Source organism: Rhinopithecus roxellana, chromosome 18, assembly GCF_007565055.1.
Source record: "Rhinopithecus roxellana isolate Shanxi Qingling chromosome 18, ASM756505v1, whole genome shotgun sequence".
Classification (NCBI taxonomy): Eukaryota; Metazoa; Chordata; class Mammalia; order Primates; family Cercopithecidae; genus Rhinopithecus; species Rhinopithecus roxellana.
In genome coordinates this window covers 10,086,641-10,325,977 of record NC_044566.1, presented here as the reverse complement: position 1 = coordinate 10,325,977, position 239,337 = coordinate 10,086,641, and the positions used below count along the sequence as shown (strand labels likewise).

The 239,337-nt window shown below is 40.1% G+C and overlaps 6 protein-coding genes, 2 long non-coding RNA genes and 1 other non-coding gene across 18 annotated transcripts; 4 read left to right on the top strand and 5 right to left on the bottom strand.

The window, feature by feature from the left end:
• Positions 1-1,102: 1,102 nt before the first annotated feature.
• LOC104654015 lies at positions 1,103-7,777 on the bottom strand. Its single transcript, XR_746762.2, has 3 exons — positions 7,650-7,777; positions 4,446-4,558; positions 1,103-2,879 (listed from the first exon to the last, which is right to left on the bottom strand). It is a non-coding gene; the product is annotated as an uncharacterized LOC104654015 (long non-coding RNA).
• A 17,716-nt stretch (positions 7,778-25,493) lies between these two features.
• Positions 25,494-25,597, top strand: LOC115894653. Its single transcript, XR_004054797.1, has one exon. It is a non-coding gene; the product is annotated as a small nucleolar RNA U13 (small nucleolar RNA).
• Positions 25,598-36,745: 11,148 nt separating this feature from the next.
• On the bottom strand, positions 36,746-66,299 carry CCDC168 (coiled-coil domain containing 168). The gene is given in 6 exon segments (XM_010353087.2): positions 36,746-44,017; positions 44,019-49,897; positions 50,216-57,717; positions 65,779-65,821; positions 65,912-65,945; positions 66,069-66,299. Coding segments are annotated over 6 exon segments (20,880 nt in total). The 3' UTR covers positions 36,746-36,826.
• Positions 66,300-74,026: 7,727 nt separating this feature from the next.
• On the bottom strand, positions 74,027-81,823 carry TEX30 (testis expressed 30). Of its 3 annotated transcripts, XM_010353084.2 has the most exons (6): positions 81,687-81,823; positions 77,903-77,977; positions 77,202-77,432; positions 76,150-76,201; positions 75,181-75,386; positions 74,027-74,490 (listed from the first exon to the last, which is right to left on the bottom strand). In XM_010353084.2, the coding sequence occupies exons 2-6, from the start codon at positions 77,915-77,917 to the stop codon at positions 74,311-74,313; spliced, it is 684 nt and encodes a 227-aa protein (XP_010351386.1). In that variant the 5' UTR covers positions 77,918-77,977; positions 81,687-81,823; the 3' UTR covers positions 74,027-74,310. The 3 variants fall into 3 exon arrangements, with proteins under 3 accessions (XP_010351386.1, XP_010351388.1, XP_010351387.1); XM_010353086.2 differs by lacking the exon at positions 75,181-75,386; XM_010353085.1 differs by lacking the exon at positions 77,903-77,977 and having other exon boundaries at positions 81,687-81,819.
• Positions 81,824-92,348: 10,525 nt separating this feature from the next.
• Positions 92,349-107,145, bottom strand: POGLUT2 (protein O-glucosyltransferase 2). Of its 4 annotated transcripts, none has more exons than XM_010353080.2 (10): positions 106,551-107,145; positions 104,852-105,057; positions 101,658-101,863; positions 101,377-101,454; positions 99,292-99,464; positions 98,935-99,172; positions 97,064-97,273; positions 95,886-95,975; positions 94,296-94,403; positions 92,349-92,579 (listed from the first exon to the last, which is right to left on the bottom strand). In XM_010353080.2, exons 1-10 carry the CDS (start codon positions 106,730-106,732, stop codon positions 92,562-92,564), a joined length of 1,509 nt encoding a protein of 502 aa, XP_010351382.2. In that variant the 5' UTR covers positions 106,733-107,145; the 3' UTR covers positions 92,349-92,561. The 4 variants fall into 4 exon arrangements, with proteins under 4 accessions (XP_010351382.2, XP_030777852.1, XP_010351383.2 ...); XM_030921992.1 differs by having other exon boundaries at positions 104,888-105,057; XM_010353081.2 differs by lacking the exon at positions 95,886-95,975.
• A 35-nt stretch (positions 107,146-107,180) lies between these two features.
• BIVM (basic, immunoglobulin-like variable motif containing) lies at positions 107,181-151,966 on the top strand. Of its 4 annotated transcripts, none has more exons than XM_030921991.1 (11): positions 107,181-107,593; positions 113,078-113,161; positions 114,957-115,549; positions 127,433-127,559; positions 132,086-132,181; positions 132,789-132,893; positions 133,111-133,205; positions 142,229-142,361; positions 145,190-145,276; positions 149,332-149,428; positions 150,257-151,966. In XM_030921991.1, the coding sequence occupies exons 3-11, from the start codon at positions 115,072-115,074 to the stop codon at positions 150,548-150,550; spliced, it is 1,512 nt and encodes a 503-aa protein (XP_030777851.1). In that variant the 5' UTR covers positions 107,181-107,593; positions 113,078-113,161; positions 114,957-115,071; the 3' UTR covers positions 150,551-151,966. The 4 variants fall into 4 exon arrangements, with proteins under 4 accessions (XP_030777851.1, XP_030777849.1, XP_010351379.1 ...); XM_030921989.1 differs by having other exon boundaries at positions 142,211-142,361; XM_010353077.2 differs by lacking the exons at positions 107,181-107,593; positions 113,078-113,161 and adding exons at positions 107,747-108,787; positions 112,829-113,010.
• A 1,780-nt stretch (positions 151,967-153,746) lies between these two features.
• Positions 153,747-156,388, bottom strand: LOC115894540. Its single transcript, XR_004054652.1, has 2 exons — positions 156,136-156,388; positions 153,747-153,895 (listed from the first exon to the last, which is right to left on the bottom strand). It is a non-coding gene; the product is annotated as an uncharacterized LOC115894540 (long non-coding RNA).
• Positions 156,389-156,444: 56 nt separating this feature from the next.
• On the top strand, positions 156,445-187,114 carry ERCC5 (ERCC excision repair 5, endonuclease). Its single transcript, XM_010353079.2, has 15 exons — positions 156,445-156,776; positions 163,515-163,690; positions 165,196-165,311; positions 165,770-165,856; positions 167,528-167,588; positions 169,769-169,912; positions 172,990-173,197; positions 173,512-174,585; positions 177,125-177,369; positions 177,722-177,841; positions 177,991-178,204; positions 179,492-179,636; positions 183,600-183,800; positions 184,661-184,745; positions 186,434-187,114. Exons 1-15 carry the CDS (start codon positions 156,689-156,691, stop codon positions 187,022-187,024), a joined length of 3,555 nt encoding a protein of 1,184 aa, XP_010351381.2. The 5' UTR covers positions 156,445-156,688; the 3' UTR covers positions 187,025-187,114.
• Positions 187,115-191,561: 4,447 nt separating this feature from the next.
• Positions 191,562-208,115, top strand: LOC104654009. 2 transcript variants are annotated; one of them, XM_010353076.2, is made up of 5 exons: positions 191,562-191,697; positions 192,581-192,660; positions 202,813-202,979; positions 204,640-204,757; positions 207,305-208,115. In XM_010353076.2, the coding sequence occupies exons 2-5, from the start codon at positions 192,594-192,596 to the stop codon at positions 207,706-207,708; spliced, it is 756 nt and encodes a 251-aa protein (XP_010351378.1). In that variant the 5' UTR covers positions 191,562-191,697; positions 192,581-192,593; the 3' UTR covers positions 207,709-208,115. The 2 variants fall into 2 exon arrangements, with proteins under 2 accessions (XP_010351378.1, XP_010351377.1); XM_010353075.2 differs by lacking the exon at positions 191,562-191,697 and adding an exon at positions 191,898-191,986.
• The last annotated feature ends 31,222 nt before the right edge of the window (positions 208,116-239,337 follow it).

Here is a 239,337-nt window from a genome sequence, read left to right as displayed (position 1 = left end):
CGGTAGATCAAAGGCTCTTAAACGCTGGACTTAACTGTAGGCAGACTATGCCCAAATCCCTCAGAAGCTTTAACATGCATGAACTCTAGGCTCTGGCAATTCTTGTTTGCAGGTTTGAGAAGGAGCCAAGAAGTTTGAATTCCCTGTCTGAGAATTGTTCCTGACATATGGTAGCACCTGGCACATAGTAGGTGTTGTGGTTGCTGAATTTGTTATTGAGTGAACCTCTGAGTGCCCAAGCAGCCAAGGGGATGCTCCAAAGGTTCAGGGAGCGATTGGCGGGAGGCAGGGCAGGGAGGGGACAGGGCAGGGACACACAAGTTGTTTTCAAATAGTTGAAGTGCAGCCCATGAAAAGGATTAGAACTCCCGCATGGCTTCAGAGGGCACGCTGATGAAGTCAGTTACCGGGAAGCAGATTTGGGCTCAACAGGAAAGAACTTTCTAACAAGTATAGCAGTGGAACAATTGATCCCAAGAAGCCTACATAATGGAAAGTGGGCCAGAGTTGGAGTCAGAAGATACAAGATTGGATCAAAGTCTGCATAAGGAGGCTGTCCATGTGCTTTCACTCGCCTCTCTCCGTCAGGATGGGCACTGCCCTTTTTCCTACGGAATCTGGCTCTCTTGGGCTGTGGTTCTCAAGGAGGAATCCTCCCCTCCTGCCAAGGGGACATTCAGCAATTTTGGGGAGACATTTTTAGTTATCACAATAAGGGGTGGGATGCTCCTGGCATCTAGTGCATAGAGGATGCTACAAGACCTCCTACAATGCACAGGGCAGCCTTGCACAGCAAAGAACTACGCAGCTCAGAATGTCTACAGTGCAAAGGTCAAGCCACCCTGGGCCAGGAAAAGGATCAGCATTGCCATGAAGGGTAAACCCCAATTGCCATCCTAGGTGTCTACCGACTGAGTGATGTCAGGTGAGTTGTTCTCGCCTCTCCTGTGTCTCAGTGTTCTCATCCATACGGTGGAGGTGGATTCGCATTGATAGAGGATTAACACAGGCCCAACCCTGAGCTGCATCTTCCAACCATCCCAGAAGCCCCCATCTTCCTTAGTTTGGTTTCTCGAAGAAGCAGACACAAAGGAAGGGATTTGAGTGAAAGCATTTTATTTGGAGAGTATGAATAACACAACAAGGAAAATGGACACAACCCAGGGAAAGGGTGACATCCTGCCACATGTGTGCCACAAGACCAGCAACAGGAGCAGGTGCCCAGAGTTTAGCCCCTTGGGGAGACACTGGGAAAACAGGCAAAACACACACTTCAGAATTATTCCACTCCAGCTTCAGAGAGCTCTGGTGGTATTTTTCCACCAGGACCTCAGCTACACGTGCAGAGCAGCAGCCGGGGCACTCCAACATGTCTGAGAGACGTGAGCGAGGCCAGGACAGCATCTGCTACAGCTTCATAAGATGCCATCATTCCTTTCCAGAATCATTAAGAGAAAGTGAAATTTTATACAGCTGAAAGAATCTGGCACAGTGCCAGGTGCTTAGACGGTCCTCAATAAATAAATGTCTTATATTATCTTGTATGTTGTTCAAGCAGAGGGTTGAGTCCACAGAGTTCTTTGGAAGGGTTCTGGGTCACTCACCTAATCATATGGAAAGTTGAGCATCTGAAACCGTCCCAATAAACTTCATTAAAGTAATCAGGGAAGAAGGGAAGGAGAGAAATGAGACTGAAACAAGCTTGCAGCACACCCAGCACTGATCGTGAGGGCGGCCTGTTCTCTGATGCGCTTCCTTGTTGTTGTTTGTCTCTTGTCCTAGAATCACATAGACCCTGTTACAAGATTATAGATCCCCTTATCTGCTCTAGAGATAACAACTGGAACCTTATGAAATGTTGTTTTCCTTTGAGATATTCTTTCACGTCCTGCATGCCACTAAAACCACCAGCATCAGCAGGTCTGAAGGACCCCCACAAGAAACTGACTCACCAAAGCACACAGGCTCCACATCCTGATGATTTCATCCTCCTCGCCCTGACCAATCAATCAATGACCCCAATTTTCCAGCCCCTCACCCTCCAAGATCCCCTTTAAAACCCCAACTCAGAACTCTCGAGGAGATGGATTTAAGGGTCTCCTCCCATCTCTTTGCTAGGAGCCATGCAATCATTACACTCTTTCTCTGCTGCCTCCTGGCTGTCTCAGTGCATTGGCCTGTTACTACACAGTGGCATATGAACCTGTTGGTCCCATATCACATCGGGCCTTGAGATCTAAAGGGTACAGGGCTGCTCTGGTTCCAGAGATCTCAGCAGCAGGAGTTCACGGACCTTCTCTTTAAACACTGCCATTGAAGGCCACAACTGCAGTCACCATCCATCACTGTGTATCTATGGTCAAGATTCAATGTCTAGGGAAAAAGATTCCGAGTGCTCTAACTTAGTCCTAAGTTCTTAACCCCTATAGTCAGTGCTGGGTTGCGTGGGAAGCCTTGCACCAAATCACAAAGAGCAGGCTGGCAACTCAAAAAAGGGATGCAGGGTCATAACTCATACAAGGCAAGGTTTATAATAACCCTCCTACCCTTCTTCTCATCCAGTGCATACATACTTCCTTATTTCCATAAATACAACTTCACAATGGAGACCCACCCTTTCTACAGTAGAAAATAACCTGAAGTCTCCTCCAGCTATTGCAACTAAAAGCAATGGAGTTGCACTTCCCCAAGTCCAGACCTCTAGATGATGTCCATTTCTCCCCTGGCTCCATTGCTTCCTCCATAACAGGCACGTGATCCCAGGGGACCACTGACAATAACGTGATTGGCTGTTTCACCACAGCTTGCCATGGGCTGCTATTCTTGTTCCCATCCCAGAATGTCAATAGGAGGCTCATTGATTTCCACACTGATCTTTCCTAAAAGGTCCACAAAGGAAGAGATACTGATCAGACAAATGCAAGACATATTCACCATGCCTACTTATAAGGGAGACTCAATGGGAATTCCCTCCCAGAGAAGTGAGGGTTTAATTGTAGACACAGACGTTCTTCAAGAACCCTGGGAACCACTGACATTCGATGTGTGTGATTTTCAGTGTGTAAAGGAGAAAAGGTCATAGTGAAATCAGGCAATTTCATAACTTCCGGTCCCTCAATTAGCTGATAACACAGTGACCCAAAACTCAGAACCTTATGTGTCGAACGGTCCAGGGTTGCTGCAATGCCCCCTGACCCAGCCCTGCATTGGCTAGACTTCTGGGCGAGTCCCCTGAAAGCAGCCACTGAGACTGGCAGCTCCTTCTATATGGGATGCAACGATTGAGGCCACTTAGAACACCTGTGCCTTGGGATCTTCAGATGGGATTCTTCCTGCCTTGGATTTGGCTCTGGTAACAATTAAATCCCGTATCCACTCAGGTACAGTGTCAAATCTCCACCTGCAGAGAAAGGAATTTTGTAAACTAAAATTTGTCAGACTTATGAACATGGAAAATTTTACTTCTGTTTCGTCTTAGATGACCAACATTACCAGTGAAGAAGGGAATAAAGCCCAGGAGTGAAATAATTCAATAGGTTTGGAAACCACAGTGAAGTTGTAGTCTTTCCATTTTAAAAATAGCACATGACTGTCCCTAAGCATTCAAGCCCCACGCTTCACTGCAGGGGACGGCCTGGCTGTCCATAAATCACCTGCCTTGTAAAGTGGCTCTGATCAGAAGGCCACTCTGATCTGTGTTGCCTTGATAAACTTATATGCACTTTGGAGAATAGACACACTGAGTTGTTCACTTCTATTTTTTATTTTCTTTTCCCAATCCAGTCCTTAAAACAGATTTCCCCTCAAAGAAATTTTATTGTAATTTTAGAAAAATCTCCAACCGCAACCACGTGTAAATCACAACTGGTAACTGCCAAGTTTCATGTTATCAAAATAGCCAAGAATGCTTTGCAGCTGAGCTATAAGCATGTGATATTAATTACATGGAGGAACGCCGTGCTTGGGAAACAAGTTTGGATGAGAAAGTCTGACACTGAAAATGTGCTTGAAATAAGGGATACTCTGGTAATGACATTGATTCTATTTTCCACTTTAATAAATGATACCTTTCGGCAGCTGACTTTCATCCTCAGATAAATGAAGTGAAATAAATGTATCAGTGTGGAAACACCATCTCTTCACAGTGATTCAGCTTGGAAGCTGAGGAGGGGCAAGGATGCCTCGGTTCCTGTTTTACTGCGAGGCCTGGGAAGCAGCGGGAGAGACTGCCCCATGACTCTGACACCCTACGACTCCCAGCCAGGAGCAGATGCTTCCAACGCTGTCTGTTCTTTCCATAGTCTCGTCTGCTGCTTGGACATGACGCTTTTGAGAGGGGACTTAGTTGTCACTAATCATGCTCCGATTTTAGCAACAGCAGTTGACCACTGTTCAGAAAGATCATTTTTTCCCAACAGATTTCTATTAGGAAAGAATGTGTTTACCTGGTGGAACTATTCTGGGATGTGCCACAACGAGGAATTCCTTTCATTCCTTCCCCTGTTCTAGGGGAAGGAATGGACTCAGTTGGACAGACATGTTCTCCCATGAGACCATGCTGTCAAGGTTTGGGGAGAAATAGGCTGAATTATTTAAATATCTATCCAGGTGAGAAGCAACAGAGAGCCTGTTGCTTGGAAGCTGAGCCCTCCCCCTTTCCAAATGAGTGGCCTAGATGCGCCTCTTCAGCTCTGTGGTTCTGTTTCCTTTGTCTCTGAGAGACATAGCACCTTTCTCATACCAACTCCAGCAGGTTCTGGAAGGAAAAGCCTCTGGGAACTTCTCCAATCTGCTTCGCCCCCATTCTCTAGTAAAAAGCAAAGTCTCTGGATGGAGAAATAATGAAGCCATTCAAGGAAGCTGCCTCCATAGCTGCACCTTCTCATGGACAACCACTGCCCCTTGCGTGCAGATCTTATATGACCAAGACAAACGTTTAGGGCACAAACCACTGAGATGCTGGGGGTTTGTTATCACACATACTTCTAATCTAGCCTCATAGTGTGGAGGTGTGTGTGTGTGGGTGTGTGTGTGTATGTGTGGCTGTGTGCATACTCTTGTCAAATGATTATTCTGTAAGCATGAGGAAAAGTACAGGGTACATCCTGTGATATTAGTGGGAGGTGAGAAAGAGGGAATTTGTGTGTAATTTCTCCCTTTAACAGACTAAACAAGAAAAACTATATGATCATCTTGAAAGATATATAAACAAGGTTTGGTACAAGTCAACATCATTCATGGTCTTTTAAAACCAACGTAAATATTAGGGGACTTTGGCAGGGCCCAGTGGCTCATGCCTATAATCCCAGCACTTTGGGAGTCTGAGGCGGGCAGATCACTTGAGGTCAGGAGTTTGAGACCAGCCTAAACAACATGGTGAAATCTCATCTCTACTAACAATACAAAAATTAGTCTGGTGTGGTGGTGGCTGCCTATAGTCCCAGCTCCTCTGGAGGCTGAGACCGGAGAATTGCTTGAACCTGGGAGGTGGAGGTTGTAGTGAGCTGAGATCGTGCCCTTGCACTCCAGTCTAGGTGACAGAGCAAGACTCTTTCTCAAAAAAAATGTGTATATATGTGTGTGTGTGTGTGTGTATATATATAGAGAGAGAGAGACTTCATAAACATGACAGTACGTGTCCACTGAAAGCCCACATTAAATATATGCATTATTTATGAATGAAGGAATTATATTATATTATATATTATATATATTATATATTATATTATATTATTCATTATTATTTATGATAATAAATAATGGAGGAAAATTACAAAAACAAAGACAGGAAAAAGACAACGATATCCACTGTCACTGTTCCTGTTTAGCATTGTGCAGAAGTCTGGACAGTATGATAAAAGCAAGGAAATGAAATAAGAGCTGTAATAATAGGAAAGGAATCAGTGAAAGTTTCATGTTTGTAGATGACATGATTTTCTATCTAGAATATGCAATAAATTCTATGACAAACTATCTGGAACGAATGAAGGGAATGAAGGAGTTTATCAACTGTGTATAAGATCGTGTACAAAAACAGCATTCTTTATTTATTTTTTTTTGAGACGGAGTCTTGCTTTTGTTGCCTAGGCTAGAGCACAATGGTGCAACCTCCGCTCACTGCAGCAACCTCTGCTTCCTGGGTTCAAGTGATTCTCCTGCCTCAGCCTCCCAAGCAGCTGGGATTACAGGCGTGTGCCACCATGCCCGGTTAATTTTTGTATTTTTAGTAGAGAGGGGTTTTCACCATGTTGGCCAGCCTGGTCTCAGACTCCTGACCTCAGGTGATCTGCCCGCCTCGGCCTCCCAAAGTGCTGGGATTACAGCCGTGAGTCACCGCAACCAACCCCCAAAACAGCATTCTTATATACCAACAACAGAAATTTAGAAAGGGTACTTTTTAAATATGGCATTTGCTATATAACAGAAATTCTAAAGTACCATGGAGTAAAATATATTGAAAGATGTTACATGAAATTGTCTTTTTCTCAAGATCTTTCCCTGTCATTGATGGAGAGACAGCTTCAAATAAATCCTCTCGTTACAGTGGGATAGAGGTAACACGAGCTATCATAAACTACCTGGTTATGACAGTTACCAAACGACACCTTTCTTTCTATAGCTGATGACTAGATCTTCAGCAAAATAAATCAGAAGCTTTTAGAGCTTCACACGCTGCCCTTCTCCTTTCCCCTCCCCGCCCTCTTCTGCTCCTTCCTCTCCTTTCCTAGAGCTTAGTCAACAAGCAACTGAACTTCTAGCCCTGAGGGTTCTAGGTGCCCGGTAGCCAGGCCTGTGGGCCAGAAAGCATCAAATCGCTTGGTACTGCCACAGTTAATTCACTGGGGTTCTTTTTCTCTCTCTGTCTCCAGCTCTGTTTGCTTTTTGTTGTCTTTAATTACTCAGTTAAAGTTAACTGCAAGTTTCATTTAGTTTTGTCAAAATAAATGGAAAGAAAACCCTGAAGCAGGAGATGAATGTAAACTGGGAAAATCTTGCAAAATCATAAAGATAGTTTTTGGCACTTCTGTTAAAGAAAACATTATTCAGGGATGCTGGTTACAGCACAGTAAAGCAGATGTTATTCAGGACCATCGGGGTTGGTGGAGCAACTACGGCAGAGAGATTTGGTGATGGCGGAAATGGGGCTTGTGAAAATCAGTAACTTAAAATCTAAGCTTTTGGAACTTTAAATTATTTTGACCCTTAAAGGAATGTGATTATGGGACCTGAGTCAGGCGAGCAGGCAAACATAACCCAGGCAATTGAAACCTGTGTTTCTCTGATTAGAGATTAGTCTTCTTCCTTCCCTGCATTGTCCCTACGTTGTTCTATTAAGTGTAAATGACTTAAGGGCCCCGAGGAAGACCTCTTCCCTATTCACTGTGGATCTTCATTATAGATAAACTTTCTCCCTCCCTTTCTCACACAAAGGCTTTATGGCTATCACATAATATTGTCTAAAGATGCGATATTAAATATACTGTTTTAAATTGGGAAGAAAATGCAAACAAACAGAAAACAAACTGTCACTGTTTAAATTGTTGTAACTCATAAACCAGCCTTGTATAGAAAACGTTATAATCGAACTAAACTTCTCTATTTTCTGCCTATATAAGCAAAAGCTTAATTTTTAATGTTAGAGCACCCACCTCATTTCTCTGGAGTCTGTGTTTCCTGGAAAGATACTCTATATTCTCAGCTTTTCAAAGCCTGAATAACCTCTTTCAAGCTGGGTTCTAATTCTTCTGATTATTTCAAGTTGACAGAGTCAAGTTCTACCACAGCAGCGCCAAGTAAGAACTTACAGTCAAGGAGCAGGGAGGGGTCAGTGGATAGAAAATTACTATGAGGTAACATCCGGGTAAGGAGGATTCTGGCTAAATTGACCTAACAGGATTCTTGCTGAAGACAGATCGGGGTATGAGACGTCACCTAGGGGATGGTGGAGGATGAGGAACCTTACCTTGAAGATGAGGAAGATGGAAGATGATCAGATATCAAAGGTTTTGGCTAAACTGACTTAGCAGGGTTCTTGCTAACACTAGATTTCACAAGGAAGTACACAGATAGACCAAGAAGTGGCATGAGGAACCTGGGTCATGTGAGAATTTTTGTGCCTTCCAGAGACAGAGGGCACTGAAATAGATACACTTCTCCCTGAGACGGAGAAAGTTAACCTTCTAAAACCGCTGGAATGAAAGATGACATTTACAGGTTATCTCTTAGATTTCAAATGCTATTGTCAACTGTAATATAAAAAAAAAATGGTCTCTCTCTCTCTTCTCTCTTTCTAACAGGTTGGGGTCTTGCTTGCTCTGTTGCCCAGCTTGGTTTGCAGTGGTGCAATCATGGCTCATTTCGGCCTTGATCTCCTGTGCTGAAATGATCCTTCCACCTCAACCTCCCAAGTCTTTGGGATTATAGATGTGAACTACTGCACCTGACTAAAAATTGGTCTCTTTGTTACATTTTTCTTTCTTTCTTTTGTTTTTTAAAGAAAGATGGTCTCTTTTTAATTGGTATAGTGAATACAACCCACTGGCCAAAGAAGAAAGAAATAAAAGCATGAGAATATGTATGTGCATGTGGTGTGTGTGTGTGTGTGTGTGTGTGTGTACTGTCAAGAGACTAGTAATGTCACCTGATAGGTGTACCGCTGTTTTACAGTTTCAAAACCCCATCTATAAACACCATCTCATTTGATGCTCATGGCAATTGTGTAGGATCCGCAGAAATGGCATAATCCAACTGGGGCACAGAAAGAGGAGGAGAGGTCCCTATTAGTCATCAAGGGCAGTGAGAAAGAAAACAATGAGTCAAATAAAAACAAACCAGACATGAAAGAAAACATTGATATCCTGGACTTCATTAAAGCTTAAACTTCTACTCTGCAAAAGACACCACCAAGAGAATAAGAGACATCACAGACTGGGAGAATATATTTGCAAAAGACATATCTGATAAAGGATTTTTATCCAAAATATGCAAAAAAAAACTCTTAAAACCCAACAATAAGCAAATGAATAACTCAGTCAAAAATGGACAAAAGATCTGAACAGAAACCTCTCCAAACAAGATACACAGATGGCAAATAAGCAGATGAAAAGATGCTCAACATCGCATGTCATCAGGAAAATGCAAATTAAAACAAGATCCCACTATATACCTATTAGAATGGCCAAAAGTCAGAACACTGACAATACCAAATGCTGGTGAGCATACAAAGCAATAGGAAGTCTCTTTCATTGCTGGTGAGAATGCAAAAATGGTACAGCAACTTTGGAAGACAGTTTGGTGATTTTCTTTCTTTCTTTTTTTTTTTTTTTTTTTGAGATGGAGTTTCACTCTTGTTGTCCAGGCTGGAGTGGAATGGCGCGATCTTGACTCACTGCAACCTCCACCTCCCAGGTTCAAGCGATTCTCCTGTCTTAGCCTCCTGAGTAGCTGAGATTACAGGTGCCCACCACTACACCTGGCTAATTTTTGGTATTTTTAGTAGAGACGGGGTTTCGCCATGTTGGCCAGGAGGGTCTCGATCTCCTGCCCTCGTGATCCGCCCCCCTCAGTCTCCCAAAGTGCTGGGATTACAGGCCACCACACCCGGCCCAGCTTGGGTGGTTTCTTACCAAACTAAATAAACATACTCTTATTGTACAATCCAGCAAACAAGGTTTTTGGTATTTACCTAAATGAGCTGAAAACTTATGGAATCCTAAGTTTATGTCCACAAAAACCCTGTGCATGAATGTTTAGAGTAACTTTATTTTTAAATTTTATTTTTTTGTTTTACTTTAAGTTCCAGGTTACATGTGTAGAATGTGCATGTTTGTTACATAGGTATACGTGTACCATGGTGGTTTGCTGTGCCTATCAACCAGTCATCTAGGTTTTAAACCCCACATGCATTAGATATTTGTCCTAATGCTATCCCTCCCTAGCTCCCCAGCCCCCAACAGGCCCTGACATGTGATGTTGCCCTTCCCGTGTCCATATGTTCTCATTGTTCAACTCCCACTTATGAGTGGGAACAGGTGGCATTTGGTTTTCTGTTCCTGTGTTAGTTTGCTGAGAATTATGGTTTCCAGCTTCATCCGTGTTCCCTGAAAATAACATGATCTCATTCCTTTTATGGCTGCATAGTATTCCATGGTGCATATGTGCCACATTTTCTTTATCCAGTCTGTCACTGATGGGCATTTGGGTTGGTTCCAAAGCAACTTTATTTGTAACTGCCAAAAATTCAAAGAAACCCTGATGTCCTTCAATAGGTGAATGGATAAGAAAACTGTAGAACATCCAGGCAATGGATTATTATTCGGCACTAAAAAGAAATGATCAAGTCATGGAAAGACATGGAGGAATCTTAAATACATATTACTAAGTGAAAAAAACTAGTCTGGAAAGGCTGCATGCTGTATGATTCCAACCATATGGCATTGTGGGAAACGCAAAACAGTGGAGACAGTAAAAGGATCAGTGGTTTTCAGGAGGTGGGGTTGCGGGGGATGACTAGGTAGAACCCAGAGGACCTTGAGGGTGGTGAAACCACTGTATATGAGAGGATAATGGTGAGTACATGTCATATATTTGTCTAAATGTACATTAAGAGTGAACCCTAATGTAAACTATAGACTTTGGGTGGTAAAGTGTCAATGTAGGTTGATCAGTTGTGACAAATGTATACTCTGGTGTGAGATACTGATAGTGGGGGAGGCTGGGGAGAGGTGAGTGGCATGTGGGAATTCTATGTGTTTTCTGCTCAATTTTGCTGTGAGCCTAAAAATACTCTAAAAACGTCCTTTAAATAACTGCACACATAATAAAAGTAAATAGCAACGATATTCTTCAAGATTTAACGTTTTAGTTAAGAGACTTTCTTTGCAATAATAGGTTAGCTTCTGTTTTAGTTCTCCCAGAACAAAATTCCACAAGTTAATATTTTACTAATCCTTTCTCACAACGTTAATAGAAAACCCTGAGTGGAAATCAGAATTCAATCGTCAAGTCTGTGCAAGTTGAAACCCTGAATTGCAGGGTAGCTTAAGTGCTTTACACACATTAAAGATCAGCTGATTTAGTTACTAGTCTTGGACCTCTTCCCAGCACAGCAATAACGATGGCATTATCAGTGGCTCCAATATGGGATCGTCTTGTCATTCCAGACGTATGAATCACTCTAGGTATTGGAATAACAACACAGGGATTTCTCCCAAAAGAAAGAATTACAGCATGCCTTAATACAGAGACAATAAAGTCAGAAATACTCAGTTACACATGCATAGAAAACCTCAAGTTTATGTTGTTGTATCTCTTTAAGAAACCCAGGATGAACAGGAGAGCAAGGAAATGTCACACTCCTCTCACTTTAGAGAAGATGAATGTGATAAAATGCTCATCTCATGAAAGCTGTCTATGTCACCTGTCCCAGAATGTGTTGATTCTAGCCTGAAATGCATGCCACGTTATCCCAACCACTTAAAACCATCAACATTAGCAGATAGCCAAGAAACTGACTGAGGCCCAAATATAGCCTCTCTTTTTTTAGCTTTTCTGGCACAATAGGAGCTGTAAGTTCATAGATCATTTATAAAAACTTTGACTCCATCAAACTTATTAATGATTTTATTTAAAATGTAGCTCATCTCGGCGGGGCGCGGTGGCTCAAGCCTGTAATCCCAGCACTTTGGGAGGCCGAGACGGGCAGATCACGAGGTCAGGAGATCGAGACCATCCTGGCCAATACGGTGAAACCCCGTCTCTACTAAAAAATACAGAAAACTAGCCGGGTGAGGTGGCGGGCGTCTGTAGTCCCAGCTACTTGGGAGGCTGAGGCAGGAGAATGGCTTAAACCCGGGGGGCGGAGCTGGCAGTGAGCTGAGATCTGGCCACTGCACTCCAGCCTGGGCCACAGAGCGAGACTCCGTCTCAATAAATAAATAAATAAATAAAATAAAATAAAATGTAGCTCATCTTTACAGGCGTTCTTTATTTAGAGTGTAACCTTTTCCATTCTCTTGGTTTAATTATTTTATAAGTGACAAACTGGGCTAGACATTTTCCTTCCCAAACATTTAATTCATTCTCTGAAAAATGTTTCCTGCCTCTCTTTACCCAGATAATTCTTACTGTTTCCTGCATCACAACGAGGCATCACCTGCATCAAGTCCACTTTAATTATCTGAGAATCTGCCTCTGCCTCCTACCCACTGGACTGTAAGGAACATGAGGGTTGAGACCTTGTACCCGGTCTGGTTACTGGCATGGAAAAAATGCTCATTAAAAGTTTAAAGAATAAATGAATGTACGAATGAAAACTGGGAACAACTTCTTTTTATTTCTTCAACAGAATTTAGGTCACACAATTTTTAAAAATTATGCAAGTCAGTTTCTTTTCAAGTAGAGAGATGCTTAAGACTCTTATACTCTCTACTTTAGAGAGATTGAACTACTATATACCGATCACTTTTTCTCACCAAGATTTTTCTTTACTAAATTTAAAACGTATAGAAAGTTATAAAATGAATATAAGAAATACCAAAATTCCCACCACATAGAATGTTAACTTAATATTTTCTCCTATTAGCTTCCAGTTATTTTTTAAAGATATAGATGCAAATAGAGGTCCCTTGCAACAGATGGCACTGTGTCAATCATGCACTCACCACCTTTCAGCTCCAAATTCACCCTTTTTGCCCACTCTATGCAAATGGATGTGGGCCCTTTCAATACCCTGCCAGCTGGAACAATGCTAAACTTTGTCGGTAGACTAGACAGAAGGAGAGGGTTTTGCCCCTTGGTTCAGGTCTGCTCCTGCAGACTGGTGGCTTCCCCAGTGTGCAGCTCCTTTAGAGCACACGGTTTCCCCAGGACCCAGCTCCTGCAGAGCTCATAACCTCTCTAGTTCTCAGTCTTTGCAAGGCATGGCAGCCAGCAGCACCCAGCAGCAGCAACTCACCTCCCTACCAGCACCCTTGAGTAGTTTTGTAGCTCAGCCCTTCCCTACAGACAGCTTTCCCAGAACCCTCTGCGGCAGATTTCTGACAATGTGACTAGCGCAGCACCACAGCGACTTCTCCGCAATCCAGTGAGCCATGGCCACGCCCTCTCAATAGGCTCTGGATCTCAGCCCTTTTGAGGGGAGAGGCAACTTCTATCTCAGCCTTAAGCATGGAGGCTGCTGCTTATATTTGTTATTTCCACATTTTTTAGGGTTCTTGTTTTACTAGTCAATGCCTCATTATTCCAATCCCTTGTTATACCTAATTCTTTTACATTCAACTTTCCCTGTTTAAATTACTGGCTGGTTTCTTTCTCCTGATTGCACCCAAACAGAAATACATACAAAGGGTCCTTCTAACAGGAATATAAAATTTACATTTTTCTTGTAAGGTATAAAATTAATCAGTGTAGCTGCTGTAGTTCCTTCTCCATCTAGAGGTATGATGGGAACTGACATGCCTGTACTCCCTGTCCTGAAAGTGCCAGAGGGGATGATTCTGATTGGGAAGAGCCACACATAGAGACATGCTAGCGCCCTAGGAGATTCATGCACTCCTGGTTCCTTTGAGCTTCAGGTCACGGTGACCAATGATTATGCCAAATGGAGTCCCTGGCAATGGGAGACACCCTCCACCCAAACACACACCCAGAAGTGTTCAACTTGTCACTTCCCTGTTGTGACCACCAGGCATACTCCTTCTGAAAATCAACTATCAGCTGGGTCTTGTCCTCTAGTTGAACTGCACACCTGACCTATAAAGCCCTTGTGACTCTCTGGTCTGTTGTGACTGTCTGGACTCAGACTCAATCGCTAACATGGTGAGAAGGGTCCAACAAGCCTAGGCTGGAACATGGAATTCAGACAGCCTGGCCCCAGCAGCATCTTGGCTGTACACACAACAGTGGACACAAGCCCTCTGAGGGGAATGCTATCTCCCATTCACCACCTGAGGCAAAGCTGTGGCTTCCTGGGGCCCTCCCTTTACAGAGGTTCTCCTAAATGCAGGGGCCTGGGTCACTGATGGTTTTTCCAAGCTGAACCCCAGTGGTGTCCCCTGAGCTGCTGGGACTACACAGATCCAAAAACAGATGTGAGCTCTCTGCTCAGAAGCAGAATGCATGGCTGTTCTTGTAGGTCCGGCCAAGACTGCCTTTGATGCAACTTGCCCTATTTTTAGTCATTCTTGGGCTGTTGTCAATGGCTAAGTGTTTGGTCAGTCACTTGGAAAACTACAGATTCCAGATTAACAGCATCCCATTTGCAGGTCACACAAACTGTGGAAACAAATCGTGACTGCTGAGAGAAACATCTGGGTCACTCACATAGATGGAAATGGTCAGGGCCCCTTCTCTGACGAGACCGATTAGAGCCAAGCTGCTGGTGGAGTCTGCATTACGCAGATGGCCACGTTGCTCCTTGGACCCGTTGTTGTGCTGGATGTGGGAACGCACCCGCCACTGTGGATGGACACGATGTGCAGGACTCCATGTTTATGATCCGGGGTTCCCACTAAGCTCCTGCCACAGGTTGACCTATTTGTCTCACAACGGGGCGGTTTCATGGCAGGGTGTTCTGTCCCTGCCTCCCCACGCAGCCTGACCTTTGGGCCCTTCATGGGACTATGGTGGTGCCCTGAAACTCTTGACACCTTTTCAGGTCATGGTGTTATTGTTCAAGTTCCATTAACCAACTCTGGTCACATCATTGTGGCCCTGAAAGTTAATCTTTGCCATATTTTCAACTCTGTGAACCAGCAGCAAATAGCTACTCGATGGCCTTTTCTCTCCCTAACACCCACCGACATCTGATATTGTTGATCATTGGAACAGCCTCCTGAAAACTTGGTTTAAAAGATTTCCGACCCTATCTCCTTCATCTCTTCCTGGTCCACACTCCTTAGTCAGGTAGTTTGGTCATGTACACGGCTCATTACTGACTGGGATAACACTATACAGCATACTAATAAAATATACAAAGTTGGCTTAAACAATTGGAAAAACATAATATGTTCTTGATAAGAGGACTTAATTCCTTAAGATGTAATTTCCCCCTTACTATATAAATTTGATGCAATTCCATTAAAAATGCTGGTTTTGCCCTCTGGAGCTAGATTATAGTGTTTGAGTTAAATAAAAAATTAATAGGCTGGGCAAGGTGGCTCATGCTTATAATCCCAGCACTTCGAGAGGCCAAGGCAGGTGGATCACTTGAGGTCAGGAGTTCAAGATCAGCCAAGCCAAGATGGCGAAACCCTGTCTCTACTGAAAATACAAAAATTTGCTGGGCGTGGTGGTGCATGCCTGTAACCCCAGCTACTTGAGAGGCTGAGGCAGGAGAATCGCTTGAGCCTGGGAGGTGGAGCCTGCAGTGAGCCAGGATCGTGCCACTGCACTCCATCCCAGATGACAGAGCAAGACTCTGTCTCAAAAAATAAATGAATAAATAAGCAAAATTAATAAACAAGACTATCAAAGAAAATTTTGGAAAAAAGCACAATGTGGGAGGCTAATCCCATCAGATATTTAAAACATTATAAAACTTCTATATTCAAAGCTTCATAGTATTGATATGTGATAGAAAAACAGGCCAAAGTTTGCATTTGAATAAGAAATCTGGAAACAGACATATATGGTTATGGAAGTTTAATAAATAGTGAAGGTATTATCTCAAGTCATGGGGAAGTTTTGAATTATTTAATAAATAATATTGAGTTATGTGGGAAAAAATACACAGGAATAAATTCCAAATGGATGAAATATAAATGTAAATAATGAAACTATAAGTATTAGAAGGGATGTGTTAATTTCTTTATGACTTGAGATTTAAGAAAACTTTTTAAACCATGATTGAAAAATCTAAAACCAATGTCTAAAAGATGTACAAATTTAGGCTGAGCCCGGTGGCTTACACCTGTAATCCCAACACTTTTGGAGGCCAAGGCAGGAGAATCCACTGAGCCCAGAAGTTAGAGACCAGCCTGGGCAACATGGTGAGACCTTATCTCTACTAAAAATTATAAAATTAGCTAGGATGGTGGCATGTACCACAGTCCCAGCTACTCGGGAGGCCGACACAAGAGGATTGCTTGAGCCCAGGAGTTTGAGGTTGCAGTGAGCTATGATTACCCCACTGCACTCCAGTCTAGGCAATGGAGCAAGACTCTGTCTCAAAAAAAGGTATAAATTTGACCACATAAAATTTAAATAATACTGTATGACAAAAAATTCAGATGCGAGGCTGTGTGTAGTGGCTCACGCCTATAATTGCAGCACTTTGGGAGGCCAAGGAGGGTGGATCACTTGAGGTCAGGAGTTCGAGACCAGCCTGGCCAACACAGTGAAACCCCATCTCTACTCAAAATATGAAAATTAGCCAGATGTGGTGGCACACACCTGTAATCCCAGCTACCCAGGAGGCTGAGACAGAAGAATGGCTTGAACTCAGGAGGTGGAGATTGCAGTGAGCCGAGATCATGCCACTGCTGGGTGACAGAGCGAGATTCCATCTAAAAAAAAAATTCAGATGCAAGATCACAAGATAAATGAACAAACTAGGTAAAGATATTTGCAATTTAAGTCTCTGACAAAGGGTTAGATCTCTGTTCAAGGTGAGATTTGGGTGGGGACACAGAGCCAAACCATATCGGTCTCTGAAAATTTGTTTAAAAGATGTACAAATTAGCTTACAGTAAATAATGTACAAAAATATAAAGTTCAAAGAAAAATAAAAATGACCTTAAACATATGAAAAAATGCTCAATTGCACGCAGGTAAAATAAATGTAAATCAAATTACATTGAGATTTCATTTTAAACTGTTTTTTGTGTTTTTTGTTTTTCCAAGATGGAGTTTCACCCTTTCGCCCAGGCTGGAATGTAGTGGTGTGATGTCAGCTCGCTGCAACCTCTGCCTTCCAGTTTCAAGCAATTCTCCTGCCTCAACCTCTCGAGTAGCTGGGATTACAGGTGCCTGCCACCACGCCCGGCTACTTTTTGTATTTTTAGGAAAGACGGAGTTTCACTATGTTGGCCAGGCTTGTCTTGAACTCCTGACCTTGTGATCTGCCTGCCTTGGCCTCCCAGAGTGCTGGGATTGCAGGTATGAGCAACTGTCCCCAGCTTTAATCTGTCATAGTAACAAAAATCCAAAGGTTTGACAATAAGTTTTACTGACAAGACACTGGAGAAACAGACACTCTAAAACTGGTAGCAATGTAAAACGGAGAATAATTTGTCAATGTCTAGAAAAAAATTATATGCATTTATACTTTGACCCAGCAATTCAATTTCTCAAAGGCACACTAGCAAAAACATAAAATGATTTATGCATCTAATTAGGGGACTGGTTACATAAACTATGACACATTTTCGTAATGTAATGCCATGTAGCAGTAAGAGGCATGAGGAGGGCCACCACATGCTGCTGTGGAGTGAGTGGTGGATATATTGCTAAATGAAGAAAGCACACTGAAAATAGTATATATAGTATGCAACCAGCTGGGCACAGTGGCCACGCCTGTAATCCCAGCACGTTGGGGGGCTGAGGCAGGTGGATCATTTGGGCTCAGGAATTGGAGACCAGCCTGGACGACATGGCAAAACTCCGTCTCTACCAAAAATACAAAAATTAGCCAGGCGTAGTGGTACACACCTGTGGTCCCAGCTACTTGGGAAGCTGAGGTGGGAGGATTGCTGGAGCCTGGGAAGTAGAGGCTGCAGTGAGCTGTGATCGTGCCACTGCACTCCAGCCTGGGTGATGCAGCGAGACCCTGTCTCAAAATAAAAAGGAAATAAAAAATATATAGTATGCAACCCAATGTGCAAGCAAGCAAGGAGAATGCAAGTACTGCTTATATTTGTTAAAAGAAAGACTAGAAAGATAAAATTAAAGCTAACAAAAATAGCTGCTTTTATGGAGAGGGAGGAAGTAGAATGAAGGGATAGGAATGTAAGCAGGACTCTCTTGAGAGTCACTTGCTATATAGCTTTGATTTCAGAGACAATTCAAAAATAAAATAAAAGTTTAAAAACTAAGTGGGGCTCGGTGGCTCACACCTGTAATCCCAGCACTTTGGGAGGCCAAGGCAGGTGGATCATGAGGTTAGGAGATTGAGACCATTCTGGTTAGCACGGTGAAAACCCGTCTCTACTAAAAATACAAAAAATTAGCTAGGCGTGGTGGCGGGCGCCCATAGTCCCAGCTACTTGGGAGGCTGAGGCAGGAGAATAGCGGGAACCTGGGAGGTGGAGCTTGCAGTGAGCCGAGATCGTGCCTCTGCACTCCAGCCTGGGTGACAGAGTGAGACTCCATCTCAAAAAAAAAAAAAAAAAAAAAAAAAAAAAAAAAAAAAAGCTTAAAAACTAAAAACTAAATTCAAACAACAATAAATGAGTCAATGTGTATGGCATACAGACAAAAGAGTTGTTTCAAGTGATTTTAGAACATAGTATTTTGACTATGCGTGCTTATAGAGATATATTCTAAGGGCAAATAGAAGTGTGAGTAAATGTTAGAGTTGACTGGGTAGTCTAATTTTAAGTAGGTATACTGTATTACTAGTATTTTGAAATTTTTACATAGTGTAGGATAATAAGAATAGATAATTAGGCTGATGTTATTAATAACCAAAATTTTCAGTATGAAAAAAGACAAATAAGCATAAAGTCATAGCCAAAAGTGCACAATTTGGGCATTAATAAGAAAAATATATTCATTCAATTAAATGAATAAATTGAACATATGAGAGAAAGAGAGCTCCAGCTCATCAGACACTATTGCAAATACCAGGACACCAATTCCTTACTCTGAAAATTTACAATGAAAAGAGATGAATTAAAGCACTCATCTTGTCTTTCAGGATAATTAAATAGCTCTAATTGGAGAGAGAAAATTATTATTTACTAAGGAATTCCAGCTAACAAATTAATAAAGAATGACAGAATCAGAAAACCATCACTTTGCCACCCTAGTGAAACAACTGAGTCACACAGCAATCACCAGAGGATAACATTACTTCATGATTGGTTGGTGGGGAAGGAGAACGGAGGGGTCTGGCTGTCACTACTTGAATTCTTTGATCAATCTCAGCATCACTAAAAATGGAAACCGATCATTTGGTGCCTCCTGATGTAATGTGATATGAAGCACACAGCACCAACTGTAATGTATTCTTGCCAAAAAAAAAAAAAAAAGTTAAGCCTGAATCTAACTAAGCCTCTAGGGAAACACAAGGGCTAAAGAAGGAAGTTAAAACCTACAAGCAAGCAAAAAAGAAATCAAAATACGGGACATTCTGTAGGACAGCTTGTCTGGCTTCCTAAACAAGCCAGCGTCAGAAAGCGAGGGAGAAAGGGAGGAATCAATTTGATTAAAAAATACTTAGAAATTACAATATGCAAATGAAATGAATAGACTTTGATTTGATCCTAATTCGAATAAACAATCTGCACAAGTTTTTTTTTGTTTTGTTTTGTTTTAAGACGGAGTTTCCCTCTCATTGCGCAGGCTGAAGTACATTGGTGCAATCTTGGCTCACCGCAACCTCTGTCTCCCAGGTTCAAGCGAATCTCCTGCCTCAGTCTCCCAAGTAGCTGGGATTACAGGCATGTGCCACCATGCCTGGATTACAGGCGTGAGCCACTGCACCCGACCCTGTACAAGTATTTTTGAGACAACTGGAAGAATCTAATCATGGTCTAATTATAAAATGTCTCTGAAGAATTATCGTTAATTTTATTAGGTGCGATAACATTGGGAGTAAGGAAGATAATGCTGTTATACTTTAGGGGCTAAAGTATGCAGGAGAGAAAGGACATGTTGTTTAGGATTTTCTTTAAAATATTTAACAAAGAAAAAGAAAATAGACGTGGGTAGGTAAGTATGGAAAACTCTTGAGAACTGTTGAATCTGGGGAGCAGTGTGCAAGAGTTCATGTGCTATTCTCTGCAATCTTGTGCATGTTTAACATTTGTATAATAAAATAACTTAAAGCCTTTTACATAACAGATTAAATAATAAACCAAAAGAGAAATTATAAACCATTGATCTATCAGCTGAAAAGCTGAAAATCTTCCGGAATGAAAATAAGAAACTTACTAAAGCAAAAGATTTAGAGTGGTGTTGAATGCCTTGTTTGTCATCACTGGAAGCTAGGAAACAGCTGGAATGCATATATTAACTAGTGCTAGAAAATGACTACAAGCTAAGGTTTCCATACCCAGTCAAAGTATCCTTCATCCAGGTAGCAACAGAAACATATGAGTGGGTATACACAGTTTTGGAGAGTATAGCTCTCATATGCTGTGTGATGAAAGAGAAATTATAAACCATTGATTTATAATTTCTATTTTGGTTTATTATATAATCTATTATGTTATTTTCTTGTTCTCCTCACAAAAATATATTGAGTTGGACATGTATAATCTGTACATTTTCATGTATGTGTGTTATTCCTCAATAAAAGTTTTACTTCCATCAAAGCAAATGATTCCTTTAAAATATTCAGTAGATTAACTGAAGAGAGGTTATTTATTGTTGACACACAAATTTGTGACCTAGGAAATCAAATGAAAGCTAACTTCAAAACAGACACAAATTGTGAGGGGAAAGATGAGGAACTTGGAAGACAGATCTAAGAAACTTCACATGCAAATAATAGAAGTTCCAGGAGGAGAAAAAGAAACCAACAGAGGGGCAAACACTGGACAGGTAATAGATGAAGAGACCCATAAGTAGGAGAGAGACACAAATTTATAAAAGGAGAAGGTGCATGCCTCTTCAGAAAAGATTATGAAGGCCCAAATCTAGGCACTTCCTAGTAAAATAGCTGAACTCTAAGCATAAAGATGAAACTGAAAAGCTTCCGGACTGAAAATAAGAAACTTACTAAAGCAAAGGATTTGGAGTGGTGTGGAATGCCTCATCTGTCATCACTGGAAGCCAGGAAACAGTTGGATTGTATATATTAACTAGTGCTAGGAAAAGACTACAAGCTAAGGTTTCCATACCCAGCCAAAGTATCCTCCATCCAGGTAGCAACAGAAGCATATGCATGGATATACATGGTTTCAGAGAGTATAGCTTTCATATTCTATGTGATGAATATGCTGGAGAAATCTATTTACAGTAAACCACAAATGAATTAGAAGATTGACTTAAAGATGAGGAAACACTAAGTGAAGAAATACTTTATAGCTCTGACTCTTGTGATCTATAATTAAATCTAAGTGGTTGATTATGGATTGTTTAGGTTTTTAGAACTCTGTATAAATGCTAAATAAAGATTGTTGTAACAGAAAAGGCATGTTGCAGAGGAAAAACTGTCAATAGCCTGAAAGTAAAATATTCAATTATTTATGTTATGGACAGAATGTTTGTGCACTTCCTCCTCCAAATTTGTGTGTTGAAATCTCTCGTTAGGATGGCATAATGAGGTGGGACACTTAGGAAGTGATTAGGTCATGAGGGTGAAGTCCTCATGAATGGGATTAATACCCTTAGAGGGGAGACCCAAGAGAGTTCTCCTGCCCTGCTTCCACCATGTGAGGATACAACGAGAGGACCACAGTTTGTAACTCAGAAGAGGGCCTTCACCAGACCCCCAACCATACTGGCACCCTGATCTTGGACTTCCAGCCCCCAGAACTGTGAGAAATAATGCCTATTGTTTACAAACCACCCAGTCTGTGGTATTTTGTTAAAGCAGCCTGAACGCACTAAAACACTTATCCATCCTTGATAGTTAGGGAAAGGTTGGGACTCATAGGAAGCAGAACTTTCTCAAGATCATATGTGACAAGAGGAAAGTAGGTGAGGTAAAGGTAAGAAAGGATGGAAGTCATGTCAGGAAGTTAGTGCAGCCTTCACACTCCAACAACAGGGTCCCCTGCTCTGCACACATGTCTTCAAGAGCCTGGCTTTTCTTCCATCCGAAGGCCACCTTCCAAGCAAGGAGTGCATGGTGTCTGTGAGAGGGGAGAGCGGAGGCAGGAAGTAAGGGGACACCCACCTTCTTCTGGATCCTGCTCTGTGCTCCTGGGATTCCAGAATACCCTGTCCAAAAAGTCCTGAGCCAACTCTAAGCCACATCTAGGAAGAGGCACAACTCCTGAATGTGCCTCTTCTCAGATCTGTTCTCCAAGGAACCCAGTGGTAGGCAAGAGACAGCTCTGTGTTTCTGTGTGTGTGTGTGTGTGTGTGTGTGTGTGTGTGTGTGTGTAGGTTGATGGCACGTGTGTGTGGTGGTGTGTCCACACCTGGGACCCCCCTTCTTGCTGTGGAAACAGAGCCACGTTGGAGATAAAGTTGGGAGGGCTGCGGGCCAGAGTCCTAGACCAAGAGTGGCTCTGCATTCACTGTCACTTTCCAGAACAAGCCTCCAGGAGCTCTGAGGATTCTAAATTCAAGCCTGGGCTTTCAGTGCATGCTGAAGATGATTTTGACAGGGTAGAATAATAGAGCATATATGACAGCTTATTAGTTTGATTTATAAATCTTACATATTTAGACAAATGCTACATGGTTCTCCCTTTATATTCTTGTCCCAGCCCTGCTAAATGTTGGGGCAGCATTTTATATGGCAAGGATGAGTCATGAATTCAGAGGATAGAGAGATCACAGTGGGCTGGGTGAGCTATGAAGGAAGGCTTCGTGAGAAAGCACTGCAAACTGGCATTTTAGGGTAGAAAGAGACTGTTGAGATTAAGCTAACTAAAAAGTCGGGCATCTGTTATTTGAGTTTGGATATAGCATGGCTGAAATCATGGATCTAGTCCAATCTTCTTACTTTGCAAAAGAAAGCTCAGGAAGCTCTGGCTGATGGTAACAGAGCTGGGCCTGACCCCACGTCTCTTGGCTGCCATGTCAGGGTCCTGCCACTTCCCCATGTGCTTCTGCTGACCTGAGAGGAGCAACAGCTCTGGAAAAGCAGGAGTGTGTTCAAGGATAGGCAAAGAGCCTGGAGCTCCTGGAACTTTTCAGACGGGAAGCGAGTGATTGGCTCTTCTCTACATATGGAAGAGCAGCCTGAAGTAACTGCCTTTGAAATCTCACCCCTGATCGTTTTTTATTTTTTGTTCTACTTTAAGTTCTAGGGCACATGTGCACAACGTGCAGGTTAAAGGTGATGTGAATTGTACATTCTGTTCTCTAAGTGAGGCTTTGGAATTAGACCAAGGGTGGAACTGAGACGCTGCCCCTTAATTGGTAAATTTGGGCAAGTTATTTGACCTTTGAGCCTCAGTCTCCGTATCTATAAAATGGGAGTAATAATAGCAGGGCTGCTGTAAGAATTAGATGACATCATGTATATAAAGAGTTCTTTGGTGGCAGCTCACATCTGTAATCCCGGAGATTTGGGAGGCCAAGGCAGGGGGATCCCTTGACCCAGGAGTTCGATACCAGCCTGGGCAACATAGCAAGACTCTGTCCCTACAAAAAATTTAAAAATTGGCCAGGTGTGGTGACATGCACCTGCAGTCCCAGCTACTCAGTAGGCTGGGGTGAAAGAATCGTTTGAGCCCTGGAGTTTGAGGTTGCAGTGAGCTATGACTGCTACCACCGTACTCCAACCTGAGCAACAAAGTAAGACCCTGTCTGGAAAAAGCAAAAAAAAAAAGAGTGCCTTGTGCTCAACACATGTGGGCTGATGAGCCTCCCAGCTGTGTGGGCGGGCAGATTTCCCTAATGAATGGTCACACGCGGTATGTTTACTTAGCTTTGCTATGTACATCAAGAGGGTATTATGTAGTGTTTAGAATGGATGTTGCAACTTATCTTCTCCCTTTGGAAAATGATATGCCAGCAACAGCTGAGTTTTGAAGAATTGATGACACGTTAACTTAGAACGGACACAGAGTAATGCTGAGGCCTGGTAAATTTCCTGTGCAGCAGCTCATAATCAGTGCAGATTCTTGGATCAAGGGGAAGTTTCCCTTTCCAGAGTTCCAGTCTATTTTTGTCAGCAAGGAGAGGTGATATGGCTTATTTTGTAATAATTCTTGCAATCCTATGATGATATGCATGATCTAAATAGACTAATGAGCCAGGCGCAGTGGCTCACGCCTGTAATCCCAGCACTTTGGGAGGCTGAGGCAGGTGGACTGCTTGAGCCCAGGAGTTCAAGAACAGCCTGGGCAATATGGCAAGACATTGTCTCTACAAAAATTAAAATTAGCTGGGCATGGTGGTGTGCACCTGTAGTCCCAGCTACTTGGGAGCCTGAAGTGGGAGGATCACTTCAGCCTGGAAGGTGGAGGCTGCAGTGAGCTGAGATTGCACCACTGTACTCCAGCCTCGTGACAGGGTGAGACCTGTCATAGTATTATGCTTTTATACATATTTAAGGGGAACCCATTTAAGTTGCTAGAAAAGTAATGGATATGTTCATATGGTGCACAAAAGGAACCAGGAATACATATTTGACAGTGTTTTAGTAAAACTAGTAATAATCTTAAATATGAAATGCATATGAGTCTCAAAATGAAATTAGAAAAAATGGCTTTGGTGGTGAGTATGTTCTCCCTGCAGTGAACTGTGAATTCTAGGAAGAAACTGAATGTTAAATTGTGTAGCTCTATCACTAGGTTGCTGCAAAGTAACAGAATTGCTCTCCTCCTATGTTTCACCCTCTTTGGATTTTAAGATGGGACTGGGACTGGCCCACCAATAAGGTAAGGATGAACACACACACACACACACACACACACACACACAATATTTACATACAACTAGCCCATAAACCAATACTTCTGACCCTCTGTCCGCTCTAATCAAGTCAGATTGGGAGAGCTAGTTGGATGATGAGACCAAAGCACCTCTCACTTCGAAAACGATGTGATTCTTTGGCAAGTCAGTGACTTGCCTGTCTTCGTGTCAGAACATTAATTCTAGGATTTTACTAGGATTCTTCCAAGTATAAGATAAAGAATAAGGTCTTCAGTCCCAGGCTCCCCCAACCCCACATGTACACAGGGGCCTTGGTTTTCTGATCGTCCCTGAGACTGCTATGGTTTCAAGATGCCACTGATAAATTGGTTACAAGAACCAAATTCTGGCTTGTCTGACTCCAAAACTGCGTTAATTTCATTGCACTAGTATTACAGGTTTTCCAGATCTTTCCTTTGAGTATTTTATCTACGATATAACATATTTTAAATGTTCTTTTAAAGTACTATGGTATCTGGTACAAGAGGATAAGTACTCTTTATCATGTTGGATAAAAAGGATAGATAATTATTGGGGAAATAATTAAAGAGAGAATTTTGTACCTATCAAATTTACTCAGAGGTTATCTACCCCTGTTTATGTTTTTTGTTTTTGTTTTTACAAAAGATAGGGAGATAGTAATAGCTTCCACCCCTTGAAGACTCTAAAGTGGCCTAATAGAATATTTTAAACAACCTTTCATTTCAAAGTTGACTTTTCGGTATTGACATAAGGCTCAGTGTTTTCAAAATATTTTAAAATTTGAGATTCCTATTTAAAGGTATACTGAGACCCTTTTGTGGTTCATACATGTGATGATTGGGTTTTCACACTCACATGTGAGATGTGCCTCCCTCCAAATTTGTTATGATGTCAGCACATTACCCACCTGACATGAAGAACAAACAAAAAGGAGGAAAAAAAAGGAAAAAAATTCAACATTATGCAATCAAGTCATGTCCTGTCAATGGGCAAGCAAAACTTGTTTCCACGTGCTGGTCAGTTCTGCTAACCTCTCTGCTCAGCTGGCCAGTCGCCTCTCAGAGATTTGCCATCGTGTTTGTTCACCCTGTTCCAAAATATCCAAGTGTTTATGTACCAGATGTCTGGGCACAGTGATGACTGTATCATCCACATTTAGACTGAGACACTGGTCTATAATACATTCTTTTCAGCACCATTAATTTGGGATGCAGTTAACATTTCAGTTCTATTTGTAAGGATCCATTATTTGTGTTGGTTGTTGATGGAACAGCACATTCTTTGAGCTCCATCTATTTCAGCCACTATTTAGTGTTTTTCAAAGTGCTGTGAGGAGCTCTCTAGCTTCAGTGCAGAAAGAAGAGAGGGTAGAGAGCCAAGCCACAGGGGATCATGCCACTTTCCCTTTACCAAGAACGGTTCTTCTTCGACTTGTGTGCCTGGAGAATATCTTGAGAGGTTCATTTCAAAGATTTTTCTTCTTTTCCCTGTAACTTCCTCTTTTCCTTCCACCACTCAAGGAAGTATCCAGTTTAATTTTACTCCTTCCACAGAAGTGTGTTTTAGGGCTAAAAGGCAAATTCAGCTGTAAAACTTTCTGAATTTTGTTTCAAAATATTACGTCCATGGGAGAGCATAAGAGCCTTGTGGTGGAGGCTGATAGCAGAGAAGGATTTTCTGATAGAGGCAGAATGTCTGGAAGATGCAGAAGGGAGCATGAGGATCTCCCCTCTGATTAAAAAGAATGCTTTTTTCTTTGTAATCATACTAATTTGAATAAGTCTGAAGACTAGTGGGGCAAGAAGCATTTGTTTTAAGTAATTTGCACTTAAGAAATTCACTGCATTGCCATCAGAACCTGGCTTGCTTATTAGACAGCATTGCCTGATGTCGAAGACAACATTACAAATTAGGTGTGCCTTAAGAGCTGTCTTTTGGCATATTTCACATTACTGATATGGGTTAGCTGTGTCCCCACCCAAATCTCACCTTGAATTGTAGCTCCCACAATTCCCATGTGTTGTGGGAGGGACCCAGTGGGAGGTAATTGAATCATGGAGGTGGGGCTTTCTCATGCTGTTCTAGTGATAGGGAATAAGTCTCATGAGATCTGATGGTTTTATAAGGGGGAGTTTCCCTACACAAGTTCTTTCTTCCCTGCCACTATGTAAGACGTGACTTTTGCCTTCCACCATGATTGTGAGGCCTCCCGGTCATGTAAAACTGGGAGATTATTAAACCTCTTTTTATAAATTACCCAGTCTCAGGTATGTCTTTGTCAGCAGCATGAGAACAGACTAATACATTTACTCATGGTGTCATACTCATAGATTCATGGTTTTTATTTTGTTTTTCTATACTCATACTCTTGAAACTGATAGTAATTGTTGCTTTACATGCTCAAATTGCCATTGCATGGCTATCCCCATGGGTAGGCTTCTTTCCTTTGCTGACCTTTCTGTCCAGCTAAACAAATATCTCTGGAACAAATAGCCCACAGATATCTCTAGAAGAATCACTGCTCCAAGCAATCATGAGTTCTAGGCCTATTTTCCTCTACCTGGCCCAAGATTTGGTAATTACTATCTCCAAAAAATCCTACTGGTTGTTATTATTAAATGATTGTGCAAGGGCCACGACGTGGACACTAGAAGTGCATATCATTCAAGGGAACTCCTGGGTGTTACCAGATTGTCACCCAGGGAAGCCAATCTAAGATATTTTAGTGAAAGAATGGAAGCCTTTTAGAATGTGCGTCATGGTGGTCTTCTCATTTTAACACCTTTATTATTCAATTAATTCCACACCTGTTCGGGGAAAGAATTTTGGGAAGAGAAGAGCTACAGCAAAGGCCCTAGGTGGAGGATATATGGTGTGATCAAGGAACAGCAAGGGGGCCAGTGTGGCTAGAAAGGAGTCAGGGAAAAATAAGAACTCAGAAGGTTATCAGAAAGCCAGATCACGTAGGACCGTGGAGGCTGCTGTGAAAACTTCGATGTTTTTCTTTGAGTGAAATAAGGAGTAGCAGAAAGATCTGACTTAAGTTTTAAATAGCGCCATGGCTTCTTTGCTGAACAGTGACAGAAGTAGAAGCGAGACCTCAAAGAGGAATTGCACTCATCCATGCATGACATGATGGTAGCTTGGATATGGGTCTTCTCCTCAATTAGCTGTGCAATGTGAGAGAAGGAGAAGGGTTCCATAGGAGCCAAAAGGTTTTTTGTTTTGTTTTGTTTTGTTTTTGCTATGACCTGAATGTTTGTGCCATCCCCACCTAATTCATAATTCACATTGAAATCTAATCCTTAATGTGATGGTATTAGTGGTGAGGCTTTTGGGGGTGATGTGGTCATGAGTGTGGGCCCCCGAATGAGATCAGTGCCCTATAAAGAGCTGAAGAGCTCAGAGTTCTTCCTTTTCACATTCAAGGAGACAGCAAAAAGGTGCCATCTGTGAATCAGCAAGTGTCTTTTCACCAGGCACGGAACTGTGAGAAATAAACTTCTCCAGAACTGTGGGAAATTCATTTCTGTTGTTTATAAGCCGTCCAGCTTATGGTCTTTTGTTACAGACTATGTTGTTCCTCTTTATCCTTTATTTTGAAATAATTTTAGACTCACAAGAAGTTGCAAAAACAGTATGTACATTTCACCTAGCTTCCCGCCCCCCACCCCATAAAAATGAAATGATAACATCTCTCTTTTTTTTTTTTTTTTTTTAGATACACCATCTTGCTCTGTCACCCAGACTGGAATGCAATGGCACAATCAAAGCTCACTGCAACCTTGAACTGCTGGGCTCAGCAATCCTCCTGCCTCAACCTTCCAAGTACCTAGAACTATAGGCATGCACCACCATACCCAGCTAAGTTTTTATTTTTATTTTAATTTTTTTTTGTAAAGATGGGTTCTCACCGAGTGCCCAGGCTGGTTTCAAACTCCTGGCCTCGAGTGATCTTCCTGCCTCAGCCTCCCAAAGTGCTGGGACTACATGTGTGAGCTACCACACCAGGCCCCATGATAACATCTTACATAATTATAGTAAGTATTAAAACCAGGAGATTGGCCAGGCGCAGTGGTTCACACCTGTAAGGTGTCAACCTCTGCCTATGGGGTAACCTGGACTACAGGTGTGCACCACCAAGCCCGGGTAATTTTTGTGTTTTTAGTAGAGAAAACTAGAATTTAGTTTTGTCGGCCAGGCTGGTCTCAAAATCCTGAGCTCAGGCAATCCGCCCACCTAGGCCTCCCAAAGTGCTGGGATTACAGGCACAAGCCACCATGCCCGGCCTGATTTCTGTGGATGCTTTTTACCAGGATAAGGAAGTTCCTCTCTTCCGAGTTTACTAAGTGCTTTTATCATAAATAGGTGTTGAATTTTGTCAAATGCTTTCTCTGCACCACTGCATATCATGTCGTTTTTCTTTAGCCTGTTATATGATGGATTGGACTGATTTTTGATGAGTCAGCTTTAAATTCTAGGAATAAAACACATTCGTTTGTGTATATTCATTTTTAAATATATTGCTGAGTTCAGTATACTAGTATTTTGTTGAAGATGATATGCATCTATACTAATGAGAGATTTTGGTCTGTACTTTTTTTGGTATTATTATTTTTTTTTTTTTGAGATGGATTCTTGCTCTGTCGCCCAGGCTGGAGTGCAGTGGTGCAATCTTGGTTCACTGCAACTTCTGCCTCCTGGGTTCAAGTGATTCTCCTGCCTCAGCCTCCCGAGTAGCTGGAACTACACGTGCACACCACCAAGTCTGGCTAATTTTTTTTTTTTTTCTTTTTTGAGATGGTGTTTCACTCTTGTTGCCCGGGCTGGAGTGTAATAGCACGATCTGGGCTCACCGGCAACCTCTTCCTCCCGGGTTCAAGTGATTCTCCTGCCTCAGCCTCCCGAGTAGCTGGGATTACAGGCGTGTGCCACCATGTCTCGGCTAATTGTGTTTTTAGTAGAGATGCGGTTTCTCCATGTTGGTCAAGCTGGTCTCAAGCTCCTGACCTCAGGTGATCCACCTGCCTCGGCCTCCCAAAGTGCTGGGATTACAAGGGTGAGCCACTGTGCCTGGCCATTTTTGATATGATTTTTGTCTGGTTGTGCTTTTGGGGTAATGCTGACTTCATAAAATGAATTGAGAAATGTTTCTCTTCGTCTGTTGTTTGGAAAAGGTTATGTAAAATTAATATTATTTCTTCTTTAAATGTTTGGTAGAATTCTCCAGCGAAATCATCTGGGACTGGAGATTTTTTCAGAAGATTTTAAACTATGAATTTATCCCCTGTTTGCTCAAGGGCAGTGATGGCGATGAGGGCTCTGCCCGTAGTTCCAGTGCTGGGCACAGTAACCAGTGGAGAGAAAAAAAGATGGGATTTATTTGTGATGTTTGTCTGGAGTAAGACAGGTGTTGTCAAAAGGGTTCTGTCCTGCTCAATGCCCCCTTTCCTTGTCGTTTGGCTAAAAAGAGCAGTCTTTTCTTGGGGTGTTTCTTTTGTCTGCTACTTGTATGGTGTTTCCAGATTCTGAGATGCTCCAGTCCAGAATATACAAGTGAAAAAATTAAATAGGAAACTAACCTCCATATCCTTTTTTGAAGCCTAAAGTATCTAGCTAATTTTCCATATTTTCTCCACTTTTCAGTCTTCTGATATTTATTTTATGTGTTTTGTCCAGGGTTTTTAGCTGTAGCTGAAGGAAGAGATATGGTAGAATGTGTTTACTCCTTCTTGTGCGGAACACGTACACTCTTGGATTTTTGACCTGAACAATTGGAAGGATGGATTTACCATCAACCGAGATGGGAAAGACTATGGGAAGAACAGGTCTGCTCATGAAGATCAGCATTCTGGTTTGGTTACGTTAAGTTTGAAATACCTACTATTCAAACGAGTGGGGATATTGAATAGGGCAATCACACGTCTAGATTTTAGGAGAGAATGTTGAGGTTGGGGATGTACATTTGGGTGTAATCCAGTAGACAGAATGCCTTTAAAACCATGGTACTGAAAAAGATCACCAAAGATGGAGGAAGAAAAAGAAAAAAAAAAAAAAAAACCAAAAAAACAACAACAAAAAAAACCCAGCATGTGCAACTGAGATGTAGGAGCCGATGACGGAGGTCTGTGGTATCCTGGAAGCCAACTGAATAAAAATGTTTCAAGAAAAAGGCGGCAATCACCTGTGTCAAATATTGCTAATCAAAAATAGTATTTTGGAATTAGATCTAGCATTGAATTTCGCAAAGTAGAGTCTACTGGAGACTTTGATAAGAAAAGTTTAAGTGAAGTGGAGGGAGAAAGAAAGGTTGGAGTGGATTTATGGGACAACAGGAATAGAGAAATTGGATTGCGAGTACAGATAATTCTTTTGAGGACTTTTTTTGCAAAGAGGAGAAAATAAATGGGGAAGGCATTGGCAGGGGAAGAAGGGTTAATGGAAGATTTTAATTTTATTTATTTATTGTTTAGATGAAGGAAATAACAGCATGTATGCTCTTGGAAATGATCTGGTAGAGGGTGAAAAAATGCTAATGTAGCAGAGAGAGAGGAGAAATGTTGAAGTGATTCCATGAGTGTATGAGTGCTCTGGTTTGAATGTCTGCGTTGCTCCAAAATTCATGTTGAAATTTAATCCCCAATCCAAGAGTATTAAGTGCTGGGGCCTTTAGGAAGCAACTAGGTGAATGGGATTGGTACCCTTAAAAAATAAAACGGCTTGAGGGAGCGTTTTTGGCCCTTTTGACTGTTCCACCGTGTGAGCACACAGCAAGAAGCTGCGAGTGAGGAACAGGCCCTCACCAGACACTGAATCCACTGGTGCCTAGACCTTGGACTTCCCAGCCTCCAGATCTGTAAGAAATAAATTCTTGTTCTTTAGTAATTATCCAGTGTTTGTTATAGTAGCCCTAGTGAACTAAGACAATGAGAAAGAATGAGATTTGGCACGTAAATTGAGGCATTGGCTTAAGATGGCTTTGTTCATCTGTGGGCAATAGGTGAAGAGGCAAGTATGTAGGTGGAGATGTGAAGAGAGTCTGTGAAGTCTCTTCTCAGTGAAGTATGAAGCAAGATCATCTGCTTTTGAGTGTGGGTAGAAGGTATTCAAAGTTTGAGAAGAGAAGCAAACGTATAAAATAGCTTAGAGGGCCTAGTTCTGTTGCTCGTGCCTGTAATCCCAGCACTTTCGGAGGCCGAGGCGGACAGGATCATTTGAGGTCAGGAGTTCGAGACCAGACTGGCTAACATGGTGAAACCCTGTATCTACTAAAAATACAAAAAAAAAAAAAAAAAAAAAAAATTAGCTGGGCATGGTGGCAGGCACCTGTAGTCCCAACTACTCGGGAGGCTGAAGCAGGAAAATCACTTGAGCCTGGTAGACAGAGGTTGCTGTGTGCTGAGGTCATGCCATTGTACTCCAGCCTGGGCAACAGAGCAAGACTCTGTCTCAAAATAAATAAATTAATTAAATAAATAAAATAGCTAAGAGAGTTGGGGAGAGAATGGACTATGGGAAGGTACTAAGGCCCACCAGAGTTTTGTCACAAATGTAAAGTGATTCCAGTTGGAGTGGCTGTGTGTACGTGGGGTAACCTGGTGGCAGAATGCCATAAATCCAGCTTGAGTCTCTCACAGCTTTCAATTGTCCCCTTCTCTCACTCATATCACCTCTTATCATCCCATTGTTTTTGAACAAGCTACAGAAAACAAAGCATTGCAACAAATTTGAGGCAGCAGTTCCAAACATGCGCTCTGCAGTGACATGGAGCATTTTTGAGCTGTGAACATAGCGGCATCTATTGGACACTGTAAGAATTATTAGCTCAAGAGAGTTCACAGTTTTATAATTGCATGATACTTACATTCCTTTCCATTACATACTTTCTTTGTCAAGCTGAGTTTTCAGCCATTGCTGAAATAAAAGCAAGTATTGCACAAGAATCAGTGTGGTGTTCCATCCAATTTCAAAGTTTGAGGAGTTGTGTCATTCCCAACAGGCACACACATCTCACTCAGTAATTATGGTTAAGAATGAAATAGGCCAGGCGCGGTGGCTTAGGCCTGTAATCCCAGCACTTTGGGAGGCCGAGGCAGGCAGATCACGAGGTCAAGAGATCGAGACCTTCCTGGCCAACATGGTGAAATCCTGTCTCTACTAAAAATACAAAAATTAGCTGGGCGTGGTGGCATGTGCCTGTAATCCCAGCTACTTGGGAGGCTGAGGCAGGAGAATCACTTGAATCTGGAAGGTGGAGGTTGCAGTGAGCCGCGATCAAGCCACTAAACTCCAGCCTGGCGACAGAGTGAAACTCAGTCTCAAAAAAGAAAACAAAAGAAAAGAAAAAAGGAAATAAAAATATTTTTATTTCAACTTATATGTAGTATTCTTTAAGCAACAACTAAGTTGTTAAGATATGAATAAGGTCAGGCACAGTGGCTCATGCCTGTAAGCCCAGCAGTTTGGGAGGCTGAGGTGGATGGATTGTCTGAGGTCAGGAGTTTGAGACCAGTGGAGCCAACATGGTGAAACCCAGGCTCTACCAAAAATACAAAAAAATTAGCTGGGCGTGGTCGCAGGTGCCTGCAATCCCAGCTACTTGGGAAGCTGAGGCAGGGGAATTGCTTGAACCAGGGAGTGGAGGTTGCAGTGAGTCAAGATCGCGCCAGCCTGGGTGACAGAGCGAGACTCCATCTCAAAAAAAAAAAAAAAGATATGAGTAATAATTAAGTTGTTTAGACCTAAGCTACTTTTAATGCTATCATTAGCAATTTATTTTGACCTAGAGGTGCAGTGGAAAAATTAGAGATGTTAAGGGCATCAGTAACTGAGAAAATGTGGGAACCTCTGACTTAAAAATGAATTCCTGTTGCTTTCTCTTTTTCTTCCACGTACTGGGTCAAGGCCCTGAAAAGTGCAGTTGTATGCAGTAAAACTAAGAAATTCTCTTGCCAAAGTCTAAATCTTGCAGGGAAATCGCTTATGACAAACACTCTCTCCACCCCACCCCACCAAGTTCCCTCATTGCCTTAAAACTTGAGCCTAAATATCTCTCCCTGGTTTTAATGGCATATGGCTACACCACGACGATTTGTTATAATATGGGAATTTAAAGCCAAGAGCAGACATGTGCCTTTTGGCTCCCCTAGAGTCTTACATCTCTAAAAGAAGCCAGAACATGTGGGTCACCAGAAGACTTGGCTTGGACGTTTATCATTTTGTCAACATCTACTCCAAATAGGTAATTCTTGATAGATGACTTAGGCCAAATAATTGTGGCCTCAGGACTGCTTTCTTTTTGCCAGCAGAGATACCAGTAATATACGCATGTGTATTGGGGAAATGAGATGCCACCAGGTGGTGTTTGTTTATATGTCTATGTGTCTATATGTGTTATGGACCTTTCAAGAGACTGTCTCTCTTCCCTGACCTGACACTGTGAGTTTTGCAAGTCAAGATTGTGCTTTGCAGCAAAAGAAACTCTCAACAGAGTAAACAAACAATCTACAGAAAGAGAAAATATTTGCAAATCATGCATCCAACAGAAAATTTATATCCGGAATTTATAAGGAACCTAAATAAATCCAGAAGAAAAAGCAACTCCATTAAAAAGTGGGCAAAGGACATGAACAGACACTTCTCAAAAGGAAACATACAAGCAGCCAACAAACATACGAACACATACTCAACGTCAGTAATCGTCAGAGAAATGCACAATGAGATACTACTATCTCACACCAGTCAGAATGGCTATTATCAAAAAGTCAAAAAAGAATAGATGTTGGCGAGGTTGTAGAGAAAAATGAACATTTATACACTGTTAGTGGGAATGCAAATTAGTTCAGCCACTACGAAAAGCAGTTTGAAGATCTCTCAGAGAACCAAAAACAGAACAACCATTTGACCCAGCAATCCCATTACTGGGTATATACCCAAAGGAAAATAAATCATTCTTCCAAAAAGACATGTACTCGTATGTTCATCACAGCACTATTCACAGTAGCAGAAATGGAATCAACATAGGTGTCCATTAACAGTGGATTGGATAAAGAAAAATGTGGTACATAGACACCATGAAGTACTGTGCAGTCACAAAAAAGAACAAAGTTATGTCCTTTGTAGTAACATAGAAGCAGATGGAAGCAGTTATCCTAAATTAACCAATGGAGAAACAGGTAACCAAATATCACATGTTCTCCTTGATAAGTGGGAGCTAAATCTTGGGTTCATTTGGACCTGAAGATGGGAACAATAGACACTGGGGACCCCAAAAGAAAGAAGTGAGGGAGGAAGGGAGGGAGTCCTATTGGGTACTATGTTCACTATCTGGGTGATGGGATCAATAGAAGCCCAAACTTCAGTACCACACATATACTCTTGTAAAAAACCTGCATGTATACCCCTGAATCTAAAATAAAAATGGAAATTAAAAAATAGATTGTGCTGGCCATGCATGGTGGCTCACACCCGTAATCCCAGCGTTTTGGGAGGCTGAGGTGGGTGGATCATGAAGTCAAGAGATTGAGACCATCCTGGCCAACGTGGTGAAATGCCGTCTCTACTAAAAATACAAAAATTAGCTGGGTGTGGTGGTGCATGCCTGTAGTCCCAGCTACTCAGGAGGCTGAGGCAGGAGAATTGCTTGAACCTGGGAGGCAGAGGTTTCAGTGAGCTGAGATCATGCCACTGCACTCCAGCCTGGCGACAGATCGGGACTCCATCTCAAAAAAAAAAAAAAAAAAGATTATGCTTTGTTAATCCAGGTGTGGTATCACATACCTATAATCCCATTCACTTGGCTTAAGCCCAGGAGTTCAAGACCAGCCTGGGCAACAGAGTGAGACCTAGTCTCAAAAAAGACAGTTTAAAAAATAGTAAATGTTTGAGTGACAGATACCCTAATTACTCTGATTTGATCATTATACTTTGTATGCTTGTATCAAAATATCACATAAACCCCATAAATATGTACAGCCATTTTGTATTCATAAAAATTAAAATTAAAACAAATTAAAGATCATGCTTTGTCAATTTTTGTTATGTTCAGTATCCAGGACAAGGCATGGTATATGGTAGACTTTGAATTTGTTGCTTACAATATGGAAAATAATAAATTGATGCTATCTGCATAAGCAGATATACTATAAAAACTGAAAAAGCTTGAGCTTCAGGGTCCCAAAGATTTATAAAAGTAAGATAGGCTTACTGCAATTAGTTAAAAATATTATTTCCACTTTGACTTACCCTCCATCACATCTGACTTCAAGTCAGTGAGATAGGATAGGTTACAAATATTTTGGGGATTAGATTTAGGGGAAGTTGAGTTAGGATGCGTTTAGACTAGATGTAGTGGGCTATATATTTGTGTAATTGACATTCGCTTTGATACATATTTCTATCAAAGTGTAGGAATAGGTTCCAGGAATCCTTCTGCCCACTTTAAAGGACATATCCTAGGTGGTGAAACAAGGGTGCAAAGTCAGGGGCTACATCCCAACATGAAAGCCTCCTACAGTGCCCAGGACCAAAGGATTGTGCAAAGAGGAGAAACAGGGGTTGAAATGTACAATATGAGAAACTAGTAGGCAGAAAAAGGCTTCTTTTCATCAGGTGTGTACAATTATAAGCAGGTAAATCTTTCTCTACAACATCTAGTCAAAAAGCATGTTCCCTTCTGACAAGAATATACTCAAAAGAGCAGAGCATGCACTATCTATTTACTAGTCTTTCCTTTTTGATGGGAATTGCATGACATGGGGTTCGCCAGAGTTTTTGTGTTTGTGCAGTATAAACCCATACCGATACCACAAACAGCAAGGACATCTCTATGTGAAGTCACACATTTTATGCGTCCCAACCTATTGGTTTGCACCTTACCATATCTGATGTATCCGTTTCTGATGAAGTCTGGTGGTTCCTGATGAAATGGTACGCAAAATTGCCAGTCAGCAAAAGTGCCTGGACTTTCTAAATTGTTAATGGTAAATAACAAATTTCAATCTATCACTAGAAGATTGGATTACTTTCTATCTTTATATAAAAACACTTCACGAGGAAGCCATTGGATATTATATGATTTTATTAACAGAATATCACAATAGCGACCAGCTGTCCATTTCAGAGGAGTTTAACTATGGTAATGTCAGCTGCGAAAAACTGTAGTAAGGGACCCCGAGAGCGACCCCAGCAACTTTTTTGAGGAACTCCATATATTCCAAGAACTTGAAATCTTTGCCACTAGGGGAACTCTGAAGTTTCTTTTCTTTAAGGTTGCAGGGGGAATAGTCCAGCGAATGGTTTTGGGTATAACATCCAGTGAGTCTGCTGGTACACAGGCAAAAAAAAAGGGCTGATTTTGTTTTCTTTCAGAATAGAAGTTGATATCATTGTGATGAGGTTTTGATGTTGATTTATGTTTGCTTTGGAAACAATCCAGTCTTTCTGAGTCATAATCATACACTCTCTTCTTTCTGTCACGTTTCTCTTTACTGTGTGTATAACTGTAATTGTGGTCCCAATGACTGTTGTTCTTCCTAAATAAATCAGATCTGGCCTTCTTTCTTTCTTTGCTTTCTGGGTGCATGTGAGACGTGCCTTGTTTTTTTGCAAGATGTAATTTAATATTTGATTCAGTTAAGGAAGCTAAAGAGTAACTTGTTCTGCTCTTGGTAGTCCATGGAAGTTTCTCTTCACTGAATGATACACTAGATGACCTAGACTGAATTTCCACAGTATTTAATGAACTATGACACAACCAGTCAGGAGATTTCATTTTGAAAGATGATCCATATTTCCTGCTTTTGTGGGACTTACAGGAAGGTGATGTAATAATTAAGGTTTCCTTTCTGCACTCTCTAGTACAATGGGAACCTGATTCTTCACTGTAAAATGATTTCAAATCAGTTGTGATTTTGTAGAGATTTTCCAAAGGAATGCCTGTCTGTAATTCAAATAGAATGTTTTCTGATTCCTGACTTAAATAAGTGTTGGCTTCCAGAAACATACATTCCTCACTCTCACTTACTTCAAGACATGAACATTTGTCCAAGTCAGCTGGACTCTCAATGTCTGTCTGAATATCAATAAAGTCTTCAGAAATTTGAGTTTCATGTGAAACAGCTGAACCAGTAGCATTTCCCTGGGTCCTTAAATCAACAGATTCATATGTATTCCTTTCTTGAAACCATACGTGATGTTGTTTGTTTTTTTCTGGAGTCACATGGAATTCTGACTCTGAAAGAACTTGAGGATCTTTCTTCCTCGGGCTGTGCAGATCACGGTCAGAAGCACACACAGGGGTTGGCTCTGGGAATTTTCTGATGAGTGATGAGTTTTCATGGGGACTTTGCTTTTTGAAAGAAATATGTTGTTCTAACAGTTCTGTATCAATGGAAAGACTACCACTTTCTCCACCAGCATCTACTTTTTTACACATTGCAATTGTGTTTAACTTATTATGTTTGGGAAGTAAATTTGGCTTAGGGAATGTACTTCCAACAGGAAGCCCCAGGAGAAAACGAAGGTATTTGTATTGTAAATCAAGATCTATTTGATGGAGAGACTTTTCCTCAAAAAGTAACAAAATTCTGTTTTGTCGTTTTGGTCCTGTGAAACCAGGATGAATACAGTTAGATAAGGGTTTCTTTCTCTCACGAGCACTGGTCATTGCATAAGATTCTCTTACAATTCTGGGAAAGGCTTTCATTTGTATCTCCAATGTTTTCACAGAAAAGTGCATGAGGAGTTTGCCTTTTTCTTTTACTGAGTGCTTTTGGAGAGTATGAGGCAACAGCATCTCACTAGCAGAAGTCACTGAAGATGTTCCATTTTCTAACTTATTAATACTCTGTGGCTTTGTGATTGTCTCCTCACCACCACTTGAACTATCAACAGTCAGTGTCTTCATATTACTGACAAGAGGTGAATCATTTTGGTATTTATGTTTTGAGTTAGGTTTTATGGTATCAGTCCCTTCTAGAGACATAAAGCTCATTGTTTTATGTCTCGAATAGAATCTCCAACTGTTATCTTTTAAAATAGTCCCTTTTGGATAAAAGTTGAACATTTGTAAAGATTTTCTTGCCATCTCTGGTATCAGATTCAGTTGTATTTCAAGTGCTTTTGACTCTAAATGTTTAGTAAGCTTATTTCTTTCTTTGGGAGTAAACTGTTCTAAAAGGGGTTTGTGCTGCAGTTTGGGATATATTACTGTTGATATTGTATCTGGGCCCTCTGGAACAGGTGGTGACTTCAAGTTGTCAGGCTTATAGGCTTGTATGTTACCCAGTTTATCGGAAGAAACTTTGTCTTGGATCATATTTTTAACCTGGGATTGAGAGATATCTTTGGTTGCTTCACAAATGGGAAGTAAATGTTCTGCATTTGTACTGTCTGCAACTATTTTGACTTCATTACTTTTAACTTGAGGCGGTATGGGCACAGTTCCTGGGAAAGCTTTTTGTTGCTGAACCTTTTGTGTGCTCATATCCCATACTGGTTCACTCTGATCCCTTTGCTTGGGTAACTTTGGATCTTCAAGCATAGATGGACACTCTGTGGGTGTCAGAATGCGTTTTGGAATCTTTTCTTCCTGCTTGATGATACGTAAGTCTGGTTTTTTAATGATCCTTGAGACATCATGCCCTGGAACAATCTGTTCTTTTGTTTGTGCTTTTAAGCATTTTTTATTCATTTCACTTCTGAGGTTTGCTTCTGATTTGACATCAGAAAGTTTCTGCATTTGTTGTTTGTCCACTGCAAAGGACTGGGGATCTTGTGGAACTGTGTTTGTAAAATCCTGTTCCCCTTCTACAATTGTTAAAGTGTCTCTCTTAAACATTTCCTGGAATTTGGTGTTTGGTGATTTTTCCTGGAATTTGGAAAGACAGATTCTCTTTTCTCTTTCTCGGTTTGTCTTAGAGTCAGCGTGAGGTGAACGCATCATGGAAATAGAAAGACTTCTGATAAATATTCCTGAGACATCCTTACTCCACGAAACCATGTTCTTTAGCTTAACATCATACTCTAATTTCTTTCTATTGCTTGGTGTACCACGCCCTGTGATATTAAGCATCTGTGGAATTGGGTGATTCTGGATTTTCATAGTTAAATATTTGGTGCTCAATTCTCTTTTCAGATCTCTTATTGTTAATCTGCCTTTCTGGTCTTTACATTTGGGAGAAAGAGGAACATATGAATAAAATGAATCCAAAACATTTCTTTGAAATAAGTTTTGTAGTTGAATGCTTTGTTTTGCATTAGATGCTTCTAGTTCTTTTTTCTGCTTTTGCATGGTTAGGTGGCTATTCTCCCTTTGAGTGATGACCTGAGTCTTCATTTGAGATTCCTCTGCCTTTAGAGATGGAAGATGCAGGTGTGCACTACTGCTTGTGTCCATTCTTCCTCTCTTCTTCTCCAGACTGGCAGTCCTGGCCTTGTGCATCTCTGTCTTCTCTTCTTCCAGATGTAAGGCTCTGTTTGCACCTATTTTTAATTTCCCTTCTTTCTGATTCAGAGTAGTATCATTGTCCATTTCTATTCTTTTATGCTCTAGATTTATATTGGTGTTTGCATCTGTTTGATCTTTTTCCTCCAGATCTCCTGATTGAAATGGAAAAGTCCAGGGAATGAATAGGGACTTCGGAAGCAATTCCAGAACACCTTCCTCTTGTTTTGAAACGAGCAATGCCTGCTCCTTTCCCCCTTTTGCATGGTCAATCTCTGTCATATCCATGTGCATTCCTGGTAGCATCTGTAGGCTGGGGTGTGCTGTTGTTTTCTTGTCCACATCTGTTTCTGATAGTGTCTTCTGCTTTCCACTTTGAAGTAGAAACTTAAGAGAAAGGATAGTGTTGGGCCTGGTCTTGCGTCCATGTTCACACCGTCGCATCACTTGCTTTTTCATGACAATATCTTGTTCTTCTATATTTTGGGGGGCATTCCAACTGATGATGATACTTATTTTTTTGAGTGATCCCTTTGTCTGTGGTGCTAACACTTTGGGAGAAAACATTTTGCTGATTTTTTCATTACTTTGTACTTCTTTCCCTGGCTTATCAAACTTACATGAACCTGCAAGTTCTGGAGATACTTCTGATGAAGTTTCTTGCTGGTGAGCATATCTCTCTGAAACAGAAAATCCTTTTGAACTTGTAGGGGTGCCAAATGTGACATACAGTTCCTCAGATATTTTCCTTAGCAGTGAAACTGAAACCTTAGGACTGATTTTATGGTTTAAGTTATCCATTATTTCAGTTTCTTGCTGAGTCTTTTTCCCTGTAAAGAGCCATTGTAGCCTTTTCCCACTTCTTATGGTACCAAACCCTGTGAAATAAATGTCCTCATCCTCTGAATTTAAAACTAACCGATTCAAATCTCCTTTTGACCTGACTCGTGAAGGTTCGTTCCTTTGCTGGATGCTGATCATGAAGTTTGCCATCCACTGTTGCTCTGCCTCTGGGCAGGGCACATACTGTTCTGCTTGCTTAACAATGTTTTTATCATCACCTTCAACTGAGTCTCTATTTGCTATTTTCTGGGTATTTGAGGGTACGTGGAGATTTTGCTGTGGACAAGATGATCCTGTAATTCCTGGTGTGTCTTTGTCTATTTTGTTCCCTGAATCCAGATAAAGAGGAGGTGCTGATGATACAGAAAGAAAAGTCCTTGACAGAACCACACATGCTTCATCTTTATCTTTGTGTACTTTTTTCTCCAGTTTGTTAATATTCAACACTAATTCCTTTGCATTAAGGATATGTGACATTGGTGAAATCCTTGGCTCTTGGCAGTGTATCCTGACCCTCATATCTATCCTTTTCACTTCAAGCCTGTTTTCTTTCTGTGACCTATGTGGCTTTCCTTTTCTTACATCACCATTCCTTGCCTCTGCATCTGCTGTTTTCTCTGTATCTGGTAATGCTGATGGCATTAGTGGAAGCAAAAAGGATGTCTTACCTCCAAGCCTTTCTTCATCTGCATGCGTAGCTCTCCCCAGTTTAAGGTTAGATGGCAATGGTTTGGAACAGAGTATGCAGTTTTTTCTTTGAATCATACCTGGTGGTTTATCTTGACCGTCATGTTCCTTTCGTCCTTGCCCTCCAAAGTTCACTTGCAGTTCTGTTCTGTGGAGCATACAGGAACGAGGTGACTTCTTTGACTTCAGAGTTATATCTGTGCCTCTCATATCGATTATTTTTTCTTGGTTCCTCTCTTCTTTTTGAGGGATATGTTGCTTTTCATTTTTAACATCTTTTGAGATATCACCAACAATGGACTCTCTATGTACAGTCTCCCCTATGTGTGATATTCTCTGCAAAATAGGTCTTCTAAGCCTTAGCAATTCATTATCTGAATGTGTTTCTTTATCCAATTCCAGTTGAGATAGGGATGGCAATGAAGTGGATTTGGTCAGAACCGCACCTGGTTCAGCTTCACATTCCTGCGTCTTCTCTTCCTGATGTTTGGGGAATATTATGATGTTTACTATTTGCACATCATCCTCTTCCTTGTTCTGCGACACATGTTTTCCTTTTTGTAGAAAGATTAAAATACCACTAGCAATTGGCCTTATATATGTGCTTCCCTCAGTATCTGGTGATACCTGGAGTTTTACTAGGGGAAAAGAGGATCTTGTTAATATTGGTATGCTTTCCTCCTGGAACCCAGCACTCATGTTAGGGTGAAGTGGGGAGGATCTAGAAGGACTCTTAGACAACATGACATCTGGCCCACTTTTAACTTTCTGGACCTTTTCCTCCTCTTGCTCTCTAGTTTTCCACTGAAGGTCACTTAAACTGTGTGTATGTAAGACAGGCGATTTCTTTGCCTTCAAATACATTTTGTTGGGTTCCAGTACACTGGTCATATCCACAACTTTTTCTCTATCCTTCTCTTCTTTCTGTAGCAGGTGTGCTTTTACTTGCTTTACATTACTTGAAAGTTCTCCATGGGTTGCTTCTGGACATGCTATTCTCCCTGCATCTGATGAGTCCTTGAACCGTGACTGGGGGAGAGATACTTTTGTAATTCTTATCACGTTCTCTTCTCCTTCTATTGTATCAAACTTAAGATAAAGTGGAGTAAGTAAAGAAGTATTCATGCTTGTCAGACCCGTAACTTGTTTATTTTTATCTTGCTGAATCTTTCTTTTTTGTTCTTTATTTTTCCACTGCAATTTTTTGGTATTGAGTATCTCTGAGAGTAGTAATTGCTTTGCCTTCAGGTCCGTACATTTGGGGAGCATTTTGTCTTCCGTATCTATTCTGAGTTCACCTTTCTCTTCTTCCTGTGCTATGGGTTGTACTGGTCCTTTTGAGTTACTTAACGTGTAACCATGTAGTGACTCAGTGTATGCTTTTTTGCCTGAATCTGACGAATCCTGAATCTTGAGTGGTGGAAAACTGAATTGTGTTTTTCCTAATGTGCCTTCCTTTTCATTCCTTCTAGTGTCACATTTCAGGTAAAATGGAGGAGGAGGCAATGAAGGAGAAGGTTTCCTTGGAACCACTCCGGGTTCCTTTTTGCCTTCCTGTACTCCTTCCCCTTGCTCTTCAACATTCAAAGGGTAGTTCTTTCTATTGCATAGAAGTGCAAGTGGGGATGCCTCTGGTTTCAAATGTATCCTTTTGGGGAGTATTCTACCTTCCCTGCCTTCTATTTTTACTCTGTCCTTTGCCTCTTTATATGGCATTTCTTGATTTGCTTTTAGTATTACTTCATGTGAGCTAATACCTTCATTTGAATTTGCACATCTGCTTTTTCCTGCACCTGATGATATAGGAAGCTTTAGTTGTGAAGGAGAGAATCTATGGTGAGAGAGAGAAGGCATGAACAGATGAATTTTTGTCAGAATCACGTGAGGACGTCCTGTCCTGTCCCGCTTCTGTCCTGCTCTCTCTTTTATGCCCCACTGTGGCTCCTTTCTCTTGCTCAGAGGACTGTGCTCAGTGCTGCTGAACACTTGTGGAGGTGCTGATGTCTTTGCCTTGAAAACAGCACCACTGGGGTGCGTCAGGCCATGCATGGATACTGTTTGTACTCCGTCTTCTTTCTGTGGGAGAGGTTGTTGCTCTTTCTTTACAAGGCTCTCTGTTGGCTTTGTAGGTGCTGTTTGCTCTGAAGGCAGTGATTCCTGGATCTCAAGAGGTTGCATAAAGCTTCCTGGTTCACCTTCCTCTTTTTTTATTGAGTCTAACTCAAGGAAAGCTGAAGAAGTGACAGAAGGACAAGTTTTGTTCAGAAGCACAACTATTTCCACTTCACTTTCTTGTGCCTTTTCCCCTTGTTTACTGATGGTCACCTGCAGTTCCTTTGTTTTTAGTATATGGAAAAGGAGATGATTTCTCTGCCTTCACAGCTATGTACTTGAGATGCATTACACTTTTCTCTGAAATATTTGCTTTATCCTTTTGGATCTGGGCCATGTATTTTGTTCTTTTTGAATCACCTGTGATATCATTCAAATACAACAAAGTATATTTTAATTTCCCTGTATCTAATGATTCCATGTGCCATGAGGGTGGAAGAAAAGATCTTGTTATTCCTTGTTCCTCTTTTTTGCCTGCTGTTCCTTTGTCTAATTTACAGTGAGGTAGAGAAGGTATTGTCAGAAACTCATCTAGCTCACTTTTTCTTTCCTGTACATGTCTCAATTTTTCTTTTAAGTTTGTTGGTACTTCTCTAGTTTTGGAGCCACTGCTGCCAGGAATATTGAGTGTGTGTGGAAGTGATAATTGCTCTGCCTCAAAAATTGTGCCTTCAGGTTGCATTATATAATCCACACTTACTATTTCTCCTCTATCTGCTTCTTTCTGTGGCTTGTATTCTTGTACTGTTTTTACATCATTTGAGCTATCCACCGCAAATGAGTTTGTATGTGCTATTTTCCCTGCATCAAATGATTTCTGCTGCCTTAGTTGCAAAGCAGCAGATTTTATTATTCCTTGTAAGTCTTTCTCTCCTTCTTTTCTTGTGTTCAATTCATAACGAGTTAGAGAAGACTCAGACGGCAAATATAGGAACAGAACTGTTTCCTGTTTACTCTTGTGTCCATCCCTTTTCCCTTGCTCTGTGCCTGTTCTATCTGCTTGCTGTTGCCCTTCAACTTCTCCATCCCTTTTCCTTTGCTCCTCACCTTCTCTGTCCTCTTTCCTTTGCTCCTGTCCTTCTCCATCCCTTTTCCCTGGCTCTTTAGGATTCAGTAGTAGGTTCTGTGAAAGTGCCTTCTTTCCTTTCAGATCTTTGTCTTTTGGATGCATTAAGTCTTTCTCAGCTGATATTTTTACTTCATCCTCTTCTTTCTGTTGCATGTAATCTTTTGCTTTTTGTACTTCACTTGTGATATCACCCTCACTAGGCACTCCATTTGCTTTTTTCCTGGTCTCTGATGATTTCTGAGGCCTTAGTTGTGAAATACCAGGTCTGATTATTCCTTGTTGGTCTTCCTCTCCTTCTATTCTTGTGACCAATTTATAATGGGTTAGAGAAGAATTGGAAGGCAAATATAGGAACAGAACTGTTTCCTGTTCACTCTTGTCTCTGTGCATTTTCCCTTGCTCTATGCCTACTCCATCTGCTTTCTGTTGCTCTTCAACTTTGTGATCCATTTTCCCTTGCTCTTTGTCTTCCCTATCAACCTTTTCTTGTCCTGCACCTCTTCTGTCCTCTTTCCCTTGCTCCTCACCTTCTCTGTCCTCTTTCCCTTGCTCCTGAGCTTCTTGATCCATTTTCCCTGGCTCTTTAGTATTCAATGGTAGGTCTTGTGAAAGTGCCTTCTTTCCTTTCAGACCTTTGTCTTCTGGATGCATTATGTCTTTCTTAGCCGATATTTTTACTTCATCCTTTTCTTTCTGTTGCATGTAATCTTTTGCCTTTTGTACTTCGGTTGTGATATCACCCTCACTGGCCAGTCCATCTGCTTTTTCCCCTGCCTCTGATGATTTTTGGTGTGATAGTTCTGGAAGACAGTATCTTGTTATTTCAGTGACATGCTCTGCTTTTTCTCTCCTTGTTTCCAGTTGTAAATGAGAAGGAGAAGGGATGGAAGTGCAGGCATTCGTCAGAAGCACACTTGTTTCACCTTTAATAAGTTCTATGTTTTTCTCTTGCTCTTTGATGTCCAACTGAATTCCCTGTGAAACTGATGATTTCATTTTCTTCAAAGGCCTATTTTTTTCCATTTTTTGCCTCTCCTGTTCTTTTTGCAGTATAGTTTCTAGGGCCTTTTTTACACGGTTTGAGATATTATCAGAAATACACTTTTCATATGCTATTTTCTCTGTGTCTGATGACTCTTGGAGATTTGGTTGTGAAAAAGAGGATCTCATTTTTATTTCCACGGCTTCCTCTCCTTTAATTGTGTCCACTTTAGAGTAAGGTGGAAAAGAGATGGAAGCAAAAGGTTTGTTCAAAATCTCAACTTGTTTATCTTTCTGAATCTTTCCCCCTTTTTCTTTGATGTTCAACACTAATTCTTGGAATACTGAAGGCTGCTTCACCTCCAGAGCTATTCTTTTGGAATGCATGTTTTTTTCCAAAGCCTTTTCCACTCTGTCTTTGTCTTTCTGTGCCATATGTTTTGCTTTTTTGATACTGCTTAAACTATCATCAATGGGCTGCTCACATTTTTCCATTGTATCTGATAATTCCTGGTGTGTTGATAATGAAAGACAGAATCTTGTTATTCCTCTCATGTATACCTCTTTTATTCTGGGATTCCATTCCAAGTGAGGTGGAGAAAGAATAGAAGTACAGAGTTTATTCTGAACTACATTTAGATTACTTTCATCTTCCTGCATAATTTTCTCTTGTTTTTTATTGCTCTGTTGTGGTTCCTTTCCATGCAGTAAATGTTTAAAAGGTGATTTATTTCCTTTCAAAGTGATACATATGAGGCCCATTATGTCTTTCACATCTACTATATTTTCTCTATCTGCCTTCTTTTTCTGTGGAAAACATTTTGATTCTATTACATTACTTAAACTCTCTCTATTAACTGACTCTGCAAATGATACTAGTCTGACATTTGATGATGCCTGGAGCTTTAGTGGTGGAAGGCAGCCCTTTAGAATTCCTGACTTACCTTTACCTGCTTTTGTTCTTGAATTTGAATTACTATGTGATAGAGATGGTAAAGAAGTACACAAGTTTGTCAGTTTCATACTTGATTTCCCTTTACCTTCTTGTATCCTGCCCTCTTGTTTTATAATGTCCAACAGCAAAGGGAATTCCTTTACACTGAGTATATGTGGCAGTGATGACTTCCTTGGCTTCAAAATGATATTAGGGCTTTTTGTTCTTTTCACATCCATTGCTTTCACTCTAGCCTTCTTCTCTCCCTGTGATATACGTTGCTTTGTCCTTTTAACATTACTTGAAATCACCTCATCAATTGTGTCTTTATTCAATTTGAAGTGAGGTAAAGAAAGAATAGACTCACATATTTTTGCTGCAACCAAATCTAGTTCACTCATTCTATGTTTCACATTGACCATTTTCTCTGTCACGTTCCACTGCATTTCTAGTCTGTTACTTGGGGAACCACAGTCACTGGTATTGAGTATATGTGAAAATACTGATTTCTTCAATTTTGAAGTTCTTCTTTTGTGGCATATCACGCCTTTCCTAATAACTTGTTTTACACTATCCTTCTGTCCTTTACTTTCTTGCAAAACAGGCATGGATGCAGAAAGAGAATGTAATGTTACAGGCAGACACACTTCTTTTTGTACCTTTTCATTTGCCTTATGTGTTTCTATCTTCTTCCCAAGTCTTAACTTGGGTGAGCTATTATTTGATATTAAATCAAATACCTGTACCCCATCTGATGATTTCATTCCTTTTGGAAATAAGAGACTTGGATATTTTATAGTTTTATGGTATGATCCTAAGAGCAGCATTGTATCTTGTTTTTTCATCTGCCTTGGAGTAATCAAGGGCATAATCCATTCTAGTCCATTCTTAGTTATAGTGCTTAGTTGATCTTCAGAAAACATGTCTAGTTCTGGTGTCTGGCTTGATAAATTACCTCCTTCTGATAATGTTTCCTTTTCCTGAGGCATTAAATGTTGCAGGAGACAAGGATACTTTTGAGGATAAGATATATGCTCCCAAAAGTTCTTGTAGGAAATTGGTAGGTACTGCCATTTTTGTCCTGTTTTGAGTAAGGCTTGTCTTTCTTTACTGTTTTGAGTATATCCAACTATGACATCCTTTTGTTTTACTGCTCCTCTAGTCTGTGAAATTAAATAGTCATAATGCGGAATATCCATAGCATCTAATTTCTCTTGTTGCATAGATGCATTGAACTGAAATAGATCTGTTTTGGAGTGAGATGCAGGCTTTGGAAGAGCCTCGTATGTACATTTTTCTTCCTGCTCTGCCTGTCTTGGAAAAAGCAAGCCAATTCCTTTTGTATTTGAAGTGTGGTACCCTAAACTATCAACTGCCTTTAATGCTTTCTTTACCTTTGGTGACTTAATCTGAAGTATGTCCGTTAGAGAGTGAGAAACAGATGCTGGAAAAGCTTCGTGTATACTTTCTTGTAGATATTCTTTTCTTCTTTTAATATGCAGATTTATTCCTTCTGAACATGGAGGTTGATCCACCAGAATACCTACTTTGTGTGATGCTTTCTCTACCATTGGGCTTAAAACTTTTGAACTCATGATTTCTTCTGCTGAGTCTTCTTTCTTGGGATTTTCAACATGAAGGTGATCCAATATGCAAGGGAAAATGGATTCCAGAATATTCTCTTTATTCTGATAACAATTACTTAGATGCTTCATCCTCGATTTTTTTGAAAAGTCCATTTTCTGTCTATTTGATTTTAATGTAATATCCAACTTTGATTGCTCTTTTCCCCAGAGATTTTCATTGAAACTTTCAGAGATGGTAACGTTTTCTTTTCTTGTTGTATTCACTGTCTGTTTTAAGTGAAGAGGGTCTTTATTTAGGAAAGATTCAGAATCCAGAATACTTTCAGGAACATGATCTGGATTCACCTGTTCTTTCTGCACTGCAGGCACTTTGTTCTGGACCTCTGAATTCGTATAAAGAAATTTCTGCCCTTTAGAACCTACAAAGATAGCAGTTTCCTTTAATCCTTCTCTTCCCAGTACATGTGAACTATTTTTTCTGTTAATGTACACATCTTTTTCCTCAGCTACCTTTCCCGTGTTTTCCAAATGAAGAGGTTCCATAATGGGGCAGGCCATAGACCCCAGGTTTGTCATAGAAATATCTTCTTGTTTCAGCAATTCTTGCTCCTGGCAAGTCTTCTGTTGAGAAGTATCCAACTCTGTAAAAAATACATTCTGTCCTTTTGAGTTTAGTGGAATATCTAGTCTCTTTGATTCTTCTCTCTCCCATGGAATTGAAACTGAATGTTTGGCAATGCCCACATCTTTTTCCTTTGTTCTTTGTGCGATGAAGAATTCAAGTTCTTCATCTGTTCTAACTTGTGGGGTGTCAAAACTACTGTAATTGATTTGTTGTGAACTAATCCTTAACGGTCCAATATAGTATTGGGATATGTCTTCTGAAATGCTTTGGTGTTTTTGTTCGTTTTCTCTAATATCTTGTTCCTGTTTTCTAAGAATGTTGGACGTATCAGTACATCCCGACAATGACCTTTGCATTTCTTGTAGCGGTTTCTCCAGCTTTAGCTGTGGAAGAATGCATGCCCTGTCTTTTGACTCATCTTTCTCCATTTTTATTTTTGTAAGCTTTTTAATGCTAGACACATAGTATCCAGAGTCATAAACAGCCTTTAGAACTCGATGTACTGCATTTTTACTCAGCTGGAATGACTTCTGCTGCTGGATGTTACCTCTCAGTTCTTTTTTATTGCTTGCAGTACCATATTCAAGCAGCTGGGAAACTGGTATTCTCTTTGCCTTCAATTTTATCTGTTTGGTATGCATAGTACTTTCCACATCAGCTGTCTTTGCCTTATCTTTATGTCTTATGATTTTAGGAAAAATAGATGTGTAGGGATTAGGATAACTCCAGATAGTTCCTGAGACACACAGCTCTTGCTGTTTCTTTTGCAGGGCAAGTGTCTTGGGATCTGCCCGTGTTTTCCAGTCTGCAGTTTTAGATTCTTTCTTGTTTTCAATTTGAAGTAGATATATCTTAGAGAAAAAAACAGATTCTGGATTAAACTCTTCTGCAACATTTATCTTTGCTTCTTCATCTATTAAATCAGCTTCTGTTTTCTGGGGAGTAATGTTCCTAGAACACACTGTATTCATTAAAGGTGCTTCTGTTTTGAAAGGACCAGGCTCTCTCATTTGATTTGCTCCAAACTCAGACGGCTGGATATCCTGTGGAGCTGTTTGAAACAAAACCTGTTGTCCATGCCCTTCCTTCTCCCTCACTTTTGCTTTGTTTAGGGAATTTCTTGTTTCAGAAGATTGTTCATATATATCCCAGGTACTAGGTGATTGCTCCATATTTATGCATAGTAGACGAGGTATAGAAACACATATAGATTTTAGCTCTGCATTTAATGCAACTTTATTTCTCTCTCCTTCTGTCTTCTGGGCTTTAAAGTTCTGTTTCTGTTCCTTATTAACGTTTACAATAGCATACCCTGCAGTATTAAGTGATTGTGAAACTGCTGATTGCTTTGCCTGCAAAGGTCTACCTTGGGAACTTGACCTGTCAGCTATTTCAAGGCTGCCATTCTGTCTTTTAATTTCTTCTGAAGCAGGTGAATGCCTGCCAACAGAATCTGGGACAATTGCTGCCAAATTACAGAAAGCTTTTTCTTTGGAAACAGAATGGCCAATGTTCTCTTTATCATATTTATTTGATATGACATCATCTATTGCCTCACTGAGTTCTGCACAATTATCTGATTTCTCCATCCTTGGGAGCCCAACTTTGAGACTTTCTTTTCCATTTTTGTTTTTTTCTATTTTTACATTTTTTTCTGAATTCCCTTTGTAAAACTGACTTTTTGAGATAAAAGTTTCTCCCAAAAGCACATCTTCTGATTTACCAAGATGAGGATCCTTTCTAAGATGTGTATTTGCCATGAAGTTTTCTGCATAGAATGGATCCATTTCTGTAAGATGTTCTTGCTTCTTTTCCCCACTTTCTCTATCATGTAGTTTTGTTCCCTTTACCGAGTTGCAAGTCCTTCTCTTGTCAGAACACCTTGCTATCCCTTCAGCTAGTGACTCTATTTGTGTTGGTTGTGTATGACTTAACCCTGATATTCTCTTGTCTATCTCTGTTTGGAATCCGCTTTGCCTTTTAATGTCAGAGGTATCTGGAGTGAAGGAAATGGTATTTGGAAATGTATCAGTCACATTTTCACCTTGCCACATTGCTTTCAGTTTGGTTTTTAAATTGGATTCAAGTTTCTTCTTATGTTTTGTAGTAAAGTGTCTATTGATTTTATGTATCTGTGAAATTGGTGATTTCTTTTCCTTCATAGTTAAACATTTGGGATTCAATAAAGTTTTCCTTTCTGATAACTGTATTGTGTTTGTCTGGTTTTTTGAGTCGGATAAAACAGGCATAAAGAAATCTAAAGGACCCAAGGAACTTGCAGCTACATTTTCTTGTACCTCTTCCTTTTCCTCTGTAGTATGACCATCCAGATTTTGTTGGTGTGTTCTGTTAGACAGAGTGCCCCTTGCTGCTGTATTGAATAAGAGTTTATCAATCATTGATTTGGATGGTGGACTCTTAGCATATTCAGTGGCACTGAGTAATGCCTCTCCTATATTTGTATACCATTGCCTCCCTTTCATCTTGTACTTAAAGCGGTGCTGTTTTTTCTTTCTGTGGTTTTCTGTAGAATGCCTTATGATATTAAACAACTGCGAAATTGGTAGTTGCTTTGTCTTCAAAGTTACACGTTTGGGACTCGTTATACTTTTCTTGCTTATAAACTCTAATGTATAGCTCCGACTTTCATATTCAGATGACATGAGACTGGAGAAATCTAAAGGTTTTAAGACTGTTCGTAAGTTTTTTGGATCCCATGCAGTTTTCTCAGAAATAGAACTATCCCATTTCCTTCTAGGATTTTCATCCCAAGGGGTATCATGTGGTATTGAACCAATTTCTGATTTCCCTGTTTTGGGAAATGGAGTCTTTAGACCTACCACACATTTTATTTCTTCTTGCATATGAGGACTCTGTTTCATCATGTAACCAGAAATAGGCTCTAAAACAGTTTCTCTAAAGTGTGTTTCTTGCTCTGTTTTTTGCATTATATGAGACAAATTCCAAGAACTTCTGCCTTCAGGACTCTTCGGTTCAGATCCTGATTTGCAAGGGTCAGGATCTTTCATTTGATGTGTACTGAAACTGAGGTGTTGACTATAGCATGGAACTGATTCTGGTAACATTTTTTGAGTATTTTTATCTTCCTTTTCATGTTGTACATTCATGTTCATTGCATTGCTAGATTCGCTTTCCATATCAGTCAAATTGACCTTCTGTGCCTCCCCACCATGTGGTGAATTCTGTAACTCCAGGATGGCTGCTTGTAGATCTTTATTAAACTCTGCCTTTTCCCCTTTACCTGAATTGTGCTGTTCCCCCACACCTTTCCTATCAGTTGGTACACCACGTTTTATTGCACCAATTAAAACTTCACTGTTTAGTGGGTCCTCTGATTTTAGAGGAAGAAGTTTTGAATTTAATGTGCATGCTGTGCCATTTTGAATCCAGAAGCATTTCTTTGTCTCCTCTCCTTGTATTGGCTCTGCAGGCTGAAGTTGTTGTAGGACATCTTGTTTGGTAACAAACAGAATTTTCCTTCTTCCTTGGTCTTCTAATTTGCGAAAGTCAAGATCCTTCCTCTGACCTGAATGGAATATGAAATGTTGCAGGTGCTGTGGAATTACTTTTAACAATGCCTCTGGTTCCCTTTCTTCTTGCTCTTCATCTTGAAGATGGGTTTCTTTAATGTTATGTGAAGTAATACTATCTTCATGTGGAGATGTATCTTGCTTTACTTGAGTAGAACTGAGTCTTTTTCCTCTTAGCGTGTCTTTCTCTGTTTCTACCTTGCCATACTTGTTAATGTCAGGTGTCATAGTCAGGAAAGCATATGTTTCATCTGCTCCCTTTGTGCCTTGATGCACTTCTTTCATTTTGGTTGTCAAGTTACAGCTCAGTTCTTTTCTATGGTTTGGACCAGCACCAGCCTTGATATTGAGCATGTATGAAATTGATGGCTTCTTTGCCTTTATAATTCCACATTTGGGATTCACTAAAGTTTTCATGTCTGAAAATTGTTTTAAGTTTCTCTTCCTTTTAGGTGTAGATAAAGCAGGCATGCAGGAATCAAAAATCACTGTCTCTTTCTTTTCACTACCAGCAGCTTGTTCCTTTTGATGGCTAGAATCAGATGAGATACCACCTTCTCTTGCATAAAATATGATTTCATCAACCTTTGCTTCCCCTGACTTTAGAGGTGAAAGCCTAACATAACTCTCTACCTTTTCAAATTGAAATTGATCCAATGTAGGGCATGAAGTAGACTCCAAAATAGTTTGTGTAAAATGCTTTTGTGGTTGTACCTGAATATTTGTATTTCCTGGTTGCTTCAGTTCCTCATCTGATTTGACAAACTCATTATCCTTCTGATATGCATTGAGTATGAAGCCATGGCTATTCTCCGGAGTCTGTAAAGCTTTGGGAGGTGGAATCTTACGACCCACAGGGACTTTTATGTCATTTTCTGTTTTGTTGACTTTTGGTAGTTCTTCAGCTTCTAAAGGACCCATTTGGAGACTAGTCTCTAAAGTAGTTTGTTTAAAACCTGTTTGGTGCTGCAAACTTTGTCCATTAATAGGTAGCTCCATTGTTAAACAGTTCAGCACTGGGTCTGATTCAAGATGGATTTCCTTCATTTGACCCGCATCAGACCCCAGCTGCTGACTCAGCTGTGGTGCTGCTTCTAATAAAACTTTCTGTTCCTCTTCCTCTCCATCTTGCAATTTTTCCTCTCTGTCATGGGATATACTACTCTTAGCAAAGACATCAATGTATGTCTTATCTACTGTTTCTCCTTGCTTTAATTGAGACGCAGGGAGACAGAACTCTGTCTGCAATCTGCCATGCATTGGAGAGCAAAGGGTATTTACACATTCAGGTACAAATCCTTTAGTTTGATTTAACTTTTTAAACTTAGTCTTAAAGTCTAATTCTGATTTCTTTCTGTGGCTTGTGACACTGACTGTCTCTGAGATTGATGGCTTCACAGCCTTTTTATTTACACATTTGGGCTTCACCGTACTTGTTGTGAGAGAAAATGTTACTCTCTTTTTCATCACTTTAGAACAAGATAAAACAGGCATGCAGTAATTGAAAGACTCTAGCGAAGTTGCTGGTAAATCTTTTGGTATTTCCGTCTTTTTTTCTGCAAAACAGTAACCCATTTCTCTTGTATCACTTCCATTACTTGGAACATCATTTTCTCTTGTTTGGTTGAAAGGGTCTCCAATCAGCAATTTTCCCGATATTGGAGAAGGCATCTCTGAATGTGCAGTGCATTTGCAGCCTGTTTGTGTTGTTTGAGTACTCTTCACATTCTCAACATGAGATGGTTCCATTATGGGAGACACAACAGACTTCATAATAGTTTCTGTGAATGGTATTGGTTGATGCATTTCTTTCTCTGTTTTAGTCTCCTTAGCTAGATATGCATCAAGTCCAACGTTCCAGCTATCATGCAGGACTGCTTTTGGTAGAGTTTCTTTAACACCTTTTACTTCATCTTGCAATTTAGCATCTAGTATGTTTTGGGATTCATTTCCCTTATTAATGAAATATGGATACTTTTCTTCCCTTTCAATTTGGGATTCCTCTTGGACTAGCTTGATATGACTGTGATTCTCTGCATTTAATCTGCTATGCATTCTAGTATTAGGCAAAATAGACATATGAGGGTAAATAACATTCAGAAGCATACCTGCCACAATTTTATCTTGCAGTATCTGTTTAATTATAATTTCAAAATTGCCTCCCATTTTTTTCTTGTGGTTTGGAGTACCACATATATTGATATAAGGCATCAGTGAAATTGCTGGTTTCTTTACTTTCATAATTACATATTTGACACTGAGTGCACTTTTTGTTTCTGATAATTTTTTTTTAATTTCCTGCCTTTTAAAATATGGTAAAGTAAGCAAGTGGTTATTGAAAGACCCCAGGGCAACTGCAGGTAAATATCTTTTTACATCTTCCTTTTCTTCTACAATATGACTCTCCATTGTCTTTTGGAGGTTTCCACCAAATGGGACACTATACTCTGTTGTTTCACTTAAAAGTTCACCAACTGGCAAGTTCTCTGGTATTGTAAGTGGATTCTTTGGATCTCTGGCACCCTCTCTGTCTGTAAGTCTATCTGTGCTTTGCTTCACCTTCTCAACTTGAAATGAATCCATCATTGGGCATGGACTAGTCTCCAAAATACTTTGTGTAGAAAGATTTTGTAGTTGGACCTCTTGCTCTTTATTTGGGGCTTTACTTCCTGAACTGATCTGTTCCATTTCAAATTTGATGTATTTGGGCTTTTGCTTTAGATGTACGCTGAACCTGAAGCCTTGTGTCACCTCTGAATTTGCTTCTTTCTCCTGTTCCTTTCTATCACATTTTTGTGGCTTTTTAAATGTAGAGCTGTTATCAATGTGTTCTGCATTCTGTGTTCCCTTCTTATCTGGTAATTTCTCTTGCTTTGATGCTGAATGACTGAGCCTTATTATTCTTAATGTATCTGCCTTGGCTTTTAATCTGCTATGTGTTTCTGTATCAGGTAGTTGAGAAATGTTAGTGTAAGTGGCACTGTGAAATGCATCAGACGTTTCTTTATCTTTGTGCATATTTGTTATGTTACTTCCAGTGTTGCATTCTAGTTCCTCACTTTCACGTAGGTCACTGTCTTCTGTAACATTAAGTATCAATGGTGTATTTTCCTTCAGATTTACACTTTCTGCACTCACTTGAATTTTTATGGCTTCTAATTCTTCACTGCTTTTATGCATTTTGCTTTCTAGGGAAATGACCAAATGGACATTTGACAACTCCAGAACAAGTTCCAAAAAATCTTTTCGTTTCTGTGTGTTTCCCCTTGGAAAGCACCTTTGCATTTTTGGTGTACTGGTTGGTAACTCCTCTCCATTTGAAAGTTGAAGACAGGAATTCTCTGAACTTTGTAGGTCCTCTGGTATTTTCATTCTATTGTTTGATTCCATTTCGGGAGAGAAAACAAGTTTCTGCATAGGTTTTGATATGGCTTCTTCTAAAGATGTCTTGTGATTTGGAATATGCAGATCAAATGGTTTTTTACTATTTGGAGCATGAAATTCTGTAATACCAATTCCCTTTGCTTGAGTAATTGAGTCTTTAAGAGATTCGTTACTCTTCCCATTTGTTTCTACTAGTAAACAAGGTGCTTTTAGTTGAACAGTGTTGACCATGAAGGATTGTTCTAGCTGAGGTAACATTTTTGGTGAAATATTTTTTAGTCCTTTGTTTTCTTTGTCATACTCCTCTTCCTTTTTAGTAATACCTGAGATTCCTGTCTCCTCAAGAGGACCTGCATAACTGATTTTCTCTGTATCTGGTGACTTATTTTGCTTCTGCAGAAAATGTCCACATTTTATTAAACTCGGCATGACTTTCAGTAGTTGTTTTCTGGAATAATTTTTAACATAAGGCAGAATAAGCTTGGAAATAGAAATAAGATGCAAAGCTATATCTGATATGTCTTTCCTTTCATGTAATTCTTTCTTCTCAGTGTTATTCTTGCATCCTAACTCATTCCTATTTTTTAACGTGTGACATACTGTGATTCGAAATACTTGTGAAGTTGGTGTTTTTTTGGCTTTTAGAGATGGAATGTTAAGACTGAGTTTGCTTTTACTGTCTGGTGTTTTTCTTCTATTTTTCTGCCCTTTAATGGTAGACAAAAGAGGCACTGAGCTATGTACAGAATCCTGGTTTAATTCTGGTGAAACAATTTGTTGCTGGCCTTGTGGTTTTACACTCCTTAGTTGTGGCATATCTTCGGTAACTAAATTTGGATTCAGAGTTAAAACTAGAAATTCAGCATTCTTAAAAATAGTGTCTTGCCCCTTAATTGAATATTTAATCTTGTTTGAATTTATAAACCAAACAGAATGCTGATCCTCACCTAAGTGCTCATCAGACTCCAGGCCCTTTACTGAATATTGTGCCTCAACAGTTGATGGAATTTTAACAAAATGTTGGTTCCTATCCAAATCTTGGGACTGGAAGGAGTCTTGTGTGCTGCTAGAAAATGGCTTCCTCATCACATCTTCAGGTTGGGCAAAGTTGCTGGCCTTGCTATCAGGCTGGCTGTTAACTGATTCTTGGTTATGATTTATATATTGGGTTTGACTAGTAAATTGGACTTCATAAAGACATTGATTCTGAAAAGCATTTTGTCCTGGAAGAGAATCCTGTGCTTGGACAGAAATAACCATTCCAACAGAAGGTTGATTCTGATTCAAGGGCTCTTGAGATCTTGAGCATTGATAAGTAGTTCTAATCCCTAACTTAGTTTTGGGTTTTGAAGGAATTTGATTTCTCACATTTTCTTCCAGAAGTCTAACTTGATCTCTAGAAAGAAATAAGTGGGCAAGAGGGCAAGGTGCCACATCTAGATCTTCAATTTCTACAGCTAATCTAGAGGCTGAAAAGCTAAGATCAGAAGAAAATTCAGAATTTTTGTTTTTGTTGGTTTTCATCATTGAAAACAATTTCTTGGAGGAAAATTGTATTGTTTCACATTCACTGTCCGGATGCTCTGTATGGCTTAGATACATTTCCTCTACTTCTGAATAAAACAATGGCAAAGATGAGCTGATTCCATTTGAAGATGGCACATGACTTCCACTAGAGTGACTTACTTGATCTTCACTTTCACTAGTACCTGACCGTATTATTTCATGTGAGAATAAAATTCTATCTTCAAAGTTACATTCCTTTTCTTCAGATGTAAGCGATGAAGTAATTCTTTTCTCTGAAAAGGTACCAACTCTGAAATATAAGAAAACAGTGTACAAATGAATACTAGGATATATTTCATATAAGAATTACCTTCCAGATTCAAGAAAATGCAGTATAGTGTATGAAAACAGATCAGTATAGAGATAAATTGGAAAACCATTATCCATAATACAAAACAATTCATTACCTAGTTCTTCTCACTTAATAAACTAATTGACTGAAAAAGTGAAGTAAATCAATTATATATCTCAGAGAATATACCTCAGCATCTCTAAAAGTCTATTTTTGACAGGAGTGGGTCAAAGTTGCTGGATTAAGATTATATTCTTTTACAAGGAACATCTTTTCTGTTCTCTATATGAAAGTTTTCACAAAAAGAAAACATTCTTAAAAAAATGAAACAACATTCTTATGGAAATGTAATAGGTACAACAGAAGAATACCAATAGTATAAACTAACTGTCTGTAAATAAATCCAGATTATGTTAACAGTTCTTTGGGATCAACAGAAAAGCCTACATTTTAGGGAAGCACATCTCAGTACAATTTTGGGCTGGAGTAACGATCATGGATGATGTGACAACACCCATGTACCTCAAATGATTAGTCTCAGTCTATGAAGTGCTCAGACCAACAGCATCAGCATCATCTGGTGTGATAGTTAATTTTATTTGTCAATTTGGCTGGGCAGTGATGCCCAGAGATATGGTCAAACATTATTCTGGATGTTTCTCTGAGGGTGTTTTGGATGAGATTAACATTTATATCAGTGAACTGTGAGAAAAGCAGATTGTTCTTCCTAATGTGGGTGGGCATGATCCAATCAGTTAAAGGCCTGGATAGAACAAAAGACCGATACCTCAACCCTCTGACATACTCCAGCAAGAGGAAATTCTGTCAGCAGACAGCCTTTTGACTTAAACTGCACATTTTAGGCTTACTAGTCACCATAATTGCTTGAGCCAATTCTTTAAAATATATCTCTTACTCTCTCTCTCTCTCTCTATATATATATATACATACACACACACACACACATAACCTACTGGTTCTGTTTCTCTGGAGAACCCTGATAATACACCTGGAAACTTATTTGAAATGCACATTCTTTGGTTCCATCCCAGCACTATGGTATCTGAAGTTCTGAAGGTAGGGTCAAAAAATCTGAGTTTTAATAAGCTCTCCAGCTGATTCTGATACATGATAAATATTGAGAGTCACTGTTTGATGGATGAGCAAGCCTAAAATCAAAAACTGAAATTCATATAAACTAGGTGAGATCATTCTAGTAGCTATTTGTTTGGGGAACACAGATTACCTCTTACTTTACTGTAAGTGTGACTTTACTTTTAAATACCCCTCAATCAAAGTAGTGAAGGCAGCGTATGAAATCCATCATGATCTACTCAACCGCAAAAAATTATTTATGCTAAATGATTACTTATAGAACTGAGAATTAAAAATGAAATGCTAAGTCTCACAAATGACTGAATGGAGCTCCTCTTGGCCAAGTGGACCCCAAAGAAATCTTGAAAAATGAATTCCTGACCATGATGGGATGGGAGGTCAGACAGGCCTTAGTATACTACCTCCCTCCCTCGCTACCATTAGGCTTTCTTTCCTAAGGGTAAACAGAACAGCCCTTTGGAAAGGCTTGCACCATCCTTGATATCAACCAGTGACCTGATGCTGCCCCTCACTTCTGCTTTCAACGAAACAACCAGCTAGCATTCCTTCCTGATAAGAGACCACCAACCACAGAGTGGTTCTGCCCAGTCTAGGGAAGATGTGCAGTGGGGGTTTTCATGTCCCTGGCTTCACCTTTTGATGTCAGGGGGCCAAAAACTCCATGCTCATATCATGCTAAAGCTGCCATTTTCTGAACATGAGTTCCATGGAGAGGAATGAAGCTCAATTGCTTATGCACACATTTCTCCTTTCATAAATATTCATGATTCCTCCTACAGCTTATTGACTATAAGTATTATCCACCTCATTCAGCATGATTTCCTGTCTTATTCTTCCTGCCTTCCAATGGCCTGTGTCTGGCTTCTGACAGGAGGCTATGCTTCCCAGTCTGTCAGAATGGCTATCCTACAGGCTGCAATCCTTTATGAACACCATCATTCTTTTCAAAACCATCATTCTTCAGTTGACACAATGAAATCTCATTAATCTGGATTTGGTTAATTAGAATTTGGGGTATTTTAGGCTATACTAATGATTTTGTTTTTTCATAGATAACACAAAAATATTAGATAAATATTTAAAATATGTTAGTTTTCAAGTTCTCTCAATTTTTAGAGCACTTATTAACCTCTAATATATAGGCTATTTTATAGGCTGAATTGTGTCTCTCTAAAATTCATATGTTGAAGTCCTAACCCCAGTATCTCAGAATGTGACCATATTTGTAGACATGGACTTTAAATAGGTTATTAAAGTTAAATGAGGTCATATGGGGGGGCCTTAATCCGTATTTGGAGATAAGGCCATCAAAATGTGATTAAGTTAACTGATGTCTTTATTTAGAGTGGGGCCCTAATCCAATATGACTGGTGCCCTTGTAAGAAGAGGAAATTTGGACACAGAGACACCATGGACATGCACATACAGAGAAACGAGCATGTGATGCACATGTGTGTTTATTGCAGCACTATTAACAATAGCAAAGACATGGAACCAACGCAAATGCCCATCAATGATAGACTGGATAAAGAAAATGTGGCATATATACACCATGGAATACTATGCAGCCATTAAAAAGAATGAGTTCATGCCCTTTGCAGGGACATGGATGAAGCTGGAAACCATCATTCTCAGCAAACTAACACAGGAACAGAAAACCAAACACTGCATGTTCTCACTCCTAAGTGGGAGTTGAACAATGAGAACACGTGGACACAAGGAGGGGAACATCATGCAAAGGGGCTTGTCAGGGGGTGGGGGGCAAGGGGAGGGAAAGCATTAGGACAAATATCTAAACCACGCTGGGCTTAAAACCTAGATGACAGGTTGATAGGTGCAGCAAACCACCATGGCACATGTCTACCTATGTAACAAACCTGCACATGTATCCCAGAACTTAAAGTAAAAGAAAAAAGAAAAAAAAAAAAGAAAGAGAAGAGCATGTGAGCACACAGAAAGAAACTGGCCATCTGCAAGTCAAGGAGAAACACGTCAGGAAAAACCAAGCCTTTCAGCCTTCAGAACCTTGAGAAAATAAATTTCTGTTATTTAATGCCACCTAATTTGTGATACGTTGTTATGGCAGCCCCAGCAATCTAATACAGGCTCTATATACATCTTTGCTATCTGCTTATTACTTTTAGTATATAATATTTGGTAGTAAAGTCCGTTCTTCAACTAAGACAAAATTTTGGGTTGGATGATCATGATGTCTACTCTCCAACACCTGTTCTACCTCAGATTATTAGGCTCAGTCTAATATAGTAATCCCATTTCTGAGTGATTAGTTTAGGAATGGGCATGATCTAATCCTAACGTAAGAAAATGCTAAAGCAGGCTGGGCAGGGTGGCTCACGCCTGCTAATCAATTCCAGGTCTTTGGGAGGCTGAAGCAGGTGGATCACTTGACATCAGAGTTTGAAACCAGCCTAGCCAACATGGTGAAACCCCAACTCTACTAAAAATACAAAAAGTAGCCGGGTGTGGTGGCATGCACCTGTAGACCCAGCTACTTGGGAGCCTGCGGCAGGAGAGTTGCTTGAACCCAGTAGGTGGAGGTTGCAGTGAGCCGAGATTGTGCCATTGCACTCCAGCCTGGGCAACAGAATGAGACTCCATCTCCAAAAACAAAAACAAACAAAAACAAAAACAAAAAAACCTTGCAGCAAACCATTTCCCAAAATTCGATAATCCAATGTAAGATCAGCAGTTCGCTTTGCTCATTGAGACTATGCCTGGTCAGCACAGTTCTCTCTAATTTCTCATGTTACCTTCTGACATGTAATTTATTTATTATGTTGTCGTTTATTGTCTGACCCTCTCTCACCCCCACACACTGTTTTATTTGCTGATGAGTCTCAAGGGCCTACAGCAATGCCTGACACAGAGTAGGCAATCAGTAAGTATTTGCTGAATGACTATCTCCACCTCCAGGCTTCTGATTGCTAACAACAAATTGACCCAACTCTTTCCTCAATTTCAGTGAGGAGAAAAAAATCCCTCATACACAAACCACTCGTAGATGTGACTGATTTTAGTGAAGACTTGGAGGCAGAAGCAGGAGAGAGTTGACTACAGTCATGCAAAGGGCTCCCATTTAAACATTAGGTACGTCTCCTCATTTGTGAGATGTCCTTTGGCCTCTCCCCACCAAGGAATCTTAATTGGCCTTTGAGATTTTAAAAATAACTCCTCATTCTCCTAGGAAAAGAGTGACAGTACTAGAGCCATGGTAACCAGTACCAGAATCAGTTGTCAATCAATCAATGGCAACCCTATAGTCATAGTAACAAATAAACACCAAGTCTGCTTCTAAACTGTTTTATCTATCAACGATAACTCCCTTCAGGAAATGCACTTCTGAAACCAACCAGTCAGTGACAAGTTTAAGCTTTGAGAGTCAGGTGACTAGTGGCAGATTCTCACTCAAGCATGCGTCTATGAATAAGGCCAACCCTAAAACAAACCATTCCCCAAAATCTGATATAAGGTCAGCCGTTTGGTTTGCTTACTGAGACTATACCTGGTCAGGTGGAGTCCCCAGATTTCAGATACTGAGTGGTGGTCTCATCCTTTATGCCACTCCGTCCTAAGCCTCATAGCACTACACTTGCAACTCCTTCTGTTCTGCTCCCCTTTGCCCCCCTGCTACCCCTTTCTCCTTTGTCCTATTTCATAAGCAAGATAAAATCCACTCCATCTCTAATGCAGTACATTTTAACCATTCTGATGCCTAGGTTTCGGTCAATATACCTTTCTATTTCAAAATAATTTATTAAGATGCTGTCCCACTATTTCCAATAGCAAACACATGGAACCAACCCAAATGCTCATCAATGATAGACCGGATAAAGAAAATGTGGTACATATACACCATGGAATACTGTGCAACCATAAAAAGAATGAGATCATGGCCTTTACAGGGACATGGATGAAGCTAGAAGCCATCATTCTCAGCAAACTAACACAGGAACAGAAAACCAAACACCACATGTTCTCACTCCTAAGTGGGAGCTGAACAATGAGAACACATAGACACAGGGAGGGGAACAACATACACCAGGGCCTTTTCAGGGATGGGGGATGAGGGGAGGAAACTTAGAGGACAGGTCAATAGGTGCAGCAAACCACCATGGCACACGTATCCCTATGTAGCAAACCTACACGTTCTGCACATGTATCTTGGTTTTTTTTTTGAAGAAATTTAAAAAAATTAAATGAAATAAAATTATTTGAAGGTGTCAATGATTAAAAATAAAATACGCTGTTCCAAACATAGTTCTTTTCCAAAAAAAGAATTCATATATATAAAATATATGTGTGTATGTGTGTGTGTATATATATACACACATATATATACATATATACACACGTATACACACACACACACACACACACACACATATATATATATATTTTTCCTTTCTAGCTGGAGTCTTGCTTTGTCTCCCAGGTTGGAGTGCAGTGGCACGATCTCGTCTCACTGCAACCTCCGCCTCCCAGGTTCAAGCCATTCTCAGCCTCCTGAGTCATTGGGATTACAGGTGCATGCCACCACACCTGGCTAATTTTTGTATTTTTAGTAGAGATGGGGTTTCACCATGTTGGCCAGGCTGGTTTCAAACTCCTGACCTCAAGTTATCCACCCACCTTGGCCTCCCAAGGTGCTGGGATTACAGGCGTGAGCCACTATGTTACACATATTATTTCAACTAATTGTCATGATATTCCTAAGAGGTAATTCTTCTAATCCTTAGTTCAAAAATTAAAAAAAAATAAAATAAAATGGAGGTATAGTGAGTTTAAGTCCTTAGCCCAAGGCCATGCCATCATTAAGAGGTAGAACTACAGGGCTGGGTGCGGTGGCTCATGCCTGTAATCCCAGTGCTTTGAGAGGCCAAGGCAGGTGGATCACCTGAGGTCAGGGGTTCAAGAGCAGCCTGGCCAACATGATGAAACCCCATCTCTACTAGAAATACAAAAAAATTAGCCAGGTGTGATGGTGGGTGCCTGTAATCCCAGCTACTATGGTGGCTGAGGCAGGAGAATCACTTGAACCCAGGAGGCAGAGGTTGCAGTGAGCCAAGGTCGTGCCATTGTTCTCCAGCCTGGGCAACAAGAGCAAAACTCTGCTAAAAAACAAAACAAAACAAAACGAAAAAACAAAGAGGCAGAACTATGCCATAAAGCTAGACCTTTTTAAAATTCAAACTTTGTGTTTTTTCACCATAATATGCTGCTGCCATAGGAACCATATCTTTTCTCTAATCCTTTTCCTTCAACACCAACCCCAACCTCTTCTTCTCAATGAATTTCCCTTAACACTCCCTAGAAAGATGTCACCCAAGGATTAACTTCTGTCCAGGCAGGAAGGGAATAATAGGACACAGGGATGGAAAATCTTTAAAGTGTTCTTGATTCTGAAGCTGAAAATTCTTTTTCTTCTCCATGTATTTAATCCCTTCTTGTGAATTCCTCTTGCCTGTTAATCCTCTGGTTTTGAATTACATGTGAATCTTGGGTCACCAAGCACACCTAACCCCTGTAATATCTCAAATGCTGACTCTTGGTCTGTCCATTTGGACTTATTCTGATTGCACTACTGACATGCTGTAGCTTGTGCTGGCATTCCTGTTCCCAACTGGCCCTGACAAGGGTTCTACCTACTCACACCTCCAGATATTGTTACAGCTTCCCAAGACACTCACCTGAGAACTAGAGTTGCTAGTACCCAATACGACAATATAGCAACCAGATTAAAAGAATAAAGTCCTTTTATACCTGACAAATAAAAGAAATTAGAGGAACATCAAGTAATCCTCTGATTCACACAGCGACTAATCACACAGTGACTAGTGATCTAGCTGAAACACAAAACTGTGCCACTCTTATGTGTAACCACCACTAGTGGCTATTATCTACAGAATTGAATCCGGGCTTCTTAACACGGTATAGAAAGCCCTTTATGACCTGACTCCTACCTACCTCTTCACATTCGTCTTCCACTACTTCCTGACTCAACCTCAACATTCCAAGCAACTCTGAAACAATAGTAATTTCTTGCACATTGCTGCTGTTTCTGTTCATGTCCTGGAATGTCTTTCTTACCCTCCTAAACCTGTGTCCTTTTCGGGCTAATGCTCATTAATCCTTTAAAATTCAGCTCCAGCATAACATTCTTCGTGAAGCCATTACCAACGCCCTAGGCTGGCTTAGGCATCTCCTAAATGTTTTAATATTTATGTCACTGTGTCACCATACCACAAGGCAATTTTCCTGTATGTATACATCTTCTCCACAAGAATATAAGCTTCTTGAGAACAGAGACTATCTTATGGCTTGAATCCCAGTGTTTGCGTCCACTTTATAGTAGATATCTAATAATTGTTGAACGGATTTCAATTAAAACAATTAAAATATTGATAGCAACAAGATTCGTGATTATGTCAGTATTTAATCCCTAGTACGGAGATAACTTTACAATTCTGAGAAATTCTGATTTTACAGACTCCTTTCATGTCACTCATGCAGCACCTAGCTCAGTGTTTGCTTGGTCCACAGTAATTGCTAAATAAATATCTTTTCAGTTGAATTATAAGAACTGGTGTATTGGAGAGAGTGTTAGAGTAGGAAAGAAAGTCATTTATCCTCTTCAAGCTTTATTTTCCTCATCTGTAAAAACAATAATAATACTACCTACTTGAAGGATAATTTCAGTAATATACAAAAAGTCCTTAACACAGCTTGGAGCATAGCAGCCATTTAAAGTAAATGTTAGATTGAATCGTGACGTTGAACAGCTAGGAAAACCCTTCTCTGAAATTCAGAAGTAAAGGCATTTTGAATAGAACACAACCAACTATTTCATTTAGCTTCAAAATATATATGTGATATATCACATACCTTTCTCCTGAAGATGGATTAATAACTGACCAATTCTCTGGAGCTGAGTAGGAATAAAAAAGTCACAGTATCAATGAGAAAAGCTCAGGATGAACAAGTTTTATATTAAAATGTGAAATTGTATAATACTTACCAAATTTCCTGCTTTTCGGGCAACTGTCTTCCCTCTATTTTAATGGAAAAAATTGTTAGAGGAGTAATCTGAGTATCAAAGTTCAAAAATTTTACAAATTTTTCTTATGTCTGATTTTGAAAACTAGGGAAAGGGAAAATCAACCATTTGTTCTTACCTCCCAGACATCTGAACTACCCTTTTCAGGAAGTGTGGACTTCTTCCAAAAGGATGCACAAGCTTTCATGAGTATTATTTCAAAAATAATTCCTAGTAAAATTATAAAGAAAATTGCCATCCAATCATTTTGAATAACCCAGGACTCTAGAAATTCCCATAATGTCACAAATGTGTTATCTTCCAGTTCACCCCCTACCCCTTTTTTAAAGGAATAATATTGCTTTGACATTTTAATGTAATATGTGAAAGAGACTGGTGTCTCATTCAAAAGTCCTTGATTTCAGAGGCCCTGAATTATAAAAAGTTGGTATGCCCAACTCATAACCATGTGCAACGTTTGGCCAGTGCTTCTTGGTGTCTTATCAAGTGTGGCAGTGACTGCTCTGGGCCTAAGTTAAGTGAGGTACGTGTCATAGTGGGTATTTAACTGAGCTCACATCAACTTGAGCAATAATGAAAGTTCATAGGTAAGATATGTACACTGTATAAGTAGTTTTTTTACTAAAATTCAAAAAATTACCTTCTCTTAACTTCATAGAAAGCAACATAATTCTATCATGGATTGTCACTGCCCTATTATAAACATAGAATAAATTTGGATTGGTAGAAAGCATTTGATATGACCATTTCTATTAACACCAGGAATAGTGTATTTTATGCTTCTTTGTGGTCAGGAAAATATAGTCCTTTCTTAGAATGAATATAGATAGGGTTGGCCGGGTGCGGTGGCTCAAGCCTGTAATCCCAGCACTTTGGGAGGCCGAGACGGGCGGATCACAAGGTCAGGAGATCGAGACCATCCTGGCTAACACGGTGAAACCCCGTCTCTACTAAAAAATATAAAAAAATTAGCCGGGCGAGGTGGCGGCGCCTGTAGTCCCAGCTACTCGGGAGGCTGAGGCAGGAGAATGGCGTGAACCCGGGAGGTGGAGCTTGCAGTGAGCTGAGATCCGGCCACAGCACTCCAGCCTGGGCGACAGAGTGAGACTCCGTCTCAAAAAAAAAAAAAAAAGAATATAGATAGGGTTGACAGGTTTAGCAAATAAAAACATTAGATGCCCAATTTAATTTGAATTTCGGAGAAATATCAAATAATTTTTTTGGTCTAAGTATATCCCATTGCAACTATGTGGAATGTATGATGACTTGTCTTTTATGGGCCTGATTTTTCTCTTAAAATAGAACACATTTTATATTTCTTTTTGCTAGCAGGGTCCATTGGCAGCATTCCCCTTCAACAATCTATTGATATGCTGAAAACTAAAGGGTCTTTGGAATAACCTCCTGTTGAATTTCCTTTTCACCCTGTCTACGGTGATTTCAAGGAGCTACTTGTGATGTCCTTTCCGATGTCAGAATTAAGGGTGGGACAGAGGCAGATGTAAGTACAGTACTGCCCACTCTCCTTCAAAGTCTAGTGGGTGGGCCTGGAAGCTTATTGAGAAGTACAATTTTAGTCACAAGTAGACAGGATAGTCTGGACTAGTAATGAAAAATGTTAACACTACCTTGGATTTAGAGTCCTCTTCCTTTGAAGGTGTAATTAATTAATACTTCCTTTGCAGATGTAATTCTTTAATGCTTCACTTTTGTTTTGTTTTTAGTACTTCACTTATCCAAGGTAGGTTAAGCAAAGAAGTATTACTCATTACACTGAAGTATTATTCATTACACTGAAGTAAACTGTTCAGGCCTCTTCTGTCACATCAGTTTAAATAAGTGCAACAAAGATTTACAACTTCAGGTGGGTGAACTGGCTCATGCCTGTAATCCCAGCACTTCGGAAGGCTGAGGTGGGTGGGTGGCTTGAGCAGGAGTTTGAGACCAGTACTGGGCAACATAGGTGGACCTCTGTCTTTACCAAAAATTTAAAAATTAGCCAGGCATGGTGGTGTGCGCCTGCAGTTAGTCCCAGTTACTTGGGAGTCTGAGGTAGGAGGATTGCCTGAGCCTGGGAGGTGAAGGCTGCAGTGAGCCGTGATCCCACCACTGCACTCCCACCTGGACAACAGAGCAAGACACTGTCTCAAAAAAAAAAAAAAAAAAAAAAAATTATCAGCTCTGTCCCTGAACGTTGGAGATTATTAGATCAGTGACATTCTAAATGTTAGAATTTACAGTCTTCCAGTCTCCTGGACCACAACGTACAGGTATTTATAATCTTTATTTAAGTATGACTCTTATTTTGAATTTTGTCTTTGCAAAGAGTCACCCTTTAGAATGCTTGGTAGGTCTTCATTGGCTCTGAAAGAAACTTCAGCAATTCCTCTTGATTTTTCTAGAACTATGGTAAAGTACACCTTCCCCGTACTCGCCTCCTCACAAAGACAATTGAGGTGATTTTAGTCTCCTGGGTTTCCCCATAAAATTTAAGCATCTGGGCCGGGTGCAGGGGCTCATGCCTATAATCCCAGCACTTTGGGAGGCCAAGGCAGGCGGATCACCTGGGGTCAGGAGTTCAAGACCAGCCTGGCCAGCGTGGTGAAACCCCATCTCTACCTAAAAATACCAAAATTATCTGGGTGTGGTGGCAGGTGCCTGTAATCCCAGCTACTCAGGAGGCTGAGGCAGGAGAATTGCTCGAACCTGGGCAGTCGGAGGTTGCAGTGAACCAAGATCACGCCATTGCACTCCAGCCTGGGCGACAAGAGCGAAACTCCATCTCGGAAAAAATAAAAAAAAAAAACATTAAGCAGCTGGAAAAATTGTTACTCTCACTTACTTGCAGAAATTCTCTAAATCATTCAATGGTAACTATCTTAAAAGGGATTCATTGTTTCAACATTTTCTTCTCTCTAGTTCCTTAGATCTTTCCAAGCTTTATGGCACTGAATCCCTAATTAGTATTTCACTGAAGAGCTCTTAAAGAACTGAAAAGGAACTGCTGCGTACCACTCCTGCTGATGGGTAGGTTTACATAGGGGTAAGTATTATCTCTCTCTAGGGCTTTGTCATGTTTTTTACTTATGTACTTGCTACTAACGAAAGTATAATTATCTATTTTTCAGCATAAATGCTTCTGTCCCTTGGACTAGAAACCTCCTAGACCAATGTCAAGTGAACAGCACCAAAAGTAAATGCTAAGCAAGATTTACTTGCTTACAGAGTAAAAAGAAAAGGAGTATCACAGAAAGCCTATTACTAACAGTAATAAAAAACAGACACTACAAGAAAACACAAGGAAAATTAAAGTTTTTTTTAAAACTTCCTATTATATTTACCAATGTTACCATCTTTGAACTATTTTGACATTATGAACTTGGTTTTTGTTCTTAACAGGAAAAAGTCCCAATATTAGATATATAAAATAGCAACACAAAGCCAGAGATTGTTCAAAATTGTTAGAAATTCTTTCTGTAAATATCTTAGTTTAATACATGTATTGAATAATAATTGTGTAAAGCACTGAACAAGGAACGAAAACGTGCTTTAAACACACTTTGTTAAAGTTTTGTTAACATCTTTGTTAACATTTAACAATGATGCAGAAAAAAAATCCCAAACTTGAAGGAATCTGTAACATAAGTGAGATGGAGATATTAATAACTTAATGAGAAGGTAGAGTTCGGTTAACACAGAAAGGAGGAAGATATTACAGGAGTTTGAGGAGAGATACTTGGTTTGGGGTAATTTCTTTTTTGAGATGGAGTCTCGCTCTGCTGCCCGGGCTGGAGTGCAGTGGCCGGATCTCAGCTCACTTCAGCTCACTGCAAGCTCCGCCTCCCGGGTTCACGCCATTCTCCTGCCTCAGCCTCCCGAGTAGCTGGGACTACAGGCGCCCGCCACCTCGCCCGGCTAGTTTTTTGTATTTTTTAGTAGAGACGGGGTTTCACCGTGTTAGCCAGGATAGTCTCGATCTCCTGATCTCGTGATTCACCCGTCTCGGCCTCCCAAAGTGCTGGGATTACAGGCTTGAGCCACCGCGCCTGGCCGGTTTGGGGTAATTTCAAGGAAAGCTGCAAAGAGAGGAAAAAAAAATTTTTCCCCTACTCATTTGGATTTGGTAGCAGGCAAAGATGAACAAAGAAAGTAGGAAGAAGAGTAAAAAATACTTCTTCCATTTTATAAACATTTATATAGTCCATGTTAGCTATAGCATGGCTACAGGTGTGAAGTCTGGGAAAGGAAGGTTGACAGACCCCTATTGTGGAGCCACCTTCGGAGATCTAACAGTTTCTGAGTTAGAAGTATCAACTGGTGTATCAAAGCAAGGAGACAATAAAATTGGAAAATCAATTAGGCTACTGCAGTGATAGAAGAGAATTGATAAGGGTCTGAATTAGAGTGATGGTAGTGTAAAAAGAAGAGTAAGATACTGAAATCCAGGATTTAGCAAATAAAAGAAAGCAAATGGCTGGGTGCGGTGGCTCATGCCTGTAATCTCAGCACTTTGGGAGGCTGAGTTAGATTGCTTGAGCCCTGGAGTTGGAGACCAGTCTCAGCAACAAAGCAGGACCCTGTTCTCTACAAAAATATTTGAGACCCTGTCTCTCTAAAAAAACCATAACTTAAAAAAGTAGTCAGGGGCAGTGGCAGGCGCCTGTAGTCCCAGCTACTTGGGAGGCTGAGGCAGGAGGATCCCTTGAGCCCAGGAGTTCAAGGTTGCAGTGAAGTATGATAATGCCATTGCATTCCAGTCTAGGTGACGAAGTGAAATTCTGTCTCAAAAAAATAAAACTGGGCCGGGCGCAGTGGCTCGTACCTGTAATCCCAGCACTTTGGGAGGCCAAGGCAGTCGGATCACTTGAGATCAGGAGTTCGAGACCAGCCTGGCCAACATGGTGAAACCTGTCTCTACTAAAAATACAAAAATTAGCGGACATGGTGGCGCACACCTGTAATCCCGGCTACTCAGGAGGCTGAGGCATGAGAATCACTTGAACCTGGGAGGCGGAGATTGTGCCACTGCACTCCAGTCTCAAAAAAAAAAAAAAAACTAAACTAAACTAAAATAATAATAATTAAAAAAAGCAAATGGATCAAGGAGGGGGATGGAAGAATTAATGGTAACGGAGAAAGGACTTACAGATAATCTGAAATTTGGTTTAAGACGAGGCTTCCCAATGTGGGCACTATTGACATTTTGGACAGGATTATTTCTTTGTCGTGGCTGCAGTCCTGTGTATTGTAGGATGCTTAGCAACATCCCAATCTTCTACCTACAGAATGCTGGTAGCACCCCAACCCCAGTCATGACAATCAAAAATATTTCCAGACATTGCCAAATATCCCCTAAGACAGGGGTCCCCAACTCCCAGGCTGCAGACCAGTACTAGTCTGTGGCCTACTATGAACCAACAGCAGGCAAGCCAGCATTACTGCCTGAGCTCTGCCTCCTGTCACATCAGCTGTGACATTAGATTCTTATAGGAGCAGGGAATCTTATTATGAACTGTGCATATGGGTAATCTATAGGTTGCATGCTTCTTATGAGAATCTAATGACTGATGACCTGGGATGGCACAGTTTCATCCAGAAAACATCCCTATCCCCACCACTCCCACCCCAGTCAGGTGGAAAAATTGTCTTCCATGACATGGGTCCCTGGTGCCAAAAAATTTGGGGACCACTGCCCTAAGTGGTAAAGGTCCCCCATGGGTGGAGAGCATTAGTCTAGGCGAGTGGTTATGAGGCAGGAGAATAGGGTCTGGAGGCAGGGAACCTAAGACCCATTCACCCTGACTTCCTACAACTAAGTTGATAGGAAAATTCCAACTTTCCACGCTTAAGTAACAAAAAGACCAGAGGCTACTCCCTTTGCAAACCCCTTTTCTGTGTAGCAGATGGAAAATTGAAAGCTGGTTGCAAAATTGGTTGCTTTCTGCAACCAGACATTTGCATGGGAGTGTAACTTTGTAACTTCACTTCAGCTTCTAACTGGTTGCTTTCTGCAAGCAATCGGACTGATTGTGGGCCACCACTTCATTTACATGGGGTGAACACCAAGTAGACAATTGGAAACCTCTATGGAGTGTTTGAGCCCCAGAAGATTCCTTCTCCAGGGCTCTTGAGCCACTGCTTGGGCCCACTGTGGAGTGTACTATCATTTTCAATAAATCTATGCTTTCGTTGCTTCACTCTTTCCTTGCTTTGCTGTGCATTTTGTCCAATTCTTTATTCAAAATGTCAAGAACCTGGACAACTTACAGTCAAGACCCTCTACCAGCAACAGCTATGCCATTAATTAGGGCCTACCAGAAGAGGCACCCAGAATGGCTCTTTGTCTATAATCTCAAACTTGAAGGGGCTGAACATTTTCCTGCAAGGTGTGGTAAATCTATGGAGGAGAGCAGATGTGACCTCTTCCTAAATGTTCATTTCAGCTGTAGATATATCATTCATATCTTTCTCTAGGAGTTATATGTTCCCCAAATATGGCTAGCTATACAGTCCTCAAATGTCAAGCCATTACATCAATAAGGAACAGTAGTTTCTTATAGACAACTCAGGGGAAAATCAACTTTAAATGATCATCTACCTACATTACCCCTGTATTTGATGTAGTATCTTTGATCATCGTATTATGCCTATAGTTTAATTTTGCAAACACAAATATTGTAAATTGTATAGCCTGGTTAGCAGCCTTTTAAATGTTTTGTTGTACTCTAACATTATGTAATAAGTTGTCCTTTGTGTTTTCCTTGTCCCATTAGTTTTACTTCTGGTTCACAATACTTATGTTCCTCAGTGACTTAGAGTTGTTAATAGACCAGTGATTCTATCTTCTTGATAGCTTTGCATATTTTTTATGTTTATAATCTTTTGATACTAGTAGTGTTTTAAAATTTCAAATGTTAATTATTGTTTACTCATACAACATATTTAAAAATTTAGGTTCAGGAAATGACTTAGTTAAAAATATCTATTATACATAGTAACAGAAATTTTATAGTTATACATCACTTTATTCTATAATATGAAAGATTTAGACATTATTCCCTAAGTTTTCATTCTTTTGTCATATTTAGAAAAATAATATTTTAAATCTACTGATTCCATCAGGGCAGGAGGAATGAGGGGCCTCAAAAATCTGCAAGCTGCCCAGGCCACTTGAGGCTATTTTAATGGCCTAACATTAAGAGTAGCAGGGAGGATATGCAAAAGATTTACTATAAAGAAACATTTCTTACTACAAACTTCTATTTAAATTTAACATCAGCCTCATCATCTTTTGTGAATTTTACAGGAAATACAAAAACCATTTTTTTTTATATATAACTCAATACCATTCAAGCTTGAGATCAGGTGATAGTTGAAATTTCCAAGGCAAAATGAAGTGCACCAACTGCCTAGATATAGCAAAGATGTTAGTACCACAAATTTACAATTATTTCTCTCTTTAATCAGTGGTCTATTGATTTTACACACTATGTCGTTTTTCTGAGACATAGTCTCACTGTTGCCCAGGCTGGAGTCCAGTGGTGTGCTCTAGGCTCACTACAGCCCCTACTTCCTGGGTTCAAGCAATTCTTCCACCTCATCCTTTGAGTAGATGGGATTATAGATGCGTGCCACCACACTTGGCTCATTTTTGTATTTTTAGTAGAGACAGGGTTTTGCCATGTTGGCCAGGATGGTCGCAAACTCCTGGCCTCAAGTGATCCACCCACCTCAGCCTCCCAAAATGCTCACATTACTGGCATACGCCACCGTGCCCAGCCTCACACACTATGTTGTAAGCTCTAAGTTTTTATTCATCTTTGCAAACCCAATGAGGTTTGCCTGTAATAAGCCTTCAGTGAACACTTCTTGAATTAAAGATCTTTATGTCATTCTAAAAAGTCTTCAGGGTCCCCATATTCGAAACATATGTCCACTCCTATCCCTTCACTGAGATTTATTAAAAGGTGAAGTGTGCATTCTATAAATCTGACTAAACATGTTTTGATTTCCTTTTCTGAAGATAACACTGCTCTGCAAAATTTCTCAGTTGTGTATCAATAAGACAAAAGCATCTTTGTAACAAAATTCGAATGTTTAATTCTTTTCAAAACTTAACTATACTAATGAAAATAAATTATATGTAGACCACCTTCAATATTTTTACATCATCTTTATACAACTATAACAGTGCTTTCAAAAGACATTTTGTGAAGGACATTAATTTCACATTTAAAACGTGTTTCAAAAATAAGGGAACATTAAAGAACATCAAATTAGTCTGAAATATATCTCACAATGCTGAGAGGCATACTCTTCTTTATCAAATTAACTGTATGTGTATTCAAGATGGCTTTTAACTAATGACATTTCTTGTCCATTTCAGTAATTTCTTGGATCCAAAACAAAATCTGTGTATTTATTTCTTTGAAAACATCATTTGTCGACCGTCCTTTCACTGCCATGGAATGATTTGCCTTCTCAATCCAGTGGATTTTATGGGGAGCTTGCATTTTCTGTGCCACTTTCTCCAACAAGTTCTAAAGAAAAAAAGAAGAGGATACTAGACTAATGTTCTGTTGATATTTAATAAAAGGTCCTCTCTCCCCCGCCTTTACTGACATTCATTCCCAAGTATTCACTAAATGCTGTCTCACAGACAACTTTCTAGGCAATAGAACGTGTGAGGAAATGTCCGTAAATGTGGCAGTCCACTTCTCTCAGCTGTAGCAATATCAGATCAAGCACTCATGCATCTACTAATGTTAAATAAATTGGAATAAAAAAATTTTTTCCCAAAAAAATCTTTTCCCCAAGCAAATTATATGCTCTGGGGAATACAACGTTGTTTCATAATATTGGGCTAATATTTAGTAATGTGTAGACATTGCCAACCCTTTCTCAAGAATCAATTTTATAACAAACAATCTGCTTGAATATTGAAATGATTTAAAAAATCTACAGTGTAGTAATCCCCAAATCAGACGATTCAGATATTAAGCCTTCATTTTCCAAATAAGGGTCATATTTACCAACTCTATTTCCAGGGAGACAAATTTTGTCAGTATACTTATATTTTTAGGTTCTCAAAAGCAACGGAGTAACCAGGACACAAAACTAGCATTAGTCAAATTGGCAACTTTTAAAAGAGACTGTTGCACGAAGTATCTTGCTCCCAAGATATTTCTTTCATTCTCTTTCATTCACACAAACATTGAGTTATAATTCACCTTTTCACACATTTCATCTGCTGAGCCTGACACAAACAGTACAGGCTCTTTTAAACGAAAGAGGTCTTCATCTCTGAGTTTATGCTGCTGCTTTGGATGGTGCAGTGGGTAAGAAATACAAATGAGACCCCGAACAAAATCATCACCATCATCTGGCTCAATGTGACACATTACAGAAGCAGCTGCTCTTGAGCCCATTGAACGACCTAAAATCAATTAAAATTAAGTTCAGTTTGAAATATAAACTTTCACATAAAGTAGCAGTGATGGTGTGGCAAATTGAATCTTTTACTGTTCATCATATATGTTTACCAACAAATTAACTCCAAATGGCAGCAATTAACAAGTTGCAATACCAGGCCAGGTGCAGTGGCTTATACCTGTAATCGCAGCACTTTGGGAGGCCTAGGTAGGCAGACTGCCTGAGGTCAAGAGTTTGAGACCAGCTTGACCAACATGGCAAAACTCTTATTTCTACTAAAAACACAGAAATTAGCCGGGCACAGTGGTGCACACCTATAGTCCTAGCTACTTGGGAGGCTGAGGCAGGAGAATCACTTGAATCCCGGAGGTGGAGGCTCCAGTGAGGAGGTGGAGGCTCCGTGTCAAAAAAAAAAAAAAAGAAAAGAAAAAGCTAAAAATTGATCTTTAGTCAAATGCTAAAAAAAAAAAAAGGCAATTATTTTTCTGAACACTTAAAAGGACAAGGACAATCATTGTAAAGGAATCATATGCAAGAGGACGATTCAGCGATATGAATAAAAGGAGAGAAGCTCAGCTTATAATACATATACATGAGGTTCAAGTTTGCTCTAAGTATATAAAGTACTTTAACATTAAAAAGGTGACTTACCAAAACAACAAAAAATCATTAAATTAGCTTCCTATGATCAACTAATTTTAATTCTCCATTACCTATTCCTATATTAAAACAGGTACTTAACAAGTATTCACAAGTATTGCACTTACCTCCAAGAAAAACACCTGCAAGTTTGTATTCTCCTGATGTCTTTAGGTAATTCTAGAAAAATAAAAAAATCATCAGTTCTTCATCTATAAAATATTCCACTGGAAAGGCAAGATATATTGCTTCTCATCATTACTGAAATGTATGAAAATCTATGCAAAGATAACCAGAAAATCTTAAGGGATTCTTCTTAAAAGAGGTAAGCAGTCCTTCCTCTTCTGGTCATGCCTTCACTATTAAACCACGTTAGGTTATATAGGCAAATACGTAAGAAAAAAGTCAATCTACCTTTACTAAAACATTTAAGCACTAAACTATTTTTAGAGAATAAATTATTTTTTAAAAAGGCCAGCAAAGGCTTGCAACTAATACCAAATTTGATAATGTTAACATCTAAAGTTCTAAAAAACTTAGTAAGTTTGAAAGCATTTAGATCGAGGTGTTCAATCTTTTGGTTTCTCTGGGCCACAGTGGAAGAACTGTGTTGGGCCACACAAAATACACTAACTCTCATGATACCTGATGAGCTTAAAAAAAAAAAAATTGTAAAAAAAAATGTCATAATGTTTTAAGTAAGTTTACAAACTTGTGTTGGGCCACATTCAAAGCTGTCCTGGGCCATATGTGGCCCATGGGTTGGACAAGCTTGATTTAGTGAAACTTTAGTGTTATCCAGGATTTTAAACAAGGTTTCTAAATAACATATACAGAAAACAGTATCATATTTGTACATGCATAGTATGGTAAATAAAATATTCTAGAATGCCAAAATGATGTGCTACAGTTACATAATTCCAGTGAGAAAAATCATAAGTAGTTTCCTTGGCAATATCACGGAGGAACATTTATGATGTAAGCATTCATCTCCACGGAAACTGGTGACAGGGAAATCTGACCATTAAAAAGCTTTCAGGTACTGCTGAGTTTTCTAAGAATACACTCATTCAAAGATTTTTTAAATTAAACCAGATGACTACTAATAAAATTTATATTACATTTATTAAGGATTTCAAACAGAATTATGTTATAAGTAAATATAAAGAAATTTTCTTACCAAAACTGATTTATATGCCTTAATTCTATGTACAATATTAAGGCCTTTACAGGTAAATCTCAGGCAGAAAAACCCATGGGATGCAAGATGGGATGCCAGTGACATCAAATGAGGAAGATTCATATCTCCTGATGCTCCATGTGTAAGAATTATTCCATATGTTAAGCTCTTGTTAGGTACCAAACAAACGGCATCTAGTAATTTATTTCCAAAAGGTATTTTTAATTTAACCTGGAATTCAAGAGAATAAAGGGATCAAAAATTACTTTCTTGCCTATTAAGACAACTGAACAGCCACATACATGTTTGTTCTGTGAGGCTCATAATTCAAGTCATAGCTTCCAAATAAAAAGTAGTGATATTAATAATAGTATTTAAGTGCTTACTGTGTTGGGTATTATTATAAGTGCTTTATATGTATTAACTTATTTCACCTTTCTAACAATTCTATGAGGCAAGCACTATCATTATCCCCATTTTATAGATAAGGCACAGCAGATTAAGCAACTTGCCCAAGGTTATATAGCCGCTAGCTAGGATTTAAACTCAGGGCAGTCTGTTCTAGATTCCTTACTCTTAACCACTTATGCTATACTGCCTCCCACAGTGAAAGTTGAAAATAAGATTACTCTGAAGCCATATAATTACAAACAAACAAAAAACCAGGAACCCTGAAGATGCAGAACATACGAAAATATTACCTCTGTATGACTCATTTTCACTGTTGAATAACAAACTTAAAGTGCATTTACATCTGAGAAGCAAAGGACATCTCCCTGAAAAGAAGATTCTGTTGTGAAAGGTGAGTTGGCAGACATGGATATGACACAAAAACTATGAATGAACACATTCAGTAGCTAAAATAAACATTTAGAATTACTTCCCTAAAATCTGGTGTCTTTACATGTACATTTTTCTATGGGCACTCAGAATTGGTTAGAGGGCCAGGTGCAGGGTTGGTAGATGTTACAGAAGATAAAACAAAGGTGATACTTTGACATGGAAACTGTAAGGTAATTCATATCAAAGTAGGATGCTGTATCTTGGCAAAAAAATGATAATGTAAAAATGTATAAATACACATTTTTGTAAGAATCTTCATTCTAAATGAACTATCCTAATTTTTCACATCTTTCCATTAACCCATTTTCTTCATTATTATAGTTCCCAAGCCTACCTATCCACACCTTGTCATGTAACTTCACAGTGCTGCCAGAAGGCAGAGTATAGATGTCTTCACCCTGTTTACTTTGGACTTGGCTATGTAACTTGTTTTAAGTAATGGAATGTAGGTAGACATTTCAATGTGTGACTTCTGAGCTTAGGCGTGGCAAACTTCCAGAAGCCCTCTTGAACTTTCACCCTCAGCCATGAGAAAAACATGCTCTAGGTGGTTTTGCATTTTCAGCCTGGGTCTCAAAATGAAGACATATGGAACAGATCTGAACCCAAAACTGAAGTCTGGAGTCCAGACTAGTCTAATCAAGACCTAAACAACAGCTGATCTGAATATCCATGAGCATGAAATGTAAGCCACTGAAATTTTGGGGTTGTTATGTAGCATTCCTTCCTATGTTAAGAGCTCTTGTATTGTTTAGGATATTATCAACATTAGGATCTCCATTACTCACCCATTTTTCCCATTAACATTTATTTATTCATTCATTCAATAGGTAACAGTAACAAGGTTTAAAGTTCAAAAGGTACCAAGAATATGTAGTGAAAAAGTCTCACTCATTCCACTTTTGACTTGCCATCAGATCCCCTCTCCAAAGGTAACCAATATTATCTGCTTCTTACTTATCCTTCCATATAGCACTGTACTTATTTTCACACGAGTGTAAGTATATTTATAAGATAAATTCCTGGGGAAGGAATCGCTGTGTCAAAGGGTTTGTTCATAATTTTTTACAGAATTTTTTCATAGAACTTCCTGAGGTGAATACATTTCATTTTTGAACAGGTATCATGTGCACACGGTACACTAAAAAATGTAAACAGACGTCAAAGGATTTGTTCATAATTTACAGAATATTTTTTTCATAGGCCTTCCTGAGGTGAAGAATACATTTCATTTTTGAATAGGTATCGTGTGTACATGGTATGTTTTAAAAGACAACGTAAACAGAGGTTTCCTCACACTCCTTCCCCTGGCCACCAAGTTCTTTTCACTTCCTAGAAACCACCATAACCAACGTATTATGTACCTTTCCCCATCTGTGTGTGTGAGCGTGTAGAATACTCTTATTTCAGCCTGGAGAGCATTAGTCTGATCTGACTGTAAAAGTTTTGGAAGTTGAGTGAGATAAGGGAGATGAAGGACTTCAAGCTTCAGTGTCCCTAACTTCATACATGTAGCCCCATAATTATGCCTGGGTTTCTCAGTTCAAAGATCCTCTGTTTTACTTTCTCAAGAGAATAAGCCTCCATCCAGTCTTCTAACAAGGGGAAAGGCAGTCAGCCAACAGCGTGAAATGGGGAAGGGGATCTGGATATCCAATTGCTTCTCAGATTTCACCTAAATCGTTTAAGCTCCTTACACCCACCTTCTGCACCACGACCACCTTCATTCCCAGTACTACAGCTGTCCAGTGCTGCCAGTTTCCATGCAGTTTGAAGATTCCGTGGTTAATACAGGGTTTGCTAAGATATTGCCAGTGTTTCCTTTCCTATTCTCCTATATTGTTGGAGGTTTGTTTCTGTTTTTAAATCCCCTTAATGTAATTTTAGTGAAACTTCATGAAGGAGTAAATTTAGATGCACGTAAACAATCACTATCAACTTAAAATGCTTCACTATTTTTTTTTTGTAGTTTTTTTTTTTTTTTTTAGTAGAGACGGGGTCTCACCGGATTAGCCAGGATGGTCTCGATCTCCTCAACTAGTGATCCACCCATCTCGGCCTCCCAAAGTGCCAAAGTGCTAGGATTACAGGCTTGAGCCACCGCGCCCAGCCTTTTTTTTTTTTTGAGACAGGTTCTTGGTCCGGTGGACAGGCCGGAAAATTCAGTGGCGCAATCATAAGTTCACTGCATCCTCGAACTCCTGAGCTCAAGCGATCCTCTCGCCTCAGCCTCTTGAGTAGATGGGACTACAGACGCTCACCACCACGCCCGCTAATTATTTTAAAATGTTTTTGTAGAGACGAGGGTCTCCCTGTGTTTCGCAGGCTGGTCTTGAACTCCCGGGCTCAAGCGACACCCCCTGCCTTGGCCTCCCAAACCGTTAGGATCCCAAGGCGTTTGCCACCTCCCGGTCTGCTTTACTATTTTTCAGAGTTCACGATGCACAGTGTGTTCTTCACGGCTGGTGCACACATGCTGCTTTTCTTCAGAAACACGGAAAATGCCCCATGATACAATCCCCAAGCAATCTGCTCTAGGTCGTCTGGGTGTGTTTTTTTGAGACAGAGTCTTGCTCTGTTCGCCAGGCTGGTGTGCAATGGCGCGATCTCGGCGAACTGCAACCTCCGCCTCCTGGGTTCAAGCAATTCTCCAGCCTCAGCCTCTCGAGTAGCTGGGATTACAGACGTGCGCCACCACGCCCGGCTAATTTTCGTATTTTTAGTAGAGACAGGGCTTCACCATGTTGGCCAGGCTGGTTTTGAACTCCTGACCTCAGGTGATCCACCCGCCTCGGCCTCCCATCGCGTTGGGATTACAGGTGTGAGCCACTGCGCCGGGCCACTGTCGTCTGGGTTTTCATCTCTGGCTTTAAGTTCAGAGAGGGCAGGGTTTCAAGACTGGCCTGGCCTCAGTGCCCTCAATGGCGATGAAGATGACCGGCTAGAGGTGCTGCGCCCACGAAACGCCAGCGCTGGTGGCGTCCGGAGCGCCGGCTCCACCGGCTGGGCGGTCGGCGGAGTTCTAGGACAACTCCTACTCAAAGGGCTGGGCGATCACCTCCAACGCCACAGCCCCTTCAACTTTCTGTTACAAACGTTCGTGCCCTGTTACGTCCACAGCATTACGTTGGCTGTCGTGCGGCAAACAAAAACGTTGAGTCCGAGTCTTACAGAGGGTCGGCTCAACAACCGCAGCAAACATGGAGAGAAAATTCAAAGCGGGTCTCACAGGCGTGCGGGGCTCGGCGGCGCTCGGGCACGGGATCCGTTCCCTCAGCAAATGCGCGCTACCGGGGCTGCCCCGCCGACCGCCCCGGACGACCCCTCTCAACTCGGAGGCTGCTTCGAGCCAGTCACCCGGGACTCGCTGACGCGGTCCAGGTTGGCCCCGTCCGGCTCTCCCTGTCCGTACCAACCCCACACTCCGCCCTCCTACCCTGCAAAGCCGACGAAGACCCCACCGGCTGGTGCCCGCGGGCACCGAACTTAACGGAACGCCTCCTGGCTCGGACCAACCGCGCCTGAGGAGCGACGCCCGCGAGCCTCAAACGCCTCAGGCGGGCCTGCCGGGTGCTCTCCCCGTCTCGTCTCCCAGGAAGCCGCCCCTCAGACGGCGGCGCCAACCGCCACCGCCGCACTTACCCGGGAAAGCAAAAGTGGCCGCGGGCACCCAACCTCCGTCACTCCCTTCAGGGAGCTGACTAGCGCGCTCGAAGCGACCGCTTCGCCTGCCCCGCCACAGCGATCGTCTACGACGCACGCGCGCGCAGGCCACGCCCCCGGGTGCGCGGGCCGGGCCGCAGAGCACGTCGGGAGCGTGAGTCTCCCAGCCCGCCACATCCTGGGGCGGTAAGCGCTGACTGGCAGAGCCGGAGGAAGGCGCCAGGGTGGCCTCTGCCTCAGCAGCACGCAGACGGCTGGAAAGTCAGCCCCAGTTTCCGCATCCCCCAGGATTGCTCCACTCGGGGCTTTTCCTCATCCCAGCCACCACTCCATTCCGAGGCGCGATCAGCTCTGACCAGTCTCTTCCTCACATCCATAGTCAATTCGTTAGTCCCGTTAGGGTCAAACGCTTACAGAATCCAACCGCTTCGCACACTTCTACATGGGGTCAAACCTCCTGTTATCTTTGCGGGGATGACTGTAACAATCACTTAAACGATCGCTTCGTACCATCTTGCCCCTGCCTGGGCCTTGTTGGCGACGCCGCAGCCACGTGGGTGCTGTGGAAGCCTACCTGCACCCCTCCCACCCCGCCTGATCTTCCAAAGGCTCCACGCTCATCCCCAAAGCCAGCGGCCGGCAGTGGCCTAGGCTGTTGCACGCGATGGGCCTCCCCACATCTCCCCTCTCTATCTCCTTTCCCTGGAGGCCCGGGGCAGCCCAGCCTCCGCTATCCTCACCACCACCCACCAGGCAGGAACCCACGACGACGGGCTTTTGTCCTGGCTGCTCCCTCCCAGCGTGGGCCGTGTCTTCTAGGGGTCGGCAGGGTGCGTGGTTTTCACAGCCAGGCCTCTCCTGATCGCCTCCCCGCTCTTCCTGTCCTTCCCTGGTCACCTCACCAGCTATGGATGTGTCTGTCTCCTCACTGCACTATAAGCTCCCAGGTGAAGACAGGGTTGCTTTCTGTAAATTTTTGTTTTCACTGTGAACCTCCTGTGTATGAATAATGCTCAGAAAAAAAAAAAAATTATTAAATGAATGACTCTTGCCCAAGCCCCGTGCAGCTGGCACCTGCCCTCTTTTCTGTCACAGTACGTACAAGGAAATACATTCCACAAAACCACACAGTCACTGTCATTTATCACAAGTGTTTTCCCAAATTACAAAGTCTTAATACTTCCTTGTCTCCTAAGTTTTTAGTTGTGTTTTCTTAAAAAATTTCTTTACATGCCATAAAATTCACTCATTTGAAGTGCACCATTCAATGATTTTCAGTAATTTTAAAATCATTTGCAACCACCACTATAATTTAAGAACATTTCCATTATCCCCCCGAAAAGTATGTGCACCGTTACAGTTGAGGTAGGAGATCAGCAGGACTTGTTTTCCAAGCACTGATCACCACCCGCTGAGCAAAACAAGATCCGGTCAGAACAGGATGCCCTAAAAAAACGGCCAAAATTGCCCTGAAGAAACAGGCCCAAACCAGCTAAAACAAGGATGGCCACCAAAGTGACCTCTAGTGCCCTCACTGCCCATTATACATTAATTATAATATATTAACATGCTACCACACTTCCACCGGCACCCTGACAGTTTATGAATGCCATGGCAATGGCCAGACCTTACCTTATAGAGTTTAAAAAGGGAAGAATCCTCAGTTCCAGAGGAACTCTGCATCCCTTTTCTAGAAAATTCGTGAATAACCCACCCCTTATTTAGCGTATGATGAAGGAGTAGGTATTAAATATAGCTAGCCACTGGCCCGGTGCCCTGACTTATGCCTGTAATCCCAGCACTTTGGGAGACCAAGATGGGTGGATCACCTGAGGTCAGGAGTTGGAGACCAGCCTGGCCAACATGGTGAAACCCGACATGTACTAAAAATACAAAAATTAGCCAGGCGTGGTGGCAGGCACCTTAGTCCAAGTTACTTGGGAGCTGAGGCAGGAGAATTGCTTGAACCCTGGAGACAGAGGTTGCAAAGCCAAGAAAAGTGCACCACTGCACTCCAGGCTGGGCAACAGAGTGAGACTCCATCTCTCTCTCTATATATATATATCTATCTATATATCGATATAGATATAGATAGCTATAGATATCTGTCTATATTTATATAGATATATAGCTAGCCAGCAATCCATGAGTGTTACTCTGCCTGTGGGGTAGCCCTGCTGTGTTTACCAGAAGCAATTTTCCTGTGATTTGTTGCTCTAATGTACTTGCTTTGCTTTCATTTTACTGTCAGTTTGCTCTTGAATTCTTTCCTGTGCAAAGTCAAGAACCCTCTCAGGCTCGGCTCCAGTTTTGGGATTCACTGGCATTACAGCCATTCTCTGTTCCTACCCCTATCCCCGGGCAACCACTAACATACTTTCTGTCTCTCTGGATTTACCTTTTCTGGACAGTTCATATAAATGGAGTCCTACACTGTTTGGTCGTGTGCCTCTAGCCTCTTGCACTTAGGATAATGTTTTCAAGGTTTGTTCATGCTGTGACATGCCTCGGTACTTTGTACCTTGTTACAACTCATGTATTTTTATTGCCAAATAGTATTCAGCATTTTTGAGTATCCACTAGTTGGTAGACATTCGAATTGTTCATACTATTTTGTTATTATGAATTCTGCTGTGCCATTCAGAGAAACAGAAGGCGATGTGACGACAGAAGCAGAGAGATTTGAAGATGCCAAGATGCTGGATGGGAAGATGTAAGAGGGGCCTCAAGACAAGAAATATAAGGACTGCAGCTCTAGAAGCTGGAAATGGCAAGGAAAAGTTTTCTCCTCTCCGAGACTCCAGAAGGAATCAGCCCTGCCAGTGACCTTGACGTGAGCTCTGTGAAACTGATTTCAGACTCTGACCTCCAAAACTGTGAAAGAATAATTTATGTTGTTTTCAACCACGTAAGTTTGTGGCAATTTATCATAGCAACAATAGGAAACTAATACAAAAGCTTTATTTATGAACCAAAAATTGAATTTCATATATGCTTCACATGTAATGAGATACTCTTCTTTTTATTTTTTTCAGCCACTTAGCAATGTTGAAATCATTCTTAGCTTGCAGGCTGTACAAACACTGGTGGTGGCTCAGATTGGGCCTGTGGGCTATAGTTTGAAATATCCTAAATTAAATATTAGTGCAATTAATTCAGCCATGTATTAAAATAATAATATGTAATAACCCTGGTTTTTTTTTTTTTTTTTAAACCCTGGGGTTTTATAATGTTTCAAAAATTAGAATGCTGTTATTGTAATACATTACAGATTAATGCAGCAAAAACAAAGCCAAATAAAACATGAACATTTCAATAGATGCCTTAAAAACACTTAATAAAATTTAATGCCTTTCCTATTGAAAAAGGAAATAAGTCAGTATTAGATTAGAGACCAGCCTGGCCAACATGGTGAAACCCGGCATGTACTAAAAATACAAAAATTAGCCAGGCGTGGTGGCAGACACCTGTAGTCCCAGCTACTTGGGAGCTGAGGCAGGAAAATTGCTTGAACCCTGGAGGCAGAGGTTGCAAAGCCGAGAAGAGTGCACCACTGCACTCCAGGCTGGGCAACAGAGTGAGACTCCGTCTCTCTCTCTCTATATATATATCTATATCGATCTATATATAGATTGATATATATAGATATAGATATAGATATATAGATACATAGCTAGCCAGCAATCCATGAGTGTTACTCTGCCTGTGGGATAGCCCTGCTCTGTTTACCAGAAGCAATTTTCCTGTGCTTTGTTGCTCTAATGTACTTGCTTTGCACTTAGGATAATGTTTTCAAGGTTTATCCATGCTGCGACATGCATCAGTACTGTTTTAATAGTGGTTGTTTATCATAAACTAGACCAAACATTTTACTCAACGTTGAAAAACCTGTAACATCTTTGATGATCCAATCTAAACTAGCCACCACTATCTACCCCACTTTTTTCTCTGTAATACCGTTTTTATTTATGACAATCCATAATTATCTTGTTTAGTTTTTACTTGATAATTTTCATTCTTTTCCAGAATAGACAGCAATTGTTCACTTCTGTATCCTTAGAGCACAGTACAATGTCTAGCACATATTAGGTGTTCAAGATTTGTTGAATGAATTCCCATTTGTAATGCTAACTTTATGTGTCAAGTTGGCTGATCCAGGGTGCCTAGAAAAGTGGTCACACATTATTCTGCATGTTTCGATGAGGGTGTTTTGGGATAAGATTACCATTTAAATCAGTGAACTGTGAGTAAAGCAGATTGCCCTCTGTAACGTGGCGGGTGGCAGGGGGTGGGCGCTCATCCAGTTAACTGAAGGAGTAAGTAGAACAAAAGACTAGCCTTCCTTGAGCAAGAGGGAATTCTGTCAGCAGACAGCCTTCAGGCTTGAACTGCGATACTAGTTCTCTCCTGGGTCTCCAGCCTAATGGTCTTCGGACTTTAACTGCAGATGTTGGACTTGCTAGCCTCTAAAATTGTGTGAACTAATTTCTTAAAATAAATCTTTATACACACACGCACACACACACACACACACACACCTCTCTATTGGTCATGTTTATCTGGAGAATCCTGACTAATGATATACCATTGAAGTCTGAAAGACAATAAGAATGCTTGTTGTCACCACAATTATTCAACATTATGCTAGAAGTTCCAGCCAATGCAATAAGGATAGAAAATAAATAAGATTATAAATATGGTAAAGAAGATACACTGTCACTTTCAAATATGATTGTGTTTGAGAAAAAACAAGTGAAATGTATTAGAGCTAATAAAATCGTTCGTTAAGGGGTTGGGTACAGAATATATATAAGAATCTACAGTTTTCTTAGCTACATTAAATAACCAGCTAGTGAGACCCTGTCTCTACAAAACCCCCCCCCAAAAAAAAACATAATCTTTTGAGCATTGAAAGACACTGAAATGAGAGTCTAAGACATGCCATAAAGTAGAACATATGCAGCATATACCACAAAGTACTAACTCCAAAATATATGTCTATGAATCCAGCAGAAAGTTGAACTACTTAGTAGGAAAATAATTAAAAATTTTACAGGAAAGGCAACACAAATGGCTAATAACCACAAAATGGTCAGCCTCATTAATAATCAGAGAAAAGAAAATTAAAACATGTGTTACCATTGTGTACTAATCAGACTGGCAAAAAATTTGTCAGTCTGATAATATCAACTGTTACCAAGAAAGTAAAGCAACTGCAAATTCTGTACAGCCCTAGAAAGAGCATAAACTGGGACAACCAATTTGGAGTCATTTAACATTATCTAGTGAAATAACAGATGTACATCCCTTATAACCCAGTAATTCCACTTCTAATCAAATGTGGCTAAGAAACATGAATAAGAATGTTCACTGCAGCACTGATTGACATTTCCCCCAAATGGGAGGAATCCAAATGTCCATCTGCAATGGAATGGTAAAATAAAGTGATCATATTTATATGATGAAGTACTGTCCACATATAAAAAATGAATAAGGCTGGGCGCGGTGGCTCACACCTGTAATCCTAGCACTTTGGGAGGCCGAAGCTGGCATAGCACTTGAGTTCAGGAGTTTGAGACCACCTTGGGCAACATGGTGAAACCCTGTCTCTACTAAAAATACAAAAAATTAGCCAGGCAAGGCAGGCACCTGTAATCCCAGCTACTCAGGAGACTGAGGCAGGAGAATCGCTTGAACCTAGAAGGTGGAGGTTGCAGTGAGCCAGGATTGTGCCACTGCACTACAGCCTGAGTGACAGAGTGTGACTCTGTCTCAAAAAAAAAAAAAAAAAAAAAAAAAAATAGGCAAGGAACAACAACAGAAATTTGATATGATTCCATTTACATCAATTTCAAAATAGGCAAGAGTAAACTCTGCTGCTTAGGGAGGTGCTATATGTAAGTGGTAAAACTAAAAAGTAAGAAAAAGATGATCACAGCCCTCATGTTCATGGTTACCTGGGAGCAGAGAGGAAATGTGATAAGGGGAGGCACTGTGGTCACCTCTAAGCAATGTTCTATTTCTGAACCCGAATGGAAATGTTGAAGAAAAACCAGAGCTGGACAATAAAGTGGCAAAAAACAGATGCTATTCAGGACTATTGCAACAGGGGAAAAGACATTTCAGTATAGGATTGGGCTCAATTCTGAATACAGCATGGTTAAATGGCCATTTATAGCCAAGGATCAGGGTAGGGAGTCAGTGGATGGAAAGTACTAAGAGGAAATGCATCAGGGTGACAGAGATTCTGGTTAAATAGACCAAATGGGATTATAGCTGAAAACAGGCCAGCATGATCAGACATGACTTGGGGGTGGTAGAGGATGAGGAAGCAGATTAGATACAAAGCGTGGTCACATATGGAGGGTGGGGGATTTTTGTGAAACTGACTTAGCAGGGTTCTTGGTAAAATTGAATGTTATAAGGCAGTGCACAGATAGGCCCATGACAAGGTTCAGGAGACTGATGAAAGGATGGTGATATGGTTTGGCTGTGTCCCTACCCAAATCTCATCTTGTGGCAGGCCAGGTCTCACTAACGCAGGCCTCCATACAACTGTTTCAGTACTGACTGAGTGGTAAATTAAATGTTAAAAGCTAGTGTCCTTATACAAAGGCTGGAATGTAACAATAGCCCACCAAGAATTTTGCCTAGGCCTTTCCTGAACCTTAAAGCATGATTAACCAAGTTTTACTGAGGGCCTGAAGAAACTTCCAAGGCCTCCACAAACAAGTTTATTGGGAGTCTGAAGGAACTCCCTAAACCTCCGTGATTTAGTAGGGGCAAGATAAGGGTAATCACCCCAGTACCTGGACTCATTTAGATTAAGTACATTTACTGAGGCTCCAGAGGAAGGTCTTCAAGACTCAGAACTTAGTTATAGATTAAAAGAAGTTAATCACTTATGTCTTTAGATGAATGCACACTTAAACATAGACATATAGCTTGGAAGGTACATAGGCTCTGGAAAACTTTGTAATTTTGAGTTGGTCTGGTGATAATTTCCAGGCCTTCTCCCTGTAGCTGGTCACAGAAATAAAAACTCTCTTCCTCCCCAGTTCATCTGCATCTTGTTATTGGGTCACAAGAAATAGTAGCCTGACTCTCAGTTCGGTCAGAGAACAATCTTGAATTGTAGTTCCCATAATCCCCATGTGTCATGGGATGGTCCCAGTGGTAGGTAATTGAATCACAGGGGCAATTACCCCCATGCTGCTGTTCTCATGATAGTGAGTGAGTTCTCACAAGATCTGATGGTTTTATAAGGGGCTTTTCTTCCTTTGTTCAACACTTCTCCTTCCAGCAGGCATGTGAAGAAGGATGTATTCACTTCCCCTTCTACCATGATTGTCAGTTTCCTGAGGCCTCCCCAGCCCTGTGGAACTGTGAGTCAATTAAACCTTTTTCCCTTATAAATTCCCCAGTCATGGGTATGTCTTTATTAGCAGTGTGAGAATGGACTAATACAGTAAATTGGTACTGCAGAGAGTGAGGTGCTGCTGTAAAGATACCCAAGAATGTGGAAGTGACTTTGGAATTGGGTAATGGGAAGAGGCTGGAACAGTTTGGAGGGTTCAGAAGAAGACAGGAAAACATGGAAAAGTTTGGAACTTCCTAGAGACTTGGAGGGCTTAGAAGACAGAATGATGTGGGAAAGTCTGGAACTTCCTAGAGACTTGTGGAATGGCTTTGACCAAAATGCTGATCGTGATATGGACAATGAAGTCCAGGCTGAGGTGATCTCAGATGGAGATGAGAAACTTGTCGGGAACTGGAATAAAGATGATACTTGGTGTGCTTTGGCAAAGAGGCTGGCAGCATTTTGCTCCTGCCTTAGAGATCTGTGGAACTTTGAACTTGAGACAGATGATTTAAGGTATCTGGCAGAAGAAATTTCTACATGGCAAAGCATTCGAGAGGAAGCGGAGTATAAAAGTTTGGAAAATTTTCAGTTTGACGATGTAATAGAAAAGAAAAACCCATTTTCTGGGGAGAAATCCAAGCTTGCTACAGAAATTTGCATAAATAACAAGGAGTCCAATGTTAATCATTAAGACAATGGGGAAATGTCTCCAGGGCATGTCAGAGACCTTCAAGGTGGCCCCTCCCATCACAGGCCCAGAGGCTTAGGAGGGAAAAATGGTTTTGGGGCCAGGCCCAGGACACACCTGCCATGTGTGGCCTAGGGACTTGGTGGCTTGTGTCCCAGCCACTCTAGCTGTGGCTAAAAGGGACCAAGGTACAGCTTGGGCCATGGCTTCAGAGGGTGCAAGCCCCAAGCCTTGGCAGCTTCCATATGGTGTTGAGCCTACGGGTATACAGAAGTCAATAATTGAAGTTTGGGAACCTCTGCTTACATTTTAGAGGATGTATGGAAACACCTGGATGTCCACGTTGGTTTGCTGTGGGGGTGGAGCCCTCACTGCTAGGGCAGCGTGGAAGGGAAATGTGGGGTTGGGTCCCACACAGAGTCCCCACTGGGGTATTGCCAAGTGGAGCTGAAGAGGGGCACCGTCCTCCAGACCCAGAATGAGTGATCCACTGACAGCTTGCAGCTTGCACCTGGAAAAGCAGCAGACACTCAATACCAGCTGTGGAAGCAGCTGGGGTGAGGGGCTGTGGCCTGCAAAGCCACAGGGGTGGGGCTGCCCAAGGCCGTGGGAGCCCACCTCTTGCATCAGCATGACCTGGATGTGAGAGATGGAGTCAAAGATTATTTTGGAGCTTTAAGATTTAATTGCTGCCTTGCTGGATTTAGAGCTTGCATAAGGCCTATAGCCCCTTGTTTTGGTCAATCTCTCCCATTTGGAATGGGTATACTTACCCAATGCCTGTACCTCCATTGTATCTAGGAAGTAACTAACTTGCGTTTGATTTTACAGGCTCACAGGTGGAAGGGACTTGCCTTGTCTCAGATGAAACTGTGGGCTTGGACTTCTGGGTTAATGCTGAAATGAGTTAAGACTTTGGGGAACTGTTGGGAAGGCATGATTGTGTTTTGAAATGTGAGATGTGAGATTTGGGAGGGGCCAGAAGTGGAATGATATGGTTTGGCTATGTCCCCACCCAAATCTCATCTTGAATTGTAGTTCCCATAATCTCCACCTGTTGTGGGAGAGACCTGGTTGGAGGTAATTGATTTATGGGGACAGTTACCTTCATGCTGTTCTTGTGATAGTGAGTGAGTTCTCACAAGATCCGATGGTTTTATAAGGGGCTTTTCCCTCTTGGCTTGGCGCTTCTCCTTGCCACCATGTGAGGAAAGACTTGTGTGCTTCCCCTCCCACCATGATTGCAAGTTTCCTCAGGTCTCGTCAGCCCTGTGGAACTGTGAGTCAATCAAACCTCTTTTCTTTATAAATTACCCAGTCTCAGGTATATCTTTACTAGCAGCGAGAGAACGGATTAATACAGGTGGTCAAGCAAAGAATCTTTGTCAGTGATTACATGGATGTTTTCTTATAATTAAATTGCAGATATATGTTTAAATTGAAGATATACATTTTATATTCTTCTGTATGTCTATTTCAAGATTCAAAATATTTTAGAAAAAATTATTTGACTGGAAGATGAATGGAAGAGGGAACATTAGGTAAAGGAATCTGTAGAATATAATATATGGTTCAGTGTTCAGATTTTTAGTTCTTTTTAAGTTCTTTTAACTGCATTTCAAAGTGATTTTCATTCATTCATTTACTCATTGCATTAAGGCCATTTTTGTGTTGCTATAAAGAAATATCTGAGGCTGGGTAATTTATAAAGAAAAGATATTTATTTTGGTTCATGGTTCTGCAGGCTATATAGGAAGTGTAGTGCCAGCATCTACTTCTGGAGAGGGCTTCAGGAAACTTCCAATCACGGTGGAAGGCAAAGGGGAGCCAGGGTATCATGTGGCAAGAGAGGGAGGAACACAGAGAGGGGGGAGGTGCCACACTTTTTAAAACTACCAGATTATGTGAATTCACAGTGAGAACTCACTTGTTACTGTAAGGATGGTGTCGGGCCATTCATGAGGGATCCACCCCTAAGAGATGAACACCTCCCACCAGGACCCACCTCCACCACTCAGAATTACATTTCAACATGAGATTTGGAAGGGACAAACATTAAAACCATATCACCCATTAGATATTTATTCAGTCTTTCTAGTTGCTGTCACTCTGTTAGACGTTAGGACTACCCAGAAGAAAGGCCTGGTCTCTGAGATTATGGCACTTAAAATCTAGTAAGGGTAAAATATGTACTGAAGGATGTCTAAGCTGGATGAAGAAGAGAGGGCCAAGACATTCCAGGACAAGGGAAAGGCATAGGCCAGGAAGGTAAGGACACAGGCATTGACAGAATTGGGAGAGGACTCGTTCTTCCAGACGACTGGATTGACATTAGAAAGTGCTGAGAGATTTGACTAAAGATGCAGGTAGAGGCCATATGATGATTGGCCTTGTATGAACTATTAGCTAGAATTAAGTTTGGTTGAATACCCACAATAATATGGGCTTAAAAGGAGACAGGGGTTCATCGCTTTGTCATTTAAAACCAGTCTGGGCAGGTGGTCTGGGCTGCTGTGCATCAAGGACCCAGGTTCCCTCTGTTTTTACTGCTCCCTGTTCCAAACACAGCTAATAATTAGCACAACATAGGCCTTTAAAATAAAGGTGGTTTTATTATAAAATTCTAAAAATGTACTTTAAAGTACAGTCATGAGAATACTGCATAAGTAGAAACGTGTCTTCATACTGCAGACAATCACACAGATACTACATTGTCCATGGAATTAATACTTTAAAAAATTCTTCTTTTTAGTTAAGAAGAGTCTTCAGAGCACCATTATTTTAATAGAAGCTATTTTGCATATCAGAGTTCATCTTTGGTCTGCAATTAAGAAGCAAAATATTTAGAGCTATCAAGAAGTCTTACACAAGTGAAGAAGACTTACATTCATTTGTTAATTATTTTCCTGTAAAGATGAGAGGGAGCCAAGCTGCCGCTAGAGGCTTTTAGGGCTTGGGACTATTTCCAGAGGCCCAGAGTCAGCTAAGGGTAAAATCACATTATGTTCCATAGCCTACTGATAAGGAACCCAAACATCCACGGGCTGTACTACTGTAAAGGCCTTGTGTTATGAACAGTGGTGGTGAAAGGTTAGGATAGACAATGAGTGAAAAATAAACAAAGCTACCATTCTGGCCCCTAACTTCTACTAATCAGTGGAAGATACTGGCTGGGTAGCTCCTCTCAATCACGTAGATGAAGATAAACAATTGAGCAGAAGTGGAGCAAGGAAGCTGCCTAGTCTCACTTAGAGCCAAAGTGAGAAGTGTTCTGATACCTAATCACAGATTGGTGAGGGGGAAGCTTTCGATTTGGCAATTCTTGTTTTGTCATTGGTTTTAACTGATTTTTATGGACCCGGAGCACTGATAGAGTTAACAATGATGATGAACTACCTTTGAGGGCCAGTTGGTTACTGGTAAATGAGTTCTACAAAAAACAAAGACAAAAATAAAACAACCAAAATTCTGATTTGTAGCATGTGCTGATTGTCATGGTGTAAATACTCCTATCAGGCTGATTCCAAACTACCAAAAATTTAACCAGTATGCAAAATTCCTGAATATTTATCAATGGGTGAGCTCATATACACTGGTTCTGTCACATCACTGGGGCCGGCCTCACCTTAATTCCTTTTACACCTCCTTGAGAGGTAGACATAATAATTGCCAAATCTGCCTTCTTGTCTTTGGTTATAATACCACAATTTTGAACTTGTCCATTCAGAAACCTAATTATGTTGCTTAAAATGTCAAGTCAGCATATGTTACACACACACATACACACAAACACACATATACACTCTATTTTATGCAATTTACATTCCTTCAAACAGAAATCATAATCAAAGCAACAGTCTCCTGCCACACTATGTCTTTATATACAAACACACACAATCACAATCTGATGATGAGAGATTGGTTTTTGCTTTGCTATAATCCAGCAAGACTGTGATTTTGAGCACAATTCCTTTTTGGGCTCAGTTTTGTTAACCATAAAATGAAGGCATTTACTGGATGACTTCTAAGGTCCTTTTTACCTTAAAAGTCCGGATGTTAGCCTGACTTTCATTTTTATCAATGAGATCCTTAAGTAGTGGTATCAACAGAGATGACTTTCAAATGAAGAATTGGAAAATATCAATAATCGTGGTTACATATTTTTCCTTCTCTAAACTGGGATGATGAACTTTGCCAAACTTATGAGGAGATAAGTGCATCAGATGATACACATGAAAATATTTTTCAGACTGTAAGCATCCATTCAAATAGGGTGTGAGCTGGATCCTCACATTATAAAAGGCTTCCCTCCACTTTGCCAGGGAGCTATCATGTCTTCTCAATTATCTGCATTGTAGCATCCTTTCTTGAGCACTGCTGTCTTCTATACCTATCTCTCTGGCAGACTGAATTGCTTGGAGACCTCGAGAGGAACTCAAATATTTGCTGCCTGATTGAATGACTATAAGAATAAATGCAAGTTTGGATCAATGTTCGTTTTTATTCTGACACTGGTCATAAGTTCAGTTCTGGTTACCTTTTTCCTGTGGCAAGTACAAGGGAAGAGGTCATCCTCAGTCTGTGGTTGTACCCTTTTCATGCCCTCTCGGATTTGGGGCTCACTCACTTGTAAACTGGCATATTCCTGTTTAAGCAACAACATAAAAGCATTCCTTATACAAGACTTTATATCCACCCAATGAGACAGGCTAGAATATATAAAGACTATGATTCATTTAATGTATGTGTGTCAAACTGTGATCTGCATAGTCTGTCAAATATACGAGTTCTGAACACCAACAGTAGAGCATCTGAGAGGATGAACACTGGCTGCCTATTCCTAACAGATATCTCTTTATTCTATCCTACATTTCCATGACTTTTTTTTTTCAACCATCTTCTGCCTTACGGTAAAAATAATTTTGCACACAATCTTCCCTAGACTGAGAATGTGAAGACAGAGACCATTCTGCTTTCCTTATCATGGCTTGCACAAGCCTCCATCATCATCTTCATTTATCATGTGCTTATTCTGAGTAAGGCACTGTGCTAAGTACCTATGCTAAATGAATGAACACTGCCCCATGGATGCTTAGAAATTCACATGGTAAATCCCCCGAGTTTATTCATTTTACACGGTTTATCCTCCACTTCCCTCCATCAAGGGAAGGTTACAAAATGGGGAGGAGCCAGTACAGGCCAGAAATACATCAACTTTGATCTGCAGCAGAGCCTCAGATATGGGGCTCAGTATCTGCAACTGTGAGATAAAAATCTTACTCTAGATCTAGTACTATTATTAGCCAAGAACTTGTTTACTACCTTTTTTTTGAGACAGAATCTCACTCTTGTCACACAGACTGGAGTGCAGTGGTGTGATCTTGGCTCACTGCAACTTCCACCTCCTGGTTCAAGTGATTTTCCTGTCTCAGCCTCCCAAGTAGCTGGGATTACAGGTGTGTACCACCATGCCCAGCTAATTTTTCTATTTTTAGTAGAGACGGAGCTTCTCCATGTTGGTCAGGCTGGTATCAAACTCCTGACCTCAGGTGATCCGTCCGCCTCAGCCTCTCAAAGTGCTGGAATTACAGGTGTGAGCCACTGCACCCAGCCTACTAACACATTTTGAAAAGAGTCCTTTAAATGGTCAGATATGCTTGATTACAATCTCTAAATGCTTGGGTCCATGGAAATAATTTTCAAGGGACATCATGGCTCATATGGAGACAGGACAAGAGGCCCAAACACACTTGGCACTGTTTAGACAAAGATACGGTGAGGCAGCAGCAACGTAACACAAAGAGAACATACAAATCTATGCACCGTAACTGTGTAGGATCAGAGGCCAATTTCTTAGTCAAACATCACATAGTTCTAATATTAATACTTTTCACTTAATATTATAACATTTTCCATTAGCTAATCTTTGGTTTTCAACTATTTTTATGATTACTTAATATTTGTCTCTGATTTTCATCCACAGAAGTATATATATATACTTCTGATACATATATATATATGTATCTCCCTATAGTAACATATGTTTAGAAATTGTTAAGTAAAATATTATTTGTTTTTAACATGTCTACTTATAAGTTATGTGATAATTTTCTTGGAAAATACTGACCTGGAAAAGTTTGAAATAATAACAGAATATGTCATCGCCCATGAGATTATTTCTTGCAAATTCTTGTCCTGCTTTTGCTATCTTTTTGGCCTACAGGAAGAACAATGATAAAGTCCTGTAATAGAATCCATTTTTCCCATGCAGGCATCTGCAAACTGCTCTTCAGAGTACATATACATTGAGGCAATTGCGGGAAATAGTATCTTTGGGGATAGTCTCATGTCGTAAACAGAACATTTAACAGATTATGTTTGTTTAAATCGGAAGGAGGTTTCTAAGACTTGAAAGTTTCAGAAGTCATATTGGACCTTCTAGAATTAGGCCTCTCTTGGAGAGACAAGGTGTACACCAAGCAAACTAATGATGACTTTGTAAACGCAAGATGAAGCTTAGCACACTGCCTTCACAAATTTCAGCAAACAATTAGCTTAAAGCTTATTGCATTCCATCCCTCTTTATTTATCTATTTATGGCTGCATCTACTTCTGAATCAATCCCTCATTTTAACCTGTAGCCAGTTAGTGACACCTGCCAGACTGGCCATCTTATAATTTTCGCATTGCTAGTGGAGGTAATGCTTGTGGCTCAGAGCAATCCTACTGAAAGAGAAAGTATAATCAAGGCCACAGTTCAACTTTTTGTTGTTGTTGTTGTTGTTGTTTTTTGAGACAGAGTTTCACTCTTGTTGCCCAGGCTGGACTGCAATGGTGTGGTCTCAGCTCACTGCAACCTCCGCCTCCCACCCAGGTTCAAGTAATTCTCCTGCCTCAGCCTCCCCAGTAGCTGGGACTACAGACACCCATCACCACGCCCGGCTTATTTTTGTATTTTTAGTAGAGACGGGGTTTTACCGTGTTAGCCAGGCTGGTCTCAAACTCCTGACCTCAGGTGATCCACCTGCCTCAGCCTTCCAAAGTGCTGGGATTACAGGCATGAGCCAACGCACCCAGCCTAGTTTTTTGTTTCACATGCAGAGTGGAGAGTTAATGTAAGATGCAGTGCTCGCTGTGTTCAGCCCAGAGGAACTGCCGTGCCATCCATGAGCAGGCAGCTTCCCATTTACAGGACAAAGTCTATTATGTGAACATCCTGGATGCTCTCCAGCTACAATACATGTCAAAGGGACCCATGATATTGGGAAACAAGTGGAAATAAGCCTTCAAGGAGACTAACCTTACCTCTTCATCGTGATCTTTTGCCCATTTAAGTTTTTCTAGCAGATCGCTCAGGTTGCTCTTAACCGGAATGTAGTGTTTCCAGGGCTGCAGCTCATTATAAAAATGTTCATAGTAGATGGAGTCCTGCTTCAGGACAACACTGTCACCAACTAGCAAATATGGCAGGCGGTAAGCTGCCACAGTGCCATCGATATTTATTTGATACTTATGCTGCAAAACAATGGTAAAGTCTAAGAACCTCCATTAAATTTCCTTTTCTCCACTCTATTTTCCTTCCCAACCCACACATAAACCTTTGCAATCCTCAGACACAATTTGGCCAGCTTCCATGCTCTGCCTTTGCCATTTAGTAAGCGTCATTATACAACAGGTTGATCTAGAGCTAAATGCTTGATGTGCTCCTAAATTTTACAAAGGAGGATACAAATCTGGTGTTGAAGCAGCCAATAAAATCATACTGTTGTCCTAAGGCTGCAACATAAGGAAGGATGGATTCATTTGTGACTTTTTGTAATTCTCCTACTACTTTATTGGATTGCAAACGTGCCCCTCATGATGGCACATTCTGAGCCATGTTAACCATATTATTTATGTATTTATTTTGAGACAGAGTCTCGCTCTGTCACTCAGGCTGGAGTGTAGTGGCGCGATCTCAGCTCATTGCAACTTCCACCTCCTGGATTCAAGTGATTCTTGTGCCTCAGCATCCCAAGTCACTGGGATTATAGGCACGCACCACCATGCCTGGCTAATTTTTGTATTTTTAGTAGAGATGGGGTTTCACCATGTTGGCCACGCTGGTCTCGAACCCTGGACCTCAGGTGATCTGCTGGCCTCAGCCTCCCAAAGTGCTGGGATTATAGGCGTGAGCCATCATGCCTGGCTAACTATGTTTTTTAAACACCCAGACATATGTCTTAAATTAGCAAGCTGTGGAGCAAGAACACCTATGAATAAAAATATTCATAGAACTGTAGTAATCTATCATCTTTAGTTGCAGAAAATTCAACAGGCAGGAATAAAGCCAAGGCAGGATGCAGCATCCCTCCACTGAGGAAGGATGGCTAGTGTCTTTTCACTTTGGTTATAATCATTTCTTTCAAAAATCTTTGGGATATGCATATAGAAAAATACGGACAATTCAACTTACAACATTCTTTAGGTCAACCTGCCTCAACACAACCCGTCAAAAGAAAACCTGGTCATCTACAGGGCAGAGAGAACTCCTTAATCACTTGTCTTCCCACATACAGAGGACAGATGACGACCTTTTCCCCACCTCTCTCTCTACCATGGGGGACTTCAGAAACAGCTACATGGTCTAAAGAGCAGGGTGCTGCCCACTGCCTTAAAAACGGAGCTGTTAGAAAAAGGACTACTCCCCAGGAAACACGGGGAATCCACATTCTAGACACAGAAAGCAAACCCTAATTCCCAGGCAGAACATTTGGACAGGTTTCAAGTCATTCCCTACCACAAGGCCTGATAAGAAACAAATAGTTTCTATCTTCCTTATTCTGTGGTGATAACATGGCTCTGGGGAAAGTATTTGTAAAATGACTTACATGTAAGTATTATTAAAAACATATTTGGAGGTGACATGTGCTTCTCTCAAGGGTTAGCTGCAAAAAAATTATAGCTCTATCCAGGCTCCAAACTCCCTTGATGCACATTTAATGTCAAGACTGGGCAGTGAGGGCAGATCCTGGTTGCCAAAACAGTCCCCAGCACCCCCATGCCTCGATATTCACTCAATTTTGTGTGACCTTCTCCCACCTCTTGTCATGTGCAGGCCTCAATTTCCCTTCCCAAAGCACTATGTACAAATACGTTAGAAAAACAAAAAAGATTAGCCACTGATTAAGTCATACCTTGAAGAAATCAAAAAATGAAATGTGTTTCACAATGGGACCATACAGGCTTTCATCGTGTTTAAAGAAGAAAAAGTTGGTGAAAGCAGCGTCTATGAGTTCCGGGTGTTTTCTACTGAGTTTAACCAACTCGAGTCTCTCTTTGCGGCTGTCTCGCCCTCTCCAGACGGCAGTGGAATTTTTGCTTTCCCAGGGAGGACCCGTGTTAGCTTGCACGGACATCATATCCAGACTTACCCTAGAAGACAAAGTGCAACAGATTTTCCTCCCAAATCATCCTATCACAAAGGTTGTTGGAAAAGAACTCACCAAAGAAAGAAAACCAAGACTCTGAGCCAACCCTGACTTCTCTCTCACCGGCCCATGGTTTCCAGAACAGAATCAGTCAAGTCGTAGGTAGGCATCACGATATCCTTGGAATCTGTGGAGCCACACCAGGAAAAGATCGGATGGATGTTTGCATTGGATTTCTTTTTTTCCAAAGGCCAGTCTCCCAAATTAACAAAGAACTCCATATCTGGCATCTTCACCTAGAAAAAACAAAACAAGAAGCTGATTCACATTTCCTGCATTGGATAATACATTGTATTTATCAATTTAAATTTGAAATTGCATTCATGAAAGGCCAATGTTATATGTTTTAGGTAATGATAATTACCTTGGTTTGAATAGTGGGCAATTTTTCAGAATATGGTCACATGTATAAGCCTTCTACGCTCCCTACGAAAGGGATGAAATGGCAAAAGTAATCTCTGTTCTAATACTGCAAACAGCCTCTAAGATGATCAAAGAGAAGGAGAATTATTGGAAAATAATTTAAAAATTAGCACTTGGGACTCTAACCCTAATTTCTTGCTAGTGAGCCAATGGTTCCATTTTAAAAAACATACCAGGTAGGTGGTGGGACCAGGATTTGAACTCAGGAAGCCTAACACCAACAGCAACATAGTAAGTTTCAAGCTATGCTTTCTTCCTTTACTGGCAAATGACATGAATATGTAAAGAGGATCTGTTTTATCTAGTCACAGAAAATGTTCAGAGTATTTACAAAACAACAGATATATATTTTTAAGGCCAGAGCAGCACTGATCAGTCTGAGAAGCATCTTGAGAAACTGAAGTCCTGAAGAACATTCTCATTTTCCCATAGATTGACACAGAGGAGCAAGAGAAGTATGACAGTACTCCGATGTCTTAGTTTAAAGGAGGCTTAATATTGATGCTATATAACTACCTACATTCAGAATTAACAGACTGTAAGTGCTTTGAAATCTCGAAAAGAAAGGTATTATGATTTTCCATGAGTAGTTTAATCAAGAAATACATGCAAATTATTCAATAAATAAATATTATAATGGATTATAAATAAATATACATTTGGTAAAAATGTCGGTAGAGTCTTTCACATCCACTATTTTAACATTACTTTCAAACCATTCCACTAGAACCCGACAAAAGTCCATTATCCCAAGGAATGGGATTCAGTATAAGGCAAGTCATCTTTGGACTCAAAGTTAGTTTAGTACCAAAATAATTTTATGATAAGGCATTTTTCTTTCCTCTATAAAATATTGTGTCCCTGCAAAAGATATGCTGAAGTCTTAAACCCCAGTGTCTCAGACTGACCTTATTTGGAAATAGGGTTGTTGCAGATATTAGTTAGGATGAGGTCATACTGGAGTAGGCTGGGCCATTAATCCACTATGCTGTGTCCTTATAAGAAGAAGAGACTCAGAGACATGAGGGGAGAGGCCCACATGATGACAGAGGCAGAGATGGGAGGATGTAGCTGTAATCCAGGGAACACCAAAGATGGAGGGTCACTGCCAGGAGCCAGGAAGGGGCAGGAAAGGAAAGGATCATCTCAGAGGGAACTAGCCCTCCTGACACTTCAGTTTTTTTTTTTTTTTTTTTTTTTGAGACAGGATCTCAGTCACCCAGGCCTTGGGAGTGCAGTGGTGCGATCTGAGCTCATGCAGCCTCGACCTCCTAGGTTCAAGCAATCCTCCTGCCTCAGCTCCCCATTAGCTGAAACTACTACAGGCTAATTTTTGTATTTTTTTGTAGAGACAGGGTTTCACCATGTTGCCCAGCCTGGTCTCGAGCTCCTGGGCTCAAGTGATTTACCCGCTTCGGCCTCCTAAAGTGCTAGGATTACAGGAGTGAGCCATGGCACCTGGCTGACACTTTGATTTTGGACATCTGGCCTCCATAACTGCGAGACAATACATTTATTTTAAGCCTTTCAGTTTGTAGCACTTTGTTATGGCAGTCCTAGGAAACAAACGCAGATACCTGAAATAGCAGAAAGCTTCACAACAGTATTATCATGAGGCTCTAGAAGAGAATACGCTGATAGTGTTAGAATTGGTATTTTGAAAAATTATCCTGTAAAATCTGGGCTTAAATGATTTATTACAGCTAAGAGAAAATATATACTTACCTTCCTAGTCAAAGAAAGTAGTATGGCATCCATGAAAATTCTAAAACCTACATGTTCACCGTGAGTCTTGATATAAACCTAAAAGAGAATTTACCATTTATTATGTTAGTCTAAAAACACTGGCAGATTTCACTGAGGAAAAGCTTGTCACAATGCTCATTCGAATGATGTTTATAACATGATTTAGCTAATTGCAGTCAAATGTTCAAAATAAGCAAAAAAAAAAAAATGAAAAAAAAAATCACTAAAACAAACAAGCAAACCTGAATCGCGTGTTGTACCTTGTTATCCTTCAAGGTGTAGTGACACAGGCTCTGCCTCTGTCCAAATCTTTTTGGGATTTCTACTGCAATCTTTTCTGGATCCACAGTAGGGAAATGTGCCAAATCTCTCTGAATCTGAGCAATGGTTTCCGGGCAGTTCATCTCCTGTAGCCAGGCTGCACTATCTTGCAAAGGACAGTCACAATTCTCATGGTAAACCGGCCCTATTTACATCAGAATAACAAAGCACAACAGTGATAATTTCACTCAGCATTTGAAACTTATAATAAATATCTATAATATGGCTTCATGAGTTTTGCCTAGTTACACAGGAAGAGCATTTTCATTGAAAACACATTTTAAGAGAATTACAGGCCAGCAAGGTGGGCTCATGTCTGTAATCCCAGCACTTTGGCAGGCTGAGGCAGGAGGACAGCCTGAGCCCAGGAGTTCAGGACCAGCCTGGGCAACACAGGGAGACCCTGTCTGTACAAAAAATAAAAACCTAGCTGGGTGTGGTGGCATGCACCTGTGGTTTCAGCTACTTGGGAGGCTGAGGTGGGAGGATCACTTGAACCCAGGAGGTTGAAGCTGCAGTGAGCCATGTTTGTACCACTCCACCCTGGGCAAGACAGTGAGACCCTGTTTCAAAGAAAAAAAAAAGTAATACATTTTTACTATATTGGGGCATTGCAAGTCAGTCAGTCTTCTCCTCTGACAGCTCTTCACAGTGAAGTTTTGTGATATTTTCATAATAATGTCTACTTTGCACTGAGTTCAAAAGAAAGCAAATAAAGGCTGGGTGCAGTGGCTCATGTCTGTAATACCAGCAGTTTGGGAGGCCGAGGTGTGTGGATGACTTGAGGTCAGGAGTTTGAGACCAGCCTGGCCAACATGTTGAAACCCCATCTCTACTAAAAATACAAAAAAGTTTAGCTGGGTATGGTGGTGTGTGCCTGAAATCTCAGCTGCTGGGGAGGTTGAGGCATGACAATAGCTTGAACCTGGGAGATGAAGGTTGCAGTGAGCGGAGATTGTGCCACTGCACAATCTGGGTGCCACTGCACAAAGCCTGGGTGACAGAGCGAGACTCTGTTTCAAAAAATAAAAGAAAGCCAACAGATACTTGGTTTATGTCTATGGTATATATTACAGCTCATTATTCCTTATGTTTTGTAGACTGAAGAATAACCAAATACTGGTAAAAGGGTATCAGAGAGGCATACCTATTTTAATGAAAGACAAAAGTGATATGATTTAATATTTTGATAGTCTGTTACACAAACAGGTTCTTAAAGTGTCTACGGTACTTTTCTCAATAAGTAAATCATCAATAACAATGAAAATAAACAAGGAACTGCTATTCCGTTTTTTTTTTTTTGTTGTTGTTGTTTTTTAAGAATTATTAAGAAGCAAAAGTAGGCTGGGTGCCCTGGCTCACGCCTGTAATCCCAGCATGTTGGGAGGCCGAGGCGGGCAGATCATGAGGTCAGGATATCGAGACCATACTGGTCAACATGGTGAAACCCCGTCTCTAATAAAAACAAAAAAATCAGCCAGGTGGTGTGGCGTGTGCCTGTGGTCCCAGCTATTTGGGAGGCTGAGGCAGGAGAATCGCTTGAACCCAGGAGGCAGAGCTTGCAGTGAGCCAAGATTGCGCCACTGCACTCCAGGCTGGCGACAGAGCGAGACACTGTCTCAAAAAAAAAAAAAAAAAAAAAAAAAAAAAAAAAAGAAGCAAAAGTAGCTGGGTATAGTGACTCACGCCTGTAATTCTAGCACTTTGGGAGACCGAGGTGGGCAGATCACTTGAGCTCCAGGGTTTGGGACTGGCCTGAGCAACATGGCAAAACCCTGTTTCTACAAAAAATACAAAAATTAGTGGGGCATGGTGGTGAGTGCCTCTAGTCCCAGCTACTCATGTGGCTGAGGTGGGAGGATTGCTTGAATCTAGGAGGCTGAGGCTGCAGTAAGCAGTGACTGCACCACTGCACTCCAGCCTGGGCAACAGAGTGAGTCCCTGCCTCAACAACAGCAACAAAAAGAAGCAAAAGTAATTCTCAAAACAGTCCACTTCACTAATTTTATAACAAGTTAATTACAATCTGCATTGAGGTTTTACTGTTATTCCTTTTTATAATTCTCAGACCCAGGCAGTGGCTGACAGCGGAATATCTTTTTAAGGTTTAGTGGGTGATACTGTACCAGGCGGTACTGGCGGAATGTAGAAAAGGAGCCTAGACACTCTTAAAAAGTATCTACGTTTTCTTACTTCTCTGCAGAGTTCACAAAAATAAAAAAAAAAGTTTACTTTTCTTGCCGTTGTTAAGGGGGGCAAGATTTCTGCCCTTGTATATACACTGCTTCCCTACTGTTTTGTGGTACTGTCGCCTGTAAGAGGGAAGGAGATGGCTCTAGGTAACAAAACTATACTCTCATCCTATATAAGAAACATCAGAATGGCCGGGCACAGTGGCTCATGCCTGTAATCCCAGCACTTTGGGAAGCCGAGGCAGGCAGATCATAAGGTCAAGAGATCGAGACCATCCTGGCCAACATGGTGAAATCCTGTCTCTACTAAAAATACAAAAATTAGCTGGGCATGGTGGTGCGTGCCTGTAGTCCCAGCTACTTGAGAGGCTGAGGCAGGATAATCACTTGAACAAAGAAGGCGGAGCTTGCAGTGAGCCAAGATTGCGCCATTGCACTACAGCCTGGCGACAGAGGAAGACTCCGTCTCCAAAAAGAAAAAAAAGAAAAAAGAAACATCAGAGAATATCTCTGGGAAAATGGCATTGGAACAATACAAAAAACAACCATCAGTGCCCTCCTTCTCTTTCAAGCTATCTCCCTTTCTGAAGTGATCTACCAAATTTCAGTAACACTTACCAATTACTTAAGTCATATATTTCCAATTAAGAAAGTATCATATATGATCATGCACACAGCTTGATTATTCTTGCTAATGTATGTCTTCACGGAGTAAATTCTCTAATATGTTCCTTGCTCTTAAGCAAATCAGAATTTCCGTTCAAATCTTGTCTTTTACCAGGACTCATAACTTAGCTTTCAAGTAGAAAGCCTTTATGTTTTTTCTTTCAGTAAAAAAAAAAAATGTATATATATATATCATGCCAAGTTGTTTTTGTTGATGGAATAACATATATTATTTTATTCAAATACTGCTGGTATAAAATTATATTCCAAATTACCTTTTAAAATATATGGGGATTTGGCCACATGCTGACCTTGGAATTTAACTTCCACCTGCAGATTTTTGTAGCTTGCATACATTCTGTATCTTACTATGAAGGACCCATCTTTTCGGTCTAACACTTGGACTCCCACTCTAGTGAATTGCTCCTCTGGTGCTGAGACTTTAACCTGGAAGACCTTTTCGCCTGGAGAAGATGTGAATCTGTGATGAAAAGGCGATGGGGAAAATAAACAGATTATTTTAATGAACAAACACACAAAGATTATGTTCTTTGTCTGGAAAGCTGATTATTCTCCTCCACATTCTTCCTCTAACATATAATTGCTTCTTTTTCTCTTATGCTTTTAGTACCAGAATGAATATGATGGATCAAAGATTTAAAAAAAATGAGGACGACAATGGCCAAGATAACATGAAACAGTTTCATTAAACAATCACAATGGAATACGTTAAGACTACTAATCTATATAAGCATAGAACATACTCATGCATTCCATATAGAAAAATATTCTTACCAACTTGTTTATTTCATGCCATCATATCTGGATATTTGTGATCAAACGGTGTCCCAAACATAATGATCTTATTTTGAAAAATCTCTGCCAATGAATCTTTACAATAGCAGTATTATAAATCACGCTCAGGCCTGGCACTGTGGCCCATGCCTACTATCCCAGCACTTTGGGAGTCCAAGGCAGGAAGATTGCTTGAGGCCAGGAGTTCGAGATTAGCCTGGGCAACAAGGTGAGATCCTGTCTCTACAAATAATAATAATAATGATAATAATAATAAAAAAATAAATAGCCAGGTGAGGTGGCACGTGCCTGTAGTCCCAGCTACTAGGGAGGCTAAGGTGGGAGGGTAGCTTCAGCCTGGGAGGTTGAGGATACAGTGAGCTGTGATTGCACCACTGCACTCCAGACTGGGCTAGGAAGTGAAACCCTGTCTTAAAAAAAAAATCACGCTCAGCCATGGGCAAAAAGCAAAGTAGTAGGTAGTGTATCATCTTTTGCCAAATAACAAAATTTAAAACCTGTCTTTCACTTGACAACCTTTTATTCCAGTATTTTTTTCTGTACGAAATACACATGGTCAGCATCTACCAATAATAAAGACAATCATTTCAGAAGTATATGAATCATAAAAATAAGTTTTAAGTATGATGTTAAAGTATTAAATTCATTGGAACAAAATATTTGTTACAATCATATAGGAGATTAATACTTCGATACTTTCCTTCTGAACTCTAAAGTTTCAAATAGTACTTCATTTTTCTTTTTCAGTTTCAAAACATGCTTACCTGCAGATGTCTCCTTGAAAATTGAGAGCTGCACCAGAGAAAGATGAAGCCCATCAAGTCTCTAACAGCTAGGTTTAAATCCCTTATAACAGCTTATGCGAAAAGTAGTTAGAAACAGTATTTCCAGCAAAGTGGAGGGACTTTGTCTTGCCCTGATAATGTGGGAATCCGAATCAAAATTGCTAGGAGATTATTTTATATGTTATATACAATACATTATATTGCATATATTATAATTCGGAACAATTTCTACAGCTACAGAGAAAAACTGGTACCCAAATATCCTGGAATTTAAACTGTTGTGGAGAAACGAGTTCTTGGAAAGAAAAATCTTAAAGGGAGAAACAGATTTAATCGCCATCCAGAATAGGTAAGGAGCCGTTTCTCGACTTACTTATTCCCTGATGTATCCACTGCCTGAATATAGAAATAGCGGGCGGGAAGGACGACGTCTGCTTTTAGCCCGGGTCCCCATATTTCGCTCTTCTCCGGGCTCAGCTGCCTTTCTCCGCCGGTCTCGGCGAGTGCTGGAATCGTCGCCGGAAAGAAGCAATAAAGTAGCAAAATGCTAAACATTTACAAGACGGACTTTCGAAATGATCCACGGATAAATGAAGAAGTGTAAGAGGTGGACAGAAGCAGTTGAGGCTTCGGCAGGGGCACGCCGGCCGATTGCAGCAGCCAACGCGACCGCAAAGGGTGCCGCCCGGCGTGCAGGGCAGGCGCGCGGGTCTCCGCGGCCCCAGGACAATCAAAGCCCGTGCCCGGGCGCGCCCAGGTGAGGGTCCCCCGGCGTTCTGCTCTGCCGGCCGAGAACCGCGCTGTTCCTCTCTCTCAGGACAATGATGAACTTGAGTTGCTCCTGCCACTGGAGCATCTTTTGGGAGCGAATCCGTCTCAGGTTCCAGCCAAGGTATAGGGCGAGGGGATTGGCCCGTGCGTCGAGCCAGGCTCAGTAAGGCCTTCTCCAAGTGGATGGCGGGGTGGACACGCGTCCCGGCGCCCCGGGCTCCCTGGGATATGTAGTTCGACACAGGACGAGCGGAAATACTGCCAGGTTTTTACCACCTCTCGCCCATTTATTTACTTTTCGGTCACCGCTTTCGGGGGACAGATAAACACCACAGATGCCCATCAAAGGGGCGCACGGGTCTGGAGGCGCAGCTCAGGTTTTTGCGTTGGTCACCCTGCCCTCCGCACGTGCAGAGGGCAGGCATAAAGCACCTTGAAAGGAAGGTGCTGTCAATGCTATCCGACGACCTGTCGCCGGGGACCGCAGTCCAGAGCGCTGTCCTGGCGCGCTCCGATGGGACTAGGGACGCCGGCCCCAGGGTAACCGGAGGCGCCTCGCGGGCCGCGCGCTGGATGCTGTGATCCAGGTCCGGAGCCGGGTTCCGCCGCGGCCGCAGCGACCCGACCCCAACGGACAGGCCAGAGGTACCCCGGGGCGGGGGGCAGGGGACGAGGTGGCAGCCGGCTTTGCGCCCTGAGCGCCTGGCCCTCCGCTGGGCACCTTGGCGCCGCCGGCCCGGCCTGCTGCCACTTTACGCGCAGCCACCTGGGCATTCAAAATTTTTATTTAATTCAGGGGTCATCGCCTCTCCGGAGCCCCGTGGCGTCCAGATGGAGGCCACTGCGTGGGTGCCCGCTCTCCCCGGAAGGAGTAGGGGGAAAAGCTGGGTCGCAGGGGGAAGAAAAGCGCCAGGGAGAGAAAAGCCTAGCCCTCTGGTGAACAAAGCTCGATTGGGAGGTGTCCATCTGGATACCGGTGACCCCCGTGCTGCCGTCGGTCTCCACGCCACGCTGGGCAGGGTCCGGGAACCAGCGCGCGGCGGCTGTTGCCTTACCCTGCATGCCCGCACCCGGGCCCGGGCCGCCGCCAGGAGTCACGGGCGCACCGCCCTGGTCAGCTCGGGAGTCGGACCCGGAGCCGCCTCCTCTGCCTACCTCCCTCTTGCCAGCTGCCCCGAAACCCAGAAGGGCCGGTGGCTCCGCTCCAAGGCGGGCCTGGTCGGGCGCCAGGGCAGGGGGTTTCTTTCGTATTTTCTTTTGTGCAATTGTCATTATTAATGATATCGACTCGTTTACTCAAACACTCGAATCGGAACTCCAGCTCTTAGCCCGGATGCAGCAATTGCCCGCGGGCCCCCTTTAACACCGACAGCGTCCCCGGGCCCGGGGCAAGCATGTTCGAGGCGGTCACCCCCGGGCCTCGGCGCGCTCCCCCTGGTGGAATGCCTCGTCTTCCGGCCGGTGAGGGAAGGTGGAGGCGGGAGTAGGGGCGAGGAGGCCTCGGCGGCCCTTGGGCGCTGCGGACCGGGGACTCGGGGTCCTCGCGACTCGCGCTGAGGCGCGGGCTGGGGTGGCAGCGGACAGGGGGCGCAGCAGCGCTCCTTCCTCTCCGCCCGCGTCGCCTCGGCGCGCACTGGTTCTGCGCGGCCGGGGCTTGGCCTGCGCTACCGTCTCCCCAGTCCTGGCGGACTCCGAGCTGGCCGAGCCACAAGCTTGTCAGAGGACGGTGGTGGGAACGCTCCCGGCCTCCCCAGGAGCGCGGGCTGCAGGCCGGCGCCAGGCGCGGAGGACTCCGGGTATCTTTTGACAGGCGGGCGCCTTGGCTCTGGGGACCTGCAGGTCTGAAGGGGAGGAAGGGGCCTGGAGGGCGCGGGAGGACACTGGGTGGGAAGGGTGGCATCAGCTCGGCTGGGGGCCGTGCGCCTCTGGTCTCGCCCGCCGGCACATATTCGACCTTTACGAGGTCACCGGAGTGCCCCTGCTCCTCAGTTGTCTTCTATACAGAATATGGATGAGGGTATTTTGTCATATGAAAAGGCTTTACTGAAGAGGGTTTTAGAGATGTTTGGTTCTCTCATAAACTTGGTACTTGAGAATATAGACAAAATATAACCAGAAAAGTCTATAACCTAGGCGATGAAGATTGGCTTTACAAATGGACGTTTATTTTACAGAACACGTCTTTCAGTGACTTTGAACAATTGTGAGTCTGGCGATGCTTTTAATGGTTGCCATTTTATAAATTTTTGCTTTGCATACGAGCAAAACATATACCTATTGCTTATGACGTGATTTTATGTGTAAGCTATTAGTTGAGCCTGAGGTCCTGCAGTAATTCTTAGTAGTAAATCTTCTTTTTTTTTGAGACGGAGTTTTGCCCTTATCGCCCAGGCTGGAATGCAATGGCACAATCTCAGCCCACTGCAACCTCCGCCTCTCGTGTTCAAGCGATTCTCCGGCCTTGCCTCCTGAGTAGCTGGGCCTACAGGCATGCGCCACCACGCGCGGCTAATTTTGTATATTTTTTTTTTCAGTAGAAACGGGTCTCACCATGTTGGCCAGGCTGGCCTCAAACTCCTGACCTCAGATGATCCACCCGCCTCAGCCTCCCAAAGTGCTGGGATTACAGGCATGAGCTACCTTGCCGGCTTAGTAGTAAATCTTAATATAGCAACACCTCACTTGCCTGGAAGAGGGAACCTCAGTCAATCAAAATGAGGGCCTACGGTAATGCCTGACGTGATGCTAACACTTAAAAGTTATCTGTTGAATGAGATGTCTACAAATGCTAGGCCCTGGGGATACAATAATCTGGAAAACCAGACTTGCAGGATGCAGACGTTGATCATATAAACAGATACGCACAGAATTAAGTGTAAAATTGCCACCTGGTAAGACCTGGGCGAGGAAGGTACTGGAGTCTCTACTGGGTGACCTGGCCTAGTTTGAGAAGCCAAGAAAGTTTCCCCCAGAAAGTGACATTTGAGCTGACGTTGGAAAGATGAATGGGAATTAACTAAGTAAGGGAGACAGTATTGGGAGAACCAAAAAGTAATGTGGAGCTTGGGGGGTGGGGGAAGGGAATGAGATGGAGCTAACCACATAGATCTAGGGACCATCAGGAGTTGGCCTTTTGTTCTAAGAGCAGAGGCTTTCAGGCAGAGGAGTTCTTTGATCATATATATGTAGCAAACTTTATTTTCTAATATCTCTGCACAGGTCAGGTTAGAAGTGTCAACTCACTGGGAATGGTTTGTAAATAGAGAAACAAAAGGAGTTACAAGATGAGTCAAAACAGTGACAGCTCAGTCTATTAAGTGGAGGGACAAACTGCCTCTCTATATCTCAGTATTGTCTATAATGATTCTGTTATTAGTATTATCAGTAATAAATTGTGCTTAGTGTACTTTAAGAAAGCTAGAATCTGAGCAAAGCACTGAGGATGCAATAATAGAAGCCCCCTTCGCCTCTTCGGGCTCTCACTGTAGTGAGAAAATAGATGTGAGACAGTGTGGAAAGAAAGTAAACACTAGCAGTGTTTGGGTCGTGGGATTTGGGTAATTTCCATTTTCCTGTAATATCTTTTGGTACTTTGCATTTTTTTGTAATGTTTTACTTATAAAATCTATGAATATTACATTTTCAAAGAGAAATTTACATAAATATAGTTTCCAATGAGAATGTTTCATGCCCTTGGATTTTAGTGACAGTCAATATAAAATGCATCCTTATGTTGATGATCTTCATTTTTTTTCGCTAAAACTTCGACCAAAGAGATCATCTTGTTCAGTGACCATTATTTAAAAGCAAACAAACCAAAAACACAAATAAAACCAGACTGTTACTTTTTTCTGTCTTTCTTTCCTTTTTTTTCTTTTTTTGAGACAGAGTCTTGCTTTGTTGCCCAGGCTGGAGTGCAGTGGTGTGATCATAGCTCACTGTGCAGCCTCAAACTCCTGGCCTCAAGCGATTCTTTCGCCTCAGCCTCCCAAAGCACAGATATTACAGGTATGAGCCACTGTGCCTGGCCCACACTGTTACACTTTATATTAATTGAGTGCTGTGTTCTATCTTTAGCTTCCAGGAAGCTTACCCCCAACTTTTGTGCTTAAATGCAGCCATTTCCCTTTGCCTATGTTTTTGATAAGAATATTCTCCATGGCTGGGCATGGTGGCTTGTGCCTGTAATGGCAGCAATTTGGGAGGCTGAGGTGGGAGGATTGCTTGAGGCCAAGAGGTCAAGACCAGCTTAGGCAACATGGCAAGACCCAGTTCCTTAAAAAAAAAAAGATTATTCTATATATGTTCCAAATGAGCATACTTCTACAATCCCTGCTGGGCGCACTGGCTCATGCCTGTAATCCCAGCACTTTGGGAGGCCGAGGCCGGCAGATCACCTGAGGTCAGGAGTTCCAGACCAGCCTGGCCAACATGGTGAAACCCCATCTCTACTAAAAATACAAAAATTAGCCAGGCATGGTGGCACCTGCCTGTAATTCCAGCTACTCCAGAGGCTGAGGCAGGAGAATCTCTTAAACCTAGGAGGCAGAGGTTGCAGTGAGCTGAGATCCCGCCATTGCACTACAGCCTGGGCAACAGGGCGAGATTCCATCTCAAAAAAATCAAATCGAATCAAATCAGATCCTTACACTGTCACACAGAGAGCTGGTCCTACAGGCAAAATTCCATTCAGTGTGAGGAAGGAAGCCCCGGGAAAGTGGAAGCCAAGTCTGAGATGAGGATATAAAAGGGGCAGTGCCTGGAACATTTCTGTCTCCCCACCAAACTCACTCCAATAACCTTTGCCTATTGCTTCTCACCCAGACCACATGCTCTTTCATTCCTCACCTCCCACAGTCCACGCCTATGACCCCAATACCACAAATACCTACCTCTCTGTCCACCACACTGATGTAGAGAAAGGCATGAAGATCACAGATGAGAAGTAGAAAATGCTGTTAGGACACATGCTAAGAATCAGAGCAACTCTGTCTTCCAAAAAGATAAGAGTTTGGTCTGAACAACGCCAGGTACTGAGCTTCCCTCTGCCATTATCATTGCACCACCAGATGAATAAGGAGAGACCATCAGTACTTCTACCTGAGGACCCACTACACCTACTCCAAGATTTTTTTTTACCAAAAGAAAGTGAAAGTTTTCAAATGAAACCATGGGAGGTTCCACCTTTTGTGGTAATATTCCTATCCAACTGACCCTCCTGCAAACAACTATAAACTCTGCACAAATTATTTTAAAACTGAAGGGTTTTTCTTTTTGTTTTTGTTTGAGACAGGATGGAGTGCAGGTCGCCCAGGCTGGAGTGCAGTGGTGCAATCTTGGCTCACCGCAACCTCCGCCTTCCAGGCTCAAGCAATTCTCCTGCCTCAGCCTCCAGAGTAGCTGGGATTACAGGCACACGTCACTACCGCCTGGCTAATTTTTAAATTTTCAGTTGAGATGGGGTTTTACCATGTTGGCCAGGCTAGTCTCGAACTCCTGACCTCAAATGAGCCACCCGCCTCAGCCTCCCAAAGTGCTGGGATTACAGTCGTGAGCCACCACACCAGGCCTAAAAACTGAAGGTTTGAATAGAGAAAAAGCATGCTTTAAAAGTATTTTTTAAGTAAAGAAAATGGAATTTTGCCTAGCACATGTGGAGTCCTACTATGCAGCTCTGTTTCCTTAAATTCCATGAAAGCCATGCAATACTTTTGCTAGTTTCTCCTCACAGATCAGGATAACCGAGGGGGCTCTTGCGTGAATCGTCTTCTATTTCTTGCAGCCTAACTCATAGGCTTTTGTTGTTCAATATTTGTGTGATGGTTTTGATACTATTTTTTTGTAACCCATGACAGTTATTTTTATTTCTAATTTTTTAAGTAAGCAAATGGGCAGAGATATTAACTGGTAAAAGTCCAACTGATCACCCAGGGTGGATTGAATCTCTCGACTGATGCTCTGTTGCTGGAGCCCTGAGAAACCCACATACCCCGCCTGGGCACCTGCCTGGGGTTGTCTGCTGCGTGTCCTGGGATGGTTCAATTCACCAAGGACTTCCTCTGGTATAAATCTTCAGCTTCCTTGCATGCCCTCAGTTGCTATTTAAGCTTTCTGTTTTCTTCCCTAAAGGAATCAGTTTAGACTTGAAATTCAGTTTTTCCTGAAACTGATCAGAAGTTAGTGACACCTTGATTGGATCCGTTTTTCTGTCAGGTGATGAATCTTTGAAAAATTTCCTTTCTGTATTCTTTGTTGATTTAAATCTGTGGTCATTATTCATTATGTATCCTTTATGCCTATGTACTTAAAAAATCTTGCTAATGCATTATTTTTTAGACAACTTTACGGAGGTATAATTCACACACTGTATAGTTTACCCATTAAGTTATGCAATTCATTGGCTTTTAGTGTATTTACAAAGTTGTGTGTTCATTGCCACAATCATTTATAGAATATTATTATTACAAAAAGAAACTCCATCACCCCCAAACCTCAAGCCCTAGGCAACCATGAATCTACCTTCTGTCCCCATAGATTTGCCTGTTCTGGACATGTTATATAAATAGAATAATACATTATCTGATCCTTTGTGACCATCTTCTTTTACTCACTGTAATGTTTTTAGGGTTCATCCATGTTGTAGCATGGGTCAGTACTTCATTTCTTTTCATTGCCAAACAATATTCCATTGTATTGATAGACCACATTTTATTTATATGTTCATCAATTGATAGACATTTGGGTTGTTTCCATTTTTTGGTCATTATGAATAATGCTGCTATTAACATTTGTGTGAAGATGTATTTTCGTCTGTCATGGATATATACCTAGGCATGAAATTGCTGGACCATATGGTAACTCTGTTTAATTGTTGGAAGAACTGTTTTCCAAACAACTGGACCGTTTTACATTTCCACTAGCAGTGTATGAGGGTTATGATTTCTCCACATCCTCACCAACACTTTTTCTTACCTTTTTGATTATAGCCATTCTAGTGGGTGTGAGGTGTTATCTCATTGTTGTTTTGATTTGTATTTCTATGATGGCCAATGATACCGAGCATCTTTTCATGTGCTGATACTGAGCATCTTTTTATGTGCTTATTGGCCTTTTATTTTATTTTATTTTTATTTTTATTTTTGAGACAGAGCGTCACTCTGTTGCCCAGGCTGGACTGTAGTGGCGCGATCTCTACCTCCCAGGTTCAAGCGATTCTCATGTCTCAGCCTCCCTAGTAGATGGGACTACAGGCACGTGCCACCACGCCTGGCTAATTTTTGTATTTTTAGAAGAGACGGGGTTTCACCATGTTGGCCAGGCTGGTGTTGAACTCCTGACCCCAAGTGATCCGCCAGCCTTGGCCTCTCAAAGTGCTGGATTACAGGTGTGAGTGACTGCGCCTGGCCTTATTGGCAATTTCTATACTGATTTTGAAGAAGACACTATTCAGATACTTTGCCCATTTTTAAAACTTGGGCTGTTTGCTGGTCGGACATGGTAGCTCACGCCTGTAATTCCAGCACTTTGAGAGGCAGAGGTGGGCGGATCACTTGAGGTCGGGAGTTTGAGAACAGTCTGGCCAAGATGGAGAAATCCCATCTCTACTAAAAATGCAAAATTAGCCGGGTGTGGTGGCGCATGCCTGTAATCCCAGCTACTTGGGAGGCTGAGGCAGGAGAAACACTTGAACCCGGGAGGTGGAGGTTGCAGTGAGCCAAGATCGCGCCATTGCACTCCAGCCTGGGCAACAAGAGTGAAACTCCATCTCAAAAGAAAAAAAAGGGGGGGGGGCTATTTGCTTTTTAATTATTTTTTAATTATTTAAAAATAATTTCATGCATTATTTTAGACTAATTTAAAAAATAAGATAGTGATCATGACTCCAGTCATACAGTAGTTGTAAACTTAATATAGAATGAAGGCATATGTATGCATAAAACTTGCTGTGCTTTTTAGTGCTGTTTGTGTATCTGGTAGATTGTTGATCATTCTTTTTCCTTTCTCTTAGGAGCTCATTTTGTGACTCTCAAGCTTTTATAGCATGCTGTAAACAATTGTCAAAGTTGTTTATCAAGAAAGAGTTGCAAGTTCTTTCTAGTAATAGAAATTTTACACTGCATTCAATGCCTAACGTTGCAGAAACAGAAAGGTCAAATGATTCTGGAAATGGTGAGCACAAATCTGAGAGACAGTCACCTGAAGAGAATCTACAAGGTGCTGTAAAATCTTTCTGCACAAGTGCCTCAGGAGCACCCTTGGGTCCCAAAGGAGATGGTCATTATCCATGGAGTTGTCCAGTGACTCATACTCGGGAAAAAATTTATGCCATCTGTTCAGACTATGCCTTCCTCAACCAGGCGACCTCAGTCTATAAAACTCCAAATCCATCCCGCTCTTCTTGTCTCCCTGATAGTACCTCTTTATCTGCTGGAAATAATTCATCAAGATACATTGGTATCCCGACTAGTACGTCGGAAATCATCTACAATGAAGAAAATAGCTTGGAAAACTTATCCAACAGCCTGGGCAAGCTACCTCTTGCATGGGAAATTGATAAATCTGAATTTGATGGAGTGACCACAAATTCGAAATACAAAACAGGTAAGGAGGGAGCCATGAGGTTCATATGTGAAAATAATGAGAAAACAAACACTATGTCTTGTTTAATCTTGCCATTACACATAGTTTCCTTTTATAATACTAAATAAGGAACATGGCTATCATCTTGTCTGTCACTGTAGTTTTGGGAAAGTAACCTTGACATAGGGCATGTAGTTCATTACAGGGTTTCCACTGGAAACTTCAAGCATAACCTTTGTATTAAATTATTTTGAAAGCTTTGAAAATCTAAGAATGTTGTACAATATTATAGATAAACAGATGATAGCTTAGAAAAGGTTAACAATATGGCTAGAACAACTTACTACTGTTTCATAGTTTATAGGCACATGAAGTCATATTTCCTGACCAAACATCTCTTTTTCCTACTATATAATGTTTTAGCTTTTTTTTTGTTAAAATTTTTTAGGTACCCAGCAAAGCCTCCATGTACCACTGAGTGGGTTGTATACTGCTCAGTTTAAGAGGATGCTCTTTACCTAGGTTGTGCATAACTTTCACAGTTGCAGTGGGTTGGTCCTATGGCAGATAGAAATACTTTATACTTCTTTCTTTTGAATTCAAAGTAATACAGGAATTTTGTGAGGCAGGTACTGCTACCCCCATTTGTAGGTGAAGAAATCGAGGCTTAGAGGGGATAAATTTCTAGGCCGAAGTTGCAAAGTTAATAACAGGTCAAACTAGAATTTGTATTTTACTTCTAGGCTTCTTTGACAATTTTGTAAAACCTTAATGCTTCTGCTTGTTCATCTGCAAGATCAACTTGTTTCATAGAATGTTATGTAAATTTGTAATTCTCAAAGGTAGGAGGAGGATTTTGCTTTTTTGTTTAAATTTGTAAGTAATGAGCCTGCAGTTTTCTTTTTGTCTAATGCCTTTGTCCAGTTCTGGAATTAGGGCTATGCAAATCTTCTAAGAAAAGTTGGGAAGTGTTTTTTCCTCCTGTTTTCTGAGGATTTTCAGAGAGACATTAAAATCTCTGTGTATAATTATGGAGTTGTCTTGATTTCTGTTAATTTCTGACAAATTTTAATTTGTCCATGTCATTTAAGTTGTCAAATTTGGGGACTTAAAGTTAATGTTATCCCTCTAACATCTAAGGAATCTTTATTGACAACTCCTTTTGCATCCTAACACTGGTAATTAATTTATTTTCTCTATTTTTTAAAAACTGATCAGTCTAGCTAGGAGTTTATCAATTTTGTTCATCTTTTCAAATAACCAGCTTTAGCTTTGTTAATTTTCTCAATTGTTTGTTTTTTGTTTCATTGGTTTCTGCTCTTTATTATATCCTTCCTCTGACTTACTTTGGGTTTACTTTGTTCTTCATTTTCTGACTTCTTAAGATGGAAGCTTAGATTATTGATTTTAAACTTTTCTATCATAAGCATATAAACCCCAAATTAGTCTTTAAGTACTGCTGTAGCTGCAGCCCACAAATTTGATATGCTTATTATTATTATTTAATTTGAAATATTTTCTAATTTCCTTTGCAAGTTATTCTTTAATACATGTATTACTTAGATGTATGCTGTTTAATTTCTAGATATTAATAGTTTTTCTAAATATTGATTTCTAGTTTAGTTCCATTGTGGACAGAGGGCATATGCTCTCAGTCTTTTTAAATGTACTGAGACTTGTTTTATGACCCAACATATGGTCTATCTTGGTGTATGTACCATGTGCACTTGAAAAGAATGTGCATTCTGCAGTCATTGGGAGTATCTATAAATATTAATTATGTCAAAGTGTCTGAAAGTGTCATTCACATCTTTTGTGTCTCTGCTTAACTTGTGTCTTTTCTACCAATTGCCAAAAGAAGGGTGTTAAAAATCTTCAACTATGATTGTGAAGTTGTCTTTTCTCCATTTAATTTCTTTTTAAAAAACTAATACATGTTTAATAACAGAAAATTTACCATCTTAACCATTTTTACATGTACAGTTTAGAGGCATTAAGTCCATTTACGTTGTTGTGCAGCCATCATCACCATTCATCTCCAAATCTCTTTTCATCTTACAAAATAAACTTTGTACCCATTAAACAATAAATCCTCATTCCTTCTCCTCACACTCCCTTGAAACCACCATTTTACTTCTTGTCACTGTGAATTTGACTATTCCAGGTACCTTATATAAGTGAAATCATATAGTGTTTGTCTTTTTATGACTTGTTTATTTATAGCTACCCCTGCTCTCTTCTGGGTGCTGTTTGCTTTGGATACTTATTTCAATCCTTTTACTTTCAGCCTATTTGTATCTCCAGATCTAAAGTGAGTGTTTCAGAGAGAGCATATTGTTAGCTAATTTTTTCTGTTTCTTTTTTTGTGTGTGAACCCACATATACAAAAACGTATTTTTTAAAACCCATTCTACCAATCTGTGCATTTTGAGTGGAGAATTTAATCCATTTACATTTAAAGTAATCACTGATAAGGAGAGACTTTTGTCATTTTGCTACTTGTTATCTATCTATAAAAACTCTGTTCCTATACTGCTTAATCCCCACCCACTTTCAGTTACTGATGTTATAAAATTACATCTTTATACATTGTGTGTCTGAAAACATAAACTAATAATTTTTATGTATTAATCTCTTAAATAATGTGGAAAAGAAAATGTGGAGTTACAAACCAAAGTTGTTATAATAATAGCTTTTTTATTTTTATTTTTTTGTTTTGAAATAGGGTCTTGCTCTCTTGCCCAGACTGGAGTGCAGTAGCACGACTATGGCTTACTGCAGCCTTGACCTCCCAGGCTTAAGCAATCCTCCCACTTCAACCTCCTGAGTAGCTGGGACTACAGGTGCACACCACTACACCTGGTTAATTTTTTAAAATTTTTTGTAGAGATAGAGTCTCATTATATTGCCAGGGCTGGTCTTAAACTACTGGTCTCAAGCAATCCTCCTGCCTCAGCCTTCCAAAGTGCTGGGAATACAGGCATGAGCCACTGCTCCTGGTCTACTACTAGCTTTTAAACTAATAATAATTTTTCAAAAACATATTAGTCTCATAAATCATATAGCATACAAAAACTGGAGTTGCAAATTAACAAAATAACACTGGCTTTTGTGATTGTTCATGTATTACCTTCACTGAGGTAAATTTATTTCTTCCTGTGGCTTTGAGGTACTAGCTAATGTCCTTTGATTTCAACCAACAGGAATCCTTTTGGCATTCCTTACAGGGCAAGTCTAGTGATAATAAACTCCCTCAGTTTTTGTTTGTCTGGGAATGTCTGAATTTCTTCTTCACTTTTGAAGGACAGTTTTGCTGGATTTAGGAATCTTGTTTGAATTTTTTTTCTTTCAACACTTTGAATATATCAGCCCACTTCCTTCTGGCTTCCAAAGTTTCTGATGAGAAATCTGTTGATATTCTTATTAACAGTCCATTGTATGTGATGTGTTGCTTCTCTTGTGTTGCTTTTTAAGAGTCTGTCTTTGTCTTTTTGCAATTTTTAAATTTTTTAATTTGAGGCAGAGTTTTGTTCTTGTTGCCCAGGTTAGAGTGCAATGGCATGATCTTGGCTCACCACAACCTCCACCTTACGGGTTCAAGCGATTCTCCTGCCTCAGCCTCCCAAGTAGCTGGGATTACAGGCATGTGCCACCATGCCTGGCTAATTTTTTATTTTTAGTAGAGATGGAGTTTCTCCATATTGGTCAGGCTGGTCTCGAACTCCTGACCTCAGGTGATCTGCCTGTCTCAGCCTCCCAAAGTGCTGGGATTACAGGAGTGAGCCACTACGCCCGGCCTTGCAATTTTATTGTATTGTATATTGGTGTGGGTCTTTCTAAGTTCATCCTGCTTGGAATTTGTTGAGTTTTTTGGATGTTTACATTCATGTTTTTTAAAATCAAATTTGGAAAGTTTTTAGCCATTATTTGTTTGGATAATCTCTCTACCCCTTTTTCAGGGTCTTCTCTTTCTGGAACTTCTGCAATGTATAGGTTGGTCCACTTGATGGTGTCCCCAGGTCCCTTAAGGTCTGTTCACTTTTCTTCAGACCTTTTTCTTTCTGTTCCTCATACTCAGTTATTTCAGTTTTCCCATCTTCAAGTTGACTAATTTTTCTGCCTGCTCCAATCTGCCTTTGAATCACTCTAGTGAGTTTTTCATTTCAGTTATTATATTTTTCAGCCCAATAATTTCTCTTTGGTTTTCTTCTAAGTTTTCTATCTCTTCACTGATATTTCCATGTTCTTCATACACACATCTTTCTTTAGTTCTTTTAGCATCTTTAAGATAGTGGTTGTAAAGTCCTGTCTAGCAAATCTGCCATTTGGTCTTTCCAGAGATGGTTTCTGTTGGTTTATATATTTTTTTGTTTCTTTGAATGGGCCTTATTCTGTTTCTTGTGATTTTTTTTTTGTTGTTGTTGGAAACTAGACATTCAAATGTTATTTAATAATGTAGTAACTCTGGAAATCAATACCCCTCTTTCCCAGAGTTTGTTGATTTTAGTTTTTGTTTTTTGATTGCTATAGGCTGTTTCTATGCTGGTAATCAACCTGAGGTATACATTTAAGGGCTTCTCAGGGAAAAGCCCCTGCCTTTCTCTGAGTGTGTACAGTGATTTTCTAAATTTCACTGTGTAAGTGATTGCTTTTGAATATACTGTTTTTGAAATGTCTGACTCCCCAAAGGGAAAATGAAGAGAAAAAAAAATAGAACAAAAAAACCACACCCCTTAAGTCCCCTGGAAGTTGCTTCAGTTGTAGTGGGAGGGGCTTGCAACACTGGAAGGAGAGTTGCAACAATGGCTGCCCCCCTGTATCTGTACTTTCAAGATCAGAAGCAGCAGTCAGCAATCAGAACACAGGTTCCCAATTTTAGTAGGACATGGACCTTTTTGCCCACCATGGTTCCCTCAAACTGCCTGGAGCTTCTCCAGGAACATATGCACAGTTGCCTGGACTTGGGGATAGGTACTTGTACCTTGCTATGTCCTGAAATTGACCAAAATTTGCATTTACTGTTCAGGACTTCCTCTGAAAGTTGCAATCCTTTGAATAGACTCTGGAATTCCAAAATATTTACATAGCCAGGTTCTGCCAATGCAGTTGTCTAAGTGGGGAGACAGATTCCTGGTGCCTCCTACACCGCACTTAATTCTGTTAATTTTTAAAAAAATGTAATTTGAAGCTCTGTTATTAAGTTCACGCACATTTATGAGATTTATGCCTTCTTCCTGAATTGACCCTTTTATCATTATGAAATATATTTCATTATTCCTGGAAATTTTTCTTGTCTGAAAGTTACTTTGTTTGATATTAATAAAGCTCCTCAGCTTTATTTTGATTATGTTTGCATGGTAGATATTTTTCCATCTACTTACTTTAGTTCTAGAATTTACATTTTTATAGCTTCTATTTCTTATCTGAGATTTGCTATATTTTTCATTCATTACAAGAGCATTTTATCTATGTCATAATGCATAGTCATAATATCTACTTTAATGTCTTATCTGCAAATTTCAAAATCTGGCTAATCTCAGAGTAGGCCTTATCTTTTTTCTTGAGAATAAGTCATATTTTTCAGTTTCCTTACATGTTCTATAATATTTCATTGTATCCTAGATAGTGGGACTATTATGTTATGGCAACTCTGGTATATTCCTTCAAAGTGTCGATTTTTTTTTGGTTTTGGGAGGCAGTTAATTTGGTTGAACTAAAATTGTAAATTCTGTCTCCTTGGTACAGCTCCAACCATCTCAGTTCAGTTCCTTTAGCTGTGTTGCTTGGGTTTGCTCCTTGCATGCATGGTCCAGGGGTCAGTCCAAGATTTGGGCCAAATTTAAATGCAGAATTTGGGCCCCCTCTTCTCTGTGGCTGTCTTCTTTATGGGTTCCCTCTCACCTCACTTTCAGTGATGGTGATTGCACAGGACTCTGTCCTTTGGTTCTTCCAGTAAAAAAAGACTGGATTTTCTGCTTTTATTTGCTCTTCTCATACCTTTTTCTAAAAGTCAGTGTGGTGAATACATATATTTGTGTGTGTGTGTGTGTGTTTGGTGTTGAGGCTGTGTGTGTGTGTGTGTGTGTGTGTGTGTGTGTGTTTGGTGTTGAGGCTGTGTGTGTGTGTGGTGTTGAGGCTGTGTGTATGTGTGTGTGGTGAGGCTGTGTGTGTGTGTTTGGTGTTGAGGCTGTGTGTGTGTGTGTGTTTGGTGTTGAGGCTGTGTGTGTGTGTTTGGTGTTGAGGCTGTGTGTGTGTGTGTGTTTGGTGTTGAGGATGTGTGTGTGTGTGTGTTTGGTGTTGAGGCTGTGTGTGTGTTTGGTATTGAGGCTGTGTGTGTGTGTGTGTGTTTGGTGTTGAGGCTGTGTGTGTGTGTGTTTGGTGTTGAGGCTGTGCGTGTGTGTGTGTGTGTTTGGTATTGAGGCTGTGTGTGTGTGTGTGTGTGTGTGTTTGGTGTTGAGGCTATGTGTGTGTGTGTGTTTGGTGTTGAGGCTGTGTGTGTGTGTGTTTGGTGTTGAGGTTGTGTGTGTGTGTGTGTTTGGTGTTGAGGTTGTGTGTGTGTGTTTGGTATTGAGGCTGTGTGTGTGTGTTTGGTGTTGAGGCTGTGTGTGTGTGTGTGTGTTTGGTGTTGAGGCTGTGTGTGTTTGGTGTTGAGGTTGTGTGTGTGTGTGTGTGTGTTTGGTGTTGAGGTTGTGTGTGTCTGTGTTTGGTATTGAGGCTGTGTGTGTGTGTTTGGTGTTGAGGTTGTGTGTGTGTGTGTGTTTGGTGTTGAGGCTGTGTGTGTGTGTGTGTGTTTGGTGTTGAGGCTGTGTGTGTGTGTGTGTGTGGTGTTGAGGCTGTGTGTGTGTGTGTTTGGTGTTGAGGCTGTGTGTGTGTGTTGGGTGTTGAGGCTGTGTGTGTGTGTGTGTGTGGTGTTGAGGCTGTGTGTGTGTGTGTGTGGTGTTGAGGCTGTGTGTGTGTGTGTTGGGTGTTGAGGCTGTGTGTGTGTGTGGTGTTGAGGCTGTGTGTGTGTGTGTGGTGTTGAGGCTGTGTGTGTGTGTGTTTGGTGTTGAGGCTGTGTGTGTGTGTGTTTGGTGTTGAGGCTGTGTGTGTGTGGGTGTTTGGTGTTGAGGCTGTGTGTGTGTGTGTGTTTGGTATTGAGGCTGTGTGTGTGTGTGTGTGTGTTTGGTATTGAGACTGTGTGTGTGTGTGTGTTTGGTGTTGAGGCTGTGTGTGTGTGTGTGTTTGGTATTGAGGCTGTGTGTGTGTGTGTGTTTGGTGTTGAGGCTGTGTGTGTGTGTGTGTTTGGTGTTGAGGCTGTGTGTGTGTGTGTTTGGTGTTGAGGCTGTGTGTGTGTGTTTGGTGTTGAGGCTGTGTGTGTGTGTTTGGTGTTGAGGTTGTGTGTGTGTGTTTGGTGTTGAGGTTGTGTGTGTGGTGTTGAGGCTGTGTGTGTGTATTTGGTGTTGAGGCTCTGTGTGTGTGGTGTTGAGGCTGTGTGTGTGTGTGTGTGGTGTTGAGGCTGTGTGTGTGTGTGTTTGGTGTTGAGGCTGTGTGTGTGTGTGTGTTTGGTGTTGAGGCTGTGTGTGTGTGTGTGTTTGGTGTTGAGGCTGTGTGTGTGTGTGTGTTTGGTATTGAGGCTGTGTGTGTGTGTGTGTGTGTTTGGTATTGAGACTGTGTGTGTGTGTGTGTGTTTGGTGTTGAGGCTGTGTGTGTGTGTGTTTGGTATTGAGGCTGTGTGTGTGTGTGTTTGGTGTTGAGGCTGTGTGTGTGTGTGTTTAGTGTTGAGGCTGTGTGTGTGTGTGTTTGGTATTGAGGCTGTGTGTGTGTGTGTGTGTTTGGTATTGAGACTGTGTGTGTGTGTGTGTGTTTGGTGTTGAGGCTGTGTGTGTGTGTGTGTTTGGTATTGAGGCTGTGTGTGTGTGTGTTTGGTGTTGAGGCTGTGTGTGTGTGTGTTTGGTGTTGAGGCTGTGTGTGTGTGTGTGTTTGGTGTTGAGGATGTGTGTGTGTGTGTGTTTGGTGTTGAGGCTGTGTGTGTGTTTGGTATTGAGGCTGTGTGTGTGTGTGTGTGTTTGGTGTTGAGGCTGTGTGTGTGTGTGTGTTTGGTGTTGAGGCTGTGCGTGTGTGTGTGTGTGTTTGGTATTGAGGCTGTGTGTGTGTGTGTGTGTGTTTGGTGTTGAGGCTATGTGTGTGTGTGTTTGGTGTTGAGGCTGTGTGTGTGTGTGTTTGGTGTTGAGGTTGTGTGTGTGTGTTTGGTGTTGAGGCTGTGTGGTGTGTGTGTTTGGTATTGAGGCTGTGTGTGTGTGTGTGTGTGTTTGGTATTGAGACTGTGTGTGTGTGTGTGTGTTTGGTGTTGAGGCTGTGTGTGTGTGTTTGGTATTGAGGCTGTGTGTGTGTGTGTTTGGTGTTGAGGCTGTGTGTGTGTGTGTGTTTAGTGTTGAGGCTGTGTGTGTGTGTGTGTTTGGTATTGAGGCTGTGTGTGTGTGTGTGTGTTTGGTATTGAGACTGTGTGTGTGTGTGTGTGTGTTTGGTGTTGAGGCTGTGTGTGTGTGTGTGTTTGGTATTGAGGCTGTGTGTGTGTGTGTTTGGTGTTGAGGCTGTGTGTGTGTGTGTGTGTTTGGTGTTGAGGTTGTGTGTGTGGTATTGAGGCTGTGTGTGTGTGTGTTGGGTGTTGAGGCTGTGTGTGTGTGTGGTGTTGAGGCTGTGTGTGTGTGTGTGTGTGGTGTTGAGGCTGTGTGTGTGTGTTTGGTGTTGAGGCTGTGTGTGTGTGTTTGGTGTTGAGGCTGTGTGTGTGTGTGTGTTTGGTGTTGAGGCTGTGTGTGTGTGTGTGTTTGGTATTGAGGCTGTGTGTGTGTGTGTGTGTGTGTTTGGTATTGAGACTGTGTGTGTGTGTGTGTGTTTGGTGTTGAGGCTGTGTGTGTGTGTGTTTGGTATTGAGGCTGTGTGTGTGTGTGTGTTTGGTGTTGAGGCTGTGTGTGTGTGTGTTTGGTGTTGAGGCTGTGTGTGTGTGTGTTTGGTATTGAGGCTGTGTGTGTGTGTGTTTGGTATTGAGGCTGTGTGTGTGTGTGTTTGGTATTGAGGCCGTGTGTGTGTGTGTGTTTGGTGTTGAGGCTGTGTGTGTGTGTGTGTGTGTTTGGTGTTGAGGCTGTGTGTGTGTGTTTGGTGTTGAGGCTGTGTGTGTGTGTGTGTTTGGTGTTGAGGCTGTGTGTGTGTGTTTGGTGTTGAGGCTGTGTGTGTGTGTTTGGTGTTGAGGTTGTGTGTGTGTGTTTGGTGTTGAGGTTGTGTGTGTGGTGTTGAGGCTGTGTGTGTGTATTTGGTGTTGAGGCTCTGTGTGTGTGTGTTTGGTGTTGAGGTTGTGTGTGTGTGTGTGTGTGTTTGGTGTTGAGGTTGTGTGTGTGTGTGTGTTTGGTATTGAGGCTGTGCGTGTGTTTGGTGTTGAGGCTGTGTGTGTGTGTGTTTGGTTTTGAGGCTGTGTGTGTGTGTGTGTGTTGGGTGTTGAGGCTGTGTGTGTGTGTTTGGTGTTGAGGCTGTGTGTGTGTGTGTTTGATGTTGAGGCTGTGTGTGTGTGTGTTTGGTGTTGAGGCTGTGTGTGTTTGGTGTTGAGGCTGTGTGTGTGTGTGTTTGGTGTTGAGGCTGTGTGTGTGTGTGTGTTTGGTGTTGAGGCTGTGTGTGTGTGTGCTGTGGGTAGGGTGAGGAATGGAAGAGGGAACTCGGTAATGAGAAGGAGCGGTGGGCGAAGGTTCTTGGAGCTGATGTGATGGGAGGCAGAAGGTGCAGGTGTTGCTCTTTTATGTTCCCATCTCAAACTGAGCTTTCACTTTGATGTGGCTTCTTTCCCTCCAATCGAATCAACTTTTGCCTGTGGGACCTGCTCTTTCTGTGGCAGCGCAGAGATTTTATGAAGTATGCTCATTTGGACCGTATATGCTCATTGATCCCAGGGGCAATCCTAGATTCAGCAAAAAGAGAATGGGGGCAAGGTCATGGAACCCTAGAGGAAAGTGTGAGTACAGACTGTTTGCAGAGCCTATCAAGGTCACACATTTCCATGTTTCATTAGACTTAAAATTTTAAGTGGCTGGGAAAACTACTTAGGGAATTAAGTCATTATTAGGCAGTGAAGACATCTCAAGAAATGTGAGAAACTCATTCTTCTGTCATCTGACTCTCTTAAGAGTCATTTTACCAGTCAAGGAAATTTGGCACAATGAGATTTGGCGCAATTGCTCACCTTTGCCAGTGGTGTTCAGCTCTGTGAAAAGTGTGTTCTCTGTAAAAACTTAGAAAAAATAATTAAAAGGGTTGAGCACGGTGGCTCACACTTGTAATCTCAGCATTTTGTGAGGCTGAGGCAGGTGGATTGCTTGAGCTCAGGAGTTTGAGACCAACCTGGGCAACATAGCGAGACCCCAACTTTATTAAAAATACAAAAATTAGCTGAGCATGGTCACATGCACTTGTGGTCCCAGGTACTCCCGAGGCTGAGTAGGAGGATTGCTTGAGCCCCGGAGACTGAGGTTGCAATGACTGGAGATTGCATCACTGCACTCTTGTCTGGGCAACAGAGCAAGACCTCGTCTCAAAACAAATAAAAAGAATAATTAAAAGGAAGGTGAAACATTGTTTCTTGACTTTATAGTCTTCATTATTATTACATTTTTACAGAAATTCCCTGGTAATAATAGTTCCTGAGTTCCAGCTGTTCCTAGGTGCCAAATGGTTTCAGTGTAGAGTATCTTGAAGGAATAAAACAGATCTCTATGTTTGCTTATTAGGCGCATATGTATATAATCTGTTTTATAATTTATGAATGACTCATAAAAATGAAATATTAGTCTTCAGTTAATTTTTATAACAGAACTGTTGTAAAATAGAATATGTGTGAAAGATTAAAGTATTTGAGCATAGCTATCTGAAATCTTAATAGTATTTTAATTAAATGAGGCTTGGATGTTATTTAATGATATTTTACTTTATATACCTTTTTTTACTAGATATTTCACTAACAATTTAGAAATAAAACATATAAAAAGTATAGGGATGGATACCCCATTCTCTATGATGTGGTTATTTCACATTGCATGCTTGTATCAAAACATCTCATATACCCCATAAGCATGTACACCTACTATGTACTCACAACAATTAAAAAAATTAAAAAGTACAAATTCTCACTCTTACTTTTGGCTCCCTTTTGTCTAGCTCCCAATTCTCCCTTCCCCAGTAGTAACCACCGTTGTTTGTCTTGAGAGTCTTTTGGAGAACGTGTGTGTGTGTGTGCATGTATGAGTGTGTGTAGGTACATGCATATATGCACACAGGAGACTTTGCTTTTCATTCTAGTTTCTGTGCTAAAGTTGCATTTTTGTAATGTACATATGTGCATCATTCTTCATTCATTCTGTTGTCTCTGTAAGCCCAGAGATATTTTTAAACATCACATCATCACATTGTTGGATCTGGTGCTTTTACTTTTCTTAACAGAGTTGCATTGATTTGGTTTTATTGTTTTATAGAAAGCCTTCATTTTCTGGAAAGTGGTCTAGTTAAATTTTTTATGTCGATAATTTGATTTTCTAGATGTGGCTAAAGATTTAGTGATTGACCGTTTCACCAACTAAGTGACTAGCTCTGGAGTTGGAGTGTAAGAACGTGACACGAAATAGAATTCATGTTGTTGTTTAAATTTGTTTTTATTCTCTCTTTCTGTTTAAGGTGGGGAACTATTATTGCAAATACATGTATCACTTCACTGTGTTTGCAAATATCATTTTTAGAACCAGTGGCAGTTATTTATTTGTTGTTATTTTTTCTTTATACTTTCTCAGCAGAATTATTAAGGCCGTTACTTCTGAATTTTGGTGTATAATTTTGTCATTTCAGTTTACATCATCTTAAGCATTCTGCTTATTTTATGCTCTTGTATTCTAGGCAATGCAAAGAAACAAGTTTCCAAGAGAAAAACTTCAGATAAAAAGGGAAGATATCAGAAGGAATGTCCTCAGCATTCTCCCCTTGAAGATATTAAACAGCGGAAAGTATTAGACCTTAGACGATGGTGACGTTATCAGTTTTTATTTTTTTCATTTTTGAAATATGTAATACATGTTGGCAATAACTTAGCACTTTACAAATTAATACATTATATGTATCATAAATATTTTTCTTTCTAAAATTATTACCAGGATTTCTGAATCTTTAAAGTCTACCACAGATGTTTGAAGTAGATTAATCATGTGCTATGCTGGTCTTTCCCAAACTCGGCTGGTCATTAGAGTCATCTGTGTGACTCCACATAACTGCCATCTAGATTTAACAATGATTAACCTTTTGATGTAGTTACATACTTAGCTTTTCATTGCTGAAGAATTTTCAAGTGACTGATTTTTATCATATTTAATCTCAAGTTACCTAAGTATGCATCTCTAAAAAATGACTTTTTTCTACTTAACCACAATACTTTTGTCATACCTAATATGATTAACAATATTTCCCTAGTGTCTAATTCCCAGGCTAAATTCACATTTCCCAGATTGTTCTGAAAAGGTCTTCATATCTGTTTGTTCAAAGTGGGACCCAGTTGTGAACCACATGTGTGTGTGTCATGACCCATAATTGTCTCAATCTAGGACAGTCTCCACCCCACTTTCCCCCTTTTCTTTTTAAAATTCTATTTATTTTAATCAACAAATGAGAATTGTAAAGATTGACTTATTGAAGAGACTTGGCCAGATATTTTGTAGAATGTCCTACATTCCAGATTTGTTTTTTCCTTTTAGTTTCCTAAATTATTCATCTAACCTCAATATTTCCTGTAAACTGGAAGTTGAATATAAAGACTTGGTTAAATTCCAGTACAACATTTTATGCAAGAACGCTGCTTAAGTAGGCCCTCATACTTCAAACGTTTCATATCAGAAGGCACATGGTATCTGATTATCTAATCTTAGCAATTCTAAGTGATTACTGGGTTAAGGTGGTGACAGTTGTATTCTACATTGACAAGTTCTTTCTTTCCCGTCTGCTACCCTCAAGTAATCAGTAGGGTGACAGAGTGGCATTAGGTAATAGCTAGGTTCCATCAACTTCATACCTTATGGTTTTAGCCAAATGTATTGACAACTCAAACTCATTGATGATCCTTGTCTGAATATTTGTTGCAAAATGGTTACATTTCAAAATTCCATTTTTTTTTTTTTTTTTTTTTACTTTCATTACCCAGCCTTCTTCTGTAGCTTCATTCATCAACTGGGGCTATTTGGTTATCTTAAAATACAGTTCCTAGTCTAATGAAAACAAGTTTAATTCATGACAACTTTTCTGTGTTACTGACTCTGATTGGGGTTTTAAAAATTCCTTTGTATGACATTTTAGAAATACATTTTTATCACTTATTTAATAGATATTGGACCCTTTGCTGTAGGCTGAGAAACAGAGATGCACACAACATGGTCTTTGTTTTCCCAAGGTTTACAATCCAGTTGAGGAGAGGGGACTACACAGAAAAATGTGAAATATCTTAGGCAGTTTGTCACGTGATGGGTATGAATCACTAATTAACCATGAAAGGAGGTAATGATCACCAAAATGCTTTACTAAGGTCCTGGGTCTTAAGGGAGGGAATATGAAGTGTTGTAGGGGGTGAAGGGTCTTTGAAAGGATTACAGCAAAGTGTCTCTGGAATGTAGGTAATGAAGAGTAGAGTAGCTTGTCTAAAGGGAGGCTCAGAGAAGCCAAGAAACCTGCCAATGTCACATGGCTAAGAAGCAGAAGATCTTGTATTGAAGCCGAAGAGTCAGATTCAAACATTCATGCTGTTTCCTTATAACACATGTCATGATCTGTTTCTTAGATATCAGGCTCAATATTAATTTTGTTTTCTGAGTTAAAGATAAGCCATGGATGATTTCTTAACAAAAGGAACTTTTATAAAGATAAATTTGAAATAGTTAATTTGTAGGGAATAATGGAGAAGAGACATTAAAGTGATAAAACATACATTTTAGTTTCTTTAAAAAGAAGGCTTTGCTCGTTTGTGCTTCTAATCACTTAGATTTAAGCTTTGTTTCAACAACAAATCTGTGTAACTACATGTTAATAGTATAACATGTGAGGCCATGAAGGCTAGGACTAGGAAGGATAGATGAGAGAAATGCCCTGAAGGGAAAACATCACCAGGAATATAAGCCTGTTTTCCACCGAGAATATTACAAGATTAGGTTAGAATGGAAAGTCCCGTAGAAGGTAGTAGAATGTTGGTAAACAGTTTAACCTGGTCATAAACAAGACTAGGAAACAAGTTGAGATTGATGAAAAAGTATGAAAAATCTTAAGAGAAATCCCCCTTTCCCTCTCCTTTTAAACATTCTTTCAGGCCAAATTTAGTGTTATGAGAAAAAATATACACATGCATGTAATACTTTGTTAGTAAATGTATGTAAAGATAAATTTTGTAAAATATAAAACACTATTAGTATTGGACTTGAAAAATAATCCCCAAAAAATTGAACTCTGGCAAAAATATTCAGAGCAGAAAAAAAAAAAAATCAGTAAATGAATGAGTTGCTTGTGTTTTATCAGCATGGACCATATAGCTTATGATGACAGAGCTGTTAATAATCACTTGTCCACAAAGATCTCTTAGGTTGGAGTTCACATTCATATTTAAACAACTAGGGCAGATTACTTCAATAAGGACATTAGTAAATTGCTCATATGTTTCCAGGGTTGGGGAAAAGGGGAAAAAGGGAGTTGTGTTGTTCAATGGGTAAAGAGTTTTGTTTTTGCAAAATGGAAAAGTTCTGTTGCCTAACAATTTGCATATAGTTGACACTACTGACCTGTACACTTAAAAATGGTGTACATGATAAATTTGATGTGTGTTTTTACCGCAATTAAAGAACAAAGCAAAACTGAGGGAGGACTCAATAGATTTGACAGTGAGGTGTTGAAGACAGCACTTAGTATGTTAAGTGACAGTTAATATCTTTTGTGTGTCATTTTGTGTAGTTGAGTCTACAGATTTAGGGGTCCTGGAGTACGTTCTCACTTATAAGTGGGAGCCGAACAATGTGAACACATGGACACAGGGAGGGAACAACACACATTGAAACCCTGTTGTGGGGTGGGAACTTGGGAAGGGAGAGCATCAGGAAAAATAGCTAATGCACACAGGGTGTAATACCTAGGTGATGGGTTCATAGATGCAGCAAACCACCATTACACACGTTTATCTATGTAACAAAGCTGCACATCCTGCGAGTGTACCCTGGAACTTAAAAAAAAAAAAAAGATTTAAGGATCATGGTTAACTTGTATGTTTGCCAATATGCATAGTATATATACATATACAAATGCATATATGTACGCATGCATATGTCTAATTTTTCATTTTGTGATTAATTTTCAGACGACACCAAAGTTGCTCTTACTGATGATAGGTCTTGTTTCTTTGTTTCATTGTGGCTACTTCTTAGCACCTTCTTTAGAAAGCAGTTAGGAGAAGATCATCTGAAAGTCAACGAGTATTGTGGGTTATTGTTAAGCTGATTTAACATTGTCTCCCCCTACAACCATGCTTGACTAGCTTTGCATTTGGCCAGGTGCAGTGGCTCACATCTGTAATCCCAGCACTTTGGGAGGCTGAGGTGGGAGGATCACAAGGTCAAGAGATTGAGACCATCCTGGCCAACATAGTGAGACCATGTCTTTTCTAAAAATACAAAAATTACCCTGTTGTGGTGACACATGCCTGTAGTCTCAGCTACTTGGGAGGCTGAAGCAGGAGAATTGCTTGAACCCAGCAGATGGAGGCTGCAGTGAGTCGAGATTGTACCACTGCACTCCAGCCTGGGCGACAGAGTGAGACTCCATCTCAAAAACAAAAAAAAAAAAAAAGAAAAAAAAAAGAAAAAAAGAAAGCCAACCTATTTCTTCTTAAAGCAGAATAAATAAATAGTCTGTCTCTTTCTCCTTCTGTTCACATTCGCCCCAGTTTCTTCTCTTGAATCATGACAGTTTGAAAATTATCTGGATTGCTTAGTGCCACTGAATCATGCCATGGAAGGATTTTGTATTTCATTTTTAAAATTCTCTGTGACAGGAGAAGCACTGCTTCGTGGCTCCTTGCCCAGGGATTTTAGATGGACAAGTGGGTAATAAATGGATGATTTTTAGTTTGGGTTGGAGAATTTCTCTGAGAAGTTGACACGTGGGGGTAATGCTTTGTTTCTCCTGTATTTCTGAAGTTGCAAATAATCATGTATGCAGTTCAACCAGGAGTTTATACCAAACTTTTAAAAGGTGATGTCTAAATTTATGTATCATTAATTTTTTTCCCATTGGTTTGGATAGCATCCACTTTAACTGGTAGTTAGTTATACTTAGCTGTTTTTATTAAAGCAGGTGATTTATTGTTATTTTATATTTATGACATGATTAATAAGTGAATATGGAAGATTTTACATTGACTTAGGAGATCAAACTTTTCATTACATTAACACCCTTAATTGCCATGAGTTTTCTATTTCTAGCATGCATATTTTGTATTCATTCAAGTGAAGAAAACAGTTTTTGTTTTCTCAGGTACTGCATAAGCCGACCACAGTATAAGACTTCTTGTGGCATCTCCTCATTAATTTCTTGTTGGAATTTCTTATATAGCACAATGGGAGCTGGAAAGTAAGTATGTCCATTTATCAGTATCCTCAAACTCCAAAGAATTTGATGTTGCTTTTTCTATAACAGAAAAATTTTTAAGAATAGATTTTTTATAAATTAAAAAACCCTGCTGTATTTTAGTGTAAGTCTTTTAGCTTAAAATATACACATGTATTATTTTCAATAAAATAAAAATGAGCCAGGTGCAGTGGCTCACACTTGTAATCTCAACACTTTGGGAGGCCAAGCCGGGAGTATTGCTTGAAGCCAAGGAGTTTGAGACCAGCCTGGGCAACAAAGCAAGATCCCATCTCTACAAAGTAAAAAAGTAAAAACAACTAGCCAGGCACAATGGCATGTACTTGTAGTTCTGGTCTCTTAGGAGACTGAGGCAAGAGGATTACTTGAGCCAAGGAGTTTAAGGCTGCAGTGAGCTATGATCATGCCACTGCACTCCAGCCTGGGTCACAGAGTGAGACCTTGTCTCTAAAAAAATAAATAAAATAAAATAATGAAAAATATTACTAAAATTATTTGCAAATCAGACAAACATATTAACATTGAGATAGGTTGTATTTGCATATGACTGGAATTGAAAAATGAAAGGCAATGAATGTTTCTTTTGTAGTCTTCCACCTATTACCCAAGAAGAAGCTTTACATATTCTGGGCTTTCAACCTCCATTTGAAGATATTAGGTTTGGTCCTTTCACAGGAAATACAACACTTATGAGGTATGAAGATCCTCTTAGAGGCAATACCATGTTTCTAGTTTTGCAAAATAATAATGCTGTAGATGTGTGTTGATAGTAAAGCATGTATCCAGCTGCTGGGCTTCAACCTCTCATGGGTATACCAACTTTGGGCTATACCTGGATTTTTTTAGAATTGGAATAATGCCATCTTTGTTGTAGAATTGTTGCCATGAGCAAATCTTCTTGTTATTTTCAGGTGGTTTAGGCAAATTAATGACCACTTCCATGTAAAAGGATGCTCTTATGTTCTATATAAGCCTCATGGGAAGAACAAAACAGCAGGAGAAACTGGTAGGTAAACATATAGAAGATTTACACACACACACACACACACATGCACACACACACGGTTTAGAGTTCATCTCAAAGACTGGCTGTTTAGCTTCCTGGGACATTATGTAAACCCTCAATATAGTCTGTTACTTGCATGTAATCTGTAGGGCACTTTCTAATATGCAGTTTAATATTTTGCCTCTTCTCACCTTTTTATGTAGAACCTTTAGAACTTTAAGGTATATCACAAACACTACTCTAACATATTGTATTGTTTGGGTCCATGGTGTGTGCGTGTGTGCGCGTGTGTGCGCGCACATGCTAGTAAAACTCTAAGGAAGCAGCATGGAGTTAGCAGTTTTTCTTCCTGAGAAGGAATGTAAGGATTTGAGAATATTTGATGTTAGACCTGTGTGGTAACATATAATGGCAGGAAAATAGACTGTGAAAGTGACAAAGTTTTGCTATAAAATAGTCTTGGTTATAACAGAAATATTAATGGAGTTGATCTCAAGGATTATTCTAGTTATGTGCTAATTAAATAATTGGTACTATTTAGCAATTTCCATTTTTAAAATTGTTACAATCTTTTGACTGTATAAATCAGAAAACTATAATACACTGTTAAAGAAAAAATTATTCTGACACTTGTTAATAGGGTGAGGAAGACTTTATTTAAGACTTGTGAAAGGCTTATTGTAATAGGGATGAGAGATCAGGCTCAACTCTGAATACAGCAAAGACAGCTGGGACTTTATAGCCAATGGACACAGCAAGGGGTTTGGGGGTGGAAAATTACTAAGAGGGGTAAGGGTATGGGGATTCTTGCTAAACTGGCCTAACAGACTTCTTGCTAAAGGCAGGTCAAGGTCTGAGACATCAAGAGTTTGTAGGGGAGGCCCGTGAGGAACTTGATTAGATATTAAGGGTTGTGGGTTCTCTCTAAACTGACTTAGCAGGATTCATGCTAAAACTGGACACAGAAGTCAAAGGTCCAGGACTGTTTGTGAAGAAGACTCAAGGATTAATCAAGAAGAGAATTGTTATCAATAGAGGGTATATGGTTTACCAAGGTAAAAGACTGAGCACAAAGTCAGGTATCTTTCTGTTGACCTATATTGGGGATATCGAGTTGGTTACTTGGAGGCAGGCTTGGAGATTACATGTTGGTTTCTACAAATACTAGTTTTGTGACCTTGAACGAGTCACTTGCTGAGCCTTGATGTAGACCTTTTATCTTTCTATATTTGTATAGGGTCAGTGTGAGGATAAAAGGAGACATATTTGTAATGTACTCAACATGCTGTGTTACAGAGTAAGGACTCAGTAAGTGCTAGCATTTATTCCTACTGACTAAATTCTATGCATTCACATGGGGCCTGTCTATCCCTCTGGAAAACACAGCTTTAAATGCTGTGTTGCTATTTATTTCTGTTTCTAGTGAGACTGTAACTACACTACTCTCAGTAAGTGACCAGGCAATGAAAAACTAAGAAAGGATATATTATCCTGTTTCATAATTTTCTCTTCAGCTGTGTCTAGTTTGCTTTTTATACTGTCTACTGAATTTGAGTTTTTTAAAAGAGGTTTTCAATCATTTTTATTCTAAAATATGTAGTTCTTTGAAAAATATGCTTTAAAAAATAATCTCATTCCTTACTCATATTTTCAAATCCTTTTATTTTTGAAATCTATTGAAACTTTTTTCCTCTGTATTTGGTGTAATGTAAGAAATGTGTATATATCCGATTTTGCTGTCTCTTGTTTCTTCTGGATCTTATTTGAGGTGTCTTCGTGTGCCATGAAAAGAAAATGCATAATTTGGCATTGTCTTGTATAGTTCTTGAATGTTGTGCCAAACCTTTTTTTGTTCAAAAGATTTTCACAGTCATTCTCTAGTTATTAGAAGGTATAATAATGATTCTGTCAATTGTGTTCATTAAAAGTTTTATAAAATGTCTGCCAATGACATTTTGCACCCTGTAAACTGAATACATAGCAGCTCAGTGAAAGCAAGTGAAAGGGTGAGGGTGTCAAGGCACAGTAATTAGCAACCTGAGCCCGCACCACCATGTGGAGTTCCTGCCCCTCTCTCAGGAAAGCACATGTGTGACCTGGGACCTTTGGATGTAGGGTTGTATAGTGTAGAGAGCATCCACACTCAATCCACAGAATAAATACTAGTAAAGCTTAATTTCTTTTTGAAATATGAGGATCACTATAAATAAATGTTCTGATATTTTGTTTCTGTGCCCCCAAAGGGGGTCATCTTGTATAACCACTTGGATGTGTCAGTACTGAAAATCATTAACCTAGAGGAGCAGTAGTTGGCAAACATTTTTAAATAAAAGGCTTGATAGTAAATATTCTTGGCTTTGAGAGACACATGGTTCTGGGGCAGTCACAGCTGCTTGATGCAGCTGCTTGGATCTCGAAGGCAGCCATAGACAACATGTGAACAAATGGATATGGTGGTGTCCTTGGAAAAACCTTACCGATGGGCCTGAAATTTGAATATCACATACTTTTCACATGTCACAAAATATTATTTTTCTTTGGAAATTTAAAAAATTTTATTATTTATTTTTTAGAGATGAGGGTCTTATTCCATCCACTAGGCTGGAACGCAGTGGCTGTGATCATGGCTCACTGTGGCCTTGAACTCCTAGGCTCAAGCGATCCTTTCCCCTTAGCCTCCCAAGTAGCTAGGACTACAGGTTCATGCCACTGCATCTGGGTAATTTTTAATTTTATTTTTAAATTTTTTTCGATTAAAAAAATTTTTAGAGATGGGGGCTCACTATGTTGCCCAGGCTAGTCTTGAACTCCTGGTCTTAAGTGATCCTCCTACCTCGGCCTCCCAAAGTGCTGGGATTACAGGCATGAGCTACTGTGCCTGACCCTTTTTTCTTTTGATTTTTAACAATGTAAAAACCATTTTATCTTGCTGCCCATTTCAACACAGGCTGCAGTCTGCAGACTGGATTTATCTGTTGGTGGGACTTTGCCAACCCCTCACCTAGAGGATGAAGCTTAAATTCCTGAGCATGGTGTTTGAGGGACTGGCTTTCGAGTATACTGCTCCAACCTGCCTCCCCTGGTGTTCAGCCATGCTGGGCTCCTCGCTGTTTCCCTGTTCTTCACAAGGTCATCCTTAGGCCTATGTGCCTCACCAATGAGATGCCCTGCTGTGGAGCATGTGGAATGTGGGATTTCATATCTTTGTGATTGGTGGATTCCTATGTATTTGTCCATTCTGGACTTCAACATAACAGATGGATATAGTGGTGTCCCGGGAAAACTTGGGGGTTGGTGGGCGGTGGCTTTTTCTTCTGCTTGCCAGGCAGGATTCAATCCCTTCCTTTCCTGGGTTGTCACAGCAGCACGTGTGCCTCTGGTAGAACCTTGATTTCGTTGCGAGGTAATTCTTAGTGCACCATATGGTTTCATGCAGAAAAACTAGAGTTACCTTCCTTGATGATCAGGCCAAGTTCTTACTCGTTTTTGCATCACAGTGCCTGATACTTAGGTGCTCAATAGGAGTTAATTTAATGAATTCTCAATTGAGGAAATGAGGCAGGAGGAATTCAGGAGATTGGGGTTAGGAAACTTCTAGGAGAGAATTTTGTTGTCCATTCCAAAGCTGGCATTCTTCCTTTGCAAGAGCTCTGTCTTGTGATGTGGAAAGGAAAATGTTTTGTTTTTCCCTTTCTGTAACTCATCTTTCTGGCTCCTAACTGCTCTCCCCTCCCCGCACTCCCAGACACACACTCACCTGCACCTGTGTGCTAGGTCGGCCCTGCTTTCCATCAGAACCCAGTGCATCCTCCTTCTGTCTTCTGGAGTCTTTCAGTTGACAGTTTTTCAAGTGTTCCTAAGGACGGAAATGAGCCAACTCATTGAATCTGATGTTTTCAACTTTACATCTTAGCAGTGCCGTGAACATTGTCTTTTACATTATAAACAGTAAAAGATTAAGACTGTCTCAGAATCACTTCTTAATTGATTCATAGGGTGGCTTTATATCTCTTTTAATGGGGTGTGGACCAAAATGCATGTCTGGGAGTATAGAAATGATCACTGGAGCGAATGTCATACTTATGTGTTAGACATAATGGAAAGCTATTACAATGCAGTTCTCAGTCTTGTGTCTCAAGACTGCATTATGAGTAGGGCCCTGGGAGACACCAGAACAAGACTCATAATTCCTTTTACTTGTTTTCTTTTTGTCTGCTGATTAGAAGAGGACTTCATTAGAGCAGTTCATGGCTTTTTCTATTAATATCAGCAGTATCTAGATACAGTGAGAAGATAGATGAAGAGATGGGTCAGTGAAAATAAAGGAAAAGAGGGGAAGCAGGAAGACCAAGAGAAATTAGAATAAGAGACAAAATCTATCAAAGAAACTCTGGGTATCGAGGACACATCAGCCATATAAATTTAATCAGATTCCCAAAGTAAGGATATATAATTTTTAAATTAATGGAATGAAATAAAACACTAAAAGGACCATGGAGAGAGTTGACTTAGGAACCACTATTCTGGAATTTTAAAAGATTTTTGATCAACTGTCCTGTCCAACTTTCAGATTTTATACTATAATCTTGCTAGAAATTCTCATTTGTAGATCTTTTGAATATCCGTACTTTATTTATTTTATTTTCCAATAGTCTGGTACCTCCCAAGTTCTTTGTGACTTATTTAAATGTAATGATTTGGTGCATGTGTTAACCAGTTCCCTTAATAATCAGGATGTGTAGCATTGGGTCCCAGTGACTTTTTTTTTTTTTTTTTAATCTATGTGTTTAAATTTCTTTCAGCATATATTCACACTTTTTCATTGAGGAATGGGATAAACTACCTATTTTCCTTAACTTTTTTTCTTTCATTTTGTTAGGAGGTTGAGGTGGTTACTGTAATTTCTTTGAGTAGGTTTTAATATATTTTCAAATTTTATTCCTACTTTCATTTTTTTTTCAGAATATGTGACTTCTTACTGCTTTTCTGTGTGCATTTCTGGAAACATAATTAATCTGTCTACTCCTCCTGGAATATTTTTGTCTTTACCTTTCCTAATTGGGGGAGCCAATTAAGCCCTGCTTCATCTCTGATATGTTCCTTGACTACCTTAGCCCTGGATTCCTCTAAATGATTATTCACACCCATCATTTTCCATTTGCTATGTGCTATGTTTTATATGTTTCACCTGTTTAATGTGAGTGTCCAGCTCCTTGACCATAGGGACTGTTCTGTGTAGCCCTTACATTCTAGATATGATGCCCACGACATCACATGTTACCCTATGAATTCTGATGGTATTCAGGGGGTAGGGTGATTCATGTGTAAAGCGCAGACATCTCTTCTGTTCTTTGCCATTGCAGAAGAAAGAGTTGCAGAGATAGGCTTTCTCCTTTCTTTCTGGGATGTTCACTGGTGAAAACCGTTGTCAGTAGCGCTGTTTGTTTAAAAACACTTTTAAATGGATCTTCTCTCTGTGCTTAAATTGTTTTTTAAGGACCGCTAGGCCTGTTTTTCACAATGGGCTTTACGTTTTTCTGGGGACCACGCTGCTGTGATTCAGGGACTCCCCGGTGCTTATTTCCAATGGGCTCTCAGTAACTGTAAATTAAGCACACTAATGGAATAAAAGCGAAGTCCGGGGCTTTTGATAAGACTTAGCTGTTAATATGAGTATTTTTTTTCAGAGATGTCACTAGCCACAATGAAAATTTATTCTAGGAGTTGCCAACATTAGGTCTCTGTTCAGATAACTTCAAAGTATGGGTTCACTTAGCCACCAACATTTGTGCCAGGCAAGTCCAGATTCATTTTTTTTAAATCAGCGAGCTTGAAAATTGTATTTATGTTCATGTATTAGTTTTTTTCTAGGAGGTATTGCAGTTCATAACTTTTGCTTAACAGAGAATACTCATCTTTGGCCTCATTCCTATATAACTCACATATCCCTTTGCCATGATTGTTGCTACCAGCTTACTGCAGCACCTCAGTACATCTCAGGTGGACAATGCATTAGTATTCTGTTTTCCTCATGTACTGATTTTCTCCAATTCATATTAGACACAAATCATAAATCTCTTGAACATGCAGTGCTAGTATACCTCTTTCCTCTTTAGGAGCTGTCTGGTGCTTGCTTACAGCATAAACTGCTTAGTGTCATTCCAAGCTGACACAGATTGGTCTTCCCCTGTTGTCCTCCATGTACCGGTTATATTTAAAATATGTCAGGGGAGGCTCGCATGGTGGCTTATGCCTGTAACCCCAGCAGATTGGGAGGCCGAGGTGGGTGGATTATTTGAGGCCAGGAGTTTGAGACCATCCTGGCCAACATAGTGAAATCCTGTCTCTACTAAGAATACAAAAAATTACCTGGGCATGGTGGTATGCACCTATAATCCCAGCTACTTGGGAGGCTGAGGCACGAGAATTGCTTGAACCCGGGAGGTGGAGGTTGCAGTGAGCTGAGATTGTGCCATGCACTCCAGCCTGGGCATTTTTTTTTTTTAAAGGGGAATAAGGACCTTGCAGACTAATGTTAGGTTGCTGGATTACCTATCAGAGTTTCAGAAGCTATTCTTGTCTTTGTAGATGTAAAAATATACTCTAGTAAGTTCTTCTGGAGTTATCTAGCATTCCTCTATAGATGATCAGGGTCTACAGGACAAGCTCATACCAAGCAAACTCAGAATGTCAGAATGTTAATGGAGTAACTTGAAGTAAGAAACATAATCTCAAAGGGACCAGAATTCTCTTGTTGGCTGCTCAGGATACCTGCTCTTCTCCATGCAGCAGGCTGGTGAATTCCTGTAGTTTTGCTCTCCTTTCTCTATGCCGTGCAGATCATGGGTCTGCATTTGGTGGTGGTTGCTTTGTTGCTTCAGTTTCAGATTTTAAAGATATACTGAAGTACAGACTCAACTTCATTCTGAATTTAGCTTCCCTCAGTAATACATTTGTGTCTTCTCATACACAGAATTACTTTCTTGGACGACTACCTTAATGTATTAAATGCTGTATTTACTGGCTTGGCACAGTGGCTCACGCCTGTAATCCCAACACTTGGGGAGGCTGAGAGAGGTGGAACACTTGATGTTGGGAATTTCAGACCAGCCTGGTCAACATAGTGAAACCCTGTCTCTACTAAAAATACAGAAATTAGCTGGGCATGGTGGTGAGTGCCTGGAATCCCAATTACTTGGGAGGCTGAGGCATGAGGATCGTTTGAACCCGGGAGGTAGAGTTTACAGTGAGCTGAGATCACGCCACTGCACTCCAGCCCGGCGACAGAGCAAGACCCTGTCTCAAAAAAAATAAAAATAAATAAATAAATAAATTTTTAAAAATGCTGTATTTACTATCTTTTATTTCAGAGGGTGATCTTTTTCTGATTTTGGCCTGAAATTGTTGGGTTGTCCCACAGTAGGCTTCTCTATACCATCATACCCTTTATTCTATAAACTAGATCATGGGCTGTTCCCTGAGTACATTCCTTCTTCCCCAGTGGTTTTGTTTTCTCCTAATGCTCTTTCCTCTGTCTAGATTGTTGAAATCCTGACACTTCATTAAGTTTCATCTTGAATGCTACTTCTTCTTGACTCCTCAAACCTGATGTGCTCTTTCTCTTTTGAATTCTATACCCCTTTTGTGGCACTATCTTATTCCACTTTATATAAAAGTTACTTGTTCCATCTTCCCTACTAATAGACTTGAGGGACTGTGCATCACTCCTTGGCTCTCTGCTACAGCCGTGGACCTGCTGTTCTTAGTAGTCTTCAGCTATTTCAGTGGCCAGAAAGTCAATCATTGAAACTGTGACTTGGAAGCTTTCATCTGCTTCATCTATTTTTAGGATTTCTAGTTTTAATGGGCTGTTTATGAATAAATAATTTAGCTTCTTCTGGGAGATGCAAGTTAATGAAACCTCAGTTAATGGCTTTGAGTACTAAGTGCTGGTAAAAAGTCATTTCTTATGGTAATACTTTTGAAATTGACCACTATTATAGTTATGGCAAATGTCCAAGGAAGAGTGGATATAAGAGGGTGTGGTGGTACTACCAGCCTGTCTCTGTAGAGATGTTATCTTTGTCACTTGGCTTTTGAAGGCTACTCCTCTAGCCTCCATAAGTTTTGTGTAAAGATTAAAGTGTGTGTTAGTGTTGTAGAAAAAACGGGGTTCTTATCACACAACAAGGAAAGATTAGGCTCGCAAATACTGTGAAGGGTGAGGGGGAACAGAATTTATTGGGTGAAAAGGAAAAACCTCAGCAAAGCGAGAAGGGTTCCTGCTAACAGGCCCTCATCTCACAGATTGAATCCCAGGTTACCACACAGGGACAGGAGAGGCTAGGCTCTTCCCCACTGCAAACAGTGGGCACTTCCCGAGGCCCAACCCCATCCTCCCAGCCCTTTTTACTTGGCTGTCTCATTAGTAGGAGAAGTTTGCATTTTTAGAACTTGTTTATTACCTGGAGTTTATTTTTATTCATATACATCAGTAGTCTTTTAAGTTGGGATGGGTGTACTGCATATATATTAGAACCTCTATATTTTAACCTAATTTTAAATTCCAACTTTTTGTATATCTTTTATAAAGACATATTAGTACAGTGGTATATGTATATACTTCACAAATGCATGTGCTGATATTGGGCATGCTTGTTCGGAATTTTAAGTGATAGCTGTGTACAACCAGAAAAGTTGAAACCATTGCTGAATACACTAGGTATTAGGCTTTAGACACATTAAATTTCATAGACAACTATGTGTGTTATTAGAAGGTTTTGGTAAGCAAGGACATATTTTAGTTCTTTAGTTTGCTAATGAGCTTATCTGAATTTCAGTTTAAAGAGTAAAACAGAATACATTTATTAACATTTTTTGTACCTATCAATAGCCTCTTGTTTTTCCCCAGGAGTGTCAGTGTGTTCCAAGTAATGTGTTTTCTGTCCTTAAGCCCTTAACCAGTCCTGTGTGTAAAGCGTGGACAGTGCTTTATGGGCTTTCAGTTTGTTTGTTTTTAATAGCTTCAGGGGCCCTGTCGAAGTTAACCCGTGGATTGAAAGATGAATCGCTGGCTTATATCTATCATTGCCAAAATCATTATTTTTGTCCAATTGGCTTCGAAGCAACCCCTGTTAAAGCTAATAAAGCATTCAGGTAAGCATTGACATGTTTTAGAAAGTGCATTTTAAGAAATATTTAAAAATAGCCAGGCACTGTGGCTGTCGTCTGTAATCCCAGCACTTTGGGAGGCCGAGGTGGGCGGATCACGAGGTCAGGAGATCGAGACCATCCTGGCTAAGACAGTGAAACCTCGTCTCTACTAGAAATACAAAAAAAATTTAGCCAGTTGTGGTGGCGGGTGCCTGTAGTCCCAGCTACTTGGGAGGCTGAGGCAGGAGAATGGCATGAACCCGGGAGGCAAAGCTTGCAGTGAGCTGAGATCGTGCCACTGCACTCCAGCCTGGGCAACAGAGTGAGACTCCGTCTAAAAAAAAAAAAAAAAAAAAAATTAAAAAATATTAGAAGTCTCTGAAATTGGAAGGCTTGGTGATCTGCTTTCCTGACATCAAGTTAGACTATTCTTTCTTTAAGCATTATGACTTATTCTTCTGTAGAATTGCATTTAGTTAATTGTGCTGTTGAAAATATCCATTCAGATACTGTTGTTCAGTCATTATAGGAAAAAGTCATTTGAAAAGTCACTTGTTTTTCCCTTAGAGACAGGGTGTCACTCTGTCATCCAGGCTGCAGTGCAGTGGTATAATCATAGCTCACTGCAGCCTCAAACTCCTGGCCTCAAGCGATCCTCCTGCCTCAGCCTCCTGAGTAGCTGGGACTACAGGCATGCACCACCATGCCCAGCTCATTAAATTTATTAATTTGTGTTTTGTATAGAGACAAGGTCTTGCTGTATTGTGCAGGCTGGTCTCAAACTCCTGGCCTCAAGTGGTCCTCCTGCCTGGGCCTCCCAAAGTGCTGGGATTACAGGTGTGAGCCACCACACTCTTCCTGAAAAGTAATTTTTACATTTATTATAAAACAGTTGCAAAGGATTTTACAGACTATGTCTTAGTGCCTCATCCAGTGTCCCACATGTACAATGTATTGCAGAATCTAGTGTCAAGAAGATTGTCACAACTGAGTAAATTAAAAAGCATCTTCTTTTCTTAAAGTGAAGAACATGGAATTTATCTGGGTTCCCCCTTTGTCCTGATTGCAAGGAAGCTCTGAGCCAATGTTTATTTCCAGTGTCAGAAACTACATGACCTTCATGGTTATCTTTCTTTTTTGCCTAATCCAGAGTTTCTGTTTTATTAACTATATAACTTTACTGGTAAACTTCCATCTTTTTGGAAGAGATGATCCCTAAGAAAGAGAAGGTGACTGAGTTTTAATGGTTTTTTTCTTGCTTAGCCACTTTTCCTTATGATGGGTTGAGATAATACCAGGATGGTTCAAATCCAAGGGAGAAGTGTCTTGTTAAGAATTGGTGGGTGGGGTACAGTGGTGTAATCCCAGCATTTTGGGAGGCCGAGGCAGGCAGATAGCTTGCACCCAGGAGTTCAAGACCAGCCTGGGCAACATAGTGAGACCCTGTCTCTACAAAAAATACAAAAATTAGCTGAGTTTGTTGGTGCGCACCTGTAGTCCCAGCTACTTGGGAGGCTAAGGTGGGAGGATCAGTTGAGCTGAGATCATGCCACTGTACTCCAGCCTGGGCAACACAGCGAGACCCTTTCTGTAAAAAAAAAAAAAAAGGAATTGGTGAAAACACGAGCCATGAATACTTTGAGCAAAGGGATTGGCTTGGTCATGGGAACAGGATGGGTTCTTTTTTTTTTTTTTTTTTGAGACAAGTCCTTGCTCTGTTGCCCAGATTGGAGTGCAGTGGTGAGATCATAGCTCACTGCAGCCTCAACCTCCTGGGCTTAAGTGGTCCTCCCACCTCAGCCTCCTGAGTAGCTGGAACTACAGGTACACACCACCACACCTGGCCAATTTTTCTATTTTCTTTTGGAGACAGGGTTTCAGGGTTTCACCATGTTGCCCAGACTGGTCTTGAACTCCTGGGCTCCAGTGATCTGACCACCTCAGTCTCCCAAAGTGCTCGGATTATAGGCGTGAGCCACCACACCCAGCCAGGATGGGTTATTTGGGGTTGGAGGCCATGTGACCTTGGAGCCCCACTCAAAGGCCCCTCAGGTTTAGGGAAGAGAGGGATTCTGAGACAGGTTGGAATGACCTGGGAGAACCAGGAAGCTGGAAGTTGTGTTTTGTGAATGAGGAGCAAGAGGGAACTCTTGTTCTCTCCAAATGCTGAAATGCTTTATTCATCTTTTTGGAGGTGGAATTTCTTGTAAGTGAGGTATACTGTGTGTTTCTTTTATTATTTCATCCTGCATCTTCACCTTATTTCAGACATTTATCAAATATAAATCATGGTTTTAAACCGACTTTGTACCCTTTAAAAGAGAGTTCCTCACTTGTCTTTACCTAAGAATCATGTGAGATTTTTTTTTAAAAACTATACAAATCCCCAGGCTGTACTCCAGACCTATTCGAATTAGAATGTCCAGGGATGGGCTTAGGAAATCAGTGTGTTTAGAGACTCCATTGCTTTAGGGTTTTATTTTTAGGCTGCCTTTTGAGATGTCTTGAATTCATAGTGAAAGGAGAAGAGTAGTGGAAAAATGCAGGTAGCATTCCAGGATTTTTTTTTTCCTCCTAGAATTTTAGAGGTGGTCTATTAAAACATTTTATAGCCCTAGATTTTTGAATAGAGGATTAAGGCTGAAATTTCATTTGTGAGTTCTCTTTAATGGCCTATAGAAATTTACCCTCACCTAAGCTCTAATGTCTGTTCTTGATGAATGAATGCCGTGTTTGAGTACACTCTAGTATGCCTTTTATTAATATATAGTTGAAGCAATATACTCAAGGGAGTAAGTATTAAACTTACTGCGAATGTATTTTATGTTTAGCAGGGGACCTCTCTCACCACAGGAAGTTGAATATTGGATCTTAATTGGAGAATCAAGTAGAAAACATCCTGCCATTCACTGTAAAAAGTATGTTGACTTCCCTTTATTTTCTTTAATTGGGGTAACATTTAGAGACAGTGAAATGCACAGATCTTAGTTGTATATAATTAGTTTGATAAACGAATGCACCTGTATAATCACCACCCAAATAGGATATGGTACACTTTCATTGCCATGGAAAATACCCTCACTCTCTACTCCTATCAATTTCCATAGAAAGCCCCTCTTCTGATTTCTGTCACCACAGATTTGCTCTGCCTCTTCTTGAATTCCATGTAAACAGAATCATACAATATTATTTTTGCGTCAATATCTTAAGTAACATATTTGAGATTCCTCCATTGTGTCACGTGTATCAGGAGTTTATTTTTTTTTTTATTGCTGAGTAGTATTCTGTTGCATAAGCATGCTGCAATTTGTTTTCCATTTTCCTGTTGATGGGCATTTGAATTGCTTTGAGGTTTCGTCTCTTGTGAACGAAGCTGTTAGGAACATTCATGTACAAGCCTTGAAACAAATTATATAAAAATTTTAGTGAAATATAATTCACATACCATAAAGTTCACCGCACCCACCATGCGCGGTGGCTCATGCCTGTAATCCCAGCACTTTGGGAGACTGAGGTGGGAGGATCGCTTGAGCCCAGGAGTTCGAGACCAACCCGGGCAACATAGTGAGACCATGTCACAACCAAAAAAAAAAAAAGAGGCAAGAAGATTGCTTGAGCCTAGGAGATTGAGGCTGCAGTAAGCTGTGATCATACCACTGCACTCTCGTCTGGGTGACAGAATGAGATCCTGCCTCAAGAAAAGGGAAAACATGTACAATTCCATAGATTTTATTATAGTTACAGGGTTCTGCACCAATCACCACTATCTAATTGCAGAAAATCTTCATCACTCCAGAGAGAAATCCCATACCCCTTGGCAGTCACTCCGCATTCCCTGAGCCTTGGCAACCACTGATCTACTTTCTGTCTCTAGGAATTTGCCTATTCTTTTTTGTTTGTTTGGTTGGTTTTTTTTTTGAGACAGAGTCTCTTTCTGTTGCTTAGGTTGGAGTGCAGTGGTGTGATGTCAGCTCACCGAACCTTCACCTCCCAGGTTCAAGAGATTCTCCTACCTTAGCTTCCTGAGTAGCTGGGATTACAGGCGCCTGCTATCATGCCCAGCTAATTTTTGTATTTTTCGTAGAGACGGGGTTTTGCCATGTTGGCCAGGCTGGTCTCAAACTACTAACCTCAAGTGATCCCCTCGCCTCAGCCTCCCAAAGTGTTGAGATTACAGGCGTGAGCCACTGCACCCGGCTGGGATTTGCCTGTTCTTGACATTTCGTATGTAGCATTTCGTACCTGGCTTCTTTCACTTAATACAGTGTTTTCAGTGTCATCCATGTTTCAGCATGGATTAGAACTTCATTCCTTTATATGGCCAAATCATTTCCTTTGTATGGATAAGTCACTTTTGTTGTTCAAGTCTTTTAGAGGACATATGTTTTGTTCTCCTGGAAGATACCTAGGACTAGAATTGCTGATTCATAGTATAGATGTATATTTAAGAAACTGTGAGAAAATTCTCCAAAGTGGTTGTAAACCTTCTGATGAACAGAAGTTCTAATTCTAATTAATTTTAATTAAATTTATTTTATCAATTTTGTTCTTTTATGTGTTTTGTGCCTAATAAGAAATTTTTGCCTACCCCACGACCTCAAAGATGCTTTCCTGTTTTTTTCTAGAAGCTTTATAGATTTTATGTTTAGATTTCTGATCCATTTCTTTATTATTTTGAGACAGGGTCTCTATCACCCAGGCCAGAATACAGTGGTATGATCATGGCTCACTAAAGCCTCGACCTCCTGGGTTCAAGTGATCCTCCCACCTCAGCCTCCTGAGTAGCTGAGACCACAGATGTGTGCCCCCATGCCCTACTAATTTAAAAATTTTTTGTAGAGATGGAGTCTTGCTGTGTTGCCCAGGCTGGTTTAAAACTCCTGGACTCAAGTGATCCTGCCTCCTTGGCCTCCCAAAGGGCCAGGATTACAGATGTGAGCCACCATGCCTGGCCTTAATTACCTTTTGTGTGTGGTATGTGGTAGAGGTCAACTCTGATTTTTTCCCCCAGTGTTTATCCAGTTATTCTAGCACCATTTGTTTACAAAGATTTTCCTTTCCTCATTTAATTCTTTGGTGCCTCTGCTGAAAACTGTATGTGTGGGCTGTTTCTGGACTCTGTCCTACTAACCTGTCTGTCCTTTTACTGATGCCAGACTCTGAATTGTTTATACTAAATCCTGAAATTAGATAGCACGAATTTTCTGAATTTTTCTTTTTCTTAAAGATTGTTTTGGCTCTTCTAGGACCCTGGCTTTTCCATAAAAATTTTAGGATTTGTCTTTTTGCTCAAAAGCCTGTTAAGATTTTGATGAGGATAGAATCTATAGAATTCATAATTTCGGCTGGGTGCGGTGGCTCACGCCTGTAATCCCAATACTTAGGTGGGAGGATCACTTCAGCTCAGGATTTCGAGACCAGCCTTGGCAATATGGTGAAACCCCATCTCTACTAAAACTACAAAAATTAGCCAGGCATGGTGGCATGTGCCTGTAGTCTCAGCTACTCGGGAGGCTGAGATGGGAGGATGAACTGAGCCTGGGAGGTCGAGGCTGCAGTGAGCTGAGATTGCACCACTGCACTCCTCCCTAAGTGACAAGGTGAGACCCTGTCTCATAAATAACGAAAGAATTAATAGTTTAGTTTTAGGAGAATTGACATTGTAACAACATGGACTGTATCTTTACTTAATTAGAACTTTAATTTCAACTTTTAAAAAAAATTTTTCAGTGTGGAGTTTTATGTCTTTTGTTAAACATTTTTTCTCAATGTGTTCTTTTACGCTGCTGGTGGGAATGTAAATTAGTACAATCATTATTGCAAACAGTATGGAGATTCCTTAAAGAACTAAAAGTAGCTCTACCATTTGATCCAGCAATCCCACTACTGAGTATCTACCCAAAGGAAAATAAGTCATATGAAAAAGACACAGGCACACATGTTTATAGTGACACAATTCTCAATTGCAAAGATGGAGAATCAACCTAAGTGCCCATCAACCAATGAGTGGATACAGAAAATGTGGTATGTATATACCACGGAATACTACTCAGCCATAAAAAGGAATGAAATGATGTCTTTTGCAACAACTTGGATGCAGCTGGAGGCCATTAATTCTAAGTGAAGTAACTCAGGAATGGAAAACCAAATATCATATGTTCTCACTTTAAGTGGGAGCTAAGCTCTGAGGATGCAAAGGCGTAAGAATGATATAATGGACTTTGGGGACTCCTGAGGGAAGTCTGGGAGGGGGGTGAGGGATAAAAGACTACATATTGGATACAGTGTACACTGCCTGGGTGACGGGTGCACTAAAATCTCAGAAATCACTACCAAAGAACTTATTCGTGTAACCAAAACCCAGCTGTACTGCCAAAACAATTGAAGTAAAACAAAAGATATTGCAATAAAAAGTTTTTCCTCAGTGCGTTACACTTTTTGATGCTATTGTAAATTGATTTTTAAAAAATTTCATTTCCTTATTATTTGCTGGTTGAATACAAAATTACAATTGATTTACCTATGTAGACCTTGAATCTTACATCTTTACCAAATCCTATTAGTTCTAGTAGTTGTTTTGTAATTCCCTTGGATTTTCTGCACAGTTGTGTTGTCTGCTAATAGAGACATATTAACTTTACATTATTTTAAAAGTGGACTTGACTGTAATTGAAAAGGAAATATAGCATGTTGCTGCTTTAGCCTGCAGGATGTCATCTAATATGTTGGTATTTATTTATTCTGTCGGAAGAGTAACCAATTGTATACTGAGAACCTTGGCAATGGTTGGATAAACAGAATTGTCATAAAACTAGAAGTTATTAGTTTAGTAGATGAAACAATGTTGAGATAAGAGAATTACTGCCAGTTATTGCTGTGATAATATTGCAGCAACTTGCTCATGAAAAATTCCATTGCAATGATACTTTGGACCTAAAGAAAATTGTGCTTTATCCTTTCTTCTTAACTATAGATGGGCAGATATTGTTACTGATCTAAACACTCAAAATCCAGAATACCTGGATATCCGGCACTTAGAGAGGGGACTGCAGTATAGAAAAACAAAGAAGGTAAGAAGAACACCATTGTGTTTGAAGGCATTTCCCAGCTGACCAAAATGCACTGCTTTACTTAGCACTCTTTAGGTTGTAAATAACAGAAACCTGTATTTCACAAGAGGAGTGAAAATTATTTTAAGGACACAGGGCTGTCTTTAAAACCCTAGGGCAAGGGGTATAACCTGGAGTCATAAAGGAATGGTAGATGGTAGCAGGTATTGGAATGATAGCAAGGGCCAAGTAATTGGTAGTCTGCTTCACTCTTTTGGGGGCTATATATTGTTCTTAGCTCTCCTTTTGTCTGATTACTTTCTTCTTATGATCATCATCTTTCAACTTATATATCTTTTTCAGATGAACAGTCTAGACTGAGACTGAGCTGTCTTGGGTTCAGTTCCATAGTCTTAGCCCAGCTTGGGCCAGATTAACTGTGGCCTTGTGGCAGAGTCATGTGTACAAACAAGGCTTTGAGGGAGGCTCTCAGGAAATGATATCCCATTGATATAATCTTACTCATAAAACTATATGAAGAATAGGAGAGAGAGGAAGAGGAATGATCTTGGTGTTTGAATTAGGCAGATGGGGAAGTTCTCTAGTATGTGTTGCGAGTAAGTAGTAGAGAGGCACGGGGAGGAAGGTGTTTTGGCTCCGGTGGGCATTGTTATATTTTGTAAAGGCAGCTATCAGAAAAGGTGCAGGATAAGGTGCTCTGATGATGTCTGGAAGGAAAGTACTATTTTGAGGCAGGTGAAGTAAAAAAGAAACAAGGGAGTTCATAGGGACAAATTAGTACAATTAATTTCCCTTTATTTTCTTCACCCAATTTTTTTTTCTTCTCAGGTTGGGGGAAATTTGCATTGCATCATAGCATTCCAGAGACTTAACTGGCAAAGATTTGGCCTTTGGAACTTTCCATTTGGAACCATTAGACAAGAATCACAACCTCCAACACATGCCCAGGGAATTTCCAAATCTGAGAGTGAAGACAATATTTCCAAGAAGCAGCATGGGCGTCTGGGCCGGTCTTTCAGTGCTAGTTTCCATCAGGAGTCGGCATGGAAAAAGATGTCTAGTATCCATGAGAGAAGGAACAGTGGTTACCAGGGTTACAGTGATTACGATGGGAATGATTGACTGTGCTTGGTACTGAACGGCTGGCATTATATATGAAACTGCTATATAGAGGACTGTATAAAGACAGTAGAAGATTTTAGTAAGCCTACATTAAATAGGAGCAGATCTTGTGGTATAAAAAATAACCTTGTAGTTCTCCAGATACTAAGCTTGTACATGACTATGATGGGTGATTTCAGATATATAAGCAGATAAGCACAGATTATTGTCCTTTCAAGTTAAGAGTATAGAAATAATCTGGACAGAAAATTTCACAAAATTCAATAAAATTACAATTGTTGTCTAAATAAGTCAAACACAAATTCACTTAATAGCATCAAGATTTGAAATACTTAAGCATGAAGTGACTTTTTTAATGACTCGAATCTCTAGATATTTGTTACAGATAGTTTTACTCTCAAGACCAAGATGTAAAGTACCATCTGCCCTTAAAGAAATTGGGGCCATCAATTTCTAGTTTTCACTCATGGTTGACATGCGCTTAAAATTATTTCATGAGTCTAGTACTTCTTTGATTTATAGCAGGATCTTGCTTGCCTCATTTGTTTCCTGGTTATGTTCTTAGGATTCTGACTAAGAGGCAAAAGAGAAAAGACTCAAGAAACTGATCCTTTCTTTTGGTGAAAATGGATGACTTAGTGCATTGATTCCAATTTTTTTACTTTCTTGATGTGGTTTGTAATAATCAAATATTGACAAGAACCTTAGGTCTTGAAAGACTTTTGTAAGTCTAGATGACGTTTGCCTTAGGGATAAAGTAAAAGAACAATTGGCACCCAGGGTTATCTGTGACATGAGATCTCCTGATATTTGATTGCTCTCTCAATATGGAGTCATATGTTGATAACAGTACTGAAGATGCGTAAGAAATGCCCAAGTCACTCAGAGGACAACTACCCATATTCCAGACTCTGAGCTGTTTCCTTTTTTAAAAATCATATAGACAATTAGCTGTTTGAAGTGAGTATTAAATTTCAGAAGTGTGAATTTCATGTATTTGAGCTCCTCTAGCTGCTGTCAGTTTTTCTTCTGCTGCCAATCTGTGACTCACAAATGACTAGGATCTCTTGTTCTTTAATTTTAGGGTCTTGTTCCAGGACTCAAATCAGTAACTTGGTGATTACAAGGTGCTGAATATGTTGGTAACCATATCGCAATACACCTCAAGGAAAAGGTTCAGATTTTTATTTTTAAAATATTTTCATTTTTTCTTGAATTTTATATCCATTTGTTCACTCATACATGCCTAGCCTACAGAAGGGGATATATATTATGAAATGGTCATTTTTCTGAAGAGAATATTTTGCTTGAAATGCAAAGAACTGAAAGAGATTTGTAGGTTGTTGATTTTGTTACTTCATACTGGAACTTTTAAAAAGTTTTCATCAAATAAAGTTTTGTTTTCTACTTTTAATTGTATGAATGTTTTTAAACCTTTGTTTTAGGTAGAAAGTACCATTATGTCTTTGAAGTACATGATAATTTGTCAATTCTGCTCAACTGGTACATCATAAGAAACCATCTTGAGTCTTTTATTATTAATGAAACAATATGCATTATGACTATAATTTTAGATTTCTAATTTAATAGGAAATAGACAATTTGATTCTTGTATTAGTTTGAACCAAATGAAGTTGTCATCTTTGTAGATCAAAAATGGTTGAATATCAGCAATTTCATACAGTTCAACTGAATATTTCAGAGAAGAGGTAGGTAGGAAGAACCAAGAGGAAAGGAGAAAAATGCAAAATAAAATAAGAAATTAAAGGATACGGTGACACCTAGAAAAAGAGGATGAGTTATTCAAACTATTGACCATAATCAGTTTTTATAAAAGTCTTGATGTGTTCTAAGTTTGGCTTTCCAGTTATTAGGAGCACAATGAGGTTTGAGTTTAGTGAGATTATTTTTCCCGTAGAAGCTGTAAGCAAGAGTTACTGCATACTTGTCTTAGAAGATTAGTAAAATTCCCATCATATTTGACTTATTGGTCAGCTCTGAGGAATCCCCATAGATAAAATGAACGTTCAAATACTGGCTCTGCACTTACAAGCTATATCACCTGTAGTGATATAGGCAAGTTAAGGTTAATTATTTTTCTGTGCCTATTTCCTCATTAGTAAAGTGGGGGTAATAGTATCTACTTTATAAATGATTTTGAAGAACAAGCTAATACATGTAGTGTTTAGAACAGTGCTTTGTAGATAGGAAGTGCTATTTAAGAGTTTGCTATTATCATTCCAAAAGATGTGAATTTTACTATTCAGAGTCTTTAGAGAGAGCCCTTTAGACAGCATCTTAAGGAGCTAATTCCTTTTAAATCTAATATACACCCCTTAGTTGCTGTTTCTTCTAAAGAATATTTCATATTCAAGAATGTTGCTTTATTTTTTTGAGATGGAGTCTCACTTTGTTGCCAAGGCTGGAGTGCAGTGGTGCTCTCTGCAGCCTCTGCCTCCCGGGTTCAAGTGGTTCTCCTGCCTCAGCCTCCTGAAGAGCTGGGATTACAGGCATGCACCACCATGCCTGGCTAATTTTTGTATTTTTAGTAGAGACCAGGTTTCACCATGTTGGCCAGGCTGGTCTTGAGCTCCCGGCCTCAAGTAATCCGCCTGCCTCGGCCTCACAAAGTGCTGGGATTACAGGCATGAGCCACCGTGCCCAGCCTTTGCTTTGGTTTTAAAAGTACTTATAATACTCAAATACCTATGTTGGCTATTTGTTTTTATCCAACTCATGGGCAGAAAAAAATAAAAGTTTATTTAGATCAAATTCTGCGCAGTTCCTTTCCCTCCTACTATTATTGTTAAAGAATTGTGTGCCATCATTAGGCCAAGTTGGTGCAGCAGCTACAATAATTCCCAACTTGTCTTCTCCCAGACTGGAGGGGCTCAGGCAGCTCCTCTAGGATCTATCATATTCTGCATCTCAGCTTTACCTATAACACTCCCACCCCTCCTGTACCAGCGATTCACCCAACTAAATTATACACCATTATCAGGTCAATTCTTAAATAGCTCAACAACAACAACAAGATGTTGGCGGCATTCCCATTTTACTGGCAGAAACTGAGGCTTTCATTGGTGAAGAAACTTGCCTAGGATCACAGTGTCTTAGTTTCTCAGGGCTACCATAACAAAACACCACAGACAGGGTGGCTTAAACAACAGAACTTTATTTTCTCACGGTTCTGGAAACTAGAAGTCCAGGACCAGGCAGGTTTGGTTTCTTCTGAGGCCTGTCTCCTTCACCTGGAGAGGGCTGCCTTCTCACTGTGTCCTCACATGGCCTTTCCTCTGTGCCTGTCATCCCTGGACTCTCTCCATGTGGACCAATTTCCTCTTCCTACAACGACACCAGTCAGATTGGATTTAGGGCCTATCCTAATGGCCTCATTTCAATGTAATCATTTTTAAATGCCATGTGTTCAGATAGTCACATTCTGAGGTACTCAGGCTTCAACAAATGAATTTTGGAGGACACAATTCAGACCATAACACAATGCAACGTATGTCTCAGATGAGATCTGAATGAATTATCAGCCTAACCTCCAAGCAGATTCTTTCAACAGACTGCAAGGTGCACTGGAGAGCTTTAGACTAGAGGCTTAAGAGGTCATTTAGGCAATATTTACAGAACTGCTAAGTGCCAGGAGTGGGGGATGTAAGTCAACAAAATCGTTCTTCATTTCACTAAGTTTACAGTCTACCATGGGGAAGAGACAAATACTGAATAGGCAATTATATTACTCTCAGTAAAATAACAACTGGGAACAGTTTCTGGGGATTACTTTACATATGAAGGAAATGCAAAAAACACTTTGTCAGGATTATTCCTGTAGAAAATCAGTTGTGACTAGGTCAACCAAACATGGCCACTGTGAACCATCTTGTTGGGCATAGAAATGGTTTTGTTAAAAATGGATTTCTCCACAGAGCATGGTGGCTCATGTCTGTAACTCCAGCACTTTGGGAGACTGAGGCAGGAGGATTGTTTGAGACCAGGAGTTTGAGACCAGTTTGGGCAACAAAGCAAGATCCTGTCTTAAAAAAAGAAAAAAAAATCAGGGTGTGGTGGTGGGGGCCTGTAATCACAACTACTTGGGAGGCTGAGGCAGAAGCATCACTTGAGCCAGAGAGGTGGAAGTTGTAGTAAGCTGAGATTGCACTACTGCACTCCATCCTGGGCGACAGAGTGACACCCTGTCAAAAAAATTAAAATAAATAAATAAATAATCAATTTCCCATATGCTTCTGTTATAAAGAAGTCTTAAAAAAATTGCCTGCTCCCTTAAATCAGCCTTTTCACTGAGTTTAAATTTAGTTCAAATTTGAACAAATATGGATGCTAATACTGTCATTTATTGAGTAGTTACTAGTGCTAAGTGCATTGTATGTAACACCTTGAATCCTTACCTGAAGTCTGCAAGGTCGCTTTTATGCCCTGATTGCTGATGGGGACACAAATTCTGGAAAATTGTGACTTTAGTAACATCATAGGGAGGCACGATGGGGGGATTTGAATCTTGGCCTGAGGGTTCCAGAGCTGTGGCTTTTCCTGGGGTTACTCTGTTAATTGATTTCTAGTTATTTCTGATCTACAAGCCGTGGCATTATAAATTTTAGATGCTGAAGAAAACTAAACTATATGTCAAGGATTAAGGCTTGTGAACCCCCAAAATTTGAGACAGGTCTCAATTAATTTAGAAAGTTTATTTTGCCAACGTTAAGGAAGTACACCTGTGACACAGCCTCAGGAAGTCCAGATGACATGTGCCCAAGGTGGTTGGGGCACAGCTTGGTTTTATACATTTTAGGGAGGCAGGAGACATCAATCAATATACGTAAGTACACTGGTTCCTTCCAGAAAGGTGGGGACAACTCCGAAGCAGGAAGGGCTTCCAGGTCACAGGTAGATGAGAGACAAATGGTTGCATACGAGTTTCTGATAAGCCTTTCCAAAGGAGGTAATCAGAATATGCATCTATCTGTTAGCAGAGGGATGTCTGACTAGAATGGGAGGCAGGTTTTGCCCTGAGCAGTTCCCAGCTTGACTTTTTCCTTTTGCTCAGTAATGTTGGGACCCCAACATTTTCACAGGCTTTACATTCTATTACTCTTTGGTTACTACGTGCTAGCATACAAATAAATAGTACAAAACCAAGAAGGCATCCACCTTTCGGTTGTCTCTTCACGTGTAAAACAACATTTAGGGTTAAGTGTCTTCACAACTGGCGGCGCAAAGGTGAAAAACCGATACTAAAAAAGCGCGTAGAAAATCGTCACCTCACAGCCTGGGCAACACCGGGAGACCTCATTTCTACAAAAATAATTCGCCTAGCATAGTGGTGCGCGCCTGCGGTCCCAGCTACTTGAGAGGTTGAGATGGGAGAATCGCTTGAGGTAGGGCAGCAAGAGTTCCAAGCTGCAGTGAGCTAAGAACGCGACGCTGCACTCCAGTATGACCGACAGCGTGAGACCTTGTCTCAAAAAAACAAAAACCCGTTACCCCACCAAGAAGGTGCTTTTGCACATTGTTTTAATGCTTAACGCTTTCAGAATGCCAGCCTGGCGGTAGCAACTCACCAACAAGAAATCAACAGTGGAGCTAAACCTCTCACTTCCGGAGTGCTGCAAGCGCAGAAAATATACGTCAGGTACGGAGGCAGGACTTCCGTCCTGCGCGTCGTATTAGACGGAAGCCGAGCGGGTCCATTCTTCGTGGGTTTGCGGACCCACCAGCAAAGGCGAACGGTGTCGCAGGGACATCTTCTGGCCGTTTCCGTCGCCTGCGTGGCCCTCTCACCCCGGTCTTCCATTAGAGGCGCAGACGTTTGGGCCTAAGCGTTGGGCGAAGCGACGCCCTGCCCTTCCCCACCAACGGCCATTCTCTGGACCTATCTTTCTTCCGGGAGGCGGTGACAGCCGCTGGGACGTGTTGCAGCCGGAGTCTCTCCCCTGTAATGCGCTCCCGTTAGTGCTTTCCCCCCCTGGAAAATCGTGGCTTCTGTATTATTTGTCATCTTTCCTGTGTAGGAGCAGGGAGGGCTTCCTCCCAGCGTCCTAGGCGGCGGTACAGCCCGTCGTAGAAGAATTAGAGTAGAAGTTGTTGGGTCCGCTCTGAGGACTCAGCCGCCTCATGGGGGTCCAGGGGCTCTGGAAGCTGCTGGAGTGCTCTGGGCGTCAGGTCACCCCCGAGGCACTGGAAGGGAAGATCCTGGCTGTTGGTATCCTTAACGCCGCGTTGGGACTTGGGATGCAGGGATTCGGGCTGGATTCCTCTCGGGGCTCTGCCTTGGGGACAGAGTGGCATCTGCAGGATGATGGTCTTGGGTCAGGGTCGCTATAGAATCTCTGTCACTAGGGTTTCTAAGTACAGTCGTACCTCGGTATCCCCGGGGCTTTGGTTCCAGCCCCCCCTCCCCATACCGCGATGTTCAAGTTCCGTCAAGTCCCTTATATAATGGCGTGGTATTTGCATATAAACTATGCACTGCCTCCCGTAATCTTTTAAATCGCTTCTAGATTACTTGTAATACCGAATGCAATGTAAGTGATCTGTAAATAGTTGTTATACTGTATTTTAAAATTTTTTGTAGTTTTTATTGCTATGTTTTATTTATTTATTTTTTTTCCACTGCAAATATTTTTGATCCGTGGTAGGTTGAGTGCGGAATCGGGTGATGAGGAGGGCCGCCCTGTCTGCTTTCCCCAGCTTTGCAGTCTTAGCGGCCTGTGCATCCTGGTTTGTCTCTTTGTGGCAGTGCTTTATGTTCCTCTCTGCTTTAATTCTCTCATCTGCAAAGTGGAGGTGGTGATAGTATCTACACACAGGATTGGAATGAGGAATAAATAAATTACCTAAATGGGAGAAGTTTAGCGCGATTAATACAGTAAATCTTAAAGTTATTATCCCGTCCGGGAGGTCAGTATGGAGAGAAGAGTAGATTTCGACCATCAGTTTTGCTTGAGTCTTGCCCCATTTATGTTCCTAAGAGGAAGGGTAGTGTGGACAGGTGTTTTACCATTTTTTTTAAATTGACTTTTTAAGGACTGTTGTTTTTGTACATGTTTGGCTGGTTTTGTTTGTCATTGGGATTAAATTCTTTTTTCATTAGCAAAACGTGATACTGTTTTTGAAATTTTGATCTTTGTTACGTAGTCTTTTTTTTTTTTTCTTTTGAGTGTCTATTCTGGCTCAGAATCTGGTGATACCTTACACCAATTTCCTAAATGGGGATCTATGAGTCTAGGGGCTCGTGGGTTTGTGGAAAGAGTCCTGTAAATGATTGCGGGGGGGATTGGGGACCGGAAATGGAGTGCAAGAGTGTGTGGGCGTTCAGCAAAGAAGTCCCTGACTGCGGAGCCCTAATTCTTCAGTGGGTACACAACTTATAAATAAAACGACATTGATAAGTTTTAAAATATAATGAGATTGTTATCATGTTTTGGAAATGGATAATCTTTGAATACATCTGTAATTGATTTTTGGCTTAAAAGTTTTTATGCAGGGTACTTTGAATTGGGGATAGCCAAAGGGTTTTTTTTTTTTTTTTAGAGCACATGCCCTGTTGCTGCCCTCAAGCGGTTCCTCTATATCGTTGCAGTCTAAAGATTTTCTCAGAAATAAAGGGTAAAAGTTGGTTTTCAGTGACAAGAACCCTTAAAACTTCAGCAAAGATTTAGATCATTTTATGTAGCAGCCCTTGTGAAGACTTACTAAAGAGGACTGTGGCCAGGCTCAGTGGCTCACGCCTGTCATCCCAGCACTTTGGGAGGTCAAGGCAGGAGGATCATTTGAGCCCAGGGGTTCAAGACAAGCCTGGGCAACATTGTGAACCCCTGTCTCTACATGCAGTCAAAAAATTAGCTGGACATGGTGACCTGCACCTGTGGTCCCAGCTACACGGACGCCTGAGGCAGGAAGATTGCTTGGGCCCAGGAAGTCAAGGCTGCAGTGAGCCGTGTTCATGCCTGTCTCTTAATAAATAAAGAGGACTGTGAAAGACATTCTAGTCATAATGACAACCTCATATATTTATAATAACCTCATTTATGTCAAAGGAGAATATCTGATTACTTGTTCTACAATTGATTTTGCTTTATTTTCGTTTTCACGGGAATTAAGACACCTGAAATTATTTAGATTTTATTGTATTGTTTGTTAATGACAAACTTACCTATGATTATACTAGTTTCAAAATTTACTCTTGTATCCCTATAATAAATTGTTTGGTCTTTAAACCGTCTATATAGCTTAGTGTCTTATTTATACAGTCTAAATGTCTGTGTCAAATAATGCAGAATTACCAGTTAAACTTTTGTCTCTTAGATTTTAATGTTTCTAAGATGCATTTAAATGTATTAGCAAGTTATTACATTCTCTTTAGGCTATGTATAGTAATGGGGATTAATTACATTTTAAGTCACCTAACTAAAGAACTAAAGAAACTTATTTTTTGTATTAAAATGCTATTGGTCTTTGGGTCTTATACCTAAAGTGATTTTTGGCTTTGCTGCAGATTTTAACTTTTCTGTCTGCGGGAATTTAATTTTGCGTTTATAAACTTACTGAAGTTTATAATTAGACAAGTCAAATCATACAAATATTTTCAGATTGTCTCATTTTTCATATTTCTTGTCTAATAATTTATGTGAATATTTTCAGATCATCTAATTTTACATATTTCATCTCTAAGAATTCAAGACAAAATTCTCAACCCTAGCTGAGTGTTGGCACTACTTGTAGTTAATTGAAAAATAAAAAATAAAAGAAGACCTACCTCTGTATCTATGATTTAAAATTTTAGGCCCATGGGGTTTAATAATCCATATGTTTCAGAAGCTTCATATCCATTCTAATGGATAGCAGGGATGAGAGTCACTGATCTGAAACTAGATTTCCTCACTTAAGTTAAAGTTTAAAGTAGTGGGCCAAGTAGAACCTAATTTAGTCCTATGCAATAGCGAGCTCCATGGCTTTTCCAGACTGTACGTGTAGCAAGCAGAAACATCGATCTAGTTAACCAGACAGTTGTACATCAACACCAAGTTCTACTTCTGAGATGTGTCTTTTATCCGACCTCTTCTCATGGTCTCCACCACTACTCTCTGCATTAGCTTGGGCTATTTTAACTCATTTTAGAACTGGTTTCCTAATAATCTGTTCTTCACATATTCATCAAAGTTAATCCTTAAATCACGTTCTAGAAACTTCCCGGTGGCTGTATCACCTCCTGCCATTCCTTTTGTCCTGCTGCACTGGCTTCCTGGAGATAGGGACCGTCTCCGTTTTGTTCATGGCTGAATTGTTTGGTGCATATCCCTAGGGTCTTGGATATGCCTGGCCCATGGTATTACTAAATATTATGGAAATAAGCATAGCATTAACTTACTGTCCACTAGGTGTTTTGTTACAGTGTTTTGTAAGTTAATTGTTGATGAGCCTACATTTTTTTTTTATGTTAGTAAAAGTTAGGCAGTGTACATTCATTTCAATACTAAACTGTTCAACTTATTTAATAGCAGATTTTTATTGTGTATAAGAGTCCCTGTGAAAGCGAGTGCAGTGCACAAATTGCCTGGGCAAGCCATGGAGCACACAGGCTTGGTGTTTTCCCTGCTAGATGATAAACTCCATAGGGCCAATACTGTGTTTTGTTCAGTGCATTGGATATGCCAGTGCATAGAAAAATTGCTGCCACATAATAAAAACAGAAATAACTTGATGGGATTCCTTCAATGTTCTTTCCCTGTGTTAGAAATTTACCTGCAGGCCGGGCGCGGTGGCTCACGCCTGTAATCTCAGCACTTTGGGAGGCTGAGACGGGCGTATCTCAAGGTCAGGAGATCGAGACTATCCTGGCTAACACGGTGAAACCCCGTCTCTACTAAAAACACAAAAAATTAGCCGGGCGCGGTGGCGGGCACCTGTGGCCCCAGCTACTCGGGAGGCTGAGGCAGGAGAATGGCGTGGGCCTGGGAGGCGGAGCTTGCAGTGAGCCGAGATTGTGCCACTGCCCTCCAGCCTGGGCGACAGAGCGAGACTCTGTCTCAAAAAAAAAAAAAAAAATTTTTTTTTTGCAAAAATTTTCTCCCATTCTGTAGGTTGCCTGTTCACTCTGATGGTAGTTTCTTTTGCTGTGCAGAAGCTCTTTAGTTTAATTAGATCCCATTTGTCAATTTTGGCTTTTGCTGCCGTTGCTTTTGGTGTTTTAGACATGAAGTCCTTGCCCATGCCTATGTCCTGAATGGTACTGCCTAGGTTTTCTTCTAGGGTTTTTATGGTATTAGGTCTAACATTTAAGTCTCTAATCCATCTTGAATTAATTTTCGTAAAAGGAGTAAGGAAAGGATCCAGTTTCAGCTTTCTACTTATGGCTAGCCAATTTTCCCAGCACCATTTATTAAATAGGGAATCCTTTCCCCATTTCTTGCATCATTCTTAGCAAACTATCACAAGAACAGAAAACCAAACACCGCATGTTCTCACTCATAGGTGGGAACTGAACAATGACATCACTTGGACTCGGGAAGGGGAACATCACACATCGGGGCCTATCATGGGGAGGGGGGAGTGGGGAGGGATTGCATTGGGAGTTACACCTGATATAAATGACGAATTGATGTGTGCTGACGAGTTGATGGGTGCAGCACACCAACATGGCACAAGTATACATATGTAACAAGCCTGCACGTTATGCACATGTACCCTAGAACTTAAAGTATAATTAAAAAAAAGAAATTTACCTGCAAAAATTAGTATCAGTTCAGGTTTCTCTCTGGTTTTTTTTTTTCTCTTGAGACGGAGCCTTCCATTGTCACCCAGGCTGGAGTGCAGTGGCGCGATCTCGGCTCACTGCAACCTCCGTCTCCTGGGTTCAAGCGATTCTCCTGCCTCAGCCTTAAAGGTGCACGCCACCACGCCTGGCTAATTTTTGTATTTTTAGTAGAGACAGGATTTCACCATGTTGGCCAGGATGGTCTCGATCTCCTGACCCCAGGTGTTCAGCCCACCTCGACCTCCCAAAGTGCTGGGATTACAAGCATGAGCCATGTGCTTAGCCTCAATATATTTTAAAATAGGAATGTATACAAGGAGGAGGTCTTCATCTAGACTGAGGAAGGGACCCATAGACCGAGGCCTTAGAGTAGGAGAGAACTAGGCGGAGAGAGGGAAAAACTTTCAGGCAGAGGAAGCAGCATGTGAGAAGAACTTGGAGGCAGGAAGGAGCTTAGTGATTTCCAGGATTTGAGAAAAACCCAGTGGCAGGAAGTGAGCAGAGGCTTCCTAGACCAGGAGGAGAAGTTTTAGATGGTATCTTGAAGGCAGTGGGAAGCTTTGGAGGGTTTTCACCAAAGACACATTGATGAAATCTAGTATATACCTTCAAGATATATTAGAAGGTAGAATTGATAGACCTGGTAATAGTTGATGGAGGGGGGGCTATAGAGGGTGATGCCCAGCATTCTGGCTCGGGTGAATGGCAGTGATATTCAATGAGATGGGGGCATGAGCAGCTTAGTGGAGAAGAAATGGAGTTCAGTTTTGATCATGTTAAGTTTGAAATGTCTGTGAGGCATGGGGTAGAGATGTCATCTGTGCTCTCTGTTCTGGGGTCAAGAAAGCGCTCTGGGCCAGACATATACATGGAGTCAGGGTGTGGTGTGTGTGGAGGGGAGTGGAGGTTCATAGTTCAGACAGGAGGAAAGAAGATGGACTGAGAAAGATCACTGACGAAGTGAATACTCTAACAGTGTTACAGGAGCTAGCAGAGTCTGAGAGCAGGAAAACCAGCAGAGCGCAGTGTCGCTCTTTCTTTTGGACAGATATAAAATTTTTTGAGAAGTACTTTTTAGAAAAGTTTAAAAATATAAGAAAACTTCAAGATGAAAATATTATCTTTAATCTCGGCAGACGTAATATATACTCTTAATATTTTGGTGTGTGAACTTCTAGTTTTTTATATCTAACATATATACTGTATCAGAAAATGGAGTTACACTTTATATGCTTTTATAACCTGTTTTATTATCTTTAATAATATTTAATGATTATCTTCCTTATCATGCATACTCCTGCAACTTCCATTTTTAAGGGATTTTTGGTATTCTAGCCAATAGGTCTGCTGTAGTTAGTTTTTTTCGTTGTTGTTGTTGTTGTTGTTTTTTGAGATGGAGTCTTGCTCTGTCGTCGGAGTGCAGTGGCACGATCTCGGCTCACTGCAACCTCTGCCTCCTGGGTTCAAGCGATTCTCCTGCCTCAGCCTCCTGAGTAGCTGGGATTACAGGCACGCGCCACCATGCCCGGCTAATTTTTGTATTTTTAGTAGAGACAGGGTTTCACCATGTTGGCCAGATGGTCTTGATCTGTTGACTTCATGATCCGCCCGCCTTGGCCTCCCAAAGTGCTGGGATTACAGGTGTGAGCCACCACGCCTGGCCCATAATTAGTTTTGTAGAAAGACCTGCTGGGAAACTTTTAAACTGTTTGTTATATTTTCGTTATTATTAACAAGCATTCTATAAATAACTCTCATTATATATCCGTGATGATTTTTTGAGGATCAACGTCTGAAAGTGGTAAAATAGACTGCAAAGTTTTAAAGTTTTTTTCTCTATGAATTGTCAAATTGTCCTCCAGAAAATTTGTGCTAATTCATGAAAATTCTTTAGCAATCACTTGTCTTTTTAAAGAAGCGATTCTTTGCAACGAGACTTCTTAAAAGGATATGTCTGTCTTTGTATAATTTTAAAACGCAGTATGTGAATAGGGGTAACAAGAGCTCAACTAAAGTTAACTGACTTTAGGTAGATCCCATGAGAGCTAAATGGTTTTCAGTTTTAAATGAATAGTGATAAGTATTTAGTGTTCAACATTTGGATAATATCAGTTATTAGGAAATTGAAGTTGTGAGGATGAAGAGAAAAATTCCAGAGATTTTTTCCATTAACAATTCTTCCAGATATTAGCATTTGGTTAAACCAAGCACTTAAAGGAGTCCGGGATCACCACGGGAACTCGATAGAAAACGCTCACCTTCTCACTTTGTTTCATCGGCTCTGCAAACTCTTATTTTTTCGAATTCGTCCTGTTTTTGTGTTTGATGGGGATGCTCCACTATTGAAGAAACAGACTTTGGTAAGTGTCATCTAGTTTTCGGTAAGTGTCAAATAATTGTTTTCTTTCTGCATTCTTAGAAAAGTTCACATAAAATTTCTGTTTTCTCTTTAGAATTTTAGAGACAGACTTATTTTGACATATATTTAATTTAATTACGTCTACTTTTTTATCTTGAACAATTTTCATTTTAAAAAGTTTTATGAGAGTTCATCATGGGCACAATAAAAAGATAAAATTTATTTATCTAAGTTTATTTATCTAAAATTTATTTCAAAGATAAAATTTAACTTTTAAATAAAATAAAACTAACTACTAAAAACCTTGCCATTGAGAGTTTTCCTTTTAGAGGATCTTGTTAGGTGTTCTATATTTATTTCAAGGATGCTGCCATCACTCAGAACACTGTGGAAACCCTCTTTGGGAAGTGCCTCCCTGAATCTGAGATCACGTATCCTCCGTGATAGCAAGCCTTCTCTTGAGGGGAATTGGATTTTAGGAGTAAGCAATGTTATGTGGTGCCAAGTGGTGACTAAAGTGGATTATCTAGGAAGGAAATTGACCATGATATAGAAGAATGAGAATGAGTTGCAGCTTTATTGTTCTGGAAGTAGTTTTAAAAAATGTTTTTGGAAAGCTGGGGGCAGGAGGATTGCTTGAGCCCAAGTCCAGCCTGGGCAACACAGGGAGACCCCATCTCTAAAAAAATGACATAAAATAATGTTTAAACAGTCCAAATAACAGCACCCATTTGGATATATGACTTTTATTTTTTGAAAATGCCAAAGTAATGGAATGATGACTTTGTAATCATACCAGACATACTCTCTAATTAAGTGAGGATATAGGATAAAAGTAAGGCTTTATAAATGCTGGGGGATGTTTATTGCCTCAGTAAGAGTGTCTAGACTTGAATGTTGCAGTTTTCAGTTACCCAAGGCATACTGTAAGTCAGGTACTTTGTGGAAGGATTAGAAAGGAAAAGAGAATATCTTGGTTATTTTTATCTGAAATTTAGCTATAAGCACGGGGCTATCCATTTGTCACGACTTGAACATTTCTTACAAGATATTTCTATACGTTTTAGAATTTCTTGTGATATATAATCTTGAATATTGAAGGGCAGAATTACATGTAAGTAATGCATGTTTATAAAAAGCAATATTAGGAGTTGTTTTTGGTGTCACTGTGACATTTTATAGAATAAATAAATAATTCCTTTTGGGAAGCATTTAAGCTTTCCACTTCTTGGGCATATTAAAGAACATTTAAAAGAAACTGAAAGTAAATTAATAGTTTCCCAAATATATTGTATAGTAGCCCATTAAGTAATAGATAGAAACTCTGGGTATCCTTTATGTAGCAGCAAGCTGAAGATATTCGTTTATATGGCAATTAGGAGGAAAAGCTGAAGCAACCATAGTCTGAAAACTCAGACAAACCAAATTCTATGGGAAATAAATCACAGAAATGTTTCTAGTCGTCTAATATCCTGAAGTGAGATCTCACATCCTTTCTTCTCATAGGCGAAGAGAAGGCAGAGAAAGGACTTAGCGTCCAGTGACTCCAGGAAAACGACAGAGAAGCTTCTGAAAACATTTTTGAAAAGACAAGCCATCAAAACTGCCTTTAAAAGCAAAAGGCAAGAGGAAAATTACAGTCATGTTAGAGATGAAGTTTTTTAAAAGTGATTTTTGTCTTGAATTCCTGCGACTCTCTTTCCCTATGTAATTTTAACTTTCAACAGAAAATAGAGAATGAAATGAGACAAGTAGGCTGCCATTTGACGTGGTAATTTGGAGTTGTGGCAATTCTCCATTCTGTGAGAATCAACTTTGCTAATGAGAAAAAACAGCTGTTGTGTTGTGTCATGTACACTTTTTGCTTTGATTATGCTCTTCTTGGCTCTGGGTGAGCAGCCCCGCCACGGTTCCTTTCTTTCTCTCGACTGCATTTATTTTCCACAGCAGTGGCCCGAGGGCAGCCAAGTCAGGTCCCTGTTCACCATCCTGAGCAGAGTCTGTGTAATCAGTAGGGGAGTATTAATTGACTCAAAATCATATTTCATATAATCTGTTTAAAGATTTGTGTACTTTCCAGAGATGAAGCACTACCCAGTCTTACGCAGGTTCGAAGAGAAAACGACATGTATGTTTTGCCTCCTTTACAAGAGGAAGAAAAGCACAGGTAAATGTTTAACTCTTTAAGAATATTATTTTAGTAATTGCTACATTCGGACACATTTAAACCTTGATGTGTTATCTACATAATAAGGCATGTGAAGATTTCTTAATGCATCTGAAATAGGCACGATGTGTACCTTTCAGAATATTTTTCAAAGACTAAAGTTTTTATTTACTATTCTTTGTGTTTTGGTGATTCATGATTCTTATTCCTCTTCATTCTAAAGAACTTCTGCCAGGGCTGTGGATTTAAAATTCTCCAAGGCATGAATTTTAGTTTTCCTTGCACTTTGCTTGCACAAGCTCTTTCTAGCTGCTTTTCAATCCAATATGGTCTCTCTCACCATGATGCTAAAATACCACAACCCATGACATTCTTATTGCTAAATCTAGCAGATGCTTTGAACTTCTCAGTGTACTCGACTTCTCTGCCCTAAAAACCATGCTGCACTGCCCCACTCCCCTGGCATCTCTCTGGCCCTTTCTGCTTAGCCTCTCTGTGGACTCCACTTCCTCTGTCTATCTCTTCATGGTTGGTAGCTTCTGTGTTTGAAGTGAAGGTGGAGAACGAGAAACTCGACAGTTGGCCTTTGTCCCCTGTCCTTCCCTCCACCTCTTCCTTTCCCAGGAGTTCCCAAGAGACGACTTAGCTTTTGAATCAGCACAGTTCTATTTGTCTCCATTGCTCCCACTGTCCTTTTTTCTCCAGGTTACATTATTCGTTTTTAAACTTCTTTCTGTCTTTGTATTTTTCTTACCCTTTTTGTAATAACTCCTCCTACCAAGCCCAATCTCTGTTTTGTGTTATAGTCTGTTTAAAATCCAAATCTGATACTGTCATTTCCTTACTTAAAACACTTTCTAGCTTCTCTTTTCTTTTTTTTTTTTTTGAGGTGGAGTCTCTGTTGCCCAGACTGGAGTGCAGTGGCACAATCTCAGCTCACTGCAACCCCAACCTCCTGGGTTTAAGTGATTCTCTTGCCTCAGCCTCTGGAGTAGCTGGGATTACAGGCACCTGCCACCACACCTGGAAAATTTTTTATATTTTTAGTAGAGTCGAGGTTTCACCATGTTGTCTGGGCTGGTCTCAAACTCCTGACCTCAAGTGATCCACCTGCCTCGGCCTCCCAAAATGCTGGGATTACAGGCGTGAGCCACCACACTCAGCTTAGCTTCTCATTTCTTTAGGATAAAACTTTAACTCCTTAATTACATTTTCCAGTCTTATCCCTTCCTCTCTTCACATCCTCCACAGGCAGGCTTTCTTTTCCTTGTTTCTATATAGTTATAAAACTTAGTTCTTTGCCTGGAACACTTTTCTCCATGAACCTTCCCACTCCCTACAACTAGACTCCTCACTTATTCGTGGCTAACTCCAACCAGTGTAATTGCCGGGGATCCTGGAAAGCTTTTGTGACTCCTGCTACATTGGGTGAGGTGAATCCCTATTGCATCTCTAGTGACCTGCCCTTCCCTTGTGGTGGAAGTTACTAGATCCCACTCTAATTGCTTACTTACATGTGTCCCCCACCAGACCATGAGACCAGTAGTGGCACAGATCTTGCTGTTTTATTCACCACTGTAGCTCCTATAACGAGCAGCACCTTGCATACAAGTATCTTTGTAAGCAGTCATTAAAAATCATAGATATCGTAAAAGTGTGTTTGACTTTCAGTTCAGAAGAGGAAGATGAAAAACAATGGCAAGAAAGAATGAATCAAAAACAAGCATTACAGGTATTTAGATGATTTTTGAATTCAGAATATATTCTGTTATTTGAAATGAATGACATGAAAATGAATATTAGTGAGGTATATGAAACTATGAAAGTTCCTGATGAAAAGTAAAGACAGATGCCTTTCTGATTGTGCATATATATGTGTACATGTATGTATATAAATACACACTCACCTATACATGTGTATATATATGGAATTTGCCATTATGCACGTCTGTGTATTCAAAATAAGCCATTTGTCTTTTACAACCAACCAACCAACCAATAGTAATATGTGCTTACATAGAAAATATAGAAAACATATCATTCATAAATAACTTGTGGTAACATTGTGATATATTTTCATCCATTCTTCACCTGCCCCATATAATTGTATACCTGTGTGTGTATTTGTATACATGTATCAAATGTACATATGTACATATCTATGTGTACACATATGTGTGTACATTCTAGTTATCTGTTGCTGTGTAACTTAGTGATTAAAACATCTTTTGTTTTCATCACCTGTCTGGGTTCCAGGGGTTGATGAGCTCAGCCAGGCAGTTATCTCTGGGGTCTCTTGTGTAGATGCAGCCAGTCTGTAGCTGGGGCTGGAGTAACTAACAAGGCTTCCTTGCTGCCATGGGTGGTGGTTGATGCTGGCTGTCAGCCAGACTTCCGTGCGGCTGGCGCCAGAGCCCTACTTGTGGCCTCTCCATGTGGCCTGGGCTTTTTCCCAGCATGGTGGCTATGTTCTGAGGGTGTGCATCCCAACGTCCTAAGCAGAAGCCCTGTTGCCTTTCTGACCTAGCTTTGGAAGTTGTGCAGCATCCTTCCCACCACATCCTGTTCCTCAGAAGTTAGTTACTAAGGTCAGCCCCTAGCAGAGAGTTAGACAAGAAGAATGTCCCACACACATTTTCATGAATAACATTTTTACAAATTGAGATTATGCCTTATATATATATATAAAATATATATATATTTTTTCATAAACATTTTTTTCAAGTTTGTTAGTGTCACAGATAGCATTTTTTTGATTCCCAAATTCACTGTTTCTTGTTTGTTCATATTGTTTTGTTGTATTAGGTAGAAGACTTTTGAGCTAAAACCTCTAGATCCTTCAGGTTGTGGAGGTGCTGTGCTGTTAATGCAGCTAGTGAGAGCAGTCTTAGTTAAGACCATGGGCCTCGAGGTCAGAAAGACCTGCGTTTCAATCCAGGCTCCACTGTTCACTAGCTGTGTGATCTTACACAGATTAAATTCTCCAAGGCTTTATTTTTCTTTTTTTGTAAAATGAAATTGATATCAGTGCCTTCCTGATAGGGGTGATGGGAGCATTAGTGAGGGAAGGCACAGGAAACGCTGAGCTCAGTGACAGTTCTGTCCTGCGCGTTTGCTGGTTAGTATGTACACATGTAACATACAGACATGCAGGACAGCAGGTTGTATTAGCTACTTTTTTACTAATGAAGGATTTTAAAGTACTTTCGGTAATGAGTTAAAATTGAGTAAAGTTTTACGCTTTTCCATGTCTCCTGTGAATTTCCTACTTTTAATTTCATTTTTTATGTTATAAGCAAAATAAAACTAATTTAATTACAGGAATTATATATGTTGCTTGAATTCTTAAGGCTCATTCTGTCTTGGGTTCTTGCATTTTCTGTTCTCTCAGCCTGAAATGCTCTGTCCTTAGGCTCTTTGATATCTTTCAAGTCCCTGCTCACACATCCTCTTTTTAGTGGGGTCTTCTTTATTTGTCAAATGAATCCGTTTTTTCTGCTTTCTTTTCATGTAATCACTCTCATATCAGATAAATATGCTTTATTTTCTTACCATTATCTTGTTCATTTATTTATTTATTTATTGTCTGCCCTCCTCTACTCCTAAGAGCAGGGACCTTATCTGGCACCTTATCTGATCTCACAGTACCTTAGCACCTAGAACAGTGCCTGGTGCCTTAGAGGTGCCTGCTGAGTATTTTTTCTTTTGAATGAATTAAAGAGTGAATGGCTACATTCCCTAATCTGCCTACTCACTTTGTTGCCTGTCACAGATTATATGCAACTGTGTTTAGCTAAGTGTTGATTATGTAGAACTGTGTTCATTATATAAGCATAATACATATCCCTAATGGTGAATAGAACTAAGTGTACGAAATGTGAATTTCATGGTGCTGTGTTTTTCTCTTTACAGGAAGAGTTCTTTCATAATCCTCAAGCGATAGATATTGAGTCTGAGGACTTCAGCAGCCTGCCCCCTGAAGTAAAGCACGAAATCTTGACTGATATGAAAGAGTTCACCAAACGCAGAAGAACATTATTTGAAGCAATGCCAGAGGTAAAACATACAACCATACATTCATGCTTAGAATTAAGAACTTCAGCAAAACTTTTTGTTAGAAAGAAGAGAAAATGGATAAGCAATACTTACATGATAACTCAGTTAACCATAAACAGCATTTCTGTATCTCCGAGATTCTAAGAAGCATTGTTTATTTATATGTTTGAGCCTATAGACATTTACTCTAAGCAGTCTTTCTTGGCTTTTGACGCAAGACTTCTCCTGGTCTTTGTTCTCACAGCACCCTGTACTGTCACTTTATAGTTCTTAGCTCCAAAACATGCTTATCTTGCCCACCTCTGTATTTTCAGTGCCTAGCTCAGTCTTTTTCACATGATATGTGTCCAGTAGATGCTTACTGGCTCAGTTCTTAGGTTAGTTCATAAAAGTTATTGTAGCCTATAATAAACATTGTCTATAAAAACTAATAGTTATATAGAATCTGATCACAATGGAAAAATAAGTTCTAAATTGAAATTCCAGGTGTATCTTCCTCTGCTGCACCCCTAGAAATGCCATTGGCTCTCCACATTCCCTCCTCCTCTTCCTGGACAGTGGGAATGGGGCTTCCTCCCCTTGGAACACCTTGTAGCTTGGCAGGCCCGGAAAGCTAGAGTGGAGGTGGTGTGTGGTTGGGTGCTAGCAAATATGTCTCCTGATCATGCTACCATTGATACTTAATTCATGTGACTATTGATGACTCTCTGTCTTAGTTGCCAGTGAGTGAGTTTTCTCTTTCTATTGCTACTACCTGTTACTTCTACCATAGTTCTCCTTTCACCCACTGTAGGACAGAATAGAAATTTTGCAGCATCATCGACCTTAGTGTGTAGATGGAGTGTTTTTTATTTTCTACAATTTTTGAATATTGCTTAAATTGGTAGCAGAAATACGAAAAAGGAAGGGTATACTTCTTTTCTCATCACTCCCTGTGTTTTCCACAAAGAGTGTGCAGTAGCAGACACTAAGGTGCACAGAAGTGACATTCTTGGGTCTTTGGATATACAAAGGACAGAAGTAAATTGATTTTTATTTCAGGAAAAAAATCCAGGCTCAGTCTGTCTATGAGACATTTTATTTCTTGAGTGTGAAAGGTGGCAGCTGAGGAAGTATAATTTTGGTTGTGTAAACAATAATAGGAAGAAATGGGAGAAAGAGAGACAGTCCCTAGTGATTTACTGTTCTGCATTTTCTTCTGCAACCACGAAGTCTCGGGAAGTGGTGGACTGCAGGGTGGTGTGGAGTAGCAGCTTACTGGATCTGTCATTTTGATAGAGATGTTCTAAGTCATCCACGTTGGGCCTTTGTATCATCTGTACGTCGTGCAAATGTAATATTGGTAACAGTAGTGATGGTAGATAATAATAGCAGTAGTAATAATCATAATACCATAGTTCCATCTTACTCAGGGTTTCGGTTTCTGCAGTTTTCAGTGACCTGTGTTAAACTGTGGTCTGAAAATATTAAATGGAAAATTTCAGAAATAAGCAATTCATAAGTTTTAAGTTGCACACCATTCTGAGTAGCGTGATGAAATCTCACACCTTCCTGCTCCATCTTGCCTGGAACATGAATCTTCCCTTTGTCGAGCGTCTCCGTACTGTAGACGCTTCCTTCTTTTTAATCACTGAGTAGCTGTTGCGGTGATCAGATTGACTGTTGCGATATTGCAGTGCTTCTCCTCAAGTCACTCTTATTTGACTTAATAATGGCACAGCAGTGCAAGAGTATGATGCTGGCAATTTGAATATGCCAAAGAGAAGCTGTAAAGTGACTCCTTTAAATGAGAAGGTGAAAGTTCTTGAATTATTAAGAAAAGAAAAAAAATCGTATGCTGGCTGAGGTTGCTAAGATCTGCATAAAAATGACTTTTCTAGCTGTGAAATTGTGAAGAAGGAAAAAAGAAATTGGTGCTGGTTTTGCTGTCGTATCATAAACTGCAAAAGTCATGACCTCAGTGTGTGATAAGTGCTCAGTTAAGATGGAAAATCCATTAAATTTTCGGGTGGAACACATGAAGAGAAACATGTTCTGATTGATGACAATCGGGTTTGGTTCTGCAGTTTTAGGCGTCCTCTGGGGGTCTTGGAACATACCCCAAGGATGAGGGAGTTGTCTACTATATTAATAGATTCAATTATAGTAAATCGACATGCTTTTGATCCCAGATCTACCCCTTATTAGCCCTGTGACTCTAGGGAGGTTACCTAACCTATTTAAGTCCTGATTTCTTCATTTATAAAATGGAGGTGATATCTGTTTCATAGGATAATTGTGAGAATAAAATGAGGTATTATATATTATATGTAAAAGCACTTAGAAAAATGTCCTCCATGGGAAATGCCTTATAATGTTAAGTATTACTATTAATAACTGTGATTACTATGATTTATTGTGTCTTTTATGGGATTAGGTTGTGCTGGGCACTTCACTTGCATATTTACCTGCATTCTAGAAGATTGTTAAGCCATAATCAAATGTCATAGTGACTGCTATGCATTACATGCTCAATACATATTTATTGAATAATGGTTAAATCATAAACTGTATTCATGTTTTTTTTTTTTTTTCTTTGAGAGGAAGTCTCGCTCTTGTTCCCCAGGCTGGAGTGCAATGGTGCGATCTTCGCTCACTGTAACCTCTGCCTCCCGGGTTCAAGCGATTCTCTTGCCTCAGTCTTTGGAGTAGCTGGGATTACAGGCGCCTGCCACTACACCTGGCTAACTTTTGTATTTTTAGTAGAGACAGGGTTTTACCATGTTGGCCAGGCTATTCTCGAACTCCTGACCTCAGGTGATCCACCTGCCTCGGCCTCCCGAAGTGCTGGAATTACAGGCATGAGCCACCGCTCCCAGCCCTAGTATTCATGATTTTTTTTGCCCAACTCTTTTGAAGATTATTTTTTTAAAAGGAAGTTGTAGTTTTTCTTGTTATTCAACTTTTATAATATGAAATGACCATCAATGAAAAAAGCCAATTGTTCTTTGTTCCCTGTTGGGGAAAGGCTGGAAATATGGTAATATTATCTGTATTTAATATAAAACAGTACTTTTGTTTGTTTATTTTGCTTTTAGGAGTCCAATGACTTTTCACAGTACCAACTCAAAGGCTTGCTTAAAAAAAACTATCTGAACCAGCACATAGAACATGTCCAAAAGGAAATGAATCAGCAACATTCAGGACACATCCGAAGGCAGTATGAAGATGAAGGGGGCTTTCTGAAGGAGGTAGAGTCAAGGAGAGTGGTCTCTGAAGACACTTCACATTACATCTTGATAAAAGGTATCAGGCACCATCATTTATATATTTACATTAGAAATCAAATATATATCGTCACTCTGAATTCTATAAACTAGCACTCCTGGATAATATTAATGAAATTCTATTTATGTAATAACTGTATACTGCTATTAATGGATTAACTACTATAGTGCCAGACCACTTTAAAATTAGCTAATGAATTAACTTCTAGTTGCTGATTAAATGAAAATGTATATACTTATTTATGAGAACCAGTGTTATCTTATTCATCTTACTAGAAGTGTATTGTCACACTGTAAAACTGCATGGTGAGAAGTGTTTTAATTCTTCTTAAGGTATTCAAGGTAAGACAGTTGCAGAAGTGGATTCAGAGTCTCTTCCTTCTTCCAGCAAAATGCACAGCATGTCTTTTGACATGAAGTCATCTCCATGTGAAAAACTGAAGACAGAGAAAGAGCCTGATGCTACCCCTCCTTCTCCAAGAACTTTGCTAGCTATGCAAGCTGCCCTGATGGGAAGTAGCTCAGAAGAGGAGCTGGACAGTGAGAATCGAAGGCAGTCCCATGAGACGAATGCACCTGCTGCTGTAGACGAAGGCTCCATATCACCCCGGACCCTTTCAGCTATTCAGAGAGCTCTTGATGATGATGAAGATGTAAAAGTGTGTGCTGGAGATGATGTGCAGATGGGAGGGCCAGGAGCAGAAGAAATGCATATAAACAGCTCCACCAAGGACAGTGATGAAGGACTTAAAGTGAGAGATGGAAAAGGAATGCTGTTTACTGCAACACTTGCATCATCCAGTGCCAACTCTGCAGAGGAGCATGTAGCCAGCACTAATGAGGGGAGAGAGTCCACAGACTCAGTTCCAAAAGAACAAATGTCACTTGTTCACGTGGGGAGTGAAGCCTTTCCGATAAGTGATGAGTCTATGGTTAAGGACAGAAAAGATCGACTGCCTCTGGAGAGTGCAGTGGTTAGACATAGTGATGTACTTGGACTCCCGAGTGGAAGGGAGCTGACACCAGCACCTCCAACTTGTACAAATTCTGTGTCAAAGAGTGAAACACATGCTGAAGTGCTTGAGCAACAGGAAGAACTTTGCCCATATGAGAGTAAATTTGATTCCTCTGTTCTTTCAAGTGATGATGAAACAAAATGTAAACCAAATTCTGCTTCTGAAGTCATTGGCCCTGTCAGTTTGCAAGAAACGAGTAGCATAGTAAGTGTCCCTTCAGAGGCAGTAAGTAATGTAGAAAATGTGGTGTCATTTAATGCTAAAGAGCATGAGAATTTTCTGGACACCATCCAAGAACAGCAGACCACTGAATCTGCAGACCAGGGTTTGATTTCCATTCTGAAGGCCACGGAACCAATGGAAATTGACTCAGAAGAAAGTGAATCTGATGGTACGTGTCTGTGCTTTTGTAGAAGTTTGGAATGGTAGGATTTCACCTCTGTAGGAACTGAGAGATCCTTTTGTGTAGTCCCGTTTTTACTTTTTACAGATAAGGAACAACAGATGTAGAAAGAAAGGTGAAATGACTTTCCCAGGGACACACAGCTGGTCATGAATCTTGACTTTCCCTGTTGCTCTGCTTTTTGTTATCATTTTTAAAGGCATGACATTTCCTACTTGGGGAAGGTAAAGTTGAGTTTCCCTCTAGATTTTAAAAACTTTTTATTTTGAAATAATTATGAACTTTAAAAAGTTGGAAGAATATTATAAAATACCGGTTCCTTCATCCAGTACCTCAGTGGCTAGCATGTTATCACATTAGCTTATAATTTCTCTTGGTCTTTCTGTGACCCTCTATATGTATATCATATATCTCCAAATCTGTATGCATATGTATACCGTTGATTCTCATTATTCATGTATTCCATATTTGCAAAATTGCCTGCTCACTAAAATTTATGTGCAACTCCAAAATCAGTACTCACTGCAATGTCTTTGTGGTCTTTTGTGGACATTTGCAGAGCTGGGGAAAAGCTTGAGTTGCTACACTGTGCCCTGCTGAGGTTAAGCAAGGTGACACTCTGCCTTGTTCCCGTGCTCTGAGAGAGATGACCAGAGGGTGGGGACAGTAGGGGATTTTGCAATGGAGAGAGAGCAAGAAGCTCCGGCCCCAGGCCAGTTGGACCAGATTTGAATCCCTATTCTGGCACCTGTTAGTGTGGCAGCCTCAGGCAGGTCACTAATTTGTTTCTTGAACTTTGTTTCTTGTTTATAAAATAAATGGACTCTACTAAGATGGCGGTTTTTTAGAATTTAAGATAATATCTATGAAATATGTTCATATATATGTTATATATGTGTATGTGTGAATATGCACATGTATCTGTTTAGGAGCAATGACTCAGTATTTGCTAATTGAGTGTTCACAGAGACTTCATAGATGATGGCCGCTTTGAATAATGAGAATCAACCACACACACACACACACACAGACACACAATTTGTTCCTGGTATCTGCTAGTTTTCTTCATTCAAAAGTTACTATTTCCCTTTTGTAATTAATAAGTATTTTGTGGGAACGGAATTTTTGGAGCTATATAAATATGCTGTTCCTGAACAAACTTCCACCCACTTGTTAGCATCCATTGATGTTTACTGGAATAATTTGTTACTACGTTGGTTGCCAAATGATGGTTTTCAAACTCCGTCATTCCTTATATATTATTACTTGACATCCTCCTATGAGGAAGATCTTTTTCTTCTCTCCATTTGTTTTTATTATTTTTAATCAGTGTAGACTCCTGTATTCCTATTTTATTTGGTGAGTTATAATCCAATACTGTCATAATTTACTTTGTTGCTCAAATTGTCACAGCTTTGGCCAGTGGGGACTCCTTCTAATGGCTTTTAGCAGTTTTTTCATTATATTTTGAGCTTTTCCTTACTTTCTGGCCAAGCTGTTCCAGGCATATCTTGTACTTACTCTGCCCTAGTCCTGGAACCAGCCATTTCACCAGGGAGCTCTGGTTCCTTTCGGTGGAGCATGGGGTTTAGACACCGCAAGCTGGATGTGAGTGTGCTTATGGATCCTGAGGTGTAACTGTCTCAGGCCCTTTCAGCAACAGAGCCAGGAAGTATATTTATGTATACATGTACATGCACACACACATCTGTATTTATTTCTGTGTCTATCTGTACTAAAATCCATGAGTTTATACTGATATCTGCAATTACATGGAGTTCAGTCTAGCTTCCTGCTTCTTTGTAGTATCCCTAACAATGAGAAACATTGCTCCCCTTATCCTCAATATATTTACATCTGCTTATTCTCTCTTGATATATAACCCTCTCCCCTTCCCACTGGCCTCCTCCTTGGCCCTGCTCTCTTCTTTGCTTCAGCTGTGTCCTTGGTGCCAGCTCCCAGGTCCTGAGACCCCCCTCTTCTGTTCTGATTGTCTCCTTAAACCCAGCTGGACAGGCCTTGCCAGCCCTCTCCACCTGCAGGGAAAGAAGGGAACCAATAAATATATTTTAAGGAGAAGGAAAGACAGTAAGAGAGGAGAGAAGGGAAGTGGAAGAGGAAGAACTATTTCTAAGTCACAGCTTTATTCTGTGCTGTGTGAATAGCATGAAAACATTGAGCAACTTCCTTGATTATTTATATACTTTGATAATTCTCCTTTTTGAATTTTTAAAACAATGTCAGTTAACTTAGAACATATTTATATAAAGCGAATATACACATCTTAAGAGAGTTTTCTACTTTCAAAGACAATGCCAGTTTACCTAATTAAAAAGGCTTGAAGTTACAGGCATTTGTGATTACACTTATTTAATAATAATGCTACTATTACATGTATTCTGTTATAGTCATATCTTTCCTTTTTAGGGTGTAGCATTTTTCAGGTTCCTCCAGAAAGCTCTTGATGATTGCAGGATCATTTTAATGTTTTGGTTGTAGATGAAGTGACCTTTTAATTTTGGTACAGGAAGTTTCATTGAAGTGCAAAGTGTGATTAGTGATGAGGAACTTCAAGCAGAATTGTATGAAACGTCCAAACCTCCCTCAGAACAAGGCGAAGAGGAACTGATAGGAACTAGGGAGGAAGAAGCCCCTGCTGAGCCCGAGAGCCTCCTGAAGGACAACCCTGAGAGGGAGGATGTGGATGGTGAGCCACAGGAAGCTGAGAAAGATGCGGAAGATTCACTCCACGAATGGCAAGATATTAATTTGGTAATACTGTAACACTGTGTTTTCACTTCTTGCTGAGGAAGCCGGGTTAAGTAGGTTTTGAGTTTGAAGGAGTTGCTGGATGAGTATTTATTAGCTATTTGCCGTACATCTTGTGGTGGCTGATGGCTTCGTTTTTGTGTAGGTTACCGGCTGGAATAGACTCCGTTTTCCATGTGGTTTAGTGAGGGATCTCTAAAGATATTACAGAGTCTTGGTTAGAAATCCAGTGGAGTACTTCCTAAGGAGAAAGAGCTTATTGGTCGTTTCAGTCAGACTAAATGCAGGCTTTCTGTAACAAATGAACACATTTGGATTATTAATGTAAATCTATAAATGAAAACACATTTCATAGGAGGAGTTGGAAACTCTGGAGAGCAACCTGTTAGCACAACAGAGTTCACTGAAAGCTCAAAAACAGCAGCAAGAACGGATTGCTGCTACTGTCACCGGACAGATGTTCCTGGAAAGCCAGGTGGGTGCAGGCAGCTTGGGCTTCCTTTACCACCTTCCTCAGACCCGGGGGGAATGCATTGCATGAAGAGGGTATGCACCGCGCCTCCTGGTGCTCAGGGCCTGGCGATGCCCTTCCCTGGGGGTCACTGTGTACCCCTCACTCTGCAGGAACTCCTGCGCCTGTTCGGCGTTCCCTACATCCAGGCTCCCATGGAAGCAGAGGCGCAGTGCGCCATCCTGGACCTGACTGATCAGACTTCCGGAACCATCACGGATGACAGTGATATCTGGCTGTTTGGAGCACGGCATGTCTATAAAAACTTTTTTAATAAAAACAAGTTTGTTGAATATTATCAATATGTGGACTTTCACAATCAATTAGGTAAGACTTCAGAGTCTTTTTGATTACTTTCTGACACTTACCTTCAGAATTGGTCCTAGGAATTTTTTCTTTCAAAGGAACTGGTTTGATGCATTGATGGAAATCGTAGGTCTATACAAATTTTCATATAAGTGATCATTGGCTTATATAGAGGAATAGGATTTTAAATATTTGAATTAAGGAATTAAAGTCCTAGTATATTTAGGTAGTTAATCATCTGACTTAGTTAAACTTTGACTAGTTATCCGAGATTTCCAGACTGAACCAAAGATGGTGGAGAGGAGAAGCAGGGGGAGTCACTCCTGCACCTGGGCCTGTATTCGGGTTTCTGGCATTGATCGTCTTCTGTTTATCCAGCAAAATATATGTTTGGTGACTCCTATATGCCAGTTGTTCTTAACAAGGGGAAAAGAGCAGAGAGTAAAATAGTAGGAGAAACAGATGATAAGCAGATACATAAATCATAATTTGACAGTTGGTGGTATGTGCCATATAAAAAAAATATAGCAGTAAAGGAGAGGACAGAGTGAACTTCAGGCATTGAGAGTGCAGGTACTGTTTCAGAGAGAGTTAATTGGGAAAGGATTTACTCACATAACTTCAGGGCAGGGACCTGCAGGAAATAGGAAGCAAGCACTGTAGATAGATAGATACCTTGGGACTAGTGAGTGAAAGGGGCTGAGGCAGAGGCTTGTGGGCTGTGTTCTGGGGAAGCAAGGAGGCCAGTATGAGAGGAAGAGGGAGGAAATGGCAAGGGTTAATGTTAGAGAATAGGAAGACGCTGAAACCCACCAGGGTCTGGTGTGCTAGGGTGTGCAGGCAGATTGAATGTGGGGCGGGAGAAGAATGAAGCTGAGGAGGATTCCAGATACTGAGTGGCTGGTGGAGTGGACCTGCCTTAAGTAAGACAAGGAAGGAGCACAGTGGAGGAGGAGAAACGAAGTGTTCAGGTTTGCATATGATAAATTGGAGCTGCTCATTGGATACCCAGTGGAGATGTTGAACTGATAGTTGAATATATGTGACTGTGGTTCATAGAGACCCAGGCTAGACAGCTAACTTTGGGGGTCAGCATATAGAGGATATTTAAAGCTATGAGAATGGATAAAACTTTAAAAATATTAACAGAATGCCATTGAATAAAATAATTTATTTTCAAATAAGATATTTTTGGTTGTTGGATATAGATATAGATATACACACATATATGATTTATATAATAAAATGTTTATAAATATATAAGAAATCTTGATAAAGTAAAAATTAAAAAATATTGTTACTCTTTAGGATTGGACCGGAATAAGTTAATAAATTTGGCCTATTTGCTTGGAAGTGATTATACCGAAGGAATACCAACCGTGGGTTGTGTAACTGCCATGGAAATTCTCAATGAATTCCCGGGGCATGGCCTGGAACCTCTCCTAAAATTCTCGTAAGGTCTTTTATTTCTTTAATTCAGATAATTGTGTAAATACCCAAATAAGCAAATAGAAATATTTATTACAGCATGAACTGTCACAAATCATTGTTCACTGAGAAAGCCCCAGGAAGTATTGGTTGTTTTCTGTTTTCTAGAGATGATGAAATCAGAGTCAGTTCTTAGTGGTGCTGGGCTTATCCTAGTTCAGGGGTACAAAACCAGTCCTGTGGATTTCACATGTAAAAGTTGCCTTTTCACTCATTGACATATTTATAGAGCAGCTATGATGTGTCAGACACCATGCTGGCCCTGGGGAAAGGAGAGACCAGTAAGGCATAGGCCTTACCCTCAAGGACTCCCATATTCTTGGAGGTGATGGAGAAGCAAAGGAAATTGTACTTGTCGGTGTGTTCGGTGTCCTGAGAGAGGTCAGCCAGGAAGGGACTTGGAAATATAATGCCAGGAATGTTACATCCAGCACTCCTGTCCTGTTTCTCACCGTGTGAATCCCATGACGTATTCAGTGGTGAAGTCTTGCTCCATCCAGAACCCAGAGTTGTGCTATACTCAGGGAACATTTTTCATTTTGAAGATTCTGAGATGGCAGGAGTTATGAGTATGTCTGGGAAAGTAGTTTTTTCTTTGTCCTTGATGGCATCTTTTAAAAAAAATTGAAATATAGTCACATACCACAAAGTTCACTGATTTACAGTGTATAGTTCATTGGTTTTTAGTATATTCACAAGATTGTGGTAGCATCTTTTAACCATCACTATGTCGTGAGATGCTGTTTGGTGGTAGCTGATTTAATGATCCTTGAGTGTTCTCTCCAGTTACATATCCTGTGTTTGAAAGATGTTGGGATGCTCTGGTCTGAAGAGTCAGTGATTGGAATCACTGAAATGAACTGTGAAACTATTGTAGTGATTGCAGTCTTCCAGTCATAGCACACTTACCAATGTGTTGTATTTTATACTGTCTTCATTTATCTTTTTCTGATTTTCTTATTGTTGAGGAAATTTATATACCGGGAATGACTTATGAGGTAGACATACATCATGGTAGGTAAATAACTTGAAAACCTGCAAATAACTTTATTATGCAAATAAAATAAATGCATCATAGAAAATTATAAATATGTATTAAAAAGATGATTACACTTTACAATTTATGTAATTTTAGACTTCTCTTCACACATATAGATGCATATACATTGCATATATATGTATACTCATTTAAGTGTGTGTATTTTTTTTTTTTTTACCAGAATGGGATGATGCTATATACTTTTTATTTTACCTGTAACCCATTTGGTGTTAGAACAGGGCCTATTATCAATGATGATACAGATTTATATCATTTTTAATGGCTCCAAGTAGTCTCTTTTTGGGTCTATTAGGACTAATTTAATCAAATGTCTTTTGTTATTTCTATTTTTAAAAAAGTATTAACAGATACTGATTTGAGTGTCCTTAATCTTTGGGTTCTTATCTAATGATTATTTTAGGATAAGTGAAAATAGTATCTGACTTTTCCATTTGGTTTCTTGATAACTATTGAGAGTGAATTTTTTTATGTTCATAGACAGTTTGCATTTCTGATTTAGTGAATGACCTGTTTATGCTGTTCCACTTTTCTTTGTTTAGCAGTTTTTGCTCGTTTGTTGCCTGCTGAATCGTTTTTCTATTTGAGCAGTTTCTGCCTTTGGTCCTTCAGCTCGTTGATGCCAGGTGGTAGCAGCCTTCGCCCTGCCTGGCTCAGGACATTTAGGGTGAATACAGAGTAAAGAGCAGGAAGGATGGTGGGAAACCAGTAAAATCAGAATGTGGCCTCACTTTCTTTTCTGTTCTCCTCTCCTGAGGGCACCCTGGCTGGTGACTCATTCTTAGAGTGGGGCTGCATTGGGCCTGCTGGTTGAATTCAGCTGTAGTCACATTTGGTTTGAACTACATGGTGTATTCTTCTCTTGAGCTTTAATTTTCCATTTTTCTACCAACATTTACCTTTGGGGAGATTTTACAAAAAATTATGGATTCTCTTGGGGGAAAAAGATCTGAAAATACTGCGGCTAAATTTCTGGATAGCCCCAAAATAGCTGGCATGGAGCAACAGCAGTTCCCCTCGCCTACGCCAAGGCCTTGGACTAAGCATGAATCCTTCAGTTTCATTACAGTTGCCACCACTCCCCCAGCTCAGCTGATTGACAGACACCTTCCTCCTTTCATCTTTATGTGAAGTGCCAGGCCCTCCTGCTTGAAAGGGTAACCATAGCTTTGGCTTGATGAGCTCACAAGTGTGCTGATTCTAACTGGCAGTCATGATTACAGTTTCAAAAACGAAAATCTGCAAGTAAAGTAGAGGAGAATTATCAGTATTCTCTCAGTGCACTCCTGGGAAGAGTGTTGTAAAAGTAATGAAGAAAAATTATTTTTTCCTTTTTGCATTTTGTTGCTGTAATACAAGGAAGACCGCAATTAGTCATTTCCTACACTAGATGGCACTCCTGCATCGGTGAGGCGGGCCCTGGCCCTGACAGCAGGTCTGAGTGGGTTCCTAATGCTGTACTAGCAAGCTTGTGAAGCAGAGGAGCATGAGCTGCGGGCATTTTTTCAGGTTCCATTGAGTACATGGATTGGTGAGGATTATGTTAGTAACTTTGATGGCATTTGTTTTTTCCTAATTGTATAAATGTTTCTGGTCAACTGTCACTACATTACAAACTACCTTCGGCTTTAGTGGCTTCACACAGCAATAGCTGCTGATTTTGCTCATGCCTCTGAAGCTCGCTCAGGCCTCGTGGGGGTGCCTTGTCTCTGTTGCATGTCGGCTAGGACAGCTCAGCTGGGCTAGGACCCCTTAAGTTAATGGCTCACAGGGCTGATGAGGTGGTGGTGTCAGCCTCGGGGCCTCTCCACCTGGATGGACACTTTGTGAGCTTGGCTTCCTCACAGCATGTTGGAGCCAAGAGCAGGAGGTCCAGGGGACAGGAAGTGGCGAGGGCCTCTCCTAGGCCCGGCACAGCTGGGGTCACACTGGTCAGCCACAGCCTCCCTGCTCAAGAGGAGGCCACATGGACCACCTTCGTGATGGCAGGATGCTCCAAGAGTGCGTTACTGTCTTTATCCCACTGATTTAGGCTTACAATGGAAAACATTAAAAAATGAATAAACTATAAAGAAGAAAATGAATGGCTGTGTTCTTGCATAGAATATTGCCTAGCACACGGCCAAGTAATAGTTGTTACTGTTATTTATTTTAAATATCTGTTTACTTTTCTCATATATGTGTTTTTTCCAAAACTGGAATCCTACTTTAGAGTTATATTCTCTCTGTTTTTATATATATTTATCTGTTTTATATACATATATAAAATATATACAGATATATATGTTTTTAAAGTTTGACATTTTCTTAGCATATTTGCATTTTATTAAATATTCACATTTTATTAAATATATATCTGTTTTTAAAATTTAACATTTTCTTGGCATATTTGCATTTTATTAAATATTCTTCGATCCATTATTGTATTTGATTTGAGGTAGATAACACAGAGACATTACTTCCATTTTACTGCTGAGAAAGAAACCCAGAGAAGTTGTAACTTCTGTGGTATAATTAGGAGTGTGGGTTCTAGAGGAAGACTGTACCAATTCCAGCTGTGAAATCTTGAGCCAGTTACTTCTTCTTGAGTTCAGTTTTCTCCTCTGTGAGGTGGGGGTAACGATAGGACATGGCTTGTGTTATGATTGGGCATGTGAAATATTTAACACAGTGCCAAGCACAGAGGAAGCCTTCCATAAATGTTTGCCATCATTATACATTGTGGCTAATCATACTGAAATTAACAAAATATTCTATATATCGTATAATTTGAGTTAGAACTTGAGTTTACACGTTCTAAGTTTAGTTCTTCATCCATAGTGCATGAACTGTAATGTCTTACTGCTGTGTAAGTAATTGTTTCCTTTACAGAGAATGGTGGCATGAAGCTCAAAAAAATCCAAAGATAAGACCTAATCCTCATGACACCAAAGTGAAAAAAAAGTTACGGACATTGCAACTCACCCCTGGCTTTCCTAACCCAGCTGTTGCCGAGGCCTACCTCAAACCCGTGGTGGATGACTCAAAGGGATCCTTTCTGTGGGGGAAACCTGATCTGGACAAAATTAGAGAATATCCTTTACTTCTTCAAAGAGAAGGAAACACCTTGTGAAATATGTGTTTGGTTTAAAACTTACAGAAGAGAAACTTGGATCATTTTTTCTTAATATCCCGTTAATCCCGTATTCTTAGTATCCCGTTCTCCTTTTCACTCCTTTTTCCCTCTCCTTAGTTGTTGTTTTTTGTGTGTTTGTTTGTTTTAAAGGAACAGTGTATCACTCTGTCACCCAGCCTGGGGTGCATTGGTGCAGTCACAGCTCACTGCAGCCACCACTTCCTGGGCTCAAAGGATCCTTCTGCCTCAGCCTCCTAAGTAGCGCCAGCCACTGCATCTGGCCCCTCTTTTTAGTTTTAAAGAGGATCTTTGTTTGAATAAGCAGTGATAAGCATTCATAGATACAACTGCATACTTAAATATTATTGATTCTGAAAGAAAGGAAGATGACTAATCTTGTCCTTTTTATTACTGGTTTTCCTCTCCGTGTATATTTAAGTAATCATTTGGAAAGATGTTTCAAAACTTGCACTAGAATTAATCCAACTACATTTTATTTTTTCTCTCAAAGAAATAGGTAGAATATCTGAAACTTGTTTTTATTCCAGGTAACCTTTTTTCATAGTCACAAGTCTTTGATGTCCTACAGTGAGAGCTACGTATGTTTTATTTCAAAGAATTGAAAAGAACATAGTGCCAGATGATTATGCTGGAGTAATTTATTTTGTTCCTACTTTCTTTTAGCACTCTAATCTTTATAAATAGGAAAATCTTAGGAGATACGGGGAATGGAATCAAAAATGGGTTCTTTGGACCTTTTTATTTATCACTTGTTTAAATATCTTTCAAAATATTTATAAGTCTTAACTGCCTGCATATTTTGTCAGCGGTATTTCGGCTGGAACAGAACGAAGACAGATGAATCTCTGTTTCCTGTATTAAAGCAACTCGATGCTCAGCAGGTAATCATGGTGGACCCTTCTCCTAAGTTCAGGATGAAGAGTAGGCTGTGGTTGACAGCTGTTAAAGACCAGTTAACTCTTTTATTTTAGGGCATAAAGCAGACATTTTGAAATTAGGATAATTTAGATGAGAGAAGAGAAGAAAATAGAAAAAGAAAAATTAGACTTTGGCTTCATTTCTTATGATCACTCTTAGGGCTGAACTTTTGAGTCCTTGCATATTCATTTTTTTCTTTGAAAAAACCAGTCTAATAATTGATTGCACACTAAGGTGTTTCTGAGTAAATACATTACCCCTTTGGCGTTACTTTCATTTTTTAACGAAAGGAAGTGTTCAATCCAAAGTGATTCTGATCATTTAAGTTTTTATAAGTACTAATATTTGTAAATTCTATAAATTAATCTTGAAAGGTAGAAGTTCAGTCATTATTGTGTATCAGTAGGAGAGGTTTTTATGGGGAAGGAGCCCTTTTGTGTGACCTTCAGTTCCTCTAGGTACCTACTTCTTGCTTTATCTGTGAGTATGTTCCGACTCACGCAAAGCAAGCTTTCGCTCACACTAGAAACAACCCACAAGACATACATACAAATGAACCACTTAGCAGAAATGAGAGTGTAGCTTTTGAGATAATATATTTAAATTAAACCCGTTTTCATTAGGCTTGGATAATTTTGAAAAGCATGAACAAGACTAGACAACATTTCTACGAGTTTCTCTTTGTTTTTTTGGATGACTGTCTACTGGAAACATTATAAACCAACTGAAAAGCAAAGCTATTTGGCTTAGTGTCTGGTGACTTCTTAATTTCAGATAAAATTTGTTGTAATATTTATCTCCCTTTTCATTCTAAAACTTAATGTGTTTATTGTTCCAAAATTAGAAAATGAAGAAAATGAATTAAAACTACTCATTATTTGCCTTCTCTAATACAGATGTTAACATTTAGGTTAACAAATTTTCCTACATTTATTTGTGACCATACTAAGTGTAACTTAATATATCTAATCCTCCCCCCAACTTATTAGCATATTTTCTTCTACGTATTGCGTAGTTTTCTTAATTCCAGATGACTAGATTACATGTCATGAAAGGGATTTAAATAATTAGTTCAGTCTACTTGTTGGACCTTTAATTTTCAAGTTTTTATAGTAATGCTGTGATGAACATTAGGCATATAGCTTTACCCATATGTAGCTATTTGTAAAGAGTACCTTCTTAAAAGTGAATTTGCTGAATAAAAGGCATGAATATTTCTTACAGTTGCTAATATATACTGTGAACTTGCTTCTTAAAGGCATTGTATGATGATAATGTTTTTAAAAGAAAGATATAGTAGGACTTAGAAACAGGCCCCATGAAATTGTGTTCCTCCTGAGGAAGATGAAGCGTTTAGCTACAGAAAAATATTTAACACTCTTTGAATATCTAGGAAAAAATTTCTCGTATGAGATGTGGACAAAAGACTTAGTTGACAGAGATGGTACAAGTAGTGCTTTAGGTATGATTTAGAGAGTGAAAATTACTATCAGTAATTCATTGGGAGAGAACTGGGTTTTGGGAGATAATGAATTAATATTCTCTGACATAGTAATCCAATGTGAGTGATCAAGGTTGAGCTTGTTGATTTGGTTCAGAAACTTGACTGACTTGTCTGATTTATTGTTATTATTCTTTTGTTATTTTTTAGACACAGCTCCGAATCGATTCCTTCTTTAGATTAGCACAACAGGAGAAAGAAGATACTAAACGTATTAAGAGCCAGAGACTAAACAGAGCTGTGACATGTATGCTAAGGAAAGAGAGAGAAGCAGCAGCCAGTGAAATAGAAGCAGTTTCTGTTGCTATGGAGAAAGAATTTGAGATACTTGATAAGGCAAAAGGAAAAACCCAGAAGAGAGGCATAACAAATACATTGGAGGAGTCATCAAGCCTGAAAAGAAAGAGGCTTTCAGATTCTAAAGGAAAGAATACGTGGGGTGGATTTTTGGGGGAGACCTGCCTCTCAGAATCATCTGATGGATCTTCCAGTGACGATGCTGAAAGTTTATCTTTAATGAATGTAGAAAGGAGAAGAGCAGCGAAAGAGCCAAAAATCAGTGCTTCAGATTCGCAGAACTCAGTGAAGGAAGCTCCTGGGAAGAATGGAGGTGTGACCACCAGCAGTTCTAGTGATGATGACGGAGGGAAAGAGAAGACGGTCCTTGTGACTGCCAGATCTGTGTTTGGGAAGAAAAGAAGGAAACTGAGACGTGCAAGGGGAAGAAAAAGGAAAACCTAATTAAAAAATATGTATCCTCTGTAATTAGGTATGACAGCCTTTTGTAATGAATTTGTTGTGAAGGCATAATAAAATTAACTATCTGCACGGGCTTTGTATTTAGTGTGTGGTTCTTAAAAATACAAATGCTAAATTTGACATTTGTTTTTTAATGTTTTACTTTTCTAGTCTTTTTTAGTTGAATATTTCAAGTGTCATTGGATATCATCTTGTGTTCACAGACTTTGTCTTTTCATGTTTTCGTTACCTTACAATGTCTGATCCTTCCTGGCCACATGTAAAAAAAATGAGAAAGATTTCTGTTGATCAGCACTCACTCTCAACAGGCATTCCCTCTGACATTCAGACCTAACTGAGAAGAAACATGTGCATGTTTCTTATTCCACAGTAGTGGCAGTTTCACACAGCTGTTAACTCTGCTGCCCATGGCTTTGCATTCTCCCTCAGGTTCCACTTAAAAGCATAGCAGGAGGCAACCTCACTGCTGGGACATATTTGAATATGTTTACTGTGGTTTTAGCAAATAATTAGGAAACCTAAATGGGGTCCATCGTTCTACCTGTGAGCAGTAAGTGTATGGGAACCTCTGTACCATGATGTTTGGGTTTTAAACGAGACTTCACTTGTCAGAAGCTGACTTCTGTGTAAATGGATTTGGAGGCTCGGGGCTGGAGTTGAACTGGTGTAGGTGGGTCAGCTTTAGGAGTGGCCTGCAGAGGTTGATTGTTGTTGACACAGTGTTTGTTCAGAGTGGACAGACAAGGTTATTTTAAGACTGCTCCTGCGGAGACCTCTCCCAAGAACAACTCCCAAGCTCCCAGTTGCTTCGAGTTAGGAACGATTGGAGGAGAGTGCTACCAGTTACTTAAGCGTGGGTCATCTGCCTTCAGACTTGCCTTCCCAGGTCTGTCTTTTTGGCATCTTTAGTATTTCCATCTTTCCTGACTTTTCCCTTCAGCCTTCAAATTGAAAATCTTCACCAATAAAAACAAAATTCAAACAGATAACCTCCAGCAGTCTTTGAACAACTCCTAGATGTGTTGTTTTTTAGGCTCTCCTTTATGTTGACTTGTCAGCCAAACTTCTCCAGTCCTTGAACTACAGCAGCTGCTTTTCTTTGCACATTATTTCTTCCTAATTTCAAATACATCTTCTGTATCCATCGTTCTTCTCTAGCAGCTTCCTTCTAAAGTCAACAGTGTTTTCCACAGAAATAAACTCAAATGGTTTCTTCATGCTTCTTTTCTCTGGAGGAACTTGGAGCAGAACATTTTTGGAGGCAAGAGGAGGAAAGAAAAACTTTTTCAGGTTTTTCTCATTTCTCAGAATGACTTGTCACTGGGAGTTTTCTGCATATATGTTTGTAGGTAGGATAACAGTCTTGCTGTTAAATTAAACAAATTTAATTCGATGCCTTTAGTAGATATTTACCTTTGCTTTTCACTGCATTAGCTGGGGGAAAGGATAAGCCACTGCAACAAAAGATGCTCATATACAATGGTCCAAATAAGCTAGAACATTACTTCTCTCTTACTCAACCGTCTGGCCAGTCTGAGCTGATGAAGCAGTTGTGCACCATGAGGTCATTCAGTCTTGTGTGGTGCTATCTTGCCTGAAGGGTCTATTCTGGGTGACTACTTCATCTGCATTGCATCCTGCCAGAAGGGGAAGGAACAAAAGTCCAGGGCAACCAGAATGTTCTGTGAAGGGTGACTAGAAACATCACTATTCTCTCATTTCGTCGACCTGGACTGAGCATACGGCCACAGCTAGATATGCTCAGAAATGGAATTTCTACCCCATCTATGTGCCTAGGAAGCAAGGGAAATGGATGGTTAGGACCATGATAAACCTGTTCTGTAACACTATTTATTTAACAGTTTAATATTATATCTTCTTTTTCTCTTAACCCTGTGACCAAGACATGCTTTTACAAGGGGAGAAACACGTTTAGAGACATTAACCAGTTTTGCCAAATTCACCCATGTAGTAGGTAAAACTTCTCACCTGAACCGAAATCTCCTAACTCAAAATTCCAGGGTGCTATTTTACCTATATAAAAGAGGTTGCCCATTTAAAATTATCAGCAGCTGGACAAATTTTTTATTATTCACATCAAGTTGGTGTACCTAGAGCTTACTTAGGTACATAATAAATATGCTTATATTTATATATATGTATAAAGCTTATTTAGCTTATTTCAATTATCTTCCAGCTCATTAATATTTTATTTAGCTTTATACTTGCTTTTAAACCCATATATTGAGTATTTTATTTCATTGATTGCTATTTTTCAGCTCTATTTGACTCTTTTTTTTTTTTTTTTTCCAATTTGACTCATTTTTGTAGATTCCAGTTCTCTGGTGTGCTTCTCCTTGTCATCTGTCATTTTTTGAGCATCTTAATCACAGTTATTTAAAGTCTGTCTAGTAACTCCAATATCCAAGTCACCCATGAGTTTATTTCTGTTGTCTGTTTCTTGGTATGCTTGGGTAAGTTTTTTTTGTTTTGTTTTGTTTTTGTTTTTGTTTTTGAGATGGAATCTGGCTCTGTCGCCCAGGCTGGAGTGCAGTGGCCGGATCTCAGCTCACTGCAAGCTCCGCCTACCGGGTTTACGCCATTCTCCTGCGTCAGCCTTCCGAGTAGCTGGGACTACAGTCGTGCTTCGGTAAGTTTTGACTGAATGTTGGACAGTCTATGTGAAAAATTATAGGTACTCTATATCTTCCTCTAGAGAGGATTCCAGAGTGTATTTTGACAGGCAGCAGAGGGGAAGATCATCTCAATGCAGCCAGCCAGGACCAAGTAGATTCAAGGCTGGTTTGCAGTTTTTTTCTGTAAGACTCCAGCTTCTAGTTTCCCCCGCATTCCAGGAAAGTCGCTTTCCAGGAGTGCCCCGATGTTTCTTCTTTTGCACTTGGTTCTGCTTTTGTCACTGAATGCTTCAAAAATTCGCCTCTTGCCCTAAACAGCTTAATCAGTCAATTCTTCGAGTGAATGATCGGCGCTAAGTGTCAGGCTTCTCTGTCCCTTTTTTCTGGGATCTTGGGCCCACAGTTCTGGCTGTCTTGGCAGCCACAAACACTTTTCTTTTGTCTCCACAGTTCTATGAGATTGTCTGATGCTCCGCTTTTATCCTTACATGCGGTCCTCTCTTTGACTTCCTCGAGAAACAGCAATGCCTGGAATTCTTGGCGGCCTTGACAGCTCTCTGATACTTTATAAGAGAGGCATGTTTGTGTGAGGTGTGTATGTGTTTAAAAATCTGCTTTTCTCATTCTTAATAGAAGCTGAGGTTTGCTATAAGCTGCTTATAGCTGGAGGCAGAAGTCTCTATGTACTTGTTAAACAGTTCAGTATAACTGAAGTGATCATTGTCATCATGTTGGTTAAGATGCTTGATTTAGGGACTCTGTCTCTTATGAGATCTAACAGTGAGGATTGCATGATCTTTCCAAAAAGTCCTTAAAAAAGACAATGGTTTTTACTTATCATTTATTCTTGTTTTTAAAAAACCCCAAAAGAGAGAGGATCCTCTGCCCCAAATTAACTGCCTATGAATAATAGTTTGCATTGTTGAGGATTTTGAACTTTCCAGAATGTTTTTACCTATAATATTCACCCCATAAATATATGTTGTATGACTCTTGTATCAATTTTAAAAGATATTTATATTTTTTTGAGACAGGGTCTTGCTGTGCTACCCAGGCAGGAGTTTGGTGGTGTGACCACGGCTCACTGCAGCCTCCATTTCCTGGGCTGAGTGATCCTCCTGCCTTGGCCTCCCAAAGGCTAAGACACCCTTCTGATATATCCTTGTTTTATAGATGATGAAACCAAGAAACATACTAAGTAAATGGCTTAAAATCACAATCTAATTATAGGCAGGAATAACTAAAATCAGACTTCCCAACTCCTAGCCCTTTCCAATACATTAAAGTGACCTTGATTCATCTGTGTACACATCGTGGACTTGTAGTCACGCTCATAAGTTTAACTTTCCAATATTGCTTGTATCGTTAACTCTGTAACTTTCTATCAAGGATCTTTCCAGTGGCATGGAAAATGTGTATGTCCTCTGAGAGGCACACCTACATGCACTTGGGCAGGTGCACAGGTGGATCTATATTCTCAGCCTGCCCATTCAGTCTGAACAAAAAGGAATCATGGTAGTTTGATTCCTGGGTGCAGAGCAATGCTGCACACATTCTGATATGGTTGTTGGAGTCTAAAAACAGTGTTCCCATGCAGATAGGTGACATGAAAAATATGTGGCCTTCATTTCCTAGAATGTCATAGCCATGGAGTCTTAGAATAACTCTTGGCATCCCAATTAAAAGCTGGATCACCTCCTCCAAATAGTCTTCGCTCACTTCCGGGAGTGGGTTGTATTCACCTTTAGCTCTGTTCACGAGACACTCACATGGGATATTCCTAGCCTTCTGCCCACTTAGTTACGGGCATTCCAGCCTCACTGCTGTATAACCAGAGGCATGGGAGCTGCAGCTGTCAGAATCCTAATCCCTTCTGCTTGGACTCATTACCAGTGTGTACAGTAGTGAACTGTGTGCTGTGATGCTAGCGTTTCAGTCACTACCAGAGGTCTCAGCAGCAAAAACAAAAATTGTGGATGATACGTTTTAAGCTTCTAGAAACTCAGCTAACTCCTTTAGGTATGTCCAGGCTTTCCATTTAAATATCAGCTTTAAGGCAGACACGTATAATGAAGACGTCTTTCTTTAATGGGAGAGATCTAAATTGGGAGCAAAACATGTGACCACTTTTGCTATCGTTTTAGCTGTGTAGCCTCAATGACGTAATTTAACCTTGGCTTTCCTGATTTGCAAACTGTAGGGAAAACAATGTCTTCTAACTTGCTGCAGTATGCTGTAAAAGAAAATGTGGTGGCTGTAAAAAGTACTTTGGGATTCTTGGAAGAAAGGAGTGCTATATTAATTCACGGTACCGCAATAGTTATTTTACCCCAGATTGAGAAGTAAAATATCAAATTGTTATTTTCCAAAGTTTGAATAACTGTTAAATTTATTCAGATAATCTGCTCTATTCGAGAGGCGTAAATAGTTTCTTCAGTTTTATTATATCAGCTGTGATAGCATGGACTCCTTAAGGTAGACGCTGCTCAAAAGATTATTTGGCAGTGAGGCTGTTTGACATTGCATACGTGCTAATGATGCATTGATGGTAACAAGAGAACTTTCAATGTTTTAATCACCTCTTAAATTTTAGGATTGCGATCTTACTAATCAATATGAAGATGATGCCTTTCTTTGTTACAACTGAGGTAGTCTGGTGAAGAATATGTTTTCTTTCTGTAGTAGCTTTTTGAAATTTCTGACTCAGAAGCCTTTGTTCTCATTTTAATTTGTTCTAGATGGTGTTTAGATGGTCTTTCTTAAATCACACTTTGTTAATATGATATTTTAATATAATTTTGTCTACTGTATTTGAAGTTAAACTTTATTAAGAAAATATAAAAGCACTCCATACACATTTTGAATTAATTATTACCATTTGATATTTTAATGTATTATCTAGTTTTCAAGAAATAATGAAGAAAGCATCAATATATCATCAACCATCATTTCATTACTTGTTGGATTCAGAAGCTCAAGAAGGTAAATCATTTTATGTTTATGTAGCTTACCAATTCTAAGAAGACAAATAACTAATAGAATATAAAGTGTCACCTTTGCAATATTCATTAATGTCTTAAAGGGAGCTGGGACTTTTATCAATGGTGTATTATGTCTTGGTTTATATTTGTGAGCCTGCAAACATCTTGAATAATGTTTAATGTCTGTTACTATAGCATGATCTTGATATGTTAAAGATACTTTTGACAGAATATATTAGATTTATAGACTTGCTAAGCATGTACAGAGTTTTTGATCTTCAAATAAGGAATACTTTTTTTCTCAAGAGCTGTACACTAAATGTTTGATGTGATTTCTAAGCAAATTTTATTTCAGATAAGAAGCTTGTAAGAAAGATAAAAATAGTTTTATGTAAAAACTATAAGTTTTTACTAGTACTTGGATGAAAGGCGAATTTAGGCTATACAAACATCTATAGCCTGAGTTTATGGTTCCTCTAACTATTAATTAGAGGCAAATACATAATGTAATTTGACCTCTAGATGTAAGGAGATTAAGTTTGAATTCTACTATCAGTGTGGTTATTTGAAATTGAACCATCATTTTTATATAGTCTTAAATATCAAGCTTGACTTTGCATGAGTTATATATTATAACCATCCCTGTTGTCTTGAGATCAAAAGTACAGACATACACTCTTGACAGACTAGAAAAATTACCGTATTTTTGTAGAGCAGTTGTAATACAAATCTAACTATTTTGATTTCTTTTGTTCTCTCCTTATCTGCACACACTGTAGATGTTTTCTGAACAGTATAGTCCTGGTTTTTCTGTTTTTGGCCATTCCAGGTGGCTTCTACCTAGGAGAGCACATCTTTAGGCCAAGAGAGTTGGGTGTATGCCCAGTGTTGGCAGCCTACCTGGCTGAAACACAAATAGTTTTACCAAGTGATTCTTGCAAACCTAACCATTTAAGTTGATCACTTAGAGAACCGAGAAATTTAGATGATTTGAATGAAGATGCAATTTCTGTGTGAAATACAATTACATCATTATCATTACCATTAGTAACAATTCTTGGTTTCAACTGTGTAGAAAATAATTTGGCAAATTACAAAGAAAATGGAAGAAGTTCAAGGTAAGGTTGAGACGGAACTAGCATTACAATGTTTTACAACACAGACAGACACACTCTGTAATTATATAGCCAATTAAAGCTTTAAAAATATGTTCACACACACAGAGCTAAGGGGTTTAAGGATGTGTCCTTGGAGCAGATCAGGTGGCATTTGGTTGGAAAGGTATCACCAAGTAGAGGAACACTCAGTTCTCAAGTACTGAAGGATACGGACTTTTCCTGCCCTAACTCTTTTATACTTAGAATCCTGTGCTTGGAAAGGATAGAGCAAACCCATAGGTCAGTGCTCGTATTTCAACACTGGCATGAAGATCCAAGAATTATAAGATGTCACTTATTTATACACAGATTAAAATTAGGGCTATGGTGGGTGCTAATAATTCTATATGTGTTTCTAAGGCTATATTATAATCTAAAGTGTCTAAAACCTTACCCACATTAACTATTCTAAATATCCTATGTTGCCTGCCTCTTGCCAACAGCCTCTCGCCAGCTGTTAGTACATGTAGCAATCTGTTATGGAACAGTAGGGTCACCCGAGGACCTGCAGCCTTGGGGCAGATTCATCCTGCCCAAGGCTCAATGATTCTGGCTCACAATGACCCTCAAGTCTGTCACGTCAGCTGCTTACTTGACATCCTACTTACTACCTCCTGTCAGTTTAGGGCCTTCAAGACATAGATGCCAAAATGGGGCTAAGCATGTAAGGGATTTACTTGGGGAAATGTTTGTGGAGGATAAAGAGGAAACAGAAGTAGGGAATGAGGGTCTTCAGAGCCCAGCGTGGGTCCAGTGCCCGTGAGAGGAGAGAGAGACGACAGATTGGGTGAAGAGTCTCCAATTGCAACACAATTCTGAGACAGTCTCAGGTGGGCTGATGAAAATCCCTGAGCAGGAGTTGCCCACTAGAGGGGTGTCCTATATGGAACAGGAACCGGCTGCTTGAGTAGGCAGTCCCAGGAGGAGCATGCTCTCCCAGGAGCCACAACTGCAGCAGTGGGCAGTGTTGGGCAACTCTGCGCCTTGTGGCAGGTTCTCTTAATCTCAGTAGCACACCCAGAGTAGTATGTATTTAAAATAATTTTCCTTTGCAAGTTTGCCCCTCCACCTATATTTTCGATCTCAGTCGATGGCAACATCACTCCCCAGGCTACCCAGAAACCTGGAATCATCCTGATCTTCTCCCTTTCCTTCACGCCCTTCATCATTACATCTCATTGAGTTTACATTCCTGATATGTTTCCCTTCCCCTTGTTCCATTTCCACCGTCACTTGCCTGGATTCAGATCTTCATTATCTCTGCTCCTGACTGCTGTTAACCGCCTTGTAATTGTCTGTCTTGCTCCGGGCCAACTCCCTTTCCTTACCCTTTAGTTCTTTTTCCTACTGTAACCTGCACTGCGTCATCTTTTAAATCCACATCTTGTCACATTTGTCTTCTGCTTAAAATTCTTCAGTGCCTCGTTGTTTCTTATAGGATGAAATCAAGACTTCTTAGCATGGCATAATGTGTTTTACCTTGTGCTACTATCCTCATTTATCCTATATTCTGGTTCTCAGGGTTTCCAAAGTTCGAGAACTGGTCAGGAGACTTTTTTCCAGTGGGCTTTTGCACATGTCATTTCCTGTGTATGACAGGTCTTCCCTTCTCTTATTTGACAAACTCATAATTAGGAAGTCTCAGATAAGTCTTTCCTGAGCTCTCTGAGAGGTGGAACTTTCTATTTTTGAGTTGCCTACTGAAGCCTCTGTTATAGTACTTTTACTGAACCTGTGTTATACAGCACTTGGTCTGCCTTCTAATTCATAGTGCCCAGATACTTAATAAATGAGTGAATGGATGAATGAATTAGCTATAACATAACCCTATTGGCTGACTTAAATTTGCTCATTAGCAGTGATCTTGTATTTCTGATCATCAGTCAGTTGACTCCCTTCAGGACTTAATATAATGTTCTACTCAAGGTATCATATTAAAATTTTTCAGGAGCATCTTCATAAATCTTTGCAGAATTGGATTAATGGGTAATATGGCTTTTATAAACAGTATTGCATTAATATATATGGAAATTTATATAATTGTATCACTGTTTTAAGAAACCTATCAAACTACAGTCTGAGGCAATATATTTAATATACTAGTTGGAGTACTATAGCACATATAATTACTAATGTGAGAATAATTTATTAACACATTTTAAACATTTTACAAGTAACATGAATAATTAACTTCCAGATAAGACTAATAAATTTCTACATGTTGAATAAAAATAACTCTTGAATATACCAGTCTACTTCAGGTGTCTTCAAAACTCAGATTTGAATGTCAAGTTTGAATGTCAATTTTCGCCCCTAGGAGAGGCATTCCACCGCTTCGAAGGCACCACAAGTTCATACTTGGCTCCTTGACCCAAGGTTACTGCCTTCATTTAGACACTTGTCATTTTTCATCTAGATTGTTCCAATTCTTCTAATTAGCTTGTAAGGTCACCAGTTCTTCAGCTACTGGTGTCAGATGTAGTTCTTACATATCAAATCTGATCATGTCAATTCCTGTTCTAATAATCTTTATTGACTCCTCCTCACCTTATAGAACAGAGGTCAATGTTGCACATAAATTTAATCCCAACCTACTTCTTCGGGCTTATTTTCTATAGTTCCCCAGCATACACCTTGCATAATGCTGATTATAATCCTTAAAGACACAATCCCAAATGCCATGATCCTGAATGTTGAAATCCCCTTTGAAATACAAAGAATAAAGAACAAACTCCCTCACATCTAACTGAATTCCCAAACCATCATGATAGATTTGGAATTAGGTGCCATCAAAACTTCTAAAGGTGGATTTCAAGGTGTTACCAACAGTTTCTTTTTCCATTCAGTCCAATACATTTGCTGGAAAATTCAGGTGAGTAGATTGCCTGTGGAATATGGTAACACAGAAAACTTCAGTTTAAAACGCATTGTTTGTCTGCATTGGCATTCCTTTCAGCTGATGAAATTCTAGGAGCTCTTAATGAATTAAAGCTGAATTTTCCTGATGAAGCCAGCAAAGTTACTGACTCTAAAATAACTATGTGCATGGTAGGATAAGAAAGCACACAGTAATGTTGCTGTTTGATCACCAGTATTGTTTCAGCCTAATATGTGGTCTGTATATGAGTGCATGAGCAATGGATTTCCCTGTACCCAAAACAACATAGAAGTATGACACAGAAGATGGGAAATTTAATAGGAAATGCTCATGTCACTGTATATTGAATCAAATTAGAATTTCAAAAAGAGCAGCCTCATGTAGAAAATCAATGTGAATGTATTCTTCAAGAAGAGCCATGACCTAAAAGAAAAGAAACAATTACTCATCTCCATGCAAGACTTCAGAATAGAGTTAACGATCGTGGAAGTCGGCCAGCTCTTACCGGTGACCTCCGTGCAGTTGCCCATAATTTATCCCTGTAATATACTTTTTCCTATGTTGAATTTTCTTTTTAGTTTCTTTGGGAAGGTTTTGTTTTCCTTTTTCCTTTTTTAAAGTTTTTTTCTCACCGTTTTAAATCATCAGCATTATTTTTTACAATTCATTATGCTATGTGTTTCACCTTTACATTTTCAAAACTAGAAGTATAAATTGTATGAGCTTTTACAGAGTTCTAATTTGTTTTATGCATTTTTTTTTTTTGCAAATTTGACTCCCTGAAAGTTCATTTTAACAACACTGACTTTGTGTGCAAGCATTGTGTATATATTTAAAAACCTTAAAACTTCCTCAATAAATAAAGGGATGTCCTTTTTCTGCATCTGCGTTTGTGAACGGTAACATTTTTCAAGATCTCAGCTCTTTAGGCAACTGTATATGTGGTGGCGACCCATTGTTGGTATTTAATTTTAATTTTTTCAGCAAGGAGGTCTCACTATGTTGCCCAGGCTGGGCTCTAACAATCCTTCCACCTCAGCTTCCTGAGTAGCGGGGACTATGGGTGTGAGCCACCGCATCCAGCTCCATTGTAGGTTTGGATCAGTTTCATCAAAAGACTTAGGTTGGTCATCAGGATATTTCAAGTGACCAAACTATATAAGTGATTTATTTATGAATACAGTTTGTCTGCTTATAACTGTTATACCCATGTAACTGTGGGTAGCACACCTGAGTGCTTATGATTGCAAAATTATGTATGTTATTATTGCCAATTTTATTGTATAAAGTAGCCCACGAAGTGTTCTGTTGTATTTTTATGTTTCTAAACTCTTTTAAAAATGTAAATATGTTTTAAAGAACTTTTAAAATTATTTTTATCAGAATTATGTATTTGGGGTTTTAATCTTTCAGGATTCAACACTGGGGATTATGGCATCAGAAATTGTGTCTTTTGGGATTCTGGCCCAAACCCCTAGCCTTGTACCCTCGCTCCATAGATCTTCTAACAGCTCCTGGGCTTAAATATCTCCTCTTTTATGATGCTTCTCCTGATTCAACCAACCACTCATGTTTCCATAGCATTTTAGAAAGACTTGTTGTATAGCATTTATCAAGCTATTGACATTTGTTTCGTTGTCTGTCCCTTCCATGATCCCAGTAGCAAACTTGTAGTACAACTAATTCATGTTGTTTTTCCACTTGCATCCTGAGCAACCTCAATAAAAGATACACTTTCTTTCTTTTGTAAGGACAAAATGTAGCATTGTATGGTCTACTTGATTAGAGTTACAACCTCTATACATTCTTGAAACTAAGAAGACCAGCAGAAGAGAATATTTGTAGAATCTTCTCAGGAATTGGTTTCAACATAAGGGTCCAAGACCTTGGCATTGCTAAGGTTTTCAGAATTGTACCTTTTAAGTTACGCCTGTGACTATTTACTAATCTGAAAATATCTTTAACTTCTTTTTTTTAAATCTGTAGGCATTTCTAAGAAGCACATGACATTCATCTTTGAATAGAAGATTCATTTGAATGACAGTTTCTTTCATTTAGTAGAGGGGATTTTACTTTAAATTTTGCTGGCAGGTTTTCATGACAGCCCTCAAATGGAAGCTTGAATTCACTTGTCATAGCTATTAAAGAGTTTTGTTTTTTTTTTTTTGGTGGGGGGATGCGTTTCTGTGATCTGGCCCTTCCACTTATTATTGCTATTATTGATCTTAAAAGTATAGAAGAGAAGAATATAGACAAAGCCTCTATTTTTGAAGGCTTGCTGTAATCCAGAATTGAAGTCAATTCGTTGTTGAATTTTCCTCTTAAAATCATCCTCATAATGTAGCAGAATCTTGCTCCTTTTCACTTTATACTTGAAACCCCTTTAATTCTCAGAAGAACAAGAGCACCTGGTAGATTTTATTCAGTATCAGCAAAGACTGAATAGCAGGAAAATGATGTTAAGACTTTTTTTGTATCAAAAGGATTAAAATACATAAGCCCAAGATAGCAACATAATTGCAATACTCTGTCTTGACTATGTTTTATTTACAATCTATTTTAATATTTGTGTTTTAATATTCAATTCACCAATCAAATAATGTTCTAAAACTATAGTAGATAGCTTTTATCTGAAGGTACAATTATCAGAAGTTTTCTGCTTTTCATATAGGGAAGCTGATGTACAGAATCTTGTGTAATATTATCTGGTTTTTGTTGTTTGTCCTGGGGGCAAAGTGCTAGATAATGAGGAAAGAATATATGTCGACAAATTCTTCTTCAGAAATGTATATTAAAATTCCATTGTATGACAATGCTATTAATTTTTGTAGGAATTATTCTTCAAATCTTAAAAACCAGACTATCTACTAATTCACCAATCTTCTCAATATTTGACTCATATTCAACAACTAAATATGCGTGCAGTTTAAGGGGCCTGTTCTTTGTAAATTATTTGGAGCATAGATTTTTTCCTTTTTATGACAACAAGGCTGCTGTAGGGATGCCTTTATCATAGGGCAGCTCTTTCCATTAGATTCTAGTTTAGAGATTCTTATTATCAGCCTTGAATGGGTGGTGTTATCGTTAGAGCTTAATATTAAACATGTCTTGATTTACATAAAGAATTACCATTAAAACTATCAATCACCTCAAGGCCAGGTGCTGTGACTCACGTCTGTAATTCCAACATTTTGGGAGGCTGAGATGGGTGGATCACTTGAGCTCAGGAGTTGAAGACCAGCCTGGGCAACATGGTAAAACCCCATCTCTACTAAAAAAATACAAAAATTAGCCAGGCATGGTGGCGTATGGTTGTTGACCCAGCCACTCAGGAGACTGAGGCACAAGAATCGCTTGAACCCAGGAAGCGGAGGTTGCAGTGAGCTGGGATTGCGCCACTCCACAACAGTCTGGGTGACAGAGCCAGACTCTGTCAAAACAAAACAAAAAACAAAACAAAACAAAACAAACAAAACCCTCAAAAAACAAAACAACAACAACAACAAAAAAACTATTACCTCAAAATCTTTAAATAGTAGTTCACACTGGAAAACAGCAACCAATGTTTTAACATGGAAATAATTGTGTGTTTATGTGTATATGTTTGCTTTTAAAATTTTGCACTTTTAGACAAATTATGATTTTCTTCCTTGTCATAAAGAAATTTCATTTTGATCATCATTCCTCTAAAAGAATTTTTTATGATTTTATCAGCGTGGTACTTAAAAAGAGCGTGTCCCCCTTTAGACAAATTATTTTAGGCAGCCAAGTTTATAGTTTATTTGGGTTTCATGCTGTAAATTATGCTAATTTATGAAGGTTACTTGTTGGATGCTTATAGTATTCATATAATATTTAAATGCAAAAGAGAATATTCATATAAAGTGTTATCAATTACATTTTATTCAACCTGATAATGTTTTCTGTGATACATGACCATCTTAGGTGTATAACTAATTTTGCATTACCATTTATGAGTGATATAGTTGTGCTCTTTTTAAAGTGTATATGCAATTAGTAGTGGTTATATTCATTTCATGAAATCTCTTTGAAGGTTCTTTGTTTTAGGAGTGTAAGTAATTTTCAATTATAATATATTCATATATTTTTAAATCTCATTTCCATATGAAGGTAAAGATAGGGTCATTCTTAGAAGGAAATAACTCTATTCAGAAGGATGCAGTCAAAAGCTAGGAATTCACTTGTTATTCCTCTGTAGTTGTTAGGACAGGAGCACTAATCTGGCCAACTAACCTTTAAAAGAACATGCAAAGTCAAAGATGTCAGGTTGTATCAGTAAATATTCACCGCCAAAGTTTGTATATTAAAGACTGGGACTTTTGAAGATGCTCCTGGGACTTAGTGTACTGTAACATCTATTAATCCCTGATACCTTAGGTGACTTGTCATAGAAGTGCTACATTTACAAGTAGTATGCAAGGAGGCCCAAGAGGACAAATTCAGTTAAAGGTCAAGAAAGCAATTAACGTTCTCTACTTTTCCGTAAAGAAGTTCCACAGCAAGTGTTGCCCTCCCCCTGCACCCCAGTCTTAGCAAGGCAAGTGCATATAGTGAAATAGAAGTTAAAGTTCAAATAAAACATGTTACCAATATTATTTGGTTCTTAGAGCTCTTCCTGAATATGAATGCATACAGTTGTTTAAGGTGAAGTACAGTGAAAAATATTAGAAGAGACGGCTCTTGCTGAAAAATACCAAATTTCTATTTCTTTGTTTCCCCTGCATCTCTGTCAAGGGTCAATGTTTGCAGTAGTGGTAGAGGTGGGTGGTAGGCTGGGCCCTTCCTGTGGGTATGGTTAAATTGGAGTTGTTTTGAGGAGTACATGATTCTGTTTGTGTTCTAAGCAGCACATACACACACACACACACACACACACACACACACACACACGCATGCACCCCAACCCTCTATTTTCTAGTCCTTCAAATTTTGAAAACTCTTATGTTCACTCAGATTTTTTCTTTTTGATGAACGTGTTGAACTCCCCAAAACTGTCCTTACAAGGTGAGTTTCAAGATTTCTGACCTCTCAGTTGCTACGATTTCTCAGTGTTCTTCTAAAGTGGGCCTTCCCTAACTGGATGTACAAGTATAATCTGACTGGTGTAAAATAAAGCCTCTACCTCCCTGATTTTGGAAATTATATTTTTAATGTGGGCTAGGTACACCAATTTTTTGATGGTCATATTAAACTTTTGACTCATATTGAGCTTGTGGCCAAGTAAATGTATCTATCTGTCCCCACCCCCTACACAGTGCTGCTAAACTCAGGCTGAATACAGTCTTTAGACTTATCTTTGTTAGATTTCACATTGTTAAGGCCAATTCATTGTTATAACTCAAGAAATTTTCCAACACATTTAGTTTTCTATTATACTTGTTGTCGCCATCACATTTATATATTCTGAAAATTTTATAATACTTGTAATGTCATCAGTTAGTCAAACCATTGACAAAACTGTTCATGAAGGCAAAGCTGAGAACACACCATTTATTAGAAATGTCTATCCAAGTGGGCTCCAGAGCCAAGAGCCTTGGGAGTACTGTGGAAAAGCACTTTCATCCAGTCCAACAATTCTTCATAGGGATGCCGTGAGATACCACATGTTTGTGTCGGTGGATTTCCAGTTTTTCCAAGGGCAGGGACCATGTCTCTTTGGCTAGCTACTATACTCCATCACTCAGCACCGTGCCTGGGACATAGAACAACTAGGACTGCACTGGGTGGCCAATATGAAGAGGTGGGTTCTTGTATTCCATCACCAATCTTTCTCTTAATCTATATGAACTGATTGGTGGCTCTTAAAATACATTGCTTTAAAAAAGTGCATCCATTATTATTTGTTGCATGTAGCATTGCAGAAGTAGATAGTGGTGATTTCAACTCCCATAAAAATAATAGAGATGTTGCCACCCTGATGAATGGCAATATTAGCTTACATTATGAGTCATTTTCAAATAGTTTACCTTTATTATTTCTCACCTAAAGTCAATTCAAAAGCTCCTCAGACTAAGCAGAAATGCTGTATTTCCGTCAAATTCTTTTCTCTTTTCTTAGATTTACTTATACAACCATTACCTTTTTCTTTTCCTTTCAGAGACCAGAGAAGACTATGATGACAAGCAGGTGGTCACAGAGATCATGGCAAGATGTTTTATTCCGACTTCGATAACAACTACTTCCTGGGAAAGTTTTCGTTTTATTGGTCATGAGATTCGAATTACTGAGGCCATGGATTGTTATGGTGCTGTTGTTTGGCCATCGGTATAATTTCATACAGATTTTGTTACATTCCAATTATTTTTCCAGTCAGTTTTGTTCATTATTATGTTCTATTTGGAAGAGCAAAACAGGTTCTATATTCCTTCTTTGTGACCTCAAATAATAGTATGTTTTAGAAATCATGTGACTGGGAAATTACTTCTCCCAATTAACTCTATAATTCTGTTTTTTTCTTGAGGATTTCTTAGGTGTTTTTGAGTATTTAGTCTTGATCTTTTGGTTCTTTCGTATTATTTATGCAGTTCTTGCTTATGTCAGGAGTTACTGAGTCTTCTTTCCTCTTGCCTTCTTCTCCTGATTTCCGTCTTTCCTTCTTTCTCTTCCTTCTTTCCTTCTTTTTTCTTCTTTCTTTCTTCTTCTTTCTTCTTTCTTTCTTTCTTTCTTTCTTTCTTTCTTTTTCTTCTTTCTTCTTCTTTCTTTCTTTCTTTCTTTTCTCTTCTTTCTTTTTCCTTCTTTCTTTCTTCTTTTTTTTTTTTTTGAGACAGAGTCTTGCTCTGTCACCCAGCCTGGAGTACAGTGGCATGGTCTCAGCTCAATGCAACCTCTGCCTCCTGGGTTTAAACTATTCTTCTGCTGCAGCCTCCTGAGTAGCTGGGAGTATGGGCGTGCACCACCACGCCAAGCTAATTTTTGTAATTTTAGTAGGAATGGGGTTTCACCATGTTGGCCAGGCTGATTTCGAACTCCTTGCCTCAAGTAATTCGTCCACCTCCGCCTCCCAAGGTACTGGGATTACAGGCATGAGCCACCACCCTGGACCTCAATTTTTTTTTTTTTGAGACGAAGTCTCACTCTTGTCCCTGAGGCTGGAGTGCAATGGCATGATCTAGGCTCACTGCAACCTCTGCCTCCCAGGTTCCAATGATTCTCTTGCCTCAGCCTCCCAAGTAGCTGGGATTACAGGTGCCTGCCACCATGCCCGGCTAATTTTTGTATTTTTAGTAGAGATGGGGTTTCACCATGCTGGCCAGGCTGGTCTGGAACTCCTGACCTCAGATGATCCACCTGCCTTGGCCTCCCAAAGTGCTGGGATTACAGGTGTGAGCCACTGTGCCTGGCCACAGGGCCTCAACTAATTGTATTTCTGACTTTATTAAAATTTGTAGGATTAATACAGGGTGTTTACTTCTTTACTGTTTAGAGTGGTAAACACTTTCATTTCCCCTTTTATTAGTTCCATTTGAGTTAAACAATTGCAATGAAATCTTTATGAGTCTCACATGTAGAATGTCCTCAAAGACCCTCAATCCTTTACCAACTGTCCCGTGAAGAGTAGTGGACCCACCACCCCACCTGCCCCGATCCCACACACTACTTGGAAATGACTAGGATTATCAGAAGTTGCTTCCTTTAAAAATGATCAAACCTAAGCAACTGAATTCCACTGTTTTAGTTCTCTCTCTTTTCCTCTCAGTAATCCCTAAGGAATTTTTCTAGCAGAAATGTTGAACCTCTCAGAGGATGCACTTTTGTTGACATTTCTCGGAGTGATGTACAGGTACACACATGAGTACTCTCACATACTCATATGTGCACACATACATATCATAGCATTAGCGACATATTTATCCAATAAAGTTTAATTTTACTTTCTGTTATTACTTGCCAAGCATCCCTGTTTTCTTTTTTCTAACTTTCATAGGCCCTTGTTCTATGCTATTTCCTGGAAACAAATGCAAAGCAGTATAATATGGTTGACAAAAACGTGATTGAAATTGGAGCTGGAACAGGACTAGTCTCCATTGTGGCAAGTTTACTTGGTAAGCAGATATTTCTGATTGAAAAGAGGGAGTGTCAGAGAATTTGATGATCAAATATCATTAGTTGTTTTACTATCCAGTGTACTATGACCTGCACCTATCTATGACTCTTTAATTGTTTGAATGGGCTTCATCTAGAAACTACAGATTGTAAAGTCTCCTTACTGGTTTCTTTCATAGTTTTCTGCATTAAGTTGTGTTAATTCTTCTTGTGGAATACCGTCACAAGTCTCAGATGAGGTGTTCTGACTAAGTGGTGCATGGAAGCATTCTGGTTGCAAGAGGAGAAATGTGAAATACGAGGCAGAGGCAGATTCTATTGCTGCTGATTCAGACGCACTTTAAATTTTAGCACCATTTCAGTGTTCCCACGTAGCTGTAGATTCTTTTTGAGTTTTGAAGTGCTATGCTTTTATGAAAAAGCACCTGTTAGAATAGGGAGAGAGTATTAGAAATCACATAAAAATCACACGTCTGCTTCTATTTTTAGGTGTTTGTCCTTGAATTTGTTTTCTCAGTTCATCTCCATTCTTTTTTTTTTTTTTTTTTCTCTGTTGCCCAAGCTGGAGTGTGGTGGTGCGATCTCGACTCCCTGCAACCTCCGCCTCCTGGGTTCAAGCGGTTCTCCTGCCCCAGCCTCCCCGAGTAGCCGGGACTACAGACACGCACCACCACACCCAGCTAATTTTTTGTATTTTTAGTAGAGAGAGGGTTTTGCCATGTTGGCCAGCCTGGTTTCGAACCCCTGACCACAGGTGATCCACCCGCCTCGGCCTCCCAAAGTGCTGGGATTACAGGTGTGAGCCACTGTGCCTGACCCACCTCCGTTCTTTTTTATTGTTACCCTGAGTTCTCTCACGAGCATCTTTTCCAACTAAGCATGTGATCATTTTTAATACATGCCTGAGCCTGTTTCAGTTCAGTCTTTTTGCTGTTGTTATGTATCTCATTGCCTTAGCTTAGCTCCTTCTCTGATGTGCACTACCCAGATCCATCCTGATTTTCTTGATCTTCAGAAGTGCACACCTGCCACTTTAAAATCTTTAGAGGAATTGAACATTTAGCAATTTACAACTTTCAAATTTGTTTTTATAAGAGTATTTATAAGTCTCTTGGAGTCTTCCCAAATATATTTTTTTAAAAGTTGCTGTATCCTGATATTGTTTGCCAAAGTCACTATTCCATTTAGTAAGGATAGGTCAGAGTCACTATTCGATTTATACCTGAAAGCCTGACTTAGGAGCAGAATTTGTGCTTCGGGGAGTCATTGGTTTTATTAAAAAGAACTGGTCCCTTGAGTCCGCTTGTCTAACTTGAAACAAATATTAAAAGATAGAAACTTTGTTTAGTCAGTATGCTGAAAGTGGTAGTGTTTATCTCTCTAGGCACAAAGATATTAAGTATAAGGGAGAGTTTACATTCAATATGGGCAAAGGTGTATTCCCTACCCTGAGATTTAAAAAAGATTTGTTGAAAATGATAGACCCACCCCTAGTAGAATGTAAAGGCTTGTATCTCCGTGAGTGTACCAATGATAGGCATATTCCTCTCCCATTTTAATGTTTTCACAAAATACAATTGATGCCAAGAGACTCGTGATATTGCTGCTGAGGAGTAGCTTCTTGTTTGTCTGAGCTGAACTAGACTTCTCTTCCATTCCTGCTTTCTTCTTCTTTACCTGGTCTGTGCTTTTCTGATGCTGCAGAGTTGGACAATCTTAGATTTATTTGCAGATTATTTTCAGCCTTTGCTACTGCTCAAGGTTTACTTTAGTGACCAAATTTCTACAAATTTGCTCCTGCCATATTTCTTCCTCAAAAACCCATCACTATTCACTTCTATCTTGGAAATTGTTTACATCTTCTTCTGTGAGTGGTAGCTTTATGAGCGCGATACACATGCTGTGACTAGGTTTTTAGCATCTTTTGATGGGAAGATTTACACTTGTGTTGGGCCAAGTTGAAAACCTGGGCATAGCATGGATGTCATCATACTTTTCAGGGAATGCCATGGAAAGGTCTTCTTTCCTCCCTCCACTTCTCACTTGAGCACTTCCTGTTCAACTCCAGGATGTCCGATGTTACATACTCTCACTTGGTCTCACACGACTGAGGCTCAGAATTCTTTTAGGGAGGTACCTATTCTTCCATCAATGACTTCTCATTGTTCCAATGAGGGTGCCAAATATTTTGACTTTCTCTTTCTCTTGATTATTTTTCTCCTGGTATGTAGTAGATAAATAGCAAACAAAAACAATAGTAACAGCAAAACATACCAGAACAAAAAACCAGAACATAAAAAATGCAATGGTGTGCAAAAGTACCATGGGTCTCTCTCTGTCTTTTTTTTCTCTTTAAGCAGAGGCATATAGCTGCTTTAGCATCCATCTGAATGGGATTCCCTTTGTGTGTATAGGTACTGATGAGTCTTGTTGTGTGGGGGGATGAACAATTTTGCAGAATTGCAAAGTGCATGTTGGCCTGAAACTCTTGATTGTTCTACCTTATCTCATGAGGGTTACTTTCTCTACTGTCCTTTGCTTCACAGGTGCTCATGTGACGGCCACAGATTTACCCGAATTACTTGGAAACCTGCAATATAATATTTCCCGAAACACCAAAATGAAAAGCAAGCATTTGCCTCAGGTTAAAGAACTCTCCTGGGGAGTAGCTTTAGATACAAACTTCCCCAGGTCTTCTAATAATTTTGACTATATTTTGGCAGCAGATGTGGTCTACGCTCATCCTTTCTTGGAAGAGCTCCTCATTACCTTTGACCATCTGTGCAAAGAAACCACCATCATCCTCTGGGCCATGAAATTCAGGTTGGAGAAGGAAAATAAATTTATAGATAGATTTAAGGAGTTGTTTGACCTGGAGGAAATTTCCAGTTTCCCTAGCCTGAATATTAAGTTGTATAAAGCTGTGAAGAAAAACCAGAGGAGTGTATGACATCCTCAGTGAGGATGTGGAAAGGCTGAGGCAATTTTTAGCAAATAATCACTTGAAAAAAACCCCTGAATAACCTTATGTGCCATTGAGTTTCCCAAAGGCAAATACACACACAGATGCACACACACATACACACACACACCTCACTATGAGAATAGAAGATAGTTTCCCAAATTTGCCTCACCCCAGGCAGTAATTTTTCCAGATACTGCACGTGAGTCTGTAGGATTGGGGGTAACTTGTTCCTAGTTTGTCTCCATCAGCACGCAGACCTGCCTTCTACTCATGCAGTAATAGAAACTCTTGGCAAAGTCACACTGTGCTGTCATTGTCTGCTGTCCTTATTCCTTACATCACCATTTATTATTGTTTTAATCAATGGTGCAATTATTATTTTTAATGTATAATCACAAAATGATAGTTTTTAATGATATCTCTTCAGTGAAACTTGTTATTAATTCTTTTAAACATAAGCTTATGATTCTCTCTTTAGAAATAAGGAAATCGACTACAGTGGGATCTGCAAATAAATCTGAACAGGCAGATACATAATGTAATGGTAAATCTCAGACTTTTGTGGTTTCCATTAGTGCTATCTTATAGGTGGTCTATCATCTCTGCCTGGCAGAGTGGACCTCTGATGTAACCTCTGAAATCAGTCAAGCTTGTGGATTTGAGGTCATGGATGAGGACATTTTATTCTGTACAATGAAAAATGAGTGAACACAAGCAAAAATTGTTGAGATTTTGGAGAAGTTATTGTTTTGTTTTAAGCCAACGATCATTATTTTGTATCACAAAAACAGAAATAAGTATACATACTTTGGGTTAAAAATATGTATGAAAAGATTTGGGTCTCTGATCTCAGATAATCAGACATATAGCTGGTTTTAAAGTTTAAAGCTCTTCTGATGAACATATATACATCTAGATACTTGAATTACGATATGATTTTTTTTTTCACATAAGCTTTCCTTAGAGTAGAATTTCCTTAGAGTAGAATAAAGTCTGTAGTAATTAAAGTCAGTGCAAAAAGAGCAAAGAATTAGGATTTTGTACTGTGTAACTGCCTAGACGACACTGGTTGGTAATTACTCTGCCATGTCCCCAGTAACATTTTTTGGGCTGTTACTGTGCCCTCGGGTGATACTTTCCTTTCTAGAATTAGTCCTTTCTGCTTTGCTGAAAGTTTTCTGTCCACTCCAGGTTGAGTATAGTTGAAAAGAATATCTTCTAGGACTCTGATCAGTAAGTCAGGCTACAAATATACTCCAGTGTATTTTATTTTATTTTACTTTTTAATTTTTTTTAATTTTTTTAATTTTTTTTTTTTTTTTTTTTTTTTTGAGACGGAGTCTTGCTCTGTCAGTGGCTGGATCTCAGCTCACTGCAAGCTCTGCCTCCCGGGTTTACGCCATTCTCCTGCCTCAGCCTCCCCAGTAGCTGGGACTACAGGCGCCTGCCACCTCGCCCGGCTAGTTTTTTGTATTTTTTAGTAGAGACGGGGTTTCACCGTGTTAGCCAGGGTGGTCTCGATCTCCTGACCTCATGATCCGCCCGTCTCGGCCTCCCAAAGTGCTGGGATTACAGGCTTGAGCCACCACGCCCGGCCTATTTTATTTTTTTAGTACATGTTGTTCATAGGAAAATCTCTCAATAATTCCCAATATTTACATGGATCTTTGTCATTTTCACAGTCTGTTACTTACATAAAGTCACTTAATCCTCATAACCATTCTAAGAGGTAGAAGCTATGCTATCCCTACTTCACGGATAAAGAAACTGAGGCTGAGATGTCCCCAGGCTACACAGCTGCAGAGTGGTAGTGCTAGGACATTCAAGTCCAGGTCTCTGCAAGCCCAAATCCTGTATTAACCACTGCACTGTCTATATATTTAAAACAAGAATTTTCAAGCTTTTAAAAGCAGGTGAAGTCATTTCTTCAAAAATGAAATAAATATCCAGAAAGATAAGCAAATACATGAGAAAAAAAAAATGAGAACTGTTCCATTTTAAAACTTTTATTTCCTATGTGAGTAGGTCAGGGTGGGCTTGTTTTGAAGGCGATATTTAGGTGAAGCTGACAGGAGGTAGCAGTGCAGGTGTCTGGGGAAGGATGTTGCAGGTAAAAGGAACAACCATGCAGGGATCTGGAGGAAGGAGTCAGTCAATCCTCTGGAAATATCAAAGGCCAGTGTGCTTGGCACAGAGCAAGCAGGAGAGATTGGTGCAGAGTGAGCAAGTGTTCAGAGAGGCTACAGGGAGCTAGATCGCATAGGACTGTGTTGCAGGCTGGGTTCTCTAGAAACAGACTCTGAGAGGGAATTGGGTGAGGAGATCATTTTTTAGGGAGTGCTGTTGAAATGAAGACCTATGGAAGGGAGTGGAAGGAAGTAGGACAGAAACAGGTCGAACTGCAATACAGTCCCAGTAACAGTCTGAGATGACCCCCACACAGAGCACTGGCCTGACTGGGAAGATATGTCTGGGCCTTGATGACCCCGTGTGGCCCAGTCATTGGATATGGGCTGCCCTGGGAAGACTCTGTGACCTTGGGTGAGGTGACTTCAGCTGAGGCAGTCTTGAAGACATTGACCAGCTCCAGCAGCACGGGTTAGGTCACCCTGAAGAGGATCTGGGTGGCTTATCACAGGGTCCAGCATGACCTTTAGGCCTCAGAAAGAGCTCTGGCTTTTCTTCTGGTAGAATGGAGAATCTGTGAATGGTTTTGTGAGTAGAGGAGTGAAAGAAACTTTCCTCATGTAAGGACCACTCTGGCTGTCATTTTAAGACTAGAATGGGGAGAGATGAGACCAGGGAGAGGCTGCCACAATCTGATGTGGCAGCCTGCATTGGGGTGGCGAGAAGTGGCCAGTTCTAGATGTGTTTGGCTGTCAGAATCAACAGACCTTCCCACCATGTAGAGTGTAGAGTGTATGGGAGAAAGGGTCAGTGCTGAGTCACTGTGCATAAATGTATAGTCAATAGCTTAGAGATAGTTTGTGAAGCTCCCTCAGGGAACAAAAAGACTAGACAGAGGGTAAAACAAGGACTAGGCCCCGAGTCATTAAGAGATCACATATGGGTGTGTATACTGAGATGATTTTGAAGGTTCTACACACTCTCCCCTACTCCAGTTATGTGCGTATCTGTTGACTTTGAACAACATGAACAACATGAAACAACATGACTTTGAACAACATGAACAAACACAGTGGTTTTTGAACTGGTCAGTAGAGTTCCAAGGTTCCAGAAAGTTGCCTCTAGAGGTTTCTAGGAGCCTGAGAGTTGGAAATGCAGCAGGAACCTTGGGGTAACAAATGAAAAAATGGCTCCTCTGCTAAGAAAATATTTGAATATCATTACTAAGTTATTTTTAGGTAGAATACATAAGGTGTCCTTTCAAAGACAGCGTTAGGACCAAACTAAACATACAGTTTTGTAAAGTTCATCTTTCTCCATGTGCCAATCTGTCAAACGCAGTGTTCCGGATTCATTGTTTTATTCTGTTTATAGCATTCACTCCCAAAGTTTAACACCCACCCACACACACCATGCCCCTCTTTTCTACTTCATTCTATTTTAACACCCACCCACACATACCATGCCCCTCTTTTCCACTTCATTCTATTATCCACTTCATTCTTCTATTCTTTTGTCTTTTTGCTGCCGTTTCTCCATACTTTTTAGATCCAATTTTGCAATAATTTAATTTCAAAAGATGTAATTGGAGTAGGCCTTTTCTACCTTACTTTTTTTTTTTTTTTTTTTTTTTAACGACTGGGAATTGATTTGTTAACTTCAGTCTAAGGGAGTTATACTGTGAATTTTCGCACCTTTTTATCTGGCTTTTTGACATGCTAGACTATGTTATTAAAAACCTTGGTCCAATTCTTTCAGTAACTTTCTGGATTTCCAATAGAATGAACTTACTGATTGTCAAAGTTTTAATATAGGTTATTACAGAATAGCTATCACTTCATAGAAGATACCCCAACCTGCAGGAGATTCTCTGCAGCTTAAAATTACACATAGGTAACCATGAGAGTTCTGTTCCCTAGACCGTATCAACTGTCTTTGGAAACTAAGTACTGCACTAAAACCTTCTATCTTGGAATGTAATGATATATCCTCTTTGATTTGTACCAATTTTTGTCTACCAGAATTTAGAAAAAAAGTTTTTTTCATTCCGTATTCATACTGTGTTCCCTTTCTTTTGGATAAAGAATTGGTGACATTGGGTAACTTCCTGACATATCTGCAGTCAAATAGGAAGCTCACTATTGTGGAAGAAAAAAGCTGAGGAAGCAATAACAGAATGGAGTGTTCCATTTTTTTCGTTAAGGCCTCAGAGTATAGAAGCTTGGTGTTCTCAGTGGATGCCTGGTCTTTATAGACAGAGACCATGTCTCATTTGTTTAGGTAGCACCACTGCACATGAACAGACACATAATTTCTAAGTATCATTTGGAAATAAAACATCCACTGAGTGGAATTTTGCTACAAGAAGAGATTTGCAGGTATTAACTTTGAAAACAAGCTGGGGACCTTGGGTTGTAGATATAAAAGAATTAAAGTCAACCATAAGTAAATCAAAGAAGTAAGCTTATTGATAAGACTAAAAGAAATTTAATAGACTGTGCTTCTTCCTACTTCATTTTAATTTAGTTTTCATGGGAATCTGTAGGTGAAGAAAATAAAAATGGTCAACAATATGTACTTTCAAGGCACATATAAATTTTAAGGCGATAACAGGAAATACAGTTGGGAATGGAGCAAGTAAATGATTTACAAAAGTGTTTGTAGGAATACAGGCACAGCAAAATTAAAAAATTATAGGCATTTGTGTTAGTGTGTATGTGTGTGGACCCAGTTCCTTCTATCTTCTTTATGAAGCCTGGAAGTGGTTTGCGAATGAGTTCCATACCCAGGTATCACCATGTTTGAGTCTGCGATGTGAAATTAAGTCTAGGATATTACCTGCAAGTCCAGTGTCAGTATTTGCTTTGCTTTGAAGTTCCACACAAAATCAAAGACAGCGTTCTGTATAATTATACTGTAGTATTAACGGGATAGTTGTGTCTTAGGTGCCTTGGTTAGCATCAATTAGTTGTGAGGTCATATTAACTCCTTTTTGAAGGATTTCTGAGCTGGACATTTGTGTTTACTCAGGTCGCGTATGGCTGCGTAGTATTTAGATTGATGGGCATACACTGTTGACTGCTTATTCTACTGAACTAACCTTTGGTCTCTATCATGAACAGTGCTTTCACTCTCAAAAATCCTGCTCAAAGGCAGGATTTTTTTCCTCTGTGTTCTTTGTTTGTTTCTTTGTTTCTAAGGCAATTGTCTTTTCCTGAAATCCAATCAAGTTTTACAATTGGCATTTACCATCAAGGAATTTCAAGGGATTATTAAAAACAATAACAGATATCTAGGTCAGTTTTGTGATAAATGGTATTAATGGGAAAAACAGAAAAATACTGAATATCTTCTGCCAACCAAGAACACTTTACCAAACCAAAAAATATTGCTTGGTTTTTCAAACAAAGGCACAAAAGAATGAGATTAAAACATGCCATTAAAAATATTTTAATAGCTGGGTATTATTTCATGACACTACAAATATAAGTATAAAATTTTTAAAGTGACTTATTTGGCAAATGCTAGATTTTGTAGTTTAGGTTTTGAAAATTTCTATATTCTCATTGTCCATAGTCTGCAATGTCTATACTGTTTGCTTTAATTTTAAATTACCTTCACTGGAATTTTTTTTTTTTTAAATTTTTAGTGTCATTATTTAATTTGGGTGTTCTTATCTAGTGCTGTGGTTTAATTTGGGCTTCTTATCTACTTCTGCGTTTTCTTTGTTAGTAGAGTATAAATCTTAATGGCAAAGGTTGTCTCTTTGTCACAAACCATCATAAATAAGCCCAAAGGACAGGCCATAAAAATGTAAGAAATTCTTAGATTAAAAAACATGAGTAATGCTTCTACCTAACTGGCATGCAGAGGTAAAAGTACAGTTGGCAACTGGTAAATTATTAACACTTTTCTACCAAGGACTTCCTCATTCCTTGGTATCTCTGTGATTAATAGATAGTCAATTTAAGAATTAGAAGATGTAAAGCATAATAACACATTTTGTAATCACATATTGGAAAGAAATTAAGGTAACATTTTGTGCAACATTCAAGGGGTCAGGGGAACAAAGTGCTAGAACTCTTGGGAACAGATTTCGTATTTTTTTGAAGAAGTAATTCAAGGAGGATGAAAGGGAATTATAAGAATGCAACTATTAATTAATGCATAATAAATAGTTGAATAAAGAATAATTAACGCAATTCCCTCTCACTTTCCTTGAATTTTAGTTTTTCTTCTTTTGGAAGACTCTAATGGTTGTCATTCATTCATTTATTTATTCAGTATTTACTGAAAACCCACAATGTGCCAAGCATAGGCTGCAGACACAATAGTGAACAGGTAGTCAGGGCCAGTCCTCATGGAGACCATGAGTCCGGTGTAGATGGGCAGAGGCAGAACTGGGGGTGGCCTGGTAGGGGAAATACATGAAAAACAATCAGTTCTAGGTGTCCTGGCAGTGGGAACTTAATGCACAACCAGGGCATAGTGAGGGCTTCTGGGGGAAGGTATAGCTGGGTGAAGGAGATGGAGGTGAAGGCAGAGAGGAGAGACGGGACATGCTCTAGGCAGAAGGAAGTGTGTGTGCTAAGCTTTGGGGGCAAATAGGAGTGACTTGTTGCGATGACTCGCTGGAAAGATTGTAGCTTCTACGAATCTTTGCTGAAGTAATATCCATTATTAGTGGAATACTCACTGCTTTCAGGACTGTTTTAGAGATTTCCAATATAGCATCTCACTGAATCATCCTGACAACCCTAGTGGCATTACCCCAATTTATATGTGAAGATATTATGGCTCAGCAGAAATAAGCCTCCTCCCAGATTACACATGGGTGGCAGTTGTTGGGATGGGAACCTCTGTCTCTATGGCACCAAAGCTTGTGCTGTTTACAGAGTATGTCCTTGTGTAAGTTTTCCACTCTGAGCCCTGCAAGGAAATCCCAAATTTTAATTTTATTCCCTAGCTAATTTGGAGCTATCCGGTTTCATAAACCTTGTCTTCATTTGCTACCTGAGCACAAATTAGTTTAAGTGGCTGCTCTTGAGATGAGCCTGCAGAAATGTACTCCTTTTCACAGTATGTCTCCAAGAGTAGAATTTTATGAATCCACATATATACCCAGCAAAGACTTCACTAAGTTTCTCTTTGCAAGGAATATTGAGCACATATTAGAGCAATTAATTTAAAGGTGTATGTTGATCTTAAAACAACCAATGTGGGAAGCGAAAAAGACCCTATTATATAAAGGAGGTGCCGAGGTGGAAGCAAATGCTGTTCTTTTGCTTGGGCAATGGCTCAGGAAGAACAAAATGAATGAAATGGGGGCTGCCCTCTGCTGACTTTTCAGCAGAGAAGGCCAAGGGGGTGGGGATGAACTTTAAAACCTCATCTGATCTGTTTGTGGCCATATTCTGTGAACGGTGCTGATGTTTATAGGTCTGTTACTAGGCGGGAACTCTCCCTGAATCAGCAGAGTTAAGCCATGGGGTGATGTGAGAACACCAGTTCTTGGAAACCACCTTTCAGCAATCTTTCAACGGGAGGGCCCGCATTGACTCAGGCAGCACAGCCTTCCAATGCCAAAGACCAGGCCAAAGGGACCGAGTGGGATACTGGAAGGACACCAGTATCTTTGGCAGCAAAGTGCTTGTCTAAGTGGAAATGGCCTTTGGTGCCCGTTAGCCTGAGGTTGACCAGGCACCTCTGTCCCTGGAGGGCGATATTGCAGAGTAAGCTGCAAGCCCTGGCTGGAGCCCTCCGACAGGTGACAGGATGTAAGCTGATGCAGGAGCAGGGTGGTGGGTGAGGGGGGGAAAGAGGGGTGGCTCGGAGAGCTGCCACGATGTCAGAGGCTGTCCTGTGAGCATGAGGTGAAGAGGACGGTGCTGACTGCCACAGGAGAGCAGAGGCAAGACAGCCACTGAATGTTCCAGAATGGAGAGAAGGGAAAACGTTATTTAAAATTCTTGTGGGAAATGGCTACCCGGCACAGGCACAACTTCAAAAGCAGCATGGTAGAAATGGAAACCCGAGGGAGAGACCCCAAGGTTATTGAGGAAAGGAATCACAAGATGTTTCTCTCTGATAGTCTCTTTATTGTGCTTATTCCTGGCTGATTTTTGAGCTGACCAGCAGAGCCTGAAGCCTGCTGATTGTCATCTCTACGAAGCAGATGACTGAATACGGAGTTTGATAAATGCAAGAAGTCAAAGCCAACATCTGAAGAAATTTCAGCTGGGATGTTGATGCAATCTCTCTTAAATAAAATGCTTGCTTTGCTTCTATTTCACGCTCCTACCAAGTAGGTGATAGTCTAAGGATTTAGATACCATTACCCTAGAGCTCCGAGAATAAAATTTGAGTATGAAATTACAGATGATCACCACTGGGAGGATCCGGTGATCTGCAAAATGAACTTTTCCTTCTGAATAAATAAGTAAAAATAAAAGAAATGATTTAAGCAAGTGAATTGAATTATAAAAGATGATATGCAAATGCATCAAAAGTGGCAAGGGGTAAATACACAACAGTGTAATGTGATAAACGTGTGGTGTTGTCTTCTTTAATTAAGTATTGTTTAAATTCCGCCTCTTGCCTGCGCACTTTGCACACGTTGTGAAATACATTCTCCAAGAAAAGGAGAAATGGGGGCTGGTTTCTAGTTCTTTGAATGCTGTACAGGTGTTCACTGGTGTGTGATGAGGCAGAAGGGGTGATGAGGGAGGAGATGGAAGAGGAGGCGAGTGTAAGGGAACAAGACAGGGAGCAACCAGAGAGGACACTGGGGTAGGAAGGGAGATTTTGATTCTTACAGCCTGAGAAGAAATGTCTGATCGGACTTGTCAGATTTCCATTTCTTGTAACCTAGTGGTTCTCAAACCTGAGGGTGCATCCGAATCACCTGGAGGTTTTGTCAAAACACAGGTTGCTGAACCCCAACCCCAGAGTTTCTGATTCAGTGATTTGGAATGGGGCCCAAAGATTTGTGTTTTCTAAGTTCCTGGTGATGCTGATGCTGCTGGTCTGGGAACAAGACTTTGAGACCCACTGTGTGGCCGTACACTACATCTCCGTCTTCAGAGATCATCCTTTGAGGCTGGGGCATGTTGGTACAAAAGGGAGATGCTCTCCACCTACCTGCTCCACTGTATCCTCCACTCACTCCATTGGCTGTGTCTGATGATTCATATCTCTAAAGGCACCTCTTTCTGGAAAGAACACCTTCCCAAGAGGCCTTCTAGGCTCCATCCTTTCCAGGTTCTTGCAAGATTGCACGATACAGGCTATCATTTTTGCATGCACTAAATATTCTTTTATGTTTATGGGCCACATATGCCCATTTGAGTCTAATACTTTAAGCATAGTTACAGTCTATGAAGTGAAGACGAAGTGAGAAAAATTGTGCAGAGATTATTTGACAGCCAGAGACTAAGGGGATATTTCTTAAAATTCTAGTTTGGGGACTTTGGATATGAGATGTGTGTAAGCTATTAAAGAACAGAGAGTGACAGTGTTTAATTTTATTGCTACAGTGTGTAATAGCTCCAAATTCAGACAGGCTCTTAATTAAAAATGTGCTCCTAGTCCCAGAGATTGGATTCCCAACCTTTATATGGTCTTCAGAGGTATGATTCTGACATACACGAACAGTGACAATGTTGAGCGTGGGATCTGTGGGGTACAGAGGGGTTTGTAAGGGATGGGGGAGCATAGTGGGGGAAGCTCAGTCAGAGTTCTTGATTTCATCAGTGTGGGCGTGTACCTGGACATGCACCTTGTTTTCACCCACCTTCACCACTTGCTGGATAGGCTAGAAGGTTGTTGGTATTGGTGAGTTGTTTTTTGTTTTTTGTTTTTTTTTGAGATATGGTCTCGCTCCTACAGCCTTGACCTCCCAGACTCAAGTGGTCCTTCCATCTCAGCCACCCCAGTAGCTGGGGCTATAGGTGTGTGCACTACACCTGGCTAATTTTTTGTATTTTTTTGTAGAGATGGAGTTTCACCATGTTGTCCAGGCTGGTCTCAAACTCCTGGGTTCAAGCAACCCACCCACCTTGGCCTCCCAAAGTCCTGGAATTACAGACATGGTCCACTGTGCCCAGCCTTGCTTGGTGAGTTTTTTTTTTTTTTTTTTGGTCACAAGTGAAATATTCTGGCAGCAGTGGAGTATAGTATTTTTTTCCTTTTCTAATTTGTGATGAATTCAGGGCATATTCTTCCATGAGACTGGTATCATAATACCTCCAACTAGATAATCTCCATTAAGTAATTTGAAAAACTGAAATTCATCATTATCATTGTAAAAAATAATTTTAAAATAAAAGAAATTTAAGAATTTTGACAGTGGAGGTAAAGGGAGGTGTTCATTTTCTCTTTCCCACTGAGGGGACAGTCATCACAGTGAAATATACCAGCCTGAAGCAGTAGTTCTCAACCTTGGCTCCCGAGCGGAACCCCGTGGGAAGCTTTATGGAAATCCTTTTTCTCTGGTCTGCCTTAATCCATTGAATTTAGAGCCACCAAGAGTGGGGATGGGTCTATTTTGGTGCAGAAATCTGTGTTTTTAAAATGCTCTCCACAAGATTTTATTGGCCATTTTTTGGGAAATATTGGTGATGTGAATTTGGCTAAATTCCCAGACTTTCTCTCTTTGGCTCTTTCTATACTCTTCATGGCTTGTGATTTACTGAACCACTTATGAATTCAAGTTTTCTCATTGCATGTAATTGCTAAGTAGAGAATTTTCCACATGAAAGACTTCAACTGCATTGAAACCAACCTCAGCTATATCCTAGGAAACATTTCCCCTAGAGCTCAGTCAATACAGAGTAATTGTTTTTGGAAGAAAGAAAACATACTACCTCACCTCACCACTAGAATATTAATTGATCTAATCAATAGAAATTGGAATATTCCAATGTTAAACACAAACTACACCCTTTGCCCAATGAGCCACAACACCGCCATTTTCCAAGAACCTGAGTAGTTCAGCCTCACAGAAAAAGGCTCTGCTTTTCACCCAGAAGTGGTCAGGGGTTCTGTAGAAAGGAAGACTCAGTAGGGAGTGACAGTGTCTCAAGCTAAAGTGAAAAGCTGAGAGTGACTGCACAGATCTCCAGGGAGAATACTCCCAGGTTCTCAGCGCTTTCATGGCTGGGTCCACTCAGCAACATTAATTATTTCCCCTCTTTGTCTGCATTGGTAAATTGGATGGAGGACAGAACACTAACAACAAAGCCTCACAACATAAGAAAATAGATTACATAAAAATAACTAGATTACATAGGTATGTGTAAAGAGTACACGTGTCTCTCTGTATCATTTCTCATAACAGCACGTGAATCTATGACTCTCTCAAAATGAAACATTTAAAAAAAGAGTTGTGTGTTCAGATGTATTTATGTATTTGCTTATGGACTGTGCATAAAAAATCTTTTGTGTCCCTCCCTTTCCCCATCCGTCTTCCTCTATGTGTATATGTCTAGTACGTCTTGGGGCATGTAGAAAGTATTCAAACGGTACAGGGAAAAAGCACATTCCAACCTCATGTTGTCGGGATGTGGTAGGCATGATGTCTGATAACAACTGCCCTATATTAAGGGATTTCTTTGAGCCAGGAACTTTGCTGAGTTCTTTATGTTTATTATCCCGAGGATAGGGATTGGGGAGAAATGGGGAATGACTGCGGCTGGGTACAGAGGTTTTGGGGGGGATGATGGAAATGTTCTGGAATTAGTGGTATTGGTTGTGCACTGCTATGAATATACTGAAAACCACTGAATTGTACACTTTAATTACATGGCTTGTATGAATGTGAAAAAAAATCCATACAACAGTCTTCTGAGCTAAACACTATTATCCCATTTTACTGATGAAGAAATTAAAGCTTATTGAGGTTAAGGGACTTGCCTAGGTCACATCAGGTTTTAAATGTTAGAAGAGGGATTTGAACCTAAGCCTAATATTGAAGTTTATGCTTTCACAGTTTTAGCAATCTGTAAGGTAATGGGGATCATATCTACTGGCATCAAATCAAATGCTTTTGACTTACCCAGTTGCTTTAGAAGAAACTCTTGGTTCCAGAATGACTCAAAATTCTCATGCAAAAAATGTGTTTCAGTATAATATGTTATGAGTTAACCAAATATACAGACTATTAGGAACCTAGAATTTAAAGCTACCTTAAAGCTTAGGAGTCTAATCTCTTATTTGGTGCAAAAGTATTGGTAGCAGATGGTGAATGGTAATTCTTTCAGGAAAGTGACCATTATCTTTGACAAAACAGTGTATTCTAATTACGAGAAAGTACTTCCTTATATGGAGCTGAAATCTGCTTACTTCTTATAACCAACAAAAAATAAGCCTTTTTCCAGGCAAAACTAACCTTTTCTATGAAATTGCAATGAGAAGAGTGTAAGACAGTCTAAGACAGTGTTTTTTTTTTTTTTTCCAGGCTAAACATCGCCAGTTCTTTTTCAATCATTTGTCATTTGAAGTTACTTTCACAATCTTGATTACACTCTTTGGACATACTCCAATTACTCAATATTACCTCTTAAATTGTGGTCTCCAAAGTTCGAGGCAATGGTGTAGACATGATCCAACCAAGACAGGAAGCATGCTTTCTGAACATTCTTAATACCTCAGTAATGGAATGTAGGCATTTCATAGATATGGTAGGAACCAAGAAATGTTCCTTCCAGGAATCTGACTTTAGTCGGTTCATAGGAAATATAGTATTGGAACACATTGGTGTACCAATGTGGATCCACCCAGGGTGATTATAATATGTGGGATTTCCCATGGAAATTTTTGCCCTTTGTAAACCCAAAGAGTTATTTGCTTTGTAAGGTCAGAGTCCAATGCTTCACTTTTGGTAACTGATGAACTTACTCAAATCTATGCACAGGCTGAGTAACAGGTAAGAGAGAATGGTCATCTACCAGTAGCTGGGGTCAAGAAGGTATATGACCTTCATATGTGGCATTAGGCATTTTTTTCTGTATATGTAGATTCATTTAGGAATTTTGAAAACCACATTCAATATTTTGTTAAAACCATTATGTTTTCTTCAGAAAGCTCAAGTTAAGTCATAAATAAATGTGCTTTGGAACTTTCCTTTTAAAAAGATCTTGCCATTCAACACAGACTGATCATTTCAAAATAGCACAGAGCCAAAGACAACCATATTGACCTTTAGAGTTGGCATATTTATGTCCACTTTTTATTTGAGTTGAATTTCCTAGGTCTGTTTACATTTCGCTATTGAAACATACATAAACTATAATACTGGGGTAATAATATTACACTTCTCACATTTTTTAAAAGATTAAGAAAAAATTGGTATGCTCCAGTCTCCCTGGTTAGCAGAAGAATATTACGTTGGTCTTATTAGGGCTCTACTCTTCGAATCGTTCAAGAACTTTAGAGGCTTGCTTGATCTTGAAAAAAAAATGATGGAGGAGTCTTCATCCAGGGCAGTTGATACTGTTACTCTCATTCAGGCAGTGCTCTTTGGCTATATGTAGGGTACTGATTCTCCCTGTGGGCAACAGAGATCACCCACTGTGGTTGGGAACCACAGGCGCCCTCACCCATGTTCACAGGGCCTGTGTTCAGTGCCTAGCCCCTTGTCGTTACTGATCATAGCTTTATTTCTACTGACAGCATAGTTTCCCAGCAGAGCATAGGCTCCCATATCTCTAGAAAAAGATTTTTATTTTTAAAAAAGATTCTTATTTATTTCTTTGAGATGGAGTCTTGCTCTGTCCCCCAGGCTGGAGTGCAATGGTGCGATCTTGGCTCACTGCAACTTCCGCCTCCTGGGTTCAAGCAATTCTCCTGCTTCAGCCTCCCAAGTATCTGGGATTACAAGCGCTCACCACCATGCCTAGCTAATTTTTGTATTTTTAGTAGAGACGGGGTTTCACCATATTGGCCAGGCTGGTTTCAAACTTCTCACTCAGGTGATCCGCCCACCTCGGCCTCCCAAAGTGCTGGGAATACAGGTGTGAGCCACCGTGCCTGGCCTAAGATTCTTATTTTTTAACTTTAATTCCTTTTAGAGAAATTATTTCTTTTTCTACATCATCTTACCATATTATCTTGTTTTAAACTCAAGTCTTTTGTGTAAATAGGTGCATGCTAATGTTAAACCTTTAATTTACTTAATTTTCTCACAGTGCTAAATATCATCAAATGAAAATGGCCACTTAGGTGAATGATCTTTAATAGAAATAGCTTCTCTCCTTTGTCCTGGCCAATATCTGCATGCATGGCATTTTATTTTTTATTAGGAGAGAGGTTGTTACTACAGTGAATGACCCCCATATTTTTTTTTTGTTTTCCTTTCCCTTGATAGCAATTTAAAGATGAATTCTCTGTTTTTTTGTGCCTTATCACTTTGATGGTTTCCAGCTTTGTTACTGACTTAAAAAGAGAATTCTGTTGGAATTCTTGTTTTATTCACTAAAGAAATACATAAAGATACTAATAAGCTGATTTGGAATTTTAATAGACCATGATTAGCAATAAAACCAGGCGGCTGCGATTAGATGTCAAGAAGTCTGTTGCGTTGGGAGTTAGATCCTGAAAATGTTTTGTGCAGGGCTCAGGAAGAAGAGAAAAGTGTTCACCCCTCACAAATGCTGTGCAGGCAGAATTGAGCGGGAAGATGGCCTGGCCTTCTGTTTAGAAAGGCTCTCTGCAGGGTGCTCAGTTTCGTGCCTCTCTTCTGGTTTCTTCAAAGTCTCTGTAAGGGAGTTCGTTATCAAAAGCCCTTCTTGAAGGTAAAGGCAAAATACCGTTGCCAGGGAAGATCCATAAGGGATTTAAATTTGCTCATGCCTCCCATTGCCTTTGGTGTGTTTCGGATAATAAGCAGAAGAGAAAAAAGAACATAGCAGAGTAGATCATGCTATCTATTTGATTAGCTGACTTGACAGGTATTACCAAGAAATACAGTAAGAAAAATTCAACGCTTCACTGTGGGTATGATACATGTGAAACAATTGAGCAATTCCGTTTATTTGAGTTACACACTCAAGTCAACAAAAGCAAAAATATTCTTTTGTAAGTGGGTTTATTCTGACATATCAATTCTTCAGTAGAGGAATATTTGGAAAACAGGACAAGAATATACAGTTTTTGCTTGAGAACAGCATAGATGAATTAAAATGACTATTAAATGTTTCCTTATTAAAATGCTTCCTAGGCCAGCATGGTAGCTCACGTCTGTAATCCCAGCAATCTAGGAGGTCAACGTGGGAGGATCGCCTGAGCTGAGGAGCTTCAAGGCCAGCCTGGGCAACACAGTGAGACCCTGTCTTTACAAAAAATTTAAAAATATTAGTTGCATGTGGTGGTGCATGCCTGTAGTCCCAACTACTTGGGAGCCTGAGGTGGGAGGATGGTTTGAGCCCAGGAGGTTGAGGCAGCAGTGAGCTATGATTATGCAGCTGCATAGCAGCCTGGACAACAGAATAGGACCCTGTCTCAAAAAAAAAAAAAAAAAAAAAAAAAAAAAAAAAAAAAAAAAAAAAAATCCAGGAATGTTTAAAAGGCTTCTTGACTTTCCTGTGTTTACATTTGTAACATAAACATTGTTAATACTCATTTTATCCTTAATTTCCTGAGATTTCTGAGAGAAAATACAAAGTAAGGACATAGAGTAAAACCTTTGCCAGATCTAGTTAGGAAGTAGTAAACATTTTACTGTCTAGTTTTGATACAGATTAAAAACCAAATGGAACAGCTTATTGTGCAAAACCATATTTAAGCTGCTTATAACTTTTGAAAAATACTTTCTCCTTTTGGAATTGAGTAAAACTCCTGCACAATAGGGTACTTGTTAACTTTGGTGTAAAACTGAAAAATTTACCTGGTTTTGAGTTTTTAAAAGGCCTGAGGGAAAGCTTGGGAAGACGTGGTTTTCAGGTACATTTTGCAATGGGGAAGTGACTGCTAGCATAGCTATGTCCATCCATCTGCCCATGCGGTTGAAAGGTGTGCTCCGGATGCCAAAGGCAAAATGAATAATGGATCCCTGAGGCCTGCGGCAGAGGAGGCAAATGTCTGCAAGGCCAAGACGGAGGGAGGGGCCGCTGCTGGCTCAGACCTGCCGTCTCACATTCCTGTGAAATGTGCTTCACCTTTCTATCATTGTTCATTGTCTCTGGACCTTGAGTAGTTGCACAGGTTTTTGAGTCAAACTTTAATAAGAAAACCAAATGCACACTCTTGTTCTTAGGTGAGATAAAGTCAAGATTGCATTTAAAATCTGGAAGTCAGGAGTGAATGAATGTAGAGCTTTATCACTGAAATGATTTTTCATCCTTACTTCCAAGGTAGTCTTTGCTTTCTCATTCACTAAAGGCACCAAAAACACAAACGAGACCTTTGAGAAACGATAATATTTTAAGGTAATAGTTTCCTTGATCTCTGCGAGGCTCCTCTGTCTTAAAGTATTTTTTGCTATTTTCTGATACCGATTGGAAACATGCCATTTGTTCTTGTCTTTAAGCATATAATAGTTCAACATAGTGATGACAATTTTAGGCTATTTTGACGGCCAAGTGTCTCTTTTCTAGTCTTTCAAGAAAAGTAGAGGTTCTAGTCTTTCAAGCATTTCAGCCATTCAGTTGTCCTGGCTAGAAACACCTCCATTATTATCAAGTCCACTTTTCCTTTTAGCTTTTGAATTATTTCATCATCAAGGCTTATCAATTTTACCTCCTAAACTTTGCCCTTAAAATAGCTATCAAACAGTCTCCTGACTTTATTTTTCTTCTGCTCCAGCCTATTTCCCACAGTGTTATTAAAAATTATATATATACATATATTTAATTGACAAAGTATATATTTATCATGTATAACATGTTTTGAGATATGTATACTTGTGGAATAACTAAATCAAGATATTAACATATGTATTCCCTCACATACTTATCAAGTTATTGTGATGAGAACACTTAAAATCTGCTCTCTCAGCAATTTTCAAGGATATGATACACTTTTAGCTACAGTCACCATGTTGTACAATAGATCTTTTGAACTTATTCCTCCTATCTAACTGAAATTTTTCATTCTTTGACCAACAACTTCCATACACTGTCTTTTTAATTTTTTAAAGTCTTTTAGTATCATTTGGAAACATTCATTTATGCAAAGCTTCCAGAAGCACATTCAAAGAATGAATGGGGAACGAAAGGGACACTGCTTTGTGGACCAGGTTAATTACATTGTCTTCCTAAACAATCTGATCTTGCCACTGTCCTGGTTAAAACTTGTTTGTGATACCTTGTTGCCTCAGGTTAGAGTCCAAACCTGTATTCTAGGTAGAACACAGGCCCCTGGCCAAATGATGACAGGTCAAGCTCTCTGAGTTTCCATCCTTTCCTTTCCTTCTCCTTCCACCCTCTCTGCCTCCTTTCTTCTCCACCCCATCCCATTTCCCTGTCAACTTGATGCTCAGTTACTTCCTGTCCCTCAAGCCCATCCTTCTTCATCACCGCCATTCTCTGCTTTGCCATCGCTCTCTGAGCCTGGAATACTCATCTCTTTCCCATTTCGGTTCCCTGCTTACTCTACAAAGACCCAGCTCAAATGTCCCTCCTCTATAAATTCCCAGAGCGGGCAGCCTCATGCTCTGTACTCTCCATGATGTAGTCTAGGATGGCTATTTCACATCTCTTTGTCTTTCTTTATGTGTTCTGATCTCTGCCTGTTCAACTAAACTGAACTTTATGAGGCAGTCTATGTTTTTTATTTTGTATACAACTGCCTTGCATTGGGCCTGGCATATCACAGGTGTCAACAGATGTTTGTTAATTGAATAAATGAAAGTGTGTCACTTTTCTGGCTAATGTCATATATTTTTCATTTTGCTCTAGGCCTCCAGCAAAGAGCATCCCTTGAGCTGAATGGAATGAACTCAATTAGTTGCTATAAAGTCTATACCTCTTCTAGCCTTTCAGTGATGATTCATTTATCCCTTCTTTCATATAACCCACAGTTGTTGAGCATTTTCTATCAGGTGTTTTACTAACCATTGAGAATGAAAAGATATCTAGGCCAGATATCACATCAGCTTGTCTTGGAGCCCTTCTAGGAAGGGAAAGGAGCTACAAAAACCAGATTTGCCTCCTTACACAATCTGTGGCAACTGTGAGCCTTCTGGCAGTTCGTTTCCAGGCTTATCTTTCAGTTTCAGCAAAAACTGGAGTGAGCTGAGGGCAGGACCAGTTGACATATCAATCTAGTTATAAACGCTTCTGAAAGGTCCTTCCTGGCTTTGGTAATGTCTGGGCTCAGACATCTCTGCAAGGCTGAATTATTTCTAGGTCAACCATTTTGAGGTTCCTTCCTCCCAAATGAATCGTTAAAAACTCACATAAGTATTTTTTTAAGTAATGCAAGGTGGAAAGTGAATGGCTTTTGTTTAGTTTCAAACCGATTCCTCATCTTAGGAAGACAGAAGAGCACTGATGATATCCCGGTGCTGTCGTTGATTTGTTGTGAATTTGCTAATCAAACGCCCACTCCCTTTTCTGTTCCTCTCTGCTCAGCCTTCAGAAGAGTGCTGGCATCTGACTTAAGTGAAAGGGAGGGGCGAGTTTTCTAAGGTGGCAGAATGCCAACATTCCTTTGCCTTCTGTTGTCTTGTGAGTGATGCCAAGTCGTCTGGTGGCTACTTGTAGTAGAGGAAAGGATTATTAATTGTTCCCTGTTAATTCTCTCAAGGATTCTTCAACCCCTTGACTTAAAGTAGCTATGGTAGAGATATTAGAATGACAAACCCAAGGGCACGTAGTAGAATTAATATTCTGCAAAGACCAAAGTTTTGCACAGGTCCCATTTTACTTGTTTTCATGTCACTCCCGTATCTCTGGTGAAGTGGGTAGGATGAATTGATAGCGAAGCGAAGCGAAGACAAACGACCACATCCCTTCCCAGCCACGGGGTGACCCGGGTTGCACGGTAATGAGTATAAACAGCGGGCACTCTGAGGCTAAGGAGAGAAAAATGCTGACAGAGCGCTTGCTTTGATTGGATTTATAATATTATTGGGAGAAATGGAAAGCGAGAGGGAGAGATAGGAAGGGGTGAGGCAATACGGAGTGAGGACGGGGAGACCTATTTATGGCTGTTTCGTGGTCGTAACTCAACTGCTTTGTTTTGCCCACTCAGTGAACTGACCTTCTTCAATCCTCTTGTTTGACAGCTGCGGAGAATAAATTCCTCCTTAATCCACCTCCTAGGCCCAGCTGAGGTAGTGGGAACAGAGCAGCTTTGCACAGAACCAATAAGTTCACTTCCCAGAGGCGAAAGGGTAATTTGTCCTGCCTGTTCACTCCATCACTGACCTTGCTGTTCTGCGGGTGCCCAGGGTACCAATTAGTGCTAATTGCTGCCGATGGTGGTGAAAGATTCTGTGACAAGTCTCTGCTGAGAACAGGGCTGACCCCTAACTCATTTCATGTAGAGCATGCCCAAGAGACCAGGTACTTTGGGATAGTACAACAGTGTGGATGGGCGGGGAAGAAAGATCATTGGCGAGAGCACAGGCCTGTCTTGCTACAGTCCACTGACAGCTACTGAAAGCCACAATTATTTTTTCCAGAAAGAGGAATTTTGCCATTGCTTCTCCAGATCTTACTTTGATGTGGAAGGATCCAAAAGTATCCCCAAAGTAAGAGTCAATCTAATTATATCTGGAGTGAAAATTCACTGCTTCACTTCTGCCTAGCAAAGCAGCCAGAGATCTTTATGCCCAGTGAAATAAATTTTTAACAGACTTGCTATAATGTGTCAAAGTTTCCTGAATAAAGTTGAGCGAGTAAGCATGGCTTTTAAGATCTTTCAATGTGATGGACAAGAAAATATCCATGTAGAGAAAAGTAGGACTCTTTATTGCAATTAGCCACATTATTGCACCTGGAAAATCCTCTCCAAGGGGGATCAGTGGTCCTGGCGTCACACAGTTAAATTAATATAAAAGAGGCGCTTTGCATTAGCCAGGAAAAAGTTGAGAGTTTTCTGATTTGACCACTGTACTCTTGAAGAAGGTGGTTCATTTCATATCTAAAGTAGCCAGAGCTAGCTTCAACAATTGCCAGCTACCAGTTATAAATAGCTTTCCTTTCTGAAACAAAGCCTCATCTTTCAAATTGCTACTTTCTTAAGGGAAAAAAAAAAAAAAAAAAAAAACCCCTGAGATTCTTTCAGCACTCGCCAGCTGTTCCAGATGTTACGATTCCACATCTAGGGCCACGTTCAGAACTAAAAATATATACATGAGCTTGACTTCCAACTTCTTCACTAAAGTAACATCATAAATTATCTTATTTGTCCCTTTGTTATGTTCTAGAAGTGTTCATAAGTAGTTTTTAAGGGGAGCGAGAATTTGATCCTCATGTTTTCCATGAAACCTCTTATGACAAATAGTAAATTTCACTCACAATGTTGTAACCTAGTCCATTAGAGTGTAGTCCAGACTTCTTTTTACTTATAATGAAAAGTAACAAAATATCCTATTGTTATCATATTCATAAAAACAAGAGAAAATGAATGAATTGAATAACAGATACTTTTGAAAGTGGAACTTAAAATAATTTGATTAGAGACAGATCGTGGTAGTCTGAAAAGACTTGGGTGTTTCCAGAGCCTATGGGATCAAACAGTTCCTACTATGGCCACCAGATGGCCCTATGAGACCAGATTTTTTCGTGTAGATGCTGGCGGTAGTAGTAGCAGTGGTGGTGGCAGCAACCCTAGTTTCAGGATGGGTTGGGAATCAGGCAGAAAGCAGCAACCGCCCAGTCTTCACGTTGGCTGCATCTCCTCCAACAGTTCTCCATCTCAGACATTAACCAGCTAGTGTGACATTTTAAAAATGGAACTTAGATGATCACATTTTCTTGCTCAAAACTCTCGAATGGTTTCTCAGTATGTGTAGAATAAACTCCAGACTCCTTACCCTGGTTCACAAAGCCCTACATGATCTGGTACATAGCTATTGTTCTGACCTTATTGCGGCCCACCCTTCCTCTAATCTTTTTTTGAGATGGAGTCTCGCTCTGTCACCAAGCTGAAGTGCAATGGCGCGGTCTCGGCCCACTGCGACCTCCACCTCCCAGGCTCAAGCGATTCTCCTGCTTCAACCTCCCGAGTAGCTGGGACTGCAGGCATGTGCCTCCGCACCCGACTAATTTTTGCATTTTTAGTGGAGACAGGGTTTCACCATGTCGACCAGGCTGGTCTGGAATTCCTGACCTCAGGTGATCCACCTAACTTAGCCTCCTAAAGTGCTGGGATGACAGGCGTGAGCCACTGTGCCTGGCTGTCCCCCCTTAATCTTACTCCAGCCACACAACCTTTTTGTATTTCTATTTATTTATTTTTTTATTTTACTTTAAGTTCTGGGATACATGTGCAGAACCTTTTTGTGTTTCTTGAAGGAGCAAAGCTTCTTCAGAGCTTGTGCATTAATTGTCTCATTTGCCTGAGATGCTCTTATTCATATCACCAAATGGCTCAGGTCTTATCCTTCAGCCCTCAACTCAACATCCATGTAGAGTAAAGCTGTCCAATCTAAAGTATTAACTCAGCTGCTCTCCAATCTATCACTTTAGTTTTCTGACTAAGCCTTAATAGTGATTTCTTTCTTCCTTCCCTTACTTTTTTCCCTTTCTTTTCTCTTTTCCTTTTTTCTTTTTTCCTTTCCTCCCTCCCTCCCTTCCTTTCTCTTCCTCTCTTTCTTTTTTCTCTCCCCTCCCTCCCTCCCTCCCTTCCTTCCTTCTTTCCTTCCTTTCTTCCATCTTTCTATTTACTCATTTAATATATGATCTATGTATTATCAGTTTATCTCCACCGGAATGTAAACACCATGAGAGCAGGATTTAAAAAAAAAATTCGTTGTTACTTATCTCATCATCAGGACCATGGCTGTTCTTGTATAGAGAACGAATAAATGGATATTTGAGATATTTGTAAGTTAAGCATTTATAGTACAAGTATGGTACATCCACAGATTACTAGCATTTGGATAATTTGTAATGGTAAAATTGATCATAAATTAGTTAAATTTTTTCATTTGCCAAACAGTTACTGAACAGTAACTAAGTGCCAGGCATTGTGATGGGCACTGGAGATAATCCAGCACTGAACGCTAGCAAGAAAAGTTATGTTCTGAGAGCTCAGGCTCTACACCAAGGCTTTTACATATTATCTCATTTAGTACTTACAACAATATTCTGAAACAAGTGCTTTAATCTCTAATTTCATTTTACAGAGTAATAAACAAATTTAGTCAAGATAAGTAATATACCCAAGATAATATGACTGTTGCATTATGGAACAGGGACTCAACCTCATATGACACAGTCCGTCCTGAAGGAATCAACAAACAATAGGACTAGACTCCAAGCATGTCTGGCAATAGAAGTATCAGGCAGAGATAACAGCATGATTAAAGACATAAAACAAGTTACCAAAATGTGAACAAGACTACCAGAATAGTCCAGATATATCTAACAATGAACCACGTACAATTTCGAGGAAGAACAAAATAGTAATTGAAATACAAATCTCAGTGGATAAGATAAAGTCTAGCTAGATTTAAAGAGAGTAGTAAACAGATGAAGAGCGAATTCGTGAAGTAGACGATTGATCTAAGGGAATTATCAAGATTAGAGCACAGAAAGACTAAGTGATGGAAATATATTAAAGAGAAGTTTAGAGATGTGGACAACAGAATTAGAAGGCTCAACATATTTCTAGTAGAAATTCTAGGTGAAAGAAGAGAAAGAAGGGAAAGGCCAATATTTAAGGAGTTGACGGCTAAAACTTTCAGAAAATTGATTAAAGCCATAAATTGACTAAATTTCTTTCTTTTAAAAAAGATTCTATTTTAGGTTCAAGGTACATGCACAGGTTTGTTATATAGGTAAATTGCATATTGTGAGGGTTTGGTGTACAAATATTTCATCACCTATGTAATAAGCGTAGCACCTGATAGGTAGTTTTTCGATCCTCACCTTCCTCCCACACTCTACCCTCAAGTAAGCCCTGGTGTGTGCTGTTCCCTGCTTTGTGTCTCTATGTACTCAATGTTTAGCTCCCACTTACAACAAATATGCAGTATTTTATTTTCTGTTCCTGTGATAGTTTGCTTAGGATAATGACCTCTAACTCCATTCATGTTGCTGCAAAGGACATGATCTCATTCTTTTCTATGGCTACATAGTATTCCATAGTGTATATGTACCACATTTTCTGTATCTAGTCTACCATTGATGGGCATTTAGGATGATTCCACACCTTTGCTATTGTGATAAGTGCTGTGATGAATTTGCATGCATGTGTCTTTATGGTAGAATGATTTATATTCCTTTGGGTGTATAATCAATAATGGGATTGCTGGGTCAAGTGGTAATTCTGCTTTGAGTTCTTTGAGAAATCATCAAACTGCTTTGCACAGTGGCTGAACTAATTTGCACTCCTACCAGCAGTATAGAGCATTCCCTTTTCACTGCAACCCCACTAGCATCTGTTATCTTTTGACTTTTTAGTAATAGCCATTATGAGTGGTGTGACATGGTATTTCATTGTGGTTTTGATGTGCGTTTCTCTAATAGTGACACTGAGTATTTTTTCATATGCTTGTTGGCTGTGTATGTCTTCTTTTGAGAAGTATCTGTTCATGTCCTTTGCCCACTTTTTAATGGGGTTCTTTTCTTGTAATTTTGTTTAAGTTCTTTGTAGATGCTGGATATCAGGCCTTTGTCAGATGGGTAGATTGCAAAAAATTTCTCCCATTCTGTAGGTTGTCTGTGTACTAGCTTGATAGTTTCTTTTGCTGTGTAGAAGCTCTTTAGTATAATTAAGTCCCAGTTTCAATTTTTGTGTTTGTTTTGCAATTACTTTTGGAGTCTTCATCATGAAATCTTTGCCAGAGCTTATGTCCAGAATAGTATTTCCTAAATTATCTACCAGAGTTTTTTTTTTTTTTTTTTTTTTTTTTTTTTTTTTTTTTTTTTTAGATAGAGTCTTGCTCTGTTGTCCAGGCTGGAGTGCAGTGGTGCAATCTCAGCTCGCTGCAAGCTCCGCCTCCTGGGTTCATGCCATTCTCCTGCCTCAGCCTCCACCTGAGTATCTGGACTACAGGCGCCCACCACCAAGCCTGGCTAATTTTTTTGTATTTTTAGTAGAGATGGGGTTTCACCATGTTAGCCAGGATGGTCTCAATCTCCTGACTGTGTGGTCTGCCTGCCTTGGCCTCTCAAAGTCCAGAGTTTTTATAGTTTTAATTTTTTTATATAAGTCTTTAATCCATCTGGAGTTGATTTTTGTATATGGTGTGAGGAAGGGGTCTAGTTTCAATCTTTTTCATATAGCTAACCATTTATTCCAGCACCATTTATTGAATAGGGAGTCCTTTCTCCATTGCTTGTTTTTGTCACCTTTGTCAAAAATCAGATGGTTGTAGGTGTGCAGCATTGTTTCTGGGCTTTCTACTCTGTTCCATTGGTCTATGTGTTTGTTTTTGTACAAGTATCATGCTATTTTGATTGTGTAGCCTTGCAGTATAGTTTGAAGTTGGGTAATATGATACCTCCAGCTTTGTTCTTTTTGCTTAGGATTACTTTGGCTATTTGAGCTCTTTTTTGGTTCCATATGAATTTTAAGATAGTTTTTTTCTACTTCTGTGAAGAATGCCATTGGTAGTTTGATAGGAATAGCATTGAATCTGTAAATTGCTTCGGCAGTATGGCCCTTTTAACAATATTGATTATTCCTATCCATGAGCATGGAATGTTTTTCCATTGTTTGTGCCATCTCTGATTTCTTTGAGCAGGGTTTTGTACTTCTCATTGTAAAGATCCTTTCACTTCCCTGATTAGTTGTACTCCTAGGTATTTTTTTTTATGGCTATTGTGAATGGGATTGTGCTCTTGATATGGCTCTCAGCTTGAATGTTATTGGTGTATAGGAATCCTACTGATATTTTTACATTGATTTTGTATCCTGAGATTTTGTTGAAGTTGTTTATCAAGTCAAGGAGCTTTTGGATAGAGACTATAGGGTTTTCTAGGTGTAGAATCATATTGCATAAATTGACTAAATTTCATAAATCAGATTAAAAATGCAGTGTGTCCTGAGCTGAATAAATGAATCCACACCTAAACACATCTTGATGGAACTCCAGAACGCCACAGGCAAACAGATCTTATAAGCAACCAGAGAAAAAGATGTAGCTCTCCTGCAAAATAATAACCATTAAACCAAAAGAAGCCTCATCAGCCAAAATAGATGTTAGAATATAATAGAATAATATTTTCAAAGTGCTGAGGGAAAATCATGGTTAATAAATATTCTATACTTTGTTAAACTATATTTCAAGAGGCAAAATAAAAAAAAGACACTTAAAGATAAAGACTGAGTTAGTTTGCCACCAACAAAGCTCTTGATTCAAAACATCCCATGTAAGAGGTGCTTCAGGAAGAAGGAACCTGAACTCAGAAGGAACGGGTGAGCTGTGAGAATGAAGGTGAATGTGCGGCTCCATGTGTATAAGCATCATCCATGTAAAACCATGGAGGTGGTGACTGTGAAGGGTGGCAAAGTCAAGATGGAACTCGATCGCTGCACAACATAATATGTCACATGGGAAGAGGATCTCTGTACTTAAATCACTCTAAAGTCATCTAAGGTTAGAGACATTGACAATCTTCAGACTTCAAGTATGTTTTTGACTATGCCGAGGTAATCAAGAAAATCTGAATTTCAGGGTGACTTTGTTTAAAGGATGACTTAGCAATCCAGGCTCCTTCCACTTAGTAAGGCCACTGTCTTTGATGCACCCACAGCTGCTATGCATACTGCTAACAGTGGAGAGAGTGGAAGATTGCAGAGGACATGTGCAGCTAGGCTTAGAAGTGCAGACATCAGGTGTGGCCTCATCCTTTGCCAGGTGCCATTCCTATCATCCCGACCTCATTGCCCTGCTTTTGTGTAACTAGAAATAGGGACAGCTTGTCCAAATACTAAAACACTAAACACTAAAAGAATAGAGGTAGGATCTGTAGCTTGCAAATAAGTAGAGGAAAGAAAAGGAATAAATAAAACTTGGTGAAATTGGTGAAATCAATAGAAAGCAAAAAGGAGGAAAAAAGCATAGAAAAAATGAAGAGAAAGTGCAAAATAAAATAGCAGAATAAGCACAATAAATAACAATTATGTTAAACTTACCACTTATTATGCAGAGATTATCAGAATAGATTAGAAATTCTTTACAGTCAAAGGCAAAAACTAAAACACAAAGCCAGCTGGATGTAATTTGCAAGGAGTAAATCTAAAAAAGATTGAAAAGTAAAGGGAAGAAAAAGATATACCAGCTAAATACTAACCAAAGAAAGCTAGTCTAACCATGTTCATAGCAACACATCCTTAAGGCAAAAAGCACTGTTAAGGCTGATGAGGGTTACTACATTTGGATTAAAAGGAATAATTCCAGAGGAATAATTCTGGAGGAAAGTGTAATAATTAAGAAGTCTGAACTTTTAATCACCTAATAATGCAGTTTGTATTTAAACAGCCCAAATTGTCATCATCACAAGGTAAAATGGACAAATCCCTGTTGTAGTGAGAGATTTTTAATACATCTGTCAGTGATCAATAAATGATGCAAAATAAAAATTGGTCAGGCTGTAGTAGATTTGAGCAACACAATTAGTTAACCTGTATGGAACCTGCTCCCAATAGAAAGAATACACATTTAGGAGGATTCTGCCATAATTTTTTCAAGAGATGAAGTGAGCCTCAACCAAAACAACCACAATGAGTTAAAAGCAAAGAACTGGAAAAGTAATAGGATTGGCTATGTACTGAATATGGGAGTTGAGGAGGGAAAAGGTGGAATGGAAAATTATTAAGGCCAGCCAGCTGGATTGTGATGCTGTAAACGGTGAGAACAAAAAGGATTGAGGAGGAAGTTTGGGCAGAGGGGAGGATGAGTTCAGGGGTGATCTTTTGAGTTGAAAGTGCGTTTGACGGAGAAAGCTGAACATCAGCTCACCGGGCTATTCCACTTGAGTAGTTTTCTCTGGCTTTCCATATATGCGTGTTCAAAAATAATATTGCTGATTCATCCATATTTAATAGATAACTCTTAGTGGAAATGCTACTTGATCAATCAGGTAATACTTAGGGGACTAATGTTGGAACAGCTAATTTTATTATGCACTATTTATTATTAATTGATTAGGGCTCTTAAGTAGGTAAGAGCTTTTCCTTTCAAGTGGGTTTTAGAAGTAACTATTGATTCCTTAAAGCTGATCTATAACATGAAACATAATAATAATAATAAGCTATCATTTGTAAGTATTGTTAAGCTCTTCCACGTATGTTATTATTATTTTCACAGCGATGCCAGGAGGTAGATAGAATAGGATATATATTATTATACCCATTTTGCAGATGAGGAAATTGAAGATAAAATCACACAGGTGTATTCTCTGACATTCAAATCCTGTTGGTTTTATAATTTAGACTTTCCAAGATGGTTGTAGGCTGAAGAGGTTGAAATGAAAAAAAAAAATAGCCACTTCTGTCTTTCTTTGCTGCTTAATTTGGAGTGCTTTGCTCCGCATCTTACCTCTTGCCCCGGGCTTGCTGTTTTAAGGTCTTTATTTCTCAGGTGGCTATTTTTTTTTTTTTTTTTTAGAAAGAGTCACGCTCTGTCGCCCAGGCTGGGGTGCAGTGGCATGATCTCTGCTTACTACAACTTCCACCTCCCGAGTTCAAGCGATTCTCCTGCCTCAGTTTCCAAAGGAGCTGGGATCACAGATATGTGCCACCATGTCTGGCTGATTTTTGTATTTTTAGTAGAGATGAGGTTTTGCCACATTGGCCAGGCTGGTCTCAAACTCCTGACCTCAAGTGATCTGCCCACCTTGGCCTCCCAAAGTATTGGGATTGCAGGCGTGAGCCATCATGGCTGACCTCTTCTCAGACGTTTTGATCCTGGAGCTTGTGGATAGGTTTACATGTGTGCAGAGATTTTTGCGTATGTTTTTATTCATTCCTTTTTTATGCCTTAAAAAAACAAACAAAACAAAACAAAACAAAAAATACCTCAAACCTCCTTTCCTCCTTCCAGTGAGCCTTCCCATGCCATAATGGGTGGAAAGATGAAAGGCTACAGTTTCTGGGGGGATTCTGTTCTCTACACTGAACCCTGACCAAGAGTGCCTATGTGATATATATATCTATATATATATATATAGATATAGATATATATACAAGTATTGCTTTCTTCCTTGGGAGAACAGCATTCCCTGCACAGGAATAGTCAAGGCACAGGCCCTACAGCGGCTGCTGGGGCTGGAGCAGGGTGGACAAGGGTGAGGGAGGGAGGAAGGGGGAGGGATTAGAAGGAGGTAGTGAGGGCCTTTGATGGTTTGCCTGTGTCTTCACCCACATCTCATCTTGAACTGTAGCTCCTATAATTCCCACGTGTTGTGGGAGGGACCAGGTGGGAGATAATTGAATCATGGGGGCAGTTTCCTCTCTACTATTCTCATGGTAGTGAATAAGTCTCATGAGATCTGATGGTTTTATAACGGGAAACTCCTTTTTCTTGATTCTCATATTCTGTCTTGTCTGCCACCGTGTGAGCCATACCTTTTGCCTTCTGCCATGATTGTGAGGCCTCCCTTGCCACATGGAACTTTCAGTTCATTACACTTCTTTTTCTTTACAAATTACCCAGTCTCGGGTATGTCTTTATTAGCAGCATGAAAATAGACCAATTCAGTCTTTTAGGCCATTGTAAGGAATTTGGCTTCTTTCTCTGAGGGAAGAAAGAAGCCACTGGAGGGCTCTGAGCAGAGGAGGAATATAACTTGGCTCAGCTATTTCAAAGGCTTCCTCTAGCTGCTGTGCTGGAAGTGGATGGGGGGTGAGCAATGGTGGAAGACAGAGGAGGTACTGCAGTGAGCTAGAGAGAGGGGACAGGCAGCAGGGGACCAGTAGCAGGTAGACAGGCTAGGTCAGAGGCGTCTGGGTGAATGGTGCTTTTGACTAATCCTGATTAACTGTGAACTTAAACTGAAGACTCAGGAATCTTTTGAAAGGCTTCTATAAAAGTGTTGATATGGGTAATAATTTGTAAGGTTTTTGGATGACAGTGCCTATGCTCCACATAGACTCATATCTTGCTTTTTTTTAAATGTGGGTTTTCTTCCAATAAAAGAGTTGCTATTGATTCAACATCTGTACCATAAATTGAAAGTCATCTTGGTTGTATTGTGTGAGCTCTGTGGAAGGAATACTTCCTGGATTTGATCAAGAAACTTCGTGTCTGAGTAATTTATTAGAGGATTGTGAAGAAGTGTAGGTGCTAGGGGATAATGTTTAGACTTTCAAAAAGTTCTGGACAGTATTTTGTACTATGGGCTATTGAAGTATAAGTGTTTGAGTAAGAAAGTGTTTAAAAAATAAAAAACCAGTAGTATAAATAAAATTTTTGTTGGGGGGCTCATTAAGAAAATTCTAAACAGCAAGATTCTCAGTGAATTCCACAAGTCTATGGTAAGAGACCCTTTCCAGAGAAACAGGAAATACTTTTCACATGGGTAATATGCTAACAGAACACATTAACCAGAAAGCTGGAATCTACTGAAAATAGTAGTAGATCTTAAAAGTCTGAAATAAATTATTTTTGTGGATACCTTCCTAGTTGGACACAAGAGATGTAAAGACATTTGTATGTAAGCCTTTGAGATTGAACCTTAGGGAAGACCAAGAAGTTTCTGTATGGATAACTCACAGATAAACCTCAAATTCAGATTCCCCTCTCCCTCACTCCAGGCTCTTTATCTTGGAGAATTACCTCATCCTCTCAGTCTGTTGCTCAATCCAGAAGCCATGAATACTTCTGCTTGCCTGTTCCTCTAACAAGTGCACAGCTCAGCTGAGTTCCTCATCTGTTCTACTCCCTCCTTGGTATTTCCACCCCCAGCATCCTGCTTGGGGCTCTGCCATTTCCCTTCTGGAATATTCCCCCTGCCACCTGGCTGGCTTTGTGGCCTCCCTTCGAGCCCCACTCCAGCTTGTCCTCAGATGGGACACCAGGGTGAGGGTTCTCACCCACAAATCTAATAATGTCAGTTCCCTTGGAAAACTCCTGCACGGCTTCCCCTTGCCTTCCAGATGAAATCCGAAATCCTTAACGTGGCACACAAAGTCTTTTGTTATCTGGCCCTTGCCTTCGTGTTCTCGATTCTCTTCTTCCTTGTACCCTGGAGCCCTCATTGGAACTGTGTGCAGCTGCCTGTGTGTCCTGCTCATCACAGTGAGGGACTTTGCATCTGTTTAATTTCCTCCTGCAGCACTGGGCTTCCTGCAGGGTTCATTCCTCCTCCTTCTCCTCAACATCCCAACTTGAGGTCACTGACCTAGGAAATCTTTTTCTTTTTCCTGTCTCTGTTTCTACATCAGGTATCATTTTTGTGTGTTCCTGTAGCATTTTGTGTCTGTTGCACTTATTTCTTGAATTGTTACTATTGTTGAAAAACGTTTTTAAATCTTAGTCTTCTTAAGCTTTAGTAAGTCTCAGAAATGTGAAACATGCTTAATTGATGTTTGCTAATAAGAACTCAGACTGTCCATTACATATCCTTGTATATGACTATGAAACACATCTCTATTTTCAGGACTTTTTTTTTTTTTTTTTTTTTTTGAGACAGAGTGTCGCACTGTTGCCTGGGCTGGAGTGCAGTGGCACGATCTTGGCTCACTGCAACCTCCGCCTCCTGGGTTCACGCTATTCTCCTGCCTCAGCCTCCTGAGTAGCTAGGATTACAGGTGCACACCACCACACTTGGCTAATTTTTAGCATTTTTAATAGAGACAGGGTTTCATTACATTGTCCAGACTGGTCTAGAACTCCTGACCTTGCGATCTGCCCACCTTGGCCTCTGGACTTTCGGTTGGGTCTGCATGTAGAGATCTTATTTTTATGTGGTAGTATTTTAAATAGGGGGCTGAAAGGACAAATGACCTCAGTACCTATGGTATCGTTTATTGCATTCCACCACCATTCCCATGGTTTTTGCCTTCTCTCATCTTCATTTAGCATGCCAATATTTTATAAAATAGATGACGATACAGAACTTTCAGAAACAAGATGGAACCTGGAGTTGGTCATGAAGAATTCTTGAGAGCCAGTATTCCGAGTTTTTCTTCAGTGACCCAATGTAAATCTCTTTGAAAGAAGAGAGGCAAAGAAGTCTGTTTTTCATTCCATCTCTTCGCCTGTGTAAATAATTACTATGAGTGTCTAAGCTTTAGGACCAGTGCCATAAAGGCATTTTAAGGTTCAATTTCACAGACTCGTTTCTGACGATCTCAGGACACCATGGGAATGATCTGTGTACTGTGTTGTTTTCTGGAGTGACTTGGCTATGCAGCCCTTTTGCTATG

Bases quoted from the DNA above. Each gene is read 5' to 3' on its own strand.
- ERCC5 (XM_010353079.2), top strand. From the start codon at position 156,689: ATGGGGGTCCAGGGGCTCTGGAAGCTGCTGGAGTGCTCTGGGCGTCAG. The intron at 165,312-165,769 runs GCAAGAGGAAAA...TGTACTTTCCAG, and splicing joins ACTGCCTTTAAAAGCAAAAG to AGATGAAGCACTACCCAGTC. The intron at 178,205-179,491 runs GTAAGACTTCAG...GTTACTCTTTAG, and splicing joins GGACTTTCACAATCAATTAG to GATTGGACCGGAATAAGTTA.
- LOC104654009 (XM_010353076.2), top strand. From the start codon at position 192,594: ATGAAGAAAGCATCAATATATCATCAACCATCATTTCATTACTTGTTG. The intron at 192,661-202,812 runs GTAAATCATTTT...TTTTCCTTTCAG, and splicing joins GGATTCAGAAGCTCAAGAAG to AGACCAGAGAAGACTATGAT. The intron at 204,758-207,304 runs GTAAGCAGATAT...TTTGCTTCACAG, and splicing joins CATTGTGGCAAGTTTACTTG to GTGCTCATGTGACGGCCACA.
- POGLUT2 (XM_010353080.2), bottom strand. From the start codon at position 106,732: ATGTTTAGCATTTTGCTACTTTATTGCTTCTTTCCGGCGACGATTCCA. The intron at 101,455-101,657 runs GTACAACACGCG...ATTCTCTTTTAG, and splicing joins ACACCTTGAAGGATAACAAG to GTTTATATCAAGACTCACGG. The intron at 99,173-99,291 runs GTGAGAGAGAAG...TTTGTCTTCTAG, and splicing joins GTTCTGGAAACCATGGGCCG to GGTAAGTCTGGATATGATGT.
- TEX30 (XM_010353084.2), bottom strand. The intron at 75,387-76,149 runs GTAAGTGCAATA...AATTGATTTTAG, and splicing joins TGCAGGTGTTTTTCTTGGAG to GTCGTTCAATGGGCTCAAGA. The intron at 74,491-75,180 runs GTGAATTATAAC...TTTTTTCTTTAG, and splicing joins CAGATGAAATGTGTGAAAAG to AACTTGTTGGAGAAAGTGGC.
- BIVM (XM_010353077.2), top strand. From the start codon at position 112,982: ATGGTTCAATTCACCAAGGACTTCCTCTG. The intron at 133,206-142,228 runs GTAGGTAAACAT...TGTTTTTAATAG, and splicing joins CAAAACAGCAGGAGAAACTG to CTTCAGGGGCCCTGTCGAAG. The intron at 142,362-145,189 runs GTAAGCATTGAC...TTTTATGTTTAG, and splicing joins AAAGCTAATAAAGCATTCAG to CAGGGGACCTCTCTCACCAC.